The sequence below is a fragment of the Dreissena polymorpha genome, chromosome 1 (genome assembly GCF_020536995.1).
Source record: "Dreissena polymorpha isolate Duluth1 chromosome 1, UMN_Dpol_1.0, whole genome shotgun sequence".
In the NCBI taxonomy this organism is placed as follows: Eukaryota; Metazoa; Mollusca; class Bivalvia; order Myida; family Dreissenidae; genus Dreissena; species Dreissena polymorpha.
Window position 1 is genome coordinate 19,809,096 of NC_068355.1, and position 288,358 is coordinate 20,097,453.

The 288,358-nt window shown below is 35.7% G+C and overlaps 4 protein-coding genes and 4 long non-coding RNA genes across 12 annotated transcripts in view; 7 read left to right on the forward strand and 1 right to left on the reverse strand.

Annotated features, from left to right (window-relative positions):
* Window positions 1–73,335: 73,335 nt before the first annotated feature.
* LOC127873426 (uncharacterized) lies at window positions 73,336–75,322 on the reverse strand. Its single transcript, XR_008046143.1, has 3 exons — window positions 74,342–75,322; window positions 73,899–74,084; window positions 73,336–73,605 (listed from the first exon to the last, which is right to left on the reverse strand). It is a non-coding gene; the product is annotated as an uncharacterized LOC127873426 (long non-coding RNA).
* An 18,635-nt stretch (window positions 75,323–93,957) lies between these two features.
* On the forward strand, window positions 93,958–113,385 carry LOC127873494 (uncharacterized). The gene is made up of 3 exons (XR_008046185.1): window positions 93,958–94,094; window positions 95,425–95,525; window positions 113,342–113,385. It is a non-coding gene; the product is annotated as an uncharacterized LOC127873494 (long non-coding RNA).
* A 5,749-nt stretch (window positions 113,386–119,134) lies between these two features.
* Window positions 119,135–240,097, forward strand: LOC127873321 (epithelial splicing regulatory protein 1-like). Of its 3 annotated transcripts, XM_052417135.1 has the most exons (16): window positions 119,135–119,220; window positions 119,615–119,772; window positions 120,564–120,590; window positions 120,864–120,990; window positions 124,174–124,309; window positions 150,580–150,759; window positions 152,981–153,042; window positions 186,795–186,952; window positions 187,744–187,799; window positions 188,044–188,170; window positions 196,429–196,473; window positions 197,005–197,064; window positions 197,673–197,694; window positions 199,481–199,520; window positions 200,460–200,519; window positions 239,925–240,097. In XM_052417135.1, exons 9-16 carry the CDS (start codon window positions 187,755–187,757, stop codon window positions 239,928–239,930), a joined length of 405 nt encoding a protein of 134 aa, XP_052273095.1. In that variant the 5' UTR covers window positions 119,135–119,220; window positions 119,615–119,772; window positions 120,564–120,590; window positions 120,864–120,990; window positions 124,174–124,309; window positions 150,580–150,759; window positions 152,981–153,042; window positions 186,795–186,952; window positions 187,744–187,754; the 3' UTR covers window positions 239,931–240,097. The 3 variants fall into 3 exon arrangements, with proteins under 3 accessions (XP_052273095.1, XP_052273105.1, XP_052273115.1); XM_052417145.1 differs by lacking the exons at window positions 119,135–119,220; window positions 119,615–119,772; window positions 120,564–120,590; ... (10 more) ...; window positions 200,460–200,519; window positions 239,925–240,097 and adding exons at window positions 183,216–184,345; window positions 184,777–184,837; window positions 186,317–186,400; window positions 195,129–195,180 and having other exon boundaries at window positions 186,795–187,018; XM_052417155.1 differs by lacking the exons at window positions 119,135–119,220; window positions 119,615–119,772; window positions 120,564–120,590; ... (10 more) ...; window positions 200,460–200,519; window positions 239,925–240,097 and adding exons at window positions 183,216–184,345; window positions 184,777–184,837; window positions 186,320–186,400; window positions 195,129–195,180 and having other exon boundaries at window positions 186,795–187,018.
* LOC127873412 (uncharacterized) lies at window positions 211,604–238,528 on the forward strand. 2 transcript variants are annotated; one of them, XR_008046139.1, is made up of 14 exons: window positions 211,604–211,692; window positions 214,820–214,845; window positions 215,302–215,344; window positions 219,739–219,819; window positions 221,291–221,379; window positions 221,926–222,015; window positions 223,174–223,260; window positions 224,995–225,051; window positions 225,500–225,563; window positions 227,629–227,787; window positions 227,988–228,180; window positions 231,374–231,413; window positions 232,900–232,953; window positions 238,468–238,528. It is a non-coding gene; the product is annotated as an uncharacterized LOC127873412 (long non-coding RNA). The 2 variants fall into 2 exon arrangements; XR_008046138.1 differs by having other exon boundaries at window positions 221,929–222,015.
* Window positions 240,098–246,001: 5,904 nt separating the features above from the next.
* LOC127873246 (streptavidin-V2-like) lies at window positions 246,002–247,245 on the forward strand. The gene is made up of 3 exons (XM_052417025.1): window positions 246,002–246,035; window positions 246,303–246,414; window positions 246,758–247,245. The coding sequence occupies exons 1-3, from the start codon at window positions 246,015–246,017 to the stop codon at window positions 247,144–247,146; spliced, it is 522 nt and encodes a 173-aa protein (XP_052272985.1). The 5' UTR covers window positions 246,002–246,014; the 3' UTR covers window positions 247,147–247,245.
* Window positions 247,246–250,905: 3,660 nt separating this feature from the next.
* Window positions 250,906–252,922, forward strand: LOC127873292 (streptavidin-V2-like). Of its 2 annotated transcripts, none has more exons than XM_052417092.1 (3): window positions 250,906–251,036; window positions 251,302–251,411; window positions 252,432–252,922. In XM_052417092.1, exons 2-3 carry the CDS (start codon window positions 251,327–251,329, stop codon window positions 252,818–252,820), a joined length of 474 nt encoding a protein of 157 aa, XP_052273052.1. In that variant the 5' UTR covers window positions 250,906–251,036; window positions 251,302–251,326; the 3' UTR covers window positions 252,821–252,922. The 2 variants fall into 2 exon arrangements, with proteins under 2 accessions (XP_052273052.1, XP_052273042.1); XM_052417082.1 differs by having other exon boundaries at window positions 250,931–251,092.
* A 4,926-nt stretch (window positions 252,923–257,848) lies between these two features.
* Window positions 257,849–288,358, forward strand: part of LOC127873191 (nuclear receptor subfamily 1 group I member 2-like) — a 136,878-nt gene continuing 106,368 nt past the window's right edge. Inside the window, 1 exon segment of the mRNA XM_052416934.1 lies at window positions 257,849–257,989. Coding sequence (XP_052272894.1) covers window positions 257,981–257,989 — 9 coding nt within the window. The 5' untranslated portion in view covers window positions 257,849–257,980.
* Window positions 273,188–276,759, forward strand: LOC127873485 (uncharacterized). The gene is made up of 3 exons (XR_008046178.1): window positions 273,188–273,351; window positions 274,277–274,404; window positions 275,624–276,759. It is a non-coding gene; the product is annotated as an uncharacterized LOC127873485 (long non-coding RNA).

Below are 288,358 nucleotides of genomic sequence, written 5' to 3' on the forward strand. Positions count from 1 at the left end.
CAAGGTCATCCTTTAAGGTCAAAGGTCAAAAAAATAATAATTTCAAAGCGGTGTTATCATGAAGCTGCACATTTTGAGTGGTGGAAGTTCAAGGTCAAGGTCATCCTTCAAGGTCAAGGTCATCCTTCAAGGTCAAAGGTCAAAAAAATAATATTTCGAAGCGGCGTTTTGATAAAGCTGAACATTTTGAGTGGTGGATGTCTACTACATGTATTCTACAGGGGGGGGGGGGGGGGGGGGGGCATATCTGTCCTCGCCAACTTTTCCAGTAAACTATCATAGCTGTTGGGTAACCAGCTAAAACTTTCCTGGGCAAGCTTGATTACCAGTACTAATATGTCATACTTGAATCATAGCCAGGGGTAATATGGCAGTACAAAGGATTTTGAAGCCCCTCTGAAAGTTTTGTGGCTTGGTTTGGAATTAACCTTATATCAATGTTCAGTGCTCTAACTTTTTAGCCAGGTAAGAACATGGTTTTGAAGCTCAGCGCTCAACTGAAAGGCAGCAAGTTCAACAATCTCCTCACCATATTTAACCCATTTTTGCCTAGAGGACTCTCCCATCCTTCAAAATTGGATCAATCTATATCCAAAATGAGTGATGTCTAGTATATGTATTTCTATATTTAGAATATTTCTTACAGAAATTTCTTTAAGCAAACAGCACAGACCCTGATGAGACGCCGCATCATGCAGCATCTCATCTGGGTCTACGCTGTTTGCCATGGCCTTTTTTCTAGACTCTAGGAATAAATGGGTTAAATATGTCATCGTCGATACAGCATGTCCTTCTAAGGTGAGTGCATAGTTGTTTTGCAGGAATAATTACTAAATTGCCTTGTGTTTGCAACCTGTGTATATATTTGACTTGAAGAATCCATGTTGTAAAGTCTTTGTTGCCTCCCAAGAAAGTGGGAGGCACTAAGAATTGAGCTTGCTCTTCCATTATGTACATGTGTATGTACTTCTGTAAACTTCTGTGTTAACTCCTCTTCAATTGACTGAATGGATCATGTTCTAACCTTTAAAGTTGTGTTACCTTAATGGATAGATTCTAAGATGATTGCTTGGAAAAACATTTTAACTGAAGTTTTGCCTTGTGTGCGAGTTTTTCCACTTTTTAATATATTGTTGCCTAAAGATTGTGTTTTCAACTCCTCTTTAAATAATGGGTAGATTTTGCTCAAATTTTTAAAGTTTAATAACTTAAATGTATAGATGAGAAGAAAGAAAAACACTCTTGCTGAAACTATAAGACTGAGAACTAAGGCCTTTTTTTTTCACGTTCTATGTGCCTTGTTTTCTTTGTTTTTTTCCAACAAAAGAAACTATAGTGCCAAAATGTTTTTTAGTCCTCATTGACTACTGGTACTGGATGAATATTTCTCAAATGTCCACAGTTGAATGACCTTAATGTGCAGATACTTGTAAAGAAAGGAATAGTGACTAGTCACTGGGCTCGATTTGTACCCCGGATACTCTTTAAGTATTCTTACATGTACCCCAGGTACGGTATATATACTTACAAATACCCGGTTTATATTAGACTGTACCAGAGTTCTATTTTGCCCAAAATACGATGTTGTTAAAGGGCGACCGATTACCTTAAAACAATATTGTTTATCTTAAACAAACTTCTCTTTTGCAGAAGCATCAGCATGCTTTTTTAGTAGGAGTTTTGATAATATAGAGGCCATTTAAAAGACAATTGACATAAATGTGAACATCATTAATAAAAAAAATAGCTGACAAGGACCAATTTAGCGTTGAAATTCCCAGGTACATGTTAGTTTATTACTGTATCCGGGGTACATGTAAGTATACTTAAGAGTACCCGAGGTATATGTAAGCAGTACCCGAGCTGACAATGACCAATCGAGTGTCACTGGGCCTGGTTTTTGCTGAATTCTTGTCTTCTGTCTACTGCAGAATATATAGTTGATTTGTAAGTGTCAAAACAAGTGTTTTGTGATGGCATCAGTGTCTGAAACATTTCTGGTTCCAAGAGTTCTTGCTGTTTGTTGTTTGTGTATTATGTAACATTACAGGGCTATTTCTCAAATATTATACAATATTTCAACATGAAACTGATTGAGTGCATAGATGTTAATGATTGTCCTTTGTTAGTTTTGTATGATGCAATTGTTCAGGGCCCTCAATCTATGTCAGGGGAAGCGGGTTGCTACCCTTATGAGGGGGAATTTTTGCGGCGTTTTGCTTTTGGGGGGATTTTTTTACTTACCGTACTCGCTCATTACATTTGTACATGTTTGCAGTATATTCATTTCTTTTTAGCTCATCTATTTTTTGAAAAAAAATTATGAGCTATTGTCATCACCTTGGCGTCGGCGTCGGCGTCGGCGTCCGGTTAAGTTTTGCGTTTAGGTCCACTTTTCTCAGAAAGTATCAATGCTATTGCATTCAAACTTGGTACACTTACTTACTATCATGAGGGGACTGGGCAGGCAAAGTTAGATAACTCTGGCGTGCATTTTGACTGAATTATGTGCCCTTTTTATACTTAGAAAATTGAAAATTTTGGTTAAGTTTTGCGTTTAGGTCCACTTTTTTCAGAAAGTATCAATGCTATTGCATTCAAACTTGGTACACTTACTTACTATCATGAGGGGACTGGGCAGGCAAAGTTAGATAACTCTGGCGTGCATTTTTACAGAATTATGTGCCCTTTTTATACTTAGAAAATTGAAAATTTTGGTTAAGTTTTGTGTTAAGGTCCATTTTATTCCTTAAGTATCAAAGCTATTGCTTTCATACTTGCAACACTTACTAACTACCGTAAGGGGACTGTGCAGGCAAAGTTATGTAACTCTGACTGGCATTTGGACGGAATTATGGGCCCTTTATACTTAGAAAATTGAAAGTTTGGTTAAGTTTTGTGTTTTGGTCCACTTTACCCCTAAAGTATCATAGATATTGCTTTCATACTTGGAACACTCACAAACTATCATAAGGGTACAGTAAAAGGACAAGTTGCATAACTCTGGATGTCATTTTTACGGAATTATGGCCCTTTTTGACTTAGTAACTTTGAATATATGGTCAAATTTTGTGTTTCGATCCACTTTACTTCTTAAGTATCAAGGCTATTGCTTTCAAACTTCAAATACTTTCATGCTATCATGAGGTTACTGTACCTGGCAAGTTGAATTTTACCTTGACCTTTGAATGACCTATTGACCTTGACTCTCAAGGTCAAATTATTAAATTTCTCTAAAATTGCCATAACTTCTTTATTTATGATTAGATTTGATTGATACTTTGACAAAACTACTCTTACCTGACATACCACAATAGACTCCACCCAAACCATCGCCCGTGCCCCCCCCCCAACCCCCCCCCCCCCCCTATTCCCCTATTTTTTTTTTTTTTTTTTTTTTTTTTCAAGATCATCTCACAAATGACCACCACACCCTCACACTATACCCCCTCCCACCCCACCCCCTCCCCAATTTTTTTTTTAAACGGTTAAAAACAAAACTATTTATTTTGATTATTTTATGTTTGAAATACCGTCCAACCATCGCACCCAATAATCCCCCCCCCCCCCCCCACCCCCCCCTCCCCCCACCCGAATCCCCCCCCCCTATTTTTTTTTTTTTTTTTTTTTTTAAGATCATCTCACAAATTACCACCACACCCTCACACTATACCCCCCCACCTCACCCCCCCCAATTTTTTTTTATGAAACGGTTAAAAAACACAAATATTTATTTTTATTATTTTATGTTTGAAATACCGTCCAACCATCGCACCCAAGAATCCCCCCCCACCCCCCACCCCCCGATTTTTTTTTTCCTTTTTTTTCGCATTTTTTGGAAGAAAATGTAATAAATGTCCACACCCCCACACAATGCACCGCTCTTCACTCCACCCCTCCCTCCTTTGTGATTGAAAATGAGAGTCCCTTCACCTTTAAAAAGAAAATAGATGAGCGGTCTGCACCCGCAAGGCGGTGCTCTTGTTTCATAATTTAGTTAGTTTGACCAGATTAAAGTGAAATAGAATAAAGGCCACAACTTTTTTTTTTATTGGGTTACAAAAATTATTTTGAAAATGGTCCATCGGGCGGTCGAAAAAAAACAAAAAAAAAACATCATTGGAAAAATAAGTTAATACTAATAACATCAGAACAAAGACATCATATCTTTTATAACCTTAACACAGAGACGAAAAATCAAATTATGCAATGAAACACATCTATATCTTCAAATGAAATGAGTCACCTAAAAGCACCTTTTGTAACATCAGGCAAGTTTAAACACTCCATTAAATGACATGCATTCTTCTCCCATTAAAACGAAAAACTGCGCTTCATTTCCGTAATTCGATGCGCACCATTACGCAATGCGATGCCCGTTGCATAAATCTTATATAAGATAAACTACTCATACACAAAGTATGTGTTTGCTCTTATTGGACTTATGACATCGTCCATGAAAAAAAATCGAGGTAGATCGATCCCCGCGTCGTCGCGGTAATGTTTGTTAAAGTTGTTGTTGTCATGAAAACTCGTTGATTTACAACGCAAAACATCTTATTTGAACTGACGCGAATTAATACAATCATATTTGAAAACTTGGCTTTTGCTTTATTTTGATAATTTAATCCAAAGTTTAATGTTAGCAAGTGTTTTTACTGGAATTGTAAACAAGGAGCCAGTTAAAGTCTTCCGAAAATGTGCAGTCTGTGTGAATTGAAAGTTTGACGTCATCAAAGGAAAGCCACTTGCTGTCTGAAGCAATAAAGCGACAAATTTCGCGCCGACAAAATTGTCTTCCTTTGTTTAGCAATCAATATGCCGAACCAATCGTGCGTTTGTTTCTCAATTGCAATCCTCCAATTTAATAATAGCACGTGCATAGCTCCGCCTTCGAATCTTTTGCAGAGAACGGAGGCGTTGTTTAACGGTTAATTGAGCTAGTATTTTACGCAAGTTGAGTTCCGATTTGCCGAAATTACTCGGCCCTAAGCATTAAAACGACAAATACATTTATCAATGATTTTCCGAGATATACCGATTTGTTCCGATTTCCAAACTTTCTGTACAGTTCCTATAAACTATGGCGGACGTGTTTACAAAATTCCTAAACACATATATCGTAAATAATGGCAGTGTTTTATTGAATTATTTATACTAATTATCAAATTGCAAGGTAATACTTTTTTATCTACTATAATATCGGGTTTGTTTAATATAATTAACATGTTAAACAATATAAATGCGTCACAGACTCGGAAATAAATTTTGATGCGGTCGACATTTTACTGACGCTGATTTTCCTATTGTCTGTAATTAAATAAATTTTGAGAAGTGCCCATAAAAGGACTGGTACATACTGTGTCACATTGAAAAATATCCCGATCTCTTTAATATATGTGAACCAATCGTTGATTGTACTTACTTGATTTTATTCGCAACCGTACTCAAACCGGATCTTTTTTTTTTCTAGCTCGCTCGTTTTTCAGTGAGGTCTGGAATAAAATATATAAAAAAAAGACGATTTTCCGATTTTATTTTTTTTCCCATTTTCCAAAAATTAGGGTCGGCGGTTTTGTAACCCAAGAAATATAAAAGTCGTGGCCTAAGATATAATAATCATGAAACACATCTTCTTAAAAAAAACAAAAAAGCATTATATACCATCATGGGTAAATAGATATCAATGAGAAGTGCAATGTACAGGAACTATAACCCTAAACTTGCTTTAATAAGAGTTCATGCCTTTTTAGCTCACCTGATTGCTCAGGTGAGCTTTTGTGACTGGTCTTTGTCCGTTGTATGTCCGTCCATCCGTCCGTCCGTCAGGCACTTTTGTGTCCGGAGCCATATCTTTAAAGTGCTTTGGCGGATTTCATTGAAACTTGGTATGAGTATATATATGGATAAGAGGATGATGCACGCCAAATGGCATTGTACACCATCAGATCTGTTAAAAACCGAGTTATGACCCTTTGTATCTTGGAAAATGCTTTTTACTATAGGCACTTTGTGGCCGGAGCCATATCTTGGAAGTGCTTTGGCGGATTTCATTGAAACTTGGTATGAGTATATATATGCATAAGAGGATGATGCACGCCAAATGGCATGGTATACCATCTGTTAAAAACAGAGTTATGGCCCTTTGTATCTTGAAAAAATGCTTTTACTATAGGCACTTTTGTGTCCCGAGCCATATCTTGGAGGTGCTTTGGGGGATTTCATTGAAACTTGGTATGAGTATATATCCCCCGCCAGAGGTGGAGGGATATTGTTTTGGCGTTGTCCGGCTGTCTGTCCGGCTGTCTGGCCATCCGTAACTTTTGTGTTCGGAGCCATATCTTGTAAGAAGAACCTTCCTCTGTCTTTGTTTTGAGTTATTGTCCTCTGTCCGTCCATCTGTCAGTATGTTTTTCCGTCCGGTTTGCACCCATCCTCAAACAAAGCATATGTTGCGGGGGATATCAATTCTAAGAATTTGCTTGTTGACAATAAAATTGACAATGATATTGTGTGTGGATTTGCCGCTAAGGGATGTTTTTCGATTGTAACTTATAAATATGTTTTTATATGGTGATAGGCTTAACATTGCTTATTATCCTCTTACATGCCCTTGTATTTCAAGAAAGAATACTTTCCATCCCAAAGGAAAGAGGTCTTATGTTTGAATGCCAGTGGGGGCTTCAAAGGATGATTTATTTTTAGATAAATGAGTATATTTGCTTTACTTTGCCCTTAAATTAACCCAAATAACTCTTTCTTTAATACAATTTCTTTAAAATAATGATGTTTCTGAAAACGTAATGCTACAGTCATGTACTTTATAATTCAATTACGCAAGAATTATGTAATAATGATGTATTGACTGGTGGTAGAATAAGAAACTAAATTAATAATTGACATCCATTTTAGTTCTTTTGACACTAGAACTATAAATCATTAAATGCATATAGGAACACGTAATTTAATGCATAGAAATTGAAATAGTTTTGTCAATACAATACATTTGCATTATTAAATAGGCAACAAATAGAGGAAACATAATAATAAAAATTATATAGTGAATTTAATAATTATTGACTATTTTCTTATAAATAATTTCTTTAGCAACCCTCATTGTCCTTTTTCTGAAACGAGACAGATTCAGTACGCACTGACATTAACGTGGTATTCTAGTCATCCTAAAACATTACAAAATGTTTAATTGTTAGAAACTATAGTCAGAAACAGGTAAAATTAACAGAATCAAATTAAGGTAGTTATAACAAAATTATTTTAAAGTTAAAAAATGTGTACCTATATATCAGTCAATATAAAGCATTTTTATTTTCGCACATATTGTTTTTTTTTTGTCAATAGACTACTCAGCAGTGCTCCAGATATCATGCGTAAAGGCGTAAAAACGAATTAAATTTCTTAAATAACGATTTAGATTTAAAATCTTTGCGTAAAGTTACGCATTGAAAAAATAAAACACGAATTCGAAATTTTCGAACGTGCGTAAAACTTCCAGTAGCAAATTATATACGGTAAACAACATTGTGTACACACCGGTCTTACTGACGTTGTGACATCACCATCTATGTATAGAATGCGGTAAACAAATCATCCCGGTTCTGACTCGCCTAGGAGCTCAATTAAAACTACAACTTTAAGTCAACGTCACTCAAGCGTTTGTTGTGAGGAAGAGCCACACCTTAGAAAGGTCAAAAGGCCAAACGGTCTCGATTCTGTTGTCTAATTGATGAACTTATTATCCCCACGCTTTTTGAAAAAAAGGTGGGGATATTGTGGTTATCTCCGCCGTCCGTCCGTCTGTCTGTCTGTCCGTCCGTCCTGGCCACTATCTCCTCCTACACTAAAAGCACTAGAACCTTGAAACTTACACACATGGTAGCTATGAGCATATGTGCGACCCTGCACTATTTGGAATTTTGATCTGACCCCTGGGTCAAAAGTTATAGCGGTTGGGGTGGGGCCGCGTCAGAAATTATCACTCATTTTTTTAGGTTATTTTACATTTACTTCTTTATTTCTACACCGATTCACTTCAAATTGATACTGGACCTCTCTTATGACAATACGGTCAATCTCAACCATGCATGGCCCCATTCCCAACCCTGGGGCGCCCCGCCCACATAGGCCACACCCACCAAAAATTTCCATTTACTATAATTTTTTCATTTCTACACGGATTCACTTCAAATTGATACTGAACTTTTGTTATGACATTAGGGTCAATCTCAACTATGCATGGCCCCAATCCCAACCCTGGGGCGCCCGCCCACATAGGCCACACCCACCAAAAAATTCCATTTACTATAATTTTTTCATTTCTACACGGATTCACTTCAAATTGATACTGAACTTCTCTTATGACATTAGGGTCAATCTCAACTATGCATGGCCCCATAACCAACCCTGGGCCCCCGCCCACATAGAACACACCCGCCCAAAATTGCCTTTTACTATAATTTCTTCATTTCTACACCGATTCACTTCAAATTGATACTGAACTTCTCTTATGACAATACGGTCAATCTCAACTATGCATGGCACAATTACCAACCCTGGGGCGCCCTGCCCACATATGTCACACCCACCCAAAATTGCCTTTTACTATAACTTCTTCATTTCTACACCAATTCACTTCTAATTGATGATGAACTTCTCTTATGACAATACGGTCAATCTCAGCTATGCATGGCCCCATTATCAACCCTGGGGCACACCTAGGTCAAACATTCGGCGTGGGGATACGCGTCGGCCATTGCCGCGCCATTTCTAGTTAGCTCTCGCGAAGCTGTCCGATTATGGGAAAGCAAGAAACGGAGAAGGAAAGCCAGGCTTTTCCAAGACTATGAACCAAAATGTTGAATTGTTGATGTGTCAAAAACAATGAATAAAAAATTATTTGGTAATACACATGTATATTGTTAAGAATTAATTTTATAAATAGGGGGTAAAATAAGATTTAATCTTTAAAATAGGGAGTAAATATGAATTTGACCAATTTTTTATCTGGAGCTCTGAAACAGTGTTTACTAACTGGCATTTTATTGATAAAAGTCAAACATGTAATGGCTCTTGATCTTCTCTTCAAAGCTGTTGTATGATTTAAAATCAACATTTTTATTTTGTTTACTTTTATTTGCTTTCAATGTGATCCTCCTTTTGCATATTCAAACAGTTGGTGTAAGCAGGAAATTCTTTGTGGATACACATTGTTTGATCAATATCAAACTAATGACCCTTAAAATGCTATGTCAATAACCACAGTACAAGTACAATGCACCATAATTGCAAAATTTAACACTCTTCAAAGTCACTAACACTTGTCTCATTCCTTTAATAATTACACAAAAACACATCTTGTTATATGCGTACATTAAACCGTATTAAAAAAATCTGAAATGCAATCTCTAATTAGCAATATACACTGCACCCCTATTTAATTTCCCTCACAGAACACAGGTTAGTTTGTACCTGTATGTAAGTAACGTCAGTGTTAAACAATAACTGTTCTCATCATTTTAGGCATCCCATTGTTTACCATCATTTGGTGTATATTCACACCATAACTATTCTGGATGTGTAAAGGCTTAAGGTATTCTTACTCTTGAGAACAATAATAAAAAACAAATACCATTCAAATTTTATTATCTTGCATAACATACACGGTGCCTATACCACGTGACTTTTTAAGATCTGTGTAAGGAGAATTAAGCGCAACCCAGTTAACATTTTTGATGATGTCTTGTTAAATATTTTATCATTTCTAATGGGATAAAGGGGAGAGCCTGCTCATTTTTGAGAGTTTTCTATAGGTATCATGATCTTTTTAAACAAATAAGTACTTTTTTAGTAAAGTGCAACTGCGCGTTTGTAATATGAAGTCCCCACACTGATCCGACACTTTTCTAACCGTTCAAACATGCTGTTGTACTTAACTGCTAAAAATACTAATTTGTTTTAAAATATCATGATACCTATAGAAAACTCTTACGAATGAGTTGGCTCTCCACTTTATCCCATTAAAAATTGTGAAATACCGTTATTACTCTATGTTTTCGGACACTCTACGTTTTCGGACACCCCTATTTTTAGCAAAAATAATTATTTTTCGTGACTCTTAATTTTCGGACACACAAGTTTTCGTCCATAATTAATGTCTCTAAGTTTTTGGACAGTATATTGTACAGCGCTATTTTACCAAATTTCGGTCCTGTTTTAGATATCTAATGACACTTCGATCGTGGGGTTTTACAACCAGATTAACATAATAAAACATTGCAGGTGCATGCCTGAGGGCAACGTACCATTACTTTTGCGTTATTGGGTAAGTAAGCTTTCAAACCGGTATTAAACAATGGTTTCGCCCGATAACATGAGCGTTATGACAATTTCCAGGGTAGTGTCAATTAACCGTTCAATTATCTACCGCAATGGTACTACCCCTTCTCAATAAAATAACTGTGACAAATAGTAAAAGCTTCAAAGTACGTTGCTCCCTATTGCAAGTTTTGCGAACAATGGAATGTGTTAGACAACTATCGGAAATGAACAAACAAAGAATTCATAGTTTGCTTTTTTTATTGCGTCAATTACAGGTTCATACTAGCGAGTATCGGTACATCACATACTTATGGTTGAACTGGTTGGTCAAAGTACAACCTTGTAGTAACTTTCTGTCAAATAAATTAAGCATTTAAAATTATTTCAAATGCAGTGCAAACATATATAACTGTAATATATACTATGGTATTTTACAAGCGCGTGCTATTACCGGTAGTCGTTGATACAATTGACGTTATTTTCAGACACTTCAATTGTCGACTCTAAGTTTCCGGACACCTGTATTTTGTGAATATTTTTCGTATCTTAGTTTTCGGACACGAAAAAAAATAATTATTTTTAAGTGTCCGAAAACATAGAGTAATTAAGGTATTCAAAAAGAATTCTTAAAAATGTTAACTGGGTTGCGCTTTATTCTCTCAACACAGATCTGAAAAAGTCACGTGGTATTGGCACCGTGACATAACCATTACTCAAACATCGTAACAAACAATTCAGAGAGCCGCCTCTCTGAATTGCCAGCGCCTGCAAATTCCTGCTTCCACAACTTGAGGCACGCCCCGATCTCTGATTGTCCGACAATCAAACTGGACAATGTTCCAGGCTATTATTTTCGGCCTCTCTGTTGTCAAAATGTAGTTCCCCCCCAAAATCACAACCACTATCTTTGGTGCTCACTCAATCATATCGTCTAGCATATGTTGTTGAACACCGGCATCCCTTCTTTACCGAAAAAACGATAACTGCCGGGCACCTACAATCAGATAAAAGTAAAAATAAGTGGGCCAATGGTCTCACTAGACTTTTAAAACAGGAGTCCTAGGATGGCAAGTAGGAGAAGTGCAATGATTAAAAACCGTAACTCTATCTTCCTTAGTTTTTTAATTATCTCCCATTATTTAATTTCAAAGTACACTTGTCTGGAGCATAACTCGAAATGTACCGAAGGGATTTCCTTGAAACTTGAAATACACTGTAACTCCAATATAAAGCGCTCCGTTATAACGCTGAATCCAATATAACGCGGAGGGTACTTGGATCCCATTTTTTCTCCAACCTTCCATTTGATTTCTGATTCAAATCCGTATTATGCAACTTCATGTATTTTCAGACAATTCAAAGATGGCGGAAATCACAGTCATGTTGATTGCTTTATCCAACCGTCCCTTGAACCGATTATAATCGCCTCGGGGTTAAACAACACCGACAGCTAATTGGTGTTAATCTGTTGTGTAATGTCAATAAAGGTGTGAAAAACTCGCGTGTCAGTGTTTGTTACATGTATTCCTCATCAGAGCGGTTCAGTGCGATAATTTCCATAAGTTAAGTGCAAGCGGGATAGTTATACAATTCAAGTAATTCAAAACGATTGAAACATTCTTACTTTGATATGGTTGCAGTTTGACTATATTAAATAAGCGGCTGTGAAATATACTGCCTACTGTATAAAACAACTTTTTCTGTCATTTCATTATCATTCTAGTATTATGTCATTTAATCTTTCAGTTCGTGTATAAGAAATTAAATAATGCAGACGATTTATTTACATGCGAACGCAGTGTACCGGCAATTTTTAACAGAGTTTCACTTTCATTTTCGCGCGGTATCAGAAAGTCCCCGGGAAACACGTTTTTTGCATGCGTATAACGCAATAAAACAATTTTTTGTACATGAGTCGTATTGCATTCAATCTAAATTTAAAGTCGCTCGTCCAATGAAAGTTCTGCCCCATAATGCACTGTACTCTTAACACTACTGAAAATGGCATATATGCGTACGGTTGTGTTTACGAATTTCTTAAACATATATCGTCATTAATGTTCAAGATTATTATTTTTAGCTCATCTATTTTTTGAAAAAAAATTATGAGCTATTGTCATCACCTTGGCGTCGGCGTTGGCGTCGGCGTCCGGTTAAGTTTTGCGTTTAGGTCCACTTTTCTCAGAAAGTATCAATGCTATTGCATTCAAACTTGGTACACTTACTTACTATCATGAGGGGACTGGGCAGGCAAAGTTAGATAACTCTGGCGTGCATTTTGACAGAATTATGTGCCCTTTTTATACTTAAAAAATTGAAAATTTTGGTTAAGTTTTGCGTTAAGTTCCACTTTTCTCAGTAAGTATCAATGCTATTGCATTCAAACTTGGTACACTTACTTACTATCATGAGGGGACTGGGCAGGCAAAGTTAGATAACTCTGGCATGCATTTTGACAGAATTATGTGCCCTTTTTATACTTAGAAAATTGACAATTTTGGTTAAGTTTTGTGTTTAGGTCCATTTTATTCCTTAAGCATCAAAGCTATTGCTTTCATACTTGCAACACTTACTAACTTTCATAAGGGGACTGTGCAGGCAAAGTAATGTAACTCTGACTGGCATTTTGACAGAATTATGTGCCCTTTTTATACTTAGAAAATTGAAAATTTGATTAAGTTTTGTGTTTAGGTCCACTTTATTCCTACAGTATCAAAGCTATTGCTTTCATACTTGCAAGATTTATGAACTATCATAAGGGGACCGTGCAGGCAAAGTTATGTAACTCTGACTGGCATTTGGACGGAATTATGGGCCCTTTATACTTAGAAAATTGAAAATTTGGTTAAGATTTATGTTTTGGTCCACTTTACCCCTAAAGTATCATAGATATTGCTTTCATACTTGGAACACTCACAAACTATCATAAGGGTACAGTAAAAGGACAAGTTGCATAACTCTGGTTGTCATTGTTACGGAATTATGGCCCTTTTTTGACTTAGTAACTTTTAATATATTGTTAAATTTTGTGTTTCGATCCACTTTACTTCTTAAGTATCAAGGCTATTGCTTTCAAACTTCAAATACTTACATGCTATCATGAGGTTACTGTACCTGGCAACTTGAATTTTACTTTGACCTTTGAATGACCTTGACTCTCAAGGTCAAATTATTAAATTTTGCTAAAATTGCCATAACTTCTTTATTTATGATTAGATTTGATTGATACTTTGATGAAACTACTCTTACCTGACATACCACAATAGACTCCACCCAAACCATCCCCCGTGCCCTCCCCCCCCTCCCCCCTCCCCCCTCCCCCCCCTATTTTTTTTTAATTTATTATTTTTTTTTTTTTTAAGATCATCTCACAAATGACCACCACACCCACTGGAAGATAATGTAATAAATGTCCACAACCCCACACTATACACCCCTATTCACTCCACTCCTCCCTCCTTTGTGATTGAAAATGAGAGTCCCTTCACCTCTAAAAAGAAAATAGATGAGCGGTCTGCACCCGCAAGGCGGTGCTCTTGTTTAAGTAATGTTGCAATTTTATTGGATTATCTGCACATAAGAAAAGCGGTATGTATACTGTTATTGTTATCGATACGGTTCGGTTTATATGCATGTATTTGCGTCAACACAGCATGGCAATATACATTACCTATATTATAGGCTATTCTATACCTGTTTTTTTTATAGCGCCCTGCAGTAAATGAGCTCAAAACCTATAACGCGGATCCGTTATAACGCTGTTTCGCGGCTTGGACCCCATTGACCGCGCTATATTGGAGTTACAGTGTATAACCAGATTGCAAGAAGAAAGAGTACAGTGACTAAGAACCATTACTGTTTCTACCTTAGTTTTTATGCGCCCGTAAGGTGGAATATAGAGATGCACATTTTGGGTGGTGAAATGTCAAGGTCAAGCTCATCGTTCAAGGTCAAAGGTCAAATATATGGCTTCAAAGCGGCGCAGATGGGGGCATTGTGTTTCTGACAAACACATCTCTTGTTGAATTATCTTATTATACGCCCGTTTTTAAAAACAGGACGCATTATAGTTTCACCCATGGCGGGCGGTGGGCTGGCGACGTCCACAGCAGTGTCGGCTCTCTTATTCAATTTTTTTTCATCTGATCTTCACCAAACTTGGTCAGAAGTTGTGTCTAGACAATATCAAGGTTATGTTTGAATATGGGTCATGCCAGGTCAAAAACTAGGTCACAGGGTCACTTAGTGCATTTCAAGGATAAAGCATGGTGTCTGCTCTATAAATGAAAGTAGTTTTGATCCTATCTTCACCAAACTTGGTCAGAAGTTGTATCTAGACAATATCGAGGTCAAGTTCAAATATGCCATAACTTCTTATTTATGATTAGATTTGATTGATACTTTGATAAAACAACTCTTACCTGACATACCACAATAGACTCCACCCAAACCATCCCCCACGCCCTTCCCCCCTCCCCCCCTCCCCCCCTCCCCCCCTCCCCCAAATCCCCCCCCCCATTTTTTTTAAAAGATCTTTTCACAAATGACCACCACACCCTCACACTATACCCCCCCACCCCACCCCCACCCCCAATTTTCTTTTTAAACGGTTAAAAAGCACATATATTTATTTTTATTATTTTATTTTTGAAATACCGTCCAAACATCACACCCAAGAATCCCCTCCCCCCACCCCCCCCCCCTGAAAAAATATAATAAAAATTGTTTAGCATTTTTGGAAGATAATGTAATAAATGACCACACCCCCACACTACAACCCCTTTTCACTCCATCCCACCCTCCTTTGTGATTGAAATTGGGAGTCATTCACCTTTAAAAAGAAAATAGATGAGCGGTCTGCATGCACCCGCAAAGTGGTGCTCTTGTTAGAGTAATGATTTAAGGCCTGTCTTTGGACAATACGTATTTCTTTTCGTCATGGATTGGTTGCGTTCCAAAGGGGCATTTAAGATCGTCGTACTTGTCTTTTAACTTGTTGTAAATAACCTTCTTTGGTTTGTCTTTAGGTATCATTGTATCGATGTCGTCAATGACTAATTGCCGAATTCTCGTGTACTCAGACGTACATTTTGCATTACCATGAGGGGCATGTCGGGGAAAGGTTCCCAAGTATTCGACAACCGCCAGACTGCGGTCAATTCCATTGTTTGATAACCAAGACACTCGTTTTTTGTAACATCTGTCAAGCTTGAGTGAGTCATAGTATCTTTGCAGACAGACAATATCATTTCCTACAGGTTGTTTTTCAAATGGCTCATACACACCTTTTTCCTATAACAGAACTGACCTTTTCTTTTATATAGCATAGTAAAGTCGCCATCACTGTCTCTTACATAAAAAGATTTTGCCTTTCTGGTTTGATTTGCGTTCAATTCTATCCCAACATGGGGGTCTTGAAAGGTACTGACTGGATTGTGTGCAATACTGACATGTGAATATAAGATTTATTAGATCTCTGGGATGTCTATGTTGTTTTTCTACAATAAAGTTGTACAATAAAGTTATACAAGAATATGAATTACCAAAATAAAAATGCATATAATTATGTTATCACAATAATAAAATATCATGAAAATACACTCATTAATATACAATGCAATCAAATTACATGATTCAATTTGAACCTTTTCATGAATAAGTTACAATAACCCAGAAAGAGTTCATTAACGGCCAGCCAGAAGCAATTTTTGGGCCTTGAAAGCTGTATGAATCACATCGGCAAGGGAATTCAGTTCCTTATGCAGCAAACTATGAGACTTCAGTTGGCTTTCTCCTGATGTAGGAAAATTGTTTTTATATAGTTCTTTCCTTTTTATGTCCCCCACCCACTATAGTGGGGGGACATATTGTTTTTGCCCTGTCTGTTGGTTGGTTGGTTTGCGCCAACTTTAACATTTGCAATATTGAAGATAGCAACTTGATATTTGGCATGCATATGTATCTCATGGAGCTGCACATTTTAAGTGGTGAAAGGTCAAGGTCATGGTCATCCTTCAAGGTCAGAGGTCAAATATATGTGGCCAAAATCGCTAATTTTATGAATACTTTTGCAGTATTGAAGATAGCAACTTGATATTTCGCATGCATGTGTATCTCATGAAGCCGCACATTTTGAGTGGTGAAAGGTCAAGGTCATCCTTCAAGGTCAAAGGTCAAAAAAAAAAAGCGGCGCAGAAGGGGACATAGTGTTTCGGACAAACACATACCTTGTTGAGGGTTGCTCTCACTGTTGAATCACATCCTCAGGGAAATTCAGTTCCTTATGCTGCAAGGTATGAGACTTTTGTTGTCTTTCCCCTGATGTAGGAAAGTTGTTTTTTTGTAGAGTTTAGTTCTTTCCTGTTTTAGGGTTGCACTCACTGTTGAATCACATCCGCAGGGGAATTCAGTTCCTTTTGCAGCAAGATATGAAACTACAGTTGGCTTTCCCCTGATGTAGGAAACTTGTTTTTTGTAGAATTTGGTTCTGTTCTGTTTGAGGGTTGCACTCACTGTTGAATCCTTACACTGAGTAAGTAAGGATTGTTTAGCATAACAAAACTAACTCTAGTATTTGTGATCACATAAGAAGAAATAATCATGCTTATTACAAGATTAACATAACATTAGTTGCCTATAGCTTTTAATTTGTATCGTAGCCCTCTCATTTCAACTGAGTTTGCTGTCTTTGTTGTGTCCTTCTTCCAGTATCAATAAAGGTATATTTCATCAACTCCACCGAAGCGACCTTATTTCATTTTTAGGCCCTTTGCATTTCTCATTGGCAACAATACATATTGATACGAAGGGCATGTTATCTACTGAGCTTTGTTTTTAACCAGGTTTTCCGAAGGAAAAAACTGGTTATTAGATTGGCGAATGCGGGCGGGCTGGCTGGCTGGCTGGCGGGCGGGCGGGCGGAACAAGCTTGTCCGGGCCATAACTTTGTCGTTCATTGTGAGATTTTAAAATCATTTGGCACATTTGTTAACCATCATTAGACGGTGTGTCGCGCGAAAAAATTACGTCAATATGTCCAAGGTCAAGGTCACACTTTGAGTTCAAAGGTAAAAAATAGCCATAAATGAGCTTGTCTGGGCTATAACTATGTCATTCATTATGAGATTTTAAAATCATTTGCCACATTTGTTCACCATCATGGGACGGTGTGTCGCACGAAAGAATCACGTCAATATCCAATGTCAAGGTCGCCACGACTAAAAATAGATTTATTTTAAAACAAACTTACAAAGGGGGTTAATTTTGTTTGTTCATTTAAAAAGTTCAGTTTGAGTTGTTTCCCTTTATCAGATTTTTTTTCACAATGAAAACCTGGTTTTGTGACAATTTTGTCCCTTGTTTTTTATTACATTACAATATTTTAATTTATATCAATTTTGTCACAACAAGACGTAGGACTTTCCTCTTCATACGTTCAAACTTGCATCCTCCTGACTACTGTTGCAATGCAGTTGTAAACATATCTTCTCCCTCATCTGCTCTAAGCAGCAGGCCCCTTTGATAGTGGACGTCAGGACATCCACCTGTTCCTGTATGGTTTTATGTTTTTTATGTTTTTTCTGTCACAACAAGACGTAGGACTTTCCTCTTCATACGTTCAAACTTGCATCCTCCTGACTACTGTTGCAATGCAGTTGTAAACATATCTTCTCCCTCATCTGCTCTAAGCAGCAGACACTGTTTTTTTGAGCCCCTTCGATAGTGGATGTCCGATCAGCAGCTTAAAAAAAGTTCTAATGTATTTATTTGTGGCTTTACTGGGTAATCATCTCCACTCCAGCTGCTTCGTTTTTAACTGTAACGGCTGCTAATGATTCAAATCAATAGCTGTATGATAGAATTAATTATTTATTTAATCAATGTCCAATATTTATGCTAAATGAAAGTGGTTCTCAAATGTTTCATTGTTTTCAAAACCCGCTAACTAACTTACCACAAATCCAACAATCAAATGCAGTTTTTTCCATCCTAGCAATATGCTGAGATTGTTAATATTTCTTTCTACTGCCTTTTTTCTTCTCTTTTTTCTCATCACCAGTCTTTCGCACGAGATTCGATTCTCCATGTTTGTTAATGTTCCGGTTTTGAGTACGCATGTGCGTAGTCTTGATTTACAGGCCAAATTTTGGACGTATTTGTTCATTTGATAAATGTGATTATTTTTAAGTTTTAAGGCGCAAAAAAAACGGATTTCTACTTTGTAACCAACAGATATATTCTTATTGGCATAGATGAAATATGTTTCTTATTTATACTTAAATTTACTTTTTTTTATATTTTTTTATTACATTACAATATTTTAATTTATATCAATTTTGTCACAACAAGTCGTAGGACTTTCCTCTTCATACGTTCAAACTTGCATCCTCCTGACTACTGTTGCAATGCAGTTGTAAACATATCTTCCTCCTCATCTGCTCTAAGCAGCAGGCCCCTTTGATAGTGGACGTCAGGACATCCACCTGTTTCTGTATGGTTTTATGTTTTTTATGTTTTTTCTGTCACAACAAGACGTAGGACTTTCCTCTTCATACGTTCAAACTTGCATCCTCCTGACTACTGTTGCAATGCAGTTGTAAACATATCTTCTCCCTCATCTGCTCTAAGCAGCAGACACTGTTTGTGAGCCCCGTTGATAGTGGATGTCAGATCAGCAGCTTAAAAAAATTTCTTATGTCTTTATTTGTGGCTTTACTGGGTAATCATCTCCACTCCAGCTGCTTCGTTTTTAACTGTAACGGCTGCTAATGATTCAAATCAATAGCTGTATGATAGAATTAATTATTTATTCAATCAATGTCCAATATTTATGCCAAATGAAAGTGGTTCTCAAATGTTTCATTGTTTTCAAAACCCGCTAACTAAGTCTTTCGCACGAGATTCGATTCTCCATGTTTGTTAATGTTCCGGTTTTGAGTACACATGTGCGTAGTCTTGATTTACAGGCCAAATTGGACGTATTTGTTCATTTGATAAATGTGATTATTTTTAAGTTTTAAGGCGCAAAAAAAACGGATTTCTACTTTGTAACCAACAGATATATTCTTATTGGCATAGATGAAATATGTTTCATATTTATACTTAAATTGATTTATTTTTTTTATTTTTTTTATTACATTACAATATTTTAATTTATATCAATTTTGTCACAAGACGTAGGACTTTCCTCTTCATACGTTCAAACTTGCATCCTCCTGACTACTGTTGCAATGCAGTTGTAAACATATCTTCTCCCTCATCTGCTCTAAGCAGCAGGCCCCTTTGATAGTGGACGTCAGGACATCCACCTGTTCCTGTATGGTTTTATGTTTTTTCTGTCACAAGACGTAGGACTTTCCTCTTCATACGTTCAAACTTGCATCCTCCTGACTACTGTTGCAATGCAGTTGTAAACATATCTTCCTCCTCATCTGCTCTAAGCAGCAGGCCCCTTTGATAGTGGACGTCAGGACATCTACCTGTTCCTGTATGGTTTTATGTTTTTTATATTTTTTCTGTCACAACAAGACGTAGGACTTTCCTCTTCATACGTTCAAACTTGCATCCTCCTGACCACTGTTGCAATGCAGTTGTAAACATATCTTCTCCCTCATCTGCTCTAAGCAGCAGACACTGTTTGTGAGCCCCGTCGATAGTGGATGTCAGATCAGCGGCTTAAAAAAATTTCTTATATCTTTATTTGTGGCTTTACTGGGTAATCATTTCCACTCCAGCTGCTTCATTTTTAACTGTAATGGCTGCTAATGATTCAAATCAATAGCTGTATGATAGAATTAATTATTTATTCAATCAATGTCCAATATTTATGCCAAATGAAAGTGGTTCTCAAATGTTTCATTGTTTTCAAAACCCGCTAACTAACTTACCACAAATCCAACAATCAAATGCAGTTTTTTTCAATCCTAGCAATATGCTGAGATTGTTAATATTTCTTTCTACTGCCTTTTTTCTTCTCTTTTTTCTCCACACCAGTCTTTCGCACGAGATTCGATTCTCAATGTTTGTTAATGTTCCGGTTTTGAGTACGCATGTGCGTAGTCTTGATTTACAGGCCAAATTGGACGTATTTGTTCATTTGATAAATGCAATTATTTTTAAGTTTTAAGGCGCAAAAAAAACGGATTTCTACTTTGTAACCAACAGATATATTCTTATTGGCATAGATGAAATATGTTTCTTATTTATACTTAAATTTACTTTTTTTAATATATTTAACCAGGTTTTCAGAAGGAAAAAACTGGTTATTAGATTGGCGAATGCGGGCGGGCTGGCTGGTTGGCTGGCTGGCTGGCTGGCGGGCTGGCGGGCGGAACAAGCTTGTCCGGGCCATAACTTTGTCGTTCATTGTGAGATTTTAAAATCATTTGTCACATTTGTTAACCATCATTAGACGGTGTGTCGCGCGAAAAAATTACGTCAATATCTCCAAGGTCAAGGTCACACTTTGAGTTCAAAGGTAAAAATTAGCCATAAATGAGCTTGTCTGGGCTATAACTATGTCATTCATTATGAGATTTTAAAATCATTTGGCACATTTGTTCACCATCATGGGACGGTGTGTCGCACGAAAGAATAACGTCAATATCCAATGTCAAGGTCGCCACGACTAAAAATAGATTTATTTTAAAACAAACTTACAAAGGGGGTTAATTTTGTTTGTTCATTTAAAAAGTTCAGTTTGAGTTGTTTCCCTTTATCAGATTTTTTTTTTCACAATGAAAACCTGGTTTTGTGACAATTTTGTCCCTTGTTTTTTATTACATTACAATATTTTAATTTATATCAATTTTGTCACAACAAGACGTAGGACTTTCCTCTTCATACGTTCAAACTTGCATCCTCCTGACTACTGTTGCAATGCAGTTGTAAACATATCTTCTCCCTCATCTGCTCTAAGCAGCAGGCCCCTTTGATAGTGGACGTCAGGACATCCACCTGTTCCTGTATAGTTTTATGTTTTTTATGTTTTTTCTGTCACAACAAGACGTAGGACTTTCCTCTTCATACGTTCAAACTTGCATCCTCCTGACTACTGTGTCAATGCAGTTGTAAACATTTCTTCTCCCTCATCTGCTCTAAGCAGCAGACACTGTTTGTGAGCCCCGTCGATAGTGGATGTCAGATCAGCAGCTTAAAAAAATTTCTAATGTCTTCATTTGTGGCTTTACTGGGTAATCATCTCCACTCCAGCTGCTTCGTTTTTTAGCTCATCTATTTTTTGAAAAAAAAATATGAGCTATTGTCATCACCTTGGCGTCCGCGTTGGCGTCGGCGTCCGGTTTAGTTTTGCGTTTAGGTCCACTTTTCTCAGAAAGTATCAATGCTATTGCATTCAAACTTGGTACACTTACTTACTATCATTAGGGGACTGGGCAGGCAAAGTTAGATATCTCTGGTGTGCATTTTGACAGAATTATGTGCCCTTTTTATACGTAGAAAATTGAAAATTTAGGTTAAGTTTTGTGGTTAGGTCCATTTTATTCTTAAAGTATCAAAGCTATTGCTTTCATACTTGCAACACTTACTAACTATCATAAGGGGACTGTGCAGGCAAAGTAATGTAACTCTGACTGGCGTTTTGACAGAATTATGTGCCCTTTTTATACATATAAAATTGAAAATTTGGTTAAGTTTTGTGTTTAGGTCCACTTTATTCCTACAGAATCAAAGCTATTGCTTTCATACTTGCAACACTTATTAACTATCATAAGAGGACTGTGCAGGCAAAGTTATGTAACTCTGACTGGCATTTGGACGGAATTATGGGCCCTTTATACTTCGAAAATTGAAAATTTGGTTAAGTTTTGTGTTTTGGTCCACTTTACCCCTAAAGTATCATAGATATTGCTTTCATACATGGTACACTAGCAAACTATCATAAGGGTACAGTAAAAGGACAAGTTGCATAACTCTGGTTGTCATTTTTACGGAATTATGGCCCTTTTTTTACTTAGTAACTTTTAATATATGGTTAAATTTTGTGTTTTGATCCACTTTACTTCTAAAGTATCAAGGCTATTGCTTTCAAACTTCAAATACTTTCATGCTATCATGAGGTTACTGTACCTTGCAAGTTGAATTTTACCTTGACCTTTGAATGACCTTGACTCTCAAGGTCAAATTATAAAATTTTGCTAAAATTGCCATAACTTCTTTTTTTATGATTAGATTTAATTGATACTTTGACAAAACTACTCTTACCTGACATACCACAATAGACTCCACCCAAACCATCCCCCGTGCCCCCCCCCTAATTTTATTTTTATTTTTATTTAAGATCATCTCACAAATGACCACCACACCCTCACACTATACCCCACCCCATTCCACCCCCCAATTTTTTTTTGGAAACGGTTAAAAACACTATTTATTTTTGAAATACCATCCAACAATTGCACCCATGAATCCCCTCCCCCCCCATTTCCGAATTTTTTTTTTTTTTTTTTTCGCATTTTTGGAAGATAATGTAATAAATGTCCACACCCCCACACTATACACCCCTCTTCACTCCACCCTTCCCTCCTTTGTGATTGAAATTGAGAGTCCCTTCACCTTTAAAAAGAAAATAGATGAGCGGTCTGCACCCGCAAGGCGGTGCTCTTGTTAATGGATTCAATTATTTCGTAATTGATGTGTTCTGCACATAATCTAGCTAGGACGAAGACATCGTAAGGCTCACCGTTATATATGTATTTTATGTCCACACTTTTTCAAATTTTCAAAGCGCACTGCGTTTTTCGTGGCAGTGAGGAATTTCGAAAGCGTAGTCTTTCCTTTTCTTCCTTGCTGATCAATAACGACCCAGTGTGAACATGGAAGCTGATTATAAAATATTTGTTAACTAATAAAAATAGTTTATGTACTTCATTTTCTGTATTCATATCCTTGAAGGGCTTGCTTCGCTGGATGGGCTTAAATATCTGGATGGACTGTCTGAATGGGCCACCCTGTCTGAATGGGCTAGCCTGTCTGAAAGGGTTTTACAGGCCTATCAGCCCGTTGGGGGCCTGAGCTGGCGTAGCTGCATTAACAAAAAAAAGTACAGTTTTACAAAAATGGACAAAAGCAATAAATATTCATTTCATGTACAAGTTGCTTCACTAACTTTACATCACCACTGAGAATAAGTAGATAAACATCTGTTGAAAATGGAACCATCCTGCTTAGAACTTGTTATGAAGCTGTTACTCAAATTAAAAAAAGACAACGAAAGCTAAAGAACTATTGGTAATGTTGCTTGGCTTCTATATTTTTTTTTTAATGATTGGCTTGTTATATTTGCTGTTTCTATCATGTTTTCCCAGTGGTTCTGCAACTGGTACATGCCTCTCCAGCGCGGCATAGGATTCCATAGGCTTTTTGCAATAGCGGCACACCTGCCTCTGTCCATAGCGGCAGGACGGATGCGCTGAAATAAATATGGCTCTGTCTCGGGCTACCCTGGCTGGTAGGGCTTTCCCGACGGATTGGGAAGGAGGGGACCTTTTGTAATTGCATAAATGATACAAAATATGAACAGGTGGAGAAGAAATCCAACTATGTTTCCATGTATTAAAACAATAGACAAACTGTTGACACAGGCAATGACATGCCAAATTGTCGATCCCGATTTGTCTCCCGGAGTGGCAGGCTCGCTGGTGGTAGACAGGGTGGTCTGCCTGTTGGGAACTTAAACAAGATGAATTGACATTCAGGACAGACTTATGTGAGCAGATGGACCACTCCCTCAATTTCCTCTCCAGACAATTACACAACATTTACATGCAATACTTAAAAATAAAATCTAACAATCACTGGACTCAAACAAAACTCAAACATTTTCTGTGCATGTCATGTAGGTCATGGACTTTTGAGTTATCTTCTTGTCCACCTTGAGGAGTAAAGTGTTTCTGTAGGTATGCTTTTGATCTGGGGTACTCATACTGGTAGTCAATACAGGAAAACAACTTAAAAGTATAATACTTACGTTGAGACGTGTAGTGCTTCTAAGAATTTTTAGACAAACTCTCTGGTCCACAGTCCAGCAGCAAGAGAGCGAGATTCTCGTCCCGCACAATGATCTTTAAGAAATCTTTTCTCGAGCCTTAGCTTACGTCAACCAACATGCTTGCTGCCGCCAGTACCCTCATCGCAAGCGACTGGTGTCCGGCACAACACTCCTTCCACTTTTCTCTTTTTGGGCCGCCACCCATCCTTGGAGCCATATGGTCGCACCCAAGGTAGAGACAGACTCAAGCGGGTCAAAGAACCCCTTCCCGTAGGCACAGGGGTGCCTTAACCTAACGGGATAATCAAGAACCGCTGCATTCTAGCAGTTGGTAACCATTTATTGAAGCTATATTCAAAGTTCCCAGGAAATTCTAAGTTTCAGGGATCAAAATTGGAAAAAGGCATTCCTAGATGATGTTTGTAGCACTGTTTGACTCACCTTCACTGGACAAGCCATTTAAAACAACCATTTCTATGTACCGTCCCCCTGTGTAAGATAAGAAAATAGTCAGGGTATCAAATCAGCAATATAAATAGAGCTTTTCACGGCAAAGACAAGCAATCACACAATCTACATTTCCTAAAATGTAGCAAGTTGTCAAAAATCATATCACTGAAATTCTTTTTTGAAAGAGGCATAACTTTAGCAATATTAATCTTCATAATGCATGCTAGTTTGCCTGTAGTATTCTAAACGTGTCAGAGTATTAAAAAAAAAAATATATTGTCTTTGATGTCTATGGAAAATCTCACTACATTAGTCTGCGGGAATGTGGAGTTGGGGCCCGGGTTCATTGTTATCAAAAATCCTAAAAGACTACCAACGGTCCCTTTTATCAATATATGCCAACATTTAAGTATTAGTTTACAGAATAAAGAAGTAAGTTCCACATACCTAATTTGTGTAAGTCTGTTTTAAGTGCCTCCTTGGCATCAGCTGCTGTACGAAATGACACAACGCAGTTTCCGCTGTGGCGTTTTAAAAAGTTGATAGATACTGGCACAATTGGATATAAAAACTGAAATACATAGTGTCATGAAAGGATGTCAAATATTAAGATTTAAAACAAATCAACATTCATTCTTTTTCAGCGTATATAAAAAATAAAAAAAATATAATGCTAAAAATATCACCAGTTATTATGTTATGAAAATATGTTTTGTTTCATTGATCGTTTGAAATACATTTACTTTAATAATGTCTATGTTTGAAAGCTGTTGGTGTAAATGGAATATATACTATGTAGAAGCAAACATACATCGTGCACATCCTCAGCCTTCGCCTTCCTGGGGAGGCCTCTCATTAAGATTTGAGCTGGTGCTATGTCTTCAATGAAGTATCATTACAATCATCATTATAAACCACCCTACCGGGGACATAAAAATAGCATCAGTTATTATGTAATGAAAATAATTATTTATACTTAAGAAATTCATTTACTTATGTCTGTGTTTGAAAACTGTTAGTGTTAATTGAATATATACTATGTAGAAGCAAACATACACTGTTGACATCCGCAGCCTTTGCTTTCCTGTTCAGGCCTCTCATCAAAATTGTGTGAGCTTGTGTGTCTACAATGATTTACCATCATCACAATCATCATGATATTCTCTATCTTCACATTTTCATAGTATTTATCATCAACGGCATTATTAATATGAGCATATTCAGAAGCATTTGATCAAATCAAATCAAATATATATTCAATTGTGCAATTGTGGTACTTGTTTAACCTTCTTCGCTTAAACTCCAAAAAGAAGTGGATGGTGGTGTCTCTTGTGGAGTTTTCACATCCGTAGTCTTCGCCTTCCTGGGGAGGCCGCTCATTATGATTTGCGCTTGTGTGTCTACAATGATTGACCATCATCACAATCATCATGATATTCTCTATCTTCACATTTTCATAGTATTTATCATCAACGGCATTATTAATATGAGCATATTCAGAAGCATTTGATCAAATCAAATCAAATATATATGCAATTGTGCAATTGTGGTACTTGTTTAACCTTCTTCGCTTAAACTCCAAAAAGAAGTGGATGGTGGTGTCGCTTGTGGGGTTTTCACATCCGTAGTCTTCGCCTTCCTGGGGAGGCCTCTCATTATGATTTGCGCTTGTGTGTCTACAATGATTGACCATCATCACAATCATCATGATATTCTCTATCTTCACATTTTCATAGTATTTATCATCAACGGCTTTATTAATATGAGCATATTCAGAAGCATTTGATCAAATCAAATCAAATATATATGCAATTGTGCAATTGTGGTACTTGTTTAACCTTCTTCGCTTAAACTCCAAAAAGAAGTGGATGGTGGTGTCGCTTGTGGAGTTTTCACATCCGTAGTCTTCGCCTTCCTGGGGAGGCCTCTCATTATGATTTGCGCTTGTGTGTCTACAATGATTGACCATCATCACAATCATCATGATATTCTCTATCTTCACATTTTCATAGTATTTATCATCAACGGCTTTATTAATATGAGCATATTCAGAAGCATTTGATCAAATCAAATCAAATATATATGCAATTGTGCAATTGTGGTACTTGTTTAACCTTCTTGGCTTAAACTCCAAAAAGAAGTGGATGGTGGTGTCGCTTGTGGAGTTTTCACATCCGTAGTCTTCGCCTTCCTGGGGAGGCCTCTCATTATGATTTGCGCTTGTGTGTCTACAATGATTGACCATCATCACAATCATCATGATATTCTCTATCTTCACATTTTCATAGTATTATCACCAACGGCATTATTAATATGAGCATATTCAGAATAGAGCTGCAACGATTCACCAATAGCTCGATTCGATTTTGATTTCAGACACTCTGATACCGATTTTTTCGATTCGATTCATCTTCAAACCTAGTTTTATCATATATTCACTCTTATGCCTCAAAATTAACATTTCTGTTCAAATGTGATTTCAATAAAACACATAAAAAAGAAAAGCAAATTAGGAATTTTTATATAAAAACTTCTGACTAGAAGATTGTGTTGATTACACAATAATATGAAAAATAAATAAATAATCATAAGAACGTATCTGGAATCAGTTGAATGGTAGTACTATCACTATTATACTTTTACCCAAAACCGCTATAAGCATGTCTACCATTGTGTAATGACAGCATCACCTGTTACTTGTAGGACTAATCACATTCTCTAATAAACTTAACAAAATTCCAACAGAAATAGAACTACTTTTCTAGCTCGCGACTTCAGTTGTTGCACTTGTGAAACCTCTTAGTCTTGCTAAATCAACGTTATGTTTGCGTTTGACATGTTGCATTAGATTAGTGGTTGAGCCGGACTTGCCACATCCGTGAAGCACAGTTTACACTTTGCTTCATCAGTAGAACTACCATCCCGAAACAAAAAATACTGCCACACTTTTCATTTTAGCTTCTAAGGCGCATCTGATAATATCAATTTGTCGGCAACAACTTGTTTGGCCATTTTGATGCTTTTTTCCGAAAGTAGACCGTAACGCGCTTATTGATTGGATGACTAAAGTAAAAAGCAACCAACCGTGCGCATCGTAATTACAGGTGAAGATAAAACCTTCACCTCCCAGTATCAATAGTCAGAATACAGCGTGCTTTACGTATCTGTGTATATATATGTATATATGTTAAAGAATCGAATCGAATTTGGTAAATTTGGTATCGTAATCGAATTGAAGCATTTCGAATTGATTTTCGATGAATCGGATCGAATCCTTGCAGCTCTAATTCAGAAGCATTTTTTCTCATCACCAGATCGTCGATATAAATGCAATCATCAGTCAATATCCATTTGTTTCCATATAGAGATATAAGGAATACTCATGTCTTGTTATTGATTTATTACTTTGAAACTTGTGATTAATGCATTCAGTATGATACTTTTCTGGGAAGTTGTGTCTTTGGTGTCTATGTAAAATCTAGATTTTGCTGCAGGAATGTGGAGAGGGTTGTGGGTTGTATTGACAGATCAAAGTGAAAATAAAAAATCCTTAAAGACTACCCAAGGGCCCCTTCATCAAAATCTTTCCAACATTTCAGTACTAGTTGTTAAAACAAAGCAGTACGTGTAAACTCCACATACGCATTTTCTCCATGTCTTTTTTAAAAGGCCTCCCTGGCCATGGCCTTCGTCTTAAATGCCCCCAGGCAATCGCCACTGTGGGGTTTAAAGTCCCCATTAGCAGATGCAAGTGGTTGCAAAAAAAATCCATTCTTTTTCTTGAGACAGTCTATTTCATTTCAATATGTTAATAACCTGTTCATATTTTCTTAACATCTGGTTGGAGCATTATATCTTTTATTTGCCTCCATAAGGGCATTTCTCAATGCCTTATTTATTGGTAATGCTCTGTATTTAATCTCAGATCAATATTTAATAAAATAATAAAATAATACACATTTAAACAATTTTAACTCCATTAAACCATTCTCAATTATAACATATAATAATTTCAAAACATGTGTTTAGGATGATGATTGTGTTTTTCTACTATATAATTATACAAGAATATGAGTTACCAAAATTAAAATGCAATAATGAAAACAATGTGAACATGGAAGCTGATTATAAAATATTTGTTAAGTAATAAAAATCATTTATATACATTTTCTGTATTCATGTCCTTGAAGGGCTTGCTTCGCTGGATGGGCTTAAATATCTGGATGGACTGTCTGAATGGGCTACCCTGTCTGAATGGGCTAGCCTGTCTGGAAGGGATTGACAGGCCTATCAGCGTGTTGGGGGCCTGAGCTGGTGTAGCTGCATTAACCAAGAAAAGTACAGTTTTACAAAAATAGAAAAAAAGCAATAAATATTAATTTCATGTAGAAGTTGCTTCACTAACTTTAAATTACCACTGAGAATAAGTAGACATAAGTATAACATCTGTTGGAAATGGAACCATCCTGCTTAGAACTTGTTATGAAGCTGTTACTCAAATAAAAAAAAAAGACTATGAAAGCTAAAGAACAATTGGTAGCGTAGCTTGGCTTCTATATTTGTTTTTAATGATTGGCTTGTTATATTTGCTGTTTCATCCATGTTTTCCCAGTGGTTCTGCAAATCTATGGCTCTGTTGGGGGGCTACCTTGGCTGGTAGGGCTTTCCTGGCCATTGGGAATTAGGGGACCTTTTGTAATTGCATAAATTATATAAAATATGAACAGGTGGAGAAGAAATCCAACTATGTTTCCATGTATTAAAACAAAAGACAACCTGTTGTCACAGGCAGTGACATGCCAATTCGCTGATCCGTTTGACTCCAGAGTGGCAGGCTCGCTGGTGGTAGACAGGGTGGTCTGCCTGTTGGGAACTGAAACAAGATGAATTGACATTCAGGACAGACTTACGTGAGCAGATGGACATTTCCTCTCCAGACAATTACACAACATTTACATGCAATACTTAAAAATAAAATCTAACAATCAATGGACTCATACAAAACTCAAACATTTTCTGTGCAAGTCATGTAGGTCAAGGACTTTTGAGTTACCTTCTTGTCCACCTTGAGGAGTTTCTATAACTTTATCCGTTGCTGAGCCAGCCACAGGTTATTTCTGGGCCTTCAAAGCTATACAGGATGTAGCTGTAGCGATAGCTGTAATTCAAAGTCATGTTTATATTTTGTTAACAATTGTAAATTTGGTGTATTTAAATATTGTTTCAAATTGTAAGACGTGAAACAATTGAAGTTCATATGAATATGAATTAATTCTGAGTAGCAGCAGATATAGATGTATACATTTCTTAAGTTATACGTATCATCAAAAACTTCAGTATAACACTATCATTGTATCTATTGGCTGAATCATCTTCAGAAAAAGGCAAGTTCAAACTAATGTTTAAAGGTTCTAAAACTTACAAGCTAGACATATGCGTTCCGTGGCAGCAACACTTTTAGAAAGAATGGAACTGGAATCTTTAAACAAAAATAGCTGTATAAATCTCATCCATAGGTGACTTCAGTTGGATCTTCACAGGGTTAGAGGAATTAACACCTTGGCATCTGTGTCCGAATAAAAAATTGAAGGGGCCACAAAGTTGTAAGAAACATTTTTAGAAATATGCCAATCACTTGATTGCAAGTACAAGAACTATAAATTTAACTCAACTGCATTTGTTTTTTTAATGAAGAAGTAAATTGCTCACACGATGACCGAGAATCCATCTATTTTAACTGCGATGGTAATTAAGTTAATTGCAACCCGCACACGCTGTCTGTTCGAGCTGCACACCCCGGCAACTAGGAAGGGGACGACCTGAATCAGCGTCATTAGATTTAAAGCAGTCCACTGCCTCCTGAACAATTATTCTACTTAATGTGTCCAGCAGGAGCAACACTAGGTCCACCCCCATCACACTGCAATACCATATAGTTTTGGGTTGAAAGGTGTTGTGTCATGATTTATTTTGTGTTTATAGAAAATGGTAACTTTTAATATGTATTGTCCTAGCTACTCCTGATTATTGAGTCTCTCCACCAGGTGAAGTAGCTGCAGGCGCATAATGTATTGTCCTAGCTACTTTGGTAGGCATTCCTCTCATTTCTATTTTTTTGTCTTTTATTGTTTCTGCACTGGGTTAGGGAACTTCAGTTTGCTCTGCTGCTGCTCTTGCTGCTGGGACCATGTCACATTTTTTTTATCTTGAACCTTCCGTCCTTCATAACTAAAACTTTACGTCTCTTGTTCACTGCCATTGGAACATCCTCCACAGAATATCTGCGTTCCACACAACTCGTGTCTCCTCCTCTCATGCATTCAACTTCTCCACATCCGCCTTTGCCAATAGAGACCTTTTGCGTTGTTTCTCCGCCTGCTTGACCGTCTTTCTCTTGAAGTTATGATTTGCGTTTGATACATGCACTTGTCTTAACCTTGCATTTATCTGAGAATGTGTCTTACCTTTGCACGCTCTCTATAAAGTTCCAACTTTAAATGCGCCACTGTTTAACTCCGGTTTTTCTCCATTGTTCAATGAAATGGATATTTAACTAGTGCAAATAAAGGTTTTAAGTAATATTAATCATTTCAAAAATGGAATATATCCTTAATAGATGTTAACATAGGTTCATCACATCTGCGGTTTTTGCTTTGGTTGACATTCCTCTCATTTCAATAATTGTGTATTTCTACTATAAATGTTCTGGCAACTGAAATAAGAATGACCTGAGGTGATAATCAAACTCTGATGCAACTGCAGTTGTTTAATATTGTGTAAACAGACTGCAAGGTAGTACCCAACTTTGGTGTTAACGTTTCCTTCATCTTCAGAACCAAAGAGGACCACAGTGGGTTGAAATAGAACATACAAGTTGAAGTAGCTTCGTTCTAAAAATGACTACAATCATTAAAGAGATACATTTAATTTGAACGTGGAATTGTTTTGGATGGTGCTTATGATGGTTTCAGATACATGAAAAAGAGCCAAATATATTTTTTATGCCCCCGAAGGAAGGCATGTAGTAATCGGACCTTCCGTATGTAAGTCTGGTCTGTCTGTCTTTACGATACACTTTGCATTTAGGTTTCGCATTTAGGTTTTTGAAAAATGCTCATAACTACTGTGTCACTTCAGATAGCAACTTGATGTTTGGCATGCACGTGTATCTCATGGAGCTGCACATTTTGAGTGATGAAAGGTCAAGGTCGTCCTTCAAGGTCAAAGGTCAAATATATGGCTTCAAAGCGGCCCAGGAGGGGGCATTGTGTTTCTGAAAAACACATCTCTTGTTTTATAATGATATTGAGTTACTCAAATTAAATATTTTGATATTATGACTTATCTTGATGAAGGTTTTCAGAATTTATTGATACTGAGATTTTTTAGACTGAGTTTAAAACTAGTTTATGTGTTGTTAAAAACTAGGTCACCTTGTTAAATCTAAAAAAAGAAACATTACAAATCCAGAGACCACATTTATGACTAAATAGTGATGAAACTTTGTATTTTTGTGGACAATGTCTAGGCAAGGTATTTAACCAGGTCATTTGTATTAAAAACTAGGTCACCAGTGTAAAGGTTTGAAAAATATTTTGACCACTCAGGACACACATTTATGACTCTTCATTTTGAAAAATGGTCAGAATGTTTCTTTGCAATATCAATCACGCCTAGCTTAAGGGAAATTTTAAACTAGGTCACTAGTGATATTCTTTAACAATTGGTACACCGCAAGCTTGGAAGGGCTACAGGGTCATCAAAACCTATTGTTTTAATAAATTCTTGTTCCATTTAAGGACAAATTATTTCCATCCATTAACCAATAAGGTGTTTACGATTCAAGAATAGCAAATGTTAGTAAGTTTTGCAACTTGGGTCGAGGAAAAAATATTGAAGGCTTTGTTATTATTTAATGAAGATCATTGTAAGCTTGTGTGAGCACGAAGTGTTCATGATCTTTTTAAGCTATTGTGGTGGGTCTATCTGTCTAGCCCCCAGTGTTGGATATCCTAACTGCTCTATAGTTCTCATCAAACCTTACATGAATGAATTGGAGTGACCTACTTTCTAAGTTATTTAAATTTGTACTGCACATTGCATATGTAGCTCTTTAAATCTGAAAATAGTTTTAAAACATGGAAAATGTATCAACATTTTCTGAAACCAACTGGTTTAGTGCGGAAATATTTTGTATGTAGCAACAATTTTAAGTCATGCCTCTGGGTTTGAAAATGGCTAGGCCCCTGGGGTCTTATGATATTTTACTCATTAAGTACAATAACTTAAAAAATATCTCAAACAATAAGGCCCACATGTGTTGTATTGGGAATGTAATGGCATCTTGTGGTACTCCACCAAGTGTGTTCAAATTGTTTCCCTGGGATCTAAATTGGCCCCACCTGGATGTTACTTTTTTGACTTGTATTTATATAGTTCAAACTTAAATAATCTCCCCTTAAACTGGAGCTCTTTAGTGAATTTATTCAGATCATGCCCATTGCAATGAAATTTTTCAACAAGAGGGTTACTTGTTTTCATTACCAATAAGAGTATTGTTGAGGAAGTTTGTGTACTTATAGCAATTGAACCATTTAATAAAAAAGCTGAATAAACTGAAATATTTAATTACCAGATGTACTACTGGCCATAAACTGGTGTCTGTTGGATCATTATAATGTATATTATGCACAAATTGCTGTAGAGCTTCACGTTTTTTATTCTTCCATACATGTAGTTCTAAATTATGATGTGCAAATATCCAAGTTAGTGCATCACACAGCTGCTTCCAGAAGTAAATTGCATCACACAGCTGCTGCCAGAAGTAAATTGCATCACCCAGCTGCTGCCAGAAGTAAATTGCATCACATCGCTGCTGCCACAAGTAAAACAACAAATCTTGAAATTTTACATGTCAATCTTATGGCAATATGTGGAATAAGGGGTCTTGTTTCTGGACCTAATAGTGACTACTGATCAATTTCATCCTGAAAGAAAAGTGCAGTTAGCTGTTTGGATGGCTACATCGACCCCACCACCCAAAAAGGCTTTTGTTCAACAAATCTGTAGAAAATAGATGATGCTTATCTTTCATGCATTGTCACGAGACTATGCATCCGCATACAAGAGTCGAAGACGATCAGATGGTGAATGCAATTTATTGTGCAACGGTAATTATTTCACTCCATTTATACCAATCTATTGTGTTTAATAATGTGTTAATATTTGATGAGTGAATAAAATGATCTTTGATAAATGATGAGTAATGGCCGCAATAAATTCATTGCTCGTTTGTTTAATTTCAGGTCCTGATACAAGACTTTGACAATGCGCTTGATAGAAAATGGTCCACGTTGAAACTTAATGGTGTTTTACTTCATTAGGATAACCCTTAACGCATAGTGTGAATTCTACAATTCTGGAGTTAAGGCTTCTTATAATGGAAATGCTTGGAGAATCCAAATTCATCCCTGATTTTGCTTTGATAGATATCAAAACATTAAATCATTGCAGCATTGTTCTTCAACGGGAACTTTTCATTTCTCCGGCAACATGACGTATGCAAAATGAACAAATGTGTCACAAAAAGACACAAACTGTTATAGAGTGATACACACTTGACAAAGTGTTTCGCAAAGTCAGAATCTGTTATAGAGTACTAGTGAACAACAAAAAGTTTGATATACAGGCACCATTAGAGCCTTGAAAGAGGCCGTTACTATGCATCATCACTACAGGCACCAGTAGAGCCTTGAAAGAGGCTGTTGCTAAGCATCATTGCTCAATCTTAAAAATGGCTTCCGTGTATTTGAATTGACTTGCGATGTGAACCTGATTTCTTGCCATAATTTATTCATTTTCTACCATATTTTCATTTATGATAATAAAAAAATGTAGTGTCATAGTTATTTCCAAATTTTTGTATTATCATAACAAGAATTGAACAAAAAAAGTACACAAACTTACCATACAACCCTCTTAATTGTATAGTGAAAATCTCCTGAAACAAAAGTGCCCAGAGGTTAGATATTAACATGTTACACAATATGGTGGCTCTCTACCATTAAGTTTGGTAAAAACATGCCTCTTGTGTCAATGTTAGAAGTTCTTTGTTTCCTTTATATGTTTTAAATGAAACTTTAAAAACCTTTTACTGAAATCACAATGCCCAGAGTTTAGGTATTTGTTATTTTGAAGTGTTTAGTGCTTCTAATCCAATTAAGCAAAATCATGCTCTTTGGGGTCAAAATTTGAGTCACAGTGGTGGTAATTTGTTTCCCTTTTATAGTTCATATTGAACACTTAATATTTTCACCAGAAAATGTACAACCCAGAGGTTTGATTTTGTTACTTAACATTTACTAATGATTCTCTGCCAATATTGTTTTAATCGTGATTCATCCTGTGGGTTACTTTTTTACAAAATTGGTTTATGTGAATTCATCATGTGAACAATTTAGGGCCATTATGTCCATCTTATTGATGTTGACGTTTTATTCTATATAATATGCATCCACTTATAATGTATTTATTGTATTTATAAATGAAGAAAAGAAATTATGATAAACGGACTTCTTTTTAAAGTGCTTGGTTTATTGAAGCATGTCTGGGAAGTAGTGGTGCATGAGCAATGTAAGCATGTTCGGGGAATTGATTTTTTTAACTGTCTTAACAAATGCTCATTTAGTCTGGTGAAATATTTTTTCTATTTCCGAAATCAATTGATTATTAAAATCGATTCAATCAAAGAATACATAACCACATGAATCAAGTCAATAAAAGAAAACTATAATAATCCACTGAATTATCAATGTTTTTTTTTCTCACAAATTCCTTTTTTTGCGATTATATATCTTATAGTTACATATATGTATCCTCTGTGGTTCTCCTTGGTTCTTTGTGGATACTCTTCATCTCATGTCCTGAGCCATACCTGGATCCAGTGTTTCCAATCAAAGGCTGTGGCTTACCTTAACTCATTAATGCCTGGTGGACTCTCCCATCCTTCTAAATTGGATAAAGTTATTTTCAAAATTAGGGATGTCTAGTATTCTATATTTAGAATATTTCTTACAGAAATTTCTTTAAGAAAACAGCGCAGACCCTGATGAGACGCTGCATAAGGCGGCATCTCATCAGGGTGTACGCTGTTTGCCAAGGCCTTTTTTCTTGACGCTAGGCATAAATGGGTAAATGCTGTACCTTCTTCGTGGCTTAGCCTGCCTACCTGCACGGATAGATAGCAGGATTTATACAGACCATTCAAACAGGAATTCAAGGTCTTTTGTAGTATCTTGGTCTTGCTACATCTACAGCAGGCATTTCCCAAGGAATTTGTTGAGTCACAGCAGCAAGTTAGTGCGAGAGGGGCAAGCCCCCTTCCGTGTGTCGATTTTTATGCCCCCCTTCGAAGAAGAGGGGGTATATTGCTTTGCACATGTCGGTCTGTCCACTTGGTGGTTTCCGGATGATAACTCAAGAACGCTTGGGCTTAGGATCATGAAACTTCATAGGTACATTGATCATGACTCGCAGATGACCCCTTATGATTTTGAGGTCACTAGGTCAAAGGTCAAGGTCACAGTGACCCGAAATAGTAAAATGGTTTTTGGATGATAACTCAAGAACGCATACGCAGCCAACAGGGAAAACTCTGAACAATATAACTGAAGCAACTGGTCTGTAATCCTAAATCTATAATAATTAGTCCAATGAAACATCATCCTTTGAGTAAAATAAAGTGGAGCAGTAAAAATATTATCAGAATATAAGATTTTTTGTATATTTTGTATATTAAATATTGTGTTAATGTTTAATTTTGTTGATTAATATAAATATAAGCAGGACAGGGGAGGTAATACACTATTATATCTTGTATACAGGGGAAACAAATGCAATAAGTTTAAATTTCATGTTTAATAAATAGAGGATATCGGTTCATGTCAGTGTGAGATCATTTGTTATTTTTTATGATCACATTTTATTATTACTTTGACAACAACACGGACCTGAATACCACAATGGATTCCACCCAAACAATACCCCACGCCCCTACCAGAATCCCTTTCCCCCTCCCCACCCCCCCCCTCCGGGAATTTTTTTTTCTTTTGTTAAAGATTATCCCCTTCTCATACATCATACCTCCCTCTCACCCCCCTACCCCCCAATTTTTTTTAAACATCATAAAAATTACCACACCCCACATTATACCCCCTCTCACTCCACCCTACCCCCCCATTTTTTTTAAAACATCTAATAAATTACCCCACCCCACATTATACCCCCCTGTCACTCCCCCCCAACCCCCCTCCCAATTTTTTTTTAAACATGTTATAAATTACTCGCCCACATTATACCCCTCTCTCACCCCCTACGCCCCCACTCCCCCCCCATTTTTTTTAAACCTCTTATAAATTGCTACACACCACATTATACCCCCTCTCACCCCCCTACCCTACCCACCCCCCACCTCCCCAATTTTTTTTACACATCTTAAAAATTACCACACCCAACATTATACCCCCCTCTCATCCCCCTACCCCCCCCAAAAAAAAAAACAATTATTTTTTTAAACATCTAAAAAATTACCACACCCCACATTATAACCCCCTCTACCCCCCCTCCCCGGCCCCCCCCCCCCCCCCCAAAAAAAAAAAAAAAATTAAATAATTTTTGTAAACATCTAATAAATTACCACACCCCACATTATACTCTCACTCCCCCCTACCACCACCCCTCCCGGCCCCCTCCCCGGTCCCCCCCCCCAATTTTTTTGTTAAACATCTAATAGATTACCACACCCTACATTATACCCCCCTCTCACTCCCCCCCTTGATCATGACTTGCAGATGACCCCTATTGATTTTCAGGTCACTAGGTCAAAGGTCAAGGTCACAGCGACTGGAAATAGTACAATGGTTTCCGATGATAACTTACATTAGGTCAAAGGTCAAGGTCACAGTGACAAAAAACGTATTCACACAATGGCTGCCACTACAACTGACAGCCCATATGGGGGGCATGCATGTTTTACAAACAGCCCTTGTTTTCTTCTGGAGTCACATGGTTTTCATCAGCTTACTTAGATCTCTCGAAAGTGGGAGTTTCTGGTGCAGCAACATCAGTACTAATCAGAATGTCGTCTTCTGGAAACATTTTTTCGGCGTAAGCTGAATAAGCCAGCTTTTCACCCTGACTTGACCTTTGTAAGTGTCCAATAATACTCAAATAAAATTTCCCGCGGCTAGGTACGAATGAATACACTTCATTTATTCCATTGGCTGATTTGAGTATAACACCAGAACATTGGAAACATATCCGCGTCTTTGTAACACTGTTTTACTGCATGAAACAATTTTATCTCTAATGAAAAGGCCCAATAGATAGAACAGTTTTACAATCAATTTTCGACATAAATACAGTTTGTGCGTTCACCTTTTATTTTCAGAGAATTACCAGCGCAAAAGCGTTTAACTAAAGGCTATGTTGTCATATTTAGTACTTACTTGCATTGCATTTCAACCCGCGAGGTTTCGGGTCAATACGCGGTCATTTTGTGAAAGTCAGAGTTTATATACAGTTCATCACCGGAGTTCGCAAAAGGGGTTGCGATCATTGTGTCTTACTGACAATAACGTAGTGACTGTAATGCATTGCATTCCAATCCGCAAGGTATCAAGGTCAGTTTGCGGTCAGTTGCAGAAATCTTTATATAAACGCCGTCTCGTAAACTTTGTGCACTTGAAGTCTGTTTTGATCAGAAAGATACTAAATAAAGATATTCGGCGATATTATTGTGGTATGTCAATCATCGATTTTTAATATGGTTTCAAAATTTGCACGATAAGGACCAATTTTGATAAAATTAATTAGAAATATTTATCCATTTAGACCAGTTTATTAAGCATGACCACAATAATTCGCTATACTATAATTATGCAATTAAATAAGATTCGAGTATTGCCGGCTGACCTATATGCACTCGTTTATTTTCATGTTTCTTGTGTTTTTCTATTCTGTAAATATAGATATCTGAGTAATAATATCACATAAAGCAAAATAAGCCACGAAATCTGGCGCAACACCCCGTAATTGATTTGCTTATGATGTAGCTAACAACTGCGCAGAAAAAAAGGCATCCGCTACTTTTTATCTCATAGAGATAACTTTTGATCGTTCATAAACATCGACCACAATCAACGCCGTATATCTTTTTTAAAGATATTTCTTGTTTCTTTCTGGAGTCACATGGTTTTCATCAGCTTACTTACATCTCTCAAAAGGGGGAGTTTCTGATGCAGCAACGTCAGTACTAATCAGAATGTCTTCTTCTGGAAACTTTTTTTTTCCTGGAGTCACATGGTTTTCATCAGCTTACTTACATCTCTCGAAAGTAGCAGTTTCTGGTACAGCAACGTCAGTACTAGTATTAAGCATCAGGTATTCTGCAATCAATTTTTTTTTTTTTCTGGAGTTTGATTCACATGGGCGTTCTCCAGCTGCGGTTCCATAGATTCTGTTTCCTTAATTTTCGGTTCTGTAGATGCTGATAGCTGGAGTTTCTTGAAACTTACAGCACTAATGAGTGATGGCTGTCTATATGCAACAGTGAGTTTGGCTCTAGGACGGAGTAGCGTCACCTAGACACCACTTGAGCCCATTGTGTTGCTACGCCAACTGGGTCCAGTTCAGCTAGTATCGCTCACACTCTGTCTCTACAACCATAACAACCATGGGTGCCTCTCGTGTTCGAAGATACGCCCTTATCTCCTCTGAACCTATAACCATACACAATAACATCACAACCATTATATCGTAAAACATTTGAGTACGTTTCTAAGTAACATACCTTATTTCACTATGTTTGTATGATGAAAAGTATGATACAAATTTGTTTTAAAATGTTGCATCGGTTAAAATGTACTGATTGCTGAACATGGATTTGTTTTCATATTTTTCCAAGAGTAATAACTGTACCTGACATCTCTCGAAAGGGGGAGTTTCTGGTGCAGCAACGTCTGTACTAATATTAAGCATCTCGTCTCCTGCAATCAATTTTTTCTTCTGGAGTTTGATTCACATGGGCTTAGTTACTCATCTCAAAACTTATATTAAGCATCTTGACTTCTGTTTGCTCTGCCCTGGGGTAGTGAACTTCTTTTGGGTCTACACTTATGCTTGGCCATCTCTGAACTGAATCCCTTATTTTTGATCGGGTTGTGTTGAAATTTGGACCAAGAATAATTCAACACATATCTGATAACTCCTGAAAATTTAATTGTGAACGCCCCAAGAAAAGCCTGTCCCGATAAGCAATCTAAGAGGCATAAGTCTCCTACTATTACTTCACATTTACAAATATCATTTACCTTATCAGCAATCATGAATGCTATTAATAAAACAATCTATAAGACTATCTACCAAAGGGCCATTTCATCAAAATCTGCCCAGCACATCAGTAGTAGTTGCTATAAAACAAAGAAGATGTAAGCTACAGGTACTCATGTTCCTTTTTAACGCCTCTGTTGCGTCTTCATGTGAGTCAAACAACACCGTGGATCTTCCACATTTTTTCTTATTGATCATGACTCTTCTTACAGCAAGTTGCTTAAAAAAATCTGAAAAACAGTCATTAATTTCTTGTCCTTAATTGTGAAAATCAAGGAGTCTCAACCGTCAAACAATTTAAGAAGACACTTAGGAGATCAAATGATTGTTTGAATGTTTTATTTCAAGCAGCATCTAGCAAGGCGGTAAATCAATCCAGGTTTAATTAATTTTGGACAATAAATGTGGCCTGTTCAGTGTCAACCAGAGAAATGTTATGCCTTTTTTAATATATCATAATGCATTACAAACGTTATGCACTGGCAACGAAAATGTACTTTAACTATATACGTATACATGAAATAATATGCATCCATAGAAAGGGTCAAATGTTTCAACTGTGACCTTCACGTGGTGAAAGCTATTACATTCATAGGCAATCTCTATTCCAAGTTTTATCTTTAATGAATTTCAATGGTCATTTTTCAATAACATGTGCTTATCTTTACTTCCTAGATCACGACTAGTGAATCGATACCTTTGCAAGTTGATTTTTCAGGTATCTGTTTTCTTCTTGTAATCTTTTGCGCTGAAAAATGCACACACGGTATTTAAAAGCAGAATACAACTAAAATAGTTTAAAAAGTTATAATAAAGACAGAAGTGAATATTACAAAATGTTTAATATATGAGCCTTGTTCTAGTTAAAGTTGGCCTTATGCATGTGCTCATCAAAGACGATACTTTCGATCTGAACTGGTTTTTAGTTGTTTTTTTAAAGTGATTTCACTGATTATCATTCCCGGACTGCACAGGTTTTTTCTGGGGTGACACTTTACACGGATGCATTAAGCCCAATTTTCCCAGAACAAGGCTGATGTAAAGTATGTAGCTTTTAAAAAAAAATTCGACCTTTTGTGACCCAGTTTAAAACGCAGCCCAGAATACATTTTGACTAATTTTCTGACCACATTTGTAAAGATTTGACAGTAAATGTTGTCAATAGTGTTACAGTTTCACTTTGACAGAGCAATTTAATGATGAGAAGAATAAGATGACAATTTTCAGGCAGAATGCATAAATTAAATAAATTAAAAATATTTACCTCCATTTTGGATAGAGCTGCATTTTGCACTCGCTTCAGTCTGTTACGAAGAATAAAAGAAATTATCTACACTATACACTTTATAAAATTAAATCCAGTCACAAAAGTAAATCCAATTCGCAGTGAATATTAAGTCCAGTCACACATTGAAAAAAAAAGATGTACATTATTTACAAATAAAACACACACACACACACACAAATGAATCCATATTAAACAAATTAAATTGTTGATCATTGGCACGTCGCGTCGCGTCGCTCTACCCGGACATCACGGTGGGAATTCATCCGTCATGCCTACCCACTGATGGTCAACAATGTGGCCTGACCATGATGGACCCTCCAGGGGCGACTTACCCGCGACTGCCTCGTCTGGGGCCGCAGAGGCGGGCCTGATACACAGGCGAAATTGCTTCATTTTTTTTAAGTTTTCAGGGTGGTTTCTGCGGTATTTATCAGAAAGTTTTTTTAAGGTTTGTCTTCTTTCTTAACGTTAAGATATGTGTTAAAAAGTTCTTGTTGATATTGTAGTGTTTTTTCATGGCATCCAGAATTTCATCATTTTTCTCCGTAATCATTGCTTCTAATTTATTGGTAGTTTCTGTAATTGTCTTTTCTAATTTCTGGATTTTTGCACATTTGACTTGATCTCGAATAATAAGTCCTCAACTTTTCTAGTAATCACTAAAGGTCCTTTCATATTATTGGCTCGAATTTTCTTCAAAGTTTTATCAAAATAGTGTTCCAGAGCTTCCACGTTATAAGAAATTAGTATTTTATCTTAATCACAATCTCAATGCCGTCTTTTTATTGATCGTAAATTGTCGTGTTAAATAATAGCTTCTTTAAAGGTTAGATGTTTAATTTCCACTGTCATTCTTTTACTCTCATGTCCTTACATGGGAGTTTACGGAACATAAATTAATACACCATTCCTTAAGTATATGTAATATGTCCCATTTTAGCCACAATACGAATTGCTGGTGATTTACCAGCAATCACATTTCTAGTTGGTTTATAAGGACTTTTCCCCAACCAGGTGATATGACCCATGTACAGCTGAGTCATTATTTTGCAACTTTGCCCATGATCCATGTACATCTGGATCATTCTATTGCAGTTGTTGTAATACTTCCTGTAGAAAAGTAAAACACAGAGCGAGGGCTTGAACTGTACGTGGACAATGAGGGTAGTGTCAAAGTCGCTAGATTCAATCCAAGTATTCCCTCTCCCACACCTTTCGGAGATACTCCATGTTCACTTTCAAAAGACTTGTCTCGGATCCTGAGACTCGATACGCTACCAGTGATTTTGTGAAATCCATTCTTCACAACACTTGTTATAGTGGCTAAATACACAACGAAAACGTCCCAACGGTATTAAAAAGATTGTACAGCATGTAAATGTGTACATCCATAATTTATCCTGGAAGCGGAAACGTTCCTGTTAAATACGAATTTTTATCTTTCAAACGGAAAATTACCAGTTATGATACTGATAATTGCAGCTAACAACACGACTAAAATAATCCACCAGTAGAGAAATGATCGTACAGCATGAAAACTTGTACATCCTGTATTTATCCCGGAAGAGGAAGTATTCCTGGTAAATAAAGGTACCACATCACCTACTTTCACAAATTCTAACGATTTGTGATGCCGAAGTTTTGAACTACCCTTGCAGCCCTCACATCGAAAATTATATTCCTTCATATCGCATGAAATCTGGAATAAACTATCCCCGTTCAAATGCTTGGTGCCCATTTGATGTTCAAATTTAAAATTGAATTGTACCATCATCACAGAATTAATCCACTTTTGACAACTACATGTAAGTGTGTACAACACTACACACTCCAATTCACATATTTGATGCAACACCACCAAAATTGCACATATAAATTTCATCATCTTTTAGAATATACCACAACTTTTTGACACAAATATTAATTTTGTGTGTTCATCAAAAACACGTACATCATAATCACTTCTTTTCTATCACATTTGTTTTAATGACAAAAACGTAAATTAAACATTTCAATCACATTAATTCCATTCTCAATATCTTCAGCATTCCTTACTCTGCTCCGCGGTTTGTATTGGACACTCGCTCTTATAATGCCCAAGATTGTGACAATTAAAACACTCAACGTTGGATATATTATTCCGTTTGTACTTCCTATGGTCATTTCTATCGTGACCACCACTGTTGTAATGTTTTCTAAGACAAGCAGCTGCACCCCACAATCCGATCTGTCCAGCAATGATTCCTAAACCAAAACTCGAAACAATAACAATCACGAAAATTAAACTTTCTAAATTTTCCATCTTCGTAGATTCTCAGAATTCTATCATCATTTAGAATAACTGCTCGCACGTGTTAAAGTCCCTAATCCAGCCGTCTGCACGAGTGTTGCACAATCGCACGTGTTAAAGTCTCTAATCCCACCGCTTGGCACCAGTGTCGCAAAATTTAGAACTTCGATGGTAGTAACTCGAAGTCTAGTCTTGCACAAATATCCTGACTAGAATTTTATAATTCAGTCAAGTTAATACGCTGCCACCAGTCCATAAAGTGGACGAACTCTCTTGTAACTCATTTGACTAGCAGAGCTAGTAGAAATTAAGTAAAGTCATTCGTTTCTACTACAACATTTTATTTACATTATATACACAATTTATTTTCACATTTCCAACTAAAGTCAAGCATTTGATATTTATGATAGATACATCTCTCCTAGCAATTAATTCCAAGCCCCCTTTTTGAATATAACATCAGGTTTATATAGTAAACCCCATACCTGAAATCTTAGGTTAACCTAATAAACAGTTTAGGTCATGTACCTGAAATTTAAGGTGTACCTGAAATTCAGTTATGTCATAACTCTTAAACTTTAGGTTAACCTAAAAGTCCACTTAATCATGAACCTGACCATTCAATACACACTAGTGCCAGATCCCCATTGATAAGCAATTATCCAGAACTGACCTGATAATGAGAGTTGTAGGTGTACCTGAGTTTACATAATATATTGTAATCTACCTGAAGAACTGTAATCTACCTGAAGAACTATCACCTTAGATACATGCACATGTTTTATGTAGTAAATATTGATACCAGTATTAATGAATAATACCTCAAAAAGTGAAAATAATCATTATTGCTATAAAAACAATTTAGATGCAAAAAGTAAAAGAATCACTAATAAAGTAGCTAATGTATGATATTTAAAAACTGCAACATAAACAAAGCAGTGTCTATATTCTGCCCAAGACAATTGAGGGAATGCAAAAATTAAGGCTAGTATAGTACATACTTTTCAGGTGTGCTGCTGGTAGCTGAAAAAAACAAAAGTACAAATATAAAATCAATTTCCTGACACAGTAAATATCTATACATATAGTACATATAATGGCCACGCATGTTCACAACACATGTACTTACAAAAATGCATCTGAGTGCCTTTCTATTTTGACAGGCTTGAAGAGATGTTGACAAAATGTAATTTCTTAACCATGTAGGATCCTTGAAACTCTATGATACTTTTCTTACATGTACTTTGTTATAAAAGCTAAAACTTTAATATCCCTTGTTACATTAAAGTTCCACTACGTTTTTCTAAAAACATGTTGATGGTGATATGTTGTTAAATTTGTTAATATTTACACACTAAATTAAGTTCATTTTAAGATCAGCACAAGTAAATTTTTGGTCAGGACATTAAGATAAATTAACTGGACAAATGAATGTACAAGTTAATGTTTAGCCACATTAATGCAATCAGGCTAATTATGCAACTAGTCCGAGATATTATGCCAATAAACAATGATTGGGTTACATAATGAACTGATTTAAACAGTTTGCATTCTTGAGTAGACATCATTCTCATGGAAGCCACCTACACAACTAGTGTCACATTTGTTCTCATAACATACCCAGTTTTTTTTTAACTGACATATAGGAAGATTTTCTAGAGAAAAGTTTGATCTTTGACCTCTTTGTGACCTTGACCTTTGAGGTAAGAAGTGGGGTGAAACATCATGCCCTCATGGAGGTCAACTGCGGTAAGTTGTTTAAAATTGCATGAGAAATTACTAATTTTAGTTTTTAAAGCCACTAGTAGTGTACGTGGCTTCAATGAGAATGATGTCTACTCAAGAATGCAAACAGTTTAAATGTACATCTGCTGTATTTCATTATTGTTTATTTTCTAAGACATGCAATCTTTCTACTTCCTATTAATAGTGTAATAAAAGTAGCTGCAGAAATACAGATTTAAATTTGTAAAATGTTAATTAAAGTGCCTTCATAACTGTCAATAGAAAAATGAAACGTTTGGGTTACTTTGTATTCATACCTAATGTGTTTGCACATGGCGTGGACGTAGTCACTGGGGCAAACGAATCCTCCTCCACGTCTGAAATGAGCATAATCAATTTGCAAAAATGAGCTCCTCCTTTGGAGCATGAAAACCATTTGTGTAACATATCTAAGGCATGCACATAGAATGCAGAGTTCCTGATTATTTTTTCCCATATCTAATATTCAGTAGCAGATAATGTATTTGTTTAAGATTTACACCATTTAAAAACAAAATTCTCCAAGAGTCAAATCACAGAAATAAGTGAAATTTGTAACATTTTTCACAGGGGACAAAAATACAAAAACTATGACTGCACCAAATTGCTGCAGTCGCTCTCTGAAAAGGGGGTTTAATGCATGTGAGCATATGTTGTCCCAGATTCTCTAGTGCAGCCTGCACAGGCTAATCAGGGACCACACTCACTGCTTTAATGATATTGTTTGTTTAAAGAAATCTCTTAGCAAAATTCTTGTTCAACCTGACAAAACAGAACTACCATCTGAAAGACTCAGTGATTCCAATGCACCTCACAAATGTTATTTGTTGCAAGTGTATAATGATATATATTCTTAAAAAGGTAGTTACCTTGCATATCTGTTGCGCATGGAGTCAGAGTGATATATCTTCCATCTGTGTGGGATTAGAAAATAAACTGGTTATCTAGAGATGCCACAGTAGATAAACAGAATCACAATCTACATTTCCTTAGCAGCCAAATGTTAAAATATTGTATCATTGAAATGCGTTGTTGGAAAAGAGGCTAGTCTGAGAAATGGACATCTTCATATCATACAGAACCATGCATTCAAAATTGTGTAAAAATGGTACATTTTTAAAATGTCTGAATGTTTTGTTGGAAAGTTGCTTCTATGGTGTCCATGGTAAATCTCTTCACATTTGACAGTGGAGAGTTGAATGAGGATTATTGGCAACTCTATCAGTTCCCCATTTCAATGGATATAAGACCATTATTAATAAGTAAATATGTATTCATTAAAAATGTGGCCACATCTGGCCACTGGGATGTGACTAATTTTGACACAAGAAGCATGACTTGAGATAAGTTTGTTGATTTCCTCTAGTTGATGCTAAATAGTACATATGAAATTGTTTTGCTTCTCAGTTTCAAACAAACGGATATTCCCAAAAAATCTTATCAAAGAAATAAAACTAATGATCCCTTAAGCAAGTTTTAACTTGTGGATCATTATTTGAACAATATTAGTACAAGTGTTCTTGATGCTTCTGCATCCACAATGTTTAATACTTTGAACCAAGAGTTTTAAATGTTTGCCCCCCATTGGCACAATTTGAACACATTTTTAGATAAGTATAATACCATATTACATGCAAAAAATGAAATTTCGTTACAAATGCTTTAATGAAAAAAAAACTGTGTTTGCCACATGACCTCTTTAACCAACAATCATGAATCTAGAAGACTACTAGAGGGCCATTCCATCAGAATCTGCCCAGCATTTCATTATTAGTTCCTATAAAATAAAGTAGATGTAAGTTTCACAAAGAAGTTCCCGGTCCTTGTGAATAATACTTCTTTAAGGGAATTAGCTCAAACACAGAATACAGTTGTAAAAATATATTTAATAACAAGATGTACACATAAATTTGCAATATTCTATTACGGAGTTCCGCCAGTTTCTATCTCCCCTAAATGTTCAAGTTCTCTTCTTATATACACACTATCATCTTAACATGTATTTACTTGTGTTTAATCTGTGAACAACAACTTAATTTAAAAGAGGCATTATAATTAAGACTGGCACACATTATGATCTGATTGTTTATTCACAGTTTGTAGGATTAATATTAATAGTGCACTTTGTAGTTATAATCCATGTGTTTCTGAGAATTAAATTCTGTCAATCTAATAAACATATCACAGTGAATTTAAACCAAACTGAACAGGTCCAAATTTGTCCTTGTGACAATATCCTCGCCTCTACAAAAACCTAATGCTCCTGCATTTGACATGGATCGGTTATGGAATGTTGTTGTTGTTGTCCCTTTCTTGTTGGTAATTCTGCCAATTTGTTTTCTTCACATAAAATAAATTTTAATAAATTAATAATAAATTGTTTCAAATGTATATTCCTGTGAAGTGTCAAAGTATTTGGCTTTCCTACTATTAAATCTGTTGATTTCTTCTTCCTGAAATTCCATTTTTGAAAACACTTTTGGTATGTCATCATAAAATAGGTTATTATCATTAAAAAACATTCTGTTTTTAAATATTTCCCTTAAGAGTCTGTCAATTTTGTTGACACGAGTCTTCAAAGTTTTCTTTGCTTGACCCTGGCACAATGGTTTAGCATCTGTGACTGCATTTAAGGCCTCCTCCACATGGTCCATACATTTCATGAAAACTTTCAATTTTTCATGCTTGTTAGCCGGATTTTTTTCGAAAAAATCTCTGCTTATAGATTGATGTTGTCGGGCGGGCGGGGGGGGCGTGCGGGCGGGCGGGGTGGCGGCGTGCTCGAAAATGTTAAAGTTCTTATTTCATGGTATAACTTTAGTATGCTTGGACCTAGAGTCTTCAAACTTGACATGAAGGTTGGCCAGGATTAACAGATGACCACTGGTCATTTCAAGGTCATTCATTTGAAGGTCAAGGTCACTGTGACCTTCAATATAAAAAATGTTAAAGTTGTTATAACTTTGGTATGCTTGGACCTAGAGTCTTGAAACTTGACATGAAGGTTGGCCATAACTAGTTAGTAACCACTGGTCATTTCAAGGTCATTCATTTGAAGGTCAAGGTCACTGTGACCTTGAATGTAAAAATGTTAAAGTTCTTATTTCATGGTATAACTTTGGTATGCTTGGACCTAGAGTCTTCAAACTTGACATGAAGGTTGGCCAGGATTAACAGATGACCACTGGTCATTTCAAGGTCATTCATTTGAAGGTGAAGGTCACTGTGACCTTCAATATAAAAATGTTAAAGTTGTTATAACTTTGGTATGCTTGGACCTAGAGTCTTGAAACTTGACATGAAGGTTGGCCAGAACTAGTAAGTAACCACTGGACATTTCAAGGTCATTCATTTGAAGGTCAAGGTCACTGTGACCTTGAATGTAAAAATGTTAAAGTTGTTATAACTTTGGTATGCTTGGACCTAGAGTCTTGAAACTTGACATGAAGGTTGGCCAGAACTAGTAAGTAACCACTGGACATTTCAAGGTCATTCATTTGAAGGTCAAGGTCACTGTGACCTTGAATGTAAAAATGTTAAAGTTCTTATTTCATGTTATAACTTTGGTATGCTTGTACCTAGAGTCTTCAAACTTGAAATAAAGATTGGCCAGTACTAGAAGATGACCACTGGTCATTTCAATGTCATTCATTTGAAGGTCAAGGTCACTGTGACCTTAAATGTTAAAATGTTAAAATTGTTATAACTTTGGTATGCTTGGACATAGAGTCTTCAAACTTGACATGAAGGTTTGCAAGCACACTTAGATGACCACTGGTCATTTCAAGGTCATTCATTCTAAGGTCAAGGTCACTGTGACCTTGAATGTAAAAATGTTAAAGTTCTTATAACTTTGGTAGGTAAAAATGTTAAAGTTCTTATTCCATGTTATAACTTTGGTATGCTTGTACCTAGAGTCTTCAAACTTGACATAAAGGTTGGCCAGTACTAGAAGATCACCACTGCTCATTTCAATGTCATTCATTTGAAGGTCAAGGTCACTGTGACCTTCAATGTTAAAATGTTAAAATTGTTATATGCATTCAAAACATAACACAAGGTTTGCTCATGCCTTGAAAAGTACTTACATTTCATTTTGACCTTTGAACAATATTTCAGTAATTTAAGTATTGCATTGACAAAAACACGAAAGGTACTTTCCTGTCATTTAAATAAAAAATCCGGCTTCAATGCGGTCATCTCCGACCGCGGAACTCTTGTTTTGTTCTATTTCCGCCAAGGCATCCTCGTAAAGAGTTTTTACTTCTTGATATTCTTCAGCTAGGTCTATGATATCTTGTGAATAGAATTTAACCGCTGGTGCCGCCTTCTTGAGCTCAGAATCGTCAAGATTGTTGAAAGGTAGCAAGCTACACAAAGCCTTACTGTCGTTGTATTTGTTCATTCTTGAACGGTCACGCTCCTTTCTCGTAGTTGTGTTTTCTTTCCTTTTAGCAATCTGGAAAAACACTTCCTGGCATAGTGGCCAAACTTGCCACATCTGAAACACTTTGTTCCAAATGCTGGGCATTTTTTAAGGTGCCAGTGTTTCCATTTCTTGTGCCCACAACGATGACATTCTGACTTCCTGCAGTCACTAACCTTTTGTGGTTGGATTGGTCGTATTGTCTTGGGCTTCCTCCATGTCCATCGAATAAAGCTGGTAGATGACATCTCCACTATGTCTGGGTGAACATTACTCGCTTTAGTGAGAGTTCAGGAAAGGTATAGCAACATAGAAGTGCTATACGCCCGATTGTTCCACCACTTTTCACAAAGGAAGTTCCCGGTCCTTGTGAATAATACTTCTTTAAGGGAATTAGCTCAAACACAGAATACAGTTGTAAAAATATATTTAATAACAAGATGTACACATAAATTTGCAATATTCTATTACGGAGTTCCGCCAGTTTCTATCTCCCCTAAATGTTCAAGTTCTCTTCTTATATACACACTATCATCTTAACATGTATTTACTTGTGTTTAATCTGTGAACAACAATTTAATTTAAAAGAGGCATTATAATTAAGACTGGCACACATTATGATCTGATTGTTTATTCACAGTTTGTAGGATTAATATTAATAGTGCACTTTGTAGTAATAATCCATGTGTTTCTGAGAATTAAATTCTGTCAATCTAATAAACATATCACAGTGAATTTAAACCAAACTGAACAGGTCCAAATTTGTCCTTGTGACATAAGCTATGTACACATACCCATTATTTTTAGGTTATTGTTTAGAGCCTGTTCAGCTTCTTCTTTTGATGAGAATTTAACTAAAGCTCTCCCGCTTTTTTTCCTTCTGTTGTAGTTTACGTCAGAAATACATATTGGGCTAAAAAACTTCCTTATATCCTTGTGTGTGGCTTTACCGGGTAAGCCCCTCATTTTCACTGTAACTGAAATGAGAATGATCTGACGTGATAATCATATCACTAAAGGCACTGCAGTTGTTTGCAATTGTTTGATGCAAACTTAAGTCTTCAAAACCAAACAACAACCACAGTGTGTTGAAGAAATGCATAAATAAAGTGAAATCATTTCAAAGTTTTTGTTACTGAACACATATTTTTTAAACAATAGTATTACTCCAAAGAAGAAAATCAGCTGAGAGGAGAAAACAATCAAAAGGTCAATTTGCACAAATTGGCAGGTTATTATTATTTTGTATTTATTTCCTTGTCATGTACTTCTATGATGTTTAGTTTTTGTATAAAATTTTGAATTTGGTGTAGTTAGTTAAGTTTAAACCTATTTATTTAAGCTCGATTTCATCAAAAGCCTATGGCTTCTTCAAATGCTCTTTTGTCCATTTCCTGGGACTAAAAATATAAATATACATAAATTACTATTGTAACTTGATAATCGTGAATAGAATGAATTAGGCAAATATTTTCTGTGCTCATTCTCGGTTGTTTGTTTAACATGATATTATTGTATCTATTTCCCTAGATTCCTGCATAAACAACTACTATATTTGTGATAACATTAATTAATATTTTAATCACAATAACAAACAAATATTTTCTATTGATTCATAAGGTTCAATGCCAGGTACACTTTATCTGTAATTGCTGTTTTGGTTTTAACTTCCTTATTATTTTTTAAAAGAACTGATGACATGCAAGTGTGGTACTTTCTTTACCTTCTTCGTTTTTGAATGCTGGTGGTGTCGCAATAGGTGTTGCTGAAATGAGAATGATCATGGGTGATGAATACTATAGACAGTATTTGATATAATGGAACAATAAGAGGATAATGAGCTCTATTAAGATACTTGCTTGCCCGCTTTTTTTCCTTCTGTTACGTGAGACTTTTACAATGTATAGTGGCTTAAAAAACTGAAAAACATAGTATAATGCAAGGATGTCAATAAATAAGATTGGATACAATTCAACAAAGCTTACACAAAAAATGTGTAACACTAAGCTATTGAAAATAATTGATAAAATTGCATCAAATTTAATGTAATGATAATAACTTTGTTTCATTGATTGTAAGAAATACATTTACTTATGTCTATGTTTGAAAGGTGCTAATGCAAATGTAATATATACTTTACAGGTGCACACATACATTCCTAATATCTTTATGTGTGGCTTTACTGGACTGCAAGAGATCCACAGACCAGAGGCTTGGTCTTTATTTAAATTTTGCAACAAATAATTCAAATCACAATTTCACCCTTTTTCTAAGTTTCTAATTAACAAACAGCAGTAGAATACACCTTTGCTGCGCTTTGGAAAACAGAGCTTAATGCATATCCGTAACTGGTTTTGTCACAGATTAGCTAATCTAACACTGTCTGCCTAGAGTGGATTTTCATCGAGAAAGAGACTTCCTTTAAATGTTAAATTCCAAACAATTTAACATACATCCAATAAGCCCTGTTTCCTATAGTGCAGCTTACTTACATCTCTAAAAAGGGGGAGTTTCTGTAGGTGCAACATCACTTATCAGAATGTCGTCTTCTGGATACACATTTTCTCTTTTTTTTTCTGGAGTCACGTGGTTTTCATCAGCTTACTTACATCTCTCAAAAGGGGGAGTTTCTGGTGCAGCAACGTCGGTACTAATCAGAATGTTGTCTTCTGGAAACATTTTTTAGCTTGACTATTATATATGAAATATATATAGTGGAGCTATCCCACTCACCCCGGCTTCGGCGTGAGCGTCTGCGTTAGCGTGCCAATGTTAAAAGTTTTCATACTACCCAAAATATTTTCTTTGTCCCTTGACATATTGCTTTCATATTTATGCCCCCTTCAAAGAAGAGGGGGTATATTGCTTTGCTAATGTCGGTCGGTCTGTCAGTCGGTCCGTCCACCAGGTGGTTGTCAGACGATAAGTCAAGAACGCTTAGGCCTAGGATCATGAAACTTCATAGGTACATTGGTCATGACTCACAGATGACCCCTATTGATTTTGAGGTCACTAGGTCAATGGTCAAGGTCACAGTGACCCAAAATAGTACAATGGTTTTTGAATGATAGCTCAAGAACCCATACGCCTAGGATCATGAAACTTCATGGGTAGATTGATCATGATTTGCAGATGACCCCTATTGATTTTGATGTCACTAGGTCAAAGGTCAAGGTCACGGTGGCCCGAAATAGTAAAATGGTTTCCGGATGATAACTCAAGAATGCATACGCCTAGGGATCATGAGACTTCATGGGTAGATTGATCATTACTTGCAGATGACCCCTATTGATTTTGAGGTCACAAGGTCAAAGGTCAAGGTCAGGGTGACAGGAAATATTAAAATGGTTTTCGGATGATAACTCAAGAACGCATAAACCTAGGATCATGAATTTCACAGGTAGATTGATCATGACTCGCAGATGATCCCTATTGATTTTGAGGTCACAAGGTCAAAGGTCAAGGTCACGGTGACCCGAAATAGTAAAATGATTTTCAGATGATAACTCAAGAACGCTTTGGCCTAGGATCATTACACTTCATAGGTACATTGATCGTTACTCGCAGATGACCCCTATTGATTTTCATGATGCTAGGTCAAAGGTCAATGTCACAGTGACAAAAAACGTTTTCACACAATGGCTGCCACTACAACGGACAGCCCATATGGGGGGCATGCATGTTTTACAAACAGCCCTTGTTTGCATACTTGTTTACCAAGATGACCCCAACCTATTAACAATAGCAGACAACTCTATCAAGCATTTTGTCATAATTATGGCCCCTTTTCCACATAGAATATGCAGCAAATGTTAAAGTTTGGGTACTGCCCCAACTATTTTCAATGTCCCTTGACATATTGCTTTCATATTTTGCATAATTGTTTACCAACATGACCCCAACCTATAAACAAGAGCAGACACTGTATCAATCATTATGACATTATTATGGCTCCTTTTACACTTAGATAATTGCTTATATTGCCATAACTTCTTTATTTATGATCACATTTGATTATTACTTTGACAAAACAACATTTACCTGAATACCACAATGGATTCCACCCAAACAATACCCCACGCCCCTTCCCAGAGACCCTTCCAGCCCAATTTTCCTAGAAAAAGGCTCATGTTATGTATGTAGCTTTTTAAAAATTTGTTTCGACCTCTTGTGACCAAGTTTAAAACTCAGCCCAGAATACATTTTGACTAATTTTCTGACCACATTTGTAAAGATTTGACAGTAAATGTGGTCAATAATGTTTCAGTTTCACTTTGACAGTGCAATTTAATGATGAGAAGAATAAGATGACAATTTTCGGGCAGAATGCATAAATTAGAGAGGTGTTATGTTAGAAACTCGTCCACAAACATAATTATCGTTGTAAGCTCTTTAAACTATTTAAGTGCTTTAACAATGAAATTGAGTAGTAATTTAATAAAGAGAAAACCATATCGGTAACAAAAATGCTAATGGCTCTCATGTTCAAGAAAAAATATTAATTTTGCAAGCCCATCACAGAAACTTTCTCCAACCTCTCACCAACTATATATTATCTTTATCTACACTGCAGATAACACAAATAATTATGTTCATGGGCACTCCCAATTCCAAGTATTATCTTTATTGAATGTCAGAGGAAAGTTCGTTTTAACAAGAGAACAAAAGTGGCACTGGGGTCACTCACCTGAGTAGAAGTAACGTTAAGCAAGGGTTGATAATGAAGTTTGTGAAAAGAAAGGGTTTGCTGTTTTGGCAGATATATAAATATATGCGTTATTAAGTAGTTATTTTGTGTATGTTAATGTTTTTAAAATATGCATTTGCTTAACATTGCGACAAAGGTTTATTTTGTTTAAAAGATATACGAGGACAGTAATTCAATAATGAACATAATTAGCAAAAGAAAGTGGTAGTACCTTTTTTCTCAAATTGCAGTCAAGCTTTGAGATCATTTTATAAGCATCTCAGCATCATAGAATGTTAAACGGGATGATATGTTTTTGCAAGAACAACATAAAATACCGAAAACATCTGTAATTTGTTTAATAGATTAAGTGTTCATAGAATAGATTTTGCATAAGTAAATACAATATGTTGAATTGTTATCATATCTCAAACTCATTTGTAAGGAAATAAATCAGCATAAAAATATCTACTAGAAATTCAAAATTGGTCTTCTTTTCAGGTACCAAACATCTGACACTTAATGTTTTTCGTAGTGGAAATATAGATACATTATTAAAAAAACACTTCCATAACAACATAGCTCCTTACTACTGAATGACTGAAAACTGTATTTAAGCAGTCTATCTTAATTATTGTGTTCATCTGGCATGAGCAGGTTGTGCTCAGTTGGGCTAATAAAATGTGCATATTGTATCTATACCTTCTACAGCATGTCTCGTGAATGCATACCTCTGTCCGCTCTTGTCTTAATTGAAGTCTTAAAAGAAATATGGTTGACTCCATTATTGTAACTGAAACAAAAAAAAAGAAATAGGCTCAAAATGTTACAATGACATTTGTGAATATAACAATAACTAACAAGAGCACCGCATAACAAACATGCATGTCATCATAAACCAGCAGTTATATACATACTATCCAAATGATTTCACATTTGAAAGTGATGGTAACCATTACATGGTTGTATATTTCATAAGAAAGGAAACAAATAAAGACACAAACTTTTATTCAAAGCATTTATAACACTATTTTCATCAACAAAACACAAGGATGGTCCTGTTGAAGACTGTCTGAGTACTGAGTACTTCATAAGTACAAACCTGAAAAACCAAACAAATTTAATATACAAATCAATACTTTGTGAGTTATTAAGGGTGCTATATCATTCAAACTTGCTACACTTACTTACTATCACTTATACTGGGCAGGCAAAGTTAGATAACTCTGGCGTGCATTTTGACAGAATTATGTGCCCTTTCTATACTTAGAAAATTGAAAATTTTGGTTAAGTTTTGTGTTTTGGTCCATTTTATTCCTTAAGTATCAAAGTTTTCTTTTCAGGTACCAAACATCTGACAATGTTTTTTATAGTGGAAATATAGATACATTATTAAGATACTTTCTGAGAAAAGTGGACCTAAACACAAAACCGGACGCTGACGCCAAGGTGATGACAATAGCTCATTTTTTTTTTTCAACAAATAAACGAGCTAAAAATAACAGAACCAGCCACTGTGTATAAATGCAAGTTTGATGAATACATACTTGCCTCCTCCTTACTACTGCAATGCAGTTGTAAAAAGATCTTCCTCTTCCTGCTGTACTGCTCTCTGCAAAATAATACAAGGTCTCAAGAATACAACAGTTCTTTGAAGATCACCTGACATAATATGCATCTACCAATTATTAAATGCAGTGCTTTATTAAATTTCAAATCAAAGAGGTCATTTTGGCATAGTGAATATGGTGTCCATCTGGCAAGGGGAAGGTTTGATCCCTGCTATGGGAGCATTTGCTAGTTCTCCTCACAGACACCTGAAGTAATGGTTCCACCCAGGAAACAGACTTTTAAGTGTATGAGTCTTTAAAGAAAATCATTGTATTCATAAACATACACGAGGCTTTGACAGTATTGCACATAATTCAGGATTCCCCACCTTTTGGTAAAAAACCCTTATCAATTGAAACATGCACCTTCCTTTCACACTGCTCTTTATCTGTCCACTTCTTAAATGTTTCATAATGAAATAAACTATCCAATAAGCAGAACAATACTAACATACACAGATAAAGGTGACTCCTGATGCAGCCAGACAAAGAGTTACCACAATTTGTACGCTCAGAGTTACCACAATTTGTACGCTCAGGTAAGCTAAAAATTAGTCCAACATATTTTGGGGTTGATGTTCCTTCAGTCCACAACTTTGCTTATAATCGGGCCATGATGGCCCTGAGGTGACCATCTGCATTCAAGGTGCATTGTCTAAGGCTTAATGTGGTGACCTCCTTTTTACCACACTTTACCCATATTCAAAATAATATATAGCTAAAACTATATGAATATTTATGCGAATAATTAGGGATTACAGTGTCCAATATTCAGATGCTGGGCAGCAGATAAGATTTCATGTCAATATGTTTTCACTACAAGCTTTGTAAACAGAGAAGATTTTTTCTCTGATAACTTTTTGTCAATAAGTTTTTGGCAATTAGATATTCTTTTTTCCCGGTATATATTCAATTTTGCAGTTGTAACCCGCTATACTTAAGGCCCATAATTGTATTTTCTTGTTTTGCATCGGACTTTCCAAAAGAAATTTCAACGGCCTATGATCCGTCTTGATAACAAATTCGGCGTTGTGTAAATAATGGTGTAATTTACTTAGACTGTAAAATATGCTGTAACATTCTTTTTCAATGGTACTATATTTGCATTGCGTGGGGCTTAATCTGTGCGATATGAAAAATATCGGCTTTTCGTCCACATAATCCCCGGTCTCGTTGTTGTCGCATTTTTGAGTTAAGCAAGCTCCAACGCATTTATCAGATGCATCCGTATACAGAATATAACCTTTTTTTGGATCAGGGTATGAAAGATAAGGGATTTGCGTTAATGAGTCTTTTAGTTGTTGGAAACTATCTTCGCATTGTTTTGACCATTTAAATGGGACATTCTTTCTTGTGAGATTAATGAGAGGCTCGACTACTTCTGAATACGACGGACAGAATCTCCTATAAAATCCTGCAGCACCTAAGATAGATCGTACATCGCGCACGCACTTTGGCCTAGGGAATTGTCGGATCGCTTCTACCTTTAACGGATCCGGCCTTATACCATTTTGATCTATGATGAAGCCTAGGTATCTAGTCTCTCTTTGTAAGAATTGACATTTTGATAGTTTTAGCTTTAGGTTATGTTTACTGAGACTCTGTAGTACTGTATCTACGTGTGATAAATGAGATTGCAAGTCAGGTGAAAATATTAGAATATCGTCTAGATACGCCACAGCGAAGCTCTCACAACCTTTGAGTACTTTATAAGCCAATTCTTGAAATATAGCACCGGCGGAGAAGGCACCGAAGGGCATAACATTAAATTGAAATAGACCCCTGAATCCCGAAGCGAAAGCCGTTTTTTCTCTGTCCTCTTCCTTTATAGGTATTTGCCAATATCCCGATATCAAATCTAAACTGGTGAAATATTTACTTTTACCTAATAACGCCAATATATCATCTATTAATGGTAATGGATAGGCAATTGGTTTTGTAATTTTGTTTAACTGTCTAAAATCAACACAAAACCTTTTCTCGTCTTTATTATCTTTGTTTGAGTCATGGTTATTTTTCTTTTTATCTACTAAAACAATAGGGAAGCTCCACGGACTTCTTGATGGACTTATTATGTTTGCGTCTAGCATTTCGTCGATGGCTTTATCTATGTATACCTTATTGTTCAATGGTGTTCGATACGGCCTTAATTTAATGGGCGGATGATCCCCTGTATCTATGGTAAATTCTATCGCTGAAGTTTGTGTTAATTCTAAATTATTTCTTGCGAAGAGAGTTCTGTGTTTTAAGAGTATCGGTAGAATATTTTCTTTTTGATTTTCATCTACACGTAAATCTGATAAGATTTCATCTTTAGATAAACCTGATTTCTGCTGATTATTTTTAATAACTTCTTGTACTGAGCATATTTCATTATCATTTACCGAAGTTATTCGCCCTATGGCACAGTGTCGTCTAAGCCTTATTGTTTTGTGCGTATTGTTTATAATTAAAATGGGAAATTGTCTATCACGCGTTGTCTTGACGACTGAATTAACAATTGTTAAACCGGGTTCATTATCAAAGAAAGAATTGCTTATTCCATTGAATTCATAATTCGTATTTGAACGTATGCAGTTTCTTTTAGCTTGAGCAAAGAGTCTATAGGCAGTTTGTGGTTTTAACACAGTATGTCTAGTTAATCTCGCTATCGTTGAAAGATGTACATCTTCTTCTAGAGGTACATAACAGTTATCAATCCTCAAACATCCTAAATCAAAGTATAAATGGACACCATTATTTTGTAATAAGTCTCTTCCTAAAATAACATTTCTATTTATGTTACTTACTACAAAAAACATATGCTCTTTATATATGCTGCCTATTTTGAATCTCAATTTTACACTTCCGTGGACATGTAATGAATTTCCATTTACCGACTTTAGATTTACTTTTTTTATTATCAGTGCTGGTTTGTGTTTTAACATATCATAAGTACGTTAACTCACGATGCTGACTTCAGCGCCCGAGTCTATCAAGCTCCTAAACTGATAACCACCTGTTGAAATAACACAAGAATTTGGACTACCACACAAAGCGATATTATATGTCTCGACTTTTTAGCCGGATTTTTTTCGAAAAAATCTCGGCTTATAGATTGATGTTGTCGGGCGGGCGGGCGGGCGGGGTGGCGGCGTGCTCGAAAATGTTAAAGTTCTTATTTCATGGTATAACTTTGGTATGCTTGGACCTAGAGTCTTCAAACTTGACATGAAGGTTGGCCAGGATTAACAGATGACCACTGGTCATTTCAAGGTCATTCATTTGAAGGTCAAGGTCACTGTGACCTTCAATATAAAAAATGTTAAAGTTGTTATAACTTTGGTATGCTTGGACCTAGAGTCTTGAAACTTGACATGAAGGTTGGCCATAACTAGTTAGTAACCACTGGTCATTTCAAGGTCATTCATTTGAAGGTCAAGGTCACTGTGACCTTGAATGTAAAAATGTTAAAGTTCTTATTTCATGGTATAACTTTGGTATGCTTGGACCTAGAGTCTTCAAACTTGACATGAAGGTTGGCCAGGATTAACAGATGACCACTGGTCATTTCAAGGTCATTCATTTGAAGGTGAAGGTCACTGTGACCTTCAATATAAAAATGTTAAAGTTGTTATAACTTTGGTATGCTTGGACCTAGAGTCTTGAAACTTGACATGAAGGTTGGCCAGAACTAGTAAGTAACCACTAGACATTTCAAGGTCATTCATTTGAAGGTCAAGGTCACTGTGACCTTGAATGTAAAAATGTTAAAGTTGTTATAACTTTGGTATGCTTGGACCTAGAGTCTTGAAACTTGACATGAAGGTTGGCCAGAACTAGTAAGTAACCACTGGACATTTCAAGGTCATTCATTTGAAGGTCAAGGTCACTGTGACCTTGAATGTAAAAATGTTAAAGTTCTTATTTCATGTTATAACTTTGGTATGCTTGTACCTAGAGTCTTCAAACTTGAAATAAAGATTGGCCAGTACTAGAAGATGACCACTGGTCATTTCAATGTCATTCATTTGAAGGTCAAGGTCACTGTGACCTTAAATGTTAAAATGTTAAAATTGTTATAACTTTGGTATGCTTGGACATAAGAGTCTTCAAACTTGACATGAAAGTTTGCAAGCACACTTAGATGACCACTGGTCATTTCAAGGTCATTCATTCTAAGGTCAAGGTCACTGTGACCTTGAATGTAAAAATGTTAAAGTTCTTATAACTTTGGTAGGTAAAAATGTTAAAGTTCTTATTCCATGTTATAACTTTGGTATGCTTGTACCTAGAGTCTTCAAACTTAACATAAAGGTTGGCCAGTACTAGAAGATCACCACTGCTCATTTCAATGTCATTCATTTGAAGGTCAAGGTCACTGTGACCTTCAATGTTAAAATGTTAAAATTGTTATAACTTTGGTATGCTTGGACCTAGAATCTCAAACTTGACGTAAAGGTTTGCAAGCACACTTAGATGACCACTGGTCATTTCAAGGTCATTCATTTCAATGTCATTCATTTGAAGGTCAAGGTCACTGTGAACTTAAATGTTAAAATGTTAAAATTGTTGTAACTTTGGTATGCTTGGACCTAGAATCTCAAACTTGACGTAAAGGTTTGCAAGCACACTTAGATGACCACTTGTCATTTCAAGGTCATTCATTTGAAGGTCGAGGTCACTGTGACCTTGGATGTAAATATGTTAAAGTTGTTAATACTTTGGTATGCTTAGACCTAGAGTCTAAATAGTATTATTTCATCTAAGTTTATTTTCTTACATTTGATAATGAAATTGATGGAAACTTCAAACAATATGTTACTAATTTGCTAATAAAAAAATTGAGATCAAACTTTCCTAATTGTCAATTCAAGTTCATATTTGTGACCTTAAATGTTATTGTTGTTCATGTATATGCATGCATTCAAAACATAACACAAGGTTTGCTCATGCCTTGAAAAGTACTTACATTTCATTTTGACCTTTGAACAATATTTCAGTAATTTAAGTATTGCATTGACAAAAACACGAAAGGTACTTTCCTGTCATTTAAATCAAAAATCCGGCTTCAATGCGGTCATCTCCGACCGCGGAACTCTTGTTCATTCTTACCATAGACCCCTTTTTGGTAAGAATTTCCTAGTTTTTTCGATTAATGTACGTTTTCCTTTGAGTACATTCTCTTCTAAAGTGTCCTAATTTACCACAATTCCAACAATCAATTTTATCTTTCCAATTTTTGTCATATTCGTTCTTGCGCCTGTTACCGTTTTGATTTATCGTATGACAGTTCCGCCCTACCGTATATGCACTTATTTTGCGTTGCCTAAGGCGACAGATTTCGATAGAATGACCGTGTTTCTTGCAATATGTGCAAACAATAGATAACCTAATATAATCGATATCTGTCTGAATATTATCGGTCGTAATGTTATCAAGTCCATTTAATTGTGATCGTAACTCAAATCTAGCTCTGACACTTTGCTCATGTATAGCGCTTTTAAAGCATTTGATAACGTTGCATGATTTTCGCGCATTAATTTAAGTATCAAATAATCGTGCGATAATCCGTCGATAAAAATTTCTACTAACTGTTTTTCTTTATAGTCTAAATTTCCTTTAATATTTTCGTATGCGTCAGTCGCAAGAGATAAAAGTCGCTCAGCGTATATTTGAACATTTTCGTCGGTCTTTTGTTTAGTCGTCTTTAATAATGAGAAAGCGTATTGTGGGTCTTGAATTTCTGCAAATCTTAATCTAAGCTGTTCCTTTAAATCTGTCCACGTCCCTGTCGGATCATCAGTCAAAAAACGTTGTATGTAATCACTAACAAGCCCTTTACTAGATTGGTAAGCAACAAATTTTAATTTATTCTCATCTAAATTGGTAAGCGTTCCATATTTTTCTACATTTTTAATCCAATTTTTAAATTCTTTTGAATTTCCATCAAATGATTGTACAACCTGTGAAATAGTCTGAGTGCTTATGGCCGTTTTAACATCTTTAATTTGTTCATTCAAATTTTAAAATAACTCAGGGATTATTTGATTTGCCATTTTGATACAAGCGTTAGGGAATAAAACAGTCACTCACCGGAAGTTGCAGAATATGTGCGGTCTGATGTCGTTGTTCCAGGCTCACGGTTGTTGTTACTGGTTACAGAAGTTGCTGAAACGGAGTTTCTTCGCGTTGTTTTTCATGGCTTCGTAATCGTAAGTGGTAGTATTTCTTTGTTCGAATCCTTGGTTCACGAGCACCATTTAACGTCCTGTGTCACGTAATCGTTCATAGTTCATAGACGACACATAGTTACTAACAATGATATCTCGTCATGCGCGAATTGCCAAGATGACGAGTTTTGCATTAACTCCCATTTTCTCGTGCCGCGCATGGGACAAGTCGGTCCCTCTCTATTTATGTTAATTTCTCTGCATAATACAGGATAAAATATTCAACAACACCATGTATCAGTTTCTAGTCCAATTTAATGTCTAACATACTTAATATTTTCGGTTATACAAATACAGTCTGATAGCTACATGATCGTATCTTTCTCGATCCGTACACCTCCAAGTCTAAACGCTAACTGTCTTGTTTCCCTCTAACATCCGGCCCGTGAAACTCAGTTATGAATCCCATTGGTCAGTGTTCTATGTGTGTTTGTTTCTAATTGGCTGAATTACAATCTGGAGAAGTCACTATTCAAGTATGCACACGTTAATGAGCGTTGTGGTACAAATAATAAATAATGCAAATACAGCCTAAGGCTTGTGTCAACAGCATTGTAACCCCTTTGTTGTTAATGCATACTCGCTACTGATATACTTGTCAATATTTCGTACATAAAGAAAACCCAAATATTTCACCCAATTTCTCATCATTATTTGACATGTTCAGCTTCTTCTTTTGATGAGAATTTAAGTAAAGCTCTCCCGCTTTTTTTCCTTCTGTTGTAGTTTACTCCAGAAATACATATTGGGCTAAAAAACTGAAAAAACATAGTATAATGCAAGGATGTCAATAAATAAGATTGGAAACAATTCAACAAAGCTTACACAAAAAATGTGTAACACTAAGCTATACCTTCTACAGCATGTCTCGTGAATGCATACCTCAGTCCGCTCTCTTCTTAATTTAAATCGTAATAATGCAACAGTTGACTCCATTATTGTAACTGAAACACAAAATTTTCATCTTATAACAAACTGACTCTAAGGATGGTCCTGTTGAAGGCACCCTCTTCATAGGTACAAACCTGAAAAACCAAGCAAATTTAATATACAAATCATTACTTTGTGATTTATTAAGGGCTTTCTTAATCCTGTGTACTGAATCTGTGCCGCTTAAAAAACTATGCTTTATGCTTTTTCTTGTTTTACTCCTACTAGATTCCAATCTAAACTGACTCATCATGTAGTAGCTGTATGACATTCAATAAAGCTTATGGTAAGCAAAAATGCCTTCTAGTGACAAGAAAGTTCCACTATAGCAATATAAGGAAAATTATGTATGGAAAATCTTGAGACAAATGTTCCAAGAATGTTTTCATGAAGATTGGGCCAAAAAATGTGCCTTCAATCGTCGCAAATTTCAAATACTGACAACAGATGATGCACAGCGCCCCATAAACGACTGTCAAAAAAGCTCATCACGGACAAAGTGAGCTACAAATAAAATATTTATCTTAATATTATTCCTAATGTTACTCTACAGGCTACTTTATTGGCTGCATTGAATAAATATTGTATTCCTATGATTGCACAACCATTTAAGCTGCATTATTTCCTCAAAATCTACAATATACCAGCTTAAAAGATTACTTGAGTTTAGCATGGCAAAGCTTTTTGTTTTTGTTAATCACTTAACAAGAAATTATCTATTAAATAATGAATGAAGAAAAATATTTACCTCCATTTTGGATAGAGCTGCATTTTGCACTCGCTTCAGTCTGTTACGAAGAATAAAAGAAATTATCTACACTATACACTGAAGAAACTTGATTTTACCTGTATGGTTTTCAGTGCCTTTTTTTGCAATGCTTTCAGTCTGTAAGAATAAAAGAATTTATGTACACTTCAATACAGGCCATTAAAGTGATTTTCATCATCTTTCACAATAGACATGTACGGCATACAATACTGTCCAACCATCCTCAAACTTATTAGTTTTAACAAACTTTTTTATAAACCTATTGACATACTTTTATGCTTTAGTGACTAAGTTTTGAAATAGGCAAAGACATTATTTGGACAAGTCTGTTTGACCAAGTTCATAAGATATGTCAATAAATGTGGCCTAAACTTTGTGCACATAGTAAAAGTTAATGATGCTCTATAGATGATGGCTTACGTTACACTGTCAAGCACTCGAATAGTTGAGCGCGTTTTCCTCTGACAGCTCGATCTTGTTTTCTTCTGGAGTCACATGGTTTTCATCAGCTTACTTACATCTCTCAAAAGGGGGAGTTTCTGGTGCAGCAACGTCAGTACTAATCAGAATGTCGTCCACTGGAAACAGAGTTTCTTTTTTTCTGGAGTCGCATGGTTTTCATCAGCTTATTTATATCTCTCGAAAGGGGGAGTTTCTGGTGCAGCAACGTCAGTACTAATATTAAGCATCTCGTCTTCTGCAATTAATTTTTTCTTTTTTTCTTCTGGAGTTTAATTCACATTGGCTTACTTACTCATCTAAAAACTTATAAGACTATCTACCAGAGGGCCATTTCATCAAAATCTGCCCAGCACATCAGTAGAAAATGCTATAAAACAAAGAAGATGTAAGCTACAGGTACTCGTGCACCTTTTTAACGCATCTGTTGCGTCTTCTTGTTAATCAAACAACACCGTGGACATTCCACATTTTTTCCTATTGATCATGACTCTTCTTTCAGCAAGTTGCTTAAAAAAAACTGAAAAACACTCATTAATTTCTTGTCCTTTTTCACAATAATTGTGAAAATCGAGGAATTTTTTTTTGGGAACACATTTTACTTCTTGTCATGGAGAAACAGCCTGCAACTGCTCCTGGGCCACTTTTTGTCTTAATTTTGGTTTACCGTCCTTCATTTCTAAAACTCCATACATGTACCACATTACTCTTTGATAGAAAATTTAAGTCAGCCTGTGTTATTAATAGCAAACTGGCAAATATCAGTAGCCTTTGCTGGCATGGGAATTTTTTTTCCAGACAGACTGACCACATACTTCACACACATGTAGCTTAATAATTTAACAATTTACCCTTCTATTACAGACTCTTACTATTTTGGTTAAATGCAAGACAAATGACAGGTTTTCATTATTGTCCGTCTTTAAATCGATATCTTGAAAGCAACAATCCTTCTTCAGCCCTGATGTAGAAGATTTCTGTTGCTTCAGCTCTGGGGTAGGGGACGTCTGTTGGTTCTGAACTGGGGTAGTGGTCTTCAGTCCCTTTGTAACTGGAGACTTCTGTTGGGCCAGTTTCCCTTCTATTACAGACACTATTTTGGTAAAATGCAAGAAAATGACATTTACCAATAGGTTTTCATTAATGTCTGTCTTTAAATCGTGTTATTTGATATCTTGAAAGCATTAAGGTGAAAAGCTCGATCTTGTTTTCTTTTGGAGTCACATGGTTTTCATCAGCTTACTTACATCTCTCAAAAGCGGGAGTCAATCTGGTGCAGCAACGTCAGTACTAATCAGAATGTCGTCACCTGGAAACAGAGTTTCTTTTTTTTCTGGAGTCGCATGGTTTTCATCAGCTTATTTATATCTCTCGAAAGGGGGAGTTTCTGGTGCAGCAACGTCAGTACTAATATTAAGCATCTCGTCTTCTGCAATTAATTTTTTCTTTTTTTCTTCTGGAGTTTAATTCACATTGGCTTACTTACTCATCTAAAAACTTATCTATAAGACTATCTACCAGAGGGCCATTTCATCAAAATCTGCCCAGCACATCAGTAGAAGTTGCTATAAAACAAAGAAGATGTAAGCTACAGGTACTCGTGCACCTTTTTAACGCATCTGTTGCGTCTTCTTGTTAATCAAACAACACCGTGGATATTCCACATTTTTTCCTATTGATCATGACTCTTCTTTCAGCAAGTTGCTTAAAAAAAACTGAAAAACACTCATTAATTTCTTGTCCTTTTTCACAATAATTTTGAAAATCGAGGAATTTTTTTTTGGGAACACATTTTACTTCTTGTCATGGAGAAACAGCCTGCAACTGCTCCTGGGCCACTTTTTGTCTTAATTTTGGTTTACCGTCCTTCATTTCTAAAACTCCATACATGTACCACATTACTCTTTGATAGAAAATTTAAGTCAGCCTGTGTTATTTATAGCAAACTGGCAAATATCAGTAGCCTTTGCTGGCATGGGAATTTTTTTTTCAGACAGACTGACCACATACTTCACACACATGTAGCTTAATAATTTAACAATTTACCCTTCTATTACAGACTCTTACTATTTTGGTTAAATGCAAGACAAATGACAGGTTTTCATTATTGTCCGTCTTTAAATCGATATCTTGAAAGCAACAATCCTTCTTCAGCCCTGATGTAGAAGATTTCTGTTGCTTCAGCTCTGGGGTAGGGGACGTCTGTTGGTTCTGAACTGGGGTCGTGGACTTCAGTCCCTTTGTAACTGGAGACTTCTGTTGGGCCACTTTCCCTTCTATTACAGACACTTACTATTTTGGTTAAATGCAAGAAAATGACATTTACCAATAGGTTTTCATTAATGTCTGTCTTTAAATCGTGTTATTCGATATCTTGAAAGCATTAAGGTGAAAAGCTCGATCTTGTTTTCTTTTGGAGTCATATGGTTTTCATCAGCTTACTTACATCTCTCAAAAGGGGGAGTCAATCTGGTGCAGCAACGTCAGTACTAATCAGAATGTCGTCCACTGGAAACGGTGTTTCTTTTTTTTCTGGAGTCGCATGGTTTTCATCAGCTTATTTATATCTCTCGAAAGGGGGAGTTTCTGGTGCAGCAACGTCAGTACTAATATTAAGCATCTCGTCTTCTGCAAATAATTTTTTCTTTTTTTCTTCTGGAGTTTAATTCACATTGGCTTACTTACTCATCTAAAAACTTATCTATAAGACTATCTACCAGAGGGCCATTTCATCAAAATCTGCCCAGCACATCAGTAGAAGTTGCTATAAAACAAAGAAGATGTAAGCTACAGGTACTCGTGCACCTTTTTAACGCATCTGTTGCGTCTTCTTGTTAATCAAACAACACCGTGGATATTCCACATTTTTTCCTATTGATCATGACTCTTCTTTCAGCAAGTTGCTTAAAAAAAACTGAAAAACACTCATTAATTTCTTGTCCTTTTTCACAATAATTGTGAAAATCGAGGAATTTTTTTTTGGGAACACATTTTACTTCTTGTCATGGAGAAACAGCCTGCAACTGCTCCTGGGCCACTTTTTGGTCAATTTTGGTTTACCGTCCTTCATTTCTAAAACTCCATACATGTACCACATTACTCTTTGATAGAAAATTTAAGTCAGCCTGTGTTATTTATAGCAAACTGGCAAATATCAGTAGCCTTTGCTGGCATGGGAATTTTTTTTTCAGACAGACTGACCACATACTTCACACACATGTAGCTTAATAATTTAATAATTTACCCTTCTATTACAGACTCTGACTATTTTGGTTAAATGCAAGACAAATGACAGGTTTTCATTATTGTCCGTCTTTAAATCGATATCTTGAAAGCAACAATCCTTCTTCAGCCCTGATGTAGAAGATTTCTGTTGCTTCAGCTCTGGGGTAGGGGACGTCTGTTGGTTCTGAACTGGGGTCGTGGACTTCAGTCCCTTTGTAACTGGAGACTTCTGTTGGGCCAGTTTCCCTTCTATTACAGACACTTACTATTTTGGTTAAATGCAAGAAAATGACATTTACCAATAGGTTTTCATTAATGTCTGTCTTTAAATCGTGTTATTCAATCTTGAAAGCATTAAGGTGAAAAGCTCGATCTTGTTTTCTTTTGGAGTCACATGGTTTTCATCAGCTTACTTACATCTCTCAAAAGCGGGAGTCAATCTGGTGCAGCAACGTCAGTACTAATCAGAATGTCGTCCACTGGAAACGGTGTTTCTTTTTTTTCTGGAGTCGCATGGTTTTCTTCAGCTTACTTATATCTCTCGAAAGGGGGAGTTTCTGGTGCAGCAACGTCAGTACTAATATTAAGCATCTCGTCTTCTGCAACTAATTTGTTCTTTTTTTCTTCTGGAGTTTAATTCACATGGGCTTACTTACTCATCTAAAAACTTATCTATAAGACTATCTACCAGAGGGCCATTTCATCAAAATCTGCCCAGCACATCAGTAGAAGTTGCTATAAAACAAAGAAGATGTAAGCTACAGGTACTCATGTACCTTTTTAACGCATCTGTTGTGTCTTCTTGTGAATCAAACAACACCGTGGATCTTCCACATTTTTTCCTATTGATCATGACTCTTCTTTCAGCAAGTTGCTTAAAAAAAACTGAAAAACACTCATTAATTTCTTGTTCTTTTTCACAATAATTGTGAAAATCGAGGATTTTTTTTTTGGGAACACATTTTACTTCTTGCCATGGAGAAACAGCCTGCAACTGCTCCTGGGCCACTTTTTGTCTTAATTTTGGTTTACCGTCCTTCATTTCTAAAACTAAGAAATAATTAAATAAATCAATTGATGGCAAGAAAAGAACATAATGTGCATACAGTAAATGTAAAATAAAAAAATATAACGAAATAATATAAGGTGCACAAACAAACAAACAACAATACCCTTGGCTGTTGTTTGAAGCCACACAGCAGAAAATTATTAGTCAAAGGCCCATAACTTCATCAAAACAACATCAACATAACACTATTATGGTATCCCTTTAATGGCAGCAATATTCTTCAAAATAAGCAAGTTCAAGGTTTCAGAGTGGTATGGTTCTTACCGGTTGAGTTCATCGTAGAGGACTTCAGAGGGCTGCTCGTTAGAACGCTGTGTGTTGGACTGCTTTCCGCTGTAAAAAAAGCATGCAATGTTTGCTATCCTCCTAAGTATGCATTTAATGACAAGACTTGGCAGATGGGCAGGCTGGACTGGAGATACACTGGCAGCATAGTGCATTATTCCCATTTTTGCCTGACGCAGGACTTTAACATTCTCATTGCTTCTTGTAAATGGAACTACATACATGTACCACATTACTCTTTGATAGAAAATTTAAGTCAGCCTGTGTTATTTATAGCAAACTGGCAAATATCAGTAGCCTTTGCTGGCATGGAAAAAAGATTTTCCGTCAGACTGACCACATACTTCACACACATGTAGCTTAACCCATTTATGCCCAGTGGACTCTCCCATCCTTCTAAGTTCGATCCACGTATTTCCAAAATTAGGGATGTCTAGTATATTTATTTCTATATTTAGAACAATTCTTACAAAAATTCATTTTAGCAAACAGCATAGACCCAGATGAGACTCCGCATCATGCGGCGTCTCATCTGGGTTTACGCTGTTTGCGATGTCTTTTTTCAGAACGCTAGGCATGAATGGGTTAATAATTTAACAATTTCCCTTCTTTTACAGACACTTACTAATAATTTTATTTAACACAGGTTTGTTTCTGTGATTTAGTGATTTTTTTTGTAAATGGAATGAATGAATGCCAATAAGTGGAAATAGTCATTATATATGACACTTATAGCCTGCAACAGCTTAGTATCTGCTATCAACCATCAGTTCGTTAATAATAAACTGTATCCTTTACCAGTTTGAATCAAGTGAGAATTACCCTGAACCACTTTGATTCAAGAGAGAGTTACCCTATGTCAGTCAAATGCTGCAGTCAAGCAAATTTGGGACTTTCGGAAGTAGTTGTATTATGGACTCACATGAACTATAACGGTGCATAATATGGCTACATTTGTGTTAAAACAAAGATTAGTGAGTACCTGTAGTCCTGTACAGACGCTCGTTTGAAGGCAGCTTTCTTCTTCGCCATTCTGAAGAAGGCAAATTATGTTATGGTCACAATCGTGCAAACACACTGTTTCTTTTCATTATGCATGTTGTGGCATTACATTACTGGTATAACACCTTAGTTTTGTAATTTATTTCAATTTCATTTGCAAATGAACAACACTCAACAGTACTTGCATGATGATTTAATAATCATTTGCATATTCATTTCAAAGTATTTATTACTTTACTACAGAATATTAATCAAAATAGATACAAGGAAAGTGAATACAGTATTTTAGACTATGATTTATATTGATCAAAGTCAGTAGTAATATTAAGCATCTCGTCTTCTGCAATTAATTTTTTCTTTTTTTCTTCTGGAGTTTGATTCACATGGGCTTAGTTACTCATCTCAAAACTTATATTAAGCATCTCGACTTCTGTTTGCTCAATTTATTAGACTATCTACCAGAGGGCCATTTCATCAAAATCTGCCCAGCACATCAGTAGTAGTTGCTATAAAACAAAGAAGATGTAAGCTACAGGTACTCATGTTCCTTTTTAACGCATCTGTTGGGTCTTCTTGTGAATCAAACAACACCGTGGATCTTCCACATTTTTTCCTATTGATCATGACTCTTCTTACAGAAAGTTGCTTAAAAAAAACTGAAAAACACTCATTAATTTCTTGTCCTTTTTCACAATAATTGTGAAAATGAAGGAATTTTTTGGGGAGAACACATTTTACTTCTTGCCATGGAGAAACAGCCTGCAACTGCTCCTGGGCCACTTTTTTGTTTTAATTTTGGATTACCGTCCTTCATTTCTAAAACTAAGAAATAATTAAAATAAATAAATTGATGGCAAAAAAGAACATAATGTGCATACAGTAAATGTAAAATTAAAAAATATAACGAAATAATATAAGGTGCACAAACAAATATTCCCTTGGTTGTTATTTGAAGCAACACAGCAGAAAATTATTAGTCAAAGGCCCATAAGTTCATCAAAACAACATCAACATAACACTATTATGGTATCCCTTTAATGGCAGCAATATTCTTCAAAAAGAAGCAAGATTTTACTGTGTTAAAAGGTTGCACTTATGGCTGAAATAATCTTCAGAAAGACGCAAGTTCAAACTGTTAACTCTTTCAGTGCGGGAACCTTAAAATACTTGCCTTAAAATATTTGGTTGTATCGATTTTGCTTTCATAAAGTTAAGGTCATTTGATATTCGACAATGTTAAAGGCCTTGGACAGTATCTGAAAGCATTTAAAGGAAAAAATACAAAAGTGTAATTTCAAAGAAAATTCCTTAGTCCAAGGCCCATGACTTTGCCAAAAACAAGAACAAAACACAGATTTTAACAGAAAGTCATGTAAATAGACTCAGACACTAAAAATCAGCTCAATATCTGAAAGTGTTTTGTTAAAAAAAACTAGGGAAAATCATTTATCATATAGAAAATAACTAGGTCCAATGCCCATAAGTTTGCGAAACACTGTACCAGAGCAAAACTCACACTTCCTCTGTATGGCATGTAGATAGACACCCAAATCAGCTAATTATCTGAAACAGTTTTGTCCAAAGCCCATTACTTTGCCAAATATCAATGGACTAGAACAAAACTGTCATTTCCTCTGTAAGTCATATAGGTAGACTCAAATAACAAAATCAGCTAAATATCTGAAAGTCCTTCATAAAAAAATTCTGGAAAACAATTATTTGATAGAAATGTTCTTGATTCAAGGACCATAACTTTGCCAAAATCGATTGACTGGAACGAAAATCACACTTGATCTGTAGGTATACCCATGTCCAAAAAATCAGCTTAATATCTTAAATATCTTAATTATTTTGTAAAAAAATCTCCTGAAAACAATTATTTTAGAAACAAAATCCTTAATTCAAAGCTCATAACTTCTCCAAAAATCAATTGACTGGAAAATGGATCACACTTCATCTAATAGTCATGTAGGTAGACTCACATAGGCAACAAGCCATCTTTTGATAGGGCACGATGTACGAAGACGCCTTAACAGGCAGGCGGACCATAGAAGCTCACCCTGAGCACTTATAATTTACATGTAAACCTTGTTATTGGACGCAAGTGATTCTTAGTTACCCCTTGATTGGTAAGGAGCTAATATCCCTTCTCAAAAAAGTGTGTGAAATGTACGTTTTACGTACGTTTTGCGTGCGTTAAACGTGGCGGTATTGGCACTGCGTTTTTTGTGCGCTTTTTCTTACCGAGTGAGTTTTTAACAAAAACAAACAAACAAGAAAATGTGCGCTTTTTGTGGATAAATGTGCGCTTTATGTGCGTTAAACGTGTGCTTTTTATAAGTGTGTTCAATGTGCGCTTTTATGTGCGTTAAATGTGCGTTAAACGTGCGTTTTTGACTACCATTTATGTGTGTAAAATGTGCGCTTTTAAGTGCGTTAAATGTGTGCTTTTTGTGAGTTAAATGTGCGCTTTTTTTATTTAAAAAGCGCTCATTTAACTCACAAAAAGCGCAGTTATAACCCACATAAAAGCGCACATGTGTGTTAAAGTGCGCTTTTATATGCGTTAAATGTGCGTTAAACGTGCGCTTTTTATAAGTGCGTTTTTGACTGCCATTTATGTGTGTAAAATGTGCGCTTTTAAGTGCGTTAAATGTGCGCTTTTTGTGAGTTAAATGTGCGCTTTTTTATTTAAAAAGCGCACATTTAACTCACGAAAAGCGCAGTTATAACCCACATAAAAGCGCACATGTGTGTTAAATGTGCGCTTTTATGTGCGTTAAATGTGCGCTTTTTAAATAAAAAAGCGCACATTTAACTCACAAAAAGCGCACATTTAATGCACGTTAAGCGCAGTTATAACCCACACAAAACGCACAATTTACGCAAATGAATGGCAGCAAAAAACGCACTCACAAAAAGCACACATGTGCGTTAAAGGTGCATCTTTTGCCTTAACAGTTGATTCAATTATATGCTGTTAAAAGTTTTTTTTAATTCAGATATGCAATAAAAACCAATAATTATATAGACATATATATTTGTGTATTTTAATAATTACAAGATAATTCAATTTTATACTTTAATGTACACCAACATTTTTTAACATACATGAGTAATTAAATATCAATATCAATTTGATGAAATAAATATAAACATAATTTGATTATAAATAAACAAAAAATAATAGCATACTATAATAACATGTACAGTATATACACAGGAACAGCTATATACATAAGAAAGATGCATATCAATCAAGGCCTTTCAGCATTTCTTTGAGGCAGCGGAGTGCAGCTCTCATCTTTCTCTCCAAGTCTGCCACTAGCCGGTCAAACTTCTTTGCAACAATTATACTGTCATGGCCTTTGCGCGATGCGTCTCGTGCATGATCTCATTTGATCAGGTCCTGAAAGATATTTTATAATGTAAGTGTTGAATATTGCTGTTATGGTAATCTTGTTGCTATAAATATTATAAATTTAAATCAAAACTAGTTTGTTTGCTTGTTGTTTTTGGTTGTTTATTTTGCAATTTTAATCCCCTGATCACATGTGACTTAACGCTTTTCATAAATAAATATGTTTGATAGAAAATACTGTTCGAAAATGTACCAAGATACGTGGTCTCATTTTGCTGTGTGGACTGGCCGGAAGTGTGACACCTTTAAAATGCAATAACCAGTACCCTGTATAGTTTTACCTCTAAACAAATCCAGCTTTTCTTGGTCAAGAAGAGGGTGCGGTTTTCCCACTCCTGTTCTCCTCATGTCGGCCAGCTTGTGCAGGGTAAAACCTGGTATTCAAGTCCATACATCAGGTAGTCTCTTTTTTGCTCCCTTTTTTGGCAGGCGATGCGATGATGCACATTCTTTCCATGGGGTTTAACCTATAAATTTAAAAGTTCTCATTTAATATGGGGGAAAAATCTGTTCATTAATGACCAAAAATAGGTATAAATAACTTTAAGATGACAATAACCATAAAATACAGCCATAATAATTCAAATGGTGTTGTTTTTCTTTAAAATTGCATTACATTTACTCATCCATTTACATTTCCCAGTGACAATACATAAATATGATAATGATCATTATTAATTCAATAAACTAAATAAAAAAGGGATGCAGAATTTAAAATACGAACCTGTTACAACAGACTGTTCTTCAGTATTCCAAAAATACAGGCAGTTGTTGAACTAGACCATATCACTTTATATGTCTTTAACCACCCACTTTTAATCTCCTTTATTGTTGATTTACACATTGTAGTAAATTCACATTTTTTTCATCACACAATACTTCATGCTGAAAGTATTTCAAGACATTTTACACTAAAATAATAAGTCTTAATTCTAGCTTAAAGTCAGTTGCTGATGCTGCTTGTTTAAAAAAAATAACTTCCTATCTGTGGTTCTCAAATAAATGGTGCCTGAACAAATCAAAAGTATATCAACACCCCTTAGTTAGGCTTAGATGGAGGACTGATAGGGACTGGCTATTCTCTTATCTGATACCATGCTGTGTCTAAGCCAAAAATTGCATAATTTGAGAAATACTGATAAGGCAGTCATTTCAACACCAAAATATTTATTGAATAATACACAGCACCCTTAACACATTATATTTAATTGTAAATATTTAAATATAACATGCTGAATGGTTTTAGCAAATAATATTAATAGTATAAATATTATTTTAATTGCCTTTTAAAATGTATGTTTATGGTCAATGTGGTAGACATTAATTGTATTAGGGTATAAATATCAGTATAAGAAAGTTCAAATACTTATTTATGTTGAGGAAATATAATTGATACTATCAAGCCCACATAATACTTTTGACACTTTCAATATTTTTAATTAGTTACACACAGTCTGATTTAGGTGGAATTTTTTAGAAATGTTTGAGATTAAAACGTAAGCAATAGGGTATGCATTGAAATTGTATGATAAAGTATGTAAACATTAAACAGGTTAATATGGACAACCAGTAATTATTCAAACTGCCCCTTATATTATTACAGGTTACTGAGATATATGTCTATGTTTAATCATTTGATGTAAATAAATTGTTAGAGCCTGCAACAATTTTGTTTCTTGTTCAATTTCTGTACAACATTTGCTAAACGGTTGTTTAAGACGCACTTTTTAAGAAGTGTGTTAAACATGTGTCTTTTTAGATACATCCTTTTAAAACAGATCATATGATAAAAACGCACTTATGAAAGACTTAAAAAAGACGCACATCAAAATCGAAAAACGCACTTTTGTGAGAAAAAACCCACATCTGTAAACCTTAAAACACACTTCTTAGATAAAAGACGCACTTCCTAAATAAAAGACGCACTTCTTAGATAAAAAACACACATTTTGCTCACATCTACACTCAAAAGCGCACTAACAGATGAAGAAAACACACAAAAAACGCACTTCCTAAATAAAAGACGCTCTTCTTAGATAAAAAACACACATTTTGCTCACATCTACACTCAAAAGCGCACTTACAGATGAAGAAAACACACAAAAAACGCACTTTTTCACTAAAATAACGCACTTGAAGAGCAAAAACGCACAAAAAGCGCACTTAAATGCACTTTTGATCACTGAAAACGCACATATTAACAAAAAACACACAATTAACGCACTTTTAAGTGCGCTAAATGTGTGTTTTGATAAAAAGTGCGTTTTTATTTGACAAGGGATGCGACAAACCACAACAACCAATACTCGACAAATGACACAAGACGCACAAAAGCTCATAATGCGCATTTGTTAGTTGCTAAAAAAAGCTCCTAGGTGTCTCTTACATTGTCTATCGGGAACGGCATTTCTTGAAGGGCTGTCCAGCTTCGATAGCCAAGGCTTATTTGCCGCCAAATTATGGACTCGCATGAACTATAACGGTGCATAATATGGCTACATTTGTGTTAAAACAAAGATTAGTGAGTACCTTTATAGCCGCTTATTTGCAGACAGCTTTCTTCTTCGCCATTCTGAAGAAGGCAAATTATGTTATGGTCACAATCGTGCAAACACACTGTTTCTTTTCATTATGCATGTTGTGGCATTACATTACTGGTATAACACCTTAATTTTGTAATTTATTTCAATTTCATTTGCAAATGAACAACACTCAACAGTACTTGCATGATGATTTAATAATCATTTGCATATTCATTTCAAAGTATTTATTACTTTACTAGAATATTAATCAAAATAGATACAAGGAAAGTGAATACAGTATTTAAGACTATGATTAATATTGAACAAAGTCAGTAGTAATATTAAGCATCTCGTCTTCTGCAATTAATTTTTTCTTTTTTTCTTCTGGAGTTTGATTCACATGGGCTTAGTTACTCATCTCAAAACTTATATTAAGCATCTCGACTTCTGTTTGCTCAATTTATTAGACTATCCACCAGAGGACTATTTCATCAAAATCTGCCCAGCACATCAGTAGTAGTTGCTATAAAACAAAGAAGATGTAAGCTACAGGTACTCATGTTCCTTTTTAACGCATCTGTTGGGTCTTCTTGTGAATCAAACAACACCGTGGATCTTCCACATTTTTTCCTATTGATCATGACTCTTCTTACAGAAAGTTGCTTAAAAAAAAACTGAAAAACACTCATTAATTTCTTGTCCTTTTTCACAATAATTGTGAAAATCAAGGATTTTTTTGGGGGGAACACATTTTACTTCTTGCCATGGAGAAACAGCCTGCAACTGCTCCTGGGCCACTTTTTGTCTTAATTTTGGTTTACCGTCCTTCATTTCTAAAACTAAGAAATAATTAAAATAAATAAAAAGATGGCAAAAAAAGAACATAATGTGCATACAGTAAATGTAAAATAATAAAATATAACGAAATAATATAAGGTGCACAAACAACTATTCCCTTGGTTGTTATTTGAAGCCACACAGCAGAAAATTATTAGTCAAAGGCCCATAACTTCATCAAAACAACATCAACATAACACTCTTATGGTATCCCTTTAATGGCAGCAATATTCTTTAAAAAGAAGCAAGATTTTACTGTGTTAAAAGGTTGCACTTATGGCTGAAATAATCTTCAGAAAGACGCAAGTTCAAACTGTTAACCCTTTCAGTGCGGTAACCTTAAAATACTTGCCTTAAAATATTTGGTTGTACCGATTTTGCTTTCATAAAGTTAAGGTCATTTGATATTCGACAATGTTAAAGGCCTTGGATAGTATCTGAAAGCATTAAGGAAAAAATACAAAAGTGTAATTTCAAAGAAAATTCCTTAGTCCAAGGCCCATAACTTTGCCAAAAACAAGAACAAAACACAGATTTTAACAGAAAGTCATGTAAATAGACTCAAGACACTAAAAATCAGCTCAATATCTGAAAGTGTTTTGTTAAAAAAAAATAGGGAAAATCATTTATCATATAGAAAATAACTAGGTCCAATGCCCATAAGTTTTCGAAACACTGTACCAGAGCAAAACTCACACTTCCTCTGTATGGCATGTAGATAGACACCCAAATCAGCTAAATATCTGAAACAGTTTTGTCCAAAGCCCATTACTTTGCCAAATATCAATGGACTAGAACAAAACTGTCATTTCCTCTGTAAGTCATATAGGTAGACTCAAATAACAAAATCAGCTAAATATCTTTAAGTCCTTCGTAAAAAAAATTCTGGAAAACAATTATTTGATAGAAATGTTCTTGATTCAAGGACCATAACTTTGCCAAAATCGATTGACTGGAACGAAAACCACACTTGATCTGTAGGTAAACCCATGTCCCAAAAATCAGCTTAATATCTTAATTATCATAATTATTTTGTAAAAAAATCTCCTGAAAACAATTATTATAGAAACAAAATCCTTAATTCAAAGCTCATAACTTCTCCAAAAATCAATTGACTGGAAAATAGATCACACTTCATCTAATAGTCATGTAGGTAGACTCACATAGGCAACAAGCCATCTTTTGATAGGGCACGATGTACAAAGACGCCTTTACAGGCAGGCGGACCATAGAAGCTCACCCTGAGCACTTATAATTTACATGTAAACCTTGTTATTGGACGCAAGTGATTCTTAGTTACCCCTTGATTGGTAAGGAGCTAATATGCGACAAACCACAACAACCAATACTCGACAAACGACACAAGACGCACAAAAGCTCATAATGCGCATTTGTTAGTTGCTAAAAAAAGCTTTGGATACTTATTTGTACTGAATTATTATTTGATCTCCTAGGTGTCTCTTACATTGTCTATCGGGAACGGCATTTCTTGAAGGGCTGTCCAGCTTCGATAGCCAAGGCTTATTTGCCGCCACGGAAGATGCTGATTGAAAAAGAATATTCAAACAATTATAACCACAAAATGTCCTTGTTTAATAAGCCTTCTAAAAGGCAAACAAATGGACCCAGTTTCGGTAATAACATGTATACATATAATTTAAATGAAACTTGTTCCTGGTTATTCACAATTATAAATTTTACACTATAAAACAGTGATTTGCAGTGGCAATTTTTGTTACTGAGTTGGAGATCTAGCTGACTTGTTGTTTGTGTCATTAAATTGCTAGTATAAATTACTATTAAGTTGTTCACACTCAGAAAGCGACATATTCTACAATCATTGTAATGTATTTACGTCATTTTAATGTTAATGTTAAGAAAAGTTTTGTTTCAAAATACTAAATTTATATAAATGTCCAGTAAATACATCTGTAGGTGGAAAATTACCTCCCTTTAATGACCCCATAGACAGCCCATGTACATACGCAAGCGCACATAAAAAAATGTTTTGTTTACATTCGCTTGTAGATGACAAACCCAGGATGTATCAGTAATTATTTATTTTTTTCGTATTATTTTGATAGTTATTAAATAAAAACCGTAACTTTCGTCCGAGAAATACTCACTGACCAGCAGTGGCAGCTATTGTTACTGAGTTGGTGATATAGCTGACTTGCTGTTTTGTCTTTAAATGGCTGGTACAATAGTTGGCTGCTGGTGGCGTAACAAACCCTAAATGCTATTCTTAGAACGAGACAAATATACAAACTTATTCTGCGAGTTGGGCGACATAACAAGTTTGTTATCGGCTGAATTCAATTTAACTGTTTTGAATCCAGGTAATAATTATTTATCCAAACAGAGCACTTCACTTGTTGTGATGTAGTTTTTTTAAATTACCAACTAATATTTTATCAGATTTTAACTTTAAGAGCTCTAGTGTTTTGTGTTGTTCTTTAGAATTAAGTGTTATGTATGAACATAACACGAAGCTGTATTGACTTTTTATAATAATCTAATTTGTGAACGTCATATTGATACAAATGAACTCTATATAAGGTGTTTTCTATTGTATGCTAAATGAAGCACAATGTCTCGTAATATCTGGCAAAGTCCAGTAATTTTTGAAGTTATCAAAACGTATGTCCCGTAAGATTTATGTGTCTTTCATATAGGTTACTACATGTTTACCTATACTTAAAACAAAAAAAGGTAACGTGTCAAACATAATTATGAATTGTTACACTATATAGTTTTTTATTTGGTACATTGGCCTGCTTGGTGTTTTGCTTTGAACAGCAAGTATACTTTTAAGTACATTATCACACTAGTAACTGTTTCACTTTGACATTTGTATTGAGTTGTTCACACAGTTTCAAAATTACAAAAAATACAAAAATTGCAATGGTTGCCCCTTGGAGGTTATCTGAATGGACATACACCTTCTATTGGAGTTTTGACATGATGACCTTGATTTTTGCTGCATCGCAGCAAGATTAAAACAAAAATATGTTAAGCTGGTAATGACCGAGTTTCAAATTGAGACATTAATGTGGCTTCTATAGTGGCAACACATATTTGACCTGGTGAACTACTGAATGAAAAATAAGGTGTTTAGATAAGCAACAAGACATCATTTGATAGGGCACGATGTACGAATACGCCCTTTACAGGCGGACCACAGTAGCTCACCATGAGCACTTAGATTTTACCTATAAACATTGTTATTGGACACAAATGATTCCTAGTTACCTCTAGAGCTAATATGCGACAAACCACAACAACCAGTACACGACAAACGACGCAAGACGCACAATAACTCATAATGAGCATTTGTTAGTTGTTAGAAAAGGCTTAAGATACTTAGTTGTACTGAATTTATTCTTTGATCTCCTAGGTGTCTTCTTACATTGCTTATCGCGACAGGCCTTTCTAGGGGCGTTCTTCAGCTCCGGTAGTCTAAATGCAGGAGGCTGATTTACCACTACGATAAATGCCGCTTAAAATAGTTACTCATCTCAAAACTTATATTAAGCATCTCGACTTCTGTTTGCTCTGCCCTGATTTAGTCAACTTCTTCGTTTCCATGCATTCTGTTTCATTAATTTTTGCCTCTGTAGATGGTGCTTAATTTATATTGAACAGAGTCAGTAGTAATATTAAGCATCTCGTCTTCTGCAATTAATTTTTTCTTTTTTTCTTCTGGAGTTTGATTCACATGGGCTTAGTTACTCTTCTCAAAACTTATAATAAGCATGTCGACTTCTGTTTGCTCAATTTATTAGACTATCTACCAGAGGGCCATTTCATCAAAATCTGCCCAGCACATCAGTAGTAGTTGCTATAAAACAAAGAAGATGTAAGCTACAGGTACTCATGTTCCTTTTTAACGCATCTGTTGGGTCTTCTTGTGAATCAAACAACACCGTGGATCTTCCACATTTTTTCCTATTAATCATGACTCTTCTTACAGAAAGTTGCTTAAAAAAAACTGAAAAACACTCATTAATTTCTTGTCCTTTTTCACAATAATTGTGAAAATCAAGGAATTTTTGTGGGGGAACACATTTTACTTCTTGCCATGGAGAAACAGCCTGCAACTGCTCCTGGGCCACTTTTTGTCTTAATTTTGGTTTACCGTCCTTCATTTCTAAAACTAAGAAATAATTAAAATAAATAAATTGATGGCAAAAAAAGAACATAATGTGCATACAGTAAATGTAAAATAAAAAAATATAACGAAATAATATAAGGTGCACAAACAACAATTCCCTTGGTTGTTATTTGAAGCCACACAGCAGAAAATTATTAGTCAAAGGCCCATAACTTCATCAAAACAACATCAACATTACACTATTATAGTATCCATTTAATGGCAGCAATATTCTTCAAAAAGAAGCAAGATTTTACTGTGTTAAAAGGTTGCACTTATGGATGGCTGCAATCATCTTCAAAAAGAAGCAAGTTCAAGGTTCCAGAGCGGTATGGTTCTTACCGGTTGAGTTCTTTGAGAACCTCAGCGGGCTGTTTGTCAGAACGCTGTTCATTTGACTTGAGGTTTTCAGAGGGCTGTTAGCTGCTGTTTATAAACTGAATATGTACTTTTCTTATTTATCGAATTAAAAATAAAAACTCGCATATCCACCTAATGAAATGTTTGTTATGAAGTGCACTTTTATTAAAACAAGAAAATACAAATTTTACTACATGTGATCACATCATATGTGTGGTCAAGTGGCTTATTATGAATTTCTTTGACATTGAAACATTTGGCATTCGATTAAGACGCAGTTTTTTTCACACAGTAGAATAACAACTGTCACATCTGCGTCATGCAATGATTGGTCTTGTGGCATATGCAGGCATGGGAATTTTTTTTTCAGACAGACTTACCACATACTTCACACACATGTAGCTTAATAATTTAACAATTTCCCCTTCTATTACAGACACTTACTATTTTGGTTAAATGCAAGACAAATGACAGGTTTTCATTAATGCCTGTCTTTAAATCGTGTTATTCGATATCTTGAAAGCAACAATCCTTCTACGGGATTGGACAAATTTCTTTATTTGTATGCAGATCAAGCAAAGTTTAGAACTATTTGCAAAATATTATTTTCAGATTGAAAGGGAGGAAATCAGCTGAAAACAAGAAAAATCACACCACTGAAGTCACTTAAGGTGAAAAGCTGGGTAAACATCTAGGCCAAAAAACTGATTTAGCTCACATACAACATAGTCAGCACAGAATGTTCTTTGTATTTGCATATTTTTCTGATTCAACTCCGTGCTACAAATGCAGCATTAGTTTTTGTGTTTGTATAATCACTTGAAGTTACTATATCATTTGTTAATTTAAATGTTTAATTCACCACAGTTCTTTGAATATTTGAATTTTTGTTAATCGGGGGAATGAATAACCCAATTAGTGCCAGGAAAAATTATGTATACATCTTAATGTTCATTTGACTTGAGGTTTTCAGAGGGCTGTTAGCTGCTGTTTATAAACTGAATATGTACTTTTCTTATTTATCGAATTAAAAATAAAAACTCGCATATCCACCTAATGAAATGTTTGTTATGAAGTGCACTTTTATTAAAACAAGAAAATACAAATTTTACTACATGTGATCACATCATATGTGTGGTCAAGTGGCTTATTATGAATTTCTTTGACATTGAAACATTTGGCATTCGATTAAGACGCAGTTTTTTTCACACAGTAGAATAACAACTGTCACATCTGCGTCATGAAATGATTGGTCTTGTGGCATATGCAGGTAGCGTAGCTCAAGCCAAGCCTGTGCAGACTTGTGCAGTCTGGTCTGAGTGGCTAGCTTTCCGCTATAAAAAAAGCATGCAACGATCAGTATCCTCCTAAGTATGCATTTAATGACAAGACTGGGCAGATGCGCAGGCTGGACTGGAGCTACACTGGCAGCATAGTGCATTATTCCCATATTTGCCTGACGCAGGACTTTAACATTCTCATTGCTTCTTGTAAATGGAACTACATACATGTTCCACATTACTCTTTGATAGAAAATTTAAGTCAGCCTGTTTTATTTATAGCAAACTGGCAAATATCAGTAGCCTTTGCTGGCATGGAAAAAAGATTTTCAGACAGACTGACCACATACTTCACACACATGTAGCTTAATAATTTAACAATTTCCCCTTCTATTACAGACACTTACTATTTTGGTAAAATGCAAGAAAAATAACAGGTTTTCATTATTGTCCGTCTTTAAATCGTGTTTTTCGATATCTTGAAAGCAACAATCCTTCTACAGGATTGGACAAAACTCTTTATTTGTATGCGGTCAAGCAAAGTTTACAACTATTTACAAAATATTATTTTCAGATTGAAAGGGAGGTAATCAGCTGAAAGCTTGAAGTTACTATATCATTTGTGGTCTTAACAAATAAATACAGTCAATGGTTTGACCAAAATATTAAAAGTTTAATTCAACACAGTTCTTTGATTATTTGAATTTTTGTTAATCAGGGAAATGAATAACCCAATTAGTGCCAGGGAAAATAATGTTAACATCTTAATGATGAACGCGTTGACTCATGGGCAAAGTCACGGTTTATAAACCATGAGTGTGTTAAAATTGTACTGTATCCATACCCACTTTTGACTGAAGGGAGAGTTAACCTATGCTTGTCCAACATTGCAGTCAAGCAAATTTGGGCTGTTGTGAAGTTGTTATGTTATGGACTCCCATGGACTATAATAGTGCATCATATGGCTACATGTATGTGAAAACAAAGATAAGTGAGTATACCTTTATGCCTCTTTGAGGCCTGTTCAGCAAAAATTGGATATTGGAGCTCCAAGGTGTTGCTCTGAAGAAGGCATATCATGATATAGGCACAATCTTGCAAACACACTGTTTCTTTTCATTATGCAAGTTGTTTCTTACTGGTGCTTTAGCTTAAATCCATCATATATTACATATGGCATACGAACAAATGTGGATTAAATAATCATTTGCTAATACATGTTAAAGTATATAATAAAAAATGACTGTTTATTAATAATAGATTCAGAGAAAGTCAATACGATATTGAAGATTATGATTTATATTATACATACATATGAGTCAATTATCCGCTCTCAAACCCAGTTTACTCAAAATAAAGAAAACAGTAATTTTATGTCTGGGCACTTAAACAGTATCTTATTCTTAGTTAAGAAGTCTGAACTAAAGAGACAGACAATAATCCACTATGTAACAGCAACCTTAATTTTTTTTTTATACCAACAATACCTACCATGTCGGGTCCACCTCTAAACATCTCCATGTATGAACATCTGTGAGCCATGAAAATATTTTCATGGATAATAAAATAACATGGGATTGAACAAATTGTTATGTTCACAATATATAAACATTACAAGCCGGAATGCATCCACCCCCAGCAGTACCTTAGTTAATCTAATAATAATTGTATACAGTTCCAGCTGACATATCCAGCAATTAACTAGTATAAAATAAACCACATATATGCTGGTAGATAAAGAGCTGACAAATTTATAATTTTTCAAAATCACACACAAGGTAAGTGTTCTCAAGATCAAGTGCAGAAACAAAATCGACCAACCAACCGGCCATTGAACCATCAGATGGACAGAAGCAAAGCAATATACCTCCACTTTTTTTAACTGAAGGCTTAAACATTAAACCCATGATAAATGGATTTTCAGCGGAAAATAATTTTTGTTTAAATTGTATTATGGTGAGGAAGTTTATACATGAAACAATAATATTATATTAAAGTGTGTATTGAAAATCATGATGTTATGAAATGTCAAAAGTTAAACAAGAGCATCAGTGCAATAAATGATTGATCTCCAATGAAAGCACTTTGTCAATTTAAGGATGCTAAATATAAGGTTTCATCAAATTCCCATTATAAGCTCAAGTGAGCTGACACAAAAACATATTATTCAATAACAAGGGACAAAATTGTCACAAAACCAGGTTTTCATTGTGAAAAAAAATGTGATAAAGGGAGAAAACTCAAACTGAACTTTTGAAATGAACAAACAAAATTAACCCCCTTTGTAAGTTTGTTTTAAAAAAACAACTATTTTTAGTCGTGGCGACCTTGACATTGGAGATATTGACGTGATTCTTTCGCGCGACACACCGTCCAATGATGGTGAACAAATGTGCCAAATGATTTTAAAATCTGACAATGAACGACATAGTTATGGCCCGGACAAGCTTGTTCCGCCCGCCCGCCAGCCAGCCAGCCCGCCTGCATTCGCCAATCTAATAACCAGTTTTTTCTTTCGGAAAACCTGGTTAAAAACCTGGTTAAAAATCCTTTTATTAGTCAGAATATATGAAATGCCCAAGAATCATTGGAGCAACCTTAACATGTATGCATATCCATCCATTGCAGAAGCTGAGTACAAAGTGTTAAATAAAATTCTGATTATTTGTTGTGAAATCTCATGCAAAATGAAACATCCATTATATACTTATATTTTCATAATCAAAATTCAATAACTCTCTAATAAATCATTGGAAGGAAACAAATACATGCATGTGCACTCTACAAGGATTCTGTATATCATGTTTGATTGAATTCAGATCTGTGTTGAAGACCTCACAAGGAAGCATAAGTGGACTGAGAGATGTTTATTGTGATTGCAATATTACCCAATTATTTTAAAACAGGGGTATAATTATAATTAATTGTGTCAATCACAGTCACCTGAATTAATTTTTGTTGTTGCAAGGTAAGCTTAAAATCACTTTAAAGATATGTTGTTGTATATTAAACTGTCTTGCCTACTATAATTAATGTATGTATCTTATATATACCTATCCAATCACCAAACTTGAATCATACTTCACTTAACTGTTCTTGGCAAGTGTGGAAACACATTTAAATCACATAAAAAATATGGGATTGTTCTAATTATGGACCCTTCACTGAATACACACTTCACTCCTACCTTTTTCGCTTTTCCTCGGCCCTTTTTCTGACTTGGTTGTTCACCTTAAATGATAAGATAAACATTATAACCATCATTTATAAAAATAGAGTCTAGAGCATGGTCTCTAGAGTGAGATCTTTCTAACATTGTACCTTGCGAGTTATTTTTTGTACTTACATGACCCCAACCCTGTGACCTAATTTTTAGGCACACCAGACCCAGATTGGCCCACATTGCCTAAAAAACCATTATAATCATAATGATCATGTTTCAATTAGATTGCGTCATAAACCTAGACTCTAAAATGGTAACAAGGTTTTTTCTAAGATTTGACCTTATGACCTACTTTTTGGACCCATGTGACCCGGAACAAAATTAAGCTTAGATATTTTCCAGACTAAGCTTGTATATTTTCCAGATAAAATCCTGGTATTAGCAAGTTTCATCGAGAACATGCCGCTTTAACCCTTTGCATGCTGGGAAATTTGTCGTCTGCTAAAATGTCGTCTGCTGAATTTATAAAATTCGCATTTTCTTCGATTTTGTTCAAAGTATACTATCAGAATAGCAAACAGTTTGGATCCTGATGAGACGCCACGTTCTGTGGCGTCTCATTTGGATCCAAACTGTTTGCAAAGGCCTTAAAAATTTGGTTCCCGCATTGTAAGGGTTAAGAGTGGTTATGAGCTTAAAGTTGATGGGATGCCCTCAGTGATCCGTAAAGCTCACTTAAAGAACTTTGTTATTTCAAGGATTTAGTTGAGAAGCAAAAAATTCAAATTTTGGGGGCGACTTACTTTCCAAAGGAACTAAGTTTATAAATTTTCACTGGGCCAAGAATAAAATGTTATGGCTAAAGTGATTAAAGATTGGACCATAAATGTGGCTTCTTAAGTGTTAACTTGAGAAATGTGGTGAAAGTTATGCACTGGAAATGAAAATGCACTTTCACTATATAAACATTACATATACATGTAATAAAATGCACAAATTTCAAGTGTCAAATGTTTCAACTGTAACCTTCACTTTAATGCAAGCGACGTCTTACCAACCGTGTTATCTCTTTATTTAATGTCATAGGAACATTTTTAAAAACATGTGCATATCTATACCTTTTACATCATGACTAGTGAATCCATACCTTCAGTGGTTGATTCCTTCTTTGGCATTGAGCCAAAGCTCTGCGGAGGTTTCTAGTCTGCAAAAAAACACACTGTATGTAGAAGCAGGACTTAGGAATAAACTGAAATAGCCAAAAAAGTTATAATAATGACATATGCGAATATACAAAAAAATTAAGTATAAATATATGAGCCTCATTCTGGGTAAAATATGTAAAATGCATCAGGGTAATTAAAGACGATACTTTCCATCTAAACTAGATGACACTTTACACACATTAAGCCCTATTTTCATAGAAACAACTCATATAAGGTATATCATGCCAGTATACATTTGGACTAATTTTCTGAACACATTTAAATCAAGATTTGACTTTTATGGCCGATCAAGCGTTTACAGTATTACTTTGACAGAACAATGAAATAATGGCAAAAATAATATGACAATATTTTGGGACAGAATGCATCAATGCAAGAGTATTTATATTAGATACTTGTTGCTAAACATAATTATTATTATAAGCTCTTTAATGCACTGAAGTGCTTTCAAAATGACATTGAGTAGAAATTGCAAAGAAAAAATGCAATGCTTATAATTAAACACGAATGATTCTAAGGTTCAAGGCTAGTAAGCCTCATAAGATATACTTTCTCCAACCTCTCACCAACGGTGTATTTTATTTATCATCACAGGAAAGAACACAAATAATTATGTTCATTGGCACTCCCTTTTCCATGTTTTATCTTTATTGAATTTCAGAGGAAAGTTATTTTTAATAAAATGTGCATAATTTATGGATACCTTCTACAGCATGACTCATGAATTCATACCTTCATCCTTTCTCTTTCAAGTTGAAACTGAAGTCTTGAAACTCTTGGGTCCATTTTATTAAAGCTGCATCAAAAAACAATGGACATGAAAAAAACTCAAACTTTATATGGAAGTCATGTACATAGACTGCCAGACTAATAATAAAGTATCTGAAATGGTTTTGGAAATATTTCGGAAATGTTTTATTTTTAAAATAATTCCAAAGTGCATGGAGAGAAACTTTGTAAAAATGTAATGGACCAAAACAAAGCTTAAAATTGACCTGTGAGTCATGAAAGTAGACTCACAAACAAGAACAGGCCAGTCATATCTGCGAGCATTTTGGAAAAAGTCAGACCACTGTTTTTCTAGAGAAAAATTCAAAGTCTTAGGTCTGTAACTTCCCTATCAGCACGTTGGGGGCCTGAGCTGGCGTAGCTGCATTAACAAAAAAAAGTACAGTTTTACAAAAATGGACAAAAGCAATAAATATTCATTTTGTGTACAAGTTGCTTCAGTAACTTTACATCACCACTGAGAATAAGTAGATAAACATCTGTTGAAAATGGAACCATCCTGCTAAGAACTTGTTATGAAGCTGTTACTCAAATTAAAAAAAAGACATTGAAAGCTAAAGAACTATTGTTGATGTTGCTTGGCTTCTATATATTTTTTTAATGATTGGCTTGTTATATTTGCTGTTTCATCCATGTTTTCCCAGTGGTTCTGCAACTCGTACATGCCTCTCCAGCGCGGCATAGGATTCCATAGGCTTTTTGCAATTGAGGCACACATGCCTCAGTCCAAAGCGGCAGGACGAATGTGCTGAAATAAATATGGCTCTGTTTGGGGGGAAGGGGGTGGGCTTCCCTGGCCGGTAGGGCTTTCCTGGCCAATTTCGTGACCTTTTGTTATTGCATAAATGATATAAAATATAAACAGGTGGAGAAGAAACCCAACTATGTTTCCATGTATTTAAACAATGGACAACCTGTTGTCGCTGATCCCGGTTTGTCTCCGGAGTGGCAGGCTTGCTAGTGATAGACAGGGTGGTCTGCCTGTTGGGAACTGAAACAAGATGAATGGACTTTGAGGACTGACTTATGTGAGCAGATGGACCACTCCCTCCATTTCCTCTCCAGACAATTACACAACATTTACATGCAATACTTAAAAATAAACTAAAACAATCAATGGACTCGAACAAAACTCAAATAAAAAAAAATAATATTGTCTTTGATGTCTATGGAAAATCTCACTACATTAGTGTTTACTTGAGAAATGTGGTGAAAGTTATGCACTGGAAATGAAAACGCACTTTCACTATATAAACATTACATATACATGTCATAATATGCACAAATTTCAAGTGTCAAATGTGTCAACTTTAACCTTCACTTTAATGCAAGCGACGATCATTTCAACAACATCAGTATGTAAATAAGATATGAACATGAAACTTTATTACATCAATGTATATTACAACATGAGGTATGATGAAGTAATATGTACAAGAATTGCCTTACTTCAACATCTGTATGTCAGCAAAACAATTATAAATGTGTTGCTTTCGTGAACGCACCTTCGATTTCCTCCATCGTCTGGCAATCTGTTAATTTTATTCTTTTAAGATTTGGCTCAGTCTTACTGCAACAAAAGAAGTGCTTAAAAGTTACCAGCAATGGACACAGACCTAGACAATGTCAAGATAAAATTCTGACAATTTTTCATCAAGGCGAAATAAAGCATGGGTACTTTTTTAAATCTTTTACACTGTGCTTCAGCAGACTTAAAGTAAATTCGATTAATAAGTCCAAACTTATCTACGACCCTTAAGCTGAGAACAGTTATTACACTCGAGACATGATTTGAAAAAGCAATCTTGTTGAGGACCACAATACTATGATGCATGCCAACAAATGATGTTGTAAAACATGTATACCCAACTTTCACACGTTGAATCTCCCATCAATTACTATTACGTACGTGTAAACTCCACATACGCATTTTCTCCATGTCTTTTTTAAAAGGCCTCCCTGGCAATGGCCTTCATCTTAAATGCCCCCAGGCAATCGCCACTGTGGGGTTTAAAGTCCCCATTAACAGATGCAAGTGGTTGGAAAAAAAATCCATTCTTTTCCTTGAGGCAGTCTATTTATTTCAATATGTTAATAACCTGTTCATATTTTCTTCACATCTGGTTGGAGCATATCTTTTATTTGCCTCCATAAGGGCATTTCTCAATGCCTTATTTATTGGTATGCTCTGTATTTAATCTCAGATCAATATTTAATAAAAAGCAGAACCATAATACGCATTTCAACAATTTTAACTGCATAAAACCATTCTCAATTATAACATTTAATAATTTCAAAACATATATGTGTTTAGGATGATGAATGTGTTTTTCTACAATATAATTATCAGCGTTTTCTTTATGATTTTTTGTAGCGGGCTTTTATGTGATTTGAGGAAGACAATTTGTGCGAGTACCGAAGGTGTGAGTTGCTAGGGGGGTCAGGGGGCATGCTCCCCCTGATTTTTTTTTAAATAAAGGTGCCAAATTGTGGGAGCAATTTTGGGCACAAAATTTACATGATTTTGCTTAGTTAAAATAGGATATTTATGTGAATTGTAAAGAAAAAATAAAGTCCTCAGTCTACATCAACTCTGCAATCATCAAGATTTTGATAAAAACAGATATACATGTATAAAAAAACATAAAAACATGTTACACCAATTCGACTTTTAATAATTAATTTTCCAAAATAAAACAGAGTTTGATGTGATTCTAATTTAGTTGCCACAAAAATCATCATCCGATGATTCACTATCTGATTCTGGGTTATATTCCTTTGATGACAGGTTAAGTTTTTGTATGGCTATATCGACAGCTGTCTTTATCAGGCTCAGCCCATCATTCCCCCCAGTATCCACAAGTGTAAGAACTGGTGCTGATCCTGAAACCCTTGGCTGCTTCGGGGGAATCTTCCGCCTCTCCTTCTTGTCTAGCCACAGCTTGACTGCTGACTTGATACATGTAGGCTGCTTGGCTTCAGGACTTAAATAGTAAAATAATCAATATGGAAATGTAGCATGTTTTTCAGATTGAATTTTACTTTTGAACTTCAATTCAGATACAGTTTTACTTTTGACCTTCTTTTGGCCAATTTTTTCAAAAACAAATTTGGACATTGCAGTGCCAATTCAATATATTAAGCATTTTAGGCATTGTGCCTAGGCCAACTCCGACCTTTATCATGAAAATATCAGGAGAGTTTGGGGCTTGAGAGTTTCATTTATCCTAATGAAAGACTCGCCCTCCTGTAAAATGTGGTTATAAATAAATCCACTTACCATTCGGAGGTTCAAAACTCCGCGGAGAAACCATACAGCGGCAGGATCGAAACCAAACATAAACGCCATTTGTCAAAAATAAGACTGAAATGTAACAAATAAAGTGCATTCACAGGGGTGTCAATTTTCTGGATTATTCCGGAAATCCGGATTTGAGCCGTCTAGGGTTGATTTTGAGGTGAATGTAAATCCGATGAGTTTGTTTAAGGCGGGTGGGCCAGGGACAAAATCCTTTTTTTTATGACCCGAAATAGTAAAATGGTTTCTGGATGATAACTGAAGAACCCTTATTACTAGGATCATGAAACTTAATATACATGAAAAAAAGGATTATTTTGTATCATCTCTTTTACTTTTCATTTCAGTGGAATGGCCATGAACTCATTTGGGGATGGTTCTTATGATGGAAATTGTACGTACATGAGTCTGAGGCATTGCTCTCTACACGTTGTAAGATAAACCCATTTATGCCTAGTGGACTCTCTAAATTTAGATCCTTCTAAATTTATTTCCTAAATTAGGGATGTCTAGTATATTTACTTCTATATTTATAATATTTCTTACAGAAATTCCTTCAAGCAGACTTTGATTAGACGCCGCATCATGCGGCGTCTCATCTGGGTCTACGCTGTTTGCCAAGGCCTTTTTTCTAGATGCTAAGCATAAATGGGTTAATGCGCTGCAAAGTTATTATCTGTGTAACTGAGACATTGAACAATCAAAGGTTGTTGCTAATAAATAATATCTGGATTTAAAAACTGATTAAAACTGTTTAAAAAGAAGTTGCCCTTATCCAGTGTTTTTTTTCAAAGGGGAAAAACGCGTCGTTTTTTAGGAAAAGGGAAAAATTACAAATTCACTCTTTTTATGTAATGATATTTATTATATGAATACACATGTATGTATGAATGCAATATTCACAGCTGAATGTCTCTGTCCTTTTTCTTAAATATATATCAATGATTGTTTCAACTTTAGTTTCAGACAGTTCAGCCGTCATGCACAGTCTCAGTTTTCCTAGCCAATTTCAGTCTAATTGGATTTTTTTAAATCGATAAAATGGCAAATTTGAGCATTTTTTATCAATAAATGGAGCAAATTGGAATGTTTTTATCAACAAATGTCGACACAATCTAGATACATCAGACCTTTCCCTGGCCATTTTGGGAAAAAATGAAATTCATGTGAAAAGTGACCACTGATTTGGGAAAAACTAATTTAAGTCTTTATGATAATTCAAAATCATATTAATATTATATTTATATACTTTGTTAGTTGTTTATGAAATAAATATGAGAAATATGTATCATAAAACAGTTCTTTTTTTTTTTAACTTCTGGAGGGGATTTTTTCTACGAAATAGGGAAAAATATACAGTATACTATTTTTTTAGGGAAATGAGGCCGAATATCGGCCCCGAAATTGCCATAAAAAAACACTGTTATCAAACAAAACACATTTTTTAACCAGGTTTTCCGAAGGAAAAAACTGGTTATTAGATTGGCGAATGCGGGCGGGCTGGCTGGCTGGCGGGCTGGCGGAACAAGCTTGTCCGGGCCATAACTATGTCGTTCATTGTAAGATTTTAAAATCATTTGGCACATTTGTTCACCATCATTGGACGGTGTGTCGCCCGAAATAATTACGTCGATATCTCCAAGGTCAAGGTCACACTTTGAGTTCAAAGGTCAAAAATGGCCATAAATGAGCTTGTCCGAGCCATAACTATGTCGTTCATTGTCAGATTTTAAAATCATTTGGCACATTTGTTCACCATCATTGGACGGTGTGTCGCGCGAAATAATTACGTCGATATCTCCAAGGTCAAGGTCACACTTTGAGTTCAAAGGTCAAAAATGGCCATAAATGAGCTTGTCCTGGCCATAACTATGTCATTCATTGTGAGATTTTAAAATCATTTGGCACATTTGTTCACCATCATGGGACTGTATGTCGCACGAAAGAATCACGTCAATATCTCCAATGTCAAGGTCGCCACGACTAAAAATAGATTTTTTTAAAAAACAAACTTACAAAGGGGGTTAATTTTGTTTGTTCATTTCAAAACTTCAGTTTGAGTTTTCTCCCTTTATCAGATTTTTTTTTCACAATGAAAACCTGGTTTTGTGACAATTTTGTCCCTTGTTTAATCTTAATCTTATTAACCTATCTAGAGTTTTTAACTCCCCCTTCCTCTTTCTGTCTCTAACCAGGTTAATCAAAATGTTAGGTTTTCTGAAAAATGAGCCACTTTTCTATATCTTTTGGAATGATGAATTTAATAAGCATTAAGTAAATGATGTCAAAGATTTACTCTGATTTCTAAAATATATTAATAATAATCAATTGATTAATCATAATTGATTACTGAGCCATAACATGTTCTGGAAAAATGAGCTTAATGCATGTGTGTAAAATGTTGTCCCAGATCAGCCTGTGATCAGCCTGTGCAGTCCCGTCAGGCTAATCAGGATCAACACTTTTCATCTTAATGGGATTTTCATTTAAAGAAAAATAACATAAAAACTCATGTGTGTATGCAAATGCATTAAGCCAAGTTTTGCCAGAAAAAAACAAAATTATATTATTGTCCCAAAGAACAGCTCTTATGAAAACCAGCTTCAGCATACAGGTTTAACATTAGCGACTAGTCTTTATAAATGGGTGTTATGGGAGCCAGAACTGATCAAAAGTAATCTGAAGTGGTTTGTTCGTATTAATCAATTTAGACATAAAAGCTGAGCTGAAGAAGTTCCAGGTGGGTGGTGCCAGTCCTACAGATGCGACCCAGTTTGTGTACCTGTACTCGGGCGGCACGGGCAACGGGTCCATCCCTGGCTTTTCTGCCTCATCAGCCCATAAAACAGGTAGTTTAGTTTTAACTTATTTTAGATTGATCAAAAGCCAAAGGCTGATTGAAAAAGCTGTAGAGTTTGCGAAACTCTTAGGTAGAACCATACACCAGTACTTGATGTCTTAGAGGTGGTCTAAAGAATACTCCCACAGTGGGGTTCAAACCAGTGTTGTCCTGTTCACTATACGGACACCTTATCCTCTATGGGATGCGCCATCTATAAGACAGGTACTGTATCTTGTTCCAGATGTATATTGAAGCAGAACTCTGTTTCGATGCAAGTACTTTGCCGTGCATTTTCTTTTTTCACTCAAGGCCATGATTTCTTGAATAGTCTATTTTAAAAGGATAAGCTTAACCTTTTTTTATGTCCCCCACCACTATAGTGGGGGACATATTGGTTTTTGACCTGTCTTTTGGTTTGTTTGTTGGTTTGTTTATTTGCCCCAACTTTAACATTTGCCATAACTTTTGCAATATTGAAGATAGCAACTTGATATTCGGCATGCATGTGTATCTCATGGAGCTGCACATTTTGAGTGGTGAAAGGTCAAGGTCATCCTTCAAGGTCATAGGTCAAATATATGGGTGAAAATCGCTCATTTAATGTCACTTTTGCAATATTGAAGCAAGCAACTTTATATTTGACATGCATGTGTATCTCATTGAGCTGCACATTTTGAGTGGTGAAAGGTCAAGGACATCCTTCAAGGTCAAAGGTCATATATATGGGGACATAGTGTTTCACAAACACATCGCTAAACACATCGCTTGTTTAAATGAACAACTGTCAACAAACATTTAATTTTTAAAATATTGAATGTTTCAAAATCTAAATAAGGTGTAAAATGAATGCTATAGCTTCTATTTAATACACCGATCAAATTTTAAAGAGTAAAAACAACTCAATAAAATTAGCGCCGCCAGCCAGTTGTTCATACTGCTGCCTTTTTTTTAAAAATCGATGCCAGCAAAAATAAAAGTTATCAAGACAACAAACTTTTGTTCGTACATCTTATACAGGTGGTGTCTTTACATGGCATCTTACAGAAATGTGAAAGCGACAAAATTATCAGAGCATTTTACAAATAGGCTGAAATAAAATAACGCATGGCTTCAGTATTTGTACCACTGAAAATGTCAAGGTCTGGTAAGATGTTCATGCCATCCATATTAAATTTTTTGCTTGGCACTTGCTCTGTAGGCAAAAGTGATACACTAGATATGGTTTGTGGTTGATCTTCACAAAATAAGCTTATCTTTATTCACTAAATAAACGACTATTTTATTGACAATTTAATTTGCTTCCCCTTATATTAATGTGTTGGGTGTGCTGTTGTCAGATGATGAAGACAGCGACAACAGCAAGGCTGCCTTGAGCTACAAGGACAGACAAAGGGAAGCTCACACAGCGGCAGAGCAGAAACGCCGGGATGCCATCAAGGTTAGTAAGATGTTGAGTCTGTATCCGTATCTACCGTTTTTAGTCTGTTAAAGTGCTGTTATTAGTCTGTTTAAGTACCTGTTTTCAAGATTCTAGTTAAGAGAACGCAACGCCTTCAAATTTGAATTAAAGGCACTTTTCCCACAGGTATAATCTGTTTTGAGAAAGATCACAAAGTTCCGGTACAATGACACACAGATTTATTCATAAAAGTTGCAGTTGAAAGCGCCATGCGTAACAGCGTTTCAGGTCAAGATTTATTTTTTGTCAACAATTAATAATATTCCCAAAACAGAACAAGGGCATATCCTATCAAGAAAAAAGGCCAGCATCAAGGTAATTAAGGTATTCATTCTCTTTTCAAGCATTTAAAAATGGGCATAATAGGCCTTGGGACATGTTTATTATGATATTTTTGTTTTCCGGCACCTCTGCTGATAGTCACAACTCTGTGACAAACACAACATGATCACAATACAAATGTATGAATGTGGTTGGCATGTATTAAAAATTGTCTTAAACTTATTTAATTTCTCAATTTAGCCAGGCTTTGGAAATATAAGAAAATGAAATGTAAAAAAGAGTACAGATCTGTCAATAAGCTTCTATGAAGGGACCTTTTCACGTTTTGGGAAACTGACAAAATTGAAGAAAAAAAGGTTCAGATTTGCACATTTTTGTTGTAGTTATGATATATGCGAGGAAACAGTAATACTGAACATTGATTATGCTCTTAAATATCCATTATATGCATCTTTTGACGATTTAAAAATCTGAAAATTATAAAGCGTTACAAACACAAAACAATTGAATAATTTGGAGTTCTGTTGTTATTTTAAGCTCATCTGTTTTCGGAGAAAACCCGAGGTATTATCATAGCCAGCTCATTGTGTCGTCCGACGTCCCCTGTCCGTGTCCTGCTAAAACTTTGACATTTTGCTCTAAAATGACAGTGCTTTCACCTACAATTTTGAAACTTCATATGTAGATGCACCTTGATGAGTTCTATACACCACATCCATTTTTGGGTCACTAGGTCAAAAGTCAAGGTCACTGTGACCTCTAAAAAAATAAATTCTGACAAGCTTTCATTTATTATGCCCCCCTTCAAAGAAGAGGGGGTACATTGTTTTGCACATGTCGGTCCGTCCGTCGGTCCGTCCGCATGATGGTGTCCGGATGATTACTCAAGAACGCTTAGTCCTAGGATCATGAAACTTCATAGGTACATTGATCATGACTGACAGATGACCCCTATTGATTTTCAGTTCACTAGGTCAAAGGTCAAGGTCACAGTGATTCGAAACAGTTAAATGGTTTCCTGATGATAACTCAAGAATGCTTACACCTAGGATCATGAAACTTCATAGGTAAATTGATCATTACTGGCAGATGACCCCTATTGATTTTCAGGTCACTAGGTCAAAGGTCAAGGTCACAGTGACAAAAAATGTATTCACACAATGGCTGTCACTACAACTGACAGCCCATATTTCTTTCATTGAATGTGTGTGTCCAATAACTTTAACCTTGGTTAAAGTTTGATAACTTTTGCAATATTGAAGATAGCAACTGCATATTTGCCATGCATGTGTATCTCACTGAGCTGCACATTTTGAGTGGTGAAAAGTCAAGGTCAAGGTCATCCTTCAAGGTCAAAGGTCAAATATCATTGTAGTTTTCTTTCCTAAAACTTTAACCCATTTATGCCTAGTGGACTCTCCTATCCAGCTAAATAGGATCAATTTATTATGACTGGCAGATGACCCCTATTGATTTTCAGATCACTAGGCCAAAAGTCAAGGTCACAGTGACAAAAAACATGTTCCCACAATGGCTTCGCGTATCCACTACAACTGACAGCCTATATGGGGGGCATGCATTTTTTACAAACAGCCCTTGTTTCAACAAGTGTTCGGAAAAAGAAAAATAAATAAATATGGTAAAACAGTGTAAATAGGGTTTATGAAACTCGGACAGTCGATATCCAGAAAGATAAGATAGAGAAATTGAATTTATACATTTCGAAAGCGGAAATGTGGTCTTGACAAGTGCAAGTGTAAGCTTCAATTTGTAGAATTACCGAAATACCACTTTTTTTTATAAAGAATACAAATTTAATCAAAAACTAAAAAAAACTAAAATTGTCATATTAGCATTGAGTTTACACCAACTACATGTTTTTTGTACCCACTTTGCTGAACTTGACAAACTCAGCATTATAAATCACTTTTCTGTGTCAGAAACAAGTGAAAACCATTTTATATTACTTGTTCAATAAAAACGCATTGCTAAATACCATGTTACAAGTTATTTATTACTGATATCACCAATATACGCAGTATCATTGGGGAAGACAGTAGGCTAGTGTCTGATACTGGGAGCTAATATTAAGTAACCTGACCGAAATCCCCTTCATAGAACTCTATTTTATATCAGAAAATGACCAATTTTTAGCTCATCTATTTTTTTTTAAATAAGCTATTGTCATCATGTCGGCGTCGGCGGCTGGTTAAGTTTTGTGTTGTATAAGGTTCACTTTTCTCATAAAGTATCACAAGCTATTGCATTCAAACTTGGTACACTTACTTACTATCATGAGGGGACTGGGCAGGCAAAGTAAGATAACTCTGGTGTGCATTTTGACAGAATTATGTGCCCTTTTTATACTTAGAAAATTTAAAATTTGGTTAAGTTTTGTGTTTAGGTCCACTTTTCTCATAAAGCATCAAAGCTATTGCATTCAAACTTAGTACACTTACTTACTATCATGAAGGGACCGAGCAGGCAAAGTTACATAACTCTAGCGTGCATTTTGACAGAATTATGTGCCTTTTATACTTAGAAAATTGAAAATTTGGTTAAGTTTTGTTTTAAGATCCACTTTATTCCTAAAGTATTAAAGCTATTGCTTTCATACTTGCGGCAATAGAAAATAAATTCCTAGATTCTCATCCATGCCCGCCATCGAAAATCGTCCAGCCCGAACGTTTTTTATTTTAAAACAAAAAACCTGATAAAAAATTCGAACCACAAATACTGAGGACGAAACGGCTGAATGAGTACGAAAATTGTGAAGTGTGAATCGGCAACTCAATGTCTCCGAGGCGATTTTTGATTTTTAACGGCGCACGAGCGTTGTCTGAAATTAAAGTGAATGAGCGAAAACAGCAACAAAATGTTTTTTATTTTGAGGTGTAGAAACTGCGTTACAACCGTAAAAGATTGGTACGGGGTGTCAAAATGTGCAGAAACTTTATCTCTCGCTGACCTGTACGAAGAGTTAATTTGTGGTTCGTATGATCAAGCCCCATCGTTGAAAGTTGACCACCCATAAATTGTCTGTGCCCTTGTCGGCCGAAATAAACTAGAATTGACACAGGTGTTACCCGATGTTACAGTTAGTCAAGTTGTCGGCTGTCTAGGAATTTTTATTTACTTTAGTATTGGAGACACCCCTGAAACTTCCCTTTAATCTCCATGCAATACCATGTTTTAATAAATATCTAGTCATACTGAAACAGGAGCTGTCACCATAGGATGACTTATGCCCCCTATAAACGCTTGATAGAAGTTATGAGCTTTTTTCGAAACCTAAACGCGGACCCTAACTTCAAGGTCAAGGTCACAGGGGTCAAAATTTTTATTCGTTTGGAAAGGCCTTGTCCATATACAAATGCATACCAAATATGAAGGTTATATCTCAAGGAACATAGAAGTTATGAGCATTTTTCGAAACCTAAACGCAGATTTCGAAACCGAAACGCGGACCCTAAGTTCAAGGTCACAGGGGTAAAATGTGTATGCGTATGGTAAGTCCTTGCCCATATACACATGCATACCAAATATAAAGGCTATATCTCAAGGGACATAGAAGTTATGAGCATTTTTCGAAACCTAAACGCAAAGTGTGACGGAAAGACAGACAGACGGACAGTCCGATCACTATATGCCCCCTTTTCTTCGAAAGGGGGCTTAAAAATAATATAAAGGGTTCTGTTACAGATTTGTATTTTCTTTAATACTTTGTGTAGTCAATGTTTTATTGAATGTCAGAGTATGTTTAACATGATATTAAAAGGGTAAAATAATACACAATAGTCAAATTTTGAGAATGTATTTCTTTTATTCTATATGATTTTACATACATACATACATATTGGCATTATGCATATAAACTAACAAATACGTGAACATTTCATTACTTTCATATATAGGTCCGACATAAAATAACAAGTAAAAAAAAAACGCACTCGCCCGCCCCAATTTTCCCTAAAATTTGGATGAGAATCTAGTTATTTATTTTCTGAGGCCTAAGTGTCGCAAGTATAAAAGCAATAGCTTTGATAATAAAGGAATTCTTAGTATAAAAAGGGCACATAATTATGTCAAAATGCACGCCAGAGTTATCTAACTTTGCCTGCCCAGTCCCCTTGTGATAGTAAGTAAGTGTTCCAAGTTTGAATGCAATAGCTTTGATACGACGCCAAGGTGATGACAATAGCTCATTTTTTTTTTCTCAAAAAATAGATGAGCTAATAAATGCAGTGCTCCAGCTAGGCCTAAATCGAAGGGCGCCGCGCCCTGCCCTCCCGAACCTCTGCCCTGTAATCTCTTATTACATTGTAATTACTTTAATCCTCATTGTAGACATTTTATTTGAATGGCTTAATAATAATGGGAATAATACAATTATTTATAACATATAAATTAACAAGCAATAGGAAGCATTCCAGAAACATCGTGCCCTTTTCACAAAAATGCGCGTCTAAAGCGCCCTTTTCACAAAAAAGTGTTTACATAAACAGAGTTATATAAAGTTAAAAATGTGTCAATGTCACAATAATAGGTCAAGGAAAAAAATTAACCATTGGCATTGAACAGCCTGTTCAGATTGTAACTTTGTCATTTATCATGCTACTGTAATTTTACTATCCACAAATGATGATTATGAGGACATGTCAAATCACATATTACACCAATTTCCTTACCTCAAAAGGTAAAGGTCACACTTAGCTGTCAAAAGTCAAATTCTGTCATTAAAACAGCTCGTCTAGACTGTAATCGTCAGGTCGGTCATCTCGTCAGTCAATTGTATTTATCCATTTAAAATGTCCTTTTCACAGATTTTGACATGTATAAACTATTGACAGTCAACCAGTCTAGGTTAGGCCAGAAGGCATATGCAGTTTTTTGTCAAAAATAGCATACATGCCATACGTCCCGATCTCGGCGGGACAGTCCCGCTTTTGGGCCCTTTGTCCCGCCGTCCCGATATGAGACGATTTGTCCCGACATTCGTAAAAAACGATGTAAGGTCTATAGGTTCCCAATAAAATTCGCTATTCAAGCTGTTTCGCTAACACCTACCCCCGCTAATCCCTTTATTGCCCCCAATTAACAATCCGATTCTACTTATCGTGTGTACCAGTGTTGTTTATGACACCTTGTCAGCGATTTATCGGCTAATTATTGATTTTATCAGGCATTCACACCATGGTGGTCTTCAAGATAGTGGTCGCTTATTGCTATCGATAGTTGTATTATAATGAAATAAATGTTGAAAATGTGTTTATTTTTGTATTTGTTTGAAACGGTTTACAAAACAATTGTTTTGTAAAATTAACTCTACGTAATTAATGAGTCTTTTACATTCAATGTTTAGTTCATAAATAGCGGGATAATCCGAATGTGCAATATACGAAAATCGCAACAAACAGTCCAATAAGTGATACCCATCCTGTCTAGTGTAATTGGGTGTAATTGTAATAAAAACAACAAGGTGCTATGCATGACAGTTTGACCCTACTCCAATTAAGCTAAAAACCACGAGGTGCTATGCATGACAGTTTGACCCTACTCCATTTAAGCCGCGACAATTGACAAGTAACAAACTGCGCATGGATACATGCTTAAAAAAACATCGCAACAAACAGTAAAAGTGGTACTCATCTTGTCTTGTGTTATTGTAATAAAAACAACGTGTTGTTATTCATGACAGTTTGACGCTACCCCAATACAGCGCCTGACAATTCACAATTCAGTGTAATCTGTGTATATAAGAAGAAAACAAAATATGATTATTAACATTAGAGAAAAAAAATTCGAGTAAAGCAGCCATAGACTTCTTTTGTGCTTTTGTTTTTGTTGGTGTAAAAACGGTTGAGGCGTTGTTGAGAGGTGAAATAAACACAAAGACGGTTTGCTTCCACCAAAAACTTACCTCTGAAATGTGTACGGCCGCGCAATCCGTGTGTAACTGATGTAACTGTTCGGTAGATAGTTTACTGTAACCCGTACTTTCAGTGTACTGGATAGCCTCCCCTGCGTTAATGTTTACCATTGAAATTAATATCATGAGTATTGTTGTCGTAATGTTCTAGATTTTGTACTCTAAAAAGATGAATATTTTCCTCGTTGTTTGCTATTGTCTTATTTTATAAAACTGTTATTGTTATGTTTTAGATTCCATGCTTCATATCAGATGTTTTATGTCTTGAATAAAAGTATCATGAGTTTTTGTTAGTACTATACTGACTACAGTAAAGTTGGGATGATAAATCGTTTTAGGTGTCCCGCTTTTGGGTCAAATGTCCCGACAATTTTTTATGGAATGTCCCGCTTTGGACCTAAAAAATTATGGCATGTATGAAAAATAGCCAATTAAAGTTCACCCTTCGGAAAATTATTACCTCATTCAACTTACAAAATTAGTATTTCAAAACATTGTCATGGCATTTGTTTTCAATCAGCTAAGGGTTTATCTGAAAATGATAAAGCTTTCTTTATCCATTTGCACATTTCAAAACATGACTCATTCAATCAGTTCCGGTAAACTTTATGCTGCATTTATCTCCCCTGTAAGCATAATACAAAAACTTTATTGCCAAAACTTTATTAATTTATTCCTTTACTTAATGTATACCTTATAGACGCTTATCACTTTGTTTTTATTGGGGCATTATGGAAAATTAAATACAAATTAATCAGAACTGCTGATTATCTGGAACTGGTTGACAAACTGTATTGAAGTTTGTAATTAAATGATTTATATTAATAAATGTCAGTATTGGATCTAAACGCTCTAGTAAAAGACATCAAGAATAAAATTTAAAAAAAAGAATCGCTGCCAACAGGACTCGAACCACTGACTCCTGGAGTACTGGTGTAAAAGTCTATCATTTAGCAGTGATTTTTTTTGCTTTTATTTGTTACAGCTTTTGCCATTGAATTGGGATAATTAGCGTGATAAACCATGAAATTGGAAAAAAAAAGCAGGGTTGGCACCAATCGACCGCCCCCGGTTTTAATCTGCAGTTTTTACCGGTTAAAACCGCCCCGGTCAATACTCCCAAAGTGGTAATTACTGGTCAATACTGGTTGATTGAACTTTACCCCCAAATTTGATTAATATTCCATGCCTAATTAAACAATATTGATAATATAAATTAAACATACATGTTGCTAATAATGTCTTAAGCTATTAATACCCACTATTTTATACCTGTTCATGCAATTTGTAGACCAATATCTCAAAAAAAATTAAATAAGTCAAAGTTTGTCAATTAGATTTTTCTGGTTGATTGAACTTTTTTTTCAATTCTAATGATTTATGAATGATCAGATAATTCTGTGCTTGATTCAACAAAAACCTGTCAATTACTGTGTATGAGCTATTCCTCATGCCCCACTGTCCCCACAGTCTTCTCACCTATACAGGTTGGGGCACCCAAAACTGATAATAGGGCCTTAAATGGCACCTTTTTGACACGACCCTTACTTGTCAGGTATTCTTGCATACATATAGATTTCTTTTTATAAAAAACAACATAGTTAAAAAAATCTTTTATTTTCCATAGATAAAAAAATAAAAAACATAATAAAAAATAATTATAAAAAGAAAAAATAATTGAAAAGAAGAGTCTAGGGTAGACTCTCTGACCCACAATTCGAAAACATCATTTGTTGTCAAAATCTAAAATCAAGAACTTTGATTGCTTATTCATTTGAATACCAATTGAACTTTTAAAAATGAAAGGATAAAAAACCTTAATACAGAAAGGAGATAAGTTAGAAGTAACTATTTAATTAATAACAACCAATTTAACATATTTTACTGTTTTTAAAACAAATTCAAGGCAACAGATAATTTAATTATGCAACATTTTTTTATTTTCTACACTGGATCAGGTTAAATAATATATATTTAAAGGTAAAAAATAAATTAAAAAAAATATATTTTTTTTTTAAATTGGGAATTTTTTTTTCGCCTGGGAAAAAACAACCAGATTTGCATTGGGAATGGGGCCGAATTTCGGACCCATGGCATAGGGCGGAAAAGGCCTGTGACCTTGACAGTCATTTTGCGCAAAAAATCAATGTTTAGACCACTTGGCCATCCATGCTCATACAATGAAGGATGTATTTTATACTTTATATAAGTAATCCTTGTAGTTTCACAAAATAACGATTACTCTCGAAATTACGTTATGCGTTGCAACACTTTATAATTTTCAGGTTTTGAAATCGTCAAAAGATGCATATAATGATTATTTTAGAGCATGGTAAATGTTCAGTATTACTGGCCCCTTTAAGGAATCATGGAATGCGGAAAAACAAAAATAAGAAACCATTGGTGCATTTACAAAAGTTTTAAAGAAACCATAGCCTTACCTGACCAGATCCCTAAATATCTTCAATTCTTCACTGCCAAGGACTTCTTTCCTGTACTGTAGAAAATGGCCGCTGTAACGTTGTAAGGTAACCGCTGTAAGGCATTATTGGCCGGCGATTTTTGGTTCAAAGGAGTGTAACCCTATTGCAGTTTTCACAACTACATTATTTCGTGATTAAAGGCTCTATAAAGGTGACAAATCCAATTATTATCCATATGAACTTGTCAAATTTTTACCAGATTTCAGTTTCTATTGCATAAAATCTGCTGATAACACAGCTTAGGTACAACGTTGCCAAGAATTATGGAAGATTAGTTCTGGCTTCCATAACTTTAAATGTCGCTTTTTATGATTTTTGACTGGCGCGACTTTATAGTTATGGACTATCCCCAATAGGAAAGTCAACCAGAAATTACCGAAAAGTTGACAGGTAACAAAGACCGGTCCAAAACAGCTTTTAAATGCAGTTATTGGCTCAAATCAACCACTTGATTGGAAAGATTGACATTTTTCACATTTAACTGATATATTCTTTCACAAAATACTATCTTAAACATTTAAAATTTATCTATTCTGCTCTTACATATCGAGAAAAACAGCGATGTGACAGACTTTCTTGAAATGCGAATCTCCAGAGATTTCACGGTCATATGACGTTATTTCTATTTTTAGTAACATACCATGTGCTCAGGTGTTTTCAAATTCAGAATGACATTTCCCGGTATTTTAGATTATTCTGGCTTGTTTTGTAAACAAATGGTAGTGTAAATACAAACTCAAAGTGCATATTACTTAAAACTACCTGATTCACACTGAAATCAGTCTTATAATCCACCAGACGTAAGTTGTTAATAAAAAATAATAGATTTCAGAAAACGAAAGTAATGTTTACAATTTCAGCAAAAAATGTCAAGGTCGATCCGAAAGTATCCAAATGAAAACTTGTCACGTGACAAAGAGACAATGGCGTCAAAATTGTGAATTTCAGACTGATGGTAGTTATTTTGCATCTACTGTAAGATGCATTTGAAACATTTGAACCTTAAAATATTCCCCGATGCAGTAATTTATATTCATTCACCAATATATGTAGAAATGTATCCAAGAAAATGAGCTTTCTTTGATTTATAGCGTGACATAAATATGTTACGACTCTGGTTGACTTTCGATACGGGGTTCGCTTCAGCGTACAGGTATGTCAATACTATATAAACTGTACGCTGAAGTTTCTTTAGCTAATGGAAGATATACCCGTTTCATAATTGGAAGAAATGTTAACATTTTTGCAACTAACGTGATGTTTAGCCTCAGAGCGGTGACATATGCTGAAATAGCCAAAAGAAAATTAAATTTTAAATTCTATTTTAAACATTTTTTTACCAGCAGAAAGTAACTAATTAGTTCACAACAAACGTTTTAACCATTTAGAAGAGACCTACTTTGTGAGTAATACCGGAAAAGGTTAAAAATCATCTATATATTTTTGGTGACCTGAGTCACTTTCACTTTATCTTTCCCGAGTAAACAGCGATGTAAATAAACGGTTTGTTTGTAAACACAATTGACTCTGAGGACACTTTATTTTGAGCTCAAAACAAGTTGTATTGCTCATTTTTTATTAGCTCATCTATTTTTTGAAAAAAAATTATGAGCTATTGTCATCACCTTGGCGTCGGCGTCGGCGTCCGGTTAAGTTTTGCGTTTAGGTCCACTTTTCTCAGAAAGTATCAATGCTATTGCATTCAAACTTGGTACACTTACTTACTATCATGAGTGGACTGGGCAGGCAAAGTTAGATAACTCTGGCGTGCATTTTGACTGAATTATGTGCCCTTTTTATACTTAGAAAATTGAAAATTTTGGTTAAGTTTTGCGTTTAGGTCCACTTTTTTCAGAAAGTATCAATGCTATTGCATTCAAACTTGGTACACTTACTTACTATCATGAGGGGACTGGGCAGGCAAAGTTAGATAACTCTGGGGTGCATTTTGACAGAATTATGTGCCCTTTTTATACTTAGAAAATTGACAATTTTGGTTAAGTTTTGTGTTAAGGTCCATTTTATTCCTTAAGTATCAAAGCTATTGCTTTCATACTTGCAACACTTACTAACTACCGTAAGGGGACTGTGCAGGCAAAGTTATGTAACTCTGACTGGCATTTGGACGGAATTATTGGCCCTTTATACTTAGAAAATTGAAAGTTTGGTTAAGTTTTGTGTTTTGGTCCACTTTACCCCTAAAGTATCATAGATATTGCTTTCATACTTGGAACACTCGCAAACTATCATAAGGGTACAGTAAAAGGACAAGTTGCATAACTCTGGATGTCATTTTTACGGAATTATGGCCCTTTTTTGACCTAGTAACTTTGAATATATGGTTAAATTTTGTGTTTCGATCCACTTTACTTCTTAAGTATCAAGGCTATTGCTTTCAAACTTCAAATACTTTCATGCTATCATGAGGTTACTGTACCTGGCAAGTTGAATTTTACCTTGACCTTTGAATGACCTTGACTCTCTAGGTCAAATTATTAAATTTCTCTAAAATTGCCATAACTTCTTTATTTATGATTAGATTTGATTGATACTTTGACAAAACTACTCTTACCTGACATACCACAATAGACTCCACCCAAACCATCGCCCGTGCCCCCCCCCCCCCAACCCCCCCCCCCCCCCTATTTTTTTTTTTTTTTTTTTTTTTTTTTTTAAGATCATCTCACAAATGACCACCACACCCTCACACTATACCCCCCCACCCCCTCCCCAATTTTTTTTAAACGGTTAAAAAACAAAACTATTTATTTTGATTATTTTATGTTTGAAATACCGTCCAACCATCGCACCCAAGAATCCCCCCCCACCCCCCTCTCCCCCCACCCTAATCCCCCCCCCTTATTTTTTTTTTTTTTTTTTTTTTGTTTAAGATCATCTCACAAATTACAACCACACCCTCACACTATACCCCCCCACCTCACCCCCCCCCCCAATTTTTTTTTATGAAACGGTTAAAAAACACAAATATTTATTTTTATTATTTTATGTTTGAAATACCGTCCATCCATCGCACCCAAGAATCCCCCCCCACCCCCCCCCACCCCCCCGATTTTTTTTTCCTTTTTTTCGCATTTTTGGAAGAAAATGTAATAAATGTCCACACCCCCACACAATGCACCGCTCTTCACTCCACCCCTCCCTCCTTTGTGATTGAAAATGAGAGTCCCTTCACCTTTAAAAAAGAAAATAGATGAGCGGTCTGCACCCGCAAGGCGGTGCTCTTGTTGTAATTTCCGATAGCATATATATATTGTTTTTTTGATAAACTTAATAAATAAAATATGAAAAATATTTAAAAATCGGTAAATAATTACGGATCTTCACCTTTATAGAGCCTTTAACGACTCATGATTATTCAGGACATATCTAATTCGTTGAAGAGTTCGTTAAATTTCGTAACAAACTGCATCAATAAATTCCGAAACGACTCATGATCATTCAGGACATATCTAATTCGTTGAAGAGTTCGTTAAATTTCATAACAAACTGCATCAATAAATTCCAAAAGTGATTCAAAAAGTTAACAGGGCGTCTCGCCGGACAACATCATACTTAACTATTGGTTCGAGAAAGTAGTCGGACATATACGAGTTTACGTTCGTTAAGGGACCTATGCAAACAAGTATAGGTCCCTGGTTCGTTGCACGCCTGTTGTTAACGTGATCCAAGATGGGAGATAGTCAAAACAGTCCCTAGTCAAAACGGCCCCAGTTTGGTCAAAACGTCCACAAAGTAGATTTTAAAGTTGGTCTAAACGAACCCGATGTGTAACAAAGAACTCTGTTCAATATTGTATTTATTTGACGATATACATGTTACTATTCAAACATAATAATAAACAAGAAATAGATATATATGAGTAAGAATATGAGTAATTAATTCTCTTTTTATCAATTAGTTTCCAATTGTTGTCAAACATATAATAATTGACAAGGAAGTGTTGTGTGTGTGGGCTTCACACTGAGCTACTATACTCAAGAGCTTACCCATTTGTTGTACATCTACATCTACATCATACGTCGGCGCAATCACACTTGATTATTACTCGACGGGCATGCACTCTAACAAAGCGGTGATGTGCGACGCGGTGTTCAGTCTGCTCATCATTTTGAATGTCAGGCGTATGTGTTCCGCTTGGAGTAGCGGCAAGCAGAGCAATTACAGATTTAACTAATGAAATCAAGAATTAATTTTACAAAAAAATACCACCAATATAATTCTAAAATAGAGAAAATAACAGAAGTACATTTAATATATATTCTTTTTTTCTTCTCTCCCCATTCTGATTCTCGATTAGGGCCTTTTTGACCAACTGAAAAACTGACTGGGTTGTTTTGACCAAAGTGGAGTCGTTTTGACCATTTACAGGGACGTTTTGACCAACTTTCAGCTCGTTTTGACTAGGGGATGTTTGACTTGGGCCGTTTTGACTGTTAACCATCAAAGATGGCAGACAATTAAAAGAAATAACGATGCTCAGGACACATAACAGTTCAATTAACGACGGACGTCATATTAGTATGGATTAATGAAAAGCGCTTGTCATTCTACGATGGAGCATAAGTTTTAGATACAAATAAAACTCTTTGTTTGGAATTGTATGTACTGATTGTAACAGAAAAAGTGATTGAAAATTGGAATGCAGTCTACTGCAGAAGAAAAATAAGAAAAATACATCTCACAGTTACAAGATTCTCGTTCGTAAATGCAAAAAATAGACAAACATGATTCGATTTATATGTAAGTGGATCTGTGTTTAATCAGATTCATGTGCATATTCTACTTATTATGTTTGCCACTCTATACAGTTTACTGTAACTTCTACTTGTTACTCCCGAACAATCAATCCTGACTATGATTGGGAGGCGCTGTCAAGAAAACTGTGTTAAGAATAAAATATTAGTGCAGATTAACAGATAAAAGTTCGATAAAAGTGTGCAAGATTAAAAACATAGTAGGGTGGCTAAACTGTAACTGTCACCAGCCTATCTTTGTAGATATCTAGGCTGGGACTGGACTTGACCTGGTAAGGGAGACTATTCCAAAGTCTTAGGGTTCTCGGGAAAAAGGAGTTTAGGTGGTACTGTGTACGGGAATGGGGGATCAGGAAGTTCAAGTTACGGGCAGGGGTGAGGTGGTCATGATCAACGTAAACAAGGTTGTACTGAATTTTGTAGAGGTGGATGAGGGAGGTTTGGAGTCTGGGGCTTTCTTGGGTGGGCCAACCAAGCTCATTTAGCATATGAGTAACACTACTCTGGAAGCTATAGTTGCTACAAACATATCTAGCTGCAGCTCTTTGGACACTTTCAATGTTGTAAGTTAGACTTTTCTGCCAAGGGTGCCAAATTACAGAGCAGTATTCTAGTTGGGGTCTAACATATGTGAAGTAAACTGTGGTTTTGATTTTCTTTTTTTGAGTTTTGATGTTTCTCTGAATAAATCTTAGGGAATTTTTTGCCTTGGAGGTTGTGTTGTTTATGTGATGTGTCCAGTTTAGGTCTTTTGAGATGGTTACTCCAAGGTACTTCGCAGTATCGGCGGATTTTAGGATTTTTTCATGTAGGGTGTAATTGAAGATAGTGGGGTTCTTTTTGCGTGTGATCCTTAGTACCTCACACTTATCTGGGTTGAACTCCATAGCCCAGTCCCGCTCCCAGCCTTCAAGTCTCAGTAAGTCCTCTTGTAGTCGGTTTGCGTCTGTCTGTCCCTTAATTGTTAGGTAAAGTATTGTGTCATCCGCAAATAACCTTGTTTTACTTTTGACGGTTTGTGGCAGGTCATTGATGTATACCAGAAACAGGCAGGGTCCGACAATGGAACCCTGGGGGACGCCGGATAACAAGGGCAAATTGTCAGAGATTTGACCTTCAACCGCAACCCTTTGCCTACGGTTGCTCAGGAATGACCTAATCCATGAGGAGACAATGCAGTCAACCCCCATGTTATTATGTATTAACTTGTGATGGTCGACTTTGTCGAAGGCCTTTGAAAAATCCATCCCGATGACGTCAGTCTGTTGTCCACTGTCTAGGCTGTCAAGGACTTCTTGGGAAAAACTCAGCAGCTGAGTTTTTCGCAACTACGTTTAGACCGGAAACCATGTTGGAAGGGACTAAGGATATCATGATTATCAAAGAAAGTCATCATATTTGAGACAATGATATTGGTCTGTAGTTGCTGGCGTCAGATTTATGACCCTTTTTGTATACTGGAGCTATGGTTGCGTTCTTCCAATCATCGGGCACAATGCCTGTTTCTAACGATAACCTGAATATGTGAGTGAAGATGGGGGCTATTTCACTGTGGAGTTCTTTGAGGGCCCTTGGTGAGATTTGATCTCGACCTTGAGCTTTATTGGGGTTTAGGCCTGCCAGGAGTTTGTCAATGCCGTCAACCGTTATTGTAATAGGGGACATACTGTGAGAGGGTGGGTTTAGTACACTTTTGCACATTTGCTTTAGGCTCAATGGTTGTGGTCTGGAGAAGACAGACTCAAACTGTTTGTTGAGAATGTTTGCCTTGTCCTTTGCATTTGTAAAAGTTTGACCTTCAGACTTAAGGGGTGCTACTCCACAGTTTTCAGATTTGTTATGTTTTACAAAGCTGTAGAATTTTTTGTTTTGACCTGGTTGAGAATCGCCTGAGAAGATAACAGACTCTTAAGTACGACCAGTATGAGTTACGTATTTTTCGTTGGATGATCGCCTTTAGGGTCTTAATGGCATGTTAGTGAAATGGATATGGTAAACTTATTTAATATATTAATTACTCTTAGCTAAATACATCAACAACACGACAGTATATATGTTTTTATGGTAAATATATCCACATACTGAAACTGAATACGCTTATTTTTTTTCCACAAATCATGTTTTCATGCTTATGTTTTCCCTTTTGTGAATTTAATTTGCCATGCCGAGACTAATGGCTCTATTTAATCCCCGGTCAAACACTTAAAATTGAAGACAGTGAAAACTTAAACTGGCCTGTGAATTTTTTCTCCTGGTAGGCAGTCTGGCCTGAAAATTGTGACAGTCTTTCACATGTCTGACGTCTTCATATTTTCAGCCCAAAATCCATTTAAATAAAGGATGAATATAATAATATTTCATAATATAATTGCTGGTTTCATTATTAAAACCCAAATGTTCATTAGGAATCCCTCACATTATATTCTATAATTACCTACTTAAGTAGAAGAAAACAAAACATTAGAATTACCTTGCCTGATATTGCCATTTAAAACAACAATGAAACCAGTTGAATACGCAATTCTTTAACAATCACAACAGTGTTACCTATGACATTTATTAAACCTATGCCTCAAACAACTGAATGTTTGATGTGAATGCCAAGATGGGCCAGTTTCTATGAAGTTGAAACTGTAAATTTGCTACACATCAGCAAGCGTCCATTTCGAACAGCATTGACTTAAGGTCGCCGTGGCCTAGTGGATATGGTGTCCGCCTAGTGATCAAGGGTCACGGGTTTGATCCCCACATTGGGAGCATTTTAGATCTCCCCCATAGACACCAAGGAAACGGACTCGAGAGCATTTCATTTAAGCCTTAGGCTTGTTATGCAATTGGGCTTAAATAAATAGGTTTAAAAAAAGATAACAACTAATGCCTCAGTCCCAAATAATCCGATGTGTCCGATCTCCAGGCATCGGGAAGACTGGATACGTCGGAGCCGTCCGCCGTCTGATGAGTGACAAAGTTTAAAACCTCAGTCACAAATAGACACCGATCACTGTCCGATCAGCGGCCGACGTTTTTTTCTGCCTATCGGTCTGGCGCCGGCCGATGATCGCACGCACATCGAGTCATTTTGAAGCATCGGGCAGCGTCGGGATTAATTTTTTATATCAAAGTTTGCAATTTTGGGCCCAGGAAGGAATCAAGTTGAGACCAAAAAAGATCGGACGATTAACGAACGGTTATCACCCGGCGTGCGCCCGACATCTGATTCATTGTACGTGTATCATAACGAGCAGCATACGTCGGGCATCGTGCGGAGGCCCTCCGGCAATCAGACGGTCGCCGGCCGATGTATATTTCTCTGGGAAATACTTTTACTTTTGCCGATACACGTTCAATGCATCCGATGTCGGGTGATTGCCGGGCGATACTCGTGCGTTGATTGTCCGATCTTGTTTCGATCTCCACTTGATTTCTTCCCGCGCCCGACGTCGGGAAAAATTTTAAGTGAGACTTAAAATTAATCCGGACGCCGCCCGATGCTACAAATTGGCCCGGTTTCCGTGCGATCATCGGCCGGTCGCCAGCCCGATGAGCTGAAAAATACGTCGGCCGCTGATTGGACGGGGATCGGTGTCTATTTGTGACTGAGGTATTACTTATCATTCATTGATATAAATAGAATAATACAAGTAATGCAATATTATTATAATAAAATACATTATTATGATTTTTATTGTCTAATATTGTTCATGATTTTACATGCACTTTAGCATGGATTGATTACCAACTTTATACAGGATTTTTTCCTAAACTTTTTCAGACATTGACCTGATTGTGTGAGTCCACCAGCATGACTAACAGATCAAGTTCAATTTTATTTATGTTCTTTGGATTTTTGGCAAAGTAACGGGTCTTGAACTTTGACATTTTCTCTAGAGTTAAAGTTTTCTGGACCTTTTTCTAATATAAATTATGATTTTTTTATGTGAGCCTACCTATTATACTTGTAGTATTAAAAGATAAAGTTCAAGTTTCATTCCAGTCCATTAATTTTGGGGAAGTTACAGACCTAAGACTTTGAATTTTTCTCTAGAAAAACAGTGTCCTGACTTTTCCCTAAATGCTCGCAGATACTGACCTGTTCTTGTTGGTGAGTCTACTTTCATGACTCACGGGTCAATTTTAAGTTTTGTTTTGGTCCATTACATTTTTACAAAGTTTCTCTCCATGGACTTTGGAATTATTTTAAAAATAAAACATTTCCGAAATATTTCCAAAACCATTTCAGATACTTTATTATTAGTCTGGCAGTCTATGTACATGACTTCCATATAAAGTTTGAGTTTTATTCATGTCCATTGTTTTTTGATGCAGCTTTAATAAAATGGACCCAACAGTTGCCAACCCAACAGTTGCCAGGTTGAAGTTTCAACTAGAAAGAGAGAGGATGAAGGTATGAATTCACGAGTCATGCTGTAGAAGGTATCCATAAATTATGCACATTTTATTAAAAATAACTTTCCTCTGAAATTCAATAAAGATAAAACATGGAAAAGGGAGTGCCAATGAACATAATTATTAATGTTCTTTCCTGTGATGATAAATAAAATACACCGTTGGTGAGAGGTTGGAGAAAGTATATCTTATGAGGCTTACAAGCCTTGAACCTTAGAATCATTCGTGTTCCATTATAAGCATTGCATTTTTTCTTTGCAATTTCTACTCAATGTCATTTTGAAAGCACTTCAGTGCATTAAAGAGCTTATAAAAATAATTATGTTTAGCAACAAGTATCTAATATAAATACTCTTGCATTGATGCATTCTGTCCCAAAATATTGTCATTATTTTTGCCATTATTTCATTGTTCTGTCAAAGTAATACTGTAAACGCTTGATCGGCCATAAAAGTCAAATCTTGATTAAAATGTGTTCAGAAAATAAGTCCAAATGTATACTGGCATGATATACCTTATATGAGTTGTTTCTATGAAAATAGGGCTTAATGTGTGTAAAGTGTCATCTAGTTTAGATGGAAAGTATCGTCTTTAATTACCCTGATGCATTTGACATATTTTACCCAGAATGAGGCTCATATATTTATACTTAAATTTTTTGTATATTCGCATATGTCATTATTATAACTTTTTTGGCTATTTCAGTTTATTCCTAAGTCCTGCTTCTACATACAGTGTGTTTTTTTGCAGACAAGAAACCTCCGCAGATCTTTGGCTCAATTCCAAAGGAAGAATCAACCACTGAAGGTATGGATTCACTAGTCATGATGTAAAAGGTAAAGATATGCACATGTTATTAAAAATGTTCCCATGACATTAAAAAAAGAGATAACACGGTTGGTAAGACGTCGCTTGCATTAAAGTGAAGGTTACAGTTGAAACATTTGACACTTGAAATTTGTGCATTTTATTACATGTATATGTAATGTTTATAAAGTGAAAGTGCATTTTCATTTCCAGTGCATAACTTTCACCACATTTCTCAAGTTAACACTAAAGAAGCCACACTTATGGTCCAATCTTTAATCACTTTTGCCATAACATTTTTATCTTGGCCCAGTGAAAATTTATAAACTTAGTTCCTTTGGAAAGTAAGTCGCCCCCAAAATTTGAATCTTTTGCTTCTCAACTTAATTCTTGAAATAACAAAGTTCTTTAAGTGAGCTTAACGGATCACTGAGGGCATCCCATCAACTTTAAGCTCGTAACCACTCTAAAAGCGGCATGTTCTTGATGAAACTTGCTAATACCAGGATTTTATCTGGAAAATATATAAGCTTAGTCTGGAAAATATCTAAGCTTAATTTTGTTCCGGGTCACATGGGTCCAAAAAGTAGGTCATAAGGTCAAATCTTAGAAAAAAACCTGTTACCATTTTAGAGTCTAGGTTTATGACGCAATCTAATTGAAACATGATCATTATGATTATAATGTTTATTTAGGCAATATGTGGGCCATTCTGGGTCTGGTGTGTCTAAAAATTAGGTCACAGGGTTGGGGTCATGTAAGTACAAAAAATAACTCGCAAGGTACAATGTTAGAAAGATCTTACTCTAGAGACCATGCTCTAGACTCTATTTTTATAAATGATGGTTAGAATGTTTATCTTATCATTTAAGGTAAACAATCAAGTGAGGAAAAAGGTGGAGGAAAAACGTAAAAGGTAGGAGTGAAGTGTGTATTCAGTAAAGGGTCCATAATTAGAACAATCCCATATTTCTTATGTCATTTAAATGTGTTTCCACACTTGCCAAGAACAGTTAAGTGAAATATGATTCAAGTTTGGTGGTTGGATAGGTATACATAAGATACATACATTAATTTTTAGTAGGCAAGACAGTTTAATATACAACAACATATCTTTAAAGTGATTTTAAGCTTACCTTGCAACAACAAAAATTAATTCAGGTGACTGTGATTGACACAATTAATTATAATTATACCCCTGTTTTAAAATAATTGGGTAATATTGCAATCACAATAAACATCTCTCAGTCCACTTATGCTTCATTGTGAGGTCTTCAACACAGATCTTAATTCAATCAAACATGATATGCAGAATCCTTGTAGAATGCATGTATTTGTTCCCTTCCAATGATTTATTAGAGAGATATTGATTTTTGATTATGAAAATATAAGTATATAATGGATGTTTCATTTTGCATGAGATTTTACAACAAATAATCAGAATTTTATTTAACACTTTGTACTCAGCTTCTGCAATGGATGGATATGCATACATGTTAAGGTTGCTCCAATGATTCTTGGGCATTTCTTATATTCTGACTAATAAAAGGATTTTTATTGAATAATATGTTTTAGTGTCAGCTCACTTGAGCTTATAATGGGAATTTGATGAAACCTTATATTTAGCATCCTTACGTTGACAAAGTGCTTTCATTGGAGATCAATCATTTGTTGCACTGATGCTCTTGTTTAACTTTTGACATTTCATAACATCATGATTAATAAACAGTCATTTTTAGCTCATCTATTTTTTGAAAAAAAATTATGAGCTATTGTCATCACCTTGGCGTCTGCGTTGGCGTCCGGTTAAGTTTTGCGTTTAGGTCCACTTTTCTCAGTAAGTATCAATGCTATTGCATTCAAACTTGGTACACTTACTTACTATCATGAGGGGACTGGGCAGGCAAAGTTAGATAACTCTGGTGTGCACTTTGACTGAATTATGTGCCCTTTTTATACTTAGAAAATTGAAAATTTTGGTTAAGTTTTGCGTTTAGGTCCACTTTTCTCAGTAAGTATCAATGCTATTGCATTCAAACTTGGTACACTTACTTACTATCATAAGGGGACTGGGCAGGCAAAGTTAGATAACTCTGGCGTGCATTTTGACAGAATTATGTGCCCTTTTTATACTTAGAAAATTGAAAATTTTGGTTAAGTTTTGTGTTTAGGTCCATTTTATTCCTTAAGCATCAAAGCTATTGCTTTCATACTTGCAACACTTACTAACTATCATAAGGGGACTGTGCAGGCAAAGTAATGTAACTCTGACTGGCATTTTGACAGAATTATGTGCCCTTTTATACTTAGAAAATTGAACATTTGATTAAGTTTTGTGTTTAGGTCCACTTTATTCCTACAGTATCAAAGCTATTGCTTTCATACTTGCAACACTTATTAACTATCATAAGGGGACCGTGCAGGCAAAGTTATGTAACTCTGACTGGCATTTGGATGGAATTATGGGCCCTTTATACTTAGAAAATTGAAAATTTGGTTAAGATTTATGTTTTGGTCTTCTTTACCCCTAAAGTATCATAGATATTGCATTCATACTTGGAACACTCACAAACTATCATAAGGGTACAGTAAAAGGACAAGTTGCATAACTCTGGTTGTCATTGTTACGGAATTATGGCCCTTTTTTGACTTAGTAACTTTTAATATATGGTTAAATTTTGTGTTTCGATCCACTTTACTTCTTAAGTATCAAGGCTATTGCTTTCAAACTTCAAATTCTTTCATGCTATCATGAGGTTACTGTACCTGGCAAGTTGAATTTTACCTTGACCTTTGAATGACCTTGACTCTCAAGGTCAAATTATTAAATTTTGCTAAAATTGCCATAACTTCTTTATTTATGATTAGATTTGATTGATACTTTGACGAAACTACTCTTACCTGACATACCACAATAGACTCCACCCAAACCATCCCCCGTGCCCTCCCTCCCCCCCTAATTTTTATTAACCAGGTTTTCCGAAGGAAAAAACTGGTTGTTAGATTGGCGAATGCGGGCGGGCTGGCTGGCTGGCTGGCTGGCGGGCTGGCTGGCTGGCTGGCGGGCTGGCGGAACAAGCTTGTCCGGGCCATAACTATGTCGTTCATTGTCAGATTTTAAAATCATTTGGCACATTTGTTCACCATCATTGGACGGTGTGTCGCGCAAAATAATTACGTCGATATCTCCAAGGTCAAGGTCACACTTTGAGTTCAAAGGTCAAAAATGGCCATAAATGAGCTTGTCCGAGCCATAACTATGTCGTTCATTGTCAGATTTTAAAATCATTTGGCACATTTGTTCACCATCATTGGACGGTGTGTCGCACGAAAGAATCACGTCAATATATCAAATGTCAAGGTCGCCACGACTAAAAATAGATTTTATTTTTTTTAAACAAACTTACAAAGGGGGTTAATTTTGTTTGTTCATTTCAAAAGTTCAGTTTGAGTTTTCTCCCTTTATCAGATTTTTTTTTCACAATGAAAACCTGGTTTTGTGACAATTTTGTCCCTTGTTTTTTTTTTAAGATAATCTCACAAATGACCACCACACCCTCACACTATACCCCCCCCCCCCCCACCCCCCCCCCCCAATTTTTTTTTTTTTTTTTTTTTTTTTTTTTAAGATCATCTCACAAATTACCACCACACCCTCACACTATTCACCACCCCCCCCCCCCCTCCCGCAATTTTTTTTTTTTTTTTTTTTTTTTTAAGATCATCTCACAAATTACCACCACACCCTCACACTATTCGCCACCCCCACCCCCAATTTTTTTTTTAAATGGTTATGTTTGAAATACCGTCCAACCATCGCACCCAAAAATACCCCCCCATCGCCCCAACTCCCCCCTCCCGCCCCCGATTTTTTTTTTTTCTTCTTTGTTTTCTTTTCGCTTTTTTGGAAGATAATGTAATAAATGTCCACAACCCCCCCACACTAAGAACGCTTATGCCTAGGATCATGAAACTTTGTAGGTAGATTGATAATGGCTGGCAGATGACCCCTATTGATTTTCAGGTCACTAGGTCAAAGGTCAAGGTCACGGTGACCCGAAATAGTAAAAATGGTTTCCGGATGATATCTTAAGAACACTTTGGCCTAGGATCATGAAACTTCATAGGTACATTGATCATGACTGGCAGATGACCCCTTTCGATTTTGAGGTCACTGGGTCAAAGGTCAAGGTCACAGTGACCTGAAATAGTAAAATGGTTTCCGGATGATAACTCAAGAATGCTTAGGCCTGGAATAATAAAACTTGATAGGTAGATTGATCATGACTCACAGATGACCCCTATTGATTTTCAGGTCACTAGGTCAAAGGTCAAGGTCACAGTGACCTGAAATAGTAAAATTATTTCCGGATGATAACTCAAGAACGCTTATGCCTAGGATCATGAAACTTGATAGGTAGTTTGATCACGACTCGCAGTTGACCCCTATTGATTTTCAGGTCACTATATCAAAGCTCCAGTCCAGCCTGCGCATCTGCCCAGTCTTGTCATTAAATGCATACTTAGGAGGATACCAAACGTTGTATGCTTTTTTTAGAGCGGAAAGCTAGCCACTCAGACCAGACTGCACAAGTCTGCACAGGCTTGGCTTGAGCTACGCTACCTGCATATGCCACAAGACCAATCATTGCATGACACAGATGTGACAGTTGTTATTCTACTGTGTGAAAAAAACTGCGTCTTAATCGAATGCCAAATGTTTCAATGTCAAAGAAATTCATAATAAGCCACTTGACGACACATATGATGTGATCACATGTAGTAAAATGTGTATTTTCTTGTTTTAATAAAAGTGCACTTCATAACAAACATTTCATTAGGTGGATATGTGAGTTGTTTTTTTTTATTCGATAAATTAGAAAAGTACATATTCAGTTTATAAACAGAAGCTAACAGCCCTCTGAAGACCTCAAGTCGTTTGAACAGCGTTCTGGAAAACAGCCCGCTGAGATTCTCAAAGAACTCGACCGGTAAGAATCATACCGCTCTGGAACCTTGAACTTGCTTCTTTTTGAAGATGATTGCAGCCATCCATTAGTGCAACCTTTTAACAGTTTGAACTTGCGTCTTTCTGAAGATTATTTCAGCCATAAGTGCAACCTTTTAACACAGTAAAATCTTGCTTCTTTTTGAAGAATATTGCTGCCATTAAAGGGATACCATAATAGTTTTATGTTGATGTTGTTTTGATGAAGTTATGGGCCTTTGACTAATAATTTTCTGCTGTGTGGCTTCAAACAACAGCTAAGGGGATTGGTGTTTGTTTGTGCACCTTATATTATTTCGTTATATTTTTTTACATTTACTGTATGCACATTATGTTCTGTTTTTGCCATCAATTTATTTATTTTATTTATTTCTTAGTTTTAGAAATGAAGGACGGGCAGCCACAATTTAGAATAAAAGTGGCCCAACAGAAGTCTCCAGTTACAAAGGGACTGAAGTCCACTACCCCAGTTCAGAACCAACAGACGTCCCCTACCCCAGAGCTGAAGCAACAGAAATCTTCTACATCAGGGCTGGTAGTTGTTTATGCTGGAATCTAGGGAAATAGATACAATAAAATCATGTTAAACATACAACCAAGAGTGAGCACAGAAAATATTTGCCTAATTCATTCTATTCACGATTATCAAGTAACATTAGTAATTTATGTATATTTATATATATACATATATTTCTGCAGCTTCTAAGAATAAATGACTATTCATACAAATTTGATATGTTGCATGTCTTAAAATGGGGAAACAATAATTAAATGCACCATTATGAGGTTGCCTTGGTGTAGTGGATATGGTGTCCACCTAGCAATCGGGAGGTCCCAGGTTCGATCCCCACTGTCAGAGCATTTTTTGGATCTTCTCCAAAGACAGCAAGTGCTGGTTTTTAGTCCCGGGAAATGGACTAAAGAGCATTTGAATAAGCCATAGGCTTTTGATGAAATCGAGCTTAAATAAATAGGTTTAAACTTAACTAAATACACCAAATTCAAAATTGTATACAAAAACTAAACATCATAGAAGTACATGACAAGGAAATAAATACAAAATAATAATAACCTGCCGATTTGTGCAAATTGACCTTTTGATTGTTTTCTCCTCTCAGCTGATTTTCTTCTTTGGAGTAATACTATTGTTTAAAAAATATGTGTTAAGTAACAAAAACTTTGAAATGATTTCACTTTATTTATGCATTTCTTCAACACACTGTGGTTGTTGTTTGGTTTTGAAGACTGAAGTTTGCATCAAACAATTGCAAACAACTGCAGTGCCTTTAGTGATATGATTATCATGTAAGATCATTCTCATTTCAGTTGCAGTGGAGATGAGGGGCTTACCGGGTAAAGCCACACATAAAGACATTAGGAATGTATGTGTGCACCTGTAAAGTATATATTACATTTGCATTAGCACCTTTTGAACATAGACATAAGTAAATCTATTTCTTACAATCAATGAAACAAAGTTATTATTATTACATTACATTTGATGCAATTTTTGGCAGGCAATCAATTATTTTCAATAGCTTAGTGTTACACATTTTTTGTGTAAGCTTTGTTGAATTGTTTCCAATCTTATTTATGGACATCCTTGCATTATACTATGTTTTTCAGTTTTTTAGCCCAATATGTATTTGTGGAGTGGACTATAACAGAAGGGAAAAAAGCGGGAGAGCTATAGTAACATTCTCTTCAAAAGAAGAAGCTGCGGAGGCTCTTAACAATAACCTGAAAATAATGGGTATGTGTACATAGCTTACATCTACTTTATTTTATAGGAACTAATAATGAAATGCTGGGCAGATTCTGATGGAATGGCCCTCTAGTAGTCTTCTAGATTCATGATTGTTGGTTAAAGAGGTCATGTGGCAAACACAGTTTTTTTCATTAAAGCATTTGTAACGAAATTTCATATTTTGCATGTACCATGGTATTATACTTATCTAAGAATGTGTTCAAATTGTGCCAATGGGGGGCAAACATTTAAAACTCTTGGTTCAAAGTATTAAACATTGTGGATGCAGAAGCATCAAGAACACTTGTACTAATATTGTTCAAATAATGATCCACAAGTTAAAACTTGCTTAAGGGATCATAAGTTTTTTTTCTTTGATAAGATTTTTTGGGAATATCGGTTTGTTTGAAACTGAGAAGCAAAACAATTTCATATGTACTATTTAGCATCAACTAGAGGAAATCAACAAACTTATCTCAAGTCATGCTTCTTGTGTCAAAATTAGTCACATCCCAGTGGCCACATGTGGCCACATTTTTAATGAATACATATTTACTCATTAATAATGGTCTTATATCCATTGAGATGGGGAACTGATAGAGTTGCCAATAATCCTCATTCAACTCTCCACTGTCAAATGTGGAGAGATTTACCATGGGCACCAAAGAAGCAACTTTCCAACAAACATTTTAAAAATGTACCCTGTGACCTTCACCTTGAACTTAGATATAACATAACCTTCATAACTTCTATCAAAGCGTATATAGGGGGCATATGTCATCCTATGGTGACAGCTCTTGTTTTTCTTTTGATTTTCTTAGCTGATTTCCAAAATGCTAATGGTCCATTACAAAGCATGGAGGCCATGGAGAAAAGGGCAATTTTCTTTAAATGGCAATTGCGAAATATTTGAATTACTCTTGAAATGGGATCCAGTCAGTTGAAAAACATGGCCACCAGTTTTCCTTAAATTTTCCTTATATTGCTATAGTGGAACTTTCTTGTCACTAGAAGGCATTTTTGCTTACCTCAAGCTTTATTGAATGTCTACAGCTACTACATTATGAGTCAGTTTAGCTTGAAATTTAGTAGTAGTAAAACAAGAAAAAGCATAAAGAGTTTTTTAAGCGGCACATATTCAGTATGCAGGATTAAGAAAGCCCTTAATAACTCACAAAGTAATGATATGTATATGTTTGTTTTTTAACCAGGTTTTCCGAAGGAAAAAAACTGGTTTTTAGATTGGCGAATGCGGGCTGGCTGGCTTTTAAAATCATTTGGCACATTTGTTCACCATCATGGTACGGTGTGTCGCACGAAAGAATCACGTCAATAACTCCAATGTCAAGGTCGCCACAACTAAAAATAGATTTATTTTTTTTTAAACAATCTTACAAAGGGGGTTAATTTTGTTTGTTCATTTCAAATGTTCAGTTTGAGTTTTCTCCCTTTATCAGATTTTTTTTTCACAATGAAAACCTGGTTTTGTGACAATTTTGTCCCTTGTTCAGGATTGTACCTATGAAGAGGGTCACAGTCTTCAACAGGACCATCCTTTTGTTATAAGATGAAAATAGTGTTATAAATGTTTTGAATGCAAGATTGTGTCTTTATTTGTTATGCCCCCCTTCGAAGAAGAGGGGGTATATTGCTTTGAACATGTCGGTCGGTCGGTCTGTCGGTCCGTCCACCAGGTGGTTTCCGGATGATAACTCAAGAACGCTTGGGCCTAGGATGGTGAAACTTAATAGGAACATTGATCATGATTTGCAGATGACCCCTATTGATTTTGAAGTCACTATGTCAAAGGTCAAGGTCACAGTGACCCGAAATAGTAAAATGGTTTCCGGATGATAACTCAAGAACGCATACGCCTAGAATCATGAAACTTCATAGGTAGATTGGTTAGACTCGCAGATGACCCCTATTGATTTTGAGGTCACTATGTCAAAGGTCAAGGTCACGGTGACCCATGATAGTAAAATGGTTTCCGGGTGATAACTCAAGAACGCATACGCCTAGGATCATGAAACTTCATTGGTAGATTGATTAAGACTTGCAGATGATCCCTATTGATTTTGAGGTCACTAGGTCAAAGGTCAAGGTCATGGTGACCCGGAATAGTAAAATGATTTTTGGATGATAACTCAAGAACGCATACTCCTAGGATCATGAAACTTCATAGGTACATTGATCATGACTCGCAGATGACCCCTATTGATTTTGAAGTCACTAGGTCAAAGCTCAAGGTCACGGTGACCCGAAATAGTAAAATGGTTTTCGGATGATAACTCAAGAACGCATATGCCTAGGATCATGAATATTCATGGGTAGATTGATCATGACTCGCAGATAACCCCTATTGATTTTGAGGTCACTAGTTAAGTCTTATATTAATACTGCTGACTACAAAGCTTTGATACTAGGATGGATGTTACATATCTTGATTTTACATCATCTAACCTTGATATTGATAATCATTTGAACTTAGACTTATTCAGATGTTCAAAATTCTTGGTTGGCCCAAAATGATTGTGTGGTAAACTTTTATGGGCCGTGCTCTATGAAAAGGGGGTTTAATGCATGTGCATAAAGTGTCATCCCTGATTAGCTTGTGCAGTCCATACAGGCTAATCAGGGACGACACTTTCAGCTTTTATGATATTTTCTCTTCTTAGCACAAATCTAGTTAGGTGGAAATTGTCACCACTGATTAGCCTGTGCCGATTGCACAGGCTTATCTGAGACGACATTTTAGGCATATGCATTAAACCCCATTTTCACAGAGCACGGCCCTGATTTATTTCTTTGTTTTGGTCATCTCCCTCATTCTGTGTCACAGGTTATAAGTTTGGAACGGTTGTAACCTGTGGCCAATCAAAATAATCTTTTGAAATCATTGTTTGTCATGGCCTGAGATTGTTGCTTATTCTAATATTACATAATAGGATCCTGATAAAACATTGCTAAATTGCTGAGGTTAATATGAAAATTGCTTCTTTTAAATTAAAATGACAACCATGTTTTGTCTGCAATTAACTGACAATTTATGACTGTAAGACAATAATAATTGCAATCATGGTGTCGTGATTGTTATATAGTATGCAACCATAGTTTGTGGAATAATTGAGCGCACAGTTCTTGATGCCCTGACTGCGTATGATCCCATTTCTCGCCCGTTTTGTAAAGGTTCTGGATGATGAGCTGGAGTTGAAGCTGGACTCGCTGTACCCAAAGGCTCTCGGTTTCCTGGTGATCCTTTCTAAAGATGGAGATCTGATCTACGTCTCTGAGGGGATTGCAGATCATCTTTGGCCTGCAACAGGTACTGTAACTGTTATGTGGGCCGTGCTCTTTGAAAAGGGGGTTTAATGCATGTGCGTAAAGTGTCGTCCCAGATTAGCCTGTGCAGTCTGCACAGGCTAATCAGGGACAACACTTTCCGTCTAAACTTGATTTTTGCTAAGAAAAGACTTTCTTTAAACAAAATATATCATAAAAGCGGAAAGGGTTGTCCCTGTGCGGTTGTATCCCTTAACACACTTGCTTGAGTTATAAGACATTGTATCTACTTTTCCTGCAGATTGAGCTGATTGGTCAGAGCATCTACAACTACGCACACGCGTGCGACCATGAAGAAATACAGGAAGTGCTCTCTCCTCGCTGTCGAGAGGAGGCGATGCCAATGACCGTGTTCATACGCCTCAAGTGCACCCTCGCCCCAAAGGGAAGCAACGTCAACCTTAAGTCTGCTACATTTAAGGTCAGTGGGCTTTTGTTGGCAAGTAAAGTCTAACGCATACTACTAGATAGGCAGTTAGCTTCTGGCTTAGTATGTTTGGCCACTAATGAACTATATTTTGCTGATTTTAAACAATTTCAACACAATTGATTAAAAAAAAAATGTTATGTCCCCCACCACTATAGTGGGGGACATATTGTTTTTGCCCTATCCGTTGGTTTGTTTGTTTGTTTGCCCCAACTGTAACATTTTGGGATAACTTTTGCAATATTGAACATAGCAACTTCATATTTGGCATGCATGTGTATCTTATAGAGTTGCACATTTCGAGTGGTGAAAGGTCAAGGTCATCCTTCAAGGTCAAAGGTCAAAAAACAAATCCAAGGGAAGTAATTAGCTTTAAAGGGAGATAATTATTTGAAACTGCCAGATGATAATTTTTTTTATTAAATAAATCAAAGGGGGGCAGTTTCTGGCAAACACATTTCTTGTTTTGGGATAGTTTTTGAATCAAAATAAAGGCAAAACTATTTGAATATTTGAATTTGATATTTCGTAAGGATGAGACCAATTTTAAGATTGCATCCAAGCTTCCCTGATTTGTTTGTATCTTTTCTCTCAATCTGTTAATATTAATGCCTTTTTGAAATCATTATTATTTCTTTCAGCATACTTAATTAATTGTAGAGGTTGAAGTCTTACTATTTATACTGTATTCAATATTATGTATGGTATTTTATTTAATTTAGTGACATTTTGACAATAATATCATGTTGTTTGAGTGTTTTGTTAGAAAACATTTTGTTAATTTGAATCATATTTATTTTGAAGGAAAAGACCAAGGACAAAATAGGGTTACATGACACTAAAGAATGTTAACATCAGTGTCAGCAACTTGGAGTGATGGCATAAATAAATGATACAATTTTCTCTCCTGTCCTATTTTTATGCCCCCCTTCGAAGAAGAGGGGGTTTATTGCTTTGCACATGTCGGTCTGTCGGTCCTTCCACCAGGTGGTTTCCGGATGATAACTCAAGACCGCTTGGGCCTTGGATCATGAAACTTCTTAGGTACATTGATCATGACTCGCAGATGACCCCTTTTGATTTTGCGGTCACTAGGTCAAAGGTCACGGTGACTCGAAATAGTAAAATGGTTTCCAGATGATAACTCAAGAACGCTTAGGCCTAGGATCATGAAACTTGATAGGTAGATTGATCATGAGTCGCAGATGACCCCTATTGATTTTGAGGTCACTAGGTCAAAGGTCAAGGTCACAGTGACCCGAAATAGTAAAATGGTTTCTGGATGATAACTTTAGAACGCTTATGCCTAGGATCATGAAACTTTGTAGGTAGATTGATAATGGCTGGCAGATGACCCCTATTGATTTTCAGGTCACTAGGTCAAAGGTCAAGGTCACGGTGACCCGAAATAGTAAAAATGGTTTCCGGATGATATTTTAAGAACACTTTGGCCTAGGATCATGAAACTTCATAGGTACATTGATCATGACTGGCAGATGACCCCTTTCGATTTTGAGGTCACTGAGTCAAAGGTCAAGGTCACAGTGACCTGAAATAGTAAAATGGTTTCCGGATGATAACTCAAGAACGCTTAGGCCTTGGATAATGAAACTTGATAGGTAGATATATCATGACTCGCAGATGACCCCTATTGATTTTCAGGTCACTAGGTCAAAGGTCAAGGTTACAGTGACAAAAATCGTATTCACACAATGGCTGCCACTACAATGGACAGCCCATATGGGGGGCATGCATGTTTTACAAACAGCCCTTGTTTTTGTTTCAGTTACAATAATGGAGTCAACTGTTGCATTATTACGATTGAAATTAAGAAGAGAGCGGACTGAGGTATGCATTCATAAGACATGCTGTAGAAGGTATAGATAAATTATGCACATTTTATTAGCCCAACTGAGCACAACCTGCTCATGCCAGATGAACACAATAATTAAGATAGACTGCTTAAATACAGTTTTCAGTCATTCAGTAGTAAGGAGCTATGTTGTTATGGAAGTGTTTTTTTAATAATGTGTCTATATTTCAACTATGAAAAACATTAAGTGTCAGATGTTTGGTACCTGAAAAGAAGATCAATCTTGAATTTCTGCTGTGTGGCTTCAAACAACAGCTAAGGGGATTGGTGTTTGTTTGTGCACCTTATATTATTTCGTTATATTTTTTTACATTTACTGTATGCACATTATGTTCTTTTTTTTGCCATCAATTTATTTATTTTAATTATTTCTTAGTTTTAGAAATGAAGGACGGGCAGCCGCAATTTACAATAAAAGTGGCCCAGGAGCTGTTGAAGGTCAGTGCCCTAACAGGCTGTTTTTCCATGGCAAGAAGTAAAATGTGTTCCAAAAAAAAAAATCACAAGAAAAAATGCCAAACTTTTCCATTACAGGCATTAGTTGGTTTATTAAGTGTTTTAAGTAACAATATAATAATGTAGTACATTATAATATCAATTAAAAATGCAGTTAAACATTCACATATTAGCCATTGGAATACTTCTTTTTATGTCCCCCACCACTATAGTGGGGGACATATTGTTTTTGCCCTCTGTTGGTTTGTTTGTTTGTCCCAACTTTAACATTTGCTATAACTTTTGCAATATTGAAGATAGCAACTTGATATATCAGTGTGCCAAGAAATTTAATATGTATGTGTCATGAAGTGCTTTAAATCATCTGTCTCAAAATGGTCTAGTTCCTTCTAGTCACTAGTATCTTAATAGAGCTCATTATCCTCTTATTGTTCCATTATATCAAATACTGTCTATAGTATTCATCACCCATGATCATTCTCATTTCAGCAACACCTATTGCGACACCACCAGCATTTAAAAACGAAGAAGGTAAAGAAAGTACCACACTTGCATGTCATCAGTTCTTTTAAAAAATAATAAGGAAGTTAAAACAAAAACAGCTATTATAGATAAAGTGTACCTGGCAAATATTTTCCTGGCATTGACCCTTATGAATCAATAGAAAATATTTGTTTGTTATTGTGATTAAAATATTAATTAATATGATGACAAATATGGTAGTTGTTTATGCAGGAATCTAGGGAAATAGATACAATAATAACATGTTAAACATACAACCAAGAATGAGCACAGAAAATATTTGCCTAATTCATTCTATTCACGATTATCAAGTAACATTAGTAATTTATGTATATTTATATATCGACATATATTTCTGCAGCTTCTAAGAATAAATGACTATTCATACAAATTTGATATGTTGCATGTCTTAAAATGGGGAAACAATAATTAAATGCACGATTATGAGGTCGCCTTGGTGTAGTGGATATGGTGTCCACCTAGCAATCGGGAGGTCCCGGGTTCGATCCCCACTGTCAGAGCATTTTTTTGGATCTTCTCCAAAGACAGCAAGTGCTGGTTTTTAGTCCCAGGAAATGGACTAAAGAGCATTTGAATAAGCCATAGGCTTTTGATGAAATCGAGCTTAAATAAATAGGTTTAAACTTAACTAAATACACCAAATTCAAAATTGTATACAAAAACTAAACATCATAGAAGTACATGACAAGGAAATAAATACAAAATAATAATAACCTGCCGATTTGTGCAAATTGACCTTTTGATTGTTTTCTCCTCTCAGCTGATTTTCTTCTTTGGAGTAATACTATTGTTTAAAAAATATGTGTTAAGTAACAAAAACTTTGAAATGATTTCACTTTATTTATGCATTTCTTCAACACACTGTGGTTGTTGTTTGGTTTTGAAGACTGAAGTTTGCATCAAACAATTGCAAAATCACGTCAGATCATTCTCATTTCAGTTGCAGTGGAGATGAGGTGCTTACCGGGTAAAGCCACCGTAAAGACATTAGGAATGTATGTGTGCACCTGTAAAGTATATATTACATTTGCATTAGCACCTTTCGAACATAGACGTAAGTAAATCTATTTCTTACAATCAATGAAACAAAGTTATTATCATTACATAACATTTGATGCAATTTTTGGCAGGCAATCAATTATTTTCAATAGCTTAGTGTTACACATTTTTTGTGTAAGCTTTGTTGAATTGTTTCCAATTTTATTTATTGACATCCTTGCATTATACTATGTTTTTCAGTTTTTTAGCAGAGGCTCTTAACAGTAACCTGAAAATAATGGATATGTGTACATAGCTTACATCTACTTTATTTTATAGGAACTAATAATGAAATGCTGGGCAGATTCTGATGGAATGGCCCTCTAGTAGTCTTTTAGATTCATGATTGTTGGTTTAAGAGGTCATGTGGCAAACACAGTTTTTTTCATTTAAGCATTTGTAACGAAATTTCATATTTTGCATGTACCATGGTATTATACTTATCTAAGAATGTGTTCAAATTGTGCCAATGGGGGGCAAACATTTAAAACTCTTGGTTGGCCCAAAATGATTGTGTGGTAAACTTTTATGAGCCGTGCTCTATGAAAAGGGGGTTTAATGCATATGTGCGTAAAGTGTCATCCCTGATTAGCTTGTGCAGTCCATACAGGCTAATCAGGGACGACACTTTCAGCTTTTATGATATTTTCTCTTCTTAGCACAAATCTAGTTAGGTGGAAATTGTCACCACTGATTAGCCTGTGCCGATTGCACAGGCTTATCTGAGACGACATTTTAGGCATATGCATTAAACCCCATTTTCACAGAGCACGGCCCTGATTTATTTCTTTGTTTTGGTCATCTCCCTCATTCTGTGTCACAGGTTGTAAAATTGGAACGGTTGTAACCTGTGGCCAATCAAAATAATCTTTTAAAATCATTGTTTGTCATGTCCTGAGATTGTTGTTTATTCTTATATTACATAATAGGATCCTGATAAAACACTGCTAAATTGCTGAGGTTAATATGAACATTGCTTCTTTTAAATTAAAATGACAACCATGTTTTGTCTGCAATTAACTGACAATTTATGACTGTAAGACAATAATAATTGCAATCATGGTGTCGTGATTGTTATATAGTATGCAACCATAGTTTGCAGAACAATTGAGCGCACAGTTCTTGATGCTCTGACTGCGTATCATCCCATTTCTCACCCGTTTTTTAAAGGTTCCGGATGACGAGCTGGAGTTGAAGCTGGACTCGCTGTACCCAAAGGCTCTCGATGGTTTCCTGGTGATCCTTTCTAAAGATGGAGATCTGATCTACGTCTCTGAGGGGATTGCACATATCCTTGGCCTGCAACAGGTACAGTAACTGTTATATGGGCCGTGCTCTGTGTAAAGGGGGTTTAATGCATTTGCGTAAAGTGTCGTCCCAGATTAGCCTGTGCAGTCTTTCCATCGAAACTTGATTTTTGCTAAGAAGAGACTTTCTTTATACAAAATATATCATAAAAGCGGAAAGGGTTGTCCCTGATTAGCCTGTGCGGTCGTGTCCCTTAACACACTTGCTTGAGTTATAAGACATTGTATCTACTTTTCCTGCAGATTGAGCTGATTGGTCAGAGCATCTATGACTACGCACACGCGTGCGACCATGAAGAGATACAGGAAGTGCTCTCTCCTCGCTGTCAAGAGGAGGCGATGCTCAGGACCGTCTTCATACGCCTCAAGTGCACCCTCACCCCAAAGGCACAGCGTCAACCTAAAGTCTGCTACATATAAGGTCAGTGGGCTTTTGTTGGCTTCGTACATCGTGCCCTATCAAATCAAATGTCTTGTTGTCTATCTGTACACCTTATTTTACATTCAATAGTTCACCAGGTCAAATATTTGATGCCACTTTAGAAGCCACATTAATGACTCAATTTGCAACTCACTCAGAACCAGCTTAACAAAATTTGGTTTTAATCTTGCTGAGATGCAGCAAAAATCAAGGTCATCATATCAAAAATCCTATTAAATGTGTATGTTCATTCTAATTGTATGGGAAACGTCTGTGGACCGATAACTTTCGCATGTGTTGCCTGAAGTTACCTAAACTGGGTCTATTTTTGGCCTTTCCTAAGGCTTCAAGAGTAATATTAGGTCATGTGCTTGTTAAGGTGAAGGAAGTTGACTTGTGCAGTTAGATAGACTTGAAACGGCTACAAAATCTTTATAAACATTTCTTAACAATATTTTTTTGTATTGTCTATTTTAGCAGCATCTGTGCCTGCTTGTTAATCTTGACAAATAACGGTCAATTTATAATCCGGGCCAGACTTGTCTTAAATTGTGGTCAACAGGTCAAATATTTTAAAAAACACTCTGGGAGCAACATTCATGGAGCAAGTTTGTTGAAACCAATTTAACACACCATTAAAAATCATTTAAAAAGTTACTTGCGAAATTTACCAACAATTGTACTAGCCATTTGAAGGAAAAAAAACAAGTCAGCTAGATCACCAACTCAGTTACAAAAATTACAAATGCAAATCTCTGTTTAAAAGTGTAAAAAATATGATTGTGAATAACCAGGAACATGTTTCATTTAAAGTATATGTGTACATGTTATTACCGAAACTGGGTCTATTTGTTTACCTTTTTGAAGGCTTATTAAACATGGACATTTTGTGGTTATAATTGTTTGAATTTTCTAGTTCAAGCAGCATCTACAGAGGCGGTAAATAAGCCATTAAAATCTCGGCTACCGGAGCTAAGGAACACCGCAAGAAAGGCCTGTCCCGATAAGCAATGTAAGAAGACACATAGCAGATAAATGAATAAATTTAGTAGAACTAAGTATCTTAAGCCTTTTCTAACAACTTACAAATGCTAATTATGAGATATTGTGCGTCTTGCGTCTTTTGTCGAGTACTGGTTGTTGTTGTTTGTCGCATATTAGCTCCTTACCAATTAAGAGGTAACTAGGAATCACTTGCGTCCAATAACAATGTTTACAGGTAAAATCTACGTGCTCAGGGTGAGCTTCTGTGGTTCGCCTTTTTAGGGCGCCTTCGTACATCGTGCCCAATCAAATGATGTATTGTTTCCTATCTAGACGCCTTATTTTTCATTCAATAGTTCACCAGGTCAAATGTTTGTTGCCACTATAGCAGCAACATTAATGACTTAATTTGAAACTCAGTCAGAACCAGCAAAACAAACTTTGGTTTTAATCTGGCGTAGTTGCAGCAAAAATCAAGGTCATCATGTCAAAAATACAATAGAAGGTGTATGTTCATTCTAATTGTATAGGGAAAGTCTGTTAACTGATATCATTCGCATGTGTTGCCTGTAGTTACCTAAACTGGGTCTGTTTTTGGCCTTTCCTAAGTCTGCAAGAGTAACTTAAGGGCATGTGCCTGTTAAGTTTAAGGAAGTTGACTTGTGCACTTTGGAAGACTTGAAACGGCTTAAACAATTTTATAAACATTTCTTTATGATAATTGTATGTATGATCTATTTCAGCAGCATCTGTGCCTGATTGTTAATTTTGACAAATGTATGCCAATTTATAATCTAGGCCAGACTTGTCTTAAAGTGTGGTCAACAGGTCAAATCTTAAAAAAAAACACTCTGGAACCAACATTCATGAGAAAAGTTTGTTCAAACCAATCAACTCACCATGAAAACCAGTTACAAAGTTGCTTGGGAGATGTACCAACAATTGTACTAGCAATTTAATGACATAAACAACAAGTCAGCTAGATCACCAACTCAGTAACAAAAACTGCCACTGCAAATCACTGTTTTTATAGTGTAAAAATTTTACTTGTGAATAACCAGGAACAAGTTTCATTTTAAGCATTAGTATACATTTTATAAACGGAACTGGGTCTATTTGTTTGCTTTTTTGAAGGCATATTAAACAAGGACATTTTGAAGTTATAAATGTTTGAATTTTCTAGTTAAAGCAGCATCTACCGAGGCGGTGATTCAGCTTTCCGAATCTAGGGAATCAAAGATGGAGAACGCCCCAAGAAAGGCCTGTTGCAATAAGCAATGTAAAAAGACATATAGGAGATCAAAGAATAAATTCAGCACAACTTAGTATCTTTAGCCTATTCTAACTACTATCAAATGCTCATAATGAGCTATTGTGCGTCTTGCGTCGTTTGCCGAGTACTGGCTGTTGTGGTTTGTCGCATATTAGCTCCTTACCAATCAAGATGTAACTAGGAATAACTTACAAATGGAAATTATGATATATTGTGCGTCTTGCGTTCTTTGTCGAGTACTGGTCATTGTGGATTGTCTCCTTACCAATTTAGAGGTAACTAGGAATCACTTGTGTCCAATAACAATGTTTACAGATAAAATCTAAGTGCTCAGGGTGAGATTCTGTGGTCCGCCTGTTTAGGGTGTCTTCGTACATCGTGCCCAATCAAATGATGTCTTTTTGTCTATCTAGACGCCTTATTTTCCTTTCAATAGTTCACCAGGTAAAATATGTTTTGCCACTATAGAAGCCACATTAATAACTTAATTTGAAACTCAGTTAGAACCAGCTTACCAAAATTTGGTTTTAATCTGGCTCAGATGCAGCAAAAATCAAGGTCATCATGTCAAAAATCCAATAGATGGTGATTGTTCATTGTAATTATATGGGAAAAGTCTGCGGTCCGATATCTTTCGCATGTGTTGCCTGTAGTTACCTAAACTGGGTCTATTTTTGGCTTTCTAAGTCTGCAAGATTAATTTAAGGGCATGTGCCTGTTAAGGTGAAGGAAGTTGACTTGCGCACTTAGGTAGATTTGATACAGCTACAACAATTTTATAGACATTCCTTCATAATAATTGTTTGTATTATCTATTTCAGCAGCATATGTGTCTGATTGTTAATGTTGACAAATATAGGCAAATTTATAAACTGGGCCAGACTTGTCTAAAAGTGTGGTCAACAGGTCAAATATTGAAAAAACACTCTTGAGAGAAAAATTAATGTGTCAAATTTGTTCAAACCAATTAAACACACCGTGATAAACCAGTTACAAAGTTACTTGCGAGATGTACCATCAAAAGACAAAAACAACAAGTCAGCTAGATCACCAACTCAGTAACAAAAACTGCCACTGCAAATCACTGTTTTTATAGTGTTAAAATTTTAATTGTGACTAACCAGGAACAAGTTTCATTTAATGTATACATGTTATTACCGAAACTGGGTCTATTTGTTTGCTTGTATGAAGGCTTATTAAACAAGGACATTTTGTGGTTATAATTGTTTGTATTTTCTTTTTCAAGCGCCATCTACAGAGGCGATCAATAAGGATGTCGAATGTATGGCACCGGAGCTGGAGAACGCCCCTAGAAAGGCCTGTCCCGAGAAGCAATGTAAGAAGACACTTAGGAGATCAAAGAATAAATTCAGTACAACTAAGTATCTTAAGCCTTTTCTAACAACTAACAAATGCTCATTATGAGCTATTGTGGGTCTTGAGTCGTTTGTCGTGTACTGGTTGTTGTGGTTTGTCGCATATTAGCTCCTTACCAATCAAGAGGTAACTAGGATGCACTTGCGTCCAATAACAAGGTTTACAGGTAAAAACTAAGTGCTCAGGGTGAGCTTCTGTGGTCCGCCTGTTAAGGGCTTCTTCGTACATCGTGCCCTTTCAAATGATGTGTTGTTGCCTATCTATACGCCTTATTTGCCATTCAATAGTTTACCAGGTAAAATATGTTTTGCCACTATAGAAGCCACATTAATAACTTAATTTGAAACTCAATTAGAACCAGCTTACCAAAATTTGGTTTTAATCTGGCTCAGATGCAGCAAAAATCAAGGTCATCATGTCAAAAATCCAATAGATGGTGATTGTTCATTGTAATTATATGGGAAAAGTCTGCGGTCCGATATCTTTCGCATGTGTTGCCTGTAGTTACCTAAACTGGGTCTATTTTTGGCTTTCTAAGTCTGCAAGATTAATTTAAGGGCATGTGCCTGTTAAGGTGAAGGAAGTTGACTTGTGCACTTAGGTAGACTTGAAACGGCTACAAAAACTTAATTAACATTTCTTCATTATAATTGTTTGTTTTGACTATTTTAGCAGCATCTGTGTCTGATTGTTAATCTTGACAAATAAAGGCCAATTTATAATCTGGGCCAGACTTGTCTTAAAGTATGGTCAACAGGTAAAATCTTTAAAAAAATAATCTGGGAGCAACCTTCATTAGACATGTTTGTTGAAACCAATTCAACACATCATGAAAAAAAACAGTTACAAAGTTACTTGCGAGATGTACCAACAATTGTACTAGCCATTTAAAGACAAAAGCAACAAGTCAGCTAGATCACCAACTCAGTAACAAAAACTGCCACTGCAAATCACTGTTTTTATAGTGTAAAATTTTTAATTGTGACTAACCAGGAACAAGTTTCATTTAAAGTTTATGTATGCATGTTATTACCGAAACTGGGTCCATTTGTTTTCCTTTTTGAAGGACATTTTGTGGTTATAATTGTTTGAATTTTCTATTTCAAGCGGCATTTATCGTAGTGGTAAATCAGCCTCCCGCATTTAGACTACCGGAGCTGAAGAACGCCCCTAGAAAGGCCTGTCGCGATAAGCAATGTAAGAAGACACCTAGGAGATCAAAGAATAAATTCAGTACAACTAAGTATCTTAAGCCTTTTCTAACAACTAACAAATGCTCATTATGAGTTATTGTGCGTCTTGCGTCGTTTGTCGTGTACTGGTTGTTGTGGTTTGTCGCATATTAGCTCTAGAGGTAACTAGGAATCATTTGTGTCCAATAACAATGTTTATAGGTAAAATCTAAGTGCTCATGGTGAGCTACTGTGGTCCGCCTGTAAAGGGCGTATTCGTACATCGTGCCCTATCAAATGATGTCTTGTTGCTTATCTAAACACCTTATTTTTCATTCAGTAGTTCACCAGGTCAAATATGTGTTGCCACTATAGAAGCCACATTAATGTCTCAATTTGAAACTCGGTCATTACCAGCTTAACATATTTTTGTTTTAATCTTGCTGCGATGCAGCAAAAATCAAGGTCATCATGTCAAAACTCCAATAGAAGGTGTATGTCCATTCAGATAACCTCCAAGGGGCAACCATTGCAATTTTTGTATTTTTTGTAATTTTGAAACTGTGTGAACAACTCAATACAAATGTCAAAGTGAAACAGTTACTAGTGTGATAATGTACTTAAAAGTATACTTGCTGTTCAAAGCAAAACACCAAGCAGGCCAATGTACCAAATAAAAAACTATATAGTGTAACAATTCATAATTATGTTTGACACGTTACCTTTTTTTGTTTTAAGTATAGGTAAACATGTAGTAACCTATATGAAAGACACATAAATCTTACGGGACATACGTTTTGATAACTTCAAAAATTACTGGACTTTGCCAGATATTACAAGACATTGTGCTTCATTAAGCATACAATAGAAAACACCTTATATAGAGTTCATTTGTATCAATATGACGTTCACAAATTAGATTATTATAAAAAGTCAATACAGCTTCGTGTTATGTTCATACATAACACTTAATTCTAAAGAACAACACAAAACACTAGAGCTCTTAAAGTTAAAATCTGATAAAATATTAGTTGGTAATTTAAAAAAACTACATCACAACAAGTGAAGTGCTCTGTTTGGATAAATAATTATTACCTGGATTCAAAACAGTTAAATTGAATTCAGCCGATAACAAACTTGTTATGTCGCCCAACTCGCAGAATAAGTTTGTATATTTGTCTCGTTCTAAGAATAGCATTTAGGGTTTGTTACGCCACCAGCAGCCAACTATTGTACCAGCCATTTAAAGACAAAACAGCAAGTCAGCTATATCACCAACTCAGTAACAATAGCTGCCACTGCTGGTCAGTGAGTATTTCTCGGACGAAAGTTACGGTTTTTATTTAATAACTATCAAAATAATACGAAAAAAATAAATAATTACTGATACATCCTGGGTTTGTCATCTACAAGCGAATGTAAACAAAACATTTTTTTATGTGCGCTTGCGTATGTACATGGGCTGTCTATGGGGTCATTAAAGGGAGGTAATTTTCCACCTACAGATGTATTTACTGGACATTTATATAAATTTAGTATTTTGAAACAAAACTTTTCTTAACATTAACATTAAAATGACGTTAATACATTACAATGATAGTAGAATATGTCGCTTTCTGAGTGTGAACAACTTAATAGTAATTTATACTAGCAATTTAATGACACAAACAACAAGTCAGCTAGATCTCCAACTCAGTAACAAAAATTGCCACTGCAAATCACTGTTTTATAGTGTAAAATTTATAATTGTGAATATCCAGGAACAAGTTTCATTTAAATTATATGTATACATGTTATTACCGAAACTGGGTCCATTTGTTTGCCTTTTAGAAGGCTTATTAAACAAGGACATTTTGTGGTTATAATTGTTTGAATATTCTTTTTCAATCAGCATCTTCCGTGGCGGCAAATAAGCCTTGGCTATCGAAGCTGGACAGCCCTTCAAGAAATGCCGTTCCCGATAGACAATGTAAGAGACACCTAGGAGATCAAATAATAATTCAGTACAAATAAGTATCCAAAGCTTTTTTAGCAACTAACAAATGCGCATTATGAGCTTTTGTGCGTCTTGTGTCGTTTGTCGAGTATTGGTTGTTGTGGTTTGTCGCATATTAGCTCCTTACCAATCAAGGGGTAACTAAGAATCACTTGCGTCCAATAACAAGGTTTACATGTAAATTATAAGTGCTCAGGGTGAGCTTCTATGGTCCGCCTGCCTGTAAAGGCGTCTTTGTACATCGTGCCCTATCAAAAGATGGCTTGTTGCCTATGTGAGTCTACCTACATGACTATTAGATGAAGTGTGATCTATTTTCCAGTCAATTGATTTTTGGAGAAGTTATGAGCTTTGAATTAAGGATTTTGTTTCTATAATAATTGTTTTCAGGAGATTTTTTTACAAAATAATTATGATAATTAAGATATTAAGCTGATTTTTGGGACATGGGTTTACCTACAGATCAAGTGTGGTTTTCGTTCCAGTCAATCGATTTTGGCAAAGTTATGGTCCTTGAATCAAGAACATTTCTATCAAATAATTGTTTTCCAGAATTTTTTTACGAAGGACTTAAAGATATTTAGCTGATTTTGTTATTTGAGTCTACCTATATGACTTACAGAGGAAATGACAGTTTTGTTCTAGTCCATTGATATTTGGCAAAGTAATGGGCTTTGGACAAAACTGTTTCAGATATTTAGCTGATTTGGGTGTCTATCTACATGCCATACAGAGGAAGTGTGAGTTTTGCTCTGGTACAGTGTTTCGAAAACTTATGGGCATTGGACCTAGTTATTTTCTATATGATAAATGATTTTCCCTATTTTTTTTTAACAAAACACTTTCAGATATTGAGCTGATTTTTAGTGTCTGAGTCTATTTACATGACTTTCTGTTAAAATCTGTGTTTTGTTCTTGTTTTTGGCAAAGTTATGGGCCTTGGACTAAGGAATTTTCTTTGAAATTACACTTTTGTATTTTTTCCTTAATGCTTTCAGATACTGTCCAAGGCCTTTAACATTGTCGAATATCAAATGACCTTAACTTTATGAAAGCAAAATCGGTATAACCAAATATTTTAAGGCAAGCAATCAAATCCTAGTGGTTTAAAGATTATTATTATTTCCAGCTTACCCGAACAGTGCTCACTATGAGTTTTGTGTTTCTGTCCTCCATCATGGTCCGCTGTGCACCTTGTGCTGTGTATCATGTATCATGATGGGGATGATGATGATGAGGATGATGATAAGGATTGGGATGATGATGGGGATTGACTCTTCGTCCAATAAATATATTATTCAGAAGCTGTCATTTGGAATCTTTATGATTGGATCTATAAATAATTAAATGAGTGACCCCTTGATCTTTGTTTACACAACCTCTTATAAAAGAGACAACCCGCTTTTGGCTGAGTTTTGTCTCTCGTAGATGACTGTTAAAGGGGCCTTTTCACAGATTTTGGCATTTTTTTAACTTATTCATTAAATGCTTTATATTGATAAATGTAAACATTGGATCGTAAAAGCTCCAGTAAAAAATCAAGAAAAAAATTAAAAAAAGGAAAAGAACATTGCCCGGAGCAGGTTTCGAACCAGTGACCCCTGGAGTCCTGCCAGAGTCCTGAAGTAAAAACTCTTTAGCCTACTGAGCTATTCCGCCGAGTACAAATTGTTGACCTATTTTATACCTTATATAAGCAATCTTCGTAGTTTCACAAAATTTAACGACAAAAACAGAACTCTCCAAATTATTCAATCGTTTCGCGATGCAACGCTTTATAATTTTTAGGTTCTAAAATCGTCAAAAGATGCATATAATGGCTATATTAGAGCATGGTTAATGTTCAGTATTACTGTTTTCTCACAAATATCATAACTAAAACGAAAACTTACGAATCTGAAACAACTTTTTTCAATTTTTGTCAATTTACCAAAGCGTGAAAAGATCCCTTTAAAGTTTAAAATCTGTACATATGCATTCCGTGTTTGAAATGCTTTCAATTATCAAAATTTGGTCACAAAAGTGTTCCTAGAAATGGAATGTTTATGTGTCATTTAATGCTTATTATCTACTGTCTCAGAATTTTTTAGTTCCTTTTTGTCACAGGTTAGCATCTTAATGTGCATAACACTCTTATTGTTCCATTTTTCAAATACTGTCTAATGTATTTATCATTCCTATTTCAGTAAAAACTCCACAAGCGACACCACCATCAACTTCTTTTTGGAGTTTAAGAGAGGAAGGTAAAACAAGTACCACAATTGCACAATTGCATATATATTTGATTTGATTTGATCAAATGCTTCTGAATATGCTCATATTAATAATGACGTTGGTGATAAATACTATGAAAGGTGAAGATAGAGAATATCATGATGATTGTAATGATGGTCAATCATTGTAGACACACAAGCGCAAATCTTAATGAGAGGCCTGCCCAGGAAAACAAAGTCTGCAGATGTGAACAGTGTATGTTTGCTTCTACATATTCAATTAACACTAACAGTTTTCAAACACAGACATTAGTAAATGAATTTCTTAAGTGTAAAAAATTATTTTCATTACATGATAACTGATGCTATTTTTATGTCCCCGGTAGGGTGGCTTATAGCAGTTGAACTGTCCGTCAGTCCGTCCGTCCTTCCAAAAACTTTAACATTAGCCATAACTTGTGCAATATTGAAGATATCAACTTGATATTCGGCATGCATGTGTATCTTATAGAACTGCAAATTTTGAGTCGAGAAAGGTCAAGGTCAATGTCATCCTTCAAGGTCAAAAGTAGCAAGAATTATCTATAAAAAAGATATACGGCGTTGATTGTTGTTGTGGCTAATGAAAGATTGAGAGTTATATCAAGAAGACAGCAAATGTCATTTTCTAAACAGTTCTTAGCAGCATCACATGCAAATCATTTACGTTGCGCCAGATTTCATGGCTTATTTTGCATTATTAGATATTGTTGACCATATATCTATAGAACAAAAATATAAAAGAAGAATATGAAGATATACGAGTATATGGCCAAACACGAATCAACCGTACATATTAACCCATGTATGCCTAGTGGACTTTCCCATCATTCTAAATTTGATAAATTTATTTCCAAATTATGGATGTCTAGTGAATTAATTTGTTTATTTAGAATATTTATTATAGTAATCCTTTAAGAAAACAGCGCAGACCCTGATGAGACGCTGCATCATGTGGCGTCTCATCTGGGTCTACGTTGTTTGCCAATGCCTTTTTTGTAGACTGTTGGCAAAAATGGGTTAATACGCGCGTTCTTCGAACAGACATGTATTGTTGTAGTGGTTTTTCGGACACAAGCTATTTGATTCGATTGATAATAGACTCGTGAATTATCGCGCTCATGCTTGGTAAATGAGTTTCTATGGTAATAATTCTAATTAAATTAATCAAAACTAGTACCTATCATGGAATTATTGAAAAACAATCCTTTATTGACATACCATAATTATATCGCCGAATATCTGCAATTAAGATATTGCCGGTCATGTTCACCGGGTTAACGCGATAGAGTTTATCTAATGAGTCTTGTACTGACCGCGAACTGAACTTTATACCTTGCGAGATGGAATGCAATGCGTTAAAATGAGGTCACGAATTCACTGCTGAAACGAGGGTTTGTTAAAAGCTTTATACTTTTACATATTATTTTCGCTGTTTCGAAAACAATTTAACATATAATGGTCAAAACAAGTTTCAGGATATGGAACAACAATATTTAGATGATCTAAAATATACGTGATCACAGAATGCAATACGGTAGTAAGTACTAAATATGAGAACGCAGCCTTTAAAAACAAACTCTTTGGCGCTGACAATCCCCTGAAAATAAAAGGTGCACGCACAAACCGTGTTGATGTCAAGAGTTGAATGTAAAACTGTTCTATCTATCAAGCCTTTTCATTAGAGGTACAATTGTTTCATGCTGAACACGCAGTTTTAAAAAAACAGTGTTGCAAAGACGCGGACAGGCTGAAATCAGCCAATGGAATAAATAAAGTGTATTTAAACAGCTACGCCGACAAAAAATACAATCCAAGGAAGTTACAAGTGGTAAAAGGGAAATAATTTCTAAACCTGCATAATGATATATTGAAATTTAATTTCAAAGCGGCGCAAAAGGGGACATTGTGTGTGTGACAAACACATCTCTTGTTAGAATTATATTTTGTCTAGTGTTACACATTTTTATGCAAGCTGAAAAGTAATTTATCATATGTTTATTTGTTTTAAATCTTAATATTTGACATCCTTTCATGACACTATGTTTTTCAGTTTCTTTCCCCAATAAAACCAACAAACGTGAACTTAAAACGCCACGACGGAAAATGTATTGTTTCGTTTAGAAACAAGGCTGACGCGAAGGAAGCGTTGAAATTTGTTTTAACTAAAATGGGTATGTGGAACTTACTTCTACTTTATTATGTCGACTTATACTTAAATGTTGGCATATATTGATGAAAGGGACCATTGGTAGTCTTCTAGAATTTTTGATAACAATGTCCCCCCAAACTCCACATTCCCGCAGACTAATATAGTGAGATTTTCCATAGACATCAAAGACAATATAAACGTTTTAAAGTATTCTGACACGCTTAAAATACTACAATCTAACTAGAATGCATTATTTTGTATGCTATGAAGATTAACATTGCTTAAGTTTTGCCTCTTTTTCAAAAAGAATTTCAGTGATATGATTTTTGACAACTTGCTACCTTTTAGGAGATTGTGCGATTGCTTGTCTCTGCCATGAAAAGCTCTATTTATATTGCTGATTTGATACCCTGACTATTTTCTTATCTTACACAGGGATATGGAACAACAATATTTGAATACATAGAAATGGTTATCTTGTCCAGTGAAGGTGAGTAAAACAGTGCTACAAACATCATATAGGAATGCCTTTTTTCACTTTTGATCACTGAAACTTAGAATTTCCTGGGATCTGTCTTCTCACAAGATATTTCTCATAATATTTGTAAATTTTGACAATTTTATAAGCTTAGCTGTTTTCAGAGAAAACGCGAGGTATTGTCCGGCGACGTGCTTATACCTTTACATTTTGTTAATCTTTTGAACATTGGCTCTTAAATCAAAGAGATGCACCTTGATAATATCTACTCGCCACATCCATTTTGCAGTCACTATGTCAAAGGTCAAGACCACTGTGACTTCGATTTTTTTTTACAAGCTTGCATTTATTCAAAACTGCACCCGCAGCAGAATGCTGGCAATCGTTATGGGGTACTATTGTTTTACAATGAATTAGATTATAATTATAACAGAATATAACTCTTCTTAATAGACAATATTTATTTTTTTAAAGAAAATTATGAGCTATTGTCATCACCCGAGCGTCGGCGTCGGGTTAAGTTTTGTTTTAAGGTCCACTTGTCTCATAAAGTATCAAAGCTATTGCATTAAAATGTGGTACACTATACCTAACTATCATGAGGCAGACAAAGTTAGATGACTCTGGCTGGCACAGAATTGCGTGCCCTTTTTATATTTAGAACATTGAAACACTCGTTAGCTATCATAAGAGGACTGTACAGGACAAGTTGCATAACTCTGGTTGGCATTTTGACATAATTACGGCCTTTTTTTGACTCCGTTGGTTAAATTTTGTGTTTAGATCCACTTGTTCTAAAGTTTCAAGGCTATTGCTTTCAAACTTCAAATACTTTCATACTATCATGAGGATACTGTACCTGGCAAGTAAAATATGACCCTGACCTTTTAATGACCTTTACAATCAAGGTCAAATTATTACATTTTGCTAAATTGCCATGACATCTTTATTTATGATCATATTGGATTTATAACAAAACAACACATAACTGACATACCACACCCTCAGACTTTACCCCCCTCTTAACCCCCCCCCCCCCCCCGACCCGCAACTTATTTTTTTTTTTTAAATGGTTGAAAAAACACAAATATTTATTTTTTATTATTTTATTTTTGAAAGAATATACAACCATCTCAAGAACCCCCGCTACATTTAAGGTCAGTGGGCTTTTGTTGGCAAGTAAAGTCTAACGCATACTACTAGATAGGCAGTTAGCTTCTGGCTTAGTATATTTGGCCACTAATGAACTATATTTTGCTGATTTTAAACAATTTCAACACAATTGATAAAAAAAATTTTTTTATGTCCCCCACCACTATAGTGGGGGACATATTGTTTTTGCCCTATCCGTTGGTTTGTTTGTTTGTTTGCCCCAACTGTAACATTTTGGGATAACTTTTGCAATATTGAACATAGCAACTTCATATTTGGCATGCATGTGTATCTTATAGAGTTGCACATTTCGAGTGGTGAAAGGTGAAGGTCATCCTTCAAGGTCAAAGGTCAAAAAACAAATCCAAGGGAAGTAATTAGCTTCAAAGGGAGATAATTATTTGAAACTGCCAGATGGTAATTTTTTTTATTTAATAAATCAAAGGGGGGCAGTTTCTGGCAAACACATTTCTTGTTTTGGGATAGTTTTTGAATCAAAATAAAGGCAAAACTATTTGAATGTTAGATATTTCGTAAGGATGAGACCAATTTTAAGATTGCATCCAAGCTTCCCTGATTTGTTTGTATCTTTTCTCTCAATCTGTTAATATTAATGCCTTTTTGAAATCATTATTATTTCTTTCAGCATACTTAATTAATTGCAGAGGTTGAAGTCTTACTATTTATACTGTATTCAATATTATGTATGGTATTTTATTTAATTTAGTGACATTTTGACAATAATATCATGTTGTTTGAGTGTTTTGTTAGAAAACAATTTGTTAATTTGAATCATATTTATTTTGAAGGAAAAGACCAAGGACAAAATAGGGTTACATGACACTAAAGAATGTTAACATCAGTGTCAGCAACTTGGAGTGATGGCATAAATAAATGATACAATTTTCTCTCCTGTCCTATTTTTATGCCCCCCTTCGAAGAAGAGGGGGTTTATTGCTTTGCACATGTCGGTCTGTCGGTCCTTCCACCAGGTGGTTTCCGGATGATAACTCAAGACCGCTTGGGCCTTGGATCATGAAACTTCTTAGGTACATTGATCATGACTCGCAGATGACCCCTTTTGATTTTGCGGTCACTAGGTCAAAGGTCACGGTGACCCGAAATAGTAAAATGGTTTCCGGATGATAACTCAAGAACGCTTAGGCCTAGGATCATGAAACTTGATAGGTAGATTGATCATGAGTCGCAGATGACCCCTATTGATTTTGAGGTCACTAGGTCAAAGGTCAAGGTCACAGTGACCCGAAATAGTAAAATGGTTTCCGGATGATAACTTAAGAACGCTTATGCCTAGGATCATGAAACTTTGTAGGTAGATTGATAATGGCTGGCAGATGACCCCTATTGACTTTCAGGTCACTAGGTCAAAGGTCAAGGTCACGGTGACCCGAAATAGTAAAAATGGTTTCCGGATGATATCTTAAGAACACTTCGGCCTAGGATCATGAAACTTGATAGGTAGATTGATCACGACTCGCAGTTGACCCCTATTGATTTTCAGGTCACTATATCAAAGGTCAAGGTCCCAGTGACCTAAAATAGTAAAATGGTTTCCGGATGATTACTCAAGAACGCTAATGGCTACGATTAGGAAACTTCATAGGTACATTGATCATGACTCGCAGATGACCCCTATTGATTTTGAGGTCACTAGGTCAAAGGTCAAGGTCATGGTGACCCAAAATAGTAAAATGATTTTTGGATGATAACTCAAGAACGCTTTTGCCTAGGATCATGACACTTCATAGGTACATTGATTGTGACTCGCAGATGACCCCTATTGATTTTCAGGTCACTAGGTCAAAGGTCAAGGTTACAGTGACAAAAATCGTATTCACACAATGGCTGCCACTACAATGGACAGCCCATATGGGGGGCATGCATGTTTTACAAACAGCCCTTGTTTTTGTTTCAGTTACAATAATGGAGTCAACTGTTGCATTATTACGATTGAAATTAAGAAGAGAGCGGACTGAGGTATGCATTCATAAGACATGCTGTAGAAGGTATAGATAAATTATGCACATTTTATTAGCCCAACTGAGCACAACCTGCTCATGCCAGATGAACACAATAATTAAGATAGACTGCTTAAATACAGTTTTCAGTTATTCAGTAGTAAGGAGCTATGTTGTTATGGAAGTGTTTTTTTAATAATGTGTCCATATTTCAACTATGAAAAACATTAAGTGTCAGATGTTTGGTACCTGAAAAGAAGATCAATCTTGAATTTCTGCTGTGTGGCTTCAAACAACAGCTAAGGGGATTGGTGTTTGTTTGTGCACCTTATATTATTTCGTTATATTTTTTTACATTTACTGTATGCACATTATGTTCTTTTTTTGCCATCAATTTATTTATTTTAATTATTTCTTAGTTTTAGAAATGAAGGACGGGCAGCCACAATTTAGAATAAAAGTGGCCCAACAGTAGTCTTCAGTTACAAAGGGACTGAAGTCCACTACCCCAGTTCAGAACCAACAGACGTCCCCTACCCCAGAGCTGAAGCAACAGAAATCTTCTACATCAGGGCTGGTAGTTGTTTATGCAGGAATCTAGGGAAATAGATACAATAAAATCATGTTAAACATACAACCAAGAGTGAGCACAGAAAATATTTGCCTAATTCATTCTATTCACGATTATCAAGTAACATTAGTAATTTATGTATATTTATATATATACATATATTTCTGCAGCTTCTAAGAATAAATGACTATTCATACAAATTTGATATGTTGCATGTCTTAAAATGGGGAAACAATAATTAAATGCACCATTATGAGGTTGCCTTGGTGTAGTGGATATGGTGTCCACCTAGCAATCGGGAGGTCCCGGGTTCAATCCCCACTGTCAGAGCATTTTTTGGATCTTCTCCAAAGACAGCAAGTGCTGGTTTTTAGTCCCGGGAAATGGACTAAAGAGCATTTGAATAAGCCATAGGCTTTTGATGAAATCGAGCTTAAATAAATAGGTTTAAACTTAACTAAATACACCAAATTCAAAATTGTATACAAAAACTAAACATCATAGAAGTACATGACTAGGAAATAAATACAAAATAATAATAACCTGCCGATTTGTGCAAATTGACCTTTTGATTGTTTTCTCCTCTCAGCTGATTTTCTTCTTTGGAGTAATACTATTGTTTAAAAAATATGTGTTCAGTAACAAAAACTTTGAAATGATTTCACTTTATTTATGCATTTCTTCAACACACTGTGGTTGTTGTTTGGTTTTGAAGACTGAAGTTTGCATCAAACAATTGCAAACAACTGCAGTGCCTTTAGTGATATGATTATCATGTCAGATCATTCTCATTTCAGTTGCAGTGGAGATGAGGGGCTTACCGGGTAAAGCCACACATAAAGATATTAGGAATGTATGTGTGCACCTGTAAAGTATATATTACATTTGCATTAGCACCTTTTGAACATAGACATAAGTAAATCTATTTCTTACAATCAATGAAACAAAGTTATTATTATTACATTACATTTGATGCAATTTTTGGCAGGCAATCAATTATTTTCAATAGCTTAGTGTTACACATTTTTTGTGTAAGCTTTGTTGAATTGTTTCCAATCTTATTTATGGACATCCTTGCATTATACTATGTTTTTCAGTTTTTTAGCCCAATATGTATTTGTGGAGTGGACTATAACAGAAGGGAAAAAAGCGGGAGAGCTATAGTAACATTCTCTTCAAAAGAAGAAGCTGCGGAGGCTCTTAACAATAACCTGAAAATAATGGGTATGTGTACATAGCTTACATCTACTTTATTTTATAGGAACTTATAATGAAATGCTGGGCAGATTCTGATGGAATGGCCCTCTAGTAGTCTTCTAGATTCATGATTGTTGGTTAAAGAGGTCATGTGGCAAACACAGTTTTTTTCATTAAAGCATTTGTAACGAAATTTCATATTTTGCATGTACCATGGTATTATACTTATCTAAGAATGTGTTCAAATTGTGCCAATGGGGGGCAAACATTTAAAACTCTTGGTTCAAAGTATTAAACATTGTGGATGCAGAAGCATCAAGAACACTTGTACTAATATTGTTCAAATAATGATCCACAAGTTAAAACTTGCTTAAGGGATCATAAGTTTTTTTTCTTTGATAAGATTTTTTGGGAATATCGGTTTGTTTGAAACTGAGAAGCAAAACAATTTCATATGTACTATTTAGCATCAACTAGAGGAAATCAACAAACTTATCTCAAGTCATGCTTCTTGTGTCAAAATTAGTCACATCCCAGTGGCCACATGTGGCCACATTTTTAATGAATACATATTTACTCATTAATAATGGTCTTATATCCATTGAGATGGGGAACTGATAGAGTCGCCAATAATCCTCATTCAACTCTCCACTGTCAAATGTGGAGAGATTTACCATGGGCACCAAAGAAGCAACTTTCCAACAAACATTTTAAAAATGTACCCTGTGACCTTCACCTTGAACTTAGATATAACATAACCTTCATAACTTCTATCAAAGCGTATATAGGGGGCATATGTCATCCTATGGTGACAGCTCTTGTTTTTCTTTTGATTTTCTTAGCTGATTTCCAAAATGCTAATGGTCCATTACAAAGCATGGAGGCCATGGAGAAAAGGGCAATTTTCTTTAAATGGCAATTGCGAAATATTTGAATTACTCTTGAAATGGGATCCAGTCAGTTGAAAAACATGGCCACCAGTTTTCCTTAAATTTTCCTTATATTGCTATAGTGGAACTTTCTTGTCACTAGAAGGCATTTTTGCTTACCTCAAGCTTTATTGAATGTCTACAGCTACTACATTATGAGTCAGTTTAGCTTGAAATTTAGTAGTAGTAAAACAAGAAAAAGCATAAAGAGTGTTTTAAGCGGCACAGATTCAGTACGCAGGATTAAGAAAGCCCTTAATAACTCACAAAGTAATGATATGTATATGTTTGTTTTTTAACCAGGTTTTCCGAAGGAAAAAACTGGTTATTAGATTGGCGAATGCGGGCTGGCTGGCTTTTAAAATCATTTGGCACATTTGTTCACCATCATGGTACGGTGTGTCGCACGAAAGAATCACGTCAATAACTCCAATGTCAAGGTCGCCACAACTAAAAATAGATTATTATTTTTTTTAAACAAACTTACAAAGGGGGTTAATTTTGTTTGTTCATTTCAAATGTTCAGTTTGAGTTTTCTCCCTTTATCAGATTTTTTTTTCACAATGAAAACCTGGTTTTGTGACAATTTTGTCCCTTGTTCAGGATTGTACCTATGAAGAGGGTCACAGTCTTCAACAGGACCATCCTTTTGTTATAAGATGAAAATAGTGTTATAAATGTTTTGAATGCAAGATTGTGTCTTTATTTGTTATGCCCCCCTTCGAAGAAGAGGGGGTATATTGCTTTGAACATGTCGGTCGGTCGGTCTGTCGGTCCGTCCACCAGGTGGTTTCCGGATGATAACTCAAGAACGCTTGGGCCTAGGATGGTGAAACTAAATAGGAACATTGATCATGATTTGCAGATGACCCCTATTGATTTTGAAGTCACTATGTCAAAGGTCAAGGTCACAGTGACCCGAAATAGTAAAATGGTTTCCGGATGATAACTCAAGAACGCATACGCCTAGAATCATGAAACTTCATAGGTAGATTGATCATGACTCGCAGATGACCCCTATTGATTTTGAGGTCACTATGTCAAAGGTCAAGGTCACGGTGACCCATGATAGTAAAATGGTTTCCGGGTGATAACTCAAGAACGCATACGCCTAGGATCATGAAACTTCATTGGTAGATTGATCAAGACTTGCAGATGATCCCTATTGATTTTGAGGTCACTAGGTCAAAGGTCAAGGTCATGGTTACCCGGAATAGTAAAATGATTTTTGGATGATAACTCAAGAACGCATACTCCTAGGATCATGAAACTTCATAGGTACATTGATCATGACTCGCAGATGACCCCTATTGATTTTGAAGTCACTAGGTCAAAGCTCAAGGTCACGGTGACCCGAAATAGTAAAATGGTTTTCGGATGATAACTCAAGAACGCATATGCCTAGGATCATGAAACTTCATAGGTAGATTGATCATGACTCGCAGATGACCCCTATTGATTTTGAGGTCACTAGTTAAGTCTTATATTAATACTGCTGACTACAAAGCTTTGATACTAGGATGGATGTTACATATCTTGATTTTACATCATCTAACCTTGATATTGATAATCCTTTGAACTTAGACTTATTCAGATGTTCAAAATTCTTGGTTGGCCCAAAATGATTGTGTGGTAAACTTTTATGGGCCGTGCTCTATGAAAAGGGGGTTTAATGCATGTGCATAAAGTGTCATCCCTGATTAGCTTGTGCAGTCCATACAGGCTAATCAGAGACGACACTTTCCGCTTTTATGATATTTTCTCTTCTTAGCACAAATCTAGTTAGGTGGAAATTTTCACCACTGATTAGCCTGTGCGGATTGCACAGGCTTATCTGAGGCGACATTTTAGGCATATGCATTAAACCCCATTTTCACAGAGCACGGCCCTGATTTATTTCTTTGTTTTGGTCATCTCCCTCATTCTGTGTCACAGGTTATAAGTTTGGAACGGTTGTAACCTGTGGCCAATCAAAATTATCTTTTGAAATCATTGTTTGTCATGGCCTGAGATTGTTGCTTATTCTAATATTACATAATAGGATCCTGATAAAACATTGCTAAATTGCTGAGGTTAATATGAAAATTGCTTCTTTTAAATTAAAATGACAACCATGTTTTGTCTGCAATTAACTGACAATTTATGACTGTAAGACAATAATAATTGCAATCATGGTGTCGTGATTGTTATATAGTATGCAACCATAGTTTGTGGAATAATTGAGCGCACAGTTCTTGATGCCCTGACTGCGTATGATCCCATTTCTCGCCCGTTTTGTAAAGGTTCTGGATGATGAGCTGGAGTTGAAGCTGGACTCACTGTACCCAAAGGCTCTCGGTTTCCTGGTGATCCTTTCTAAAGATGGAGGTCTGATCTACGTCTCTGAGGGGATTGCAGATCATCTTTGGCCTGCAACAGGTACTGTAACTGTTATGTGGGCCGTGCTCTTTGAAAAGGGGGTTTAATGCATGTGCGTAAAGTGTCATCCCAGATTAGCCTGTGCAGTCTGCACAGGCTAATCAGGGACAACACTTTCCGTCTAAACTTGATTTTTGCTAAGAAAAGACTTTCTTTAAACAAAATATATCATAAAAGCGGAAAGGGTTGTCCCTGTGCGGTTGTATCCCTTAACACACTTGCTTGAGTTATAAGACATTGTATCTACTTTTCCTGCAGATTGAGCTGATTGGTCAGAGCATCTACAACTACGCACACGCGTGCGACCATGAAGAAATACAGGAAGTGCTCTCTCCTCGCTGTCGAGAGGAGGCGATGCCAATGACCGTGTTCATACGCCTCAAGTGCACCCTCACCCCAAAGGGAAGCAACGTCAACCTAAAGTCTGCTACATTTAAGGTCAGTGGGCTTTTGTTGGCAAGTAAAGTCTAACGCATACTACTAGATAGGCAGTTAGCTTCTGGCTTAGTATATTTGGCCACTAATGAACTATATTTTGCTGATTTTAAACAATTTCAACACAATTGATAAAAAAAAAATTTTTATGTCCCCCACCACTATAGTGGGGGACATATTGTTTTTGCCCTATCCGTTGGTTTGTTTGTTTGTTTGCCCCAACTGTAACATTTTGGGATAACTTTTGCAATATTGAACATAGCAACTTCATATTTGGCATGCATGTGTATCTTATAGAGTTGCACATTTCGAGTGGTGAAAGGTCAAGGTCATCCTTCAAGGTCAAAGGTCAAAAAACAAATCCAAGGGAAGTAATTAGCTTTAAAGGGAGATAATTATTTGAAACTGCCAGATGGTAATTTTTTTTATTTAATAAATCAAAGGGGGGCAGTTTCTGGCAAACACATTTCTTGTTTTGGGATAGTTTTTGAATCAAAATAAAGGCAAAACTATTTGAATGTTAGATATTTCGTAAGGATGAGACCAATTTTAAGATTGCATCCAAGCTTCCCTGATTTGTTTGTATCTTTTCTCTCAATCTGTTAATATTAATGCCTTTTTGAAATCATTATTACTTCTTTCAGCATACTTAATTAATTGCAGAGGTTGAAGTCTTACTATTTATACTGTATTCAATATTATGTATGGTATTTTATTTAATTTAGTGACATTTTGACAATAATATCATGTTGTTTGAGTGTTTTGTTAGAAAACAATTTGTTAATTTGAATCATATTTATTTTGAAGGAAAAGACCAAGGACAAAATAGGGTTACATGACACTAAAGAATGTTAACATCAGTGTCAGCAACTTGGAGTGATGGCATAAATAAATGATACAATTTTCTCTCCTGTCCTATTTTTATGCCCCCCTTCGAAGAAGAGGGGGTTTATTGCTTTGCACATGTCGGTCTGTCGGTCCTTCCACCAGGTGGTTTCCGGATGATAACTCAAGACCGCTTGGGCCTTGGATCATGAAACTTCTTAGGTACATTGATCATGACTCGCAGATGACCCCTTTTGATTTTGCGGTCACTAGGTCAAAGGTCACGGTGACCCGAAATAGTAAAATGGTTTCTGGATGATAACTTAAGAACGCTTATGCCTAGGATCATGAAACTTTGTAGGTAGATTGATAATGGCTGGCAGATGACCCCTATTGATTTTCAGGTCACTAGGTCAAAGGTCAAGGTCACGGTGACCCGAAATAGTAAAAATGGTTTCCGGATGATATCTTAAGAACACTTTGGCCTAGGATCATGAAACTTCATAGGTACATTGATCATGACTGGCAGATGACCCCTTTCGATTTTGAGGTCACTGGGTCAAAGGTCAAGGTCACAGTGACCTGAAATAGTAAAATGGTTTCCGGATGATAACTCAAGAACGCTTAGGCCTAGGATAATGAAACTTGATAGGTAGATTGATCATGACTCGCAGATGACCCCTATTGATTTTTAGGTCACTGGCTCAAAGGTCAAGGTCACGGTGACCCGAAATAGTAAAATGGTTTCCGGATGATAACTCAAGAATGCTTAGGCCTGGAATAATAAAACTTGATAGGTAGATTGATCATGACTCACAGATGACCCCTATTGATTTTCAGGTCACTAGGTCAAAGGTCAAGGTCACAGTGACCCGAAATAGTAAAATTATTTCCGGATGATAACTCAAGAACGCTTATGCCTAGGATCATGAAACTTGATAGGTAGTTTGATCACGACTCGCAGTTGACCCCTATTGATTTTCAGGTCACTATATCAAAGGTCAAGGTCACGGTGACCTGAAATAGTAAAATGGTTTCCGGATGATAACTCAAGAACGCTAATGGCTACGATTAGGAAACTTCAAAGGTACATTGATCATGACTCGCAGATGACCCCTATTGATTTTGAGGTCACTAGGTCAAAGGTCAAGGTCATGGTGACCCAAAATAGTAAAATGATTTTTGGATGATAACTCAAGAACGCTTTTGCCTAGGATCATGACACTTCATAGGTACATTGATCGTGACTCGCAGATGACCCCTATTGATTTTCAGGTCACTAGGTCAAAGGTCAAGGTTACAGTGACAAAAATCGTATTCACACAATGGCTGCCACTACAATGGACAGTCCATATGGGGGGCATGCATGTTTTACAAACAGCCCTTGTTTTTGTTTCAGTTACAATAATGGAGTCAACTGTTGCATTATTACGATTGAAATTAAGAAGAGAGCGGACTGAGGTATGCATTCATAAGACATGCTGTAGAAGGTATAGATAAATTATGCACATTTTATTAGCCCAACTGAGCACAACCTGCTCATGCCAGATGAACACAATAATTAAGATAGACTGCTTAAATACAGTTTTCAGTCATTCAGTAGTAAGGAGCTATGTTGTTATGGAAGTGTTTTTTAGCTCATCTATTTTTTGAAAAAAAATGATGAGCTATTGTCATCACCTTGGCGTCGGCGTCGGCGTTGGCGTTGGCGTCGGCGTCCGGTTAAGTTTTGCGTTTAGGTCCACTTTTCTCAGAAAGTATCAATGCTATTGCATTCAAACTTGGTACACTTACTTACTATCATGAGGGGACTAGGCAGGCAAAGTTAGATAACTCTGGCGTGCATTTTGACAGAATTATGTGCCCTTTTTATACTTAAAAAATTGCAAATTTTGGTTAAGTTTTGCGTTTAGTTCCACTTTTCTCAGTAAGTATCAATGCTATTGCATTCAAACTTGGTACACTTACTTACTATCATGAGGGGACTGGGCAGGCAAAGTTAGATAACTCTGGCATGCATTTTGACAGAATTATGTGCCCTTTTTATACTTAGAAAATTGACAATTTTGGTTAAGTTTTGTGTTTAGGTCCATTTTATTCCTTAAGCATCAAAGCTATTGCTTTCATACTTGCAACACTTACTAACTATCATAAGGGGACTGTGCAGGCAAAGTAATGTAACTCTGACTGGCATTTTGACAGAATTATGTGCCCTTTTTATACTTAGAAAATTGAAAATTTGATTAAGTTTTGTGTTTAGGTCCACTTTATTCCTACAGTATCAAAGCTATTGCTTTCATACTTGCAAGATTTATGAACTATCATAAGGGGACGGTGCAGGCAAAGTTATGTAACTCTGACTGGCATTTGGACGGAATTATGGGCCTTTTATACTTAGAAAATTGAAAATTTGGTTAAGATTTATGTTTTGGTCACTTTACCCCTAAAGTATCATAGATATTGCTTTCATACTTGGAACACTCACAAACTATCATAAGGGTACAGTAAAAGGACAAGTTGCATAACTCTGGTTGTCATTGTTACGGAATTATGGCCCTTTTTTGACTTAGTAACTTTTAATATATGGTTAAATTTTGTGTTTCGATCCACTCGAAGTATCAAGGCTATTGCTTTCAAACTTCAAATACTTACATGCTATCATGAGGTTACTGTACCTGGCAACTTGAATTTTACTTTGACCTTTGAATGACCTTGACTCTCAAGGTCAAATTATTAAATTTTGCTAAAATTGCCATAACTTCTTTATTTATGATTAGATTTGATTGATACTTTGATGAAACTACTCTTACCTGACATACCACAATAGACTTCACCCAAACCATCCCCCGTGCCCTCCCCCCCCCTCCCCCCCCTCCCCCCCCCCTAATTTTTTTTTTTTTTTTTTTTTTTTTTATAAGATCATCTCACAAATGACCACCACACCCTCACACTATACCCCCACCCCACCCCCCCACCCCCCCCCAAATTTTTTTTTGATTTTTTTTTTTTTTTTTTTTTTTTAAGATCATCTCACAAATTATCACCACACCCTCACACTATACCCCCCCCCCCCCCGATTTTTTTTATTATTTTTTTTTTTTTTTTCGCTTTTTTGGAAGATAATGTAATAAATGTCCACAACCCCACACTATACACCCCTCTTCACTCCACTCCTCCCTCCTTTGTGATTGAAAATGAGAGTCCCTTCACCTTTAAAAAGAAAATAGATGAGCGGTCTGCACCCGCAAGGCGGTGCTCTTGTTTAATAATGTGTCTATATTTCAACTATGAAAAACATTAAGTGTCAGATGTTTGGTACCTGAAAAGAAGATCAATCTTGAATTTCTGCTGTGTGGCTTCAAACAACAGCTAAGGGGATTGGTGTTTGTTTGTGCACCTTATATTATTTCGTTATATTTTTTTACATTTACTGTATGCACATTATGTTCTTTTTTTGCCATCAATTTATTTATTTTAATTATTTCTTAGTTTTAGAAATGAAGGACGGGCAGCCACAATATACAATAAAAGTGGCCCAGGAGCTGTTGAAGGTCAGTGCCCTAACAGGCTGTTTTTCCATGGCAAGAAGTAAAATGTGTTCCAAAAAAAAAATCCCAAGAAAAAATGCCAAACTTTTCCATTACAGGCATTAGTTGGTTTATTAAGTGTTTTAAGTAACAATATAATAATGTAGTACATTATAATATCAATTAAAAATGCAGTTAAACATTCACATATTAGCCATTGGAATACTTCTTTTTATGTCCCCCACCACTATAGTGGGGGACATATTGTTTTTGCCCTCTGTTGGTTTGTTTGTTTGTCCCAACTTTAACATTTGCTATAACTTTTGCAATATTGAAGATTTCAACTTGATATATCAGTGTGCCAAGAAATTTAATATGTATGTGTCATAAAGTGCTTTAAATCATCTGTCTCAAAATGGTCTAGTTCCTTCTAGTCACTAGTATCTTAATAGAGCTCATTATCCTCTTATTGTTCCATTATATCAAATACTGTCTATAGTATTCATCACCCATGATCATTCTCATTTCAGCAACACCTATTGCGACACCACCAGCATTTAAAAACGAAGAAGGTAAAGAAAGTACCACACTTGCATGTCATCAGTTATTTTAAAAAATAATAAGGAAGTTAAAACAAAAACAGCTATTATAGATAAAGTGTACCTGGCAAATATTTGCCTGGCATTGACCCTTATGAATCAATAGAAAATATTTGTTTGTTATTGTGATTAAAATATTAATTAATATGATGACAAATATGGTAGTTGTTTATGCAGGAATCTAGGGAAATAGATACAATAATAACATGTTAAACATACAACCAAGAATGAGCACAGAAAATATTTGCCTAATTCATTCTATTCACGATTATCAAGTAACATTAGTAATTTATGTATATTTAGCCGGATTTTTTTCGAAAAAATCTCGGCTTATAGATTGATGTTGTCGGGCGGGCGGGGGGGGGCGGGCGGGCGGGCGGTGTGCTCGAAAATGTTAAAGTTCTTATTTCATGGTATAACTTTGGTATGCTTGGACCTAGAGTCTTCAAACTTGACATGAAGGTTGGCCAGGATTAACAGATGACCACTGGTCATTTCAAGGTCATTCATTTGAAGGTCAAGGTCACTGTGACCTTCAATATAAAAAATGTTAAAGTTGTTATAACTTTGGTATGCTTGGACCTAGAGTCTTGAAACTTGACATGAAGGTTGGCCATAACTAGTTAGTAACCACTGGTCATTTCAAGGTCATTCATTTGAAGGTCAAGGTCACTGTGACCTTGAATGTAAAAATGTTAAAGTTCTTATTTCATGGTATAACTTTGGTATGCTTGGACCTAGAGTCTTCAAACTTGACATGAAGGTTGGCCAGGATTAACAGATGACCACTGGTCATTTCAAGGTCATTCATTTGAAGGTGAAGGTCACTGTGACCTTCAATATAAAAATGTTAAAGTTGTTAAAACTTTGGTATGCTTGGACCTAGAGTCTTGAAACTTGACATGAAGGTTGGCCAGAACTAGTAAGTAACCACTGGACATTTCAAGGTCATTCATTTGAAGGTCAAGGTCACTGTGACCTTGAATGAAAAAATGTTAAAGTTGTTATAACTTTGGTATGCTTGGACCTAGAGTCTTGAAACTTGACATGAAGGTTGGCCAGAACTAGTAAGTAACCACTGGACATTTCAAGGTCATTCATTTGAAGGTCAAGGTCACTGTGACCGTGAATGTAAAAATGTTAAAGTTCTTATTTCATGTTATAACTTTGGTATGCTTGTACCTAGAGTCTTCAAACTTGAAATAAAGATTGGCCAGTACTAGAAGATGACCACTGGTCATTTCAATGTCATTCATTTGAAGGTCAAGGTCACTGTGACCTTAAATGTTAAAATGTTAAAATTGTTATAACTTTGGTATGCTTGGACATAGAGTCTTCAAACTTGACATGAAGGTTTGCAAGCACACTTAGATGACCACTGGTCATTTCAAGGTCATTCATTCTAAGGTCAAGGTCACTGTGACCTTGAATGTAAAAATGTTAAAGTTTTTATAACTGGTGTGATAGAAACCTTTTGGAGTGATCATAAGGCTGTCTGGATTTCTGTGTAGGTATGTGAAAGCAAAACAATAAATAGTATTATTTCATCTAAGTTTATTTTCTTACATTTGATAATGAAATTGATGGAAACTTCAAACAATATCTTACTAATTTGCCAATAAAAAAATTGAGATCAAACTTTCCTAATTGTCAATTCAAGTTCATATTTGTGACCTTAAATGTTATTGTTGTTCATGTATATGCATGCATTCAAAACATAACACAAGGTTTGCTCATGCCTTGAAAAGTATTTACATTTCATTTTGACCTTTGAACAATATTTCAGTAATTTAAGTATTGCATTGACAAAAACACGAAAGGTACTTTCCTGTCATTTAAATCAAAAATCCGGCTTCAATGCGGTCATCTCCGACCGCGGAACTCTAGTTATATATCGACATATATTTCTGCAGCTTCTAAGAATAAATGACTATTCATACAAATTTGATATGTTGCATGTCTTAAAATGGGGAAACAATAATTAAATGCACCATTATGAGGTCGCCTTGGTGTAGTGGATATGGTGTCCACCTAGCAATCGGGAGGTTCCGGGTTCGATCCCCACTGTCAGAGCATTTTTTTGGATCTTCTCCAAAGACAGCAAGTGCTGGTTTTTAGTCCCAGGAAATGGACTAAAGAGCATTTGAATAAGCCATAGGCTTTTGATGAAATCGAGCTTAAATAAATAGGTTTAAACTTAACTAAATACACCAAATTCAAAATTGTATACAAAAACTAAACATCATAGAAGTACATGACAAGGAAATAAATACAAAATAATAATAACCTGCCGATTTGTGCAAATTGACCTTTTGATTGTTTTCTCCTCTCAGCTGATTTTCTTCTTTGGAGTAATACTATTGTTTAAAAAATATGTGTTAAGTAACAAAAACTTTGAAATGATTTCACTTTATTTATGCATTTCTTCAACACACTGTGGTTGTTGTTTGGTTTTGAAGACTGAAGTTTGCATCAAACAATTGCAAACAACTGCAGTGCCTTTAGTGATATGATTATCACGTCAGATCATTCTCATTTCAGTTGCAGTGGAGATGAGGGGCTTACCGGGTAAAGCCACACATAAAGACATTAGGAATGTATGTGTGCACCTGTAAAGTATATATTACATTTGCATTAGCACCTTTCGAACATAGATGTAAGTAAATCTATTTCTTACAATCAATGAAACAAAGTTATTATCATTACATTACATTTGATGCAATTTTTGGCAGGCAATCAATTATTTTCAATAGCTTAGTGTTACACATTTTTTGTGTAAGCTTTGTTGAATTGTTTCCAATTTTATTTATTGACATCCTTGCATTATACTATGTTTTTCAGTTTTTTAGCAGAGACTCTTAACAGTAACCTGAAAATAATGGATATGTGTACATAGCTTACATCTACTTTATTTTATAGGAACTAATAATGAAATGCTGGGCAGATTCTGATGGAATGGCCCTCTAGTAGTCTTCTAGATTCATGATTGTTGGTTTAAGAGGTCATGTGGCAAACACAGTTTTTTTCATTTAAGCATTTGTAACGAAATTTCATATTTTGCATGTACCATGGTATTATACTTATCTAAGAATGTGTTCAAATTGTGCCAATGGGGGGCAAACATTTAAAACTCTTGGTTGACCCAAAATGATTGTGTGGTAAACTTTTATGAGCCGTGCTCTATGAAAGGGGGTTTAATGCATATGTGCGTAAAGTGTCATCCCTGATTAGCTTGTGCAGTCCATACAGGCTAATCAGGGACGACACTTTCAGCTTTTATGATATTTTCTCTTCTTAGCACAAATCTAGTTAGGTGGAAATTGTCACCACTGATTAGCCTGTGCCGATTGCACAGGCTTATCTGAGACGACATTTTAGGCATATGCATTAAACCCCATTTTCACAGAGCACGGCCCTGATTTATTTCTTTGTTTTGGTCATCTCCCTCATTCTGTGTCACAGGTTGTAAAATTGGAACGGTTGTAACCTGTGGCCAATCAAAATAATCTTTTAAAATCATTGTTTGTCATGACCTGAGATTGTTGTTTATTCTTATATTACATAATAGGATCCTGATAAAACACTGCTAAATTGCTGAGGTTAATATGAACATTGCTTCTTTTAAATTAAAATGACAACCATGTTTTGTCTGCAATTAACTGACAATTTATGACTGTAAGACAATAATAATTGCAATCATGGTGTCGTGATTGTTATATAGTATGCAACCATAGTTTGCAGAACAATTGAGCGCACAGTTCTTGATGCTCTGACTGCGTATCATCCCATTTCTCACCCGTTTTTTAAAGGTTCCGGATGACGAGCTGGAGTTGAAGCTGGACTCGCTGTACCCAAAGGCTCTCGATGGTTTCCTGGTGATCCTTTCTAAAGATGGAGATCTGATCTACGTCTCTGAGGGGATTGCACATATCCTTGGCCTGCAACAGGTACAGTAACTGTTATATAGGCCGTGCTCTGTGAAAAGGGGGTTTAATGCATTTGCGTAAAGTGTCGTCCCAGATTAGCCTGTGCAGTCTTTCCATCGAAACTTGATTTTTGCTAAGAAGAGACTTTCTTTATACAAAATATATCATAAAAGCGGAAAGGGTTGTCCCTGATTAGCCTGTGCGGTCGTGTCCCTTAACACACTTGCTTGAGTTATAAGACATTGTATCTACTTTTCCTGCAGATTGAGCTGATTGGTCAGAGCATCTATGACTACGCACACGCGTGCGACCATGAAGAGATACAGGAAGTGCTCTCTCCTCGCTGTCAAGAGGAGGCGATGCTCAGGAACCGTCTTCATACGCCTCAAGTGCACCCTCACCCCAAAGGCACAGCGTCAACCTAAAGTCTGCTACATATAAGGTCAGTGGGCTTTTGTTGGCTTCGTACATCGTGCCCTATCAAATCAAATGTCTTGTTGTCTATCTGTACACCTTATTTTACATTCAATAGTTCACCAGGTCAAATATTTGATGCCACTTTAGAAGCCACATTAATGACTCAATTTGCAACTCACTCAGAACCAGCTTAACAAAATTTGGTTTTAATCTTGCTGAGATGCAGCAAAAATCAAGGTCATCATATCAAAAATCCTATAAAATGTGTATGTTCATTCTAATTGTATGGGAAACGTCTGTGGACCGATAACTTTCGCATGTGTTGCCTGAAGTTACCTAAACTGGGTCTATTTTTGGCCTTTCCTAAGCTTCAAGAGTAATATTAGGTCATGTGCTTGTTAAGGTGAAGGAAGTTGACTTGTGTGCAGTTAGATAAGACTTGAAACGGCTACAAATCTTTATAAACATTTCTTAACAATATTTTTTTGTATTGTCTATTTTAGCAGCATCTGTGCCTGCTTGTTAATCTTGACAAATAACGGTCATTTATAATCCGGGCCAGACTTGTCTTAAATTGTGGTCAACAGGTCAAATATTTAAAAAAACACTCTGGGAGCAACATTCATGGAGCAAGTTTGTTGAAACCAATTTAACACCCCATTAAAAATCATTTAAAAAGTTACTTGCGAAATTTACCAACAATTGTACTAGCCATTTGAAGGAAAAAAAACAAGTCAGCTAGATCACCAACTCAGTTACAAAAATTACAATGCAAATCTCTGTTTAAAAAGTGTAAAAAATATGATTGTGAATAACCAGGAACATGTTTCATTTAAAGTTATATGTGTACATGTATTACCGAAACTGGGTCTATTTGTTTACCTTTTTGAAGGCTTATTAAACATGGACATTTTGTGGTTATAATTGTTTGAATTTTCTAGTTCAAGCAGCATCTACAGAGGCGGTAAATAGCCATTAAAATCTCGGCTACCGGAGCTAAGGAACACCGCAAGAAAGGCCTGTCCCGATAAGCAATTGTAAGAAGACACATAGCAGATAAATGAAATAAATTTAGTAGAACTAAGTATCTTAAGCCTTTTCTAACAACTTACAAATGCTAATTATGAGATATTGTGCGTCTTGCGTCTTTTGTCGAGTACTGGTTGTTGTTGTTTGTCGCATATTAGCTCCTTACCAATTAAGAGGTAACTAGGAATCACTTGCGTCCAATAACAATGTTTACAGGTAAATCTATTGTGCTCAGGGTGAGCTTCTGTGGTTCGCCTTTTAGGGCGCCTTCGTACATCGTGCCCAATCAAATGATGTATTGTTTCCTATCTAGACGCCTTATTTTTCATTCAAATAGTTCACCAGGAGGTCAAATGTTTGTTGCCACTATAGCAGCAACATTAATGGACTTCTGGATGATAACTCAGAACGCTTGGGCCTAGGATCATGAAACTTCATAGGTACATTAATATGACCCGCAGATGACCCTATTGATTTTTGAGCTCACTAGTCAAAGGTCAAGGTCACAGTGACCCAAAATAGTAAAATGGTTTCCGGATGATAACTCAAGAACGCTTAGGCCTAGGATCATGAAACTTTATTGGTAGATTGATCATGACTCCCAGATGACCCCTATTGATTTTGAGGTCACAAGGTCAAGGTCACAGTGACCCGAAATAGTAAAATGGTTTTGGGATGATAACTCAAGAACGCTTATGCCTAGGATCATGAAACTTTGTAGGTAGATTGATAATGGCTGGCAGATGACCCCTATTGATTTTCAGGTCACTAGGTCAAAGGTCAAGGTCACGGTGACCCGAAATAGTAAAATGGTTTCCGGATGATAACTCAAAAACGCTTATGCGATCATGAAACTTCATAGGTATATTGATCATGACTCATAGATGACCCCTACTGAATTTCAGGTCACAAGGTCAAAGGTCAAGGTCACGGTGACCCAAAATAGTAAAATGGTTTCCGGATGATAACTCAAGAACGCTTATGCCAAGGATAATGAAACTTAATAGGTAGATTGATCATGACTCGCAGTTGACCCCTATTGATTATCAGGTCACTATATCAAAGGTCACGGTCACGGTGACCTGAAATAGTAAAATGGTTTCCGGATGATAACTCAAGAACGCTTAGGCCTAGGATCATGAAACTTGATAGGTAGATTGATCATGACTCTCAGATGACCCCTATTGATTTTGAGGTCACTAGGACAAAGGTCATGGTCATGGTGACCCGAATAGTAAAATGGTTTCTGGATGATAACTCAAGAACACTTATGCATTGGATCATGAAACTTCATAGGTACATTGATTTCATAGGTACATTGATCATGACTGGCAGATGACCCCTATCAATTTTGAGGTCACTAGGTCAAAGGTCAAGTTCACGGTGACCCGAAATAGTAAAATGGTTTCCGGATGATAACTGAAGAACCCTTATTCCTAGGATCATGAAACTTAATAGGTAGATTGACCATGACTCGCAGATGACCCCTATTGATTTTCAGGTCACTAAGTCAAAGGTCGACCTGAAATAGTATAATGGTTTCCAGATGATAACTCAAGAAGGCTTATGGCTAGGATCATGAAACTTCATAGATACAATAATCATGACTGGCAGATGACCCCTATTGATTTTCAGGTCACTAGAAATAAGGTCAAGGTCACAGTGACAAAAAACATATTCACACAATGGCTGTCACTACAACGGAGAGCCCATATGGGGGGCATGCATGTTTTACAAACAGCCCTTGTCTCATAAGTAAAGATATTATCTTTGGAATGAGAGGCAAATAATATTAAATAATTAATTAACATTTTCCCCCTTATCAAGAATTAGTGTATCCAAAACAAGAACAATTTGATTTATTCATTCTTTACTGGTAGAATATCTTAAATTTAGAAAAAAACTGCCAACACAGATTTTTTTTATGTAATTTACAGATGTTTTTGTCAATATTTCATTATTTATGTGTACCATATACATGTAAAAAAAGGATTATTTTGTATCATCTCTTTTTCTTTTTATTTCAGTGGAATGGCCAAGCACTCATTTGGGGATGGATCTTACGATGGTAATTGTACGTACATGAGTCTAAGGCATAGCTCTCTACAAGTTGTAAGACAAACCCATTTATGCCTAGTGGACTCTCCCATCCTTTTAAATTTATTTCCTAAATTAGGGATGTCTAGTATATTTACTTCTATATTTATAATATTTCTTACAGAAATTCCTTCAAGCAGACAACGCAGACTTTGATTAGACGCAGCATCATGCGGCGTCTCATCTGGGTCTACTCTGTTTGCCAAGGCCTTTTTTCTAGATGCTAGGCATAAATGGGTTAATGCGCTGCAAAGTTATTATCTGTGTAACTGAGACATTGAACAATCAAAGGTTGTTGCTAATAAATAATCTCTGGATTTAAAAACTGATTAAAACTGTTTAAAAAAGAAGTTGCCCTTATCCAGTGTTTTTTTTCACCTATAGGGGAATGGCGGCGGGGCCCGTCCAAAGGGGAAAAACGCGTCGTTTTTTAGGAAAAGGGGAAAATTATAAATTCACTCTTTTTATGTAATGATATTTATTATATGAATACACATGTATGTATGAATGCAATATTCACAGCTGGATGTCTCTGTCCTTTTTCTTAAATATATATCAATGATTGTTTCAACATTAGTTTCAGACAGTTCAGCCGTCATGCACAGTCTCAGTTTTCCTAGCCAATTTCAGTCTAATTGGATTTTCTTTAATCGATAAAATGGCAAATTTGAGCATTTTTTATCAATAAATGGAGCAAATTGGAATGTTTTTATCAACAAATGTCGACACAATCTAGATACATCAGACCTTTCCCTTTTGGGAAAAAATGAAATTCATGTGAAAAGTGACCACTGATTTGGGAAAAACTAATTTAAGTCTTTATGATAATTCAAAATCATATTAATATTATATGTATATACTTTGTTAGTTGTTTATGAAATAAATATGTGATATATGTATCATAAGACAGTTCTTTCTAAAAAAAAAAAAAAAATTATGTCCCCCACTATAGTTGTGGGGGACATATTGTTTTTGCCCTGTCTGTTGGTCTGTTGGTTGGTTGGTCTGTTGGTTGGTTGGTTTGCGCCAACTTTAACATTTGCAATAACTTTTGCAATATTGAAGATAGCAACTTGATATTTGGCATGCATGTGTATCTCATAGAGCTGCACATTTTGAGTGGTGAAAGGTCAAGGTCATCCTTCAAGGTCAGATGTCAAATATATGTGGCCAAAATCGCTCATTTTATGAGTACTTTTGCAATATTGAAGATAGCAACTTGATATTTGGCATGCATGTGTATCTCATGGAGCTGCACATTTTGAGTGGTGAATGGTCAATGTCAAGGTCATCCTTCAAGGTCAGAGGTCAAATATATGTGGCCCAAATTGCTAATTTTATGAATACTTTTGCAATATTGAAGATAGCAACTTGATATTTGGCATGCATGTGTATCTCATGGAGCTGCATATTTTTAGTGGTGAAAGGTCAAGGTCAAGGTCATCCTTCAAGGTCAAATATATGGGTCAAAATTGCTCATGTAATGTCACTTCTGCAATATTGAAGCTAGCAATTTTATATTTGAAATGCATGTGTATCTCATGAAGCTGCACATTTTGAGTGATAAAGGGTCAAGGTCAAGGTCATCCTACAAGGTCAAACGTCATATAGGGGGACATTGTGTTTCACAAACGCATCTTGTTTTTTTTTGTTTTTTTTTACTTCTGGAGGGGATTTTTTCTACAAAATAGGGAAAAATATATACTATTTTTTTAGGGAAATGGGGCCCGAATATCGGCCCCGAAATTGCCATAAAAAAACACTGTTATCAAACAAAACACATTTTTTTAATCTTAATCTTATTAACCTATCTAGAGTTTTTAACTCCCCCTTCCTCTTTCGGTCTCTAACCAGGTTAATCATAATGTTAGGTTTTCTGAAAAATGAGCCAGTTTTCTATATCTTTTGGAATGATGAATTTAATAAGCATTAAGTAAATGATGTCAAAGATTTACTCTGATTACTAAAATATATTAATAATCATCAATTGATTAATCATAATTGATTATTGAGCCATAACATGTTCTGGAAAAATGAGCTTAATGCATGTGTGTAAAATGTTGTCCCAGATCAGCCTGTGATCAGCCTGTGCAGTCCCGTCAGGCTAATCAGGAACAACACTTTTCATCTTAATTGGATTTTCATTTAAAGAAAAATAACATAAAAACTCATGTCTGTATGCAAATGCATTAAGCCAAGTTTTGCCAGAAACAAACAAAATTATATTATTGTCCCCAAGAACAGCTCTTATGAAAACCAGCTTCAGCATACAGGTTTAACTTTAGCGTCTAGTCTTTATAAATGGGTGTTATGGGAGCCAGAACTGATAAAAAGTAATCTGAAGTGGTTTGTTCGTATAAATCAATTTAGACATAAAAGCTGAGCTGAAGAAGTTCCAGGTGGGTGGTGCCAGTCCTACAGATGCGACCCAGTTTGTGTACCTGCACTCGGGCGGCACGGGCAACGGGTCCATCCCTGGCTTTTCTGCCTCATCAGCCCATAACACAGGTAGTTTAGTTTTAACTTATTTTAGATTCCTCAAAAGCCAAAGGCTGATTGAAAAAGCTGTAGAGTTTGCGAAACTCTTTGGTAGAACCATACACCAGTACTTGATGTCTTAGAGGTGGTCTAAAGAAAACTCCCACAGTGGGGTTCAAACCAGTGTTGTCCTGTTCACTATACGGACACCTTATCCTCTATAGGGGATATAGCAATTTTATATTTGAAATGCATGTGTATCTCATGAAGCTGCACATTTTGAGTGATAAAGGGTCAAGGTCAAGGTCATCCTACAAGGTCAAACGTCATATAGGGGGACATTGTGTTTCACAAACGCATCTTGTTTTTTTTTTGTTTTTTTTTTACTTCTGGAGGGGATTTTTTCTACAAAATAGGGAAAAATATATACTATTTTTTTAGGGAAATGGGGCCCGAATATCGGCCCCGAAATTGCCATAAAAAAACACTGTTATCAAACAAAACACATTTTTTTAATCTTAATCTTATTAACCTATCTAGAGTTTTTAACTCCCCCTTCCTCTTTCGGTCTCTAACCAGGTTAATCATAATGTTAGGTTTTCTGAAAAATGAGCCAGTTTTCTATATCTTTTGGAATGATGAATTTAATAAGCATTAAGTAAATGATGTCAAAGATTTACTCTGATTACTAAAATATATTAATAATCATCAATTGATTAATCATAATTGATTATTGAGCCATAACATGTTCTGGAAAAATGAGCTTAATGCATGTGTGTAAAATGTTGTCCCAGATCAGTCTGTGATCAGCCTGTGCAGTCCCGTCAGGCTAATCAGGAACAACACTTTTCATCTTAATTGGATTTTCATTTAAAGAAAAATAACATAAAAACTCATGTCTGTATGCAAATGCATTAAGCCAAGTTTTGCCAGAAACAAACAAAATTATATTATTGTCCCCAAGAACAGCTCTTATGAAAACCAGCTTCAGCATACAGGTTTAACTTTAGCGACTAGTCTTTATAATTGGGTGTTATGGGAGCCAGAACTGATAAAAAGTAATCTGAAGTGGTTTGTTCGTATAAATCAATTTAGACATAAAAGCTGAGCTGAAGAAGTTCCAGGTGGGTGGTGCCAGTCCTACAGATGCGACCCAGTTTGTGTACCTGCACTCGGGCTGCACGGGCAACGGGTCCATCCCTGGCTTTTCTGCCTCATCAGCCCATAACACAGGTAGTTTAGTTTTAACTTATTTTAGATTCCTCAAAAGCCAAAGGCTGATTGAAAAAGCTGTAGAGTTTGCGAAACTCTTTGGTAGAACCATACACCAGTACTTGCTGTCTTAGAGGTGGTCTAAAGAAAACTCCCACAGTGGGGTTCAAACCAGTGTTGTCCTGTTCACTATACGGACACCTTATCCTCTATAGGATGCGCCATCTATAAGACAGGTACTGTATCTTGTTCCAGATGTATATTGAAGCAGAACTCTGTTTTGATGCAAGTACTTTGCCGTGCATTTTCTTTTTTCACCCTAGGCCATGATTTCTTGAATAGTCTATTTTAAAAGGATAAGCTTGACCTTTTTTATGTCCCCCATCACTATAGTGGGGGACATATTGGTTTTTGACCTGTCTGTTGGTTTGTTTGTTGGTTTGTTTATTTGCCCCAACTTTAACATTTGCCATAACTTTTGCAATATTGAAGATAGCAACTTGATATTCAGCATGCATGTGTATCTCATGGAGCTGCACATTTTGAGTGGTGAAAGGACAAGGTCATCCTTCAAGGTCATAGGTCAAATATATGGGTGAAAATCGCTCATTTAATGTCACTTTTGCAATATTGAAGCTAGCAACTAGATATTTGACATGTATGTGTATCTCATTGAGCTGCACATTTTGAGTGGTGAAAGGTCAAGGACATCCTATAAGGTCAAAGATCATATATATGGGGACATAGTGTTTCTCAAACACATCGCTAAACTCATCGCTTGTTTAAATGAACAACTGTCAACAAACATTTAATTTTTAAAATATTGAATGTTTCAAAATCTAAATAAGGTGTAAAATGAATGCTATAGCTTCTATTTAATACACCTATCAAATTTTAAAGAGTAAAAACAACTCAATAAAATTAGCGCCGCCAGCCAGATGTTCATACTGTTGCCTTTTTTTTAGAAATCGATGCCAGCAAAAATAAAAGTTATCAAGACAACAAACTTTTGTTCGTACATCTTATACAGGTGGTGTCTTTACATGGCATCTTACAGAAATGTGAAAGCGACAAAATTATCAGAGCATTTTACAAATAGGCTGAAATAAAATAACTCATGGCTTCAGTATTTGTACCACTGAAAATGTCAAGGTCTGGTAAGATGGTCATGTCATCCATATTAAATTTTTTGCTCGGCACTTGCTCTGTAGGCAAAGGTGATGCACTAAATATGGTTTGTGGTTGATCTTCACAAAATAAGCTTAACTTTATTCACTAAATAAACGACTATTTTATTGACAATATAATTTGCCACCCCTTATATTAATTTGTTGGGTGTGCTGTTGTCAGATGATGAAGACAGCGACAACAGCAAGGCTGCCTTGAGCTACAAGGACAGACGAAGGGAAGCTCACACAGCGGCAGAGCAGAAACGCCGGGATGCCATAAAGGTTAGTAAGATGTTGAGTCTGTATCCGTATCTACCGTTTTTAGTCTGTTAAAGTGCTGTTATAAGTCTGTTAAAGTACCTGTTTTCAAGATTCCCTTTAAGAGAACGCAACGCCTTCAAATTGGAATTAAAGGCACTTTTCCCACAGGTATAATCTGTTTTGAGAAAGATCACAAAGTTCCGGTAGAATGTCACACAGATTTATTCATAAAAGTTGCAGTTGAAAGCGCCATGCGTAACAGCGTTTCACGTCAAGATTTATTTTTTGTCAACAATTAATAATATTACCAAAACAGAACAAGGGCATATCCTATCAAGAAAAAAGGCCAGCATCAAGGTAATTCAGGTATTCATTCTCTTTTCAAGCCTTTAAAAAGGGGCATAATAGGCCTTGGGACATGTATATTATGATATTTTTGTTTTCCGGCACCTCTTCTGATAGTCACAACTCTGTGACAAACACAACATGATCACAATACAAATGTATGAATGTGGTTGGCATGTATTAAAAATTGTCTTAAACTTATTTAATTTCTCAATTTAGCCAGGCTTTGAAAATATAAGAAAATGAAATGTAAAAAAGAGTACATATCTGTCAATAAGCTTCTATGAAGGGACCTTTTTACGTTTTGGGAAACTGACAAAATTGAAGAAAAAAAGGTTCAGATTTGTACATTTTGGTTGTAGTTATGATATATGCGAGGAAACAGTAATACTGAACATTGATCATGCTTTAAAATATCCATTATATGCATCTTTTGACGATTTAAAAATCTGAAAATTATAAAGCGTTACAAACACAAAACAATTGAATAATTTGGAGAGTTCTGTTGTTATTTTTAGCTCGGCTGTTTTCGGAGAAAACCCGAGGTATTATCATAGCCAGCTCGTCGTGTCGCCCGACGTCCCCTGTCTGTGTCCTGCTAAAACCTTGACATTTTGCTCTAAAATGAAAGTGCTTTCACCTACAACTTTGAAACTTCATATGTAGATGCACCTTGACGAGTTCTATACACCACACCCCTTTTTGGGTCACTAGGTCAAAGGTCAAGGTCACTGTGTCCTCTAAAAAAATAAATTCTGACAAGCTTTCATTTATTATGCCCCCCTTCAAAGAAGAGGGGGTATATTGTTTTGCACATGTCGGTCCGTCCGTCCGTTCGTCCGCATGATGGTGTCCGGATGATAACTCAAGAACGATTAGGCCTAGGATCATGAAACTTCAAAGGTACATTGATCATGACGGACAGATGACCCCTATTGATTTTCAGGTCACTAGGTCAAAGGTCAAGGTCACAGTGACAAAAAATGTATTCACACAATGGCTGCCACTACAACTGACAGCCCATGTTTCATTCATTGTATGTGTGTGTCCAAAAACTTTAACCTTGGTTAAAGTTTGATAACTTTTGCAATATTGAAGATAGCAACTTCATATTTGGCATGCATGTGTATCTCACTGAGCTGCACATTTTGAGTGGTGAAAAGTCAAGGTCAAGGTCATCCTTCAAGGTCAAAGGTCAAATATCATTGTAGTTTTCTTTCCTAAAACTTTAACACATTTATGCCTAGTGGACTCTCCTATCCAGCTAAATTGGATCAATTTATTATGACTGGCAGATGACCCCTATTGATTTTCAGATCACTAGGCCAAAGGTCAAGGTCACAGTGACAAAAAACGTGTTCCCACAATTGCTTCGCGTATCCATTACAACTGACAGCCAATATGGGGGTGGGGCATGCATGTTGTACAAACAGCCCTTGTTTCAACAAGTGTTCGGAAAAAGAAAAAAAACGAAATATGGTAAAACAGTGTAAATAGGGTTTATGAAACTGGGACAGTCGATATCCAGAAAGATAAGATAGAGAAATTGAATTTATACATTTCGAAAGCGGAAATGTGGTCTTGACAAGTGCAAGTGTAAGCTTTAATTTGTAGAATTACCGAAATACCACTTTTTTTTATATAGAATACAAATTTAATCAAAATCTAAAAAAACCTAAAATTGTCATATTAGCAACGAGTTTACACCAACTACATGTTTTTTGTACCCACTTTGCTGAACTTGACAAACTCAGCATTATAAATCACTTTTCTGTGTCAGAAACAAGTGAAAACCATTTTATATTGCTTGTTTAATAAAAACGCATTGCTAAATACCATGGTACAAGTTATTTATTAATGATATCACCAATATACCCAGTATCATTGGGGAAGACAGTAGGCTAGTGTCTGATACTGGGAGCTTATTAAGTAACCTTACCGAAATCCCCTTCATAGAACTCTATTTTATATCAGAAAATGACCAATTTTTAGCTCATCTATTTTTTGAAAAAAAAAAGAGCTATTGTCATCACGTCGGCGTTGGCGGCCGGTTAAGTTTTGTGTTTAGGTCCACTTTTCTCATAAAGTATCACAAGCTATTGCATTCAAACTTGGTACACTTACTTACTATCATGAGGGGACTGGGCAGGCAAAGTTAGATAACTCTGGTGTGCATTTTGACAGAATTATGTGCCCTTTTTATACTTCGAAAATTGAAAATTTGGTTAAGTTTTGTGTTTAGGTCCATTTTTCTCATAAAGCATCAAAGCTATTGCATTCAAACTTGGTATACTTACTTACCATAATGAGGGGACCGAGCAGGCAAAGTTACATAACTCTGGCGTGCATTTTGACAGAATTATGTGCCTTTTATACTTAGAAAATTGAAAATTTGGTTAAGTTTTGTTTTAAGGTCCACTTTATTCCTAAAGTATTAAAGCTATTGCTTTCATACTTGCGGCAATAGAAAATAAATTCCTAGATTCTCATCCATGCCCGCCATAGAAAATCGTCCAGCCCGAACTTTTTTATTTTGAAAAAAAAACTGATAAAAAATTCGAACCACAAATACTGAGGACAAAACGGCTGAATGAGTACGAAAATTGTGAAGTGTGAATCGGCAACTCAATGTCTCCGAGGCGATAATTGATTTTTAACGGCACACGAGTGTCGTCTGAAATTAAGGTGATCGAGCGAAAACAGCAACAAAATGTTTTTTATTTTGAGGTGTAGAAACTGCGTTACAACCGTAAAAGATTGGTACGGGGTGTCAAAATGTGCAGAAACTTTAACTCTCGCGGACCTGTACGATGAGTTAATTTGTGGTTCGTATGATCAAGCCCCATCGTTGAAAGTTGACCACCCATAAATTGTCTGTGCCCTTGTCGGCCGAAATAAACTAGAATTGACACAGGTGTCACCCGATGTTACAGTTAGTCAAGTTGTCGGCTGTCTAGGAATTTTTATTTACTTTAGTATTGGAGACACCCCTGAAACTTCCCTTTAATCTCCATGCATACCATGTTTTAATAAATATCTAGTCATACTGAAACAAGAGCCGTCACCATAGGATGACTTATGCCCCCTATAAACGCTTGATAGAAATTATGAGCTTTTTTGGAAACCTAAACGCGGACCCTAACTTCAAGGTCAAGGTCACAGGGGTCAAAATTTTTGTTCGTTTGGAAAGGCCTTGTCCATATACAAATGCATACCAAATATGAAGGTTATATCTCAAGGAACATAGAAGTTATGAGCATTTTTCGAAACCTAAACGCAGATTTCGAAACCGAAACGCGGACCCTAAGTTCAAGGTCACAGGGGTAAAATGTGTATGCGTATGGTAAGTCCTTGTCCATATACACATGCATACCAAATATAAAGGCTATATCTCAAGGGACATAGAAGTTATGAGCATTTTTCGAAACCTAAACGCAAAGTGTGACGGAAAGACAGACAGACGGACAGTCCGATCACTATATGCCCCCTTTTCTTCGAAAGGGGGCATAAAAAGAATATAAAGGGTTCTGTTACAGATTTGTATTTTCTTTAATACTTTGTGTAGTCAATGTTTTATTGAATGTCAGAGTATGTTTAACATGATATTAAAAGGGTAAAATAATACACAATAGTCAAATTTTGATAATGTATTTCTTTTATTCTATATGATTTTACATACATACATACATATTGGCATTATGCATATAAACTAACAAATACGTGAACATTTCATTACTTTCATATAAAGGTCCGACATAAAATAAAAAGTAAAAAATAAACGCACTCGCCCGCCCCAATTTTCCCTAAAATTTGGATGAGAATCTAGTTATTTATTTTCTATGGCCTAAGTGTCGCAAGTATGAAAGCAATAGCTTTTCGTCAGTCAATTGTATTTATCCATTTAAAATGTCCTTTTCACAGATTTTGACATGTATAAACTATTGACAGTCAACCAGTCTAGGTTAGGCCAGAAGGCATATGCAGTTTTTTGTCAAAAATAGCCAATTAAAGTTCACCCTTCGGAAAATTATTAACTCATTCAACTTACAAAATTAGTATTTCAAAACATTGTCATGGCATTTGTTTTCAATCAGCTAAGGGTTCATCTGAAAATGATAAAGCTTTCTTTATCCATTTGCACATTTCAAAACATGACTCATTCAATCAGTTCCGGTAAACTTTATGCTGCATTTATCTCCCCTGTAAGCATAATACAAAAACTTTATTGCCAAAACTTTATTAATTTATTCCTTTACTTAATGTATACCTTATAGACGCTTATCACTTTGTTTTTATTGGGGCATTATGGAAAATTAAATACAAATTAATCAGAACTGCTGATTATCTGGAACTGGTTGACAAACTGTATTGAAGTTTGTAATTAAATGATTTATATTGATAAATGTCAGTATTGGATCTAAACGCTCTAGTAAAAGAAATCAAGAATAAAATTTTTAAAAAAAGAATCACTACCAACAGGACTCGAACCACTGACTCCTGGAGTACTGGCGTAAAAGTCTATCATTTAGCAGTGATTTTTTTTGCTTTTATTTGTTACAGCTTTTGCCATTGAATTGGGATAATTAGTGTGATAAACCATGAAATTGGAAAAAAATAGCAGGGTTGGCACCAAGCGACCGCCCCCAGTTTTAATCTGCGTTTTTTACCGGTTAAAACCGCCCCGATCAATACCCCCAAAGTGGTCATTACTGGTCAATACTGGTTGATTGAACTTTACCCCCAATTTTGATTAATATTCCATGCCTAATTAAACAATATTGATAATATAAATTAAACATACATGTTGCTAATAATGTCTTAAGCTATTAATACCCACTATTTTATACCTGTTCATGCAATTTGTAGGCCAATCTCTCAAAAAAAATTAAATAAGTCAAAGTTGGTCAATTAGATTTTTCTGGTTGATTGAACTTTTTTTTCAATTCTAATGATTTATGAATGATCAGATAATTCTGTGCTTGATTCAACAAAAACCTGTCAATTACTGTGTATGAGTTATTCCTCATGCCCCACTGTCCCCACAGTCTTCTCACCTATACAGGTTGGGGCACCCAAAACTGATAATAGGGCCTTAAATGGCACCTTTTTGACACGACCCTTACTTGTCAGGTATATAGATTTCTTTATATAAAAAACAACATAGTAAAAAAATCTTTTATTTTCCATTGATAAAAAAATAAAAAACATAATAAAAAATAATTATAAAAAGAAAAAATAATTGAAAAGAAGAGTCTAGAGTAGACTCTCTGACCCACAATTCGAAAACATCATTTGTTGTCAAAATCTAAAATCAAGAAATTTGATTGCTTATTCATTTGAATACCAATTGAACTTTTAAAAATGAAAGGATAAAAAACCTTAATACAGAAAGGAGATAAGTTAGAAGTAACTCTTTAATTAATAACAACCAATTTAACATATTTTACTGTTTTTAAAACAAATTCAAGGCAACAGATAATTTAATTATGCAATATTTTTTTATTTTCTACACTGGATCAGGTTAAATCATATATATTTAAAGGTAAAAAATAAATAAAAAAGATATATATATTTTTTTTGAAATTGGGAATTTTTTTTTCGCTTGGGAAAAAACAACCAGATTTGCATTGGGAATGGGGCCGAATTTCGGACCCATGGCATAGGGCGGAAAAGGCCTGTGACCTTGACAGTCATTTTGCGCAAAAAATCAATGTTTAGACCACTTGGCCATCCATGCTCATACAATGAAGGATGTATTTTATACTTTATATAAGTAATCCTTGTAGTTTCACAAAATAACGATTACTCTCGAAATTACGTTATGCGTTGCAACACTTTATAATTTTCAGGTTTTGAAATCGTCAAAAGATGCATATAATGATTATTTTAGAGCATGGTAAATGTTCAGTATTACTGGCCCCTTTAAGGAATCATGGAATGCGGAAAAACAAAAATAAGAAACCAATGGTGCATTTACAAAAGTTTTTAAAGAAACCATAGCCTTACCTGACCAGATCCCTAAATATCTTCAATTCTGCACTGCCAAGGACTTCTTTCCTGTACTGTAGAAAATGGCCGCTGTAACGTTGTAAGGTAACCGCTGTAAGGCATTATTGGCCGGCGATTTTTGGTTCAAAGGAGTGTAACCCTATTGCAGTTTTCACAACTACATTATTTCGTGATTAAAGGCTCTATAAAGGTGACAAATCCAATTATTATCCATATGAACTTGTCAAATTTTTACCAGATTTCATTTTCTATTGCATAAAATCTGCTGATAACACAGCTTAGGTACAACGTTGCCAAGAATTATGGAAGATTAGTTCTGGCGTCCATAACTTTAATTGTCGCTTTTTATGATTTTTGACTGGCGCGACTTTATAGTTATGGACTATCCCCAATAGGAAAGTCAACCAGAAATTCCCGAAAAGTTGACAGGTAACAAAGACCGGTCCAAAACAGCTTTTAAATGCAGTTATTGGCTCAAATCAACCACTTGATTGGAAAGATTGACATTTTTCACATTTAACTGATATATTCTTTCACAAAATACTATCTTAAACATTTAAAATTTATCTATTCTGCTCTTACATATCGAGAAAAACAGCGATGTGACAGACTTTCTTGAAATGCGAATCTCCCGAGATTTCACGGTCATATGACGTTATTTCTATTTTTAGTAACATACCATGTGCTCAGGTGTTTTCAAATTCAGAATGACATTTCCCGGTATTTTAGATTATTCTGGCTTGTTTTGTAAACAAATGGTAGTGTAAATACAAACTCAAAGTGCATATTACTTAAAACTACCTGATTCACACTGAAATCAGTCTTATAATCCACCAGACGTAAGTTGTTAATAAAAAATAATAGATTTCAGAAAACGAAAGTAATGTTTACAATTTCAGCAAAAAATGTCAAGGTCGATCCGAAAGTATCCAAATGAAAACTTGTCACGTGACAAAGAGACAATGGCGTCAAAATTGTGAATTTCAGACTGATGGTAGTTATTTTGCATCTACTGTAAGATGCATTTGAAACATTTGAACCTTAAAATATTCCCCGATGCAGTAATTTATATTCATTCACCAATATATGTAGAAATGTATCCAAGAAAATGAGCTTTCTTTGATTTATAGCGTGACATAAATATGTTACGACTCTGGTTGACTTTCGATACGGGGTTCGCTTCAGCGTACAGGTATGTCAATACTATATAAACTGTACGCTGAAGTTTCTTTAGCTAATGGAAGATATACCCGTTTCATAATTGGAAGAAATGTTAACATTTTTGCAACTAACGTGATGTTTAGCCTCAGAGCGGTGACATATGCTGAAATAGCCAAAAGAAAATTAAATTTTAAATTCTATTTTAAACATTTTTTTACCAGCAGAAAGTAACTTATTAGTTCACAACAAACGTTTTAACCATTTAGAAGAGACCTACTTTGTGAGTAATACCGGAAAAGGTTAAAAATCATCTATATATTTTTGGTGACCTGAGTCACTTTCACTTTATGTTTCCCGAGTAAACAGCGATGTAAATAAACGGTTTGTTTGTAAACATAATTGACTTGGAGGACACTTTATTTTGAGCTCAAAACAAGTTGTATTGCTCATTTTTTTATTGTAATTTCCGATAGCATATATATAATGTTTTTTTGATAAACTTAATTAAACAAAATATGAAAAATATTTAAAAATCGGTAAATAATTACGGATCTTCACCTTTATAGAGCCTTTAACGACTCATGATCATTCAGGACATATCTAATTCGTTGAAGAGTTCGTTAAATTTCGTAACAAACTGCATCAATAAATTCCGAAAGTGATTCAAAAAGTTAACAGGGCGTCTCCCCGGACAACATCATACTTAACTATTGGTTCGAGAAAGTAGTCGGACATATACGAGTTTACGTTCGTTAAGGGACCTACGCAAACAAGTATAGGTCCCTGGTTCGTTGCAGGCCTGTTGTTAACGTGATCCAAGATGGGAGATAGTCAAAACAGTCCCTAGTCAAAACGGCCCCAGTTTGGTCAAAACGTCCACAAAGTCGATTTTAAAGTTGGTCAAAACGAACCCGATGTGTAACAAAGAACTCTGTTCAATATTGTATTTATTTGACGATATACATGTTACTATTCAAACATAATAATAAACAAGAAATAGATATATATGAGTAAGAATATGAGTAATTAATTCTCTTTTTATCAATGAGTTTCCAATAGTTGTCAAACATATAATAATTGACAAGGCAGTGTTGTGTGTGTGGGCTTCACACTGAGCTACTATACTCAAGAGCTTACCCATTTGTTGTACATCTACATCTACATCATACGTCGGCGCAATCACACTTGATTATTACTCGACGGGCATGCACTCTAACAAAGCGGTGATGTGTGACGCGGTGTTCAGTCTGCTCATCATTTCGAATGTCAGGCGTAGGAGCGGCAAGCAGAGCAATTACAGATTTAACTAATGAAATCAAGAATTAAATTTACAAAAAAATACCACCAATATAATTCTAAAATAGAGAAAATAACAGAAGTACATTTAATATATTCTTTTTTTCTTCTCTCCCCATTCTGATTCTCGATTAGTGCCTTTTTGACCAACTGAAAAACTGACTGGGTCGTTTTGACCAAAGTGGGGTCGTTTTGACCATTTATAGGGACGTTTTGACCAACTTTCGGCTCGTTTTGACTAGGGGATGTTTGATTTTGGCCGTTTTGACTGTAAACCATCCATGATGGCGGACAATAAAAAGAAATAACGATGCTCAGGACACATAACAGTTGAATTAACGACGGACGTCATATTAGTATGGATTAATGAAAAGCGCTTGTCATTCTACGATGGAGCATAAGTTTTAGATACAAATAAAACTCTTTGTTTGGAATTTTATGTACTGATTGTAACAGAAAAAGTGATTGAAAATTGGAATGCAGTCTACTGCAGAAGAAAAATAAGAAAAATACATCTCACAGTTACAAGATTCTCGTTCGGAAATGCAAAAAATAGACAAACATGATTCGATTTATATGTAAGTGGATCTGTGTTTAATCAGATTCATGTACATATTCTACTTATTATGTTTGCCACTCTATACAGTTTACTGTTACTTCTACTTGTTACTCCCAAACAATCAATCCTGACTATGATTGGGAGGCGCTGTCAAGAAAACTGTGTTAAGAATGAAATATTAGTGCAGGTTAACAGATAAAGGTTCGATAAAAGCGTGCAAGATTAAAAACATAGTACGGTGGCTAAACTGTAACTGTCACCAGCCTATCTTTGTAGATATCTAGGCTGGGACTGGACTTGACCTGGTAAGGGAGACTATTCCAAAGTCTTAGGGTTCTCGGGAAAAAGGAGTTTAGGTGGTACTGTGTACGGGAATGGGGGATCAGGAAGTTCAAGTTACGGGCAGGGGTGAGGTGGTCAAGATCAACGTAAACAAGGTTGTACTGAATTTTGTAGAGGTGGATGAGGGAGGTTTGGAGTCTGGGGCTTTCTTGGGTGGGCCAACCAAGCTCATTTAGCATATGAGTAACGCTACTCTGGAAGCTATAGTTGCTACAAACATATCTAGCTGCAGCTCTTTGGACACTATCAATGTTGTAAGTTAGACTTTTCTGCCAAGGGTGCCAAATTACAGAGCAGTATTCTAGTTGGGGTCTAACATAATAATATTATGTGAAGTAGACTGTGATTTTGATTTTCTTATTTTGAGTTTTGATGTTTCTCTGAATAAATCTTAGGGAATTTTTTGCCTTGGAGGTTGTGTTGTTTATGTGATGTGTCCAGTATAGGTCTTTTGAGATGGTTACTCCAAGGTACTTCGCAGTATCGGCGGATTTTAGGATTTTTTCATGTAGGGTGTAATTGAAGATAGTGGGGTTCTTTTTGCGTGTGATCCTTAGTACCTCACACTTATCTAGGTTGAACTCCATAGCCCAGTCCCGCTCCCAGCTTTCAAGTCTCAGTAAGTCCTCTTGTAGTCGGTTTGCGTCTGTTTGTCCCTTAATTGTTAGGTAAACTATTATGTCATCTGCAAATAACCTTGTTTTACTTTTGACTGTTTCTGGCAGGTCATTGATGTATACCAGAAACAGGCAGGGTCCGACAATGGAACCCTGGGGTACGCCGGATAACAAGGGCAAATTGTCAGAGATTTGACCTTCAACCGCAACCCTTTGCCTACGGTTGCTCAGGAATGACCTAATCCATGAGGAGACAATGCAGTCAACCCCCATGTTATTTAACTTATGTATTAACTTGTGATGGTCGACTTTGTAGAAGGCCTTTGAAAAATCCATCCCGATGACGTCAGTTGTCCACTGTCTAGGCTGTTAAGGACTTCTTGGGAAAAACTCAGCAGCTGAGTTTCGCAACTACTTTTAGACAAGAAACCATGTTGGAAGGGACTAAGGATATCATGATTATCAAAGAAAGTCATCATTTTGAGACAATGATATTGGTCTGTAGTTGCTGGCGTCAGATTTATGACCCTTTTTGTATACTGGAGCTATGGTTGCGTTCTTCCAATCATCGGGCACAATGCCTGTTTCTAACGATAACCTGAATATGTGAGTGAGGATGGGGGCTATTTCACTGTGGAGTTCTTTGAGGGCCCTTGGTGAGATTTGATCTCGACCTTGAGCCTTATTGAGGTTTAGGCCTGCCAGGAGTTTGTCAATGCCGTCAACCGTTATTGTAATAGGGGACATACTGTGAGAGGGTGGGTTTAGTACACTTTTGCACATTTGCTTTAGGCTCAATGGTCATGGTCTGGAGAAGACAGACTCAAACTGTTTGTTGAGAATGTTTGCCTTGTCCTTTGCATTTGTAAAAGTTTGACCTTCAGACTTAAGGGGTGCTACTCCACAGTTTTCAGATTTGTTATGTTTTACAAAGCTGTAGAATTTTTTGTTTTGACCTGGTTGAGAATCGCCTGAGAAGATAACAGACTCTTAAGTACGACCAGTATGAGTTACGTATTTTTCGTTGGATGATCGCCTTTAGGGTCTTAATGGCATGTTAGTGAAATGGATATGGTAAACTTATTTAATATATTAATTACTCTTAGCTAAATACATCAACAACACTACAGTATATATGTTTTTATTGTAAATATATCCACACACTGAAACTGAATACACTTATTTTTTTTCCACAAATCATGTTTTCATGCTTATGTTTTCCCTTTTGTGAATTTAATTTGCCATGCCGAGACTAATGGCTCTATTTAATCCCCGGTCAAACACTTAAAATTAAAGCCAGTGAAAACTTAAACTGGCCTGTGAATTTTTTCTCCTGGTAGGCAGTCTGGCCTGAAAATTGTGACAGTCTTTCACATGTCTGACGTCTTCATATTTTCAGCCCAAAATCCATTTAAATAAAGGATGAATATAATAATATTTCATAATATAATTGCTGGTTTCATTATTAAAAACCCAAATGTTCATTAGGAATCCCTCTCATTATATTCTATAATTACCTTCTCAAGTAGAAGAAAACAAAACATTAGAATTACCTTGCCTGATATTGCCATTTAAAACAACAATAAAACCAGTTGAATACGCAATTCTTTAACCATCACAACAGTGTTACCTATGACATTTATTAAACCTATGCCTCAAACAACTGAATGTTTGATGTGAATGCCAAGATGGGCTAGTTTCTATGAAGATGAAACTGTAAATTTGCTACACATCAGCAAGCGTCCATTTCGAACAGCATTGACTTAAGGTCGCCGTGGCCTAGTGGATATGGTGTCCGCCTAGTGATCAAGGGTTACGGGTTTGATCCCCACATTGGGAGCATTTTAGATCTCCCCCATAGACACCAAGGAAACGGACTCAAGAGCGTTTCATTTAAGCCTTAGGCTTGTTGTGCAATTGGGCTTAAATAAATAGGTTTAAAAAAAGAAAACAACTAATGCCTCAGTCCCAAATAATCCGGTCGCCGGCCGATGTGTCCGATCTCCAGGCATCGGGAAGACTGGATACGTCGGAGCCGTCCGCCGTCCGATGAGTGACAAAGTTTAAAACCTCAGTCACAAATAGACACTGATCACCGTTCAATCAGCTGCCGACATTTTTTTCTGCTCATCGGTCTGGCGCCGGCCGATGATCGCACGCACATCGGGTCATTTTGAAGCATCGGGCGGCGTCGGGATTAATTTTTTATATCAAAGTTTGCAAAATTGGGCCTGGGAAGGAATCGAGTTGAGACCAAAAAAAGATCGGACGATCAACGAACGGTTATCGCCCGGCGTGCGCCCGACATCGGATTCATTGTACGTGTATCATAACGAGCATCGTCCGGCTTCCGTCGGGCATCGTGCGGAGGCCCTCCAGCTATCAGACGGTCGCCGGCCGATGTATATTCCTCTGGGAAATACTTTTACTTTTGCCGATACACGTTCAATGCATCTGATGTCGGGCGATCGCCGGGCGATACCCGTGCCTTGATCGTCCGATCTTGTTTCGATCTCCACTCGATTCCTTCCCGGGCCCGACGTAGGGCAAAATTTTAAGTGAGACTTAAAATTAATCCGGACGCCGCCCGATGCTACAAATTGGCCCGGTTTCCGTGCGATCATCGGCCGGTCGCCAGCCCGATGAGCTGAAAAATACGTTGGCCGCTGATCGGACGGTGATCGGTGTCTATTTGTGACTGAGGTATTACTTACCATTCATTGATATAAATAGAATAATACATGTAATGCAATATTATAATAAAATACATTATTATGATTTTTATTGCCTAATATTGTTCATGATTACCAACTTTATACAGGATTTTTTCCTAAATCTTTTCAGACATTGACCTGATTGTGTGAGTCCACCAGCATGACTAACAGATCAAGTTCAATTTTATTTTTGTTCTTTGGATTTTTGGCCAAGTAACGGGTCTTGAACTTTGACATTTTCTCTAGAGTTAAAGTTTTCTGGACCTTTTTCTAATATAAATTATGATTTTTTTATGTGAGCCTTCCTATTATACTTGTAGTATTAAAAGAAAAAGGTCAAGTTTCATTCCAGTCCATTAATTTTGGGGAAGTTACAGACCTAAGACTTTGAATTTTTCTCTAGAAAAACAGTGTCCTGACTTTTCCCTAAATGCTCGCAGATACTGACCTGTTCTTGTTGGTGAGTCTACTTTCATGACTCACAGGTCAATTTTAAGTTTTGTTTTGGTCCATTACATTTTTACAAAGTTTCTCTCCATGGACTTTGGAATTATTTTAAAAATAAAACATTTCCGAAATATTTCCAAAACCATTTCAGATACTTTATTATTAGTCTGGCAGTCTATGTACATGACTTCCATATAAAGTTTGAGTTTTATTCATGTCCATTGGTTTTTGATGCAGCTTTAATAAAATGGACCCAACAGTTGCCAACCCAACAGTTGCCAGGTTGAAGTTTCAACTTGAAAGAGAGAGGATTAAGGTATGAATTCACGAGTCATGCTGTAGAAGGTATCCATAAATTATGCACATTTTATTAAAAATAACTTTCCTCTGAAATTCAATAAAGATAAAACATGGAAAAGGGAGTGCCAATGAACATAATTATTTGTGTTCTTTCCTGTGATGATAAATAAAATACACCGTTGGTGAGAGGTTGGAGAAAGTATATCTTATGAGGCTTACAAGCCTTGAACCTTAGAATCATTCGTGTTCCATTATAAGCATTGCATTTTTTCTTTGCAATTTCTACTCAATGTCATTTTGAAAGCACTTCAGTGCATTAAAGAGCTTATAATAATAATTATGTTTAGCAACAAGTATCTAATATAAATACTCTTGCATTGATGCATTCTGTCCCAAAATATTGTCATATTATTTTTGCCATTATTTCATTGTTCTGTCAAAGTAATATGTGTTCAGAAAATTAGTCCAAATGTATACTGGCATGATATACCTTATATGAGTTGTTTCTATGAAAATAGGGCTTAATGCGTGTAAAGTGTCATCTAGTTTAGATGGAAAGTATCGTCTTTAATTACCCTGATGCATTTGACATATTTTACCCAGAATGAGGCTCATATATTTATACTTAAATTTTTTGTATATTCGCATATGTCATTATTATAACTTTTTTGGCTATTTCAGTTTATTCCTAAGTCCTGCTTCTACATACAGTGTTTTTTTGCAGACAAGAAACCTCCGCAGAGCTTTGGCTCAATTCCAAAGGAAGAATCAACCACTGAAGGTATGGATTCACTAGTCATGATGTAAAAGGTATAGATATGCACATGTTATTAAAAATGTTCCTATGACATTAAATAAAGAGATAACACGGTTGGTAAGACGTCGCTTGCATTAAAGTGAAGGTTACAGTTGAAACATTTGACACTTGAAATTTGTGCATTTTATTACATGTATATGTAATGTTTATATAGTGAAAGTGCATTTTCATTTCCAGTGCATAACTTTCACCACATTTCTCAAGTTTCTGACTAATAAAAGGATTTTTAACCAGATTTTTAACAAGGTTTTCCGAAGGAAAAAACTGGTTATTAGATTGGCGAATGCGGCTGGCTGGCTGGCTGGCGGGCGGGCGGAACAAGCTTGTCGGGGCCATAACTATGTCGTTCATTGTCAGATTTTAAAATCATTTGGCACATTTGTTCACCATCATTGGACGGTGTGTCGCACGAAATAATTACGTCGATATCTCCAAGGTCAAGGTCACACTTTGAGTTCAAAGGTCAAAAATGGCCATAAATGAGCTTGTCCTGGCCATAACTATGTCATTCATTGTGAGATTTTAAAATCATTTGGCACATTTGTTCACCATCATGGGATGGTGTATCGCACGAAAGAATCACGTCAATATCTCCAATGTCAAGGTCACCACGACTAAAAATAGTTGTTTTTTTAAAACAAACTTACAAAGGGGGTTAATTTTGTTTGTTCATTTCAAAAGTTCAGTTTGAGTTTTCTTCCTTTATCACATTTTTTTTTCACAATGAAAACCTGGTTTTGTGACAATTTTGTCCCTTGTTATTGAATAATATGTTTTTGTGTCAGCTCACTTGAGCTTATAATGGGAATTTGATGAAACCTTATATTGATCATCCTTACGTTGACAAAGTGCTTTTATTGGAGATCAATCATTTGTTGCACTGATGCTCTTGTTTAACTTTTGACATTTCATAACATCATGATTTTCAATACACACTTTAATATAATATTATTGTTTCATGTATAAACTTCCTCACCATAATACAATTTAAAACAAAAATTATTTTCTGCTGAAAATCCATTTATCATGGGTTTAATGTTTAAGCCTTCAGTTAAAAAAAGTGGAGGTATATTGCTTTGCTTCTGTCCATCTGATGGTTGAATGGCCGGTTGGTTGGTTGATTTTGTTTCTGCACTTGATCTTGAGAACACTTACCTTGTGTGTGATTTTGAAAAATTATAAATTTGTCAGCTCTTTGTCTACCAGCATATATGTGGTTTATTTTATACTAGTTAATTGCTGGATATGTCAGCTGGAACTGTATACAATTATTATTAGATTAACTTAGGTACTGCAGGGGGTGGATGCATTCCGGCTTGTAATGTTTATATATTGTGAACATAACAATTTGTTCAATCCCATGTTATTTTATTATCCATGAAAATATTTTCATTGCTCACAGATGTTTATCCGTGGAGATGATAAGAGGTGGACCCGACATGGTAGGTATTGTTGGTATAAAAAAAAAATTAAGGTTGCTGTTACATAGTGGATTATTGTCTGTCTCTTTAGTTCAGACTTCTTAACTAAGAATAAGATACTGTTTAAGTGCCCAGACATAAAATTACTGTTTTCTTTATTTTGAGTAAACTGGGTTTGAGAGCGGAAAATTGACTCGTATGTATGTATAATATAAATCATAATCTTCAATATCGTATTGACTTTCTCTGAATCTATTATTAATAAACAGTCATTTTTTATTATATACTTTAACATGTATTAGCAAATGATTATTTAATCCACATTTGTTTGTATGCCATATGTAATATATGATGGATTTAAGCTAAAGCACCAGTAAGAAACAACTTGCATAATGAAAAGAAACAGTGTGTTTGCAAGATTGTGCCTATATAATGATATATGCCTTCTTCAGAGCAACACCTTGGAGCTCCAATCTCCAATTTTTGCTGAACAGGCCTCAAAGAGGCATAAAGGTATACTCACTTATCTTTGTTTTCACATACATGTAGCCATATGATGCACTATTATAGTCCATGGGAGTCCATAACACAACAACTTCACAACAGCCCAAATTTGCTTGACTGCAATGTTGGACAAGCATAGGTTAACTCTCCCTTCAGTCAAAAGTGGGTATGGATACAGTTCAATTTTAACACACTCATGGTTTATAAACCGTGAATTTGCCCATGAGTCAACGCATTCATCATTAAGATGTATACATAATTTTCCCTGGCACTAATTGGGTTATTCATTCCCCTCATGATTAACAAAAATTCAAATAATCAAAAAACTGATTGGTGAATTAAACATTTAATATTTTGGTCAAACCATTGACTGTATTTATTTGTTAAGACCACAAATGATAAAGTAACTTCAAGTGATTATACAAACACCTAAACTAATGCTGCATTTGAAGCACTGAGTTGAATCAGAAAAATATGCAAATACAAAGAACATTCTGTGCTGACTATGTTGTATGTGAGCTAAATCAGTTTTTTGGCCTAGATGTTTACCCAGCTTTTCACCTTAAGTGACTTCAGTGGTGTGATTTTTCTTGTTTTCAGCTGATTTCCTCCCTTTTAATCTGAAAATAATATTTTGCAAATAGCTCTAAACTTTAATTGATCTGCATACAAATAAAGAGTTTTGTCCAATCCTGTAGAAGGATTGTTGCTTTCAAGATATCGAATAACACGATTTAAAGACAGACATTAATGAAAACCTGTCATTTGTCTTGCATTTAACCAAAATAGTAAGTGTCTGTAATAGAAGGGAAAATTGTTTAATTATTAAGTTACATGTGTGTGAAGTATGTGGTCAGTCTGTCTGAAAATCTTTTTTCCAGGCCAGCAAAGGCTACTGATATTTGCCAGTTTGCTATAAATAAAACAGGCTGACTTAAATTTTCTATCAAAGAGTAATGTGGAACATGTATGTAGTTCCATTTACAAGAAGCAATGAGAATGTTAAAGTCCTGCGTCAGGCAAATATGGGAATAATGCACTATGCTGCCAGTGTAGCTCCAGTCCAGCCTGCGCATCTGCCCAGTCTTGTCATTAAATGCATACTTAGGAGGATACCAAACGTTGTATGCTTTTTTTAGAGCGGAAAGCTAGCCACTCAGACCAGACTGCACAAGTCTGCACAGGCTTGGCTTGAGCTACGCTACCTGCATATGCCACAAGACCAATCATTGCATGACACAGATGTGACAGTTGTTATTCTACTGTGTGAAAAAAACTGCGTCTTAATCGAATGCCAAATGTTTCAATGTCAAAGAAATTCATAATAAGCCACTTGACGACACATATGATGTGATCACATGTAGTAAAATGTGTATTTTCTTGTTTTAATAAAAGTGCACTTCATAACAAACATTTCATTAGGTGGATATGTGAGTTGTTTTTTTTTATTCGATAAATTAGAAAAGTACATATTCAGTTTATAAACAGAAGCTAACAGCCCTCTGAAGACCTCAAGTCGTTTGAACAGCGTTCTGGAAAACAGCCCGCTGAGATTCTCAAAGAACTCGACCGGTAAGAATCATACCGCTCTGGAACCTTGAACTTGCTTCTTTTTGAAGATGATTGCAGCCATCCATTAGTGCAACCTTTTAACAGTTTGAACTTGCGTCTTTCTGAAGATTATTTCAGCCATAAGTGCAACCTTTTAACACAGTAAAATCTTGCTTCTTTTTGAAGAATATTGCTGCCATTAAAGGGATACCATAATAGTTTTATGTTGATGTTGTTTTGATGAAGTTATGGGCCTTTGACTAATAATTTTCTGCTGTGTGGCTTCAAACAACAGCTAAGGGGATTGGTGTTTGTTTGTGCACCTTATATTATTTCGTTATATTTTTTTACATTTACTGTATGCACATTATGTTCTGTTTTTGCCATCAATTTATTTATTTTATTTATTTCTTAGTTTTAGAAATGAAGGACGGGCAGCCACAATTTAGAATAAAAGTGGCCCAACAGAAGTCTCCAGTTACAAAGGGACTGAAGTCCACTACCCCAGTTCAGAACCAACAGACGTCCCCTACCCCAGAGCTGAAGCAACAGAAATCTTCTACATCAGGGCTGGTAGTTGTTTATGCTGGAATCTAGGGAAATAGATACAATAAAATCATGTTAAACATACAACCAAGAGTGAGCACAGAAAATATTTGCCTAATTCATTCTATTCACGATTATCAAGTAACATTAGTAATTTATGTATATTTATATATATACATATATTTCTGCAGCTTCTAAGAATAAATGACTATTCATACAAATTTGATATGTTGCATGTCTTAAAATGGGGAAACAATAATTAAATGCACCATTATGAGGTTGCCTTGGTGTAGTGGATATGGTGTCCACCTAGCAAGCGGGAGGTCCCAGGTTCGATCCCCACTGTCAGAGCATTTTTTGGATCTTCTCCAAAGACAGCAAGTGCTGGTTTTTAGTCCCGGGAAATGGACTAAAGAGCATTTGAATAAGCCATAGGCTTTTGATGAAATCGAGCTTAAATAAATAGGTTTAAACTTAACTAAATACACCAAATTCAAAATTGTATACAAAAACTAAACATCATAGAAGTACATGACAAGGAAATAAATACTAAATAATAATAACCTGCCGATTTGTGCAAATTGACCTTTTGATTGTTTTCTCCTCTCAGCTGATTTTCTTCTTTGGAGTAATACTATTGTTTAAAAAATATGTGTTAAGTAACAAAAACTTTGAAATGATTTCACTTTATTTATGCATTTCTTCAACACACTGTGGTTGTTGTTTGGTTTTGAAGACTGAAGTTTGCATCAAACAATTGCAAACAACTGCAGTGCCTTTAGTGATATGATTATCATGTAAGATCATTCTCATTTCAGTTGCAGTGGAGATGAGGGGCTTACCGGGTAAAGCCACACATAAAGATATTAGGAATGTATGTGTGCACCTGTAAAGTATATATTACATTTGCATTAGCACCTTTTGAACATAGACATAAGTAAATCTATTTCTTACAATCAATGAAACAAAGTTATTATTATTACATTACATTTGATGCAATTTTTGGCAGGCAATCAATTATTTTCAATAGCTTAGTGTTACACATTTTTTGTGTAAGCTTTGTTGAATTGTTTCCAATCTTATTTATGGACATCCTTGCATTATACTATGTTTTTCAGTTTTTTAGCCCAATATGTATTTGTGGAGTGGACTATAACAGAAGGGAAAAAAGCGGGAGAGCTATAGTAACATTCTCTTCAAAAGAAGAAGCTGCGGAGGCTCTTAACAATAACCTGAAAATAATGGGTATGTGTACATAGCTTACATCTACTTTATTTTATAGGAACTAATAATGAAATGCTGGGCAGATTCTGATGGAATGGCCCTCTAGTAGTCTTCTAGATTCATGATTGTTGGTTAAAGAGGTCATGTGGCAAACAGTTTTTTTCATTAAAGCATTTGTAACGAAATTTCATATTTTGCATGTACCATGGTATTATACTTATCTAAGAATGTGTTCAAATTGTGCCAATGGGGGGCAAACATTTAAAACTCTTGGTTCAAAGTATTAAACATTGTGGATGCAGAAGCATCAAGAACACTTGTACTAATATTGTTCAAATAATGATCCACAAGTTAAAACTTGCTTAAGGGATCATAAGTTTTTTTTCTTTGATAAGATTTTTTGGGAATATCGGTTTGTTTGAAACTGAGAAGCAAAACAATTTCATATGTACTATTTAGCATCAACTAGAGGAAATCAACAAACTTATCTCAAGTCATGCTTCTTGTGTCAAAATTAGTCACATCCCAGTGGCCACATGTGGCCACATTTTTAATGAATACATATTTACTCATTAATAATGGTCTTATATCCATTGAGATGGGGAACTGATAGAGTTGCCAATAATCCTCATTCAACTCTCCACTGTCAAATGTGGAGAGATTTACCATGGGCACCAAAGAAGCAACTTTCCAACAAACATTTTAAAAATGTACCCTGTGACCTTCACCTTGAACTTAGATATAACATAACCTTCATAACTTCTATCAAAGCGTATATAGGGGGCATATGTCATCCTATGGTGACAGCTCTTGTTTTTCTTTTGATTTTCTTAGCTGATTTCCAAAATGCTAATGGTCCATTACAAAGCATGGAGGCCATGGAGAAAAGGGCAATTTTCTTTAAATGGCAATTGCGAAATATTTGAATTACTCTTGAAATGGGATCCAGTCAGTTGAAAAACATGGCCACCAGTTTTCCTTAAATTTTCCTTATATTGCTATAGTGGAACTTTCTTGTCACTAGAAGGCATTTTTGCTTACCTCAAGCTTTATTGAATGTCTACAGCTACTACATTATGAGTCAGTTTAGCTTGAAATTTAGTAGTAGTAAAACAAGAAAAAGCATAAAGAGTTTTTTAAGCGGCACATATTCAGTATGCAGGATTAAGAAAGCCCTTAATAACTCACAAAGTAATGATATGTATATGTTTGTTTTTTAACCAGGTTTTCCGAAGGAAAAAACTGGTTTTTAGATTGGCGAATGCGGGCTGGCTGGCTTTTAAAATCATTTGGCACATTTGTTCACCATCATGGTACGGTGTGTCGCACGAAAGAATCACGTCAATAACTCCAATGTCAAGGTCGCCACAACTAAAAATAGATTTTTTTTTTTTTTAAACAATCTTACAAAGGGGGTTAATTTTGTTTGTTCATTTCAAATGTTCAGTTTGAGTTTTCTCCCTTTATCAGATTTTTTTTTCACAATGAAAACCTGGTTTTGTGACAATTTTGTCCCTTGTTCAGGATTGTACCTATGAAGAGGGTCACAGTCTTCAACAGGACCATCCTTTTGTTATAAGATGAAAATAGTGTTATAAATGTTTTGAATGCAAGATTGTGTCTTTATTTGTTATGCCCCCCTTCGAAGAAGAGGGGGTATATTGCTTTGAACATGTCGGTCGGTCGGTCTGTCGGTCCGTCCACCAGGTGGTTTCCGGATGATAACTCAAGAACGCTTGGGCCTAGGATGGTGAAACTTAATAGGAACATTGATCATGATTTGCAGATGACCCCTATTGATTTTGAAGTCACTATGTCAAAGGTCAAGGTCACAGTGACCCGAAATAGTAAAATGGTTTCCGGATGATAACTCAAGAACGCATACGCCTAGAATCATGAAACTTCATAGGTAGATTGGTTAGACTCGCAGATGACCCCTATTGATTTTGAGGTCACTATGTCAAAGGTCAAGGTCACGGTGACCCATGATAGTAAAATGGTTTCCGGGTGATAACTCAAGAACGCATACGCCTAGGATCATGAAACTTCATTGGTAGATTGATTAAGACTTGCAGATGATCCCTATTGATTTTGAGGTCACTAGGTCAAAGGTCAAGGTCATGGTGACCCGGAATAGTAAAATGATTTTTGGATGATAACTCAAGAACGCATACTCCTAGGATCATGAAACTTCATAGGTACATTGATCATGACTCGCAGATGACCCCTATTGATTTTGAAGTCACTAGGTCAAAGCTCAAGGTCACGGTGACCCGAAATAGTAAAATGGTTTTCGGATGATAACTCAAGAACGCATATGCCTAGGATCATGAATATTCATGGGTAGATTGATCATGACTCGCAGATAACCCCTATTGATTTTGAGGTCACTAGTTAAGTCTTATATTAATACTGCTGACTACAAAGCTTTGATACTAGGATGGATGTTACATATCTTGATTTTACATCATCTAACCTTGATATTGATAATCATTTGAACTTAGACTTATTCAGATGTTCAAAATTCTTGGTTGGCCCAAAATGATTGTGTGGTAAACTTTTATGGGCCGTGCTCTATGAAAAGGGGGTTTAATGCATGTGCATAAAGTGTCATCCCTGATTAGCTTGTGCAGTCCATACAGGCTAATCAGGGACGACACTTTCCGCTTTTATGATATTTTCTCTTCTTAGCACAAATCTAGTTAGGTGGAAATTTTCACCACTGATTAGCCTGTGCGGATTGCACAGGCTTATCTGAGACGACATTTTAGGCATATGCATTAAACCCCATTTTCACAGAGCACGGCCCTGATTTATTTCTTTGTTTTGGTCATCTCCCTCATTCTGTGTCACAGGTTATAAGTTTGGAACGGTTGTAACCTGTGGCCAATCAAAATAATCTTTTGAAATCATTGTTTGTCATGGCCTGAGATTGTTGCTTATTCTAATATTACATAATAGGATCCTGATAAAACATTGCTAAATTGCTGAGGTTAATATGAAAATTGCTTCTTTTAAATTAAAATGACAACCATGTTTTGTCTGCAATTAACTGACAATTTATGACTGTAAGACAATAATAATTGCAATCATGGTGTCGTGATTGTTATATAGTATGCAACCATAGTTTGTGGAATAATTGAGCGCACAGTTCTTGATGCCCTGACTGCGTATGATCCCATTTCTCGCCCGTTTTGTAAAGGTTCTGGATGATGAGCTGGAGTTGAAGCTGGACTCGCTGTACCCAAAGGCTCTCGGTTTCCTGGTGATCCTTTCTAAAGATGGAGATCTGATCTACGTCTCTGAGGGGATTGCAGATCATCTTTGGCCTGCAACAGGTACTGTAACTGTTATGTGGGCCGTGCTCTTTGAAAAGGGGGTTTAATGCATGTGCGTAAAGTGTCGTCCCAGATTAGCCTGTGCAGTCTGCACAGGCTAATCAGGGACAACACTTTCCGTCTAAACTTGATTTTTGCTAAGAAAAGACTTTCTTTAAACAAAATATATCATAAAAGCGGAAAGGGTTGTCCCTGTGCGGTTGTATCCCTTAACACACTTGCTTGAGTTATAAGACATTGTATCTACTTTTCCTGCAGATTGAGCTGATTGGTCAGAGCATCTACAACTACGCACACGCGTGCGACCATGAAGAAATACAGGAAGTGCTCTCTCCTCGCTGTCGAGAGGAGGCGATGCCAATGACCGTGTTCATACGCCTCAAGTGCACCCTCGCCCCAAAGGGAAGCAACGTCAACCTTAAGTCTGCTACATTTAAGGTCAGTGGGCTTTTGTTGGCAAGTAAAGTCTAACGCATACTACTAGATAGGCAGTTAGCTTCTGGCTTAGTATATTTGGCCACTAATGAACTATATTTTGCTGATTTTAAACAATTTCAACACAATTGATTAAAAAAAAAATGTTATGTCCCCCACCACTATAGTGGGGGACATATTGTTTTTGCCCTATCCGTTGGTTTGTTTGTTTGTTTGCCCCAACTGTAACATTTTGGGATAACTTTTGCAATATTGAACATAGCAACTTCATATTTGGCATGCATGTGTATCTTATAGAGTTGCACATTTCGTGTGGTGAAAGGTCAAGGTCATCCTTCAAGGTCAAAGGTCAAAAAACAAATCCAAGGGAAGTAATTAGCTTTAAAGGGAGATAATTATTTGAAACTGCCAGATGATAATTTTTTTTATTAAATAAATCAAAGGGGGGCAGTTTCTGGCAAACACATTTCTTGTTTTGGGATAGTTTTTGAATCAAAATAAAGGCAAAACTATTTGAATATTTGAATTTGATATTTCGTAAGGATGAGACCAATTTTAAGATTGCATCCAAGCTTCCCTGATTTGTTTGTATCTTTTCTCTCAATCTGTTAATATTAATGCCTTTTTGAAATCATTATTATTTCTTTCAGCATACTTAATTAATTGTAGAGGTTGAAGTCTTACTATTTATACTGTATTCAATATTATGTATGGTATTTTATTTAATTTAGTGACATTTTGACAATAATATCATGTTGTTTGAGTGTTTTGTTAGAAAACATTTTGTTAATTTGAATCATATTTATTTTGAAGGAAAAGACCAAGGACAAAATAGGGTTACATGACACTAAAGAATGTTAACATCAGTGTCAGCAACTTGGAGTGATGGCATAAATAAATGATACAATTTTCTCTCCTGTCCTATTTTTATGCCCCCCTTCGAAGAAGAGGGGGTTTATTGCTTTGCACATGTCGGTCTGTCGGTCCTTCCACCAGGTGGTTTCCGGATGATAACTCAAGACCGCTTGGGCCTTGGATCATGAAACTTCTTAGGTACATTGATCATGACTCGCAGATGACCCCTTTTGATTTTGCGGTCACTAGGTCAAAGGTCACGGTGACTCGAAATAGTAAAATGGTTTCCAGATGATAACTCAAGAACGCTTAGGCCTAGGATCATGAAACTTGATAGGTAGATTGATCATGAGTCGCAGATGACCCCTATTGATTTTGAGGTCACTAGGTCAAAGGTCAAGGTCACAGTGACCCGAAATAGTAAAATGGTTTCTGGATGATAACTTTAGATTGCTTATGCCTAGGATCATGAAACTTTGTAGGTAGATTGATAATGGCTGGCAGATGACCCCTATTGATTTTCAGGTCACTAGGTCAAAGGTCAAGGTCACGGTGACCCGAAATAGTAAAAATGGTTTCCGGATGATATTTTAAGAACACTTTGGCCTAGGATCATGAAACTTCATAGGTACATTGATCATGACTGGCAGATGACCCCTTTCGATTTTGAGGTCACTGAGTCAAAGGTCAAGGTCACAGTGACCTGAAATAGTAAAATGGTTTCCGGATGATAACTCAAGAACGCTTAGGCCTAGGATAATGAAACTTGATAGGTAGATATATCATGACTCGCAGATGACCCCTATTGATTTTCAGGTCACTAGGTCAAAGGTCAAGGTTACAGTGACAAAAATCGTATTCACACAATGGCTGCCACTACAATGGACAGCCCATATGGGGGGCATGCATGTTTTACAAACAGCCCTTGTTTTTGTTTCAGTTACAATAATGGAGTCAACTGTTGCATTATTACGATTGAAATTAAGAAGAGAGCGGACTGAGGTATGCATTCATAAGACATGCTGTAGAAGGTATAGATAAATTATGCACATTTTATTAGCCCAACTGAGCACAACCTGCTCATGCCAGATGAACACAATAATTAAGATAGACTGCTTAAATACAGTTTTCAGTCATTCAGTAGTAAGGAGCTATGTTGTTATGGAAGTGTTTTTTTAATAATGTGTCTATATTTCAACTATGAAAAACATTAAGTGTCAGATGTTTGGTACCTGAAAAGAAGATCAATCTTGAATTTCTGCTGTGTGGCTTCAAACAACAGCTAAGGGGATTGGTGTTTGTTTGTGCACCTTATATTATTTCGTTATATTTTTTTACATTTACTGTATGCACATTATGTTCTTTTTTTGCCATCAATTTATTTATTTTAATTATTTCTTAGTTTTAGAAATGAAGGACGGGCAGCCACAATTTACAATAAAAGTGGCCCAACAGTAGTCTTCAGTTACAAAGGGACTGAAGTCCACTACCCCAGTTCAGAACCAACAGACGTCCCCTACCCCAGAGCTGAAGCAACAGAAATCTTCTACATCAGGGCTGGTAGTTGTTTATGCAGGAATCTAGGGAAATAGATAAAATAAAATCATGTTAAACATACAACCAAGAGTGAGCACAGAAAATATTTGCCTAATTCATTCTATTCACGATTATCAAGTAACATTAGTAATTTATGTATATTTATATATATACATATATTTCTGCAGCTTCTAAGAATAAATGACTATTCATACAAATTTGATATGTTGCATGTCTTAAAATGGGGAAACAATAATTAAATGCACCATTATGAGGTTGCCTTGGTGTAGTGGATATGGTGTCCACCTAGCAATCGGGAGGTCCCGGGTTCAATCCCCACTGTCAGAGCATTTTTTGGATCTTCTCCAAAGACAGCAAGTGCTGGTTTTTAGTCCCGGGAAATGGACTAAAGAGCATTTGAATAAGCCATAGGCTTTTGATGAAATCGAGCTTAAATAAATAGGTTTAAACTTAACTAAATACACCAAATTCAAAATTTTATACAAAAACTAAACATCATAGAAGTACATGACAAGGAAATAAATACAAAATAATAATAACCTGCCGATTTGTGCAAATTGACCTTTTTATTGTTTTCTCCTCTCAGCTGATTTTCTTCTTTGGAGTAATACTATTGTTTAAAAAATATGTGTTAAGTAACAAAAACTTTGAAATGATTTCACTTTATTTATGCATTTCTTCAACACACTGTGGTTGTTGTTTGGTTTTGAAGACTGAAGTTTGCATCAAACAATTGCAAACAACTGCAGTGCCTTTAGTGATATGATTATCATGTAAGATCATTCTCATTTCAGTTGCAGTGGAGATGAGGGGCTTACCGGGTAAAGCCACACATAAAGATATTAGGAATGTATGTGTGCACCTGTAAAGTATATATTACATTTGCATTAGCACCTTTTGAACATAGACATAAGTAAATCTATTTCTTACAATCAATAAAACAAAGTTATTATCATTACATTACATTTGATGCAATTTTTGGCAGGCAATCAATTATTTTCAATAGCTTAGTGTTACACATTTTTTGTGTAAGCTTTGTTGAATTGTTTCCAATCTTATTTATTGACATCCTTGCATTATACTATGTTTTTCATTTTTTAGCCCAATATGTATTTCTGACGTAAACTACAACAGAAGGAAAAAAAGCGGGAGAGCTTTAGTTAAATTCTCATCAAAAGAAGAAGCTGAACAGGCTCTAAACAATAACCTAAAAATAATGGGTATGTGTACATAGCTTACATCTACTTTATTTAATAGGAACTAATAATGAAATGCTGGGCAGATTCTGATGGATTCATGATTGTTGGTTAAAGAGGTCATGTGGCAAACACAGTTTTTTTCATTAAAGCATTTGTAACGAAATTTCATTTTTTGCATGTAATATGGTATTATACTTATCTAAAAATGTGTTCAAATTGTGCCAATGGGGGGCAAACATTTAAAACTCTTGGTTCAAAGTATTAAACATTGTGGATGCAGAAGCATCAAGAACACTTGTACTAATATTGTTCAAATAATGATCCACAAGTTAAAACTTGCTTAAGGGATCATTAGTTTTTTTTCTTTGATAAGATTTTTTGGGAATATCCGTTTGTTTGAAACTGAGAAGCAAAACAATTTCATATGTACTATTTAGCATCAACTAGAGGAAATCAACAAACTTATCTCAAGTCATGCTTCTTGTGTCAAAATTAGTCACATCCCAGTGGCCACATGTGGCCACATTTTTAATGAATACATATTTACTTATTAATAATGGTCTTATATCCATTGAGATGGGGAACTGATAGAGTTGCCAATAATCCTCATTCAACTCTCCACTGTCAAATGTGAAGAGATTTACCATGGACACCATAGAAGCAACTTTCCAACAAAACATTCAGACATTTTAAAAATGTACCATTTTTACACAATTTTGAATGCATGGTTCTGTATGATATGAAGATGTCCATTTCTCAGACTAGCCTCTTTTCCAACAACGCATTTCAATGATACAATATTTTAACATTTGGCTGCTAAGGAAATGTAGATTGTGATTCTGTTTATCTACTGTGGCATCTCTAGATAACCAGTTTATTTTCTAATCCCACACAGATGGAAGATATATCACTCTGACTCCATGCGCAACAGATATGCAAGGTAACTACCTTTTTAAGAATATATATCATTATACACTTGCAACAAATAACATTTGTGAGGTGCATTGGAATCACTGAGTCTTTCAGATGGTGGTTCTGTTTTGTCAGGTTAAACAAGAATTTTGCTAAGAGATTTCTTTAAACAAACAATATCATTAAAGCAGTGAGTGTGGTCCCTGATTAGCCTGTGCAGGCTGCACTAGAGAATCTGGGACAACATATGCTCACATGCATTAAACCCCCTTTTCAGAGAGCGACTGCAGCAATTTGGTGCAGTCATAGTTTTTGTATTTTTGTCCCCTGTGAAAAATGTTACAAATTTCACTTATTTCTGTGATTTGACTCTTGGAGAATTTTGTTTTTAAATGGTGTAAATCTTAAACAAATACATTATCTGCTACTGAATATTAGATATGGGAAAAAATAATCAGGAACTCTGCATTCTATGTGCATGCCTTAGATATGTTACACAAATGGTTTTCATGCTCCAAAGGAGGAGCTCATTTTTGCAAATTGATTATGCTCATTTCAGACGTGGAGGAGGATTCGTTTGCCCCAGTGACTACGTCCACGCCATGTGCAAACACATTAGGTATGAATACAAAGTAACCCAAACGTTTCATTTTTCTATTGACAGTTATGAAGGCACTTTAATTAACAGTTTACAAATTTAATTCTGTATTTCTGCAGCTACTTTTATTACACTATTAATAGGAAGTAGAAAGATTGCATGTCTTAGAAAATAAACAATAATGAAATACAGCAGATGTACATTTAAACTGTTTGCATTCTTGAGTAGACATCATTCTCATGGAAGCCACATACACTACTAGTGGCTTTAAAAACTAAAATTAGTAATTTCTCGTGCAATTTTAAACAACTTACCGCAGTTGACCTCCATGAGGGCATGATGTTTCACCCCACTTCTTACCTCAAAGGTAACAAGGGATATTAAATTAGTTTTAGCTTTTATAACAAAGTACATGTAAGTAAAGTATCATAGAGTTTCAAGGATCCTACATGATTAAGAAATTACATTTTGTCAACATCTCTTCAAGCCTGTCAAAATAGAAAGGCACTCAGATGCATTTTTGTAAGTACATGTATTGTGAACATGTTTGGCCATTATATGTACTATATGTATAGATATTTACTGTGTCAGGAAATTGATTTTATATTTGTACTTTTGTTTTTTTTCAGCTACCAGCAGCACACCTGAAAAGTATGTACTATACTTGCCTTAATTTTTGCATTCCCTCAATTGTCTTGGGCAGAATATAGACACTGCTTTGTTTATCTGTCAATAATATTGTTAATGTCCAAAGAATTTATTACCAACTTCTTTAAACCAGAATGCTAAAATAATGGAAGCAGTGAAATTACTGTATTGTATAATTCAAAATAAATTACTAGCTATTGCCTAGCAACACCTGGCTTGGATTATAAACAAACTATACCAAAATGATGTGTTCATACAACAACCATGTTCAAATTGTAATTAGTTTTTGGCTCTAAAATGTCTGAGTCTTAGCCATATTTTATCATACCACTCACCCCATAGTCCCCTCACTTTCATATGGAGAGTGTCACACAGGTGTTAGCTTTGTTATGCTTCCCGGATCCAATGATTCGGGGTATATTGTTTTTGGCCTGTCTGTCATTTTGTTTTCAAACTTTTACCTTGTTTAAATTTTTGCAATAATGAAAAACTTTTCCAATATTGAATATAGCATCTTGATATTTAGCATGCATGTGTATCTCATGGAGCTGCGCAATTTTTAGTGATAAAAGGTCAAGGTCATCCTTCAAAGTCAAAGGTCAAGTATATGGCTTCAAATCAGCGTCAGAACTTTAAACTTGGACATAACTTTTGCTATATTGAAGAAAGCAACTTGTTATTTGGCATGCATGTGTATCTCATAGAGATGCACATTTAGAGTGGTGAAAGGTATAAGGTCAAATATATGGCTTCAAAGCAGCGCAAAAGGGGGCAATGTGTTTCTTACAAACCCATCTCTTGTTATTTCAAGTTATGTCTTTTTTGGTACACAAAAAACATTGGTCTACTTGTGTCACAGGCATCTTGAAAAGGCTTGTAATACATGTGATTTGTGCTTGTGGTTATTGTGGGACATTTTTTACTTGTATGTTGCCCTATTTTTATAAAACTTGTTCTTAACATTTGTTCTTATGATGAAATGACACTGTTGAAAAATGGTTTGCTTCCATGGAAAAGCATTTTTTCCAGGGGTCAAACTAATTCTCCATAAATTGCTATAGAACATGCTTGAAGTCATTCTTAGCTCTGCTGTTTCCAGTCCTTTTGTAAAAAAAACATGGATGCAAGGGAACATGGATATAGAAAAACACATTTAGAATTCACACTTTTGTCAAAACTGAAAATTCAATAAGGTTGGTAAGCACTTAAAGGCCATGCAGTTAAGGTATACAGTCTGTAAACTTAAAACCCAAATAAAATTTATTAAGAGTAATATCATTATCAAACATCTTCAATTTTTTCAGACTACAAATTGATTTCAATTAACACATATATTAAAGTCTTAACATTTAAGTCAATATATTGATGCAAAAATTAATTGTTGTTAGATTAAATGGTCGTTACAAGTTTTAGCAACTATGCCCAGAATATTTGTTCTAACAGATTTGAATATGATGAGTTTGTGATCAGCTTTAAATAATTATGAAAGGTCTATAGAGCATAATTAGCTTGTACTATGTGCACAAAGTTGAGGCCACATTTATTGACATATCTTATGAACTTGGTCCAACAGACTTGTCCAAATAATTTCTTTGCCTATTTTAAATCTTAGTCACTTAAGCAAAAAAGTATGTCAATAGGTTTTATAAAAAAAATTGTTAAAACTAATAAGTTTGAGGATGGTTGGACAGTATAGTATGCCGAACATGTCTATTGTGTATATTGATGAAAATCACTATAATGGCCTACATGTATATTGAAGTGTACATAAATTCTTTTATTTTTACAGGCTGAAAGCTGTACAAAAAAACGCAATCGAGAAAATAAAGGTAAAATCAAGTTTCTTCATTCATTATTTAATAGAGAATTTCTTGTTAAGTGATGAACAAAAACAAAAAGCTTTGCCATGCTAAACTCAAGTAATCTTTTAAGCTGGTATATTGTAGATTTTGAGGAAAGTGCAGCTTAAATGATTGTGCAATCATAGGAATACAATATTTATTCAATGAAGTCAATAAAGTAGCCTGTAGAGTAACATTAGGAATAATATTAAGATAAATGTTTTATTTGCAGCTCGCTTTGTCCGTGATGAGCTTTTTTGACAGTCGTTTATGGGGCGCTGTGCATCATCTGTTGTCAGTATTTGAAATTTGAGACGATTGAAGGCTTATTTTTTGCCCAATCTTAATGAAATCATTCTTGGAACATTTGTCTCAAGGTTCCAGGTTGTTGAAAAACATGGCTGTCAGGGGGTGGGGCAGTTTATTATATATATATGGCTAGAGCCAAACCTAAGGAACAAAAGTCAGATTTTTTATCAATGAAACTTAACTCCTAATTTAAATAGCTTGCAAATTCATTGTAAAGTAAGTTTTGTAAGTAAGGGGACTCTTTATGGTGAAATAGAGCTTTTTTAGTTTTGCTGCTACCTCAAGAACAAAAGTTATTATAAATGGCTTAAAAATCTCTTATAGACACTTTTGACTTCAATAAAGTTTATATAGTTTGTTAAAATATACCGGTAAGTTCAAGATTATTTGAGCATTTTAAAAACTTTGGAACATAAAAAAAAGATAGTGTTGGGTCTTGTGTAAAAATATGATTTGATAAGAATAATTCAGGCCTTTCTGAGTGCTTTAACAAGAGGTACAGTCTGCATGTATCTTTAGTTATAAATATGTTAAAGTGTTTAATCAATATCATTTCAGCTTTTTAAGTTCTTTTGTGGTCATGATATAAGACATGCAAGAGTAAACATATCTCTCCAGGAACAGGTCGATGTCCTGACATTCAGTACTGAAGCAATGCACCGACAGTTTCTACTGCCTGTAAGATCTTTGTTCTTTTATTCCGCTCGAAAATGCTCAAAACTTCTATGTTGCTTCTGATGTAACCTGCATATTTGGTATGCATGTGTATATGGACAAGGCCTTTCCATACTCACACAAATTTTGGCCCCTTTGACCTTGAACTTAGGGTCCGCATTCAGGTTTCAAAATCTGCGTTTAGCTTTCGAACAAGCGTTTTTTGGGGGCATATGTCTTCCGATGGAGACAGCTCTTGTTTTTTTTACAATTGAATTTGCCATAATACCATTATTAAAAATCAATTGTACATAAAACAGTTATGAAAAGGGGTCAAAATTAATTGCGATCGATTTTTAATCGTACATGTTGTACCGTTTCGATCTGTTTGGCTAGGATACTTCCATTATCAGAATGTGCGCCGAAAAATTTACAATTCCTTAAGTGACCATAACCATCCCGAAAGGTGAAGGGTATACCCTCAGTTTAAATCGCACATGTGGTGATCAAAAAGTGCGCCTTGCGTGCAACATTGATATGAACGGTCATATTAAAACAGTATGGGCAAGGGCTGGATCATGCAATACTCTTTAAAGGACAAGATAATAAAGCCCAATTATAGTACCAAACACATGGCTGCATATGAGAAAATATGTAAGTTTTTATCTAATTGCCAAAAACTTATTGACAAAAAGTTATCAGAGAAAAAAAACTTCTCTGTTTACAAAGCTTGTAGTGAAAACATATTGACATGAAATCTTATCTGCTGCCCAGCATCTGAATATTGGACACTGTAATCCCTAATTATTCGCATAAATATTCATATAGTTTTAGCTATATATTATTTTGAATATGGGTAAAGTGTGGTAAAAAGGAGGTCACCACATTAAGCCTTAGACAATGCACCTTGAATGCAGATGGTCACCTCAGGGCCATCATGGCCCGATTATAAGCAAAGTTGTGGACTGAAGGAACATCAACCCCAAAATATGTTGGACTAATTTTTAGCTTACCTGAGCGTACAAATTGTGGTAACTCTTTGTCTGGCTGCATCAGGAGTCACCTTTATCTGTGTATGTTAGTATTGTTCTGCTTATTGGATAGTTTATTTCATTATGAAACATTTAAGAAGTGGACAGATAAAGAGCAGTGTGAAAGGAAGGTGCATGTTTCAATTGATAAGGGTTTTTAACCAAAAGGTGGGGAATCCTGAATTATGTGCAATACTGTCAAAGCCTCGTGTATTTTTATTTATTTAGCATGAATACAATGATTTTCTTTAAAGACTCATACACTTAAAAGTCTGTTTCCTGGGTGGAACCATTACTTGGTGTCTGTGAGGAGAACTAGCAAATGCTCCCATAGCAGGGATCAAACCTTCCCCTTGCCAGATGGACACCATATTCACTATGCCAAAATGACCTCTTTGATTTGAAATTTAATAAAGCACTGCATTTAATAATTGGTAGATGCATATTATGTCAGGTGATCTTCAAAGAACTGTTGTATTCTTGAGACCTAGTATTATTTTGCAGAGAGCAGTACAGCAGGAAGAGGAAGATCTTTTTACAACTGCATTGCAGTAGTAAGGAGGAGGCAAGTATGTATTCATCAAACTTGCATTTATACACAGTAGCTGGTTCTGTTATTTTTAGCTCGTCTATTTTTTGAAAAAAAAAAAAAAGAGCTATTGTCATCACCTTGGGGTCAGCGTCCGGTTTTGTGTTTAGGTCCACTTTTCTCAGAAAGTATCAATGCTATATCATTCAAACTTGCTACACTTACTTACTATCACTTATACTGGGCAGGCAAAGTTAGATAACTCTGGCGTGCATTTTGACAGAATTATGTGCCCTTTCTATACTTAGAAAATTTAAAATTTTGGTTAAGTTTTGTGTTAAGGTCCATTTTATTCCTTAAGTATCAAAGCTACTTTACCCCTAAAGTATCATAGATATTGCTTTCATACTTGGAACACTCGCAAACTATCATAAGGGTACAGTAAAAGGACAAGTTGCATAATTCTGGTTGTCATTTTTACCGAATTATGGCCCTTTTTTGACTTCGTAACTTTAAATATATGGTTAAATTTTGTGTTTCGATCCACTTTATTTCTAAAGTATCAAGGCTATTGCTTTCAAACTTCAAATACTTTCATGCTATCATGAGGTTACTGTACCTGGCAAGTTGAATTTTACCTTGACCTTCGAATGACTTTGACTCTCAAGGTCAAATTATTAAATTTTGCTTAATTGCCATAACTTCTTTATTTATGATTAGATTTGATTGATACTTTGACAAAACTACTCTTACCTGACATACCACAATAGACTCAACCCAAACCATCCCCTAAGCCCCCCCACCCGAATCCCCCCCCCCATTTTTTTTCTTTTTTTCTTAAAGATCATCTAATAAATGACCACCACACCCACACTAAACACCCCCTCCACTCCACCCCTCCTTCCTTTGTGAATGAAATTGAGAAAGGTCCCTTCACCTTTAAAAAGAAAACTAGATGAGCGATCTGCACCCGCAAGAGGTGCTCTTGTTATTTCTTACCTGTCAAAAACATTGTTGAAAATCTTTCTGCATTTTAAGTGCACATGGTGAGCTTTTATGATTGCCTTTTGTCTGTTGTATAATGTCCATCGTCAATACTTGCGTTCTTAACACTCTAGAGTCCTAGTTTATTACAAATCTTCATGAAACTTTGTCAGAATATTTGTCCCCATCCTTTCTCGGCAGAGTTTGACTCTGGGCCAGGCAAGGTATAAAATGAGGTCACTGGATCGAATTATTGAAAGTTATTTTAACACTTTAGAAGTCACTGTTTTGACAATCTTCATGAATATGCCTTATATTGGATCGGACTGTCCGTCTGTCTTTCCGTCACACTGTGAGTTTAGGTTTCGAAAAATGCTCATATGGTCTATGTCCCTTGAGATATAACCTTCATATTTGGTATGCATGTGTATATGGACAAAGCCTTTCCATAGTTTTACGCACAAATTTTTTTACCCCTGTGACCTTGATCTTGAACTAAGGTTTCAAAAAATGCCCATAAATTCTATGTCCCTTGAGATATAACCTTCAAATTTGGTATGCATGTGTATTAGGACAAGGCCTTTTCATACGCACACAATTTTAACCCCTGTGACCTTGACCTTGAAATAAGGGTCCGCATTTAGGTTTCGAAATCTGCGTTTAGGTTTCGAAAATTGATCATAACTTCTATGTCCCTTGAGATATAACCTTCATATTTGGTATGCATGTGTATATTTACAAGGCCTTTCCATATTCAATTTTTTAACCATGTGACCTTCACCTTGAACTTAGATATAGCCTTCATAACTTCTATCAAAGCGTATATAGGGGGCATATGTCATCCTATGATGACAGCTCTTGTTTTTCTTTTGATTTTCTCAGCTGATTTCCCAAATGACAAAGCATGGAGGCCATGGAGAAAAGGGCAATTTTCTTTACATGGCAATTGCAAAATATTTAAAGTACTCTTTAAGAAGTTATATTTTTTTAATCCAATCATCATGAAACTTGCTCAGAAGATTTTATCTAATGATATTTAGGCCCAGTTTGAAATGGGATCCAGTCAGTTGAAAGACATGGACACCAGTTTTCCTTACATTTTCCTTATATATATATAGTGGAACTTTCTTGTCACTAGAAGGCATTTTTTTTACCTCAAGCTTTATTGAATGTTTACAGCTACTACATGATGAGTAAGTTTAGCTTGAAATTTAGTAGGAGTAAAACAAGAAAAAGCATAAAGAGTGTTTTAAGCGGCACAGATTTAGTACGCGGGATTAAGAAAGCCCTTTGTAACTCACAAAGTAATGATATGTATATAAAATTTGTTTGGTTTTTCAGGTTTGTACTTATCAAGTACTCAGTACTCAGACAGTCTTCAACAGGACCATCCTTGTGTTTTGTTGATGAAAATAGTGTTATAAATGTTTTGAATAAAAGTATGTGTCTTTATTTGTTTCATATTTGGTAAAATTGGAAAGTAATGTCCCTGATTAGCCTGTGTAGATTTATCTGTGACGACATTGCCCATTTTCAGTCCAGTGCAGGTGTCCTCAAGGAGCCAGTGACCATCTTGAATATCAACTGTTCCCCTCTCACCTTCAACTTTCTTGTGGTGCAGCTCAATACCCTTGACTTCACGTCTGACAACGGCATCAAAATCTTTGTCTGGTCCGACTCAGCCAATCACCTCATAAGAAAGACTTTGTGCAAGCCTTGGCTACACTCGAAGCGCAAGTACGGGCCCCCGAAGTTATGGGATTACAATCCTCAAGTGTTTGAGAAGTTTTTAGCGATGTACTTGTATAACTTTGCCAGCGCCAAGCCCTCTTAGATGATTGAAACAATCATAATGTGAGTTTTGAATATAATGTGTATGCAAATGGATGTAGTTTTTGTTTCTCCATGGGATAAGACATAAGAGATTGTTATTGAATAGAAATTGCTTTGTTTTATCTATGGACTTATCCTGGAATGTAATGGTTACCATCACTTTCAAATGTGAAATCATTTGGAAAGTATGTATATATAACTGCTGGTTTATGACATGACATGCATGTGTGTTTCACTCAATCCAGATATCCAACTACCCGGTATCAATTAGTGTACAAAATCAATCAATCCATTAACTTATAAGTAGTGCTATAATATAATATAATGAACACTCGCTCTATTATATCTCATCGTAGAGGGACTTAACTCATTCTTGACATATTGATCCTACAGAAGTTGTCTCAGAGGGGACTTATGGTTTTCGCTGTGGGTGTCTGGTTTGTCATCCTGCGATAACTTAACAAGTTCTTTATATTGTTTCATGAAACTTGAAACATGGATAGATGTCAATATGGGCATTGTGCATGTCATTTTGTTTTGTTCCTACGTCAAAAAATCTGGTTGCTATGGCAACAAATAAAACAATTAATCTGACAGTGGTGGAGCCGGTAGGGGACATATTGCTTGGCAATAGTCATGTTTATTCAATAACATAACTCATGAAAATTGTTTTGTAGTTTTAAATATGTGATTAGCCATTTTTTTAAGATAGAGAAAAAACAACATAGTTAAGTATTCATGATGATACCCATTTTATGTCGCAATATCGTATATTCACACCGTTTCGTTGGCTGCATTTCATTGTTCAAGTATGACATTTAGGCTGAAATTGACTATTAAAAATGTTTTGCATAAGGCAATAGACAAAAAAGAAAAGATGACATAATTTGCAGTTTTCTTGTAATCCAGGTAATTAAAGGAGCCTCTGATTTAGGTTCGCCAATATGTACTTTTTATGTTGAGATTCAGTTAATGCCTACATTGGTTGCCCATTTAAGACGGTTGCTTTTTCTTGAGAGGAATTTCCTGTTTAGTGACCTCCGCTCGTATAAATGAAGCCGATATACACATTTGCTACTATCATGGGTGGCATTAATGATTTTGCAGATCAGCATCATGTTCTTTTGTACTTAAAATAATTGAAAAAGGACATATACCACTTGGACATGAATGGAAACTTAATTGGCAACACATGTATCTTCTATGGCAATAACAATTACAGATTAGGACATTATACTCACAAAAACCTGGCATTCATCAATGACAACAGCAACAACGTGTTGCTGCAGGGGTCTGCGTAAATAAAGCAATGTATACATTTTAGCGTAGTAGGGCGAAATGATGGTAATGGGGCGTTACTGTGTATATTATTTCAAAGCCAGAGCTTATTTTTCAGTACAAACATGTTTTTTTACATAACGTGAACATGTTTGTACAATTGAATTAAAAGAAGTATTTTGTATTGTGTAAAAAGTAGGTATTCAATACGGTATACAGGTCATGCATAATGATGTTCGTTTTTATAATAAAAGGTTCGCACTGGCATAACGATCAATTTATTTACAAGTTTGCCCTTACCAGTATAATAAGATAAAATTATATCTTAACTAGAACTGGTATGAAATAAGACTAATTTAATGATTTTTGAAACAATTAAAATAGTGTTGGCGCATCAAACTATGTATACTAGAGAGTTATCAGCATTTAAAATGGCATTGGGGTAATGTATGATTTATTCTCCAGTTTTCTCATAAAATAGTATGGAATAGTCTTGAATGTAGGTTGAAACGTGTTTGTCAAACCAAATGATGTTAGGAAAACTTGTTTTGGTATTTATAAAGACTTATTCTGAGACTTCAAGACCGTAAGTGCATAAATATATGTAGAGCGTAAGTCCCACTGGCGTAATTGTGAATTTAAATACCATAACTTGAAGGTTAAGATAAAGTACATTTTGTATCTTTGTACGGAGAACACATACGCATTTCTTGGGTGTTGGCAGAATAATAATGTTTTATTCCTTTTTGTAAAATATAATCTGAAAAGTGGATCCTTGAAAAGCACCATAGACTATTAAAGGCCTTCCTTTTTGCTCAAAGAGGTATTTGCAGAAGATGATCCCGATTGTTGCGCTTGATGGGGTATAATAAGAAGAAATATCACCACAAACTTAACTGAAAGTTATAATGGGCTTCTATAACAAAGTCATGAAGTTTATCTTTTTATTTAATAACAATAAATTAGATTTGAAATTACATAACATTTAAAGAAAACAATATAGTCAATTGATTATCATTGTAGCAACACAAACTGTAGTATATGAAATTGAGGTGGTGGCAAGTCTATCAGACATCAGCATGTACAGATGCTACCGGCTCAGTGGGCCTATAAGTAACTAGATACATGTAGTGCATACATGAAACAAAATAATAGTGAACACATGAAAGTAAACTGATTGCAACATATAAAAGCACAATCAATTCATATACATATGGTGTAGTTTTAAAATAGCACAATTAAAGTCATAAATTTCACCAATTTGATATACTAATACAGAATCCATTGCCTGGAGCATTTTGTTATTAATCACATACCAGTTATATATGGGTCTGTAAATTATGTAGCAAATATTATTAATTACTTATGTATATCTTTTTTAGTATTAAGGGTCAGTGCTCTCAGAGCCAGGCACTTTCCGCTTAAGCCGGATAGCCCATGCCAACGTTTCGCGAATAATATAAGTTTCTCTTAATTAGGATTATTGTCAAGTCGTTCCTCTTAGAGCCCAGCACTGCTGCATAAGGCAGACAGTCCATGAAATAAATGTACATCTATGATCTAGCAATCTCACGTGAAACTGTAACACTATTGACCACATTTACTGTCAAATCTTTACAAATGTGGTCAGAAAATTAGTCAAAATGTATTCTGGGCTGAGTTTTAAACTGGGTCATTAGAGGACAAAAACAAATTTTTAAAAAGCTACATACATTACATGAGCCTTGTTCTGGGAAAATTGGGCTTAATGCATCCATGTAAAGTGTCACCCCAGAAAAAACCTGTGCAGTCCGAGAATGATAATGAGTGACATCACTTTAAAAAAAACAACTCAAAACCAGTTTAGATCGAAAGTATTGTCTTTGATGAGCACATGCATAAGGCCAACTTTAACTGGAACGAGGCTCATATATTTAAAAGTTTGTAATATTCACTTATGTCTTTATTATAACTTTTTTAACTATTTCAGTTGTATTCTGCTTTTAAATACCGTGTGTGTATTTTTCAGAGCAAAAGATTACAAACAGAGAATATCGTTTTGAAAGAGGAGAACATTCGACTAAGAAATCACATTTCAAAGGTATCGATTCACTAGTGGTGATCTAGAAGGTAAAGATATGCACATGTTATTGAAAAATGACCACTGAAATTCATTAAAGATAAAACTTGGAGATTGCCTATGAATGTAATAGCTTTCCACCACGTGAAGGTCACAGTTGAAACATTTGACCCTTTCAATTGATGCATATTATTTCATGTATACATATATTGTTAAAGTACATTTTCGTTGCCAGTGCATAACGTTTGTAATGCATTATGATATATTAAAAAAGGCATAACATTTCTCTGGTTGACACTGAAGAGGCCACATTTAGTGTCCTAAATTAATTAAACCTGGGCCTGAACATTTGTGAAAATGGGGTCAGTTTAAGATTAATCTTGGCCCATTGAAAATTTCGTAACTTATATTAGGTGAGTCAGTTTCCCAAAAATTGAATCTTTTGCTTCTCATCTTACATAATGAAATAACAAAGTTGAGCTTTAGAGATAACCTAAAGGCAAATGTCATCCAATCAACTTAAAGCTTGTTACCACTCGAAAGGCCACATTTTCATTCAATCTGGATGGAACTTGCTCATAATTTTTACCTAAACAATATCTAGGTAAAGTTTGATTCTCGGTTACATGCGGCCAAAAACTAACTCATAAGGTCAAATCTTAGGAAAAAAAAACTTGTTACCACTCTAGAGTCTACATACGAGTATCAGTAATAATGATGTTTATTTAGACAATATGTTGGCCAAATTTCATTATGGGTTATGTTCGTCCAAAAAAAGGTCTGAAGGTCAAATGAAAAATCTTTGCACTGTATAGATACCAAGTTCTTGACTGTATTTTGATAAAACATGGTTAGAATGTTTATTATTTATCATTATCATTTGCTAGATAAGAGGAAAGCGAAGTGGAGTCCTTGGCCTTGCCGAGACGGACGCAAGGTAGGTAGGGAGGGGGTATTCGATGAAGGTGCCAAAATTAGAACAATCACATTTTCCTTATCGTCGCTGTTCTTCGAAAACCGCGTAAACATTTTTACAACTTTTCAATAGGCAAAAAATCATTTTTAAAATACAATAATTTAGTCTATAAACGGAACCAAATATTAAAGAGAAAAATGCGTTAGTCCATTTTTAGAATTAAAATGACAACTACAGGCTTTTATATTTTCATAAATAAAAAGTATGCCCATTTTGACTAAGACTATCTAAATAAATATATTTTAAAACTTCAAAAAATAATTAAAAAATGTTTTTTGAAAAGTTGGAAAAAATGACTTACTGCAGTTTTTGCAGAAACAATTAGTGCACCAATGCGTGTTCAGGATTTTCTCACCTGCTCATAATTATGCCTTCCAAACGGATATGAAATCCAGTATTTTCGAAGAAAATGACCCGTGAACCCGCCGTTCTTATAAAAACAAAAAAGAATTTGCGCCAAAGTTGACTTACGCGGTTTTCGAAGAACAGCGACGTTATGTGATTTAAATGCGTTAAATGACGAAATCATTTGGATAGTATGTATATAACTGCTGGTTTATGATGACATGCATGTTTGTTATGCGGTGCTCTTGTTAGTTATTGTTATATTCACAAATGTCATTGTAACATTTTGAGGCTATTTCTTTTTTTTTGTTTCAGTTACAATATTGGAGTCAACTCTATTTCTTTTACGCTTGAAATTGAGAAAAGAGCGGACCCGTTATGCGATGCTCTTGTTAGTTATTGTTATATTCACAAATGTCAATGTAACATTTTGAGGCTATTTCTTTTTTTTTGTTTCAGTTACAATAATGGAGTCGACCTTATTTCTGTTGAAACTCCAATTAAGAAAAGAGCGGACAGAGGTATGCATTCACGAGACATGCTGTAGAAGGTATAGATAAATTATGCACATTTTATAAGCCCAACTGAGCACAACCTGCTCATGCCAGATGAACACAATAATTAAGATAGACTGCTTAAATACAGTTTTCAGTCATTCAGTAGTAAGGAGCTTGTTATGGAAGTGTTTTTTTAAATAATGTATCTATATTTCAACTATGAAAAACATTAAGTGTCAGATGTTTGGTACCTGAAAAGAAGATCAATCTTGAATTTCTAGTAGATATTTTTATGCTGATTTATTTCTTTACAAATGAATTTGAGATATGATACCAACTCAACATATTGTATTTATTTATGCAAAATCTATTCTATGAACACTTAATCTATTAAACAAATTACAGTTGTTTTCGGTATTTTAAGTTGTTCTTGCAAAAACAAATCATCCCGTATAACATTCTATGATGCTGAGATGCTTATAAAATGATCTCAAAGCTTGACTGCAATTTGAGAAAAAAGGTACTACCATTTTCTTTTGCTAATTATGTTCATTATTGAATTACTGTCCTCGTATATCTTTTAAACAAAATAAACCTTTGTCGCAATGTTAAGCAAATGCATATTTTAAAAACATACACAAAATAACTACTTAATAACGCATTTATTAATATATCTGCCAAAACAGCAAACCCTTTCTTTTCACAAACTTCATTATCAACCCTTGCTTAATGTTACTTCTACTCAGGTGAGTGACCCCAGTGCCGCTTTTGTTCTCTTGTTAAAAAGAACTTTCATCTGACATTCAATAAAGATAATACTTGGAATTGGGAGTGCCCATGAACATAATTTTTTTGTGTTATCTGCAGTGTAGATAAAGATAATATACAGTTGGTGAGAGGTTGGAGAAAGTTTCTGTGATGGGCTTGCAAAATTAATATTTTTTCTTGAACATGAGAGCCATTAGCATTTTTGTTACCGATATGGTTTTCTCTTTATTAAATTACTACTCAATTTCATTGTTAAAGCACTTAAATAGTTTAAAGAGCTTACAATGATAATTATGTTTATAGACGAGTTTCTAACATAACACCTCTTTAATGTATGCATTTTGCCCGAAAATTGTCATCTTATTCTTCTCATCATTAAATTGCTCTGTCAAAGTGAAACTGTAACACTATTGACCACATTTACTGTCAAATCTTTACAAATGTGGTCAGAAAATTAGTCAAAATGTATTCTGGGCGGAGTTTTAAACTGGGTCACAAGAGGTCGAAATTTTTTTTTAAAGCTACATACTTTACATGAGCCTTGTTCTGGGAAAATTGGGCTTAATGCATCAGTGTAAAGTGCCACCCCAGAAAAATCCTGTGCAGTCCGGGCATGATAATGAGTGAAATCACTAAAAAAACAAACAACTAAAAACCAGTTTAGATCGAAAGTATCGTCTTTGATGAGCACAGGCATAAGGCCAACTTTTATTAGAACGAGGCTCATATATTAAACATTTTGTAATATTCACTTATGTCTTTATTATAACTTTTTTAACTATTTCAGTTGTATTCTGCTTTTAAATACCGTGTGTGTATTTTTCAGCGCAAAAGATTACAAGCAGAGATTAGATGAAAGCAAACTGGAGTCCTTGACCTTGCTGAGACAGACGCAAGGTAGGTAGGGAGGGGTATTCGATGAAGGTGCCAAAATTAGAACAATCACATCTTTCTTATGTGATTTAAATGCGTTGGCACACAGTGACAAGAATAGTGAAATGAATTATGATTCAAATTTGTTGGTATACACAAGATAATAAAGATTAAGATGATACAGATTTAAGTTTGTTAGGCAGTAAAGCATAAGAATAAGAACATAGCTTTAAATGGTTACATAAGATAAAATTTAATTTAATTTTAATAGGCAATACAGTATAGCATACAAGAACATAGCTTTAAAGCTGACCTTACAACATAATTGTGAAACAAAAACTTAAAAGTGAGATTATACGATTTTTATATATGTTAAATTGTAATATATTGATAAAAATATGTTACAATAACACACAATAGGCAAGAAAAAGTATTCATTGAAGACGAATTACATAAAATGCAGCAAAGACAAATTAGCGCCCCGAGCCAATTGTTACGAATATATTTCGTGCATATTTTCCTTCAATAACCGAAGCATTTGTCTTTTTATTAGGATCGGAGTTGGTGTTCGTGTGTCGTATGAATATATATCATTGCAGGAATTAAACATTATCTGGTAAACTAAATTTAGATTGACATGATATACATGCTTGCGAATTCGACTGTACAGACATTTTTGATTTCAGAATTAAATATCTGGCTTATTTTGCATTCTTCGACACATGTTCTGCTTAACTTTTATTTTGATTTATATTGAAATATATGTATAAGTTTTTTTACACATTTTATATAAATTCATAAATATTTGACAAAATCGTTTAATCTCGATTTTAATCCGGTTAAAGTGATTGACCCTGGTCAAAATTATACCACTGTTTTAAACTAAGGGGTTATATTACAATCACAATAAACATCCCTCAGTCCATACGTCTTTCTGTTTGTCGACTTTTCTGCGGCCATTTTGCTACAATGTTCAACGCATAAGCATTCAAACTTGCAGCAATTATTATTTTGATATGAAGTTGATTATAAACATTTTTCTTAATATTTTGTTAAAAATTATAGATATAATTCCTTTTAAATGCTCCTTAAAGAGGGGGGCATGAAGTCACACCTTTTTCCATCGCTCATAATTTTGTTTTTGGAATTTAGTTTGAGCTCACCTGAGCTTTTGTGATCGCCTTTTGTCCGTCGTATGTCGTGCGTTGTGCGTGCGGCGTCAGCATTTGCCTTGTTAACACTCTAGAGGCCACATTCATTCTCGATCTTAATAGCATTCGGTCAGAAGATTCGTCTCAATGATACCTAAGGCGAATGCGAAAATGGGTATGGTTGCTTGAAAAACATGGCCGCCACAGTCGGGGCATTTTTCCTAATATGGCTTTATATGGCTATAGTTAAACTTTGTTTACACTCTAGAGGCCAGATTTATTGTCTGATCTTTACAGAACTTGGCCAGAAGATTCGTCCCAATGATATATTGAGGGAGATTAAAATTGATTCAGGTTGGTTGAAAATCAAGGTAGCCGTTGGGCGGGACGTTTATCCTTATATGGCTATAGAAAAACATTGTTAACACTAATGAGACCACATTTATTGTTCGATTATTATGAAACTTGAAGATTTGTCCAAATGATATCTTGGACAAGTTTGAAAAATGTTTTCAGTTTGTTGAAACACATGGCCACCAGGGGACAGGCCATTTAATCAGATATTGCTATATATGGCTATAGAAAAACCTTGTAAACACACTAGAGGCCACATTTAATTTTACAAAACTTGGTCGGACGATTTGTCCCAACGATATCTTGGACGAATCTCAAAATGGTTTCGGATGGTTGAAAAGCATGGCCACCATTGGGCGAGGCATTTTTCCTTGTATCGCTTTAGTAAACACTTGTTAACACTCAAAAATTCACTTGTATGTTCCAATCTTCATGAAACTTGGTCAGATCATTGTTTTAATGGTGTGGTGTGTCAAACTTTGTTTACACTCTCTAAGGGCCACATTTATTGTCCGATTTTCATGAAACTTGGTTAGAAGATTGTCCTAATACTATCTTGAAAAGGTCAAAATAGTTCCGGTTGGTTGAAAAACATGGTCGCCATAGGGCGGTGCATTTTTCCTTATATGGCTAAAGTTAAACCTTGTTAACACTCTAGAGGCAACATTTATTTCAGATCTTTAGGAAACTTGGTCAGGAGATTCATCCCAACTATATCCTGGATGAGTTGACAAATTAATCCGGTTGGTTGAAAAACATGGCCACCATGGGGGCTGTGCATTTTTCTTAATATGGCTGAATAGGGCTATACTAAAATCTTGTTAACACTCTAGAGGCCACATTAATTGACTATAATTGTCTGATCTTCATTTATCAGAAGATTTTGCCCAATGGTATCTTGGACGAGTTCGAAAATTGCTCCGGTTGGTAGAAAAAACATTGCCTCACGGGGGCGGGAGCATTTTTATCCTGATATTTCTATAGTAAAACTTGTAAACTTTCTTGAAGCCCCATTTATTGTTCAATCTTCATGGAACTTTGTCAGAATATATGTTTTAATGATATCTTGTGTTTGTACGAAAATGGTTCTGGTCTGGTGAAAATCGTGTCCGCAAGGGAACGGGGAAGTTATCCTTATATGGCTTTAGTAAAACCTTGTTAGAACTCTGAAAGTTAGATTTATTGGTCACCTTTCCTGAAAGATGGTCAGATAATTTGTTCCAATTACATCTTGGGCTGCACAGAACAGGTCAGTTCTTTTGTATCTCAGGTAAGCGACTTTGGAACCTTGAGGCCTTCTTGTTCATTTTGCTTGAGATCTAAGAAAATCTCATCTGTTTTTAAACACTTGATGCTCAGTATCTGTAAATTGTCGACATGTACACATTTCCAGGTTATTCTGCGCCAATTATTACTATGCCATTTTGTACCTTCTGATTAATAAAATGATATTTTCTATTGAAGTATATGTTTCCGTGTCAGATCACTGGAACTTACCGTCGGAATTTGATAATACTTTATTATCGGTATCCTGGTCGGATTCACATTTTAGTCCTTTCAGTTTTTATGGAGTTATTGTCATGTTTTACTGTAAAAGATTTGATACAAACTGCAATATGTCCTAAATATTCTTTTTTTTCTTGCAGTCGAAACAATGAGAAGAGGAAGTTTGGTAGGCATTGTTGGTTTCATAATGAAAAAAGAAAAAAACAAACAAACAAATTGCTGTGGCATAGTGGATGTATTGTGTATATTGAGTTCATACTTATAAACTAAGAATAACATGACATTACCATTTTCTTATGTCATTGAGCATATGACTGAGTGGTGGTTTTAAGAGTGACTACATAATTGTTCAATATAAATCATAGTCTTAAATACTGTATTCACTTTCCTTGTATCTATTTTGATTAATATTCTAGTTAAGTAATAAATACTTTGAAATGAATATGCGAATGATTATTAAATCATCATGCAAGTACTGTCGAGTGTTGTTCATTTGCAAATGAAATTGAAATAAATTACAAAATTAAGGTGTTATACCAGTAATGTAATGCCACAACATGCATAATGAAAAGAAACAGTGTGTTTGCACGATTGTGACCATAACATAATTTGCCTTCTTCAGAATTGCAAAGAAGAAAGCTGTCTGCAAATAAGCGGCTATAAAGGTACTCACTAATCTTTGTTTTAACACAAATGTAGCCATATTATGCACCGTTATAGTTCATGTGTGTCCATAATACAACTACTTCTGAAAGTCCCAAATTTGCTTGACTGCAGCATTTGACTGACATAGGGTAACTCTCTCTTGAATCAAAGTGGTTCAGGGTAATTCTCACTTGATTCAAACTGGTAAAGGATACAGTTTATTATTAACGAACTGATGGTTGATAGCAGATACTAAGCTGTTGCAGGCTATAAGTGTCATATATAATGACTATTTCCACTTATTGGCATTCATTCATTCCATTTACAAAAAAATCACTAAATCACAGAAACAAACCTCAGTTAAATTTAATTATTTTGTCAAGACATTGACTGAAATATTTATAAACAATAATGACCACAAATGGCATGGTCACTTAAAGTGATTTTTCAATCACAAGTTTTTAAAGAAATGTGAACGAGTTAAAAGTGACAGTTTCCGAAAAATCATTTAAAATAATTGATTTTTGTTCAAATATATCTCAAGTTTGAAATAAATGACTGGATTTCGTGTTATATACTTATGCATTTACCCCTTTGGGATACGTAAGCCAAATATCCGCCCCTTGGGTTGTTCATGAACATGTCACAGGCGTCCAAACTGACCTCGTCGAATAAAAATTGATGCCGTAGAAGGCAGATTTGTATTTCAAATTATGTAAAATACTAATGATGTCATTTAAAATTCTTATGATGTTTCGGAAACTGTCACACCAACTGGTTCACATTTCTTTAAAAACTTGAACGAGTCCAAAATTACATGGTGGCGTCCTCAGTCAATAGACAATATGTTCGTAGCAAAGATTTTGGCCTTACTTGGGTAATATAATTAAACCGACATAATTTATAACCTACCTGTTGTTCGAGGTCGAGTCCAACTGTCTGTCTTCGACGGCACACTCTGTCGTCACGTGACGAGAAATACGTTGTGCTAAATGGCTTATTGAATTGTTTCACATGTTTTCTGTGAAATCTATTAAACAGAACAAATCACTAAAAATGCAGTGTGTAATTATAGTAAGGGTTATGTTTTCAATATAAAATCATTATGGAATAATTTTATTTGCTCATTGCAAAATTGTTTGTTGGGGATTGAACATTCCAAATATATTAGAACAGCTTTTATTTACACGGCTTCATATACAATTTTATAGCGAGAAAAATATTGATGACGTTTTATCAATGATAAAATATTCATAAAGTTTTAGATCATATAATACTACAACTGTCTACAAACATGCAGATGTCCGACTTAATGGCAAATCAACGCAAGGGCTAGCTACCCTACATGCTTATCATACATCCCATGTTAAAATTGAGACTTCAAATGGGATGTTGTGAATGTGACCCTGTCATAATGTCATTAAATCGAAATGTTTTATTGACTGTCAGTAGAATTTACTTTGCATATAATATTCTGATTATGTCATTTACCTTTTTTAAACATTTTTTATTGTCTCTCTATTTTACTTTTAGTTTTTGTATGCATTTTCTCGCACAGAAACAAAAAATGCTTATAAAAACTAACATAAACAAGAGGGCCATGATGGCCCTGAATCGCTCACCTGACTCATTAAGATCAGATGAAAACTATGACCTCTATTGTCTACACAATGTTTTTCTATGATTTGACCTAGTGACCTAGTTCCTGACTCTAGATGACCCAAATACAATCCCAATCCAGATTTCATCAAGATAAACATTCTGACCACAGTTCATAAATATTGGATGAAAACTGTGACCTCTATTGTCAACACAAGGTTTTTCTATTTATTTGACCTAGATTTTTACCCCAGATGACCCAAATACAATCCCACCCAGATTTCATCAAGAATTCTGACCAAATTTCATAAAGGTTGGATGAAAACTGTGATCTCTAATGTCTACACAAGGTTTTTCTATTATTTGACCTAGTGACCTAGTTTTTGACCCCAGATAACTCAAATAAAATCCCAACCCAGATTTCATCAAGATAAACATTCTGACCAAATCTCATAAAGATTGGATGAAAACTGTGACCTCTATTGTCTACAGAAGGTTGTTCTATTATTTGACCTAGTGACCTTGTTTTTGACCCCAGATGACCCAAATACAATCCCAAACCGGATTTCATCAAGATAAACATTTTGACAAAATTTCATCAAGATTGGATGCAAACTGTGACCTCTACTGTCTACACAAACAAATTGTTGACGGACGGACGCACGAACACACGCAGGCACGCACAACGGACGCCGGACATCACACGATCACATAAGCTCACCGTGTCACTTCATGACAGGTGACCTAAAAATATGTGTCGGAGATAAACATAATCAGTTGTGGTTAAAATCCCATAGAAACAAGGGCTGTTTGTAAAACATGCATGCCCCCCTATATGGGCTATAAGTTGTAGTAGCAGCCATTGTGTGAATACGTTTTTTGTCACTGTGAATGGTGGTGGTGGTGGTGGTGGTGGTGGTGGTGGTGGTGTGGTGGTGGTGGTGGTGGTGGTGGTGGTGGTGGTGGTGGTGGTGGTGGTGGTGGTGGTGGTGGTGGTGGTGGTGGTGGTGGTGTAGTAGTCGTAGTAGTAGTAGTAGTAGTAGTAGTAGTCGTAGTAGTAGTCGTCGTCTACGTAGTCGTAGTAGTAGTAGTAGTCGTAGTCGTAGTCGCCGTCGTAGTCGTCGTCGTCGTCGTAGTCGTCGTCGTTGTCGTGGTAGTAGTCGTAGTAGTCGTAGTCGTGGTAAAAGTCGTAGTAGTCTTGGCAGTAGCCGTAGTCCTAGTAGATGTGGTGGTGGTGGTGGTGGTGGTGGTGGTGGTGGTGGTGGTGGTGGGTGGTGGTATCGTAGTAGTCGTAGTAGTCGTCGTCGTCGTAGTCGTAGTAGTAGTAGTAGTAGAAGTAGTAGTAGTAGTAGTAGTAGTAGTAGTAGTAGTAGTAGTAGTAGTAGTAGTAGTAGTAGCAGTAGCAGTAGCAGTAGCAGCATTACAAGACCAATACTTAAGAATGATCAAATGGGAAAAGGTAACATAGCACCGGCAGTAAATATGGGGCTCATTTACAGGTCAGATTTGGAATCTCTGCTGTAAAATGAGATTTTGAATGAATTAAAGGGAGGCAAATCTGTAATAAAAAGAACATGCATAAACCGTAGTTGTTTCCCTTGTTTGAACCATGCTAAATCCTTACAAGTTTGGAAAGCATTGGATGAAAAATTTGGACTGTATTGCATAAACACCATTTTCTCAATTCAAGGGGAGGTAATTCTGTACTTCATGGACCAATAATGCTCATTTTTTGTAGGGTTCGTGTCCTCATTGATATAAAGACACTGTGCAAATTTGGAAAGGATCGGACAAAAAATGTGGAAGATTTTTGAAAGTTTTCACAAAATAGGCAAAAACGAATAAACATGCAAAGTTCAACGAGCTCCTGCGGCCATGTTTTTTGACAAATCAAATTTCTTTGAACAACTTTTTCAGGGGAGCCCTCAAAGGTCATCCCTGTGAAATTTTTTGAAAATCTGATGAGCGGTTTCTGACAAGAAGATTTTTTAAGGTTTTTACCATATATGGTCATGGCGGCCATCTTGGTTATGTGATCAAATTTTTTTTAACAATTCTTTTGTCCCATGACCTAGGGATGCTCCACATGAAATTTAATTGAAATTGGCTCAATGGTTTAGTAGAAGAAGATGTTTACAAATTGTTTACAGACGGACGGACGGACTCCGGACGCTGAGTGATCACAATAGCTCACCTCGAGCTATCGCTCAGGTGAGCTAAAAATTATGTGTGTCATTATGCAGATTTTATTCTGTACATGAACCTATGATCATTTATTAGTTCTACCCTGATTAGGTTGTACCAAGATGTTCTTCTGCCCATATTGTTTTTGGCCTAAATAATCAGAAAAATCTAGAACCAATTTGTTTTTGTTAATGTGCATAAAATATATAAATATAACTGTTGTGCAACTAATTTCTAATGATCAAAATCTGGTTGCAATTTGCGAAGACTTTAATGTAAAGAAAGGGGCTTTTACCTATTTAATAAGTTATATTTGACTGGTGCATCTTTGTAATAATGGCACTCATTTATGTTAAGTTAGACACTATTAAAGATACGTTTAGATCTAAATCACTTGAGTCAAAATACTAGGTTACCAGACCAAAACTAAGAAAACACTTTTACCCTTATCAGGGCAACATTAATGGATTAATGTTGAGTAAACATAGTTGGAATATTCAATTTATGCAATATGTTTCATGTCACGTCCATGCTTTTATAAAATTCTGTAAAGCTACTTGAGTAAACGCGCCAGTAATGTAAAATATAAAAGCATTTTGTGATTATAATTGTTTGAATTTTTTATTTCAAGCAACATCTACCAAAGCGGTTTCCAAATCTCGGCTACCTAAAGTGGACAACGCCCCGAGAAAAGCCTTTCCACAAAAACAATGTAAGAAGACACATAGGAGATCAAAGATTAAATTCGGTACAACTAAGTATCCGAAGCCTATTCTAACAACTATTAAAGGCTTTTGTTAAGGGCGTCTTCATACATCGTGCCCTATCAAATGATGACTGGTGCCTATCTATACACCTTATTGTTCATTCAATAGTTTACCAGGTCAAATATTTGATGCCACTATAGAAGCCACACTAATGACTCCATTTTGAAACTCAGTCAGAACCAGCCTAACAATATTTGGTTGTAATCTGGCTCAGATGCAGAACAATTCAAGATCACCATGTCAATACTTCAAAACAAGATGTATGCACATTCAGGTAATCTCTTAAGGGCAATCATTGCACTTTTTTGTAATTTTGAAACTGTGTGAGGAAATTATATGCCAGTGTTGATTTTTTAGACCATCTTTGTTATCATTCTAATTATTGCTTGCCATTAAAAAACAACAACATTAATATGCATTAATGAATTTAAACAATATCGCAACTAAGTATGGTATCTTAAAATAATCATATATTTGTTTAAATGTTTGTTTGTCCATTTGGAATATATTTATTGACTAAATGTATGCATTTATTAGCTCGGCTGTTTTCGGAGAAAACCCAAGGTATTGTCATAGTCAGCTCGTCGTCCGCCGTAGGCGTCGTGCTTAAACCTTAACATTGGCTCTAAAATCAAAGTGTTTCCACCTACAACTTTGAAGCTTCATATGAAGATGCACCTTGATGAGTTACACAAGCCACACCCATTGTTGGGTCATTAGGTCAAAGGTCAAGGTCACTGTGACATCTAAAATAAATCTGACAAGCTTTCGCAGCCGAGCGTAGCACCCGTTATGCGATGCTCTTGTTTTATGTTATTGTAATCAGTGCTTTTGCCAAGCGTGAAAGCCCAAAACTAAATAAATTATAGTATGAACACACAATTGCAAAGCATGACGTGTTTCATTCATGCCACTCTGCACACGACTGAATGATATAAATGTACTGCAAACTTGTTATTTTGCTAGTTTATGTTCTTCCTTGCTCTGACATTTTTGTATATGTGTATTATGGTAAAGCTTAAAGCCTGTAACATATTTTTTTTCAAATTTAAGCTCACCTGAGTACCAAGACAAATCTCACAAATTTTGTAAACACTAGCGGTCACATTTTGCATCCAATGTTTGAAACTTTGTCAGAATGTTAAGTATTAAAGACACGTTTAAATCTAAATCTTGTGTCCAAAAATTAGGTTACCAGACCATATCTAAGAAAACACTTGTTTATCCTTATAGAGGCAATATCAATGGTTAAATGTTGAGAAAACCTAGTTGGAAATTTCATATTTGCAATATGTTCCATGTCACGTACATGCTATTATAAAATTCTGTATAGCTGCTTGGGTAAACACGTCAGTAATGTACATATATAATAAGCATTTTGTGGTTATAATTGGTTGAATTTTTTATTTCAAGCAGTATATACAAAGGTACAGAAAATCAGCCTTCCAAATCTCGGCAACCGGAGCTGGAGAACGCAACAAGAAAAGCCTTACCTGATAAGAAATGTAAGAATACACCTAGGAGATCAAATAATAAATTCAGTACAACTTAGTATCCGAAGCCTATTCTAACAACTAACAAATGCTCATTATGAGCTTGTGTGCGTCTTGCGTCGTTTGTCAAGTATTGGTTGTTGTGGTTTGTCGCATATAAGCTCATTACCAATCTAGGGGTAACTAGGATTCACTTGCGTCCTAGTGGTGGAAGTTCAAGGTCAAGGTCATCCTTCAGGTCAAATCTTTAAAAAAAACACTCAATTCAACACACCATGAAAAAACAGTTACAAAGTTACTTGCGAGATGTACCAACAATTGTACTAGCCATTTAAAGACAAAAAAACAAGTCAGCTAGATCACCAACTCATTAACAAAAACTGCCACTGCAAATCACTGTTTTTATAGTGTAAAAATTTTAATTGTGACTAACCAGGAACAAGTTTCATTTAATGTATACATGTTATTACCGAAACTGGGTCTATTTGTTTGCTTGTATGAAGGCTTATTAAACAAGGACATTTTGTGGTTATAATTGTTTGTATTTTCTATTTCAAGCAGCATCTTCAGAGGCGATGAATAAGGATTCCGAATGTATGGAACCGGAGCTGGAGAACGCCCCTAGAAAGGCCTGTCCCGAGAAGCAATGTAAGAAGACACTTAGGAGATCAAAGAATAAATTCAGTAAAACTAAGTATCTTAAGCCTATTCTAACAACTAACAAATGCTCATTATGAGATATTGTGCGTCTTGCGTCGTTTGTCGAGTTCTGGTTGTTGTGGTTTGTCGCATATTAGCTCCTTACCAATCAAGAGGTAACTAGGATTCACTTGCGTCCAATAACAAGGTTTATAGGTAAAATCTAAGTGCTCAGGGTGAGCTACTGTGGTCTGCCTGTAAAGGGCGTCTTCATACATTGTGCCCTATCAAATGATGTCTTGTTGCCTATCTTAATGCCTTATTTTTCATTCAGTAGTTCACCAGGTCAAATATGTGTTGCCACTTTAGAAGCCACATTAATGTCTTAATTTGAAACTTAGTTAGAATCAGCTTAACAAAATTTGGTTTTAATCTGGCTCAGATGCAGCAAAAATCAAGATCATCATGTCAAAAATCCAATAGATGGTGATTGTTCATTGTTATTGTATGGGAAAAGTCTGCGGTCCGATATCTTTCGCATGTGTTGCCTGTAGTTACCTAAACTGGGTCTATTTTTGCCTTTCCTAAGGCTGCAAGAGTAATTTAAGGGCATGTGCCTGTTAAGGTGAAGGAAGTTGACTTGTGCACTTAGGTAGACTTGAAATGGCAACAAAATCTTTATAAACATTTCTTCACAATAATTGTTATTATTGTCTATTTCAGCAGCATCTGTGCCTGATTGTTAATCTTGACAAATAAAGGCCAATTTATAATCCGGGCCAGACTTGTCTAAAAGTGTGGTCAACAGGTCAAATCTTAAAAAAACACTGTGAGCAACATTCATGAGTCAAGTTTGTTGAAACCAATTCAACACACCATTAAAAACAGTTAAAAAGTTACTTGCGAGATGTACCAACTATTGTACTAGCCATTTAAAGACAAAACAACAAGTCAGCTAGATCTCCAACTCAGTAACAAAAATTGCCACCGCAAATCACTGTTTTATAGTGTAAAATTTATAATTGTGAATAACCAGGAACAAGTTGCATTTAAAGTATATGTATACATGTTATTACTGAAACTGGGTCCATTTGTTTGCCTTTTTGAAGGCTTATTTAACAAGGACATTTTGTGGTTATAATTGTTTCAATATTCTATTTCAATCAGCATCTTCTGTGGCGGTAAATAAGCCGTCCAAATCTTGGCTATCGAAGCTGGACAGCCCTTCAAGAAATGCCGTTCCTGATAGAAAATGTAAGAAGACACCTAGGAGATCAAATAATAAATTTAGTACAACTAAGTATCCGAAGCTTTTTTTAGCAACTAATAAATGCGCATTATGAGCTTTTGTGCGTCTTGTGTGGTTTGTCGAGTATTGGTTGTTGTGGTTTGTCGCATATTAGCTCCTTACCAATCTAGAGGTAACTTAGAATCACTTGCGTCCAATAACAAGGTTTACATGTAAATTATAAGTGCTCAGGGTGAGCTTATGTGGTCCGCCTTCCTGTTTAGGCGTCTTTGTACATCGTGCCCTATCAAAAGATGGCTTGTTGCGTATGTGAGTCTACCTACATGACTATTAGATGAAGTGTGATCTATTTTCCAGTCAATTGATTTTTGGAGAAGTTATGAGCTTTGAACTAAGGATTTTGTTTCTATAATAATTGTTTTCAGGAGATTTTTTTACAAAATAATTAAGATATTTAGTTGATTTTTGGGACATGGGTATACCTACAGATCAAGTGTGATTTTCGTTCCAGTGAATCGATTTTGGCAAAGTTATGGGCCTTGAACCAAGAACATTTCCATCAAATAATTGTTTTCCAGAATTTTTTTACGAAGGACTTTCAGATATTTAGCTGGTTTTGTTATTTGAGTCTTCCTATAATACTTACAGAGGAAATGACAGTTTTGTTCTGGTCCATTGATATTTGGCGAAGTAATGGGCTTTGGACAAAACTGCTTCAGATATTTAGCTGATTTTGGGTGCCTATCTACATGCCTTACAGAGGAAGTGTGAGTTTTGCTCTGGTACAGTGTTTCGCAAACTTATGGGCATTGGACCTAGTAATTTTCTCTATGATAAATGATTTTCCCTAGTTTTTTTTGACAAAAAACTTTCAGATATTGAGCTGATTTTTGGTGTCTGAGTCTATTTACATGACTTTCTGTTAAAGTCCGTGTTTTGTTCTGGTTCATTGATTTTTGGCAAAGTTATGGGCCTTGGACTAAGGAATTTTCTTTGAACTTACACTTTTGTATTTTTTCCTTAATGCTTTCAGATACTGTCCAAGGCCTTTAACATTGTTGAATATCAAATGACCTTAACTTTATGAAAGCAAAATCGGTACAACCAAATATTTTAAGACAAGCAATCAAATCCTAGTGGTTTTAAGATTATTATTATTTCCAGCTTACCCAAACAGTGCTCACTATGAGCTTTTGTGTTTCTGTCCTCCATCATGGTCCACTGATGATGATGATGATGATGATGATGATGATGATGATGATGATGATGATGATGATGATGATGATGATGATGATGATGATGATGATAATGATGATGGGGATGATGATGATAAGGATTGACTCTTTGTCCAATAAATATATTATTCAGAAGCTGTCATTTGGAATCTCTATGATTGGATCTATAAATAATTAACGAGTGACCCCTTGATCTTTGTTTACACAACCTCATATAAAAGAGACAACCCACTTTTGGCTGACTAGTTTTGTCTCTCATAAATGACTCTTAAAGTTTAAAATCTGTACATAAGCATTCCGTGTTTGAAATGTTTTCAATTATCAAAATTTGGTCACAAAAGTGTTCCTAGAAATGGAATATTTATGTGTCATTTAATGCTTATTATCTACTGTCTCAGAATTTTTTAGTTCCTTCTTGTCACAGGTTAGCATCTTAATGTGCATAACACTCTTATTGTTCCATTTTTCAAATACTGTCTAATGTATTTATCATTCCTATTTCAGGAAAAACTCCCCTAGCATCACCACCATCAACCTCGTTTTGGAGTTTAAGCGAAGAAGGTAAAACAACTACCACAATTGCACAATTGCAATATATATATATATATACATTTCGACATGTTCTTTTATCAACATAAACAACACCACCATACTACTATCAACGCCATCTGCATTTTCTCCGTCATCAAGATTTCGTCTTCTGAAATATCTAAACTGCCATCATAAGTATTATCATATTATCCCTATCACAATGTTAATATAAACACAATGAGTGTAATAATCACAAGTTTCAAAGCAATAAATCAGTAACAAGACATGAGCAATCCTTATATTACCAAAGTGAAACAAATGGGTATTGACCGATTATTGCAATTATATCGGATGATCTGGTGATTTGATCAAATGCTTCTGAAAATGCTCATATTAATAATGACGTTGGTGATAAATACTATGAAAATGTGAAGATAGAGAATATCATGATGATTGTGATGATGGTAAATCATTGTAGGCACACAAGCGCAAATCATTATGAAGGCCTCGACAGGAAAACAAAGGCTGCGGATGTGAACAGTGTATGTTTGCTTCTACATTGTATATATTCAATTAACACTAACAGTTTTCAAACACAGACATAAGTAAATGAATTTCTTAAGTGTAAAAAATTATTTTCATTACATAATAACTGATGCTATTTTTATGTCCCCGGTAGGGTGGCTTATAGCAGTTGAACTGTCAGTCAGTCCGCCCGTCCGTCCTAAAACTTTAATATTGGCCATAACTTGTGCAATATTGAAGATATCAACTTGATATTTGGCATGCATGTGTATCTCATAGAGCTTCACATTTTTAGTGGAGAAATGTCAATGTCATCCTTCAAAGTCAAAAGTAGCAAGAATTATCTATAAAAAAAGATATACGGCGTTGATTGTGGTTGTGGATGATGAAAGATAGAGAGTTATATCAAGGAGACAGCAAATGCCATTTTCTAAACAGTTCTTAGCAGCATCACATGCAAATCATCATTTACGTTGCGCCAGATTTCGTGGCTTATTTCGCATTATTAGATATTGTTGACCATATATCTATAGAACAAAAATATAAAAGAAGAATATGAAGATATATGAGTATATGGCCAAACACGAATCAACCGTACATATTTGAAATATTGACCCATGTATGCCTAGTGAACTTTCCCATCCTTCTAAATTTGATCAATTTATTTCCAAAATTAGGGATGTCTAGTGTATTAATTTCTTTATTTAGAATATTTCTTACAGTAATCCTTTAAGAAAACAGCGCAGACCCTGATGAGACGCTGCATCATGTGGCGTCTCATCTGGGTCTACGCTGTTTGCCAATGCCTTTTTTGTAGACGCTAGGCATAAATGGGTTAATACGCGCGTTCTTCGAACAGACATGTATTGTTGTAGTGGTTTTTCGGACACAGCTATTTGATTTGATTGTTAATAGACTTGTGAATCATCGCGCTCATGCTTGGTAAATTGGTTTCTATGGTAATAATTCTAATTAAATTAATCAAAACTAGTACCTATCATGAAATCAGCATTTTTATGTACGGTGCTCACACGGAAACAATTTCTGGCATGATATATACAGAAATTAGCCTGTGTAGTTAGCCAGAGTACCCTATAATACCAGGGTACAATTGGTAGCCAGGGTACTGTATATACCCTTTCAGTTTTTTTAACCAGGTTTTCCGAAGGAAAAAACTGGTTATTAGATTGGCGAATGCGGGCGGGCTGGCTGGCTGGCTGGCGGGCTGGCGGAATAAGCTTGTCCGGGCCATAACTATGTCGTTCATTGTCAGATTTTAAAATCATTTGGCACATTTGTTCACCATCATTGGACGGTGTGTCGCGCGAAATAATTACGTCGATATCTCCAAGGTCAAGGTCACACTTTGAGTTCAAAGGTCAAAAATGGCCATAAATGAGCTTGTCCGAGCCATAACTATGTCGTTCATCGTCAGATTTTAAAATCATTTGGCACATTTGTTCACCATCATTGGACGGTGTGTCGCGCGAAATAATTACGTCGATATCTCCAAGGTCAAGGTCACACTTTGAGTTCAAAGGTCAAAAATGGCCATAAATGAGCTTGTCCTGGCCATAACTATGTCATTCATTGTGAGATTTTAAAATCATTTGGCACATTTGTTCACCATCATGGGACGGTGTGTCCCACGAAAGAATCACGTCAATATCTCCAATGTCAAGGTCGCCACGACTAAAAATAGATTTAAAAAAAAAAAAAAACTTACAAAGGGGGTTAATTTTTTTTGGTCATTTCAAAAGTTCAGTTTGAGTTTTCTCCCTTTATCAGATTTTTTTTTCACAATGAAAACCTGGTTTTGTGACAATTTTGTCCCTTGTTTTGTGTTATATTAGTGTTTGTTTACTATTGAATAAATATATTTATAAAGAAATTAGCCTGTGTTATTAACCAGTGAGGGCTAATCAAATTACCCTATAATACCAGAGTACCCTTTAGTTTGTATATTGGTTGCCATATGTCGGTCCGTCGATCGGTCTGTCTGTCCACCTAATCCTATAACACTTGTAATATTATATTTTGTTATTAAATAACAGCATAACAATGAGCATAATTGTGTTTCAGGAAAGGTCCCCTAGGGGAAAACAGCCGGCTGCAAAGATGATGAGAGCTGACAGTTCACTCCAGCCAGGGCAGGCAAACTCCAGCTCCACCTAGCTCTAGCCCGGAGCCTCTGCAGCTAACCCCAAGCCCTGAGCCCCTGCCTCCTACCACATTGAGAACGTAAGTTGCTGTTATATTAGATAGCATTTGTGTTGTAATATAACTTCAGTTTCGCCAATGTTAAGCTATTGATGTGTATTAGTGCCACATTTTACAAGTATAAATAGGCGTTTGACATGTGTTGTGTTACAGACCATCTTCAGCCGCAGTGACACCTTATAAGACGTTCAGCATTCTCATACGCATGTGTTCCTTTTCAGATCTGCATGGCTGGAAGCAAGAGAGGGGTACGCTGCAGCGATGAGCAACGCTTGCGATCATCACAGTATGAAACAAGTTGTTTCATACTGTGATGATGTGCTCATCCTGCCAGCCACAGAACAGGAGCCGCCGGTCCACAGGGTACTTGAGCCCGTACCCGGAACATCGAGAATCTCTAGCCCCCTACAACGAGTAAGTTAAGCTCCTAATTGTATTACTTGAATAACATTTATTAAATTTGTACTTGAATTAAAACGGAAATTTTTATGCATGGATGTATATATATATGCTTATAAAGGGCTTATTTTGTGAAAACTTTAAAATCTTTCTGTCCATTACCATTGGGTCTAGAGCTACCAAATTTGGTATGTAGTGACATCTTATAGTCCTCTACCAAGTTCTTTCAAATAATGCCTCTGGGTCAAATTTGACCCTGCCCTGGGGGTCACAAAATTGAACATACGTTTATATAAGGCCTCTTTTGTGAAAACTATCAAAATCTTTTTGTCCATAAACATTGTGCCTAGGGCTACCAAATTTGGTATGTAGTGAAATCTTATAGTCCTCTACCAAGTTTGTTCAAATTATGCCCCTGGGGTCAAATTTGACCCTGCCCCTGGGGATCACAAAATTGAACATATGCTTATATAAGGCCTATTTTGTGAAAACTTCAAAATGTCTTGTCAATAACCATCCAGCCTAGGGCTATCAAATTTGGTATGTAGTGACATCTTATAGTCCTCTACCAAGTTTGTTCAAATTATGCCCCTGGGGTAAATTTGACCCTGCCCTGGGGGTCACAAAATTGAACATATGCTTATATAATGCCTATTTTGTGAAAACTTTAAAAAAATGTCTTGTCCATAACCATTGGGCCAAGGGCTACACAATTTGGTATGTAGTGACATTGTATAGTCCTCCACATAGTTTGTTCAAATTATGCCCGAGGAGTCAAATTTGACCCTGCCCTGGGGGCCACAAAATCGATTATATGCTTATATAGTGCCTATTTTGTGAAAACTTAAAATTCTTTTGTCCATAAGGCATACGGCTACCAAATTTGGTATGACATCTAATAGTTCTATACCAAGTTTGTTCAAATTATGCCCCTTGGGTCAAACTTGACCCTGCCTGGGGGGTCACAAAACTGTACATACACTTATATGGGGCCTATTTTGTGAAAACTTAAGAAATCTTTCTGTCCATAACCATTGGGCCTAGGGCTACCAAATTTGGTATGTAGTGACATCTAATAAACCTCTACCAAATTTGTTCAAATAATGCCTCTGGGGTCAACTTTGACCCTGGGGGGTCACAAAATTGCATAAACGCTTATAAAGCGCTATTTTGTTAAATCTTTAAAAATCTTCTTGTCGAAAACCATTCAGACTATGGCTACCAAATTTGGTATGCAGTAACATCTTATAGTCCTCTACCAAGTTTGTTCAAATTATGCCCTTTGGGTCAAATTTGACCCTGACCCGCAGGTCAGAAAATTGAACATTATATACGCTTATATCTTGCTTATTTTGTGATATTATTGTTTTTAATTCTAGGACCTAGGGCTACCATATTTTGTATGTACATGTAGTGAGATATAGTAGTCCTCTACAAAGTTTGCTCAAATTATGCCCCTGGGGTTTAATTTTACCAAGCCCAGGGGGTTACAAAAGTGTACATATGCTTAAATAGGGCCTATATTTAAGTATTTGCACATGCAGAGAATATTCGTTTCAGCCTTTTTTTAGCAGTGGAGCGAAACAGGGTCATCATGGCCCTCTTGTTCAACATTGTTCACATTAACTAAAAAAGTAGGTCATTAAGTCATTTCAGCTTAAAATGTTATCATAGCCTTTATTTCAATGATATCTCAGTCTAGTTTGAAAAGGTTTGGGTACAACAACAAGGTTAGAAGTCACATTTTTCATACAAACATCGCTGAAGGTGCTGAGAACAATTTATTTACCATGGTTCTCATGTGAGAAACCTATAGGGTATTTGGCTCTCTTGTGTTTTCCATTCCTCATGTTAAGTTTTATGTAATCAATAAGTCACTTCTTGTCCGTTGCATCAATTGTCAATCATCATCACAAGATCACATGTCCTCTTCTTATCTCAGCCAAGTTAAATACTGTCACAATGGGGTCAAAAACGTGGTCACTAGATTAAATAAAAAAAGCTTATGAACATTCTAGGGGCCACATTAAATTAGCATCTTCATGAAACTTGCTTAGAACATTTTTTCCAATGGTATATTAAATTAGTTAAAACCTTAATATGGTCAAATGAATTCAAATAAAATATAGAGACATTAATTGCCCACTCTTCATCAAACCTCAGCACAACATCCCCAAACTGGGTCACAGGCACTGTGTACATGTGGGACCCATATTGAATACAATTCCACCCATTTGTAGCCAATGCTAGTACAATGCTGCCTGTATGTAGCCCGAATTGAGTACAAAGGCTGCCCGTATGCAGCCCATATTGAGTAAAAGGGCTGTCCATGTGGGGCCCATATAGGCACCTATATGGTTCCCATGTGGGCTGCCAACATGGGACCCAGATGGGGAGTGCAACCGGGCTCCACATGGGTCCCATCTGGGCTGCCCCATATACATACATATATACCCATAGGTGCCCACATGGGTCCCATATAGATTGTTTGCTGGGCAGTGTCAAAAACTAGGTCATGTGATTAAATTGAAGGAAAGCTTATGAATATGCTGGAGTCTATATTATAGCCTTATCTTCCATAAAAAAATTATAGGAATATATGTTGCAATAATATTGTTTGCTCTAAATTGGAACAGGGTTTCTTTGGGTCAAAAACTCTGTCACTTGATCGAATGAGAACAAAACGCTTTGAACACTATGGAGGGTAGATTGATTGCCTTAACTTCATGAAACATGGTCAGAAAATGTATGCCAATTATTTCTCAGCAGAGTTTAAATCAAGGTCATATGTGGTATACAATTTTGTGAACTCTCTAAGAGACCTTTTTATTGCCCAATCTTTATGAAACTTTATGATAACTTTTGTCTACTTAATTACTCAATATCACAGCCAAAATCAAAACTGGGTCACATTATGAGATTTATACAATTATATTTTGTCGGAAACAAAAAAGTGTAACATGGTACTGGTCCTTTGTTTATAAAATCATGCTCCTGGATAAACAATTTGTCATGCCTGGCGTACAAAATGTTTGTGCGGACTTAATTTTGAGAAATCTTGAGGTATGAGTTATCTTATGAACCTAATACTATGTTAATCTCGTGTGTTGATGTTGTGGCTGTTACAGATGATTTACTTATAAAAATCAATATAATGACCTGTATTGAAGTGTATAGTGTAGATAATTTCTTTTATTCTTCGTAACAGACTGAAGCGAGTGCAAAATGCAGCTCTATCCAAAATGGAGGTAAATATTTTTCTTCATTCATTATTTAATAAAGAATTTCTTGTTAAGTGATTAACATACAAATAAAAGCTTTGCCATGCTAAACTCAAATAATTTTTTAAGCTGGTATATTGTAGATTTTAGGGAAATGCAGCTTAAATATGTGTGCAATTTTAAGATAATACAATTTTCATTAAATGCAGCCAAGATAGGAGCCTTTAAGCTAAGTATTGTAACATTACAAGTAATATAAAGATCAATGTTTTATATGTAGCTCACTTTGCCAATTATGAGCTTTTATGATCGCTTTTTTGACAGGCGTTTGTGGGGCGCTTTGTGTCATCTGTTGTCAGTTTTTGCATTGTGAGACGATTGAAGGCACATTTTTAACCAATAGTCATGAAAACATTCTTGGAACATTTGTCTCAAGGTTCAAGATTGTTGAAAAGTATAGTCGACAGGGGTTGGGGCAGTGTATTATACATGGCTAAAACTCAACCCAATAAACAAAAGGCGGATGTCTAATAATGAAACCTAACTCAAAAATTAAATAGCTTGCAATTCACTGTATTGTTAGTTTTGTAATACATGGGACTCTTAATGTAAAGTAGAGCTTTTTATGTCCCGCACCACTATAATATACTGTTGGTCTGTTTGCTCCAACTTTAACATTTGCAATTACTTTTTCAATATTCAAGATAGCAACTAGATAGTTGGCTTGCATGTGTATCACATGGACCTGCACATTTTAAGTGGTATGGGTTAAGGTCAAATTCATCTTTCAAGGTCAGAGGTCAAATATTTGTGGTCAAAATAGCTCATTTAATGAATACTTTTGCAATATTGAAGATAGCAACTTGATATTTGGCATGCATGTGTATCTCATAGAGCTGCACATTTTGAGTGGTGAAAGGTCAAGGTCAAGGTCATCCTTCAAGGTCAAATATATGGGTCAAAATTGCTCATATAACGTCACTTCTGCAATATTGAAGCTAGCAATTTGATATTCGACATGCATGTGTATCTCATGGAGCTGCACATTTTGAGTGGTGAAGGGTCAAGGTCATCCTTCAAGGTCAAACGTCATATATATGGGGACATACTGTTTCATAAACACATCGCTTGTTTAGTTTTGCACAACAACCAAATAGATTATAAATGGATAAAAAACCTCTTATATACACTTTTGACTTCAATAATAAATTTAATTATTTTTTTTTAAATATAAGTTCAAGTTAATTTGGGCATTTAAAGAACTTTAGAAATAAAAAGTAGAAAATAAAAAGAAGATAGTGTTGGCTCTTGTGTAAAAATATGATTTGATAAGAATATTTCAGGCCTTTCTTAGTGCTTTAAAAAGCAGAGGTAAAGTTTGCATGTATATTAAACTTACAAATGTATTAAATATATTATGCCATATATTAAGTGTTAAATCAATAAAATGTTCAGCATTTTAATTTCTTTGTTATCATGTTATAAGGCATGCATTCTTAGAATATATCTCCAGGAGCAGTTTGGTGTTCTGAAGAAAAGTATGCAAGAAGTTCACCAACTGTTGCCTGTAAGATCTTTGTTCTTTTATTGAAACTTTTTGTATTTTATTATCTCTGTATTCAAAGGTCAAGGTCACATTATCCACTTTTGTGAGGCTTTTGAAAGTCACACAATAGACAGCTAGAGTATGGTAAATACCCCAAATGATAATAATATTACCTAAACTAGAGTTTGAATTATGATAAGGATTATTTTATCTTTTTAGCTCATCTATTTTTTGAAAAAAAATTATGAGCTATTGTCATCACCTTGGCGTCGGCGTTGGCGTCCGGTTAAGTTTTGCGTTAAGGTCCACTTTTCTCAGAATGTGTCAATGCTATTGCATTCAAACTTGGTACACTTACTTACTATCATGAGAGGACTGGGCAGGCAAAGTTAGATAACTCTGGCGTGCATTTTGACTGAATTATGTGCCCTTTTTATACTTAGAAAATTGAAAATTTTGGTTAAGTTTTGCGTTTAGGTCCACTTTTCTCAGTAAGTATCAATGCTATTGCATTCAAACTTGGTACACTTACTTACTATCATAAGGGGACTGGGCAGGCAAAGTTAGATAACTCTTGCGTGCATTTTAACAGAATTATGTGCCCTTTTTATACTTAGAAAATTAAAATTTTTGGTTAAGTTTTGTGTTTAGGTCCATTTTATTCCGTAAGTATCAAAGCTATTGCTTTCATACTTGCAACACTTGCTAACTATCATAAGGGGACTGTGCAGGCAAAGTAATGTATTTTGACTGGCATTTTGACAGAATTATGTGCCCTTTTTTATACTTAGAAAATTGAAAATTTGTTTAAGTTTTGTGTTTAGGTCCACTTTATTCCTACAGTATCAAAGCTATTGTTTTCATACTTGCAACACTTATTAACTATCATTAGGGGACTGTGCAGGCAAAGTTATGTAACTCTGACTGGTATTTGGCAGGATTTATGGGCCCTTTATACTTAGAAAATTGAAAATTTGGTTAAGTTTTGTGTTTTGGTCCACTTTACCCCTAAAGTATCATAGATATTGCTTTCATACTTGGAATACTCGCAAACTATCATAAGGGTACAGTAAAAGGACAAGTTGCATAACTCTGGTTGTCATTTTTACAGAATAATGGCCCTTTTTTGACTTAGTAACTTGAATATATGGTTTAAATTTTGTGTTTCGATCCACTTTACTTCTAAAGTATCAAGGCTATTGCTTTCAAACTTCAAATACTTTCATGCTATCATGAGGTTACTGTATCAGGCAAGTTGAATTTTACCTTGACCTTTGAATGACCTTGACTCTCAAGGTGAAATTATTAAATTTTGCTAAAAGTGCCATAACTTATTTATTTATGATTAGATTTGATTGAAACTTTGACAAAACTACTCTTACCTGACATACCACAATAGACTCCACCCAAACCATCACCCGTGCCCTTCCCCCTCCCCCCCTCCCGAATCACACCCCCCCCCCCCGCCCGAATCCCCCCCCCCCTATTTTTTTTTTAACATCAGCTCACAAATGACCACCACACCCCTCACACTAACCTATACCCCCCCCTCGAATCCCCCCCACCCGAATCCCCCCTATTTTTTTTTTTTTAAAGATCATCTCACAAATGACCACCACACCCTCACCTATACTTAACCCCCCACCCCCCACCCCCCCCCCAATTTTTTTTTTTGAAACAGTAAAAAAAAACACAAATATTTATTTTTTTTATTTATGTTTGAAATACCATCATACCATCGCACCCAAGAATACCTTCCTCCCTCCCCCCCCCTCCTCCCCTCCTCCCCTCCTCCCCCCCCCCGAATTCCCCTCCCCAATTATTTTTTTTTAAGATCATCTCACAAATGACCACCACAACCTCACACTATACCATACCCACCCCACCCACCCCAATTTTTTTTTTAGAAACGGTTAAAAAACACAAATATTTATTTTTATTATTTTATGTTTGAAATACCGTCCAACCATCGCACCCAAGAATAACCCCCTCCCCTCCCCCCCCCCCCCCCCCCCCCCCGAATTCCCCCCCCCCCCCCACTAATTTTTTAGCTCATCTATTTTTGAAAAAAAATTATGAGCTATTGTCATCACCTTGGCGTCGGCGTTGGCGTTGGCGTTGGCGTTGGCGTTGGCGTCGGCGTCCGGTTAAGTTTTGCGTTTAGGTCCACTTTTCTCAGAAAGTATCAATGCTATTGCATTCAAACTTGCTACACTTACTTACTATCATGAGGGGACTAGGCAGGCAAAGTTAGATAACTCTGGCGTGCATTTTGACAGAATTATGTGCCCTTTTTATACTTAAAAAATTGCAAATTTTGGTTAAGTTTTGCGTTTAGTTCCACTTTTCTCAGTAAGTATCAATGCTATTGCATTCAAACTTGGTACACTTACTTACTATCATGAGGGGACTGGGCAGGCAAAGTTAGATAACTCTGGCATGCATTTTGACAGAATTATGTGCCCTTTTTATACTTAGAAAATTGACAATTTTGGTTAAGTTTTGTGTTTAGGTCCATTTTATTCCTTAAGCATCAAAGCTATTGCTTTCATACTTGCAACACTTACTAACTATCATAAGGGGACTGTGCAGGCAAAGTAATGTAACTCTGACTGGCATTTTGACAGAATTATGTGCCCTTTTTATACTTAGAAAATTGAAAATTTGATTAAGTTTTGTGTTTAGGTCCACTTTATTCCTACAGTATCAAAGCTATTGCTTTCATACTTGCAAGATTTATGAACTATCATAAGGGGACGGTGCAGGCAAGTTATGTAACTCTGACTGGCATTTGGACGGAATTATGGGCCCTTTATACTTAGAAAATTGAAAATTTGGTTAAGATTTATGTTTTGGTCACTTTACCCCTAAAGTATCATAGATATTGCTTTCATACTTGGAACACTCACAAACTATCATAAGGGTACAGTAAAAGGACAAGTTGCATAACTCTGGTTGTCATTGTTACGGAATTATGGCCCTTTTTTGACTTAGTAACTTTTAATATATGGTTAAATTTTGTGGTTTCGATCCACTCGAAGTATCAAGGCTATTGCTTTCAAACTTCAAATACTTACATGCTATCATGAGGTTACTGTACCTGGCAACTTGAATTTTACTTTGACCTTTGAATGACCTTGACTCTCAAGGTCAATTATTAAATTTTGCTAAAATTGCCATAACTTCTTTATTTATGATTAGATTTGATTGATACTTTGATGAAACTACTCGTACCTGACATACCACAATAGACTTCACCCAAACCATCCCCGTTGCCCTCCCCCCACCCCCCCTCCCCCCCCCTCCCCCCCCCCCCCCTAATTTTTTTTTTTTTTTTTTTTTTTTTTTTATAAGATCATCTCACAATGACCACCACACCCTCACACTATACCCCCACCCCACCCCCCCCATCCCCCCCCCCCCAAAATTTTTTTTTTGATTTTTTTTTTTTTTTTTTTTTTTTTTTAAGATCATCTCACAAATTATCACCACACCCTCACACTATACCCCCCCCCCCCCCCCCCCGATTTTTTTATTTTATTTTTTTTTTTCGCTTTTTTGGAAGATAATGTAATAAATGTCCACAACCCACACTATACACCCCTCTTCACTCCACTCCTCCCTCCTTTGTGATTGAAAATGAGAGTCCCTTCACCTTTAAAAAGAAAATAGATGAGCGGTCTGCACCCGCAAGGCGGTGCTCTTGTTTTTTTTTTCAGATCATCTCACAAACCACCCGCCCCCCCCCCCCCCCACCCACCACCCCCTATTTTTTTTTAAACGCACCCAACAATACCCCCCTCCAACCCCCCCCCCCCCCCCCCCGAATTCCCTCCCACCCCCCCCACCCCCTCATTTTTTTTTTATTTTTTTTTTAAGATCATCTCACAATCTCCCCGATTAATTTAATTTTTTTTTCCGCATTTTTGGAAGATAATGTAATAAATGTCCAATCCCCCACACTATACACCCCTCTTCACTCCACCCCTCCCTCCTTTGTGATTGAAAATGAGAGTCCCTTCACCTTTAAAAGAAAATAGATGAGCGGTCCTGCACCCACAAGGCGGGTGCTCTTGTTTTAATTAAGGTTTGCCATAAAACGATTTATAAAATTAAATTGTACATAAAACAATTATGAAAAAGGGAAAACCTATTGCTATCAATTCTTAGTCGCACACGTTATTCTATTTCGCTCCGTATGGCTAGGAAACTTCCGTGATCAGCATGCGCGCCCACTATTTAGTATTTAACAAATTCCCTACGCGACCCGAACCGTCCGGAAAGGTGAACTACTCTCAGTTTAAATCGCACAGGTGGCGATAGAAAAATGCGCCTTTAGTACAACATCAATATGAAAGGTAACATTAAAACAGTAAGGGCTAGGGATGGATCATGCGATATTTTAAAGGGGCCTTTCACGTTTGGGCAAATTGACAAAATTGAAAAAAGTTGTATAAGATTCATAAATTTTGGTGTAAATTATATTTGTGAGGAAACAGTGATACTGAACATTTACCATGCTCCAGAATAGCCATTATATGCAGTTTTTGACGATTTAAAAACCTAAAAACTATAAAGCGACGAAACGCGAAATTAATTAATAGTTTGGAGAGTTCTGTTGTTGTCGCTTTATTTTGTGAAACTACGAGGATTACTTATATAGAGTATAAAACGCATAGACCATTGTATCTGAAAGGATGGCCGAGTGGTCTAGGTCATACGCTTTTACTCCAGGACATCCAGGGGTCAGTGATTCGAGCCCTGCTGAGGTTTACTTTTTTTCTTTTTTCTTCAAATTTTGTTCTTGATTTTTTACTGGCGATTTTGAGATCCAATGTTAACATTTATCGATATAAAGCATTTAATGACAAACTTCAAAACATGCCAAAATCTGTGAAAAGGCCTCTTTAAAGGACAATATAGTAAAGCACAATAATGGTACAATGATGCATAGGATCAAATATCATGTAAGTGTTTTGTCAAAAACTAATTGACAAATAGTTATGAGGGAAAAAATCGTATTGTTACAAAAAGCTGTAGTGAAAAATGCATTGACATACAATCTTACCTGTTGCCCTTCATCTGAACATTGGAAATTTCATTATGAAACATTAAAGAAATGGACCGATAAAGAGCAGTGTTAAGGGAATGTGTGTGTTTCAAATGATAAGGGTTTTCACTCAAAAGTTAGTGGAATCCTGTATTGTCTGCGATACTGTCAAAACCTTGTGTATTTTTTTATTTATTTAGCACGAATGCATTTAAATCCTTAGGCTTATAGAAACACTTTTGAGTCTGTGTCCTGGGTGGAACCATTACTTGGTGTGTTTGAGGAGAACTAGCAAATGCTCCCACAGAAGGGATCAAACCTCTGACCTTCCCCTTGCTAAATGGACACCATAGTCACTATGCCAAAGTGACCTCCCCGATTTGAAATTTAATTTGGCACTAGCATTTAAGAATTGGTAGATAAATATTATGTAAGGTGATCTTCAAAGAACTGTTGTAATATTGAGGCCTTGTTTTATTTTGCAGCAGCATGATGATAGTGAAGAAATGATTACAGCCAGATCACACCTCTGCGAGGAAGAGGAGGCAAGTCTGTATTCATCAAACTTGCATTTATACACAGTGGCTGTGTCTGTTATTTTGTATTCCTTTCCTGTCAAAAAAACATAGTTGAGCATCTATCTGTATTTTAGAGCACCTTAACACAAAGTGCTCATAACAAGCTACTTTGATAAACCTATGTCTGTATCTGGCAGCTTCCAGTGTTTAATGTGAGTCTGGATAGTCAGCTTTGAGCTTTTTGCCACTTTACAGGCCATATCTGTAAATGCACCTTTGAACAATATCTCTCAAAATGATTATATAAACAATATTTAGGGTGACTTTGATACAGGGTCTCAAGGTCGAATCTTAGAAAAGAACATTTTTTGCTGTTCTAGAGGCAACAATAATGACACAATCTTACTACGAAATGAGCGTAATATTTAGGTCAAGTTTAAATCTGGGTCGTGTTTGTTCAAAACCAAGGTAATGAGGTCAATTCTTATCAAAAACCCTGTGGCTCAATCTTGATGAAACTTGGTAAGAATCTTTATCTGGACAATATCTAGCCTTAGTTTTTAGCTCACCTGAGCACAACATGCACATGGTGAGCTTTTATGATTGCCTTTTGTCTGTCCTCCATTGTATAATGTCCACCGTCAATACTTGCTTTCTTAACTCTCTAGAGGCCACATTTTTTACAAATCTTCATAAAACTGTCTCGGCAAAGTTTCACTCCGGGTCAGGCGAGGTAAAAAAGTAGGTCACTGGGTCAAATTATAGAAAGTTTGTTAACACTTCAGAAGTCACTTTTTTTTTACAATCATAATAAAAATGCCTTATATTGGCTTTCGGGAAATCTTATTAACACTCTAGAAGTAACATTTATATTGCTTCATTGTACCTTTGTATATACTCTAGGAGTCACATTTATTGTTTTATCTGAATGACACATGGTATGAATTTGTTTTCTTATGATTGTCTCAGGTGATGTCCAAAATGCTAATGGTCCTTGACAAAGCATGGAGGCCATGGGGAAAGGGGCAATTTTCTTTAAATGGCAATTGCGAAATACTTCAGTTACTCATAAGAAGTAATATTTTTAATCCAATCATCATGAAACTTGCTCAGAAGATTTTATCTCATGGTATTTAGACCCAGTTTGAAATAGGTTCCAGTTAGTTGAAAAACATGGGAAGTTTTCCTTATATTTAATATATTAATTCAGTGAAACCATCTTATCACTTTGCTAAATCTTTATTGAACTTCGTACAGCTTCTACATGATGAGTTAGTTTAGCTCGAAATTTAGTAGGAGTAAAACAAGAAAAAGCATAAGGAGTGCTATAAGCAACACAAATTCAGTAGACATGATTAAGAAAGTCCTTAATAACAAACTCACAAACTAATTATATGTATATTTAATTTGTTTTGTTTTTTCAGGTTTGAACGTATGAAGAGGAAATTTCCATCAACACGACCATCCTTCCCTGTCAGTTTTGGGGCCTTGTGTGACAAATTAAAATGGCATGATGGGGCATCTGTACCCTTAGGCCCTATATCTTGTTGTTACATGTAATAGATTAAAATATTGTAATACATTTTTTTAACGTAAATTTGTGTCTTTATTTGTGTTTCCTTTCTTGTGAAATATATCATATCATGTTATGGTTATCACCACTGTTTAATGAGAAATCATTTCGATATATATATATATATGTATATATATACATGTATATATATTATATGTGGTTTATGACATGACATGCATGTTTGTTTCACTCCTTCCAGCAATCCAACTATCAATCAGTGTACAAAAAAACAATCGGTGAACTAACGAGTAGTCATTAAAATGTAAAGAAAAAAGCCACAACCCTTTGGACAGCACATTTTCTATCTTTTCATCGTAGAGGGACGTAACTCATTCTTGAGACACTCGATCCTACAGAAATTGTCTCCCATGTTAGCACATTTTAATATTTGATTATTCAAGAACATACCTCATGATCATGATTTTGGTAGTTTGAAATATGTGATCATCCTTAATTTTAAGACAGAGAAAAATATACCATAGTTAAGTATTCGTGATAACACATGTTATGTCGCAATACCGTACATTGACACCTTTTCGTTGGCTGCTTTCATTTTTAAGTTTGACATTTAGGCTGAAATTGAGTATTTAAAAATACTTTGCATTAAGCAATAGCGACAAAAAAGAAAAGTTGACATAATTCGCAGATTTCTTGTAATCCAGGTAATTGATTGAGCTTCTGATTTACGTTCGCCAATATGTACACTTTATGTTTAGATTCAGTAAATTCCTACATTGGTTGCCCATTGAAGACAGTTGCTTTTTCATAGCGCTTTAAATCGATTGAACTACCGGTAAATACAAGCTTGAAATACCAGACCTATATAAAATGACCTGAAGAGGAGATGGTCTGTTTACCTAACCAAAATATTCATTTGGCGTCAATAACGTTTACTGAACTGACTCGTATGAGCATATGCAACAGGAAGTCGAGATTGCGATAGTTCTTTCATGGCCTCGAATCGTTGTTTCTCTATCTCGCATCGTGCTATCGTGCTTTCTAGTTAAAACATATTTATTTTTTTAATCACAACACTACAAAATATACATAGAAATACAACTATTTTGAAAAATGGGTAGGACCTAAAGTTCTAACAACATTATAAGTGGTCTTTCCCTGTTTTATTATTTACATTACATGTTCGTGACGATAGCGTGATTTTGAAAAGGTCTATGTTACATGGTCAAAAGTACATTTGTCATAAGAAAACAAAGTGCGCAAGTAAAAAAAAGAAAGAAAATCAAGAGTTGTAAAGAATTGGAAATAAAACTATTTTACATACAGTATAACCTTAAAATAGTGAAGTCCTGTCCAGGAAAAAAAAAACACTATGTGCTACAACAACAATATGAAAAATCGTGCTTTCTAATCATGTCTTGCTTTTAAAAGATCAATAATGCGAGATTACGTTACTAACGTCGAGAATACGATGCAAGGTTGCGAGATTACGTTACTAAGGTCGAGAATACGATGCAAGGTTGCGAGATTACGTTGCGATACTAATTGTGTTTAGTTTAAACCTTTTTATTTTTGCTCGATTGCATTGAAAGCATCAGGCTTATAGAAACGCTCTCGAGTCCGTTTCCTGGGCCTATAACCAGCACTTGGTGTCTTTGGTGAAAACCAAGAGAACGCTTCCCGAGTGGGGATCGAACCTCCCAATCGCTCTTGGCGGACACCTTATCTTTTCGCTACGGCGAACTTATATTGTGATCACCCACCGAGTGCTCAAATATTCGACCTTTTAATAAGACACGTGCAAGAACTCGAAAACATGGTGCTAAGACGAGCTCACGATGCAATATATCTCAATGTTGCCGTCGTGACCACGTGTTCTCGTACATCAGATGTCGACACTGCGAAACAACCAGTGTACCAACAAAAACACCGCAATATGTTCACAATATATTTAGTCTATTTTTTACCAATAATTGAACTCGACCACCAACAAAGGTTCTAAGCAGTTTCATAATGACCTCTTCGCCACTTGTTGAAACCAAATGGACCGTTAGTAAATTGTCTATGATAGTGTTGAAATAATTGTTTTAATATTTCATAATAAATGGGCCAAAAATGTGGTTTATACAATAATGCAGGTAAATTGTGAGGACAAAACAACAACCGAATGTAGAGGAAATTTTGTCAAAGGCCATTACTGTGAAAATCGTTAATCAAACGTGCTATTTCTGAGTTCTGGCAAGGAGAATTACGGCGTTTTCAAATTAGTGATGCAGGTAACGCTGCCCCTCTCCCGCTCCAATCGCAGCAGAAGGAATACAGTTTAGAACTCGCCTTTCGTACAAGTGAGAACACATATTCTGAATGATTTTTAAATAAACTTCTAGTGTTTACATTCAAGTTATATGCTTAACGGTTAAGTGTAGAATTTTATTGGAATACAAGTTAACAGTGAAGTTATTATATAATATTTATTCGGTATCGCAATACAAGTATACTTAGTAGAAATACGTCTATACGGAACTCGCCAACCTTGTCTGTTTCGCTACTTTCGCACTCACTTTTTGGAAAACGATAAAACGGTTAAGAGGAATACCGACGCGATTATTTTGCATGATACGCTAAGTTCACATTTCTCTTGTACCCATAACCTTGTTTGGTTGGTTGAATGCTGCTTAACTTTCCTCTATTTCACTTTAACGGCAGCGCTATCCATTTGTTAACATTATTTTGAAGTTAAGTAAATTAAGTAATACTGGTATGGCAATTGTCTAGTCCAATTGTGAGCTGCGTCATGCGAAAATGGGTCTTATGCAATTTGCGCCCAAGACACGCCCTCGCATCCGCGCATTATAGTACGGTGCTACCTTGTCCGTTATGGCGTCACGAAAGGTTACGTGGTCTAATCAGCGGACTTGGTAGCTCCTGACAATACTTTGCGAATGCGAAAGTTAGCGTGGAGTTACGCTGGTCGTATATGGCATAAGGCCCATTAACGCACGATACGGTCGAATGGGCAAGAGAGTATGCTTAGAGAAAATGCTATCTATGAGCAAGAAATCTCAATTTTAAGTAATTTTACCTATTTTTGCTTCACAAGTAAAATGAACTGAAAATGATTTTCTAATTCTAATTTTGCGTATCTGTCCAAACGTTTTAAATAATTGCCGAAATAAGGAACGAAGTTTGAAATATGGCACAGTATTTAGTCTTTCACATACACTGCACGGCATTCTTGAAAACGCGTTATTGATTATTATTCAGTAAAGTACTTATTTTTTATCCGCCACCAAGACAAAGGGTTATAGAATTTAGTCCGTCCGTCTGTCAGAAACTTGCATGGCTTTATCTCAGAAACTTTTTAAGATATCGACATGAAACTTCATAGGTGCATGTATATATATCAATAAGGAGACGTGCCATGCAACGATTTTTCTTGGTCGGCTTAAATTCACTTCATACTGCGTTCGCCAATCAGAAGCAAATTCAAAACAAGTGTCTGTCCGGTTCAGGTTAAACTAGGGCTTTACGTTGTACTACTGGTCAAAATGCGAACGGCTTTTCTTGCCCGCCTCCATGACCTAGATCCTGAACATGACACAGTTTGACCTAGCCGGGAACCACTTTAATTAGTGTAGTTATTGTATTAGCAAGATCTGAAAGAAAGGTCAACAAAATGTGACCGCTAATGTGTCCACTGTGTAACTATTGACTACAAGTAACCACCGCAGACAACAGACCCTCACTGTGCGAGCATTTGATTTTTAGCATAGGTGCGTTTACGCACCTATGCTTATGGTATATACCACATTTCAAAAATCCACATCGCTCGGTTACCCATTATGAAGCCTTACCTGATCAAAAATCAGACGAAATATCTATTTAATTTAGTATATGGTCATTCTTACAAAAAAAATTTGGAAACGTTTTTCTAACGTTTTCTTCCAAGAATATTGCTGACACCGTTTTTAGTGAATTTTTCTAAGACCGTTTTATGTCAAAAAATCTTCTTATAACCTAAAACAAATTTCGTTCGTAAAACAATTCTATCTGCACTATAAATCTCAATCTCCTACGCAGTGGCCTCCCTTATACTAGAAGTTACTGACCGGGCGAAGCAAGGGAAGTAACTGCTTTGAGGAGTTTCTATAAAAATCTGCATTCAGAAATCTGTATTCAGAACTCAATCTGTTGTGCACGTCTGCATCTAACGCTTACCACAAGTTTTACGACAAATTCTTGACGCAGACGAATAGGGTAGCGTCTATTTTCATTTGTGAAAAGATACAGATCTGTCCGTGCTTAAATTTTGAAAGGCTTGGGTAATTATTTTTCATAAGCGTTTCAAACACTGATGTAAATGGAAAGATTATCTATTTAAATAGTCGGTAATTGTTTGAAATTATTGATTTGAGAAATTCGCGGATGGCGATATCGAACTACATTATACCACGTGACGCCATTCTTCCCTGTATCTTGCACCTATGCTTTTAACGCCATCGGCGCTCTCGTTTTTTAAGTCGTGTCACTCTCTAGAGAATCGGAAATTATCGGGACATGTACTTTGGTGCGCTTCTTAAAAAAATAAGTCTCAAATGACAGCGTTCTTCAACCCTCCATTACATTATGTGAGTTCGAGAGAAATTTGACTGAAAATAAAAATATTGTGTACCTCTTGCATTTTACGAACATGCACAAAAATGAAGAAATTAACTACTGCCAAACGATGTCAAAATCGTTTTTAAACACTTAGACAATATTTTCATTATTCTAGTATGTAGTCCTTGAAACATACCATTTACATTCGCATTGTGTTTGTTCAAACCAGATTAAAGCGCTTTAGGTCTAACATTGGGGCCTAACTAATATTGTAGTTAAACACACTGAAAGCGTAGTAAATGCTTATTATGTTAAAACCAGATTTAAGCGGTTTAGGCCTTACATTGAGGACGAACTAATAATGCAGTTAAAAACACTGAAAGCGCAGTAAATTTATTATCAGCTCGGCTGTTTTCGGAGAAAACCCGAGGTATTGTCATAGCCAGCTCGCCGTCCGCGTCGTGCTAAAACCTTTACATTGGCTCTAAAATCATAGTGCTTCCACCTACAACTTTGAAACTTCATATGTAGCTGCACCATGATGTGTTTTACTCGCCACACCCATTTTTGGGTCACTAGATCAACGGTCAAGGTCACTGTGACCTCTAATATAAAACTTTAACATAAGCTCTTAAAACAAAGTGCTTCCACCTATAACTTTGAAACTTCATATGTAGATGCACCTTGATGAGTTATGTACGCCACACCCATTTCGGGTCACTAGGTCAAAGGTCAATGATACTGTGACCCACTGTAATTCATTTACTTTCATTTATACAAAATTGCACCCACAGCCGAGCATTGGCACCCGCTATGCGGTGCTCTTGTTTTATCCTTTACTTGTAGACCGTCGCAATATTATTCAATATACATCGGAACTTTCTAACAGCAAATATTAAAGAGACAATCATGCCTATATTTAATTACGTAGCAACCGTACTTTTCCAATCTTTTTCATTCCTGTTGTTTTCCGAAGTCTTGTTATTTTCAAGAGTGTTTATAACACAAATCAAATTCCATTTAATACCAAAACGCATGTATTGTCTTTCGATATTTAAACGTTAATGTTATGCCAAAACATGCAACAAAAATTAAACAGTTGCCCATTAACTGTTTAACATGGCAACAATTAAAAAAATGCTTAAATATGTTCATGTCTTCCTTATTGCATTTACTTTCACACATTTTCGGTAAATAACAAGAAGTCATTAATAGAACAAAATGTTTCACAGAAAACACTTATGATGACATGCACATTTAGTGTGCAACTTGTTTGCTTTTTGCTGCAATTCAATCCGCGACATGCGCCTCGGATCACGTGACACAACTGTATATAAGAGGTAACATCCTCAACCTACAGTATAACTGCGTTATCAAAAGTTTAATGCTTGATAATTGGTGCAAGGTAATAATTTATAATTTATCGTATTTTGTATTTTGGAAAGGATTAATTTTTCAGTTAAGAAAAATTACGCTGATTGCCGTCTTTTTAAGAAAAATTATTACAGTACCAAATGTAAATGCGTGAGCATTTTAATTAAATGAAATGTCTAACGTGAATTTATTTCGATAGTTATCATTTTTAGAGCATTATAACATTGATAAGTAATGTGCTCTGTTTATAGATTGCTCATTAAGTAACATGTTATGTGTATAAATATTTTTTTTCCAGAAACGCAACATCTCCATAATTGGATTGAGAATGTACCTGGTAGCAATAGTCTGTGGTGTGTTTCCCATAGTGCTAGGGCATGCATTGACTGGTGACGAAGACAACCCTTTTTGTAAGTTGTTTGTGATTTCATAAAGAATCTTATACATTCGGGTAAACATAATCAGTCAGGAAACGATATCTGTGATCAGTAGATATGACGTTTATTTATACAAAAGATTCATCAATAGAAAAGTTGATATTGTTAAAAGACGTAATATTTTTTTTTTTACAAAATGAACGACCCTTTATGCACAAGTTCAAGCAATCATTTAATTCTTAATTATTGGCAACGTGCAATTGATTTTCGTTTGAAAAAAAATCTAAGATATGCGGATTACTGAAAACTGATATTTTTAAAATAATAATTAATATTATAGTATATAAATTGTTATATTGTATTATTTCCAACCCAGGTCTTTGTGAGATTCCTATACCGAATGATCAAAACGAGTGCGGCATCGCGGGAGTTTGGCGGAACCAGCTCAAGTCCGTCATGAAGTTCACTTGCGTCGGCGGCCACATCGACGGCCAATATTTCACAGCGGTGGGCAAGGCCGACGGATTCTACCAACTTTCCGGCAAATACTTGAAGCCCGACAACGACACGACCCTTCTGAGCTGGATTGTTGCATATCGCAATGAGCTGTACGGAAATTCCAACTCGACGGTGGCTTGGTCCGGGATCCATTACGCTGACGAGGGTACTCTGTACACACACTGGCTGTTGACCCATTTCTATCCACGTCCCCGCCTGTGGAAAACGACGATGATCAACCACGATGACTTTCAGAAGGTCTGCTAAAGATTGAAAACACAAGGACATTTCCAATATTATGTTTATTTTGTGGGCATATCTTCACTATGAATAAACGCATATTTTTAAAATAAAATATAAACTATATTTGTGCTTACATGTTTATCTTATGTTCTTGTCTAGTTATACCATTTCTGATGTTTGACTGTAAATACTTGACGGTGTACTAAACTCGTTCTTTTAACTTAAAACAAAACAAAACAGCCATAAAAACTAAACAATAAGACATAACACAAATCATGATGCGATTATATACAAGAAGCCCAATAATATACCGCGTTTCCATGAAATATTTCCAATCGAATGTATTTCATATTGTCGCACTTTCCTTTCCTCTTTTTAAGAAGTAGGTATCACACAGATATACTACTATAACAAAGACACAAACTATTCTGGTATCCGACCGTACGCATCCAATCAGTGTGCCATTCACATGAGGTAAATGTCGCCGTGAAAACGTCATGAAACGTCATGAGTAAAACACATTTTTAAATATTAATACAATGTTAATGGACAAGACTAAAAGAATATTGTTTACACAAACTACTACGATATACAAATATAAACCTGTTTTTTATCGTTTTAAATTGTAATAATGTAATAAACTCGAGCTCAGTTACTAACTTAAAATTCCACCTGTTAATAATTAAGTATAATATGTATTTATAATAATATTTTATAAATTGGTCACGTTTCGAGCGTCGTTTCATTGCTCCTCCGATTCTAGAAAGATGACTATGAATCAAATTTTCTTAAATGCAAAGATTTCAAAAGTTATGTATTATTTTAAATAGTGATTTCCAAAAGCACTTTTAATAGACATCGTACCATTTCAACAATACAGGAATAAACTACATACACTGCACAAAATATAATAGTAAAATCGCTTCTATTTAATGTAGAACAATACATAGAAGATATGCGCTAACAAATTAGGCATATTTAGTTAATATCGAGCACTCGACGACGATTTAAAGAACAATACTAGCCGGAGAAATTGCTCTTTAACAAACTTAGCTAGCTGTTTTAGTACACACACACACACACACACACACCCTCACACACACACACACACACACACGCACGCACGCACGCACGCACGCACGCGCGCGCGCACACACAGCACACACACACACACACAAACACAGACACAAACATATATATATAGGTAAACCGATAAATAATTAGGTAAAAAGAATCACGATTGTAACCGTTTTTTAATAATCTTTGCTGGTAGATAAAGATCTAAATACCTATTATGATCATTGGGATGTGCTAACAGAAAACGTGTTTTGCTGAAGTAAATTGTGTATTATTTTGAACCACTGTCCATAGTTCCACTGATTACAACATTATATAAGGATTTCTACAAGTCGTCATTGCGTGAATTAAATTACTTCCTTACAGACGTGTACTAGCATTTATATTACTTAACAGACAATACTAAAGAGGCTCTATCAGTTTTACTGATATCCTTGTTTTGCAAGTCATATAATTGGACCGTGCTCTGTGAAAAAGGGGTTTAATGCAGGCGCCTAAAGTGTCGCTCAGATTAGCCTTTTAGGTCCCCACACGCTAATTAGGGACGACACTTTCCGCTTTTATGATATTTTTCGTTTTAAGAAAGTCTCTTCTCAGCAAAAATCAAGTTTATGCGAAAAGTGTCATCCCTGGTTAGCCTGTGCGGACTGGACATGCTAATCTAGTACGACACTTTACGCACATGCATTAAACCCCTTTATCACAGAGCACGTCCCAGTTGAAAAAATAAAGACTTAGGATTATCGTATAATTTTGAATTGCCAAAAAACGACATAATGTTTTATCAAGGTTAGTGATGTTATTCGATCAATATTAATAAAAACCCGTTTCATTTACTTTTCAATGTCGTTTGGCCTTAATCAATAATAAAATTACATTAAAGCGTATTAATGTTAGGTATACATGTACTATTGAGCAAGATCCTTCACTGCGACGCGTGTGATCAACTAAACAGCAACGCCCAGTACTTTAATTGGGCTGAGGGAGAATTTCGATTGCTTATATTATACCGAACATGTTCGTAGTGCATAAAATTACTTAATTTATGTCAAATTAAAAAGTACTTTTTTTTAAAATTATTTTAACTTATTATGTACGTTAAGTTAGTTGCCAATTATTTTTTTTATATAAAATTGAATATAATTCAATAGTAAAGATATTGAAACAGAAGATATGGTTAATAAAAATCCGTAATTTATGAAATTCTTGAAAAAATATTGTAAAATAGGACTGATCGCATTTACAAACCTCCAAGTTTGGCGTCAGTAATCAAATGCTAGTGTACAGAACAGACGAAAGCATTGACGTCACAAGTCCAGAATAGAACGATAATTGGTGTCAATAGGCGCATAAAATGAAAAATTTACAATCGAATACTAATGGACGGTGACCCTTAATTGAATCACGTGTGTTTTGGTGTACAGATTGCTATTTAATGTAGAAGAAATTTGGCAATTGTTTAAAACGAAAAGACTTGCACATAAAGAGCATTTCCGTCCTGAAAATGTAATGCAATTCATTGTTCTGATATATATTAACATTCACGGGTTAACGATTGTCCAGACGCTTTTTTAATGCGTGCGTATAATCACGTTTAGCAAAAAAGTGATAACCTACAATATAATATTTACTTAGTGGAATAATACAAGTAAAGTCAAGCATATTGGTTTTAAATCGCAATTATTTTATTTTGCTGCGTATTTATGAAAAACAGAACACGTGTGAACTTCATACGTTCTTTTTCTTAAGGAATCTACAATATTTGTGACACCCAAACGTGCCACGACGTGACGCGAGCTCACTTGGCACTGTACGCTGCGATCGACTTGAAATCCGCGTACGGAGGCTAATCATAGTCGTTATTTAAGTGAAGAAACTCGACTTTCAAATTATATCTAATGGACGTTAATTGAATATGTTTAGTTGCACACTCCATTAAAAATGTTTACCGGTAATCAAAGTGATCTTACAAAGCGTCCACGAATAAAACGATGTTTTGTACAAAAGTTTAGTTAAGTAAACGTTATATTTTGAACAATGTACACCCAACCAGTTGACCATGAACAAAATGAAACTTCAGCTGCGTGACCAGAACGTTAGATTGCTCTTACTGGAAGCGCGTGGTTTCGCTTAAAAAGTGACCAAAATTGTCAAACTAAGGAACCTACACAAACGTGAAAAAACGTGTAACATCGCAGTGAAGCAGTTTAAAGTAGTTTTTAGGCTTTTGTACATCATACTTGGAAGATTTATCATATATTTAAAACACACTCATTCTCCATACAATTATTTTTAAAGTGTTGTCGTGCAGTTTCATGAATACTCCGCAAAATGTGGTGTCAACATGACATTATAATAGCGTTCTCTGAAATTAAAATCAACTTGACAGAATTCTGCAGTATGCATGTATCATTGAAAATACAAGTGAACCAATGAAATAATACGATTAACTGTTCCTCTATGATATCAATCTTCCTAAATGAAATCAAATCTTCCTGTATGAAATAAAAGCATTATTGTTGGCTTCGCCATGCAAGTCGCCAAATCACATGATTAATGGTAACGATGACATGTCATATAAAACATTTTTTTTGAAAAGCAACAACAGAAAACAAAAGTGTGTAAAAAATAGTTTCGGTCGTTCTTTCTTCAAACACTTAGGGTTTGCAGTGAAACACTTAAATAAGTTAGATGACATGCACGAAAAGTAATCACATGTTCATTTATTGGACTCATTTTTGCCAAGCAGAAATCACGTGGCGTACGTGTATATAACATAGACATATCTTATATCGACTCATAATTCCGCGCGCAAATGTTAAATTAATTTGTGCTAGGTAATAAATTCTCTTACATCTTTCCGTCGAGAGGATTAAGTTTTTATTCTGCACCGGTAGATTTTTTGTACACATATATTTTTGTTTACTAAAAACAATATGTATTGCAACGATATGCAAAACGCAAATTTCTATATTAAAAAGTATAATCAATTAAAAAAGCATCTACGCAATGATTAGGATCGAACCGTACTTTAATAGATAACTAATAAGTTGACAAGAAAGTAATGAGTATATTAGAGGATGTTGTTGTGTTTTTTTCCAGAAAATTAACGACAGTTTGGCGTGAAATGATGCATCTTGCTGCAATTGTCTGTGGTTTGTTGCCAATTGTGCTCGGTAGCCAAATGCTAATCGCAGTAGACAATCCATTTGGTAAGTCAATCCATTTGGTAAGTCAATCCATTTGGTAAGTCAATCCATTTGGTAAGTCAATCGGTTATATTATAAACAAATATTTCTTTCTAAATACGTATTTACTATTATGCATGTACTCAACATGCCTTGATAAACTGTTAAACATGACAATTGTTCGCTAGATACAGCGATAGGAACAATGAATATCTGTACATAAAATTTGTTTCATTTAAAAGGAACTTAATTGCTTCTTTTGGTATAGAATTACAAAAAGTTAAATTTGCAGTGAGACAAAACATAAAATGTTATTTTTTCCACGAGCATTGCCACAATAGGTATCAGAAGGTCGGAATAAATTTGTTTTAAATAATTACGTGTAATTTCCCTCTTAAATAAGAATATGCACAAACAAACACAATTTCTTCCATGGCTTTATTCAACCAACCATTTACTAAGTCAATTTAACTAAATTAATATGTAATCTTATGAAATCGATAGAATGCAGCAATCATGCTCGCAAACTTACTGGTTATGTTAGAATGAAACAAAATGATCTAAAACAAAAACCTGAAATACAGGTAGTCAGGTTAGGGAACACACACACTTCTTGTTAAGCTTAAATATAATGCACAAACCTAGTAAACGAGATTGTGTTAGTGTGTGATGATTTTTATCTGGTAGCGTTCAATTTACTTAAGTGTGGAAACACTACCATATCAAAGGTAAACCATGACATTCAGCAAATCAGGCTTTGAACACGCTGTGGTTGTGTGTTTCAACAAACCTGACAGACCTCAAATTTTCGAGCCAAACTTTTACTTCCTGTTTGTATTCCACGTTGAATATTCGATAATTTTCTTTACATTCAATCACATTTTCAAAATTGACATAACTTTAACATATAAAGAATGTATGTTACAAATAGAATTGAATATTTCTACCATTCAACATCCTTACTATTTAAAAACTAACGTTTGTTTATGGTACAAAAAATCGTTGCAAATTGTATTCGAAACAGCCATCTTATTTATTGTTCAGGCCTCTGCGACCTTGCTGTACCGGATCATCAAAACGAGTGCGGCATCGCGGGGGTTTGGCGGAACCAGCTTCAGTCCGTAATGAAGTTCACATGCATTGGCGGCCACATCGAAGGAAAATACTTCACGTCGGTCGGCAACGCTGACGGATTTTACACTCTTTCTGGGAAATACTTGAAGCCCGACGACGACACGACAGTCGTTGGCTGGGTTGTTGCCTTTAGCAACGACATGTACGGAAATTCCAACTCCACGACCGCATGGTCCGGGATCCATTACGCTGACGAGAGCACTCTGTACACCCACTGGCTGTTGACCCATTTCTATCCACGTGCCCAGCTGTGGAAGACGACGATGATCAACCACGATGACTTTAAGAAGGTCTGCTAAAAGATTGAAATCATGCGGACATTTCCAAGATTATGTTTCTTCTTTGGTCAAATCTTCCATATGACAAATAACTTTTTTCTGAAATAAATCATTTACTGTTTATGTGTGCTTATTGTTTCTGTATTTGCATGTGCTTTATTCTGGATACATAAACATATTTTCACTTGAAATTACTGGTATTTATTTGATATGACGTCACGTTGGTGTTGTTCTTTCGTATTTGCAGAACTTCCACATAACATTACCACCCATCATAATGTCGACATGCTTATCAATGATTCTCCTAAGTTGCTATATATAACAATGACATGGTTATGATGGCCAATTAAACCATATGCCGGTGACAGACATGTAGACGACTGATTCTACCATAGCAATAATTGTTTTAGGCACCATAAGTTTTAATAAAAGTTGCCCATATTGAGTATCACTATCAACCATTTTGTATAAAAGTGCATACAAGATTGCACGAAATATCGCGTCGTTGTGTTGAAGAACAAACACAAATGATAAATCAGTTTGATTATGTTAGACCGAAAAATGGATTGACAGAATAACGTACAGACATAGATCTAGAGACAAACAGACTCTCTACTTTCGTCTCTCTTTTTACCTAAAAGAGAAGTGTTCTTATATTAAGTCATAAAAGCTTAAATACATCTAGATGAAATATTTCAATTGAAAAAAGCGTTCATTTCCTCCGTAACCTTACCCAATAAAACAATCGATGCATACAAACTAACATCATCATTGTGGAATTTGCTAATTCATTCGATAAAGTACCCCAACAGCAACTCTTATACTAAAATGCTATGGAATTAATTCAAATGCTCTCTTTTGAATATCTGACTTCTTATCAAGTTAAACCTAAGACTGTTATCCTGGAGGGAACCATGTCAGACAATGAACCTGTAACCTCCAGAGTCCAATAGGGCACTGTATTTGGGCCCGTCTTGTTTTGGTCTACATAAACGACTTTTCAGAATACAATGTATATCAAACATAGCACCATATGAGTCGCGTTCTGACAAAACTGTGCATAATGCATGTGCGTAAAGTGTCGTCCCAGATTAGCCTGTGCAGTCCGCACAGGCTAATCAGGGACGACACTTTCCGCCTAAATTGGATTTTTCTTAAAAGAGACTTCATTTTAACGAAAAATGTCATAAAAGCTGAAAGTGTCGTCCCTGATTAGCCTGTGCGGATTGCGACACTTTACGCACGTACGCATATTATGCCCAATTTTCTCAGAAAACGACTAATATATACAAAATAATAACAACCGACGCCCAGTAGCTCCAGATAGATATTAAAGCTGTGGTCGATCGGAGCAAGATGGGTTAATGAAATTCCACCCTTAAACATGTTACATCCTTATCACTTTCCCCTACGAACTACAAGATCACATTCTTGAAAAAGTAAACTAAACGGTACGCCAAATATCTAGGTCTTACACTCCAACGTAACCTCAAATGGGATAAACATATTAATTATATCACATGTAAAACAAACCAGGCACGAGGATTTCTTCGCCGCAACCTCAAAATTAACTCACAAAGAAGTGAAAGGTCATGCTTAAAAAACAATTTTCAGGCCTAAATTAGAATACTCATCCCCTGTCTGGAACCCACCTACGAAAGCTGAACTTAAAGAGGCCTTTTCGCGTTTTGGTAAATTGACAAAATAAAAATAAATGTTTCAGATTCGCAAATTTTCGTTGTAGGTATGATATTTGTGAGGAAACAGTGATACTGAACATTTACCTTGCTCTAAAATTTCCATTATATGCATCTTTTGACGATTTAAAAGCCTGAAAATTATAAAGCGTTGCAACGCGCTACAATTGAATAATTTGGAAAGTTCTGCTGTTATCGTTATATTTTGTGATACTACGAGGATTGCTTATATAATCTATAAAATACATTACTCATTGTATTAGCACAGATGGCCGAGTGGTCTAAGCAATAGACTCTTACTCTAGGGGTCAGTGGTTCAGGTCCAGTGGATGGTTACTTTTTTCTTCTTTATTTTATTATTGTATGTTTACTTGAGCTTTTTAGATCAAATGTTTACATTTATCAGTATAAAGCATTTAATGACAAACTTCAATACATGCCAAAATCTGTGAAAAAAAACAACAACCTTTAATCAACAGGAAAAAGTACAAAGACGTGCAGCCAGATTCTTAACAAACATATATCACAATACAAGCTCAGTAACTAATATGAGAGACAGCCTAAATTGGTCCAAACGTGAAACACGCAGAACAAAAATTTCGTATTATAACGCTGTTTAAAATTATCCACCTCATAGTTGCCATCACAACTACTGATAACCTGTTTCATGTCGACCATCAATCCAGATTCAGCAATACCCATTGCGTTAGACACATACAAACCTCAAAAAACTTTCTCATTCTACACGAGACCTTTTATGCCATTCACTATACCATATACACGTGACAGCCACAGCAGACGTTTTCGAAACCCTTAGCCTTACATCTGTGTTTGACATTGACCACCTTATTCCACTTTTGACAGTAACTATTTAAATAATTTTAAAATTAACACCCAACTAAGTACCTTTGTAGAGTTTTCACCCCTTTACCGATAGACGCCGGTAAAAATCCTTTTCAGAGGGAGTTTCGTATCAGACAAAACAGAAGACATAATAACGGTAAACAAATGAGTCGTGTTCTGATAAAACTGGGCATAATGCATGTGCGTAAAGTTTCGTTCCAGATTAGCCTGTGCAGTCCGCACAGGCTAATCAGGGACAACACTTTCCGCCTATACTGGATTTTTTCTAAGAAGAGACTTCATTTAAACGAAAAATGTCAAAAGCGGACAGTGTCGTCCCTGATTAGCCTGTGCGGACTGCACAGGCTAATCTGGGACGACACTTTACGCACATGCATTATGCCCAGTTTTCTCAGAACACGGCTCAAATGTTCCCCATCATGCTAAGTAAAGCCTAAGGGACCGCTATGTATAAGAGCCAGGACGAACTGAGTTTCATTACAATTTTCAAGTATCAACACGGCTAACCAGTGACTTTTTACTTCAGTAAACAGGTTTTCTAGTATAGATAGTGGCTATAAACTGTAGTAAATATACGTTTTAACTGGAATAATTATTGACAAAAATCTCACTTGAAAAACACATACCGATTTCTCACTTCTAAAACTCAAATCTAAAAATGCACTATAAAAACTAATTTGCATGTTTATTTACCTTTAAACACTGACATGACTTTACAATTCTGATATGTTAACATCAGAAAAGAACACATTTAGTTCATGTAAGATATGTGGACTATATTGTGCATAATGGTGTAATGTTAAGTAAACATATTATTGAATTATTGTATTTGTTCGCATTAAATATCAATGTGTTGCTAAAGAGATACCACTTTCGTCACCAATGCTTGTGCAATTCATTAAGACCTACCTAAAAGAAGCGTCATTATTTGTATGAACATTTTGGTTCTATGTTAATAGTATATTGTGCATCATTATTTTAAAGAGTCTCTGTTAGTGTGTTTTTTATGTAAATATATGTTGTGATTGAACACAATATTGCAACTCGTACTCAATAATTTTCATACCAAAATGTTTTAACCCGTTAGAATCAAACTTAACTTTCATAACATTTGGGCAATTATTAACCAATATGTATTATTTAATGATTTCTTTCATCAATGCTTGAGAGGCCGCCCCCCCCCAAGCGCGGCGATTCACACATTCCATGCTGCTGAGCAAAATTGACTGCATGCTTCTAGAAGTTACCACTGAGCAACGGAGAGATTCTGAAGCTATCAATGGCAATGCTTGCATGGGGAAAAATGCAAGCTATTGTGACCTTTTTTCGACAGCTTTTTGTTGAATTATTATAATTGAAATTGCGTGGACTTAACAAAAGATTTAAGTTTTATGGAGGGTTTACTTTGTGTCCATCTGAGTGCAAAAGCATCGAAGGCATAACAAATATCAGATATAATAACGATGTGACATTTTAGTGAAATGTACTATTTTTGCACAAAGCAAACGTGTTGAATAAATTAATAAATGTTAATACTGATCGTTCTAAGTCATTAACAGATTTTAACACTTTCAGTGCTGGAACCGAATTTTAAAGGCCTTTGCAAACAGTTTGGATCCAGATGAGACGCCACAAAACGTGGCGTCTCATAGGATCCAAACTGTTTGCTATTCTGATAGTATTTTTTTAAACAACGATGAAAATGCTAATTTTAGAAATTTAGCAGACGACATTTTAGCAGACGGCAAATTTCCCAGCATGCAAAGGGTTAACTGTATGCCAATCAGTGCATCAAAATAAAAAAATAAATGTACAAGTAGCAAGTGACACATGCAAGAGGGTACAGTCAGTTTTAGGACCATTTTGATGTGTGATGATGCCTTGAAGAAGGACATTGCACTCGTTAACAGTAGCCTTTACCTTGTTTCGTTACTCATTTTTTTATTTATTGAATTCGTTTAATGGTGTTGCATTATGCGATGAGAAATGTGACCAAATTTTCTGTTCTCGTACGATTTTCCGTGGTGCATGCTCGGAATTGTTATGTCTATTCTCATCGTAGCAATTAGGCATCGATGTATATAAGCAAGAGATTTATAACGACCTTAAACCATAATAATAAACAGGGACGTCGCTGTAATAATGTACAGCGCCCTATAATTGTTGGACGCTTTAGAGACAAAAACTCCCTCCTGCTCTTATACCTTTTAAAATCATCAGCCTTCTTGAAAACTTAATGAACGGGGATTGAACCGGGGTCGCCTAGGCGAGAGGCATCGTGTCTTTTTTTTGCGTGAATGTTTGCATGAATTTACTTGTTTTGTTTATTGAAGACCACGTTGAAGATACATTGCAAAGCAAGAAATAAATATATGTACATGTAGATGCCAGACCGTTAGCTTTCGTTGTGGAAAAGGGAGCTAACTCACACTAGTCAGGTATCAAGATGTTCGTGGTAGTCTTTCTTGGCAAATGAATCGTAGCGTAAAAAGCGCCCATGACCCTAGTCTTGTTACTGTGACCTGAATACTTTTCTAGGCGATTATATCCATCTTGGTATTAAGGTTAACCGTTATACCTCAATATGCATGGTGGATGGGGATCATTTCAAGGAGTTTAAATGGACACGGTAAGTTCGTGCTAGAGATAGTTATTTTATTTTTTTACATGATTCGCCCATGAACAAAAATAAAAGCTTCATAGCTTTCGGATCAAAAGCATTATTCGGATAAGTGTTTTTGTGCGATATACATAATCACCGTTTCCGCACTTTATGATCATGTAAAGTGTGGGTGTATAATCAATTCTAATAAACTGTTTTTTAAATAAATAATACATTTTTAAACTATTTGTTGCAAAATTTCATTAAAAATCAATTATTTTATACATAGAACTGATATTATCCTCTGTGTGCCTAATTCCGATCAGGTGCCTCAGTTCGAGCAGTTTTTATGACGTATTTTCGAATACCAGCACTTACATCACGCGCAAGCCTTCCTGCAAAAACTCATAACAGAAGTCGTAATTCCGTCAACCTCTCGTAAAAATGCGGTTTGAACAGGTCTTTATGAATAACAAAGGGATCTTTTCACGCTTTGGTAAATTGACAAAATTGAAAAAAGTTGTTTCAGATTCGCAAATTTTCGTTTTAGTTATGATATTTGTGAGGAAACAGTAATACTGAACATTTACCATGGTCTAATATAGCCATTATATGCATCTTTTGACGATTTTAAAACCTAAAAATTATAAAGCGTTGCAACGCGAAACGATTGAATAATTTGGAGAGTTCTGTTTTTGTCGTTAAATTTTGTGAAACTACGAAGATTGCTTATATAAGGTATAAAATACGTCAAGTATGTGTACTCGGCGGAATAGCTCAGTAGGCTAAAGCGTTTTTACTTCAGGACTCTGGCAGGACTCCAGGGGTCACTGGTTCGAAACCTGCTCCGGGCAATGTTCTTTTCCTTTTTTTAATTTTATTCTTGATTTTTTACTGGAGCTTTTACGATCCAATGTTTACAATTATCAATATAAAGCATTTAATGAATAAGTTAAAAAATGCCAAAATCTGTGAAAAGGCCCCTTTAAATTATGTCAATTATCGATTCCTCATTTTTCATGCATTTATCGCTCTTATAATCTTTAAATCACCATTAAATTCATAAAAGAACCATCAAAATACTCTTTTCTTAATTGCCAGGGACGGTGCAGTATTCAGGGTAGGTAAGACAATTCTCCGTAAATAAGCGCTTTGTTTACCTGGGGCTCATAAGGGGACATTCATATACATGTTGTATTAGATCGACTCATTACATATTAAGATAATAGACGTCCAATTAAGACGTTCATTGTTAAATTTAAGCTCTTTACTGCAGCGCAATTGCCACGAAAAACTGGCTTTTAGAAGGGGTGAAACATTCCTATGTCCACATTGTGTTTAGGAAAAATATTTTATTATAATGTAAATATGTTTGGTAATTTTACAAATGTGTGTTTATGAGTGTGTAATGTTCTTTAATCTTTTCTGTTACCTTCTGGTACTAAAATTAATTTTATTACAGTTAAATGTTTTAAATAACATTGTACTGTTTTTTTTTTACATTTGTTAAGGCAAACTTATAATTACCCATGATATATCGTATGTTCATACAGTATTGCATGAGTAAAACATACATTTAAATCCATAGTTAAGTTATGTATGAAACTAAGTATAATACTCTGTATTCAAATAATTTTAAACTGATTTACTGAAGCTCTTCACTTGGAAACAGACAGCAATTGTAATGGAATTTAAATAATAATGATTATGTATATTCTTAAGATGCATATTATATGTAAACACATGTTCAGTGTATAATTATTTACTTGTAGTAAGGAATTAATCACCCGCTTTACAGATTTGGAGATCTTGCCAGCCAGACTACAATGTGGTAGTCTCATGGATGGCTTTTTTATCTGCACAAATAAATGATATATACTTAAGGGTTTAACCAAATCTTTTATGAATATACAAGAAATCTAACAATTTATTATGCCCCCCTTCGAAAAAGAGGGGGTATATTGTTTTGCACATGTAGGTCGGTCTGTCAGTCGGTCCGTCCATCAGATGGTTTCCGGATGATAACTCAAGAACGCTTAGGCCTAGGATCATGAGACTTTATAGGTACATTGATCATGACTGGCAGATGACCCCTACAGATTTTCAGGTCACTAGGTCAAAGGTCAAGGTCACAGTGACTTGAAATAGTAAAATGGTTTCCGGATGATAACTCAAGAATGCTTTGGCCTAGGATCATGAAACTTCATAGGTACATTGATCATGACTGGCAGATGATCCCAATTAATTTTCAGGTCATTAGGTCAAAGGTCAAGATCACAGTTACTTGAAATAGTAAAATGGTTTCAAGATGATAACTCAAGAATGCTTAGGCCTAGGATCATGAAACTTCATAGGTACATTGATCATGACTGGCAGATGACCCCTATTGATTTTCAGGTCACTAGGTCAAAGGTCAAGGTCACAGTGACTCGAAATAGTAAAATGGTTTCCTGATGATAACTCAAGAATGCTTACGCCTAGGATCATGAAACTTCATAGGTACATTGATCATGACTCGCAAATGCCCCCTATTGATTTTCAGGTCACTAGGTCAAAGGTCAAGGTCACAGTGACTCGAAACAGTAAAATGGTTTCCTGATGATAACTCAAGAATGCTTACGCCTAGGATCATGAAACTTCATAGGAACATTGATAATGACTGGCAGATGACCCCTATTGATTTTCGGGTCACAAGGTCAAAGGTCAAGGTCACAGTGACTCGAAATAGTAAAATGGTGTCCGGATGATAACTCAAGAATGCTTACACCTAGGATCATGAAACTTCATAGGTACATTGATCATGACTGGCAGATGACCCCTATTATTTTTCAGATCACTAGGTCAAAGGTAAAGGTCGCAGTGACTCGAAACAGTAAAATGGTTTCCTGATGATAACTCAATAATAATTAGGCCTAGGATCATGAAACTTCATAGGTACATTAATCATGACTGGCAGATGACCCCTATTGATTTTCAGGTCACAAGGTCAAAGGTCAATGTCACAGTGACAAAAAAACATATTCACACAATGGCTGCCACTACAACTGACAGCCCATATGGGGGGCATGCATGTTTTACAAACAGCCCTTGTTTGAATTGATTTTCTATCTTTATCATACTAATAATTTCATTTGGGATTTATATTATATAAATATGTTCTGAGACAGCACACAATACAATACAGGGATAATCAAAACAAGTATATTGTTGAGATCCATGACTCGATCATTTAAATAAACACATAATTAGGTTTGGATGCAAGCCAAAGAAAGGAGTTCACAGTACAGATAAGTTGAAATGAACCCAGTTTTTCTTTTATTTGTCAGTTCATTTATTTGCAATCATAATGGGGGAAGATATTGTGAATATATATTTATTTACAATATATGCTGTGCATATAAAGTAAGTTTAATGTTCAAATATAGGCAGTGCACAACAGATCAAATCTGCAAAACTTGCATGAAATATGTACATCCAATTTAATAATGTTTTTATCATTGTATGGCCCCCGAGTTATGAATCAAGTGAACCGGAAATGGTTTGCAAGTGCCCTTTACATAATTCCATTTTTCTTCTTTAAATGACAGCCAAAAGGCATAATGATGACTGTTTCAAATAAAATGTACATAATTTCACACAATAACATCAACCTTTTATTATTTTTTGGCACAGAACAACAAAATAAATACCTCAATTAAGACTTAAAAAAAAACTTGCTCGAAAGTCTCTAGTTTTGAAGCCTTATGGAACTACAAGCACTTGATAACTTACAGTCAACCAATTTGTGTACACATTCATTTGTCTGACGAAGAAATCATTACTTGACAGTACAGAAAAAATAACGTTTCTGAATACACTCTCTTCGTTCCAGTCTTATAATTTCCAAGTGTGATGGACCTGGTCCTGGTTAGTAATTTACAGGTTCACTTACTGTATTTTCCACTTGAGTAATTAGTAATTTTCATAAAGATTTGACATCATGCATAATTAATAGAAATATGACCATGAATCATTATGAAAATATTTATTATTCTTTGGTCTACCAAATTTAATGCTTTTTCCAGGCTTATGTTTGTTTTGAAGGGCTTGCATTATTCTTACTGTAGATTTTTCACTGGTTCTAATTATGTTGTTGGTCTGTAAAGTTGTCTGGGGGCATGGAGACTGGGGAACAAGAATCAAACAATTTATAGGTGCTCATGAAGCTTCATAGCAGCCATTTGCCTTCAGACTATTTTTACTAATTTTGCCTGGAATAATAGTCCTTTTTAGTTATGAAGGGTTTCCCAGGAAGAATGTCGGTATGCTCCTGTATGCACATTGACATCTTCCATAATAATTAATATTAAGGGTCTTGTAAAAGGCCCCTATGTGAGAGTAAGAACTTGTATTTGTTTTCCTTTGGAATCCCAAGTATGTTTTTGGAAGATGATTGACTTGGTAATGTAACTGCTACATGTTGCACTGAAAGCTGTTCACTGGGCATAACAAGAATTAGAAGTCATGACAATATGTCTGCATGTTTACATTACAAAACATATGAAATTATGAATGAAAACAATTAATGATGTAAAGATCCACAAACATGCTTCGGCAATGTGTAGTTAACAAACAATAACATGATTAAGTCAACACACACTTCACTAAAAGGAACAATGTTGTTGAAACAAATTTTTTGCCATTATTTTAGTCAAATATACTTAAAGTGTATAATGTATGATCCAGAGATTCATGTGATAAGTGTAATGCAATCCAGCAAAGAATGTTATGTTTGCCTCAAGCATTAAAATCATGTGTTTTCTTAACATGTTTATAAGCCATAGTTGCAGTTAACATTATCATAAAATATTAATTGCTTAAAATAACAATGTATTTCTGCATGCATGGTAAAATTTAACTGCCAGCCAGTCTCCATTAAGTGCATTAGGGTACCGCATTTTAGTATGGTACATAAAAAGCATCTTCTGAGGAGTATGACTTGTTGCCCATTTTAAAGGGGCAAATGAAGGGTATTTTCTCCTAAATATTGACATCATGTAGACACTTTTTAAACAATGGATATTCCCTCTTTTTCAAGCAGATATTTATCTAGTTACAATGTTTTATTTAAGATATTAAATAAAATATATTGCTGAAGTAAGTTTATCAGATCGCGCCTAAAAAGGGACTCACATTAGTCGTACATGTATAATCAATAGTGCGTATAACTGTGCCTCACCATTCACTTAGTTCAAACTTGTTAACTGCTTTTTTTTCAGCGCCCGCCGAACACATTTTTATGGGTGTAAACCTTAATAACATCAATAATCGGAGGAGACACCATTTAAGATTATTTTTTTGGTATACATTTAGATAATCCATAATTTTGAAAATTTAGTATGGTATTTATTTCAGTATGCTTTTTTTTTCACTCAGTAGCTGTCAGTCGTCATGTTAAGACCTTTCTGTTTTTAAAAACGCGCCTGAGTGCCTAGCACTCATTGGGATCTGGCGCTCATTGGGATCAGCCGCTCATTGGGATCAGCCGCTCATTGGGATCTTAAAGCATTCTGTGTTGTCCGTCATCCATTAGTTTGTTTGTGCGTGAGGTGCCTTTGTTAATTTTTCTTCTAAGAACATTTCCTTTATCTGCGATTAATATTCATTCAAATAAGCAGTTTTTTTAAGACATATCCGTCCAATATCCTCTTAATTTTTGCTTGCTATTAACTTTTTAATGTTTCTATCTTTGAGATCACAAGAGTGTTGTCTGAGTAATTTTCTTTTTAGCAGCCCTGCATTCATTTGTTGGTGAACTGTTTTTAACTATAGCTATTTGTATATTTTATAATTTATAGTAATATATTACATAAAGTTGATGCCTTTTGCTCACTAAAGAGCTTCAAGTGCTCAAAGTGAGCTACCAGTATGTCCATGCATATGCTGTGTGCTGTCAACTTTAAGCTCATTCTAGAGGCCACATTTTCATCCAATCATGATGAAACTTTTGTCAGAATATTTATCTGGGCAATATCTTTAATGAGCTCAGATCTGTGTCATGTGTAGAAAAACTGGAAAACCAGGTCAAAGCTTAGACAAACCTTGTTACCAGTCTCTAGAAGCTGCATGCACATTTATTAATTGATCATGATGTAACTTGGGCAGAATGTTTGTTATCAATATCTAGAACAAGTGTTATGAGGATCATGTGCTCCCAAAAACTTTGAAGGCCAACAGGTCAAATCTTATAAAAACTGTAGAGGCGGCATTTAAAGCTCAATCTTGATGAAACTTGGGCGGAATGTTTATCTTGACATTTCCTAGGCTTAGTTTGAATATGGGTCACATACATCAAAAATTAGTCACCTTTGCAAATAAGCCTTGTAAACACTTGAGGCCACATTTATGGCTCAATCTTGATTAAACTAGTCTTCATCATGTACATTGTGACAATATTTAGGCCGAGTTTAAATGTAGGTCTCAATAAAAAAACTTTGTCACTAGGTCAAATTTAGATAAAGCTTGCAACACCTCAAGAAGCAGTATTTATGTTTCAATATTGATGAAACATCTTTAGAATGTTCATTTTGAATATGTCTATGGTGAGATTAAATTTTGGTCACAGTACATGGGTTCAAAAAGTAGGGTCAACAGGTTGTTTGAAAAACTACTATAGAAAACATTTATTATTACTCAGTTATCATGTCAGTGCGAACCTGGGTCACTTGTATCCAAAAACTAGTTCAGTAGTTTATTACATTTCTAGATGACACAGTTATGACTCTATTTTGATGCATGTTTGATGCACTTCGCTGAGTGTCACTCCACGTGACTTGCATCCCAAAACTACATACAGGTGACCAGTTCATCAAGGAAATTGTACGAAAAACCTTGTTTACTTTCTACAGGCCAAATAAGAAGACTGTGTTATTTATTTTTGCTTCAACAATTACTCTTGTTCATTAAAGCATAGTAGAATGTTTGTTGCATGATGCTCAAATACATGTATGTGATTTGGTGTTTAAACAATTAAGAACTTACATGAATAGACCTTTTTCACAACTCTGTGTGTGGAGATAAGATTTTACTGACGGGTAATCGGTTATCGTCAAGTCTTCACAACTACTTAAGGTACTTATTTGCTTTTTTACAACTCAACTATTCACTTAAAGGAACAGTTTTGACATGAAACTTACATTATTATGAATAGTTGATCTAGAAATGGAACCTATATAATTATGACTTGTTGATCCTTATTACTCCTGGTGAGGCCAAAAAAAAGGTCCGTTTGGGGTCTCCATGGAAAAAAAACAACAGGGTCGGTAGGTAGGGATTTTATTTTGTCTTTCAGGTACTAGAATGGAAGGCTACTAAAGCTTAGAAATACATGTATATATGTTTATATGTGTATATATATATGCTTTGTTTGCTTGATATTACAACTCATATGAACAATTTTTTTTTCTTTTTTTTTTAATTTTTTTTTTGGCGACCCCATTAAAAAGATAAGGGTAGGCGCCGATTCGGGAGACACGGTTGGGCAACCCGAAACTGACCTTTTTTTTGCCTGAGCTATAGGAAGGTGGATTATAGAGGTTTTGTCAGCAAATTGCTTAAACAATTTTTAAACTGCTGGGGGGGGGGGATTTTCAGGAAACTTTACAGGAATTATGCTTAGATTACCCTCTTTCAGAGTTGTTGGAATCTTTTGGTGGCTGCATATATACATGTCGGTCAACAGAGCTTAAATAGATTATAAAACTAGAAACTTAAAAAATTCTCTTCCCTGAAATTGCATGGCTCAGGGGTTTATTATTTGGTGTTTAACGTTGTCTTTTGGTCCTCTACATAGATTGTTCAAATCATGCCCATGTGGTCAAAGCTTGCCACACCCTAAGGTCACATGATTTATATAGACTTCTATAGTAAATAAGTAATTTTCCAAACAAAAGTTACTACTGTGCCTGCATTTTTATCTCAGGAACATCCTTGTACCTTAATTTTCCAGTTGTTTTCTGTGTTTCCTGGTTTTAAACTGTGGAGTTATAAAGAAACTAAATAATTGGACACATCAACTTTAAAGAAAAAAATCCAACCTATTGCCAACCAGTGATATTTTTACAATTTTTTTCTTCTGAGTTCTGGAACTCGATAACTTGCAAATCTACAAATCCAGGAATTGAAAGAATGAGACCAACTATTAAACAGCGATTTTCCTTGTCCAATTAGGAAAAGTACCCGTACCGGTCGATTGGGAAAAATTGAGTCGTGACAACCTCAAAATTGGGAAAAATCGAGTCATGAAATCCTTAAATTGGGAAAATCGCGTCGTGAAGTTTGGGTCTTATTGAATACATCATACAGTTCAAACTTTATTGAACATACCCATTAAAATAATCATTTGCAGGCATGCCTTAATGACAATTACTTAAAGTAATAAAGTTGATATAAATAACAAAATATTACATAGAAGACACAAAATCAATTACTAGTTGTTTTAATCTCTTATAAAGCAATGTCTCTCTCTTTCATTTTTTTGAAAATTTCAACAATCTTTGATGTTTGATCATCACTCAGTTGCTGGCATCCCTCTCTGCACTGCATCATTAGAGCTGTCAATGTGTCCTGTGATAGAAGGTTCCGATTGGTCGTGCAAAGATTGTTCATTAGACTGAACAACCTTTCCACAGAGGCAGTGCTGGAGGGCATTTCAAACTACGATAAGGTTTCAAACCGACGTCAAACAGTACGCTGGCTGCCTAACAAAAGAACCGCAAACAGTAACGACTCTATTGATTGAACGCGCTGAATAATAAAACCCGACATTAATCGAGCGCGTGGTTACACACAACTATACGATTTTTTTGTTTGCTCACCAAAAGTTGGGTTTTGTTACGAAACTTTCGATCGTTTTGAGAAAAAACTTGGAAGCCGATTGTGATTTTTCAGATGCCGATTGGGAATTTGGGAATTTTCGCTCGATTGGGAAAGTACCGTTTACCGGTACTTTATAAAGAAGGAGGAAAATCGCTGAAATTAAACAATATTAATTTTTGAGAAATTTCAATGCTTTTTTTGGACTCACATTATTCAAAACTTTGCATCCCCAGAGGTTATTGTGAGTTCAGGACTATAGCAGGTAAAAAATCACTGGCAAACTGCGGGTCTATATCCCCTGTGCTATAACAAAATCCTTGTAATAAAGGCCTGCATCTTTGCTGCTATTACATGCCAAGCTGTGGCAGTTGAAAGCTGCAGCCTTCTGATGCTGGCAGCCTCAAATGTTTAATTTTGTTCTGTTAGTTACACAATAAAAGAAACATGTTTTCCATAATGTTGTCAGCATTATTGAGATCATATCGAGGGGTGAACGGAAGACTGTTGTAACTCATATTAAATAAAGAAGGAGATACAACAGTTTACCGTTCAGGCCTCGATATGTAAGCATTTAGCTAACTAAATTATAATCAAAATAACTTGCTTCAGTACATTTATTATGTACTTTTGTATTCTGTATTAGTTGCTCTGCTCGTATAGTGCACAAATGTTTGCTTCATGTGTAGCTATTAATAACATTGGTTCACTGCTCAGAATATGTTATTGGAATGGAATGTTGGGTTAGAGAAAAAGTTTCCACATATAAAAAAATGCTTTATGATTTTCTACCAAAATTCACAATATTAGCAACCTCTGCGCTACAAAGTTGTTATTCAGCAATTCAATATTTAAGTCCACGCTTTCCCAGAGGAAGAATGACATGATGTTGTACATGAAGTCTAATTTTGCCATAATTTTCATCTGTACATGAAATACACGAGAAATGTGTCTTTGTTGCTAGAATTTTCTTAATTTTCCGTAAATAATTAAATCTGGAAATGGTTTCGGAGAACACATTTAATCATACGCACTTGAAAATACTTTAATTAAATAATGCATTTTGTAATACAAATGGTCATAACACACTGTGTTCTAAATTAAGGTAAATAGCGTGTTTTGAGATTGCCAAACAAAACTACATGTATGCATACACCTAGGTCTACATAAATGAATGACCTTACAAGTTATATAACGATCCGGAATGAAGTGAACTTGGTAACATTTAAGGAAAGACGCGTTTTTATTATCAGAATTTCACTTTATGCAAACTTTTCTGAAAGGAGGCACATGTAACATTTTAGTTTGAGTTGTTGATTTGTCTTAATTACCAAATATAAACGGTCTCGATGCTCTCAATCGCGTCGCTTGATTTACGCATGTTAATCGGAATTCCCCAATCCAACAATTCAATTTGTATATGCACTTGCGTTAAATGGCGGATGACATTCATCGTAGATATTTTGTCCCTCAAAATGTCTAAATTCGTTTTCGGTCGAGGGGCTTCGCCCCCCTGGCCCCCCTTTAACCAGGGCTTGTCCTGGACCCACAAGAGGGCCTAGGCAGCCACCTTGACCCCCGGCCTAATCGGTTACTATTCGTAAAATAATCCTTTGTTTGCAATCATGATGACAACCCTGCATTCAATTCCATGTTAATATGCACTCAGATTATTTAGATTATATATGGTATATTCTAATGACCATGTATGTGCATTTAAACATTATTAAAACAATTACTAAGTATGCAAATTATGAAATGCATTCCTAAAAACTAATTCTTTGGACAACATTTTTGTAGCATGAAGTAATTTTATCACCTACAGCCAGAATGATGTTACAAGCAGGAGACAGAAAAAAAGCAATGCTAGCTACTGCAATTAAAATGAATTGTTTAAACATCATGTGCTGGTCTAAGCTTAAAAAATATTGATAACTTTAATTTTAATTTGTAAAAGGCACCAACACATCATTTGTTGTAATTATTATTTGTGCAGACACAATTTTGCAAATCAGTATGGAGCAGTATGGGCTTAGGTACGGCAGGAACCGTTACCCGTGACTGCCTGTGTGGATAAGGCTACTATTCCATCTGTCCGTATCCGCATCCGTATCCGCAAAATCATAATACGGACGCTATATTCCACTTATCCCCGCATACGTAGAACGTATCTTTCTTTTTTTGAAAAACTTTGAACTGAAAACATGTATGCAGTGTGGTCGAAAACTATGGCCACCAGGGGACAAGGCAGTTTCTCATACATTGTGTATATGGCTGTAGTGATGCCTAATGTTAACACTTTAGAAGACATTTTTTTAGTCCAATTATAATCACATTGTGTCTCAATAAAATCCTGGCCTAGTTTGAAACTTGTTCACTGGAGATAAAAACAAGGTCACTAGGTCAAATTAAAGAAAAAGCTTGTTAACATCTAGAAGTCATATTTCAAGTTGAAGTATGTTTGTTCCTTTGTTTCTCAGGTGTCAGTGCCATAGGGACCTCTTGTTATAGTTTTGCATAATGTGGTCATAATTATTAAACACGAAATGCATGTGGCCTGTTAATCTGTTGCTAGAAAATAACAAAATTGTCAAAGTATAGTGCTACGCAACCTATGCTCCTTATCATAATGATGCTTCCTCTTTTGAATATTTAATTAAGCTTTCCAATGACCGGATTATCTGATTGTACAATAGTAAAATGGCGGCCATTTTTGGTCTGATTTGGTAGTTTTATTGACTTGAAATATTTTGTTGTCAATTTTTTAATAAAAAAAAAACAACGTGCACATGGGCAAATTTTGTGTTATACTAAAGTAAAACCTTGGCATCACTCTAGAGGCCACATTTATTGTCCAATCCTAATGAAACTTGGTCGAAAAATATGTCCCAATGATATCTTGGACAAGTTCAAAAATGTTTCTTGTTGGTTGAAAAACATTGCTGCCAGCAGGGGTGGGGGGGGGGGGGCATTATTATTTATATGGTTATAGTAAAAACTTGTTAACACTCTTTAAGTAAAATTTCATGAAAGTTGGTCAGAACATTTGTTTTTAGCTCACCTGAGCACAACGTGCTCATGGTGAGCTTTTGTGATCGCCTTTTGCCCGTCGTCTGTCGTGCGGCGTGCGTTGTGCGACATCAACATTTGACTTGTTAACTCTCTAGAGGCCACATTTATTGTCCAATCTTCATGAAATTTGGTCAGAAGATTGGTTTAAATGATATCTTGGAGGCCGTTTTATCAACAGATCTTAGCGTGATCTTATGTAAGATTCGTAGGATTTTGTCGTACGCTTATCGTAAGTACTGCAAACCGTTTTATCAAAGAAATCGCAGCTAAGATGTCGTAAGATTTGTGGTTAAAGCTACGACTGGGTAAGACCACTCTTAGCGTTGGTGAACCTTCGTAAACATGGCGGCCGCACGCGCTTTAGACGTTGGTCAACCGAGAGAGATGAGAATGTTTCGAGAAAGAAAGGATTTAGCGATCTCCGTGATGGAAAAATATTGATACTATTGGACGTATTTTTGTTTGATAACGTTAAATATATTCATTATATCATTCTCTGCATTAAACGTCCAAGGGAAATGAAATTTGTGATGTTTTGATAATTAATTCGTTAAATAGGTAAGTATTTAGTCATCTTTATTCAATTTCTATCAAAACAAATGTTTTATGGTTTCTTTTGAAGTAAAACAGTTCATTTGTCATTAAATATTGAATGTTAACGGGTGAACTAAAATTCGGATATTTCACATGTCGGAGGCTGCTATACAAGTTAGTTGTCGACTCAATATCCTGATATGCCTTTAGCGCATAAAGTTTTGAAGTTTTTTTCTATCTAATGAATAATAAATAATGCATTAATGTCTGCAATATCTGCCCCAACGATTATAATATAAAGAAGTGAAACTATAAGTCATAAACTTTGCAATCCCAACATTTAAATATCAATGTTCTGTCAAAATTAGATTTATGAATTGTACAGTAATATATACAGTAGCTGAGCAACATAAATCTCACACTGCACGGTGAGATGCAAGGTAGCAAAGTTATATTCTGATCTAGTTATGCTCTTGCCAAATGTCAATGTGATTTTAATGACCCTGTATCACACTGTACAATGTCACTTGTCAGTCAGAAGTGGCTTAACTAATAGTGTAAAATCATAAAACATTTGCATTTAATAGATCATTCAACAAAGTTAGTGAAACACATTTCACATATTAAAGTATAGTTTATTTGCAGGTTCAACAGTTGCTTCTATACTTGTTGAGAAACTTCCAAAAAGTTTTAATAAATATGGCAAGAATTTTGTAAGTAATTACTACGCTACTAAAGGTGTTGTGCCAAACAGTTTTTCATTTTCCATTGTGTCTGAAAATACAATTTTAAAGCATATACATAAATTAAGTGCTATTAAGGCCTCAGGTTTGGATGGCATTCCTGCTAGATTTGTTAGGGATAGTGCTTCTTTCATATCTTGTCCCCTTGCTCATATTGTTAACTTGTCAATCATACAGGGTTCTGTTCCTGATGACCTCAAGTCAGCGAGAGTTATTCCCCTCTATAAGAAAAGGGTTAAGACTGAGGTTGAAAACTACAGACCGGTTTCGGTCTTAAGTATCATCTCAAAGATCCTTGAAAGAGTAATTTATGACCAAGTTGAAGGTTACTTGAATGACAAAAAGCTTCTGTATAGCTATCAATCAGGATTTAGGCGTGGCTACTCTACAGACACCTGCCTTACCCATTTATCTGATTATATTCGTTTTAAGATGGATGAAGGTAAGATGGTTGGTATGATATTGTTAGACCTACAAAAGGCCTTGGATACCGTCAATCATAGTATTTTAATCATGAAACTTGAGGCTATTGGTCTCCATAGTAACGCAGTCAGGTGGTTCACCTCCTATCTCTCCGATCGCCATCAGGTTGTTGACGTATCAGGTACTATGTCCTCCGAGGCCTCCATCTCATGTAGTGTTCCTCAGGGCTCCATTTTAGGTCCCCTTTTATTTTTAATTTATGTGAATGCTATGGCCGCTGTGGTAAGAAATAAAATTTTACTTTATGCGGATGATACTTGCATCCTGGTAGCTGGTAAACACATTTCAGAAATTGAATCCATTCTTTCTAGCGATCTCCAACTTATAAGTGAGTGGTTAGTGGACAATAAACTTTCCCTACATCTTGGTAAAACAGAATCAATATTGTTTGGCTCAAAGCCCAAACTAAGGTCAAATCCTCAGTTAAATGTCTCTTGCAATGATGTGTCAATTACTCCATCAAGTTCTGTTAAGTACCTAGGTGCTATATTGGACCAGTTCCTGTCTGGTAAAACCATTGCTAGGTCAATTATTACAAAGGCAAACTCCAGCTTAAAGTTCCTATACAGAAATAGTAAGTTCTTAACATTGCACAACAGAAAACTTCTTGTCATGTCCCTTATTCAGTGCCACTTTGACTATGCCTGCTCTTTTTGGTACCCTGGTCTTATTCAGTCACTTAAAAATAGGCTTCAAACTACACAAAACAAGATGATTAGGTTTGTTCTGAATATGGATAACAGATCACAAGTTGGTCAAGAACAGTTTTCACATTTAGGTTGGCTGCCTGTTTCAAAACTAGTAGAACAGATCATTCTTTGTCATGTACATAAGGTTAAAAATGGCCTTGCACCAGAGTATATGGGTTAGAATTTTAAGCCAGTGTCTGGCGTACATAATCGTTGTACTAGGTCTAATATGGTAGCTCAGCCAGAATCTGATCATTTTGCTGAAAATTTTACATTTGTAGACTCTGCTCGTTTTTCCAAACAAAGAGTAGGAAGTTTTGGTTCTAAAACATTTACATTATAATGGTACCTGTTTATGGAACAATCTTCCTCAAAACATCAGGGATGTAACTAAACCTAACAATTTCAAGGGTGCCATCAAGAAACAGTTTTTAGAGTCTTTGTAGCTTTTTATAGTATAATTTTTAGTATGACTTTTATGTTCTGTTAAAATACTGTGATACATTTTTAAGTCTTATGATCATTAAGATGCAAGGATCTCATAATTATTCTTAAACTTATAGTATGCTACAAAGTGTGTTTATTAATTACATATGCAGTGTGTAACTTTCTTAAGCAACTTCTGTGATAATAATGAACATGTGATTATATTTATTCATTCTTAATCAGTAATATGCTTTATTAAACAGTACATATTTGATACATATACATTATTAAATATCTAATACATGACTGTTTCATGGTTACTGCCACCAATATCAAGGACCACAATGGAAATAAGTGAAAATCATTTTTCTCTTTTTTGTGTTATCCTTGGTATTGTGTGTGCATTCCATGGTTTGTTATGTATATTGCTGTGATAATATATTTTATATTGTCTGCATTATGTAGTAACTATGTAATGTTCATATGTTTACCAAATAAAATCAATCAATAAAATCAATCAATCAAAGATTGTGTCAAAATGGCTTGGGTCAACACACAAGACGCCTCTGTCTTTGTCCGTGGTTTGAAGGTATGACAATAAATAATGTGCTTTTATGGATATACCATTAGAGGGACTATGGCTAGTATTGGCTAGGAAAAAGTGGAATACTACTGTTATGATGATGCAAATATTTTTTTTTTTTACATCAATGCATTGCACATTACTAAAATATAATGTGGTTTAATGTGCATACATAATTTTACTTTTAATTTCTGTCAACAACATAAAAGATTCCATTATATTTCTGTATGTGTGTACACACTGTATCAACACATAAAATATGCATATCAATGTTAAATTTATAATTTTAATGAAATTAAGATTGCGTTAAGCTTGCGAGCATCCTATAGCTACCTTCATAAACCAGTTAAGGAATTATTGTTCCAACTTAAACTTAGCTTATTAACCAGGTTTTCCGAAGGAAAAAACTGGTTATTACATGTGTAGATTGGCGAATGCGGGCGGGCTGGCGGGCTGGCTGGCGGGCGGGCGGAACAAGCTTGTCCGGGCCATAACTATGTCGTTCATTGTCAGATTTTAAAATCATTTGGCACATTTGTTCACCATCATTGGACGGTGTGTCGCGCGAAATAATTACGTCGATATCTCCAAGGTCAAGGTCACACTTTGAGTTCAAAGGTCAAAAATGGCCATAAATGAGCTTGTCCTGGCCATAACTATGTCATTCATTGTGAGATTTTAAAATCATTTGGCACATTTGTTCACCATCATGGGACGGTGTGTCGCACGAAAGAATCACGTCAATATCTCCAATGTCAAGGTCACCACGACTAAAAATAGATTTTTTTAAAAAACAAACTTACAAAGGGGGTTAATTTTGTTTGTTCATTTCAAAAGTTCAGTTTGAGTTTTCCCCCTTTATCAGATTTTTTTTCACAATAAAAACCTGGTTTTGTGACAATTTTGTCCCTTGTTATAAATTTGTTATTAGACTTTTCTGGAAGAAAACCACAAGAGACACCTACTGGGGGACTCCGGCTATCAACAATAGGTACAACAATGCCCAGTCAAGTGTATTGTGGTTGAGAGGGCTTTTGGACTGCCAAAGAGTAGATTTAGGTATGTAAACTCACTACATGTATGTTTATTTAGTTCAAAACAGTTAAACACATTCAGTTAACCAACATAAGACACCATTTAATAAGCACAAAAAAAATCTCCCCACAAAATATTGGATAAAAAGTGTGGTGCTGTATGTCTTTAATAATCTTTAGAGCATAATTGTAATCGTCACATCTACATCATAACAATTAAGTAAACGTACACCGTGGGAAGCCTTAAAGCGGGTATAAACGATTTTTTATATGTGTTTAATTGTAATATTTTGATAAAATATGTTACAATAACATAAAATGGGCAATTAAAGCCGAATTTCATAAAATGCAGCAAAGACAAATAAGCGCCCCAAGCCGATTGTGACGTACATATTTTCCTACAATAACCGATGCATTCGATTTTGTGTTTGGATCGGAATTAGTGTTTGTGTGTTGTATGAATAGATATCGTTGCGGGAATTCAAATAAACCGTTAAACTAAGTTTAGATTCACATCGTACATGTTAGGTATACATGCTGGGGAATTCGGCTGTACAGCCGTTTTCAATTTCAGAATAAAATATCTGGCTTATTTCTCATTTTTCGACACATGTTCTTCTTAACTTTTATTTTAATTTATATTGAAATATATATATATATAATAATTTTTTACACATTTTATATAAATTCATAAATATTTGACAAAATCATATATACCCGCTTTAAGCATTGCACCTGTTCGTCCTCTGTGTCTGTCTGTTTATCTGTGGATGGATTTTGCATAACAGCAACTGCTGAATGACCTTAATGTGTTAATGAATTGCAGCTGTACACAAATGTGTAATTCAATTTGTCTTGTTATTTGTTTTCAAGTTTTGAGCATATATACACAAGTTGTTTGTACTAAAGAAATTTGTCTTTTAATGACTGATGGACTTGTTTGTGTATCTCAATGTGGCATGGGGGCATCAGTGAAGGAGACACATGTAGTTAAAAAACATTTGATACAGATTTTAAAGTTGCTTTCATATGCATGTGCATGTGTTGATAAAAATGGATGCCGTAGATTATTGCAAATTTTGTTTTATGAATTTATTTCTTTACCCATTTTAGTCTTAAATTTAATTAATATCTGAAGATGTTAATCAATTAAATAAAATGCGTAATAATCATTAGTATTGATAATAAATTGGATATTGTCATTAAATCACTAGTAAATATTGATTGTTATTCTCTATCGACAGGTGTCTACATAAAACTGGCTGTTGTTTATTAATGAGACACGATGAGTGCTGTCAAGCAGTGGCTGCATGAATGTGCCTGCACAACTTATGCATAGATTAGCAGGTGCCACTGCCTAAACAACTTACCGAGGCACAGGAAGTGGAAGATGTTGTGCACAGTTCACAACAAGACCAAAATGCAGCTTTTATGGACAACACATCATTAACTTATTTATGTAGTTGCTGTTTTATGCTCACATGTGCATGAAGTGCTATAGGTGAGTCATTGTGGTTTGTCTATGTTCGGCGACATGTGTTAATATTCAATATTTGACTCTTTGTTGATGAAAGATGGTCATTATGTTTCTGCTAATGATACATAATAACTTAATAAGTTAATGATTTCTTGTCTATGAGCTGCTGCATTTCTGTCAAGTGTGGTCAACATCTTTGTAAAAGTGTGGATATTGACAATTTCTGCCGTTCTTTTGTGGATTTTTTTCATTAAAGACACACTGTTTACAATATTCATTTATGCAATGCGTACGATGATTACATGTTTCCTTTATATTATAACAACGTGAAAATAAATTCTACCCCTTTATTTAATTATCTGTGTAACATAACAATACAGGGTTTTCTCCAACAACTCTACAGCTAGGGAACAATGAAGTGGAACACTATCTGAAAATGAAATACATTTTATGTTAATAAAATTTGTATTTGTAAGACAAGTGATGAAATAAAAGGTTAACATTGTAACATAAAGAGATGTGGTTTCTGTTTGTTCTTTAAAGAGCATGTACTGTGTACAGTACACTCCACGCGTTTTCCCCAAAAAACGCGCTCCCTCCGCGGGTTTTTTCTGCTAGCGAGTGTTCACGCGGCGTTGGAAGAGCGAGGTGAACTCGATAAAACGCTCGGCGTTACGCCGCGTTCGCTAATTCCCGCGGCGTGTATTACTTTAGGCTAGTCGGTAAATGCAGACACCTTCCGTTCTTATCAGTGATCGCCGCGCAACGCCGCGTTAGCAGTGTGCTACTGGGCATGCCAAAAAATAAAAACATTGTTATAATAAATTGTTTAAATACTGTAGTACATGTATAAAAAGATAATTGTATAGAAAATTAATACGTATAAAAATTATGTTTTTTAATTCACAGGTACGTCTACTATATGAATTAGTCTAATATAATACATTTGACAAATTAATATTTAAATCATAACACATACGACACAAGAATAAATGTTCCGTAAAATTTCCAAATGAGAATAATAATTAGTAATCCGAAACACACTACGATTTTTAATTGTTAACACGACGTTTACAAATGCTTCGAATATACAGTCATGTATATTTCCCGACAAAAGCGCGCGAAAATTATGCTGCAATGTACAAGGTCAAGGTACAATGTATACTCCTGCAAAGCGTGCGTGTATTGATTTTTTTATACAAACTTTGTAGCGCAGAGAACATTGTTGATTTCGGTTCAAAGTTTCTTTGGTATTTATTAACGAAATTATATCGCGAATAAGTTGATATTTCCTCTAAAATAATTTCAAATCGAACACGCCGAATCTTTATCGTTACGGTATTTTAGTAGAGTAATTATTTTAACACTAATTGTACTGTAAACTGATTACAGAAGACATCTGGGCGGAACTGGATTTTAAGTGTTTGACGCTATGAAAACACGCAAAGCTTGTCTACTGACCTATTGTGTAGACTGCTGTATTCGGTGTTTTGACAAAAGGGATTAACATGTGTGAATGTCACTCTGCCGATTTGGTCCATAATTACTGGTAAACATTGTTTAGAATGTCGACGCAACAAGAATACAACTGTGAATATTAAATGCAATTATCAACTCAATAGTTACCACCTTTTAGCAATCAATGGAATAACCTACAAACAAAGAGAAAATCAATGCATTAGCGAGCAGAGAATAGACTTTGTTCCGACAATTAAAACCATTCCTTATGCATTCGTTGAACGTGTTTACTTGAGTAAGTTATGCCTTAAGACAGGAAGCGGCTTTTCTTTGATTACGTCAAACTGTCAATTCACACAGATTTGCGAGATTGTTAGGGTCCTTGGTCATTTGTATACATGTTCAGTATAGAAAATCACCTTCTAACATGAAAACTTTGGATTAAATTATCAAAATAAAACAATGTTGCAAACTGTGTTTATATTAATTGGTAAGTATTAGTTAAAAGACGACGTTTTGTGTGTCGTAAACCAACGAGTTATCTATCCAACCACAACTACTTCTATAACCACGTCGGGATCGATCTATCTATCGTGTTTTTTTTAATTGTAAATATTATACTACATGTACATGTATGTACTTGTAATAAATGTAATTTTATTTGAAAATCAGGAAGTCAAACAAAATTAAATTGATCGTTATCTCGTAAAACGCGGAGTTTCCCCCGCGTTGCCAACGCCGAGGGCCGCCGCGTCGGTTTATCAGTTTTGCCGATCGTTAACCGCCGCGTCCAAAATCATGCAAACGCCGCGTTTAGCGGGATTTTCTTAATCTCCCTCCAGGTCGAAACCCGCGGAGTATGGAGGGAAATTGGGGAAAATGCGTGGAGTGTACTGTATACTGCACATCAGACAAGGTTCTGTTGGAACTAATAGTTTCATAAAAAAAATATTAAGAATGAATTGTATCATTAATCTTAAGATGGATTGTTGATTCATTATTACACATTCATGATCTACACTTCATAAGTTAATCATTAATTTTCATTCAACCTACATCTTTTTTTTCTTACTGGCTCAAATGACTGGGCCTCATATGCGCTCTTTTGCGGATTTCCTATAATGATTATAAATGAATGAATATGACTCGTAAAAAAACATAAGTAATCCAATATGTTATTTTAGCTTATGTATACATAATTTATTATGCTCCCCCAAAAAAATTTGGGAAGTGCATATAGTCGCCGCTTTGTCTGTCCGTCCATCCTTACGTCCGTCCGTGTGTCCGTGCGTGTGTCCATCTTTGCACAATTTTTATCCGGGCTATTTCTCAGCAACTAATGACCGGAATTCGATGAAACTTTATGGGAAGCTTCACTACCAAGAGTAGATGTGCATATTATCAGCAGGTTTTGGTCGGATGATTTTTCACAGAGTTATGGCCCTTTAAAATTTTCCATTAACTGTACATATAGTGCAATTCTTGTCCAGGCTATTTCTCAGCAACTAATGACCGGAATTCAATGAAACTTTATGGGAAGCTTCATGACCAAGAGGAGATGTGCATATTATCAGCGGGTTCTGATGATATTTCACAGAGTTATGGCCCTTTGAAATTGTCTATACATTTTTTTATTGCCCCCCCCCCCCCCCCCCAACTACTGTGCCCTGAAAATGTTTCCTTTCATCTGAATATATAGTGCAATATTGTGACAAAAAAACCTTTGGGGAGCATCACCCGTCTGCGACGGTTTCTTGTTTTTAAATAACATGTATTTAATAAATCACCATAATAACTTTATATATGAGTCGCGCTCTGAGAAAATGGGGTTTAATGCATGTGGGTAAAGTGTCGTCTCAGATTGGCCTGTGCAATCTGCACAGGCCAATCAGGGACGACACTTTCCGCTTTTATTATATGTTTCGTTTTAAGAAAGACTTCTTAGCAATAATCCAGTTTAGGCAGAAAGTTGTCCCTGATTAGCCTGTGCGGACTGCACATGCTAATCTGGGATGACACTTTATGCACATGCATTAAACCCCCTTTTCACAGAGCGGGACTCATATGTAAGTAGACGCAATGTTTTTATTTTGGTATATTGCAAAATTACTTGTATCTAACAATAAATATTCATTAATAAATATGGACAAAGCGATCTTTATGAGCTGTCATACATACAAACATATACATTCAATGACAAAGATATTTTGATATTATGCTTTTATTACAATGTGAACTGTATCTGTAACCAAGTAACTTCATAAATAACGATATTTATGTCACATAATTAATTTGTGATTATGATAATGTTGTTAAACCTTATTTATTTTATGTGTTTTGTAACATTGACACAATTAAATGAATAAATGTGCTTACTTTATACTGTGTACTTGATTTATTATCTTACCAACTTTTGTTCAACTGGTGTGATGGATGAGATCTCATTATTCACACATGGTTGTTGTTGTGCGTCTGAAAAGAAAGTACATAGTGTTCAAATTCAAACATTAACAGTTGAACGAAAAAAGTGATGAATGGATACCAAATACCTAAATATAAGAAATAACTAGAAATGGCGCGGCAGAGGCCGACGCGTATCCCCACGCCGCATGTTTGACCCAAGGGCGCCCCAGGGTTGATCATGGGGCCATGCATAGTTGAGATTGACTGTATTGTCATAAGAGAAGTTCAGTATCAATTAGAAGTGAATGGGTGTAAAAATAAAGAAGTTATAGTAAAAGGCAATTTTGGGAGGGTGTGGCCTATGTGGGCGGGGTGCCCCAGGGTTGGTAATGGGGCCATGCATAGTTGAGATTGACCGTATTGTCATAAGAGAGGTTCAGTATCAATTTGAAGTGAATCAGTGTATTAATGAAGAAATTATAGTAAAAGGCAATTTTGGGCGGGTGTGGTCTATGTGGGCGTGGCGCCCCAGGGTTGGCAACGGGGCCATGCATAGTTGAGTTTGACCGTTTTGTCATAAGAGAGGTTCAGTATCAATTTGAAGTGAATCAGTGTAGAAATGAAGAAGTTAATGTAAAATAACCTAAATTTTTTTTATAGTAAATGGATTTTTTTGGTGGGTGTGGCCTATGTGGGCGGGCGCCCCAGGGTTGGGATTGGGGCCATGCATAGTTGAGATTGACCCTAATGTCATAACAAAAGTTCAGTATCAATTTGAAGTTAATCCGTGTAGAAATGAAAAAATTATAGTAAATGGAAATTTTTGGTGGGTGTGGCCTATGTGGGCGGGGCGCCCCAGGGTTGGGAATGGGGCCATGCATGGTTGAGATTGACCGTATTGTCATAGGTGAGGTCCAGTATCAATTTGAAGTGAATCGGTGTAGAAATAAAGAAGTAAATGTAAAATAACCTAAAAAAATGAGTGATAATTTCTGACGCGGCCCCACCCCAACCCCTATAACTTTTGACCCAGGGGTCAGATCAAAATTCCAAATAGTGCACCGTCGCACATATGCTCATAGCTACCATGTGTGTAAATTTCAAGGTTCTAGTGCTTTTAGTGTAGGAGGAGATAGTGGCCAGGACGGACGGACAGACGGACGGACAGACGGACGGACGGACGGACGGCGGAGATCACCACAATATCCCCACCTTTTTTTCAAAAAGCGTGGGGATAATTATGGTAAGTATATGTCATATGTTAAAAAATATTTACATACATGAACTGGACTGGAATGTGTCAATAGAAAACAGCAAACACACAATACACAACAATGATTATTCCTAATGATTATTCCGTGCAAATTCATTATAAATGTTTTTATGTATAATTCAAAGTACAAAATTAACCTTTTGCTCCCAGTCTAACTTTCATTTTTAAAATCTTACATGTGACTGACATTGTGAATTTTTAGCTCACCTGAGCACAATGTGCTCATGGTGAGCTATTGTGATTGCCTTTTGTCCGTCGTGCGTTGTGCGTTGTGCGTCGCGTCATCAACATTTACCTTGTTAACACTCAAAAGGTCACATTTATTGTCCAATCTAAATGAAACTTGGTTAGAACATGTGTCTCAATAATATCTTGGACGAGTTCGAAAATGGTTCCAATTGGTTGAAAAACATGGCTGCCAGGGGGCTTGGCAGTTTTCCTTAAATGGCTATAGTAAAACCTTGTTAACACTCTAGAAGTCACATTTTTAGTCCAATCTGCATGAAACTTGGTGGGAACATGTGTCCCAATAAAATCTTGGACAAGTTCAAAAATTGTTCTGGTTGGATGAAAAACATGACCACCAGGGGGCGGGGCAGTTTTCCTAATATTGCTATAGTAAAACCTTGTTAACACTCTAGAAGTCACATTAATTGTCGAATCTTCATGAAACTTAGTGAGAACATTTGTAATAATGATATCTTGAACGAGTTCGAAAATGGTTCTGGTTGGTTGAAAAACATAGCTGCCAGGGGGCGGGGCAGTTTCCTAATATGGCTATAGTAAAACCTTGTTAACACTCTAGAAGAGTGGAAGAGTTTGAAAATGGTTCTGGTCTGTTGAAAAACATGGCTGTCAGGGGGCGGGGCAGTTTTCCTTATATGGCTATAGTAAAACCTTGTTAACACTCTAGAAGTCACATTTATGGTCCAATGCTCATGAAACTTGGTCAGAATATTTGTACTAATGATATCTGGGCTGAGTTCAAAAAGGGTTGAGATCCGTTAATTTTTTTTTCACCATTTACAAATCAATAAAAAATGGTAATAAAAAACCATTGAATTTGACAAAAAGATGTTTTACAACCCTTACTTATCAATTATACTTCTCAGGTGAGCGACCAGGGCCACCATGGCCCTCTTGTTTATAATCATTTTGTGGTAAGAGTAAGTTAGTATAACGTAAGGGTCATGAGATTTCATTAGTTTATATACCTTAACGTCCGTCCATTTTTTGATAACTTGTCTATCTTGGGGCTACACAATCAAGTGTTGTTCACTCTGAAATTGAGTGATAGTTTGTTTGTGTTAACAATTGAAAATTAATTCTAAAGTTATGTACACTGGGTAATAAAGTAAATTATATGCCAAAAATAAATATACAGTAGGCATCCGTATATACTATCGCGGTGGTGTAGTGGATATGGTGTTGCCTAGCGATCGGGAGTTCGTGGGTTCGCTCCCTACTCAAAGAGCATTCTCATTATTTTCTCCATTATATAGACACCAAGTACTGGTTCTACCCAGGAAACGGACTCGACAGTGTCCATATCTGCCTATATTGGCCTTCATGTAATAGTCAGCAATTGACTGTAGGAAGTACTAAGTAGAAGAAGAAGTACGAAAACAAATATATAGCGAAAGAAGCGTAAATGTGTAAGATGAGAATGTTCCTTGAAAAGAGAGATACATTTACTCTAAAAACAAACATAAACAGAAATTGTTTTCTTCAAAGTGGGGCATAGAAATAATTTATGGATTGATACTCCAATACTCTTCTGACAAAAACATTAGATATAAACACACAATAACGATTTGTCATTTTAAAGGCTGCCAGTTCCAAATGCGGGAAAATATGATTTCGTTATAACAAAACTTACAACTAGAATTTAGAAAATAAATACATAAAATAAATGCATAAAACATTTTGATTGTTTAGTGTAAAATAATGATATGAATTTAATAAAAACTCAGTATCAATTACGAGACAAATTGACAGACATAAACGCTACAATATTTGAAGACATGAGTCATGATATCCCTACATTTAGTACTACTATTAGTGAATCATAACTATCATTAACTACTTGCCTCTGTTTACGTTATGTCGGCCATCTTGCTTATTAGACATAAACGCGGGAAATCGTGTGAGGTTTTTCGACTGGTTCCCGATTTTCCAGATCGTACGCTTAAATAAAATCTTAGCTGCCACTCGATACTTACGACAACGTTCATAAAAAGGGTATTAGCGGATCGTAAATGAAATCGTAAGTCAAGGATTTAAGATAAGATGGCTATAGTAAAACCTTGTTAACACTCTAGAGGCCACATTTATTGTCCAATCTTCATGAAATTTGGTAGGAAGATTGGTCTAAATTATATCTTGAATGAGTTCCAAAATGGTTCCGTTTGCTAGAAAAACATGGCTGCCAAGGGGCGGGGCATTTTTCCTTAAATGGCTATATATTAGGGATGGCAACGAATACCGATTTCAGTATTCGAATATTCGGTCACCCTTCCGAACCAATATTCGGATATTCGGTCAACATCTGTTGGAAAAAAGTCAACTTTGTTTACCGTACCATTACTCCATGAATTCTACTTTCGTTTTTTACCGGAAGTTCACCGGAAGTGTTTAAATATTGACACAGCGTTGCCGTCGTTAATTCGAAGCTGATTTTGTTGATTACTTTTTATTGTTAAAATTGAATGACAAAAACTGTTTTTAAACTATTAATATCGTACATCAACAATAGAACGAGAAACATAATATTACATGACGACAAAATAATTACATGACAAAACAGTTAGATCTACATATAATTTAAGCTGAACTTAAACGAATTACTTAGTATGTACATAGCCACAACACACTTTGAACCTGTTTAACAGACTAAACAGTCAGTCTTTTAAAGTTGCCACGTTTAAAAGACACTTGGATCGGCGACTTCTTATCGGATGATGTCGTGAAATACTTCCAAGCAGCGGAAGGTGTAGGTGGCATTTTGCTTGGACAGATATTTACTTTATGCGTGTAGCAATTATAATATTTTCAATTAAATGAGGGTGAAATACCAAAAACATTTCTTTAAGTAGTATACCTGATTGAATATTGAGTAATTAATTAATGTTTGGACCATACGATACGCAAATACTCGTTAGAGGTTGAGTAAATTATTTTCTAAAAGCTTTTTTGATTGGACAACGTGATTATAACCATTACGATCTTTTTTGTTTTTCACACGAAGTCGGCTCTTTCTTTACTCATTTAATCTTTGATCATTTTAAATGTAATTCGAGTTATTAGATCAATACGGGTCGGTGTTTTAATTGCCATACGGTCTTATTTGTTTTTACACAAAGGTTGCTTTTCCTTTACTCATTTAATCTTTGATAATTTTAAATGTAATTCGAGTCATTGGATCAAGTGCAGGTCGGTGTTTTGATTGCCGACGCGATTTGCACCTATCATAATTTTGACACAAAGTGTCTGGCTTTGTTAGCGGGATTTATGACCGGTATACTGTCATCACCATAGCGACGCATTAACGCGCCTACCGGAATAAACATTATGACACCAGGAACAACTTTTTTGACAATGTTTGAAGCAAATTTTACGAATACAAAGTCTTTGAAATTACTCGATTTTTTATTTTTTCTTCCGAATATTCGATTTGGAAAACAGTCTGGGACCGAATATTCGGATATTCGGAAATTCATTGACATCCCTACTATATATGGCTATAATATAATCTTGTTAACACTCTAGAGGCCACATTTATTGTCTGATCTTCATGAAACTTGGTCAGAAGATTCACCCCAATAATATCTTGGACGAGTTCAAAAATGATGCTGGTTGGTTGAAAAACATGGCTGCCAGGGGGCGGGGCATTTTTCCTTATAAAATATGGCTATAGTAAAACCTTGTTAACACTCTCGAGGCCACATTTGTTTTCCGATCTTTATGAAACTTGGTCAGAAGATTTGTCCTAATGATATCTTGGATGAGTTTTGAAAATGGTTTAGGTTGCTTAAAAAACATGGCCACCAGGGGGCGGGGCATTTTTCCTAATATGGCTATATATCATGCTTTAGTAAAACCTTGTTAACACTCTAGAGGCCACATTTATTGTCCGATCATCATGAAACTTGGTCAGATGATTTGTCCCAATGATATCTTGGATGAGTTAAAAAATCATGGTTGGTGAAAAAACATGGCCCCCAAGGGGGCATGGCATTTTTCCTTATATAGCTATAGTTAAACCTTGTTTACACTCTAGAAGCCATATTTATTGTACGATCATCATGAAACTTTGTCAGAAGATTTGTCCCAATTATATTTTGGACAAGTTCAAAAGTGGTTCCAGTTGCTTGGAAAACATGACCACCAGTGGGCGGGGCATTTTTCCTTATATGGACCTATGAATCTCCATGAAACTTTGTCAGTATATTTGTTTGAATGATATCTTGGATGTGTATGAAAATGGTTCTGGTCTGTTGAAAAACGTGGCTGCCAGGGTGTTCACTAGTCATGAGAGTTGGTAAGAACTTATTGTTCTAATGACTTCTTGGGCAGCACAGAACAGGTCAGTTCCTTTGAATCTCAGGTGAGCCACTTTGGGCCTTTCAGGCCCTCTTGTTTTAGGTTATTTTATATTAACGTCTTCATTTCTACACAGATTTACTTCATATTGACACTGAACATTTCTTATGACAATATGGTCAATCTCAAACATGCATGGCCCCATTATCAACCCTGGGGCGCCCCTGGATCAAACATGCAGCGTGGGGATACACGTCAGCCTCTGCTGCACTATTCCTAGTTGTATTTAGAACTGTTAAACATTGTGAACGAACGTTATACAAATGGTATTTTCTATTTTTTGGTTAAAGAAGGAGGTCCAATAAAGTGACTGGCAAAGTCGGGTAAATTTGATAAGTTATTGGACCTCATGGCCAGAAAGATTTTTTAGCGCACCTGATTGCTCAGGTGAGCTGTTGTGACTGGTCTTTGTCCGTCTTCCGTCCGTCCGTCGTCCACATTTGGTTTGTAAACACTCTAGAGGCCACATTTCATGTCCAGGGGTGTCAATTTTCCGGATTATTCTGGAAATCTGGATTTGAGCCGTCCAGGGTTGATTTTGAGGTGAATGTAAATCCGATGAGTTTGTTTAAGGCGGGTGGGGGTAGGGACAAAATTCTTTTAGTGTGGGATCATTTCAGAACGAATATTGTTATAGCATCGTCGGCATTCCGGACATTTGCGCTTGGTACCGATTTTATTTATTGATTTCTGATTGGTAAGCGGCTGGCACTGACATGAGCAGGCACTGGCAAAGTAAAGCACTGCAATATCATATTTTTAAACAATATGTTAATCAAATTATATATTGACTGCGTATCTGCTAGGTTACTGGTTACTGGTTTTCATTTTCTGCAGTCAAACGATATGCATATTTAATTTCATTTGCAAATGATGTATCGCGACATGTTTTCGGACAGTCGTTTTCGGATACGCTGGTTTGTTAATTACATTTCGAAGTTCTTAATATCATTTGTTTAGAATGACAAATACACCTGCGGTTTTACGGATGGTTTGGTTTATAATATTTCACATTGTACTCACCAGAAATTGCACCTAGAAAGACTATAAAAAAAGAACAATAAGCTAGGGCTCGGGGGGTTGGGTCCTCTTTTCCCTTTATCCTACGGCTTAATTTTCCGGATTTCAAATTTGGGCCAATTGACACCCCTGATGTCGGATCTTCATGAAACTTGGTCAGAAGATTTGTCCCAATGATATCTCGATCAAGTTCGAAACTTGGTCATGCTGGGTCAACAACTAGGTCACTAGGTCAAAAAAAAAAGAAAAACCTTGTAAACATTTTAGAAGTCACATTTCATGCCCAATCTTCATGCAACTTTGTCAAAATGTTTGCCTTAATGATATGTTGGTCGAGTTCAAAAGTGGTTCCGGTCTGTTGAAAAACATGGCCGCCAGTGGGCGGGACAGTTTTCCTTATTTGGCTATAGAGAAACCTTGTAAACACTCTAGAAGTCACAATTTTTGCCCAATCATCATGAAAAGTGGTCAAAACATTTGTTTTTATTGATATCACGGACGAGTTCGAAAATGGTCCAGCTCTGTGAAAAAACATGGCCGCCAGTGGGCGGGGTATTTTTCTCTATATTGTGAAAACATGTGAACACTCTAGAAGTCACATTTTTGGCCCAATTTTCATGAAATTTGGTTAGAACATTTGTTTCCTTGATATGAGAGTTTCTTTGATATGAAAGTTGAGTTCGAAAATGGGTCTGGTCCGTTGAATAACATGGCTGCCAGGGGGGGGGGGTGGGGGGCAGTTTTCCTAATTTGGCTATAGAGAAACCTAATGTAAACACTCTAGAAGTCACAATTTTTGCCCAATCATCATGAAAGTTGTTTAAAACATTGGTTTTATTGATATCTTGGATGAGTTCGAAAATGGTCCAGATTGGTGAAAAAACATGGCCACCAGTGGCCCTCTGGGCATTTTCTATATATGTATCTAGTGAAAACATGTGAACACTCTAGAAGTCACATTTTTGGCCCAATTTTCATGAAATTTGGTCAGAACATTTGTTTCCTTGATATGAGAGTTGAGTTTGAAAATGGTTCCGGTCAGTTGAATAACATGGCTGCTGGGGGGGGGGGGGCAGTTTTCCTTAATTGGCTATATAGAAACCTTGTAAACACTCTAGAAGTCACAATTTTTGCCCAATCATCATGAAAGTTGGTCAAAACATTGGTGAAGTGGGTGTGGAGATTGGGGGCACATCATTCAATCAAAGCCGTGAAGGTTTAATTGTATTTATTGACGCTGACCAATATAGCCATGACAGAAAAGACCTAAACAAAACAATGACACTATTTTACTAACAGAACAAAACGAACTATACTACAAAATATGAATGAAATGAACATCACATTAATTAAATTATCCCCCGCAAGAGGGGGAGGGATATTGTTTGGGCGTTGTACTTCCGTCCATCCGGCACTTTTGTGTCCGGAGCCATATCTTGGAAGTGCTTTGGCGGATTTCATTGAAACTTGGTATGAGTATATATATGCATAAGAGGATGATGCACGCCAAATGGCATTGTACACCATCTGTTAAAAACCGAGTTATGGCCCTTTGTATCTTGAAAAAATGCTTTTTACTATAGGCACTTTTGTGTCCGGAGCCATATCTTGGAAGTGCTTTGGCGGATTTCATTGAAACTTGGTATGAGTATATATATGCATAAGAGGATGATGCACGCCAGATGGCATTGTACACCATCTGTTAAAAACAGAGTTATGGCCCTTTGTATCTTGAAAAAATGCTTT

Coding starts and splice junctions, on each gene's coding strand:
- LOC127873292 (XM_052417092.1), top strand. CDS start 251,327: ATGATGCATCTTGCTGCAATTGTCTGTGGTTTGTTGCCAATTGTGCTC. Junction 251,412..252,431: donor CGCAGTAGACAATCCATTTG/GTAAGTCAATCC, acceptor TTTATTGTTCAG/GCCTCTGCGACCTTGCTGTA.
- LOC127873321 (XM_052417135.1), top strand. CDS start 187,755: ATGAGGGGCTTACCGGGTAAAGCCACACATAAAGATATTAGGAAT. Junction 187,800..188,043: donor CACATAAAGATATTAGGAAT/GTATGTGTGCAC, acceptor TATGTTTTTCAG/TTTTTTAGCCCAATATGTAT. Junction 188,171..196,428: donor CAATAACCTGAAAATAATGG/GTATGTGTACAT, acceptor AATCCCACACAG/ATGGAAGATATATCACTCTG.
- LOC127873246 (XM_052417025.1), top strand. CDS start 246,015: ATGCTTGATAATTGGTGCAAG. Junction 246,036..246,302: donor TGCTTGATAATTGGTGCAAG/GTAATAATTTAT, acceptor TTTTTTTTCCAG/AAACGCAACATCTCCATAAT. Junction 246,415..246,757: donor TGACGAAGACAACCCTTTTT/GTAAGTTGTTTG, acceptor TTTCCAACCCAG/GTCTTTGTGAGATTCCTATA.